We start from the raw sequence: 288,358 nt of genomic DNA, 5'->3' as shown, positions 1-288,358 counted from the left end.
AGATATACTGTCATTAGAAAAGGTTCAGAAAAGGGCGACTAAAATGATTAGGGTTTGGAACAGGTCCCATATGAGGAGAGATTAAAGAGGCTAGGATTTTTCAGATTGGAAAAGAGGAGACTAAGGGGGGATATGATAGAGGTATATAAAATCATGAGTGCTGTGGAGAAAGCGAACAAGTTATTTACTTGTTCCCATAATAGAAGAACTAGGGGCCACCAAATGAAATTAATGAGTAGCAGGATTAAAAGGAAGTTCTTCTTCACTCAGCACACAGTCAACCTGTGGAACTCCTTGCTTGAGGAGGTTGTGAAGGCTAGGACTATAACAGGGTTTAAAAGAGAACTTGATAAATTCATGGAGGTTAAGTCCATTAATGGTTTTTAGCCAGGATAGGTAAGGAATGGTGCACCTAGCCTCTGTTTGTCAGAAAGTGGAGATGGATGGTAGGAGAGAGATCACTAGATCATTACCTGTTAAGTTCACTCCCTCTGGGGCACCTGACATTGGCCACTGTCGGTAGACAGGATACTGGGCTGGATGTACCTTTTGTCTGACCCAGTATAGCCATTCTTATGTTCTAATCAGAATTTTAACTTCTTTTGAATACTTTGAAACTGGGACTGTCACACATTCATGTATTAAGGAAAGCTATTAAAGAGTTTATCATTTTCACTAAATAAGTTAAGTAGGCTGCAAGATCCATTAATAGTACTAACGAATTCCCATCTCAACAAGAAAAGGACTAACTACGCTTTCATTTCAGATAATGATTAGCTTAGGCTTCAGGCAACCACTCTGGTCATGAAAAATTCTTTTTGTGAAGCCACTTGGAATTTAGAATAAGATTGCATTTAACTGTTTTTCTTTTTGTTCTTGAATGATTTAGTTTCTAGAGGGAAAAAAAAAAGCAGAAGCTGTCTGTTGACCAGAATTTTCAGAATACTAGCAATCAGGATAAAAAAAATAAAATAACCATGACAGATGAAAAGTAGAACAGCTATAGTCCACAAATACAATCACTTTAAAGGATAAATGAATGACACCTTTCCAGCAGATTCTTTCCCAAAAACTCTTCTAAAGTTAAACTATTCTCTGTATCTAGAATATAATGCAGAAGCCTTAAATATCCAGCTGTCCTGAAGGAAATGGGAGGTTGGTTTGGTTTACAAGATCTCACTGTTATACAACAGAATTCACACTTCAGGGCAGGAAATCTAAAGACAGCTGGGCCCTTACCCTTCTGCTACAGCAATGTAGTAATGCTCATTAAAGTCAAAAGGAGTTATTTGTATCCCAGGGGTGCAACTGGGCTTTAGAACTGTAGGTTAATCTTCTCAGGATTATTCCATCAAAGTGCACCCACTCTATCATGTGAGCTAATACAGTTTGACCAAGAGAAGTTATTAATGTGCAAACTGATCTGTGCTATGCCAGCTGGGTCGTTGCATAGCGTGCCTTGTTTTTGTTTTGTATAGTAGCACAGGTGACAAATCTATTGTATGAAAAACAAGAGCTGAGAGAAGGGAGACCTGCTTGGATCAGTACTGATTTCTTCATCCACTGAAGATAGCAAGCATATAATCTCAAATACCTATGTGTTCATTTGCAAATAGGGTTGGTCTAAAAGTAAAAGATAGTTTTCAGTGAAAGAATTGGCACAAACTGAAAAACAACATTTTGCTTAAATTTTTTTGTGGATTTTTCCATGCAACAATTAAAAATAAGTTGTAATCCAAATGGAATAGTATCATGTGACAGGGAAGTGGGCTGTCATGCCTAGTGGTTCAAGAAAGAGTCATGCCAAATGGTCAGAAAAGGTGCAAGTTGCCAGGAATCAGGGCCAGTAGCCAGACCCAAGGGACATAGCAGGAATCAGATCCTAGGGTCAGGCCCAGCTTACCTGAAATGAGGCAAAGCATGAGCAGAGCTGGAACAAGGCAGCCACACAAGTTCTCTCAGTCAAGGGGCAAATGCTTTGGGCAGCCAGTGCACTGCTGCCTCTCCTGGGCTTAACAGCTTGTCTGCTGACTCTTTCAACCAATCAGGCAACCTAGTACAGGCCAGCTGCGCTCCTTAGGTTGTCTGGAGACTGGCTCTGCTGCAGGGCCGGATTCCTGACTGATAGAATCAAATTGCATTTTTGGGGAGGGTTTCCATTTCCCCTCTTCCCTTTCTGTCTCTTTCCAATTGGAAAAAAAATGGTCAGAGAAAGGAAAAGAAAGGAGTGAAAAACCTAGAAAACTGAAAAATGATCATTTTGATTTCATTCGATTTGATGGAATAAAAAGATTCATTTTGAAACACTCCAAACATTTTTGGTGTTATAAGTTTTGTTGAAAAAGACAAAAAACAAAGAAAACCTTTCCCTTCAAACAATAAAAAAAATTTGCAGGTTTTACAGAAATGTTTACATAATTTGAAGCCATTTTCCATTAAAAATTGGCCAAAAAAATATCAGCTAGCTCTAGCTGCAAATATGGAAGACATTGCTCTTCTCTCATCAGCCTCAATATATCTCCAAGCGTTCATTCTTAAAGTCGACAGGCAAACATTTATCCAAATAAATGGCAAGAGGGATCAGATAATGAGACATAAATGAAAGAGGAAAAAGGAACAAAACCTGTAGAACTCACAAAATTCTGTCACAGTTATAGGTTACATCTCTTTCCATGGTCCTCCGGGGTAAAATCCTTACCTATTGCTGTCAATAGGTGTTTTCCCATTGAGTTCTATGGGGCCATGATTTTACCCCTATCTGTTTGGCTTACTTAGATTGTAAGCTTTTTAGGGTAGGCACCCATCTTATTCTACGAGTTGCTTGTATGTGCACGGATACTTCATATTAAAAAATGTTTATAATAAATAAGCGATATCTGAATGGCTCAACTAGCAAAGGAGACGCAAGTTCTGAGTGATTAAGTAATATTTCTTAATTTCAACTCCATGTTCCCTGCCACCAAAGTTGAGCTACATGGTTGCTCTCTGCCTGTTGTTCCAGAATGCACTGTTTTGTTACCCATCAGCTACTACTTAACTGGTCTGGATTATGAAGATGGCCTATCAGGTAACAGTATGATTTTTTTTATCTATATCTAAAAATATGTTCCATGGTATTGAAGAAGTTTTAAACATGATTATTATATACCAAAGGTGAGTGCCACTTATCTGACCAAATGGCTCTTCAGCTGTCCCAGATACTTTTCACACTATGCTAGAATGAGGCATTCTGGGACTACAAATGTAGCCTGCTAACATGACACTGGAGGGGGCAAAATAATTTATTGAAAGGTTTAAGTAGTTATTATGAATGTTCTCTGGCTAGCTGGGTCATTCAGCACATAGTTCTGCTATTAGCATGTTTTTGATAAAATTATTTGCAGGTCACTTTTAATGCTCTGGAATGGAACGAGAGCACTCTGAGGTCCTTCCACTGAAGAGCACAGAGAGAATACATTTATGCAAAATACTGTAAGCAGATTGTAAAATCTGTCTATTTTCCTGTTTTAACTGGAATGTCCTTCTCTTGCCAAATACTGACAGCACTAGTACAGCAGCTCATTATTCCTAGAATCACTTTCTTGAGAACAATGACTGACAGCTATAGATGTGGTGTAAAGAGTAGGTTTCAGTTTGTACAACACTGCAGCATCTTTTCTCTAAATCATCCTGACTCTGTAGAAGCAGAAACATTGGGCCACATTGTATGCTGCCCCACAAATGAAATGCAGCTAGGTAGGGGAAGAGCAAAGGTGGCTTCATAATCTTGGAATTCTGGGCTCAGTTTCTGGCACAATTTAGCACAAATCCCCTAAATTATGGTGACCTTGTCTGACTGCTTAAGGCTGCACATTGGTCCAGAATGATTGGAACATGATGCACTCTAGCCTCTCCCCAACCATCCCCCACTGGGGACTACACAAAAAGGTGCTGGAGGTCCATACACAAGCCCTACGGCAGTGGGGCGGACCCCATTAAACACGCTGTATTCCTGTGGATGATGTTCTAACAACAGTAAATCACCAGAGCATCATAAAGAGGCTGTAGCTGGGGACAGAATCAGGTCATTGTCATAACTCATGAGTCTTTCATCAGCAGCTTCACCCAAAGCTCTTATCAACAAATACTCCTCCACTTCTAATCCACCAGTGGCATGGGATGAGTTAGTACAAACTTTTCATAGCCCCAGGACTGCCTGAGATGTTTATTTTGTGAAGAAATGTATCAAGCAAAGATAGAACGTACCTTTAATACTCATCAAAACTATTACACCATAAATAAATTCCTCTGCTATGGAATAAATCCTCTAGAACAACAACCTCCCTAGGCAGAACCACTGCAAGAGAAAATGCTTCAGGGAGAGGCCTCTACAAAGAAAACCCCTGCTAGGAAACTGCTTCCAGGGAATGCCTCTCCAGATAAAATGATCTCATGGATAGTGAGGGTGAGGCAATCTAGGGCACACTCAATCCAGTACTTTTATTTTGCAAATATGTAACTTGGCAGGGGGTATGTAAATATGGCCATGCATATTCATGAGTATGTAAATTACAATATTCTATTTGCATAACCCCTCCAGATTTCATCCTTAATATTTATGATATAGACTAAGATCCCAATATGGCAATGATTTATGCCTGTGCTTAACTTTCAGCATGTGAATAGTCCCATAGCTCAGTGTGGCTACTCATATGCCAAAAGTAAAGCATGTGCAGAATTCTCTGCAGGATCATGACCTAAAACAGATATATACCCTCTTATCTCAAGCAATTAGACTAAGTTGATGTTTAAGCGTGGGAGGGGGAGTTTACACAGCTGCTGTCTGTATTGTCCATGTCCTGTGGAGAATATAGAAATTCACTCAGATACCCTCAACTTGGCATCTTCCATAAGTACTAAATTGCACTTAGAAATTCCTCGTACATATTTAAGCATAAGTGATGTGTACATATCCAGTTTGGTGTGTGTCCATGCATATTCACATACAAAAAAAGCCAGATTTAAATCCTGACAAATATTTAGTTTTCTGTGATGAATGATTAATAGCTTACTAAACAATACAGCCCTTCCACTTAGACAACATTCACAGATTATTCCTTGTTCCAACTCTTGACTATTCTTCTGTCACATAACTAAGAAGTAATTTTTAATCATCAGTCAATATCCTTGTTGTAACTGCCTGTGCTAGAGACCCATCTTTACCAGTACAGTATGCTCATTTTATACTTCCAGTGAAAAAAAGCAGATTTTTTTTGGAAACTGGTTTACTATTTGGCATTATTGGGCAGACTAATCTTTGATATGCAACTAAGGAGTCTTTAGTTTAGAGAAAAAGGGACAAATGCTTTAGAACTATGAGATGGGAATCTAAACATCTGACTGATTCAAAGAATATATAGTATATATAATATAAAATTGAAACAGTTGGCATCGGTCTGTTCCAAGAGATGTCTAGACAGCATGTTGCTGATTGACATTCAGACGACATTTTTCAGTAGACAGACTGACACATCATTCAGAGACATGTTTGCACATGTTATTGCTTCATGGGGAAAAACAATTAGCTATGCAAGGTCACAATGCAGAATACTGCCCTACAGAATAGGCATTTCTAATCAGGGTCCATCTTTATGTTAGAAGTGGATTCTGTACAGTTCTCTAGAACATTCTGAAGCATGTTACCATTTGCAGCAAAAATAACTCAGCATTGGAACCATCATTGGAAGCACAATAGCAAATGATCCAGCGACATGAAAAGGCATCCATACCTGGCCTAAAAATTCCTTTTCAGAGCAGTATAATGTAAAGTAATCAGCATTTAGTCAAAAAGAAACCTGTTTAAAATAACACTTAGAAAATCTGTACCAGAGTAAAAATAAAATGGATGAAAAGTTACTTAACTGAAAGGAAGTCAGAGAGCACATCAAATAGGGTAATGGCACACTTAGGAGTCATACTGTAGCAGTTTGGGGGAGGGGGGATGTAAAAAACGTAATTCCCTAATGGAAGGAACAGGTTGAGACAAGTTTCCATATTCCTTCCCATGGAATCCATTGGTCAGTCTATTGCTTATTTAGTTTCAATATCAGTTAAATCATCACTGGGAAAGAAGATGGCAGCAAAATGAACAAAACAAGCATAAGAAATAATTACTCACCAAGGTCAAACTCTGGAAAGATGGTGGAAGCATCATTTACAGTGACTGAAAAGCTCAGAGGAGTTATCAGTTTTCCCCGCTAAGTGCTGGTTCTGTGACAAAGAATGCCAAAGCAAAGCGTAAGGCCACAGGAGTTTTTGTGGTTGACCTCTTCTAATCAAATGATGGGGACAAAATGAATGGAAACGTGAAAAAGTAGTAAATGAATATGAAGACCCTTTTCGCAGTTGTAATGTCTATAGGATTTCTGGCCAAATGTGAGGAGTGCCAGATTTTGTAATGAGTTTACGTACCCAACGAATAAGTTAAATTTGTCACTTTGAACTAAAATTAGAAGCTGTCTGAATACTGTCCTGTGTCACAAATTTTTAATTTTTTTTTCCTAAAGAGATCTCATTGTATCTTTCAAAGATCAGCATCTCAGCTATATCTTTGGATATTTCCCAAATGTAAGAAAATCATTATTTTAACAGCATTCACTACTGACAAAACAGATTGAGCTCAGTAGTTACTTAGACACAATTTTCCAGGGAATTCAAACATCATTTTTCAAACTATGAAGCTGCAAGTCTGGTGTTAGGAATGAAGTTACTTTGGGACTGGTTAATATGAAAGAAATCCATAAACCTGAACTCCCAGATTTGGACGGATCAGAAACAGAACTACTGTCTCATCGATTGACATGTGGTAGAGCAAAGTCCCAGCAGGTATCAACCTGAAGTTCCTTTGTTTTTACCATTGAAATAGGCTGTCTTATCTAAATTACTCAAAAGAAAAAATAAAAAGTGCAAGATTCCACCTTACTCAGAACGGCATTAATTAGGCTATACAAGCTAATAAGTGAGAATTTATCTGCCTTACTTTCACATCAGAATTAGATATTAATCAGAAAATGTGTCACTATCCGACAACCAGTTCAATGACCAAAATCAGATTCAGGCAAATTGGCACCAATCCCCTCAACTGATAACTCCTCTGTAAAATGTATTTTGTTTCGTGGGCAAAAACCCCATAAAATTGCAGAGAATTTAGCTTTTTCTTAGTTGTGGATTTCATTTGGCTAACGTTGCTGTAGAAGAATGGAACTGAACATGCAAGTATTTTTTGAGGATATTTTGTCCCATTCCTAAATATACAGGTCCCTTCCACTCCCCTACCCTCCTTTCCCTCCTCAAGATCTGCCTCTGCTAGAGCTGGTTAGAAAATAGGATTTTCCTCCTTGAAAAATTTTAACTTTTTGGCAAGATACTGAAAACTAATTATTTTTAATTCAAAATGTTTTTGGGTTTACTGTGTGGTTGCTGGATGGTATTAGTGGCCTGTGATATCAGTTCAGACTAGATGATCTGATGGTCCCTTCTGGCCTTAAACTCTATGACACCTTTGCAGCTTCCCAATCTTGGATCTGGCTCTAGGCTGCTGTCACCGTGTTCCTCTCCCAAGGCACACCCTATGGCCCAGGACTGGGCCTTTGCCCTCACCCAGCCTTACCCGCTGTTCCATGGCATAGGCCCAGACAGCAGTAACACAGCCTGCCAGCTGGCTCCAGGATAGTTCACCCCTTCCAGCGTTGTTAGTGAAGAAAAGGAAACAGATACAAATGAACTGTCACATAAACATGTAGGACTCTCTGTGCTCAGAAGGTACGTCTATACTGTAATGTAAGCCGGGGCTGGAGCCTGGGCTCAAGCCTAAACCACTCCCCCTCCTCCGTCCCCTCTCACGTACACTGCAATTGCACTAAATCAGAACTTGGTCCCAGAACCCTGCAGGGCTAGAGGTGGATCCAAGCCCTATTGCTTTTCATTGTAGACCCAGGTCTGCTTGGCTTGGATCCTGTGAGTCGCCCAGAATTATCCCACAATTCCATGGGACAATTTCCTTAATCCTCTCTATCCCAACAATCTACAAACCACTATGGGGAAAGCAGAACAGAAGCCACCTCCTGTTTTTCATATGGCAGCACTTCAGGTCAGAGTTAACCTGTTCTCTTCTGATCACCTATCTGCAAGCACATTTTCAGACACACTCCTGGGTTTGCAATGGAGAGCGAACTGATCAAGTATTTCACAAAGCAAGCTGCTTCCTGGTAATATGTAAGGTGGGCAGTAAAGTTTTCCTACAGTGCACCATGGTCCTAGAGTTAGAATGGCCACATTTGGGGGGGCGGGGTCTTCTAGGAATTCTGGGATATAATTACTAAGACTCAGGTCTGCACAGTGCAATGTGGGAGCCAGAGCCCTAGGCTCGAGCATGGGTTAGAAAAGTCTTAATATAGGGTTAACATACAATGTAGATGCTCAACCCTAACACAGGTCAGCTGACTCGATCTCCACTAACCCTGGTCTTCCATTACAGTGTAGACATACCCAGAGAGCCCAGGTAAGCAGTGACCTCAACCCAGCTCATCGACTAGACTCCAATAATAGTTTCACAATAGTGCTTCAGCATCAGGCCCTTCCTTACCAGGGACGGGGATATGAGGCAGCGGTTGTTCAAGAAGTTCCTGCCCTGTTCTCCTCTCTAGTCGTCCCCCTACTGTGCCGTTTTCTCACCTTTTAAGCTCCGCCCATCAAGTCTGACATCTCACACAGGTGTGGGTGGGACACGGCTGACTGAGCCCACAATAACTCATTAACCCATGTTGCCCAGTGTGGGGATTATTTACCCCATCACAGCCACTCTAGCTTATGCATGCTGGCCACAGCCCATGGAGATCAGCCAGACTCAATAGCATCCTGAGCATCTCTCTTTTACTCAGTCAAGTCCTCTCATGCAAGAGTAGGAGGGGGAGGAATAGGAACCATAGTGGTAGACCTAAGTAGCAGGAATTATCTACCGCCTAAACTTGCTAGATGTATGGCTGATTTGGGCCAGAAGCCAAATACAAAAAGAATGTGACCATGGTGCTGGCCCATTAATTGTAAACAGAGTAAACCTAAAAAGACAGTGCCTATTCTAATGCATCTTCTTTACCCAATCTCCTCTGAACTAGTGAGCATCACCGGGGATGGCATTGCACCAATATTGACACTAATTCCAATAGCACTACTTTCAGTATTGACATCAAAGTGCTAGGAGAACAGTAAAGGCAGTTTTCAGAGTAGCAGCAGTGTTAGTCTGTATTCGCAAAAAGAAAAGGAGTACTTGTGGCACCTTAGAGACTAACAAATTTATTAGAGCATAAGCTTTCGTGAGCTACAGCTCACTTCACGAAAGCTTATGCTCTAATAAATTTGTTAGTCTCTAAGGTGCCACAAGTACTCCTTTTCTTTTTAGTAAAGGCAGTGTCATCAATGAATATGGATGCTATTTGGAGGTATTTGTACCCTTCACACGAATAGCTATCACTCAAAAGAAATATAAAGGCTAAGTATCATCCTTGAGGTTTAAACACTCCTGAATCTAGAGCTGTTCTTAATGTTCCTTTTCTCCAGTAACTATAAATAGTATATTTTCTGCACACTAAGCAGATGTGGATTTCATCATTTTGCATAATAATATGCTAATTTTGATAACAAATGCATTTTGTTAGAGGATGTATCCCAGCATTATGTACATGGTTCATAGATTTACTAAAGGAAGACCAATGACAACAGCGGAGGGATGTAAAATTTGACCTTCAGCTAGATAATGATTGGCACTGACTATAATTCCTTATGAGATTAATCAACATGCTGATGTGTGTGGAGAGAGTACATAATCAGCTGCTCTTTTTCAGAAACCACTTTGTATGGAAAAAACAATCCAATGATAGCTTTTAAAAAAAATGTAGGTACCACAGTAATTGAAACTAGAATACAGGACCAACATCAGACATTATGAAGAGAGCTCTGCAAATTTTAGAGGGCATTTCTACACAGGAAGAAAAATCCGCGACTGGTCCATACCAGCTGACTTGGGCTTGCAGGGTTCAGGCTGCAGGACTGTGTCATTGCTGTGTAGACTTCTGGGTTTGAGCTGGAGCCGGAGCTCTGGGACCCTCCCACCCTGCAGGCTCCTAGAGCCCAGGCTCCAGCCCAAGCCCAGAAGTCTACACAGCAATGAAATAGCCTGAGCTTGCGAGCCTGAGTCACCTAGCACAGGCTAGCCGCATGTGTCCAGTTGCTGGTAGACATACCGAGAGTGTTCAGGGTGCGAAGGGATTAGCAGATTAAATCCTGCACTTTAGTCCATGGATGCTGGAAGCAAATCAACCCACCCATTTGAAGGTTCAAATTTGCAGAAGTCTGACTTCCAAAATGATCCCCCTCAGAACTGATTCTTCTCTACCCTCAACTGTCATGTTTCCTCAAATTCCACTCAAGCCCCCTGAAGATGAGGGGGGAGTTCCAGAGATGGGTGTTAGTTCCAGAAAGTAGAAGCTGGAATGGGCAGCAGATCAGTAGGTACTCTGTACCTCATCCATTTCAACACACGTCTAGAGAGATAAAAAAGAAGCTCATCTGCATACCCAATTGTGCACCTACATTCTCTGAGGATAAAATTTAAATCCTTCCACTGCTGTCATCACTTCCGCTATACTACCATCCTTGAAGCACGGGCAGATTGCTGAAATACCTATTGATAATAAAAAGGCATTTATATTACTAAAACTAGATATTGCTTAACTGCAGACAAATGGCTGGTCAAATCACCTAGCTAGCCATAAGCACATGCAGTTACCTCATTTGCACGTGTGCTGGTAACAACTGTGGATGAAAAAGTAGACATATACTGCATTGAATTTGGGCCTCCATTAAAAAAAATGCTGTGGTTAAATAGAAGGGTGCTGGTGTTTGCGGGTTTATTGAAAGAAGGAGAAATGCCAGCTTTGACAAGGAGGAAAGTTCAGTGGCTTTCCAGCTTTATTAACAACCTTCAGCCAATGTTGCTGTCATCATTATTAGAGACTAATAAATTTATTACAGCATAAGCTTTCGTGAGCTACAGCTCACTTCATCGGATGCATTTGGTGGAAAAAACAGAGGGGAGATTTATATACACACACAGAGAACATGAAACAATGGGTTTATCGTACACACTGTAAGGAGAGTGATCACTTAAGATGAGGCATCACCAGCAGCGGGGGGGAGGGGGGGAAGGAGGAAAACCTTTCATGGTGACAAGCAAGGTAGGCTATTTCCAGCAGTTAACAAGAATATCTGAGGAACAGTGGGGGGTGGGGTGGGGGGGAGAAATAACATGGGGAAATCATCAAACTATTTCCCCATGTTATTTCTCCTCCCTCCCCCCCCCCCCCGTTCCTCAGATATTCTTGTTAACTGCTGGAATTAGCCTACCTTGCTTGTCACCATGGAAGGTTTTCCTCCTTTCCCCCCCCTGCTGTTGGTGATGGCTTATCTTAAGTGATCACTCTCCTTACAGTGTGTATGATAAACCCATTGTTTCATGTTCTCTGTGTGTGTGTGTGTGTATATAAATCTCTCCTCTGTTTTTTCCACCAAATGCATCCGATGAAGTGAGCTGTAGCTCACGAAAGCTTATGCTCTAATAAATTTGTTAGTCTCTAAGGTGCCACAAGTACTCCTTTTCTTTTTGCGAATACAGACTAACACGGCTGCTACTCTGAAACCTATCATTATTAGAGAAATTGAAGATGTACTCAGTGCTTTAACACCCACATGCACAACTTTAGGGGCACAGAGATGGAGCCTGTTCAAGAATGTATGTTAAGGTTCATGATCGCATTAAACCTCAAAAGTGAACTTGATGTTTGATACAAAAAAGTCCCACACTGCTCTCTCAGTGAGCAAATCCACATCAGAATGTATCATATAAATCAAAAACAACATCCTCAGTGTTGACATTTTCTTTAGCAAATGTTTTGGTAAGAAGGATTTTAAAATGAAATGCTTATAGCACTAGAAAAAGTGTATTTGGTTTATTATAAAGTTAATCAGATCATCATAAATCTGGCGAGGGGTTCTTTATACAACAGATAAACCACAGAAGAAGGAAGCTGACAATTCAAATGCAAATGGATTTTATCTTCATCTGCTCAACAAACAGGAGTTACTGATCGATAGACTGTTGTACTTGAAATAGCTCCAGTCACTATACAGTTCATTCAGGGCTCTGATCATGTGCATCTGTATCAATCAAAACCCCACCCATGTGTCTCTGTACAGCCAGATCCCAGTACATACCCATCTCTTTTCCTATCCAGGGCTTCTATGCTAATGTAAATACATAGATGCTGGAACTAGGGATGCTGCTGCACCCCCTGGCTTGAAGTGATTTCCAGCATATACAGGGTTTACAGTTTGGTTCAATGGCTCTCAGCACCCCCACTATAAAAATAGTTCCAGCACTCCTATGTAAATGCCCTCTGTTTAAAACAAAACACATCCTTAGAGTATACAATTCACTACAGACTGCACTGTAGCATTAGTAAAAGCCTTAGCCCTACCCATGAGCTGGGAGTGGTATAGAGACATATTGCCCCAGTAGGAACTCCAGGAGGCATTGCGCTGACTCACGCAGGGAGCGAGGCCAATACAGGACCACTGAATAAGGTGTAGAACAATGTTCCCTCTAAGTTTTGACAGGCCGTGTGCACAAAAAATTTCTTCTGTGCAAATTGTGGTGCTTCTGTTCAAATGTTTGTGTGTGCGGTGTTTCACCATGTGCGCGGGGTTTAGGACCAGTGTGCCCACGCGCGCACACACACACAGCTTAGAGGGAACTGTAGAATCTACTCCCCAACTGATTCGCTGACCCAGTGCAGCGGTAAGTGTGGACAGCCCTTCCCCTTCCACTTTGGGGATGTCAGCACTCACAGCAGTCCTAGCCCTGTAGAGGTCCCATTGGACCACAGGGGAGGGCACATTTGTAGAAACCCAGTGAAAATCTGCACCGGATCTATATGGCTACAGCTACCTACATGCAATATTTTAGGTCAGAAATTCAGTGCTGCCTGTGTAAACAGAAGTAACTTACAAAACACAAGCGTGTTGTACACCTTTGGGATGAAAAATATGACAATATTTTACTTGTATTGGTTAAAAAAAATATCAGTGAGGAGGTCATTTCTATTGGCCCCTTATTAAATTATTCATTGTTGTACACACATGGATTTTAGTACTATAAAAGGTCATCCCTTTTCTGATGCTGCAACTGTTTCTTGTGGAGTGAGGAAGTGCCCTATGAATATGCAGGCGCACACCCCTGTAACACTTCAGTCACTGTGCATTAATGTGTGTTCTCTGTATATTTCCAAGTCAAACAAATAATACCTGTCATGAACATGAATTTCTAATATCTTCTATATTTCATTTTAAATGAAATGTCAAAATGATGGAAAATATTTCTGAGAAAGTTTGCAAAGGGCAGTGTCTTGTAAAAAGTTGCAGTCTGCAATTCTGCATGGGTGCAAAGCTTCATTAAAGGGATACTGCCACAGCTTAAAGTCAGAGTTGTGAAATCATTATCTTACTTACCTTTGTCACTCCCTGTACCCTGGAATCTTAATATTGAAATCTATTTGCAAATGCAATTTGTCGTTCTCCTTTTAGCTTTTAAGATTTGCCTGCAGTGAGGAAAATAGGTGCTGTTCTATTGGTTCTCTTTCTTTGTTCCTTCTGCACCAACATGTTAACATCATAATATTTAAAGTACAGAACTGGAAGACACATTCTTTCCCTTGGAAGGGTTGGTATTTGCTGTGGTGTTAATTTTCCCAGATAAATCATCAGAAATGAGAGTGAACACATTACTCACTAGCATTAATCAATCTTATGTGCTAATAAAGTTTTAACCCATTTGGCCTGATGTTTCAGAAGCTGTATTATATAAAAGCATGTACCTACCTTCAGAGTTATAAATCAGGCCCTAGCAGCAATTCCCCAGCTCTCTCAGAATTTTAGCCTGGCCCACCTCCCCTCCTGCCGTCACTGGTAGCCCCTCCTTCCTCTCTCACAAGGCCAGTCTGCTGATTTTTCTGGTCTGTCTGATGCATCCTGATGATCCTCCTCTCCCCTCAGCCCCACTGGCTGACAGCTGTTGCAGCTACTGCTGGCCACCAAGATTTCTGATAGGAGACCCAATGTACCCATCTCTCTGCGGGGTGTCCAAAAACTCAGTTCTCACGCACTTCTCTCCCAGCCCCAACACCGCCTGCCAGTACTATACTCACTGCCTCTATCTCCAGCTTCCCCTACCCATCTGTTCCTCCTTCCCCACCAACTGGCTCTCTAATACTCCTCTCCTCCCTATCCTCTGGGCCCAGGTACTCCTCTCCACCTCTGTCTTTCATCTCCCACCCACCAAGTCTCCAGCTCCCTTCCTGCCCCCCCGACTCAGATTTCCTCTGTCACTTCCTACCAGGCCAAAGAACTTCTCCTCACTCATTCCTTGCTCAACCCCTCCATTCATGAACTTTGCACACGCACACACACACACACACACACACACACACACTTGAGAACTGAGGGGCTCATAAGAAACAGTATGTTTCCCCTTGAAAGTTTGAATTTTAATACATGCAGTGTACAGAGAAAAGCCAAAGCCAAACTCTGCATTCCTCCCAAGTGTCCTATGGCTTCTTGATTCATAGACTAAAGCAAAGCAACGGACTGAATCCTTTCTACTCTAGCTGCTATGTCCTGTTAAGACAGTTCCAGAATTTACTTTTCCCCATTCATGTTGTAGCTTACTACCTGCGACCTAGTAAATTACTAATCTCTTTACTCCTTGCTTTCTCTCAAATGCAGGAAGGCATCCATCATCTGTTGATCTCCTCACAGGGCCCACTGACAGCCCATTCCACTGTCAGGACTTCAAGGAACTTTTGTAGAAGCCCATTAGAATCTGCAGCCACTGGAGCAGAAAGCAACACCCTGGGGAAAATTCAAATAATCTCCCTTGAACTGGAGTCGCTTTTAACCCCGCTTCATGTCTGTTGAAGAGTTCCATGTTTGAATGAGCATGAGAGCTCACTGAAGGCAGGGAGCCTTATACATCTTCTGTTTGTATAGGACCAATCACATTGTCAGTGCCCAAACAAACAATACTTGCATGAGTAAAGCTGAACAGAAAAGAAGGTTTTCTCTACAAAATGCTGAAATTTTGCAGGAAAAATAAAAATATGCAGTTTTCAATTAATTTCAATTACTTTACAATTAATTTATTTACAATTATTTCAGATCAACAAAATCAAAACATTTTCACTGAAAGCAGATACTTTCCACAAAAATCCCAATTTTCCCTAAAAGAGTTTCAATCAATAAATTTTTGATCTGCTCTGGTTGTGAACAGCCCCAACTTCCCTCTAGCAAGCAAAAGAGTTCAGGGCAGCCATCTGCACCTGTGAATGGTCTCAATAATGTTCAGCGAGGAAAGGATACAAGGAGGAAACAAAACAACATCTGATGATTTTAAAAGTAGCTTGTTTAAACCTTCTTTTAAACAAATTTGTGACAAGGAAGGCATTGAATACAAGCTGTTATGTATGTTCATCTTGGTGCTTGTCAGATCCCCCTTAAAATAGCTACACAGTTTAGAGACCAGCATGCCTTCCCTTCAGCAGGCTACAAGTGCACTAGTCCTCTTGGTCACTCACTTGAGAACAGATTTTGGCATACTCATGTTGAGTAGTACAGTTCCTTAACTCCTGAAAGTAACTATTACTGACTGAAATCAATGGGTCTGATCTTCAGCTGGTGTAAGTCTTTGTAGCTTCCTTGACTTCAGTATGTTGGATCATATGTTCAGTGGACCTGCTGAGCATCTGACCAGCGACACCACTTGCAGAGTAAGGCACTACTCTGCAGGTGGCAGAATCAGCCCTGTTATGAGAAATTTGGATGAGGAAACTCAGATTTTCTTCAATTTACGTGTACGAGCCTTTTTTCTTTAAGTACCAAAGTCAGATTTGAAATACTGTTACCACTTTTGACCCAAGTGGTTGGCCATTATTTAGGGTGCTGAGAGTTGTTTCTGTAAGGAGGAAACATTGATGATGGCGGTAGATATTTCTTTGATGCAGTCCTGTTTCTTTACAAAGTCCTGTTTCCCTGAACACAAGAAAGATCAAAGAACAGTTTCTTTGCTCACAGTTTCACACCTCTTTCCAGCCAGCACTCTATCCAAAAGCTCTCTCTTACCTTCAGGGCTCAATTTGTAATGAAAGAGGTGCTGGGGATCAAGCAACTTTTTTTTTCTTTTTTTTTTTACTTTCACAACTGATTTGGCAAGCCCAGAGGTATCAGGGCTATGAACTGCCAAGCCTAGAGATGCTGGGGCTCAGTCCTGGAAATCCCTGGCACAATTAAGCCCTACTTACATTCTCAGGGTCATGATACAAGTACTTCTCTGGCTGTCTCTGTGGCTTCTGTGTGTGATTCTCCCTCAGACGCGCACATACACACAATGCCATCAATAACCAATATCCAGCCCCCTGCATGTCTATTCTGCTCCCACTGAATCCTCCACCTACATAGCTCAGATTCCTGACTGCCTTGCTTATGGCCTGTGTTTTGGACAGTAGCTCCTATTGTTTCAACCATCTATTCCATAAAGGAGCTTAATCGCTTTTTTCATTTATCTTGAATTTAGGCTGGCTATTACACTCACCAATTTCAAGCCGGTTTCACCCAATCCCCAATATAACAACATGCTGCATATATCTAAGTTCTCTGTGTATTGTGCTAATGAATCTTTGTTAACCAAATAAATCCAATTTTCATTATATTAACCATGTTTATGAAAGGAGAATAAGTCATTAAGACCAGTGACAGAATTTTATCATTAGCTAAGGACTACCGAAAACTTTTTTTTTTTAAATATTGGCACAGTCTCAGTCAATTTCTTTCAGCATTAATATTTCAGACTTCCTGTGATCTGTCCAAACACAGCTCTCACCGATGAAAAGATTAATCTTACGCACACACCAAAAAAAGCATTGATTTTCAGGCAGCAAATGAATCTCTAATATCCATACTACCTGCACTGTGATCTCAGGGAGATAAATCATTAAATGTGAGTATATGATCATCATTTTGTTGTGATTAGATTTCACTTAAATTTTAATTTATAAAAAAAAAAGAAAACTCACAGGGGATCAAAGCAGCCACCACATAAGATAAGCGAGACAGTCAAAGTTTTATTTTTCATGTTTGTGTATTGGGATTATCTGGAAACTTATCATTCATGCAGCAAATTACCAAGAACTACATTAAAAATGTGTATAGCTATTTTCATTTTTGAAAGATTCAAGACTATAAATAATTAAATGGGTGAGACATCTGTTATTTATGAGCTGAAATGACCGTTTTAATTTAGTTCTTCATTTAGCTGAGCCTGACGTACTGAGACTACGTGAAAGAAAACACAGGAAATATCTAAAAATGACATCTCACTGAGCATAGACTTACAGGGGTGCAAATCAAACTCTGGTTATTTTTGTTTTCCTTCAAACCCCATCAGAAAACACACTTCATTCATAACCTAGTATTACATATCCATGTGTATTCTGCTTGACTTACATGAACACCAGCCAGAGCAATTACAACGATTTAGTTTGTATAGCCAATCTTTAGGGAAGCTGTTATGAAATAAGCTATTTGTTGTAAACGTGGAGGTCAGTCACTGATGTATTGGCCACTTGGGAAACTAATTTAAAGTCCCAGTACCCAGTGTGAAGTATATTTACTGCCTCTCCACTGTCATGTGCTGTAAGAGACCCAGTCTTACATATTTCAGAGACAATCTGAAAAATACTAGCAGCTGCGAATTTGCTAGAAGAGCAGACAGGAAGAAATCTGTTAGTGACAAGGAAGAAAAGTGAGGGAAATGACTCTTTCCCATCTGTATGTAGCCCAGGCCTATTGCTGGTCATTTCTCAGCAAGCCTCTGGTCCAATTCCCAGAGATGTCAATAGGACAAAGTAAGGACATTGCAATGAAGGATGTATAGATCTTTCACATTGCTATTTGGGGCATATATAAAAGAAAAGGGAAGTTGGGTCAAAGGGGAAGGGTATGTCCTCTCCCTTCCTGGCTGGGTATGCCTGTGAGAATTATTGTCCAGTATTTTTCAGATGAGTTTCTATTTGTTTTGTAAACGATAAAACAAGCCCTGAAGAATACACCTTAAAAGACTTAAAATAACTTTATTCCGATTTCCCTGACTGTTGAAACTACTCACTAGTTTACACTCCTATTGACTTCAGTGGAAGTTGGAGTGGGGCCAGAATCAAGATATTTCCAAAGTGGTGGTATGGAGTGGGTTAAATCTTGCTGTCATGGATTGGGTGTAACTGCTGCCCTTTATTTAGGATAAAGGTAAAGTGGCTGAAATAATACCTGTCACATCCAAAACACAGGCACGTGGCACAGGTTGAGCAGAAACTGAACCATATGGCCCAAGGAGTTTAAAGTGCAAGTGGTAGGGCTTTGATTGGACTGTTTTTGTCTGTGTGTGTGTGTGTGTGTACGAAACTAGGGGCCAAGAGAGGCCAAAAAAGCAGACAACAAGCAGCAATGGTAATGCAACCCTGAGGGAAAGCTAAGAAAAATTTTGGGCAGACAGTGCTGGCTGGAAAGGCAAATTTGGAATTGCACGCAAAGGAATTGTCTCCTGTTTAATTCTTACGGTGTTCCAGGAAACAGAACTTTATGCATAATCTTTACAAACAAACAAGACTACAGCAAAGAAACTATCTGGCTCTCCCATCAATTTCTCCTTCTAGTGGAAAGGACATGCAGGGCCCTGAACTTTGGCTAATGATTCAGGTCAAAAAGGGGTACATGTGGGAAATTTAGCAAGCTTAAGAAATCCCTTATAAAAATACTCCAGTACTGTAATAAACCAAACCACAGCAGTACCAGTAGTGCAATTTCTTAATAAGACACAGCACATTGGTTCAACTAAAATGTTTTGGCTCAAAGTATCTTGAAATTCAGCAGCACCTCACTGGCAGTTTCAGTAGCAAAGATAATATTTGCTCCATGAAAACTGTTTGTGTGTTCAACTGCAGTTGCGTGCGTTTCTCAAAATCTACTTTGAGGATGTTTTCAGGTTTTCTGCAGCTATCACTATACTGTGTGTGAGCACATAGAAGATAGATAGATAACTACAGCAGCTTTAGAAAAATCATAATTCACGGCTGTTATGGCAGCAGCAAGTTAATATAGAATACCAACAGCCCTCCACCATTCCCAATCCAGGATAATAAAAAAAAAGCAAGCTAGTTTCATCAGCTGATTTTAAATTGTTGTTGGTATTGCAATACGTTAATTTGTGAGCTTTAAGAATTGCCAGTTGAATGTTTCTATTTTTAGATGGAAAGTCTGTCTCTCTCTGCCATGGCATCCTTTGGAATTTAAAAAGCAAAACTCCTTCCCCCTTTCATCCATCTCTTCCTCTCCCTTTTCAAATCCCCTTTTCCTAGATCCTTCTCATTTTCTCCCATTTACTTTCCTTCCCCTGCCCATACTTCCAGTGCTATCCTTTCTTCTCTCCACTTTTTTCATAGCTGTGAAAAGAGCACAGTTATATATATACTTAAAAAGATATAAATATTTATTTGAATAAAACCAGGAATTCAATTGAATAGTATTTACCCCCTTTTATTTGTTTTATAAAAATAGTAATACCAGGAAAAAATTGTTTGTAAAACTGTTCATGGAAACTGTCATGAATTCTAATGCTAATATGCATTTGCAGTGCAAAAGTTCACATGGTCATTTTGTGGGGTTTGGAGTCATCCAATCATTGAAAAATGTCATGTGACCTATATGACCAGTCACGCACTACAAACAACAAGTTATGAAGCGTGAATAGAATACACCATGAAACACTCATGGCAAACAGTTTGCAAGCAATCCATAGGCTCATGTTCATCTGAACTGTTGGATTAATTATTTTAAATAAAGAACAAACTCAAAAGAGCACTGAATGAGTTATTTGCTGTGAATGGTCTCCCAGCTTTAGATGCGAGCATGTTAGATCACTCAGCTCAACGCACCATGGTGAGATTAATTTTATTATCCCTATATCATCCCTGAGGTGGCTAGTTTAGCCTTGACTATCCCCAAGAATAGTGATTTCACAATCTCCCTGGACAACTCTGTCTATTGCCCAAGTGTTTCTACAGTTACAAAGCTTTTCCTAATAACAGTTAACTTAAATTCTCCCTGCTGCAGCTTATGACCAGTATTTCTTGTTCCGTCCTCACTGACTCTGAATAATTGGTCCCAGTTCTCTTTATAACATCCCTTTATGTTTGTAGACAGTTAGCATGTCTCTCTTCAGAATTCACTTTTGAACCGAACTTGCCTGGCGCTCTCAGCATTTCCTCATAAATTTTATTTTCCAAACTTCAACATTTTTGTTGCTCCCCTCTGAATTCAGTCCAATTTGTCTATGCCTTTTCAGCTCCAACTCAAATATAATGTTTTAGTTGAGGCCTCACCCATGCTGAGTCAAAACAATAACATCATTTAATCTGGATTCAGAGTAGCAGCCGTGTTAGTCTGTATTCGCAAAAAGAAAAGGAGTACCGGTGGCACCTTAGAGACTAACAAATTTATTAGAGCATAAGCTTTCGTGAGCTACAGCTCACTTCATCGGATGCATTTGGTGGAAAAAACAGAGGAGAGATTTATATACACACACACACACACACACACACACACACAGAGAACATGATGTGATACTTCTGTTGGTACAATTTAGGTCAGGTGTACACTACAAACTTACATCGATATAACTATGTTGCTCAGGGGTGTGAAAAATCCACACCCTTGAGCAAAGGGAGGGCATTTCCCATCAACAAAGCTACCGTCTCTTGTGGAGGTAAGTTAACTATGCTGATGGGAGAAGCTCTCCCAGTGGCGTAGTAGCATCTTCACTAAAGTGCTACAGCCATGCCACTGCAGGGCTGTACGTGTACACAAGCCCTTAGAATGACTTTTTTCCAACAAGATGGTTTTTCTTTTGACTGTCCCTACCAACTGTCATGTAGTCTGCAAGGCAGAAGGAGAGAGAGGCGTGGAGAGTGAGCACAGAGGCATATGGATTGCATGGGGAGATTGGCGATGAGGGAGGTAGCCAGCTAAATTAGTTTTTAGTGGGCTCAAGTAAAGAACAGATTAAATGAACAATTTTAAAAACCTTTATCTTCTAAATGAAAAATAAAAGCCTAGATCACCTGAGTACTCACTCAACATTGGAGCAATGCCCCTTTCCCCATAACTCTAGAGGCAGAAGACCAGACACAGATTTGTTGGTGGAACTCTAGAGGCTACTGACCAGACTGCAAAATTAATGATGACTTGTCCTGCAGTCAAGTGCAGTATACATGGACTTGCTGTAAGCAGCTCATGGCCCTCGGAACCCACGCACAGCACCTTGAGCTCAGAGGTACTGTGCTACAAGAGCAGAGAGAGATGCAATTATTTATATAGGCCTATAGGGTCATTTTAAAGCAGGTCTGACAACTGGCTACCAAAATCCTCCTGTTGAGGAAACCAAACTCAAGACAGGAAGGGACCAAAGTAAAAGACAGGGGAAAATCTCTTAGATGGAAGTCACCTTCCAATACAGAGGGGAGTGATTATTCTTTATGCAACAAGGTCGTCCCTCTTGGAAAGGGGATACTGATAGGACATGCAGACAGTCTGTGGTGATAGGGGATTGATGACTGAGTATGTGGAAAGAGTTCAAAGACTTGCCTACAAAGTGCAAAGGTAGCAAAATTGACAACTAGACAAACTAGGACCACTTTTCCCAAAAGCATCCACTAATTTTGGGTGTCTCACGTATGGAGTGATCAGTTTGAGACACTTGGATTTTCAGAGGTACCAAGTAGTCACAACTCCAGCTGAAGTCAATGGGAATAACCAGTGCTCAACAGCTCTGAAAAAATCAAGAACCTAGCAACTGATGGAGAAGAGTCCGGAATTATGGTACATATACATATTGATACCATTGACACAGTGGCATGTAAGAAAGAGGTCCTGAAAGATACAGTTAGAAAGCTAGGGAAAAGGACTCCACCCATAGAGTCTACAGTAACTTTATTTGGAAAATGTATAGTTCCACTCACAAGATCAGCTATTTAAGGGTAAATGTAGAATTTCAAGATGGTATAAAAAGGGCAGTTTTAAAAATGAATTAAGCACAAGCAATCTTTTGCAGGAAAGAAGAGACTATACCAGCTGGGATGGGTTCCTTGTGAAAGAAAGTTCCAGATTGTTTGCACAGAAGGGGAGGGGTACAACTGATCAAAAAAAAAGTGTTCTTTCAAAAAACAAAAAAAAGGGGTTGTACTTTGAAAAAATAAAAAAATAAATTCGTGGGAAGAAATACTATCCACAAATTTTCAGTATTTTTGAATTTTTTTATGGAATTGTGGGAAAACACACACTTTTGAACTTCTCCCCTTCTCCACCAGTAATCCGGGATGAAAAGTTTTCATAAAAGTGAGAAAGTTAAATTTTCATTTTTAAAAGTCACACCCTCACTTTTTAACTTTTTCTTCTCTTTAAGAGACAACACCACAAAGTAATACTTTGACTTTTTGTTGTAATGGAAAAATATTACAAAATGAGAGAAATTGGGTGTTTTTTTAATCCCTCACCTGTTTTTTAAGAAGAGTGGTGCGAGAGTGAGTGAAAGTAGGGGTCGGGGGGGAGGTTCCCCACAACAAAATGAGAGAAAATGTAAATGAAAATTTGAGATGAAAATGTAAAATCATCAAAACATTCAAAAAGTGAAATATACACACAAATGCAGGTTTCAACTAGTTCTAGTTTGTGGGACCGATTAAAGTAGGATCTGGGGGATGCTGCCAACTGGTCTGAGAAGCACTCAGGTCAGACAAAGACAACTGCTCTGGATCTCAGTAATAAAGGACAGGACAAAAATCAGAACTGAACTAGCGAGGGACATGGTTGAGATCCAGAATAGTAATGGGGTGCCAGAGGAAAAAAATTAAACGACCGTCATACAGTCTGAAAGAAAAACTATAGAAGAGCACAGCTGTGCTGCTTATCCAAAGATCACAATAATTTCTGTCAACAAAAGTAGGTGTTTCCAGACAGGCTAGAAACTTAGCTGCACAAATCCCATAGCTTTAAAATTGGGTTATATTGCATGTGAGGCAATCTAGTTTTTGTCGGAGAAAGAACAAGTATGGATGTTATTAACAACTAAACCCAACCAAAAAAAACCAAAACACCACACACATACATACACACACACCCCACCCAGGAAGAAAGAGGGTAGTTAGTAAAATAATATTTCAGAACAACTGGAAATCAGATTTCAACTGGGTGGCTTTAAGTGAAAATGAAATACTTTTTGGTATCACACTGCATGTGGGAACAATTTGACAACTGGCACAGTGCACAACATGACCTGTAGACACATTCTGCATGTGTAAAACACTTTCAGTGCAGAAACATTATTTTGCAGTACAGACTCATTCAGAGGTCACAGATGGTGAGGAGATATTTTAATATGTGAGCTGAGTACAACATTTCATCTGCTGGTCAAATTGCATTATGAATCTTTTGAAGTAGTATAGTGCAGGCCTAGAAATGAGATAAAAATTGGAGCTGCAGAGCAATGAAAGCCACCTGTATTGCTGATGATATCGCTTGTGCAAAAGAACAAAAACCAAGTACTGCTTGCCAACAGAAAACTTTATAAATATGGACCAAAGTTCAGATCCTGAGGATGACAAGCTGCTAGTTGCTGGGGTCAAATTTGTTCCCCTGCTTTTTTAATATGAAGAGTAGGCCAAATCATTTATTTGTTTTGTAGGCATGCCTCAGTGCTTGTCTGTAGCAGGCACAGAAATGTTTGACAGCCTAACAGACACATTGAAAAAGTTTGCCTTACCAGTCAGCAGCCTAGTGGCCTTCAGTTCCCCCATTGCTGCTGCAGTGCTGGGGAAAAAAATAATCCTGTTTTGTCAAGATTCAAAGCCATGAATCAAAACATGGTTAACGCCGGCTGCCTTTGCCACCTGGCAGATTTCCACAGGAAGTCTTGGTGGGAAAAAGCACTGATTAAAGGACAGATATGTGATATTTATAGTCACTTAACAGCCATCTCCCAAGGACAGCACATGATTAAAAGGAATTTTGATATTTGCTGACAGTAGTCCATTGAAAACTGAACATGATGCCACAAGTAGACAGAGAAGGGTGGAAATTCTTTGCCATCATAAACAAAAAACGAAGTGCAAGTAGAGATGGGAAAGTATTGAAATGGGAAGCATCACTCAAAAAGTGGAGGTACAGATTCAGTGCTTGAAGAAATGACCCTCAGAATAACCTTCCTTGAAAATGAACGGGATGAGTTTTCTGTTTGCAGAGAGGACTTCCTAATCCTATAGTTTACAGTCCACCACCAGACGAAAAACAAACCCTTTCATATCAGAATATGGTGTCATATGAAAGGAGGATCCCAAAACAACTTCTTCCCATCCAGCAATCATTTATTAAAAGAATAACTATCCAGAACAATTATCTAGGACGTCGTGTCAGCCTGAAAAGGGCCAGAGGAATAAGTTAAACTTGTGTGGAAATACTTAGGAATTGGGAACTGGACAAAAATCAGTTCTAGCTATACTATGTTTTCTATTTAAGGAAAGTAACAACAGCAAATTAACTTCCCCTCAGATTGGTATATGCTTTTCTACTCAAAAGGTAGATAGAGATGAACAATTTAAAGGTTTTAACACTTACTGTGAAACCCAATGCACAATGAAATTAAATTGTTTAATAATTTAAGACTACAGCGTTAGCAAGTTTGAAGCAAACAAGTGACACACCACTGTTACGATCAGAATTGACTCTCATATTAAAAATGAAGGAATGTCTTTTGTTGACTAGCATGAAGTTCGTAAATTCCTCCCCAGGTCTCTCTCCAAAACACTATTATTAGAAATGATTAATACTAAAGGTAACAGATTAAAACATAAAGAACTCTAAGAACAGGAATTTTGCAACTATACTATGGGTAAAATAACCTCAATATTCTAAGGAGAAACTACTTCATAGTGTTACAGACAGTCCAAATATATTATATTGAACAAATGAGTGATAATCCCACTTCCTCTGCTAAAGTAATCCACCTGAAGGGGTCATTATCATCCTTAACTCATCAGATAGCTAAACTGGACCTATGGATGGACAGCTGACTGCTTTCCTAAACAGAAGGAAGGGACAAACTCCTTTCCAGATACTGTGAACACTAAGGGCTGGCACAATCAATAGCTAGTTTTGTCCCAACCCCTCCCCCCCTTTCTTCTTCTTCTAAAGAAGGGAAAAGACAGACACAGGTAATTCTTTGGCCCCAGAAGGAGGAAGCAGTACTGAGTGCACTATTGTTAAACAATACCCATGATTCACCAAGGTTCTTAAGCGCATGCTTAACTTTTTTCAAGTTTTTTGTATACAAAAGTAAAATAAATACAACAAATTAAAAAATTAATTGGAAGCATGCATCATCTTCCCATTTGTATAAATAGCTGCCTTGATTTAACTGAAACCTTCCTCAGAACTTTAGAGCTGAGACTAATCATGGCAGTTTGAATCAGTAAGAAGTTTTCAAAAACGTACAAGTGAAAAAAACAGAGGGTTATAATGGAAGTCAATTCGCACCATTAACTCTAGTGTTTGCTGTTGCAGAAATATCAGAAAATATCAGTATACATCTTTTCCCAAGTAAACTGTGAATGTAATGTAAATGAAACCAAGGAAATTTCTTCACTGGATTTTCTGCAAGTATGAGGTACATTACTCCAAAAGCAAAATATGGAAGATAAATTAATATTCAATTCTGATTTCTCCCAGTCATTTCCTTGAGGTCCCTGAAGCAGGAAAAACTGCCTCCAGATGTACAACAAAAAGTCAAGGTCAAAACTTGAACAAATAAGAACCAGGTTAGCATTTCTCATGCGACTAGTTGTTCAGGCATGAAATAAGAGGTTTTGTTGATCATGGTGGCAGGCAATGATACTGCTGTGTAGTGCAGTGGCAATTTCTATAACATTGATCAGTTTTTACAGATCTTTATGGTCATATCTAGGAAATAAAACATTTGATACGAAGAATATGCATCCTAGAAATAATTCATAGTCTTTAGGCCAAGGTCTAATTAGAAAAAAAAGTAAGATTTCCTTGTGCATTGTTATAGGTCATTTGGTGTTTATATGGGACTTGATCTCCATATCATTTGCTAATACTTGTGTTCATAGTTTCAAAAAAAGTCATAATTTTAATTTAAAAATAAAATAAGACGTTTTGCTGTTTATAGCAGGAATCCTTACAAACCAACGGAGGTCTGGTTTCAAGCCAGGACGAACTGCACAGGTGCAAAGCACTATTTGGAAGGATTTGTTCTGGTTCAGTTACACCAGTGACGGGCTACCAATGGTTGAAGCTCCCAGTGCAGACAACGCCCAATACTATTGGATGTAAGAACTTGTACATTCTCTACTTATACTGTCAATGAGAAAACAGATCCCAAGAAATTAGCAAATTAATTTTCCATTCAAATATAGGGGCCATGATCATGTCTGTGTTAAAGTCAACGGAAGTATTCTATCAATTTCAATGGAAGCACAACCAGCACCTACACCAGGGGTGGGCAAACTTTTTGGCCCAGAGGCCACATCTGGGTATGGAAATTGCATGGTGGGCTCCAGCTGGGGGTGCAGGCTCTGGGGTGGGGCCAGAAATGAGGAGTTCAGGGTGCCGAAAGGAGCGCCGGGCTGGGGTGGGGTGCAAGTGGGAGGATGAGAGCTCCGCTGGGGGTGCAGGCACTGGGGTGCAGGAGGGTGGGACTGAGTGGGGTTCAGAGGGTAGGAGGGGGATCAGGGCTGAGGCAAGTGGGTGGGGCACAGGAGGGGGTCAGGATGCAGGCTCCAGGCAGCGCTTACCTCCAGGCAGCTCCTGGAAGCAGCGGCATGTCCCCACTCTGGCTCCTACACGGACGCACGGCCAGATGGCTCTGCACACTGCCCCGTCCGCAGGCACTACCCCTGCAGCTCCCATTAGCCCTGTTTGCTGGCCACTGGGAGCTGTGGGGGCAGTGCTTGGGGCAGGGGCAGTGTGCCAAGCCCCCTGGCTGCTCCTACGCATAGGAGACAGCGGGGACATGCTGCTGCTTCTGGGAGCCACATGGAGCAAGCCCCCAACCCCACTCCCTGGCAGGAGCTCAAAGGCTAGATTAAAACATCTGAAGGGCCGGATGTGGCCCCTGGGCTGTGGTTTGCCCACCCGTGATCTACATGCATTAGTTTAATTAGCTGCATGCATCATAGTAGCGAACACATGCAAGTGTAACACACATCAGCAGCAAGGATTGAACCCAAAACTTCAGAATCTAAAATCGTAAGTCTGTACTGCTGGAGCTAAGAGAGACAGCGCATTTGGCAAGGCTATAGAAACCTCAGCAACCTCAAGAGGTGACCCAGTCTCCAGCAAAGGGGCTAAAGCACCATCCTGAGAGAGGGTGGGTTACGCATGTGCTCTCTATCTTATAAACAGAAACATGAATCCACTGGTATTTACTAAGAATTCCATTACAGCCTACACACCTGTCTCTTTGTCAAACAAATAAACCACAAGCAAATGTCAAACTCCCCTTTTCAAGCTTATCTCTTTTGAATTCTTACAGAGCATCAAATGTAATGATATATTTCTGTAGCAAACTGATGCTCATTCACCAAATTAGGTTAATCGGGGCAGTTGTTCCCTCTGGATATATATCCCAAATGTTCTTTTAATCCAACCTTCCTTTGCAGGGTGGCAGTCAAAACTCAAGACAAAACAAAATCAGTTCTGATATGCAGAGCCACACAGCTGCATGGCTCAGCACTTTGGATACCAATCATATTTCACTTGTGACAGACACTGGGAATCAGTGCCTCATAATACCCAGCTAGGCCTGCTTCCCTTACTTGCCAAGCTAACATCTCTAAAAAAGATTTTGTAACAAAACTTGCAGCCTATGGGGAGAAGGGACTAACATAGCTTAAATCACTGTTGCAACCCAAAGACAAATTGTAACACCACTCAAAGTCTCCCTTTCATCACCTCCCATAGCCCCACTTCTTGGTATGCTCTACAACAGGGCTCATAGAGAAGAACCTGCAAAACCATCTGCCACCATCCATCTCAGTTCCTGCCCTGATGAAATTGTCCCCAGCAGTCTCTGGGGCTTTTACATCTGCTTTATATTGCCACAACAATAAAGTGGTCATAGAAGGAAGGAGAATCCCGCCCTTTACTGTCAGCTACCATCCCAAACTACATGTGGTAAGAGCTTCATAGCTGCCTACTGAGCGTGCACAGCTGGCAAGGGATAAACTAATGTTGTTTAGGTGCAGAGGACCTACAACAGCTGCCAAGAATCACTAGTGATTACATCCAGAGCATAAGTTCTTCAGGGCACCAACTGACATTTGCTTTGTGCTTATACAGGAACTAGTTGCCCTCAGGAGGTCCCTGATTTTGACTTGGGCTTTGGGTCACTACTGTAATACAAATAATAAACAGCAGCAATAACAAAGCCAGAACATGTGAAGCTAGTTCCCTTCCCTGCCTCTTCCACCCTTGGCCCCACCCAAAACGCTCCCTGCTCTGCCCTCCCCACCACTTGCCCATCATGAGATGCTCACCTGCCACTTGCTCGCCTCTTCACTCCCCTGCCAGACCCCCACATCCCTCCTCACTCCCTCACCCCTGTGGGCAAGGAGAGTCGAGGAGGGACATGGCAAGTAGCGGGGACCTCTGGGGAGGGATGGAGGAAGACTCACCAGGCAGCAGCAGCAGGTAGTGTGGGCCTCAGGGAAGGGTGGGGTCACCACAGCCCAGGTATCCAGCAGTGTGTTGGCAGCAGTTGTGCGGGAGAAGGTTTAGCCTTCCCTGGCCTATTATTCCCGCCACCCATGAGCCAGAGCAAATTTTAAAAATATTTCAAACAAACAATGGCTCTAGGGGATGTTGCCCTTCCTGCTTTTGAAGAAAAGCCAAAACAGGCTGTCTGGCTTATTGAGACTAATTGGGGGAAGACTTCTATGTGTTAAAAGTATATTTTTAAAATAAGTGTTTGCAGAATTGAATCAAAGTGGATCAGAAATCTGAATGGGCTGATGGCGGGAGGGAGGAGGCATGCTAGGGAAATGCTGCACTCCAGTTATTCCCCAGAGTTATTGCCTATGTTTAGAAACTTTCAATATCATGGAGAAAGCATCACGACTGAGTGCGGAGTTGAGTTCCCTGAACACTGTCCACCTGTGGATCAGAGTGACTCCGAGCTGTGAAAAAGAAAAATGCTTCCACAGAGTGGCCCACCTTTCTTCTGAATAGGTCAGCTTGCTCCATTCCCAAGATTCATGACCTTACACAGCTTCTGTGGTATGCAAGGCTGCAGATCATTACAGCTTAATAGAGCTCTAATCAGAGGATCAGCTCTTTGCTCTGTTCCATGCATCTCTAGAGAAAACTGACATTCAGTAGAATTGTAATCAATACAAACCTGACAAAAATGATGTACATAAATTATAGTTGAAGGATTATTTAGATACATTTAAACAATACAGCTAGCCCTTCAGATGCACTGGAGCTACAGAAATGTAGTTTTTCATATGAAAAAAATGTGGAGGTGCATAACAGGGCAGGGTTTTGTTTCATTTTGTTTTTAAACAGAAAGAGACCTTTTTACAAATTGTATGGGCTTAATTGAAATACAAACTGTCTCATCAGAGAAACAATGCCCTGGATTGTAGGATGACTCCTAACAAATTCATTATTTTAAAATAGTAGCAAAAGTGTAAGGTATTATCCTACTTCCCCTAGATCAAATCCCTTTCCATCAACCCTGATTTGCTTTAAGCAATTAAAAAAATTCCTTAGTCTTACTAGTTTAGTCTAGTTAGCCCCACCCATTTCCTTCTTCATGTCTTTTCATCGCTGTGGTCAGTCTTTGGGCCAAGGAATGCTAAATGCAGTACTTCAACACTATGCATATATGGCCATCTCTTTGCTCAAGGACTTGAGCTAAGTAAAGATACAAAGTTTAATTCTCATCTTGCTTACACCAGCTTTGCTTCAGAGTAATTCCCACCTGGGTCAGATCCTCAGCTTATGTAAATTGGTGTCATTCTACAGTCTTCAATGGACCTATACTGATTTACAGCAGTTTAGGATCTGGTCCACTACTGTTACATCAGTATGAGTACAAAATCAAGGCCACAAAGTTTTCCTGAGGACCCACTCTTTCCACAGTGTCTCTGAGAGACTAGCTGAATCATCTTCTTACCTATATCATGTATTTATCAAATGAGCAAACTGCATATTTCTGCCTAATTCTTCTTCCCTTTTCTACTCTTTCCCTTTTTCTCCCTTCTTTGCTTCACCAGTGCCTTCTCTCTTGCTCTACCTATATGTGAGGGCAATGGCTAAAGACAATAAAACTGGGTTCACATATTTCTTTTGCTCTGAACAAGAACTCACTTAGGTACCCTCAAAAATATAAGGCTACAAAGTTTTTGCATGACAACTACCAAGATATCAGCTTCTGCCACAGAGCTTCTGTCTGACTTCAATGTATTAGCAATGTGCCAGATTAAAAAAACAGTTGCTACTCTCATCTGCGCCACACATTCCCCATGTGTGGCCAGACATGTTTATTAATAAAATCGAATCATAGGACTGGAAGGGACCTCAAGAGGTCATCTAGTCCAGTCTCCTGCATGGATAATTGTCCATAAGCAACCTTTGTCAGGTAGCAAATTAGGTTTGTTAGGTCAGCTGGTAGGAATACTGAGAACAGTTCCTTTGATGTGGTATGCACAGGTGCTTGTAGGTATAGGTGAGCGCACAAGAGGAGGGAGACCAGCACTAGCAACAAGAGTGTAAAGAATTGTTTTGTCACAGTAAACACAGCTTTATCATCAGCTTCCTTGCTCAATGACTTCTTTTCTTGAGGAACACAACTTAATAGCCTGTCTCTGAAGTGGCTCTTATGATCAAAATGGCTTTGTTTATAGTTTAATACCTTCCAGCTTTTAATATCTAATCAGCTCCATGCAAGAGTAAGAATGTGAAATATCCCATTGACACTTGGAACAAACAATTCTATTTCCAATTACTATTCCTCGTTGCTTAATTTGCATTCTCTTTTAACTTCTCAAAGACAGTTACCTTGCCACCAGTAGCAGCATAACGAACATATGGGCCCAAGTCTTGGGTCTGCTCCAACTGCTTTGCAAGACACTGATATCAGAAAGCAGCTGGAGATCTGGTGGATCCACCATGGCAGGATTCCCCCTGCACAGTGGCAATCCATGGATAGGATAGAAAAGGCACTAGCCCACACAAACTGTGAGCCTGCAGAACAGGATGTGCTTCAGAAGGAAAAAGTACATGATCAGAGCATATTTACACTCCAGCAATTTCCCACTGCCAAGATGGCCCCTTTGGATTGTGTGGAGCCATAAATAAGTTAGAGCAGCCTGGAGGCTGTTCTAACTTATGTCAGAGCCAGACTACCTGTGGCTGCTCCAGGATTTGGGGAAACACAAAGAGGTGTACACCGTTTGCAGCCCTATCAAGTCCTGCCCAGAGCACACGTAGGTCAGATCAGAGAACTAGTGCCTGTGTGTGCATACTGTAATTTATACATTACAGGATTCTTCTGGATGAAAGGTAACTTATTTTGGGCATCCAAATATGTAGAAATTTGAATAATTGTAACATAGTCTGACTTATTTTGATACCGCATAAATCATTATCAAGACCTACTCTGAATGGTTAGCTATTCTGCATAGTCCATAATACATTTCACACCAATAACTTGATAAGTTGGCATGGTTTAGACAATTACTAAACATGATTCTATGCTGGTGTTTTATGTACTACTTATATTTGTCTCATAATAGGGATGAACAAGAAACAACATGACTGAGCCATAAGAATAAAGACAACTCTCTCTTTAATTTATAGCTGTAGTTATGGACTTGTGCTGTGTGAAAAAGAAATTGTTTGATAGATAATATAATTGTATTGTTTTTAAATAGAAGGTGTCACTAGTATTTAGACACTTTTCCCAAAGGGACATGAGAAAGTTTATGGAATTATTTGATAATTTATATTTGTAGAATTAGTCCCGTCAGTGCATTTTATAGTTCCGGTTACCAGTGTTTAAAATTGATCATACAGTTGCTCGAATAAAATGGAAGGAAAAGCGCATTAAGAAGCATACTGAAATCTTTGACTGGAGGGGAAAGTTTCCCATTGCCAAGTTGGCAGTCAGACAAACTGTCAGTGTTGAAGATCATAGTGTTTCCTGATAAGAGAGAAATGAAGGTCTGAAGGTAGGAACTCCTAATGGTATCTGATGTGACTGCTGTACATTTAGTTAAATGCTTATCAGGTCTTTTTAGCCAAGCCTTCAATGTACATGCCAGATATTGTAAATCACAGTGGATCAGGGTGAACAGCATTAACTGCATATTATCGTCTCCATTTATTAAATATTGGACTTTTCTTGGTTAAATTTTAAACTAGATTTAGATTACATGTGATTTCTGCTGTACTGTACAGTATGAGGAGCACATGAATCACGTGGGTGGGACAAGTACTTGGGTCTCTGTCTCTAGTGGCTTTCTGCCTAAGATATCTCATTAAGTTTCTTTTCTTTGACTTTTGATGTATAAAATATTAAGCAAAGAGGATCTTTTTTATTTGGAATTGAAAATCCTGCCTTACTTAATCTCTCTGGCCCTGTTTCATTATGATAGATTCTATCTATTAAAGTCAGTCTTTCAGGGAAACTCAAAGTTTGCTGGAATATTTTTGTAGTTCAAAAATTTATTTGTTTCAAGTGCACAGATAAAGTATGCAAAACATGAAGCTGAGTAGTAGATGCTAAATGGACTCCAATTATCAGAGCTCTTGGTTAGTAGTCAATGGGATTATAGGAAAAATATTTGCCAAACTCTACTATGCTGTACAGGAAAGAAGAGTGGTGAAGACAAAAAATGCATTAAAGGGAACAAATGCAAAATTAAAGCACTGCTCATTTTTTCCAAGAACATCATCATTTGTTCATTACAGCATTTTTAGCAACACATACAATAAAACAGTAACCAAATTATACCATCCTAACTGAATTTCCAGTCCTCCTCATGATTTCCATGTCAGTTCAATGACCTCTGCCACAGAATACTAAATCCTTCACATGAGCTCAACACCTATCTCCCCTCCATCATGCCTTGGTAATAAAAGGGACAATATAATCATATCTTTACATTGAACATATTGTGATGGATTTTATTCTCATCTTAGTGAGACTATGGTGTAGTGGAGGTGGAACAGAGAGTGAGGTAACCTGTGGGCCTTGGTACTGGATTGCATGGAAGCTTGGAGGGGATTCTGACAGTTCAGAAAGTCAGGACAATAGCGTACCTATCTTTTTCAGGTATTTCTAAGCTGCTGTCACACCGCTGCTTTCTGAGCAATGGACAGCACAATTTAAAGGCAACACTGAGCATGCTCCAAAAGGGCTCTATTCACTCTTTTCCCCCTTGTTCTTCTTTTACTCTTCTCATGTTGTTTTGCTCTTTTTTCCTTCTCTTGTTTTCACTTTTCCTCCAAGTCTCACCACTAAGGCCTAGTTCTGGAGGGAGAGAGTTGAAGAGGTGAGTCCTGCATTTAGACTTTAATATGGTCAAGCCTGATCTAGAATCTTCCTGATAAGGCAATACATAATCAGGGTCCTATTGGAGAGAATGCTAAACCTTAAAAAGGCAGCTGGGTAGTTGTCCTCTTGCAATAAGATCAGCTCTCACACTCCTTGCAAGACCATCCATGCTTTTGTTGATCTTATTGGTTAAATAAGTGAAAGCTCTTCACATCTGAAAGACTTTGTGTAGGTCAGGGGCTGTCAGCTGATTCACTATGTGGACTAGCTCTATGGGTGAGAGTTGATAGATACTACTGAGAAGAGGGTGGAGAAGATTTCCACCTTCATTGCTATGGCACACATTTAGAGATGGAGATTGTGTTGTTGCTGGTCTGGTACTAATTCAGAGTTTGTGTCCTAGACAGTCTAATCTTCTGCTTTCATCTTTTTTTACTTGAGGTAGTTCAGTTATATTTTACTTTACATGTTATTATCCAACATAATTTCCAATGTTAGTGGCAAAGGCTTTTACTGTCACTTTGATGAGATCTATATAGTTCAGCAGGTCTCCTAACTAGAAAATTTAGTTAGCACTTTTGCTCATTAAGAGGTTTTCAAGAGATCAAATCTGAGAAATAATTTGTCTTGATTTTCTCCTATTATTAAAGCATTAGCAGTTCAAAATACACAAACATCTCTTGTTGTCTGCAAGTAAGCTTAAATATTTTTTTAAAAAAACACTGCAGATATCAGAGTAATGAACCCATCTGACCTAAAAACATCTTAATGTCTATGTCAGCCCACTTGTCTGCCTTACCTAGTGACCCACAACCAGAGCTGTGTGAAAAATTCATAACAAAACTTGAAACCATGGAAACTTGCTTGTTTTTAGGTTTTGTAACTAATTTAAAAATTCAGGTTATGTGAGTCTAAAGCTTTTGAGAGACCTTGGGCCCCTTTTCAACTGATCCTGGGCTGAGTTACAGTTTTGCATTAAAATTGTGAGCACTTGTCAGTTTCACATGATTTCAGTGGATGCCATGTGAAAGTTTGGAGTTTTGACTGAGTTCCACTTGCAGAATTGGTGATACTTTGCTTTTTATCCAGTTGGGTTCGTACTCCAAGAAAATGAGTCTATCAAGCACACATCACTGTGGCATCTGGGCTTTAAACATTCATCATCTTACCCCTGAAAAGTTAAAACACCAAGTTTTACATAAGTATAATCACCACTTGATGTTGGACTTTATCACTGGATTACAAGTAATTATGGCTCACTTAGCTGGCTCCAGATCACTTTCCTTGCCTCTGCCATCTCTTCTGAATCATTGGTATTACCTGTGATTTTTCCCAAAGTGTCTTTTTCTACTTACTAGTCCTTGGAAAGAGATAGCAAGGAGACTTCTCCAAGGTCTTTTAGGGTGAGTGACTTTTGGCCACTGTTCCCCAGATAGTGTTGCTCACATCCTGGCTAATGGCCCATGTGGTGACCTGGCCTTTTCCCCCCTGAAACTCAGTTCCAGGAACCAATACAATTCTGATGTGAAAACACTTTCTATCCTTTCCAGGAACTGCCACTGTCTGCCCAAGCATGCCATCAATGCCAGCTGAGCAAAGCTTAAATTCCTCTATGAGTTTAGAAATATAACTACCTCTACTGTACACACAATTGGCTCATTGCCAGTAAATAAAGAACAAGAGCCCAACTCAAGCTGTTCATTTCCCATCTCAGAGGTGGAAAGCATAACACCTGCAGCATTCATAGCCCCAGATAGCCTGTGAAGTCAAATGTCCCACGAGTTGCTCTGAAATAAGAGTTTTCGCTTTCACCAACTACGTTAGTCACAGGACTTTGCATGTGTATTTGTCATTGCAATATGTTCTTCAGTACCTTGCTCTGACATTGTGCAATCTGACAACGTTACATGAATTGCTCTCTCAGGAAGAGTCATTTTGTAATATTCCCAGTGCAGTTAGTTTCACTGCTGAGCGCAGCCATTTGCAACTAGCTGGACGGAGGATTTGGTTATAGTACAATAATTGTTTCCATATTGGTTAATTTTGCTGCTGAGAGTAAAAGTGGCCTCACCAAAGTTTAAAGTCTCTCTCTCCCTTAGGCAGGGACTCTTAAAAATGAAACAAACTGCTGACATAGCAGTGATCAACTTTATAGAGTTCTGCAGTGAAAGTTCTACTGCTCAAAAGTCTTTGGGTTGACATGACATTTTCATCCGAGAGCACCTGAAAACCACTGCACTGTAGTCCCAATTCAGCAAAGCAATGTAAGCACATGCTTAAGTCCCTCCCTAAATTAACAAATCACTTAAGCATGTGTTAAAATGTAAGCACTTGCTCAAGTTCCATTGATGCCTAAAGTTAAGCATATGTTAAGCACTTAGGTAAATGCATAAGCACTTAGGTAAATAGGTATGGAAAACTGAGCTGGGCCCTTACAAAAGAACAGCAGTTATGCCAAAATGTGTCTCCATGCCATATAGTTTATGAAGTTCAGCTCACTGGGACATTTTTCTCCATATGCAGTACACTGTATTCTGCATTCTTATTAGAGTTCTTATCAAAGACTGCCTTGTTTTAGCAATGTGTAAGTTTTTTTATTTTATAGCTTTTATGTAAGGATTATTGTGATAATGACTAGACATGCAATGTTATCACATATCTCCCTTAAAGCATATTTCATTGTAGCTTAATTTGAATTAAGGAACAGCTATCACTGCAATCAATGAAAAGTGCAACTCATCAGACCAGATTATTATGGATGTTAAAAAACAACAACAACAAACTATAAAACAATCTCTCAACTATTTGGTTAAGGTTCAAAGAAAATTACCAAAACAATGATTACAGGTAACAAAAGTGGCAGAGATATATATTGCCATTTCATATGAGCATCAGTGAGGAGTAATATATCTTTTAATTTAAGTCATTCAAAATAATTTTCACATAGCCTTTTGCACATAGCCTTGCACCACCTAGTGCTGCAAAATTGTAGCTCATTTTATGTTTCAGTACATTTCTCCCTCTGTTGGAGAATCTCTCATACTACACAATTCAAAGATGCATAAAGATGATGAAGTATGATTGCAACACACTTTCCTGACTGCTTCTGCTGTGATGTCAGGACTTTTTCACCTAACCATAGTTGAATGCTTTTATAATGAATGTTGCACTGTCTCAACAGTTTATTAAATTGCTCATTGGATTGGAGCTTCATTTTTGCAGGTGACTTACAAATTGAAGTCAAGGGATTATAACGGTTACAAGTTGAAATATCTGAATTGATCCTAATTTTCTAAAAAAGTCAGTTTTGAATGTGTATGCTTCAGATACGTTTTCCACAGAGTGCCACATATTTCTTTCCACTTTATTATGGATGCAATTCTAAAAGATCTCCTGTTTCCTAAACGGGAGGGGGAAGAGGGAGGGAAAAGGGGGTCCAGGGAAAAGGATTATCTGCAATTGCTTTGTAAGAACTTCCCAGTTTAGATGACCAATTCTGATTCCTTTTGATACCTGAATGCAGTTAATGCTATCAGAGATACTGAAATTAATGTTCAGGGGTGCACTGATAGCTAGAGCTAGTAGTGAGTACATTGAATGATGGAGCTAATATTGAGTGAGCTATATGATAGGATTAAGGGCAATAACTGGTGGAATTAGTTGCTTTCTAGCAATATTGCACAGTTTGGGGAGCACACTACAAAACACATTGACAGTATAAATCTATCAGTAACATTGCAAAGAAATGACTCATAAGAGAGTATGAAAAGGTTGGGCATATACAGATCCAGAGAGAAAGGAGAGTTTTTAGCCACATGGACTATGGTGCTGGACATGTTTACTTCTTAAAACTAACAGACTGTGAAATTATCGACTGATGAATTTGGGTTGAATGCTGATTATGACTTCGACATCTACCCAGTGCTTCTATGGACCAATACACAGCATCGCATTCCAACTATCTTTTCTTTAATTCCTGCTTGCACACCAAACCAAGTATGCTCATCTTATGCCAAGAACATTTCAAAAGCAAAACATAAAACAGACAGCAAACATTTTCTTACACTCAGTATTCACATTGTTGTAATAGCCACATTATGGGTTGTGGTGGGGAGGCGTGATAGTTTTGTTTTTTTACTTCAGTCATTTTGATTGAAAGACAACATCACTGTTCTCTTCAGAAAGAGATTCAAACTGTAACTGATTGTGGCAAAAAATGGAAACTGTTACTTGAAAATTATACAATATTTTAAAGTGTTATGAAATAGAATGGCAGCACTGTAAAAGAATCCAGAGAATTGCTGTCTGAATTAAAGAGGCTCAAATCAGGGATCTCTTGCACTGTGTCCCTTGCTGGGGAAATTATACATTATCTTTGCAACTCTACAGTACTTTATTTAAATTCTGTCTTTTGCCACCTGTATGTGACTGCTATTCAGCCAACTGAGAAAAAGGGCACCATCTGTCAAGCTTGTTGCTGGGAGGTTAAAAGGGCAGGAGCACTTTTTGCTGCAACTTTTCCACTCCTGTGGCCCTGAGAGCAGAAGTCTTTCTGGAATGATACAAACATATATTCCACAGTCAATTTTTCACTGTGGAGGTCACAGGTCTTTGTTGGGAGCTGGTAAAGAATTCAAGCAGGATAAAGCACAAGTGTTCTTGCAGGTCCAAACAAACAGTCCTACCCACTCAGAAATGCTAATCCAGGTCAAATGTACTTTGAGGACCAATTGCACTGCTGACCTAAGCAGGCTCAACTCTATTGACATCAAAACCAGCCAATCTATTGGTATCAGTAGAGTTTCAGAGTTTATGGCAGAGATGAATTTGGTTCTAAGTGAGAGCAACATCAGTAACATGATTGGTTGCATGTAAGCACTTCAGGTTGCTGCCAGCTCTCCACCTATTGAAGGGTTTTGAATTTTAGTTGTTGTTTTTTTAACATAGCCATTTACATTTTTGATGTGACTTTAATGCTAGCAGCAAGGAACCAAATTGACAGCTCAAGGAAGTGAAGTCCTCTCTTTGCACACTAAAAAGTTACAGCACGGACATTGGTGGAGCCAATACATAAGAAAGTTGGATATTTTCTGTTGCCTGATGTAATCCCAAATCTTTACTGAAGTTTCTTTTCAAAGCCATCACATTTTACTAACGAACTATTAGAATTATTGCAGCTTTGTTCAAGTTAAGATATTGTGTTGGGAATCAGAACTCATTAAACATTAAGTACCTTGGTGCTATGAATCAGAGAACTACTGTACATTTATGGCTATAATGCAAATAAAATCCAATGTGAGAACAAACAAGGAATCTCACTGCAGTATTTGTGACAAAGGAGCTGATTTCTAAGAGGTGTCTAGACTTCCCGGTTAAAAAAAGTTTAATAGAAAAAGTCTGTCAGCAATATTGATCAATCCATTTTTCACAAGGAAAAGCAAACTTCTTCAAACTATCAGTAGTAGGCTCTTTGCTGTTATATGTTAAGTCTTACATTCTTTCATTTCAATGCCATTCTTTAAGAAAGACCATCTAGCTTCAGTGGAATGTTTGGGGGAATGTTCTGGCCCCTGTGAGATTCTGTATTGTGTTTCATCCTGACCTGGAGGTATTGCCTCTAAGCATGAGTGGGAAGAAGGCGCCTCAGTCCCCATGCTCATTTGTGGTGGTTGGTCTCTGCTGAGACTGCCCAGAAGAGAGACCACTAGTGTCTGCTGGATAGCAGTTTCCTAGAGCAATATCTCTATTTCTCAGAGGCCATCAGTTATTAACTAACTCTTTCCTGACCACTTTTAAGCTGTATCTAGGCTCTTTATTCTGGACACGTGAGATTCCTTTTAATAGCAGATCTCATTAATAAGCCTGCCATTCCAGTAATTAATACTTGATTCAAATATCTTATGTCAAGTTACAATTTACATTGAAGTCACTATTGGAGTGTGATAGGGTGAAACCCCATCATGGGCTGGAAAGGGTTAATAGCCAATTATTTATAGCACAGATGCAACAGATATTGCTTCTCAGCTAGAAGGGAGGGAGGCATCAGGTGATAATATAATGAACACCTGGACCTCATGAAAGGGGGGAGACTTCAGCTTGAAGGGAGGAACCATGGAGAGCAGAAGAAGTCTGCAAGAGAACAGATGCCCAAGGGATCAGTGTTCAATACGGGTCGGGGAGAGGAGAGGATTCTGAAGTATTAGAAAAAGGAGACTGAAGACTAGAGCCTAGAGGGAGGGCTGATTTGTTGAGACATTTTGGACATTAGTTTGAGCTTTTGTTACCCTGAAAGGGATAATTTAGATGCTTCTCAGCCTGAGGGCTGAATTACTCAGAGGTAGATAGTGCACAGTATGTGATGGAGAGAGGAAGGCTCCTGCAACGTTGGGCCATGATGCAAGGGGGCATTCTTGAGGCAAAAGTTCACCATAATATGGAGCTTTTTATTACATGAGCAATGCCAGAAATTAAAGTACATAAGACAAGGTCCTACCCAAAGACCCTTGAAGTCAATTTGCATCTTTTAACTGATTTCAATAGGCTTTGCATTAAGCCCCAAATAAAAAAAAAAATCCTGCCCACTAATCTAGTGTAAAATAAGTTAGAATACATTGCAAGAGGTAAAGTAATTGATGTAGTACAATCTATAAATACTAGTGGAACTATTACAATGTAGGTTTCAGAGTAGGAGCCGTGTTAGTCTGTATCTGCAAAAAGAAAATCAGTACTTGTGGCACCTTAGAGACTAACATTTATTTGAGCATATATATATAAGCACAAAAGCTTATGCTCAAATAAATGTGTTAGTCTCTAAGGTGCCACAAGTACTCCTTTTCTTATTACAATGTAAGCATTTTAAAGTTATTTGTATGTATCTCATTTGTATAATGTCACAATCTGTTGAATGCAGACTCCCATTTCATTATTTAATAATTCAAACATTTATAAATGTTACATTAATTCCAAGTGTCATCATCCTGCTTTCTATTCTACATCTTCAAATCTGGAAATATTTTTCTACACTTAAATGCCTCTGCACTCAGCTCTTGCCCCATTCCTGGGTAAATCTCTAAGTATGCTATTGTGTAAGTCTTTTGCACTTTGTTTTTTTTTTTGTATCATTCACAGAAGCTGCAGAACTCAAAGCATAACTTAATTCCAGTAGGAGATTTCATATATATGAATACTTTTTCTACTACTTGGTCTTATAATCCTGAGTTTAACATTTTAAAAAAAAAACTATCCCACTCATATGCAGTTTGGAATTTAATACGGTATTTTGTAAATTTGAACATTTGCTCACAACTGTCCCACCCCCACACTTTATATTATGTTGCATGTGGATTTTGAGAGAGAGATTGGTGAAAAGAAATATCACTATCCCTAAAAGTGACTGTTAGGTTTGCAGCTTCCATTCATCTAGAGCTGGTATTATTTGTAACAAATGTTCTGATTAACTGAATCCTTTTTTCTGTTCATGAATTGTTCTTTTGAATGTATTTCCAATTCATAACTGTTCAATAAACAGTTGATACAAATATACTTCGGCATAGGTTACTCAAGAACTGCATGCTTTTCATTTTTCACTTTTGTTTTTCAGTGGCATGATTGGTCACATAAATCACATATTATGTTTACATTCCCTGACTGGACAAATGGATCATTTTTAAATAGGAGAATGATAAATAGCAAATAACCAAAATGAGCCTAGTGCACAAATTCCTTTTTCATATGCAAATAGCAATATTCAAATAGCCATTCCCCAAACATCTATAGGAACCAAAGCTGTGAGTTGTTTGTGAATAACAAATAAAAAACTGTTCAGAATTCAAATGAACTTTCACAACTTGTGTGGTGCATTGGGTTTAGTCCTATTGATAAATGTGGTGTTACACCGTGTTTAGCTGGCTTTATTTACAACCTCATTTTCACATGTTTACAACTTTCTGAAACATTCACTCCGTGACTGAAATTTTCCAGGCTTCACCTTTTGAAAAGTAAGATTAAAATAGCTTATGTCATTTTTTCCAGTGCAAAGAAATTCCAGCTATATTTTAATTTCTTATTTTTCTAAGCAAGAAAAATGGGTACTTGGAAACTGAATACGTGTTAGCGCAGCACAATCCTCACTGAGGGCTAGTGCCTTTGCTTGGTTCATAGTAAAAAATAGTTGTTTTTTTTAAAAAAAAAACAATAAGTTCTCAATTTTCATTAGGCATCTGTTAAGATTTTTAATGGAGTCTTATGAGTCTTGGTGACCTTTTTAGGTTCCCATGAACTCCCCACCAACAGCTGCTGAAAAGTATTTCAGTGTATAAAGGTGAGTTAGGCGGAGGAACACCTGTCTGCCCCAGTTAGTGTATTGCTCATGAGTCCAGGCACCTGGCATGGGGCTGCAGTGCGCATGTGCAGAGACAGAAACATGGGCACCACGGGAACTTTACTGCAAAAAATGTAGACTCCAACCAGGTTTGGCAGCAGCTAAGCAAGGATTTTGTGAATCGGAGTGGGAGCCTGATTCTAGGATTTAGGCACCTAAAGTCAGTCCTTTTGTGAATCTAGCCCTGTGTGTTAGAATGTCTTTTTGTTCTGTGTTTGCATAGTGCTAGCACAATGGGACCCTGGTCTGTGAATGGGGCTTCTAGGCAGTAAGGTACTACTGTACTACTATTTGTTACGTGTGTCTAATAGGGCTGGGCAGGAAATGGTTTTCCTATCCCATGAACATTATTCAATTCAGAGAGAATGAAAAAAAAGAATCAAAACCTCCACAATTTTGGCAACGTGAAAAGATTTGTTTGGGTCAATTGAAATGTTACATTTTGATTTTAGCCCTTTTAATATTTTCCCTTTATGATATGCTTACATTTTGAAATGAAAAGTCATTTGGAACTGGAAAAATAGCATTGTTTTAAAAACATTTACATAATTTCAAAACTTACTTTTCAAAGTTTTCTTGAGTCAAAAAATTCATTGAAATGGATCCTTCCCTGCAAAAAGTTTTGATTTGGATGAAGCACCATTTTCCAATGGAAAACCTGTTTTGTCAAAAAAATCCTTGCCCTACTCTAACACCTAACACAATGGGCTCCTGCTTGTTTATCCAGCTTTACAGCTTCACCCAACATAAATGTTTGATTCGTTTTGTACTTTAAATTACAAGTGTTACACAAGCCACTCTTGCTTAAGGGATACTTTCACTTAACTAATAAACCCCTGAACAGAACTCTCTCCCCAAAAGTGTATTACAAGAAGCTCATGTATATGCTGACAGATCATTGGACAATCACAAAACTCTATAAATTGCTGAGCTAAGTTAATAAGAACAGATCCTGTTGCATTCCTTGAAGATGTTGCCCTTAACACAAATTAAAAATGCAGACTCTGTTTACTCCTCCATAAGTAACTATCAGTCGGACACCTTGTTTCTCAGCATTATTTTTCTTATTTGATCTTGACTGGCACTGTCAGGGCATAGCAATCTGCAGTGCAATCTCCATGCTCATGATTAAATACCTCCTTGTGGTGTTATTCATTTCACTGGCAGATATGATAGATATATTCCTTAGTTAAAGGGATGCATCTGAAAAAAACATGGTACCTGAATATTTCAGCTCATCCGTGACAAAATAGGACAGATATAAGAAAATCAATCCCACACCAGCCTCATTTTGATTTCATGGATTCTCTTCTGCATTCTTAAGTGAGGGGCACAGGTAATCTGATTGGAAATACTGCCTGTCCTAAATTGATTAGTATTACCCAGAAACGGACAGTGCAGATTGTAATGACTACTTGCTGCTGCAACAAACTTTGAGGGCAGAGTGCTTATTTTCAGGTTTATGCACTGGTTCGCCATTTCACTTGCTGTTCAATTCCAAGGCACAGACTGGAGTTAACAACGCCATCTACTGTGAAGCTGTGATTGATATAAGGACAACCATACCCTGCCAAATTACCCTGAACATCTGAAATTACAGCAATCTTGTCTAAGACCAGAAACATGGAAATGCTTTAATTCATTGAACTAAACTAATATTTTGGGAGGTTGGGCAATTCTCTGAGCAGGCCTCTACATGGGACATTGAAACAAGATCACAAAAATCACACACACACCCTTTATGCTTTGCTTCCAGTGAAAGGGCTGCTGGGAATTGCTTGGGTTTTAAGTTAAGTTACATCTTTGAGTGAAGCCCTATAGTCTTTCCACAGGCAAATGACATCAATAGGAATTTTTCCCAAGCAAGAACTGAGAGCCATGTTTTCTCTGCACAAAGCCCTAGCAAGTGGGTTTTATACAGAAGACTGAAGAGAGGATTGGCAGGGGGCACAGGAAATCATGTGTAAGTGTATGAGAGAAAGATTTGTAGGGGGAAGGGCAGTGTTCAGGCTTTCAATTCATGTACATCTCTATGGTACTTATCACTGTAGTATCTGAGCATCTCAGAATTTTTAACAGATTTATCTTCACAACACCCTGTGAGATAGGGAAGTGCTATTAGGCCCATTCTACAGATGGGAACGGACATAGAGATTAAGGGTGGGATCCATGAATGTACTGAGGCACCCAAACCCCAGACTTAGGCACCTAAGGTGTTTAAGTCCCTGTGTTGGCTCCATCATGATCCACAGAACTTCTGCTGACCCCTGTAGGTGCCTAAACTCACTGGGCCCCTGAGTTTCTCCAGAATAAAAGTTTCCTCAGTGCCTATGTTCCTGCCTCTGAGCACACGCACAACTCCCTCGCTCTAGGCAGCCAGATACCCACCTCCTGTCTAAGTCCCAGAGTGATTCACAAAACGGGGGAAGACAGGCATTTGGCTGCCTAAGTGGCATGCAGGGCCTGATCCAGTAGGCGTGCTCAGAGGGCACCTACCAGATTGAGTCCCATTCAGAATCTGGCCAGAGGAGGAAGAAGTGGTGGTGGTGGTGCCCACCTCACAACTGTTACGTTAGTGGTTAGAGCACTCACCTGGGACGTAGAAGATGCAGATTCAATTCCCCCTTGACTGAGGGAAGAAAGGATTTGAAGAGGGGGTTTCCCACTTTTAGACTATCCCATAGCTCAGTGGGGCTCCATCAGTCTCGCCTAATGAAGCACTTGCATTCTGGATTGGAGCGGGAGGAGTGGACCCAGGGGCTCCCATGCTACCAGGTGGGTGCCCTAATCACGGGACTACAGAGTCATTCCCTTTTTCCTCTCTCTCCGGACCAAAAATTGTTTAAGTAATTATCCACAAAGTAACAGTGATTGACTCCAGGCAGCTCTAATTCATGGTCTGCTAAGCAGAGCTGGCTCCTCTCAGGAGCCAGGATTTAGAGGTCTATCAACCCCTCTCTTGTCAGCACCTTCCACTGGCTAACTTAGACACGCTATCTTTTGTGATCACATTCTTAGGTGCCTCTCTCTCCCCAGTCATTGTACAGGGAACCTAGGCACCTAATAGTTTTGTGGATCACAGTACAGTGTTGTTCCTGTGATTTTCCAGTGCCATGATGCTAAGTATTTCAATGTCTAAGACCCGTCGTGGATCCCACCATATGTAATTTTCCCAATGTTACACAGGACGTCTGTAACAAAGCAGGGAACTGAACCTGAATCCAAATCTAGCACCCTAACTCCTGGACCATTCTCCCTCACATAATGTAATGCTAGATCCACTGGCCACTCCATGCCCTGTTCCAGCTCACCCTTCCTTCTCCTCTTATTTGCCACAGAAGGTCACTACAGAGCACAACACTATGCTGCAGATGGGATATGGATTGCCCCTTCATATCTTTTTCACAGCCTGCCAGCCATGCACTTAGCGCCTTATGCACACTTGCTGGGGGTGGAGATAAGATTTGGCCCTGAATCAGATGGAAGAATTTGACCATGTATTTTTATAATAACATGCACGTTGCTCAAGCTTCTGGCCAAACAACTCTTAAAAGCACAATTATCAAAAAAATTACATTGTTCCTGTGATTTTCTAGGTGCCCAAAAGCTAGGTGCCGTGATGCTAAGCATTTCAACATCTAAGACCTTTTGTGGATCCCAGCCTAAGTGACGCCCAACGTTAGGCAGTCAGCCATTGCGGGGGGGGTCATACAATTCCAGAGTCCCTAGATAACCATGGGAGTGCCCAGTCTTGTGAAATGTTAAACCTCTTATTCTTGTGATTTATGCTGATCCATTATACCAGCACCAGCCACTCAGGCAACAACTTCTCTAATGCTCATAAACTTACTGCTAAGTGGGTGGTAGGACTTGGCGTTCTCGACAAGCCTCCACAGCTTGCAAGGAAGAACAAGTAGAAGAAAATACACAGCACAACAGAACTATTAACCAAGAGTGAAATTCACCCTTCCCTGCATGAAGCCGGAGTAAGGGCTTCTTGGGGGAACTAAGGAAGTGTTGGATAGAATATCTGTTGCAAGGGGGTTCCTAGATCTGTGGGAACGTGGATCCAGTGACTTATCCCTTAGTCCTGCATTCTCACACCTGGTGCATATGGAGTGCAAACAGCCTATTATGGCTGCTCTGCACACAGTCCTCTGCACAGTGAGACATCGGGGCTCAAGTGGTGTGGCCAGAGAGCCTTAAGTAAGCCCTGTGATTTGATTAATTCCATCCAATAATCTGAACAACAACAAAATAACGAAGAGCCAAATCCTGCAGTCGGTAACCAGACAAAACTCCCATTGACTTCACAGGGAGATCTGACTAAGGAATGAATAAGGACTGCAGGGTTTGACCTGATAAAATCATAAAACAACATTTAGCACTTATCTTCAAAGTAATTTGCAAACATTAACTAATTAACATGAAATTTGTTCAAAATAAGGAACTAATTCACTTAATTATTTGTTTACAAGACCAAGGAGTCAATATTGTAGCCAAATTGGTGTGAATGAGAGAGAGAGATTGGGCGGGGGGGGGGGGGGGGGAAGAGGGAGGAGAGGAGAAAGGAAGGAAATTGCAAAAGAAATCAAAATACTACAACCAGCCTTTTCTCTAGAACTATCTGAGCCAGAGCAGAAAAAAATAAATTCTATGCCAATTCACACTTTAAAATGCTACAGTGTAAGAAAGAGAATAAATGAAGAACATCAACAAAGAAATGAAGAACATCACTTAGATCACAAGAAAAGCACTTTCCCCATTGTCATTAATTCCAAGACGAACAGAGGAAGCGCGAGCTGTTCCAAAACAGTATTTTAAAGTACATTTTTCTTCACTCACTTTAATTAAGCTTGTTCTGACTTGTGAGTCGAAAGAACTAGGAGAATATGTGCCTTACAAAGCCAGTTTGACCTCATGCAGGGTTTCCCAATGTGTTCTTTCATCTCCAATTTTAATAAGAAAATAAATCCTAGAATAAATTCCAGGAAAATGTATCTCTGACCATAACCCAAGGTGGCCACTGGATGTCACTGCTGTTCCACACAAGATGCAACCCTAGGAGCAGGTTATTAATTCTTTTATATATATTTTCAGATATATATTTTGGTATGTTTTTGGCACTCTCAACTTTTACAGTAAATGTCCCCCTAATTTAAGGCCAGTATGAAATGTAAACAGATTAATAAATGTGAGTCCTGAATGTCAAGAGCTCACTGTGTTTCCCCAAGAATCAATACCATCTCTGCCCCAGTTCTGACTGAATGGGATTCAATTTGGCATTCAAGGAAATCTTGCCAAAGAGTAACAATACATGAAAGCAACTGTTTCCATGCAGTCATTCTGAGAACAGACTAATCTAATTAACTGGTGACAAATGGAACAAAAAGCCAATATGCTCGTGATAAAAATCAAGAGAATCTTTATCATCATTATCAGTGATTCTAAAATCCAAAACATTAACAAGAACTTCTCAATGTGCTTTGTCTACGCATCAGGTTGATATGTAAGTAGAGTTTAGAAGCAGGAGTCGATAAACCAGTTCTTTCTTTCTCCAGTAAATTAACTTCCTGTGAACAATATTCTACTTCAGCTTAGGTAACTCAAATGGCTGAAAAGGATTTTCTTTCCTTAGGTTTTGGGAAGGGTGTTGTGAATAACCACAGTCTTCACACGACTGCTTAAAAGGAGGTTTACAAACAATTTTCAATTCAATTCTTCTAACACTAGACTATTAAAGCACAACCTAAATTTTATATATATAAATAAATGTTATATATATTATATAATTTTTTATATATAGTGTGTGTATATATATATATATTATATATATATAAACAAACGGATATAAAGTAACCCTGCCTCAGGCCTCCACCCAGATACCCAAGTCATTTACGATGAGGATTAGTGAAAAATCTTATTCATCATATAAAAAAGTTCTACCAATCCCAAAGGATCAGACACATTACTTCCCAGGTTAATGATATTCCAGATCTTATCCAAATACACGCTTACAGCCAATTCTTATTAACCAAAATAAAGTGCATTAAAAAAGAAGAGAGACAGAGTATAAGTTAAAAGATCAGTATACATACAGACATAAGTACAATCTTGAGCTTCAGATTCATAGCAGAGATGGTGAGCTTTGTAGATGCAAAGCGTTCTTTTAGAAATAGTTCATAGGTTATAGTCCAATGGTTTCAGAGTAGCAGCCGTGTTAGTCTGTATTCGCAAAAAGAAAAGTCCAATGGTTGTATTCAGGGTGGGCCAGTCAGAACTGGGATCTCAGTCCTTGTGGCTTAGGCTCCCCCTGCATGAAACCTCAAGCGGATCTGAGATGACAGGATCAGGATCCAAGTAATTTTTTATACAGTTTCAGGCCTTCTTTGACAGCTCAGAGTCCTTTGGCGAACAATAGACACTCATGGGAACTTTGAAGTGGACCCATTTCCTAAGCATTGCCGATAATTATTCTCACAGATCAACATAAGGCAATTGCCTGTTTTTCCACCAGTCGCAGATGAATTGCTATACATTTCAAAAGAGAGATGAATACAGCGATAGCCTATGTTTATAGTTCATTTAAATGTTAAGATGTCCCTTTGATCTCTGAATTAACAGAATACAGCATAGACAGGAACTGTTTGATTACATTGTTGACCTCTACCAATATATATGTAAATACACAAAAGCACAAACATTATCTACCCATGTGTTTTTAAGGGTTGAATTTAAGTAATATATCCTGCAGGATGCTTCACCCTTTCTGGTCATGTGTCACACCCTACCTATATTTTCCTATGCAGACTATACCTTTTAATTATTCTCATATTATAAACCTTACATACATAAATAGCCCTCTGTCATGGACTACAGTGGATTTGGTCACCTGTAAGCATCTCAGCTAGTGACAAAAAGAAAAGGAGTACCCGTGGCACCTTAGAGACTAACAAATTCTAGTGACAGTCAGTCCACACAGCTGCAACTTTGTCCTACCAATGAGTAGAGCTTGTTTTAGCCTGGAGTCTACCCACATTCCAGTTTAGTTGGGCAACATAGATGGGCACAAACCTATGCATTTGCTTCTTCTTCCTTCCCTTTTTCAGCTACCACCTCAGACAGCTCTGGGTACCAATACAGTTTCTGCCCTATTGTGCTGTCAGATTGTAAACTTCTAGCAGATGCAGCAAGTGGGGGCGGGGTGGGAAAGGGGTGGGGGTGCAGGATCTGGGAGGGGGTGCGAGGGTGCAGAGCTTACCTGGGCTCCGAGGCAGGGCGGGCCAGGGTTCTCCATGCACTGCTACCCCCAGGTACTGCCCCCGCAGCTTCCTATTGGCCACAGGGGCACTTGAGGAGGGAGTAGACACAGACACAGACCCACCCCACCCAGGCACTGCAGAGAGGGGCCAGCAGCCATATGGAGTGAGCAGGCAGGAAGCCGCTCAACTCTGCTATGCTGCCAGTGGTGGGTGGGAGCCCTGGGCTGTTTTAAATCATGGGTAGGGGGAGCGCCCAGGGGCAGAAGGCAGGGCCAAGAAAGAGATCTGGCCTCAAACGTTGCTGGAGCCAAGCCCCGGGCCATGAATATTCTATGGGCCAGGCACCATGGGCCCATACAACTCACTGCCCATGTCGAGATGATGCAGAATTCAGTAGAGCAGTGCTCCAATCAGCTATTCCTTAACTCCGACCCCACCTTCAGGGTGGAGCTTGGGAGTCACCTGGTTGAAACAGATGTGAACAAGCACTCAAAGAAGAAGAAATAGTTATTCACCTTCTCGTAACTGTTGTTCTTTGAGATGTGTCATTCACATCCATTCCAATACCCATCTGCCTTCCCCTCTGTTGGAGTAGCCAGCAAGAAGAAACTGAAGGGGGGTCAGGTCAGCAGGGTCCTATACTGAGCGTCATGAAGGAGCCACTCCAGGGGACTCCACAGCTGACCCAACAGGAGCTGGTAGAGGAAAACTTTCTGATGACCATGCATGCGGTGCACGCACACCTGATTGGAATGGACGTGAACAACACATCTCGAAGAACGACAGTTACGAGAAACAGGTTTCAGAGTAGCAGCCGTGTTAGTCTGTATTCGCAAAAAGAAAAGGAGTACTTGTGGCACCTTAGAGACTAACAAATTTATTAGAGCATAAGCTTTCGTGAGCTACAGCTCACTTCATCGGATGCATTTGGTGGAAAAAACAGAGGAGCAATGCATCCGATGAAGTGAGCTGTAGCTCACGAAAGCTTATGCTCTAATAAATTTGTTAGTCTCTAAGGTGCCACAAGTACTCCTTTTCTAGTTACGAGAAAGTGAGTAACAGTTTCTTACAATCTATTGTATGCCATAGCAACTGCTCCCCATCCTTAAAAGTTCTAAGTTGCTTTCTTTCTCTATGAACTAGTTTTTCAAGCACAGTAATATGTACAAAAGTTATTTAGTCATTGCTCCACAGTGACTTTGTGCACTCTTTAAAAATCTGTTTTATTTAGCAAGAAGCCACGTCAGAGTGAGTGAAGCCACTGGTCCTTTGGCCTCATGACTCACACTGTCCCCCAGATACATACCAAACAAACAGGCTGCTAATGCATATCCTCTTGCAGATATTGCTTAACTGCTGATTAGGTTCCTTTCTATATACGCACATAAAGCAGAAGTTGTCAACAAGATGATTTTCTGGGAAGCTAGAACCAATTTTCAAGAAATGTTATATATTGGTTATTTTGACCCCAGAATTAGGAAAGTCTGCTAGTAGTGGAGACCAGTGACTAAGAGGTCTGTTACCATGCCCCACCAGGGAACTCAGAAGCACGTTGCAGTCCCAAATAGATTGCAGAACCTAGTTAGGAGGGGTGAGGGTAGGGCCAAGGTAGATTCTAGATTTTTTCCAAAACATATTTTAGTGCTGCATTTTCAACTATTAAAATCAGAAGCTGCAGGTTGCCTTTCCGGTATTCCATTATGACGTACGAGATGCAGCATCTACTATGGTGAAGTGACATTCATGTGCGCAGGTCGGCAACTTTCTAGGTGTAAGACCTAACCAACTCCTTTAATTCAGTATTGAAGGATTAATTGCAAAACACACCATTTTAATCTAAAAAAAAAAAAAATCGTTGAGATCAAAATTAGCTCGGCAATTTAGGGTCTCAAATACTTTCTTAGAATTACTGATAAGAAATGCAATTTTTTTGTTTGATATTCTAACTGGTGAGAGGGAAAAGACTCTCTCTTGCTCTTTGGCAATTTTGTTCCTTTATCACAGTCTTGCTCGGATACTGTTTTCAAGGATAGAGTACAGCCAATGTGATGACACTATTTAAATTACAGTAAAATCTGATTGCAACGTCCTTGTTTCATACCAACATTGATACTGCATTTGTTGATAAAGTCCCAAACTTTGTTAAATTTAAAATAGGGGATTTTCTTCATTGCTCATTCCACTCCAGAGATAATTAAGTCCCAGTTTTCCTTTCCTCTACCACTAATCTAATTTTAGCATCAGCTAACACGTGGTATGCATTTATATAGAATCACTCATGTATGTAGTATTGCTGCTTTTCTTTCCCCTATTGCTCTATGACTTTGCTTTATCATAAAGCACCACTTGGCATGCATTCAGCCTAAGAGAGCTGATAGAAAGAAAACAACAACTACAATCAGGTCAAAATCGCACAGAAATACAAGCAAAATTGTTTGATGAGTTTTCTCCCGAAGTGGGATACTACATCACGTGGCTATAACCGTGTAACAAGGTGATGGGCCAGATCCTCTGCTGATGCAAATTGATGTAGCTTCATTAAAGTCACTGAAACTACACTTATTTATACCAGCCAAGATCTGGCCCAATATACCTCCAGGATAGGGGCCTTTCTAAATACACGAATAATGACTGTTCTAAAGAAAGGTGTTCTGGGATCAGATTAAGGATCCTTATAGCTGACAGTGCTTTGGAGTCTATCAACTCCCCCAAAATAATAGGCAAAGATTTCAGTAACAAGCATCCACAGAAACAAGGCTTGAACTGTTCCATAGAAAGGTGTGGTAGTGACACTGAGAATCTGAAGCTCTGAAGTTTCATTTACAGTGATGGTTTAGATTTGGATACATAATTCTCATGATGAGGAAGCTAGAGGTTTTAACCAGCTCCTGTGATCATAGGGGAAGTGAATGACTTCTGAAAATATTCCTGAATGGGTTCCTTTGATTATAGAAGCAGATAATTTGACACTAGCCAGAGGGATGTTAAAGTTACCCTGCAGTTTTTCAATTTGTTGGTTTTTTTCCCCTCAACTTCTCTCTGAAGATATTTTCTTTGGTCTGTAATAAATAATTACATCTGAAAAACTCCAGTTGTGATTCTTTGGACATCTATTCTGGCAGTATGTGTCTTTTGTGGCATGCAACATACTTTGAGGATGCTTAGTCATTCTCCCGCCCCTTCCCGGCTACTAGAATAATATTCCATGAGGAAGGATAGCAAAGGATTTGAGTATATTCCTTCTAACTGGCCATGGGAGACAGATGTGAACTTGGGGACACTAAATGGAAATTGAAACTGAATGGTAAATCGATGTTCATTAGTTAAGAAATGGTGAGAAGGAGAGAATAAAATGATGTTAAGTTCACATTACCTCTGGCACCATAGGAGAGCTTTGGAACACAGCCTGACTTTCTTCAGCAGTTTCCGCTCCAGAGGAATCATCCCCCAGCGGGTCCAGGGCCTTCATAGCACCTGGTGTAAAGGGACCGGAGAGGGTATGGATCTCACCTCTTTGACTCATTTTGACCCTCTGTAAAATGTAGAGCTTGTTGTTGTCCCCCCCCCCAAACAACAAAAAGGGAGTGGGGGAGAAAAGTAAAGTATTGTGAAAGTTTTTCATTTAATTTTTTGACCAATATAGGGATGGGGTGGGGGGAAGAGAAAATGAGCTTAAAAAAAATATGGAAAGTTTTTTCTCCCCTGTAGAAATTTTGAAGTTTCAGAAAATGTTGACCAATTCTAATGAAAAGGGAAAATCAGACTTTCCTACCTCCCTGAGATAAACCTGTGCACCAACTTTGCACTTGGAGAACAAATGCAGAGGTCAGGCAGAAAATCAGGCTATTAGAGGTTCCAATTTTCTTTACATCCAGTCTTGCAGCCATTGAAGCCAACAGTAATTTTACTATTGACCATTCTGCATGAAGGATTAAGCTGTCTTAACTGCCCCGATCATCTTTTTATATCATGAATCATGGGACTTCCATGTAGTTAAAACCTTATAGGAGGGGTTCTCAAACTTCTTCATTGTGTGAACAGTATCTTGATGATATTATTCCATGGACACCACCCCTCCTATCTGCAATCACAGAGACCACCTCTTCCCCGATTGCATTCACATGAAAGCCGTAGGACAACTGCAGCCATTGCTTACACATGCACAAGTAACATTACAAATGTATTTCAGTATTTTTATCTGCCTTTAGTACAGTAAGTGTTTTGCCCTTTCTGAAAAAAATAGTCACAGTCTGCATTGGCTCATAATTTCATTGCCCACTCCCATCTGTTCTTTATCTCTGCTGGAAACAAGGACAACCAACACAATACAACCACTCCACTCTCTGGGGGCTGCTTTGTGGTTAACAGACTCACTCTGGTTTTGGAACTGGTGTCGTATGGAGTCCAGGCTTTTCTCAACGTGCTGGAGATGTACGTTGAAAACCTGACTTGCCAAATTTAAGACACATTTTTCTCCAGTATTAGTGCATTGTGTTGACCATGAATTATAATTCTCTTGCCACACTTTGTTCTATATTGGATAAGGGTTGCAACTTTTATCCCTCAAAGAGGGAAATAAAGCTGGTTAGAAATTTTCCAAATGGATTTTTTGGGGGGGTTGGAAAATGCCAACTTGCCAAAAATCAAAGCATTCTGTGGGAATGTGGTGATTTTAGGGAAATTCTGATAGAAAGTAGGCCGGGTTCTGGCAGAAACGTGCATGATTACCTGCCAGCTTGCCTACCTGGGTCCCTGGCTGCTTGGGAACCTGGACTTCCAGGCCCGCGGACTTCCTTGGTCCCTCAGCAGCCTTCTAGGCAGACTGCCCAGGAGCCAGAGTTCCCAGCTCTTCAGCAGTTCCAGCCTTCAGAGTCCCCAAGCTCCCTACCTGGTAGGACACAGAGCTCCAAAAAATCTCAGAAACATTTCCAAAAGGTTGAAATGAAATATCACCATTCCCATCACATTCCCCAAAAATTTCAGTTTCTTGCCAGCTCTAGAAATTAACTTGAGTGGCTCATATTATCACAACAGTTGCACAGATGGAGTTTCGATCCTAGATGTATGAGTAACTACGTATCAACTTGAATTTATATATACTGAAATAAGTGATTCTATAGCTACACTGCATTTAGGAATTTATAATGCAGGAACATTTCTTCCAAGCAAGAACCGGCCTAACCTTCAGCCTGGCTCCAACAGCTCCAGTGCTCCATTGTGCTACTGGCAAAGCGTGGGAACAATGCAGCTGCACACCTGCCAGTCCCCAGCAGGTTCCCCTCCTCCCAGAGCTACTGGGGAAGTTGTAGTACCAACTACACCAGCCAGCAACATAGAACATTTGTCATCACTATTGTGATGGGTTAGACCCCCCTTTTGGGATGCCTCTGGATGTGCTGGGGTCCAGGGCTTTGAAGCTGTGCTCCGGCTCCACTCCAGTTCCAGGCAAAAACCTGCAGCTCCACTGCTCTGGAGCTGCTCCATGCTCCAGCGCCCTGCTGGGGTCCCACTGAGCCCATCGGTCTTATCAGCCTGGGTTTCCCTTGCACTGGGTTGCTGAGCCAGGCTCTCAAGCCCCTTTCCAGCACACACCCAGGCAAGGCCATACCCAGCTGCAGACAGACTGAAATCAGCTCTGTGTAGGAGGATTCAGCTAGGGCAAAGACCAGCACTCCGGTGCACACACCATCTATAGTGTAAACCCCAAAATAATATTGTCTTGCGCTGTATAGAGAGATCTGTTCAAAGCAAGCTCATTAAAAAAAAAAAAAGTCACCCCCGCCCTCAATGGGGAGGATGATATGCACAGCTTCTCTCTCCCCCCTCCCCCCCGACCAGTATGAATTGCACAAACTGGATTTTAGAACAAACAAGAAAAGTTTATTAACTACAAAAGGTAAATTATAAGGGATAGTAAACAGAACAAAGCGATTACTGAGCAAATAAAATAAAACATGCAACCTAAGCTTAGTTCATTAAACTGGTTACAAAATGTAATTTCTCACCCTAAATATTGTTTTAGGCAGGTTGCAGAGTTTCTGCAGCTTCGAATTCCAGTTACTTTTCTTTACAGACTAGACTCCTGTCTTAGCCTGGACTGAGCCCTGGCCTTTTCCCCAGCTTAGTTCCTCTGTCTCTTCAGGTGCTTTCAGAGTCTTCCTTCTTGGGCAGGGAGGCAATGGAGAAGAGCCCTAATTGACTTACTTCCCAGCCTTAAATAGAATGTATATAAGGCAGAAATCCTTTTTCCAGTGGAAAAATACCAGCAGTATCCAAGGTGGTAAACATCATCACCTGACCCTGCAGGGTCAAAGCAACATCCCAGGAAGTTTCTCAGGAAGGCAGGAGATTAGTATCTTTCAAGTTTTATTATTCTCCCTAGTGGCCCATTGAGGCTGATTGCCTACCGTCTGATGGGAGTTTCCAGATGCAAACACTTTTGCAATTGATAGAGTTTATATTCCCAACTTAAGATACAGCAAGGATACATGCATACAAATATGATAAATCACATTCAGTAAATCATAACCTTTCCAATGATACCTCACAACCCACCTTGCATAAAACATCTTAGTTATGCCATATTCATATCATAACAATATTTCTAGGAAGAATACAAGGTGTAACGTCACAACAATCTCCTTGCCAAGTGGAGAGTTGAGGATTTAAAGCATTATTAAATTCACAGATCACAAGTCATGTTGGGAACAGACAAAATGGGAAGTGTTTTGAGCAGCAGAGTGCCATAATTGACTACAGATCCAACGCAAATGTTACCTTTTAATATGATTCAGTGATGCAGTATCTTTGCAATAGAGAGAATAAGGGTTGTCTAGTGGATGCTGAACATGAGACTCTCTGCACATTGGATCAAATGTCATTGTTTTGGGGATAGTTCATGTTTAAGGTCAATTTCCCATATCTTTTCAAATCTACAGCATCCAACATACTGATAGCTGAGTAACTTGAGACTGATGGCCCCAGTGTAGCTAGATCATCACATAACCTTTGTTTTTAATTAGTAAGCTCAGGCAGCTCTGGAATTAAGTGCTTTTAAAAAAAACAAGTTATTTGGCTAGATAAAAATTATGGCAAAGATCCATGAATGACAAAGTGTAGTTGTTTTGATTGTATTACTTAATCTGATAATTCCTGTGTGTTCCCAAAAGAATCAAGAGATAGACTTTTTGTCCATTAGTACTAAATGGTTATGCTGAAACAAGGCCCTTTTGCTACGTAATCATTTAATTATGGCACTGCTGTATGGTCCAAAAAGTGAGACAGCTTGCCCTGCTGTTTTAATTACTGGTGTTATTAGATATACTCTCTGGGAATATAATCTTAAACAAAAAAACAACAAACAAAAGCCTGCTTTCTCAGCAGATAGAGGGTAACTGGATGTTTACACAGAAATGGGCACTTTCACTTAAAAGGTGTTAATATTCATGAGAATTTCAAAATAATGGACTCTGATCAAGTCTTTGTTCAAAAGAAATAAATATCTAGAATAAACCAGATTCTCTGCAAGCTTTAATGGAAACAGAATTACACTACAAGTTTCTCTTTTCAGTGCAGCAGTTCTTTGTGAACAGATGGTGGCAGATCTGTGTGATGCAGTGGGCAGGGTTTCTATATCATGTTTCTGGCAAATATGATCAGTGTTTAACTTATATTACACACACATGCACACGCTATATGTACACACCTATGCATTTTGGTATTACTGGTCTGATTTTCAGAGATGCTGAGCGCACATCATTCCAATTAATTCAACTTTAGTTGTGAGTGCTTGGTATGTCTGAAAATCTGGCCACATATATTCATAGTATGCCTCTTCTTGACTACACACTGTCCAACTGGCTTCCTAACTATTCCTTTATTATAGGAGAAATAAGTATAAAACAATAGCTCTTATGCAATACTTTTCATCCACAGATCTCAAGGCACTTTACATAAGAGAGTAAGGGCTTCTCTACATGGAGACTTTGGTTTCTGTTTTCCATCTGTTAAATTGGGATGTGATACTTAGAGGGAGTCTACACAGAGACTTAATGTGCCTCAAGCTGTGGTGTCAATCTACAGCCAGGTAGCCACACAATGACTGTGTGGACCTGTATACACAGAACTTTTAGTGTGCAATAACAGGGTCCACATAGGCAGTCAGGATTCACAACACACATTAAGTCTCCATGTGGACGCCAAGTATCATTATCATCCCAATTTAACAGATGGAAAACTGAATCTCTGAAAAGTCAAGTGACTTGCCTGTGGTTATTTAGCAAGCCAATAGCACTCAGAGAGAGTGAAATTCTGGCCCCATTGAACTCAATAGCTAGAACTCCCTTAGACTTCAATAGGGCCAGGATGTCACCCTCAATTCCTGGTTCAAATTAAATATTTTAAATAGATTAGCCAGTGTGCATTTTCAGTAAATCCAATATGTTTAATATGAATAAGGGCAATATTTGCTCCATTTTTCATATCCTGTTTGTGCATGTAGGAAGTGCAAGTTTCTTTTAACTGCATCTTTATTACAATCTCAAAACTGGGAGCCAGATGAGAACAAAAAATTCTCTACCATCCCTGAATAATCCTGCAGAATAATTGTGTCTTTGCAATACTAGAAAGATGAACACACAAATTTCACTTCATCTTGCAGTGCAGAATTTCGCAGTTCGGTTGGCAGAATTTGATAACATCTAACATGCATCTCACTGCGATGCTAGAGTTGGGAATCAGCATGCCATACCTTTCATTACACTAGCAGGCTCCACGTCACCAAATCGTGCAGATCTCTCACATTTTGTTTAAGGAATTCCCAGTCAGTTGCACTCTCCAATGTGTAGTGTTCTGAGACCGTTAGATATGAAAAAGAATGTTTTAACGTATTGTGTAATAGTCATTTTCATGGTCTGGAACTTTGATTACTTATTACATACATAATAATAAATGTCACAAATAAATAAACTATGCATGAGACAGAGAACACATTCTATTAATTGATTGAGGAACTGAACGCTCCTGGAGAATATCACAAGCGGTGGGACAGCATCCTTGACCTTACTTCTGAGGAACCTCACATGCATGGTTTAGTCTAGCAAATGAATATATAGACAACACTTTGCTCATCAAATATGTTCCTGATACATCAGATTCAGGCAAAGGTAGGCAAATGACTGGTGCACAGGAACTCTAAAACCGCCAATTAATGTCACTCTTTGTCCATTGTTGCAACAGACTGAAAAGCTCTTCTGTCGAGCGGATATTAGAACATAAAGCACAAAGTCTCCTGCAGGCTCACTGTGGCAAGTGGGGCTTACTAACCCTCCCTGGTGGTCTAAGACAAGTGGAAGTTCCTCTCCCAGAGAAGAGAGGGAGGTAGGATGGGGGCAGTCCTGGATGGGGTACAGCTGACACCAGGGAGGAAGCATAAGCTGAGGGTTATGCTATGCTACTGTTAACGAGTTACCAATAAAGCCAGACTCCAGGAAGAATGCAAGTCTGGACACTAACTCAGACTGAGACCGCTACAAGATGGGGTGGGGACTCAGCCCATTCATAACAATAAAAAAAGCAAAGATGGGCACACTGTTTCCTTCCCTTGTACAGTGACATTTGAAAAAGTAAGCCTCTCCCTTTATTACTTAAGCTATTATTAATTATTATACATATTGCAGTTGCACCTAGGATCCCCCAATTACAGACTAGGGGCCATTGTGCTAGGTCCTATACCAGGGGTGGGCAAACTATGGGGGCTGCATCCGGCCCTCTAGATGTTTTAATTCTGCCCTCAAGCTCCCACTGGGGAGCTTGGCCCAAGCTGGCACTCCAGCCGGGGAACGGGGTAGCGGGCTTTCCCCATTCTGCGTGGCTCCCAGAAGCAGTAGCATGTCCCCTCTCTGGTTCCTATTCATAGGAGCATCCAGGGGACTCCACACACTGCCTCTGCCCCAAGCACCACCCCTGCAGCTCACATTGGCCGGGAACTGTGGCCAATGGGAGCTGCAGGTGCGGTGCCTAAAGACAGGCCAGTGCACCTCCGCATAGGAGCCAGAGGGGGGACATGCGCTGCTTCTGGGAGATGCTTGAGGAAAGTGTCCCCCAGAGCCTGCATCCCTGACCCCCTCCTGCACCGCAACCTCCTGTTCCACCCCAGAGCCCACACCCCCAGCAGTTGCCCTCATCCCCCTCCTGCACCCCAACCCCCAATTTCATGAGCATTCCTGGCTCGCCATACAATTTCCATACCCAGATGTGGCCGTTGGGCCAAAAAGTTTGCCCACCCCCGTCCTATACAAAAGAACTATCCATTCCCGGAGGAGCAACTTATGTCAACTACTTATCTCTGCACTGTGTACTTTCACAACTGAAGTATTCCTGGTGATTTCAAAGCCTCCAAAAATTTGTAAAATGAGAGGCAGCTCAGGCTAACTTTCCAGTACTTTCATTAAATACAAAAGTAGCTCATTACTCTAAAAGTTGGTTATTGTTCATCCCCATATTGCCAGTGTTTGTTGTAATAAAGGTTATTACTAGAGCTGGTCAAAAATTTTCCAATGGAATAATTTTCCCATCAGAAAATGCCGACAACTGACATTTTCCTTGGGAACAAGTTGATTCCATTGAAACTTTCAACTGAAACCTGGCCAGCCAGCCCGACTCCCTGAGATCCCCATCTCCTTGGCAGCCTGACTTACTGGGCACCTGACCCAGAAGTTTTAGAAAAATTCCATTCTGGTTCCTCTGAAATGGGTTTGGGGTGGGTTGTTTGTTTTTTTTTTTTTGTTTTTTTTTTTTTTTTGCAATTTTCCATTAAGCTCAAAGTTTTGCATTTCTGACTTTTCTTTCCAGTTTGGAATGAATATTCTCAGAAATGCACATTTTCTGTGGGAGGAAAACTCTGGTTCATGCACAGCTCTAGTTCTTTCTAAATTTATGCACAGTTCCATTCCTCATACTTTTAAAAATACATCTCTTCTGTCATTAGCTAGCATTAGTAATGGGTTCATATTGATTTCTCATACAGAGACATATTTGTGAGAGAGGACATTGAAATGGATTAATAGAATAGTCAAATTATTCATACTTGCACTGACAGACCCACCGGACCTGCACATGTAAAGTGTTTGTTTCATCAGGGATTCGTTAGTTATTAACTCGCTCAAGTTACCCTCCCTCGCAGAAAGGCAGTCTGCTTCTTCCACAGAAGCAAAGAACTGACCCCTCAAATGCCCCTGAAGCCGCACAGCATGATTAACCATTTTCTACACTGGGGCTACCGATGGTTTGATTCTTGAATGTTGGCAGGGCCGGAGGGTTAGCACTTTAGTACTTTCACATTGGCAGAGTTAACAATTAGTCCCTCAAAGAATTACCAAAATGAATCAATCTTCTGGCTCAGCAGTTGGCAAACAGCATTACTGGGGTCAATTAAAAAAATATCGATGTATACTACACGTACTGTGTGCATTACTGGTCACCCCAACTCAGAAACAATACTGAAGAATCAGAGAGGGTTCAGAGAAGGGCAAGGAGAATGAGTCGAGAGAATGGGGAAAAAAGTCATAAAAAAAGAGGGATTGAAACAATTTACATTGCTTAGGGAACATGAGAGAAGCATATAAACTAATGACGGATCTGCAGAAGGTAGATCAGAAACATTTGCTGTCCCCTAACTCATGGTGTGAGGAAAATTCAATGAAATCGAAAGGCAATAAGCAAAAAAAAAAAAAAAACAAACCCCACAACACTTTCAAACAATGAATAACTAGACCATGGAACTCATTGTTACAAGACATCCTCGAGGGCCAAGAATTTACCAAGATTTAAATAGAAATTGGATGTTTATATGAACAAGAATATCCAGAGTTATAACAGTGAATGCAAAAAAAAGTATTTGAAAGAATATAAAACCTAATGCTTCAGGGTTTAAACCAAACTAACTACAGTACTAGGGATAAGGAGGAAGCCTTTGCTGGGAGTAGTGAAGGGGGTGGGGGATACAATTATCCCCCATATGTTTACTGGGGGGATTTCTTGTACTTCTGAAGCTATTAGCACCGGCCTATAGTCCACAATCCTCTCTCTGACAGAGATGATTCTGAGCCAGCTGCCGGAGTAAGTTATACCCAGGTAGGGATAAGAAAGGGCATTTGTTTGACACACACACAAATCCTCACAAGTGCAAGATTGTGTGTGGTCTCACTTTCCAGCCTTTGCTGTCCTTTTTAAATCCTACTTCAAACATGATGACTGAAGAACAAAGAGAAAGAGGAAGGAGGAGGAAAGAATATTACAAGAATTAAACAGTATTGTAGAAGTTTTTGTTTAATGAGAGCAAATATTTTTGAAGTGTTGCAAAGCATGTGAGAAACAAATATAAATATTTGGTAAATGCTGAAGAACACATAATGATCCATTTTTTGGAAATGAAAATAATGGACTCAATCCATAAATACTTTCATACTGGATCTACATCTGTAGCTCACAAAGTGGTAGCAAAAATTAAAGCTAGAGCATAAAACAGGGCTCAGACTTTTTTTTTTTTTTAAACACACTGACAACAGCTTAATGAGCAGGGCAAAGTTTTCAGAAGTAGCTAAGTAACTGCACACTCTTAGGGCTTGTCTTTACTTACCAGGGGATCAACACATGTTGATTGATCCCCTGGGGGCTGATTTAGCAGGTCTAGTGAAGACCCACTAAACTGACCGCTGATCGCTCTCCTGTCGACTCCGGTACTTCACCAGAATGAGATGCATAAGGTAAGTTGATCAGAGAGTTTCTCCCGTCAACCTTGCCCTTACGGGGCTAAGTCACTTTTGAAAGTCACTTAGGGCAGGTCTACACTATGGGGCTAAATCTACCTAAGTTACGCAACTCCAGCTATGTGAATAACGTAGCTGGAGTAAATGTACCTTAGGTTGACTTATTGCGGTGTCTATACCACTCTGGGTTGACAGGAGAAACTCTCTGATCGACTTACCTTATGCATCACCTGTCGATCCCCCGGTAAGGGGAGACAAGCCCTAAGTCTCATTGACTTTCAATGAGATTTAGGCTCCTAGATGACTAAAATCACTTTTGAAAGTGGTTAAGCCTCCAAAGTCATTAGTTGCTTAGTGTGATTTTTAAAGTGTCTAGGTGCTTAAGAAGTTAGGTACCTAAAAACTTTTGAAACTGCCTCTAAGGAACTATCTACATCTTCGACACCTAAATACTTTTAAAAACAGGCCCATAGCTGCTTTTGAAAGTTTTACTCCCAGAGATTTAAAATGCCTAGTTTTTGTCTAAGCTACAAATTCCGCTGTTGCCATCATCAGTAGATCTCCAGCAGAGATGAATTGCAGGTCCTAATTTCCCTATACAAGTCCTATTGTTTGCTCGGTGCCCATTGACTGTTTATCTAATTTATTCATGGTATAATTTCATGCAAGTGGTACCTGTATGTCTAGTTAAAATTAGATAAAAAACAAGGGAAGGGGGATGCAGTTATGCTAGTCACTATAAATCACCTGTGAGGAAGATCTACATTATGGGCTAGAGGAGCCCTTTTCCTCTGGGATACCTACTCCAAAGGAAAATGCCACTGCTTCCAGAACGCAGAGTAGCATTGCCCACTCCAAGTGTTGAAAAATAGAGTCAGGGTTCCCTAAAAAAAAAAAAAAAAAAAAAAAAAAAAAAAAAAAAAAAAAAAAAAAAAGTCAGACAAAAATAAACGTGTTTTTGGGGTCTTTTCAGCCTTTTGAGGTTTTGAACTTGGAGGGTTCACATTTTCAAACTTTTCTCTGCAACCATGAGAAATAAAATCTTTTTTCTTTAAATGAAAGCAGAGATTCTCATGTAATCACAGGACCTCATGAGCTACAGGAAAAACACTAAATATTGCAAAACTTGATAAAATCATTGAGCTGGCAATACAGGTTGACTAATGCAGTCCAAGGCATTCTGCACCCAAAAAGTCAGCTGAATTTCAAGACTGCCTAGGGCAGTGGTACTCAAACTTTTTTTCCCCGTGGACCACTTGAAAATTGCTGAGGGTCTCAGCGGACCATTTAATGATTTTTCCAAATGTTGTCTGTACCGTTAGCTAACTATTGTAAAGCGCTTTGGATAAAAGTGCTATATAAAAAAACCCCTAACAACAATAATAATAATAAAACTTTTTTGTTCTATAAATAAAAGCACACAACTCATATTTTAATATCAGTGTCTTACCTTTCTAATGCGATTGATGTGCCCTCTCTCCCCCGCCACGGCAACCCCCAGGCTGGGGCTGGGAAGGCAGGTGTGGGGGGGGTCTCTTCCCCACCACAGAGCTGAGGCTGGGAAAGAGGGTTGTCTCTCCCCGGCAGCTGCAGCCCTAGAGCTAGGGAACATTGTCTCTTTCTCCAGCTGCCACAGCCCTGCATGTCCCAAATTCCCCGCACCCCCTCTTCTCACCCCCCTGCCCCCTCCCACTACCCCTTATTCCCACCTCCAAGGCCACCACCCCACCTTACATGTGCATCCTCTCCAGAGTCCAGGCACCTAATTAGTGGAGCCACAACTGTGCAGCATTACTAATTAGGTGGGCGGCCCTTCATTTGCTCATGTGCAGCCACCCAGGCATGCACCCTAGAGGGAATTATCCACAGACCACCTGAATGGAGCTTGCAGACCACTGGTGGTCCATGGACGACAGTCTGAGAACCTCTGGCCTAGGGCATTGCCCTCTCTTTGTAACAATTAGTGTCTGGAGGCTGGCACCAGGCAAATCCCTGCTCCTCCTGTAAAATAAAGTGTCTGTACTGCATATGAGCATAGTCTCCATGGCATACTTGCTAGGATTCCACTCAGACTACAGGGCTAATTCTCCAAAGCCTTGTGCAGTCATTTACACCTGTGCAAAGGAGGTGTAAAGATGATATTTTGTTCTGACATACCATGCACTGGTGTAAATCCATAGTAGGAACAAGGCAAGGAGACCAAGCTGAATATGTGCTACCCTGGGAGTGGTGCACTTTGTATTCCTTTTCCTCTCGTGACATACTCTGACTAATGTGAAAAAACTCTGCGTTCCAGAAGAAGCAATACGGGATTGGTTACTTCCAAATCTAATTTCTTCAGTCATATCATAGGGGACCTTCCTCACTGCAGACTAGAACTTCATATACTCCAGTGCAAATTCACTGGACTGTAATGGAGATATTCCACGTTTACACCAGTGCAAATGAGATCAGGATCTAACAATTCTGTGGCAAACAAAGTTTTAAAACCAAGTAATTTGAGAGCTATTTGAAAAGCAAAAACAAGTTTATTCATCAATTTCACCTTTCTAGTGTTTGTTCTCAGCTGAAATGTTAGCCCAGAGTATCTGGCTTCTTATAAGTCTTTGAAAATCGGGGCTTGTGACACAACTGCTTCCTCAACAATCACTACAGTGTTGCTACAGTTACGCTTATAATAGGGCTATCGGGATTGAATATCTAGCCTCGGCCTGAAAACGCTGTCATAGTAAGTTGATGACAGGGAGGCTCCTTCTGGTCTCCTTTAGTTCTTGGACATAAGCCTAAGCTATAAATAGACCTTTGTGACAGCTTTCTTTATCTCCTAAGGACAGAAGATACCTGCCTTTCAGAGCTGTAGAATTTAAATCTTTACTACAGCATGATGAGACAGTTTCATTTTACCCCTTTTAAAAACATACATTCAGTATTTCTTTTAAAAAGATCTTTTTAAGGCCAATTCTTGAAACGTTTTCCCCTGTATGTCTAATGCCTCCAAGACACGGAGTCCCATATGAAATTAAATTATATGCAGAGATTCATTTGTCAGTGAATTAGTACTATTTATAACAGTGTCCTTCCATTAAGTCATAATTCAGAATAGCCAGTCAAGAAAAACATAAAAGCAATTTTACTCCGAATCTCTTCACTTATACATCTACACTATCACATGCATGTATTTCCAGGTTCAAAGTGCTTGACAAAGTTGGATAAGATAAGATGAACAGTGGTTCCAACAAGTACAAATTAGGATTCTTCCATTTGTGGTCAGACACAGGGGAAATAAAATGAATATTGGTACTAAACAGTGGCTCTTCCTATTGCACATGGCTCTCTCAGAATTTGTTTGTTTAAAAGTGCACATTCTTTCAGTTTCACTACATTTATGTGCAACACAAGCATGCAATCCAGATAAAGAACACACAGGATCAACCCAGGCAGTAGCATAGGATTAAAAATTAAACTAGTCCTATCAAGGTCCAAGGTCTTGCTACATAACACTAAGACTCTAGAATTAGGTTTATTTTGGCCTTGCTCTCTTACCACCCAGAGATAGTTACAGCTCGGGAATCACTAAACATCACTAAATGTTAGTAATGTGAGAGAGACAAGGTGGGTGAGGTAATATCTTTGGCTGGACCAACTTCTGTCTTGTACACCACCAGAAGTTGGTCCAGCCAAAGATATTACCTCACCCACCTTCTCTCTCTCTCTAATATCTTGAGACTGACATGGTTACATCACTGCATACTAATTAATGATGTCATTCCTTGAAAACAGGTTTCAGAGTAGCAGCCGTGTTAGTCTGTATTCGCAAAAAGAAAAGGAGTACTTGTGGCACCTTAGAGACTAACAAATTTATTAGAGCATAAGCTTTCGTGAGCTACAGCTCACTTCATCGGTAGCTCACGAAAGCTTATGCTCTAATAAATTTGTTAGTCTCTAAGGTGCCACAAGTACTCCTTTTCTTTTTGCGAATACAGACTAACACGGCTGCTACTCTGAAACCTGTGATTATAGTTGTAGGAATGCATGATAGAGATCTTGTAGGTGTTTGTCTCTGTCTGAGGGGTTGGAGCAAATGCGGTTATATCGTAGCGCTTGGCTGTAGACAATGGATCAAGTGGTATGATCTGGATGAAAGCTAGAGGCATGTAGGTAGGAATAGCGGTCAGTAGGTTTCCGATATAGGGTGGTGTTTATGTGACCATCGCTTATTAGCACTGTAGTGTCCAGGAAGTGGATCTCTTGTGGGAGACAGACCAGTCCTTGCTTACAGACAGCCCCCCAATCTGAAGCAAATACTCACCAGCAACCACACACCACACAACAGAACCACTAACCCAGGAACCTATCCTTGCAACAAAGCCCGTTGCCAACTCTGTCCACATATCTATTCAGGGGATACCATCATAGGGCCTAATCACATCAGCCACACTATCAGAGGCTCGTTCACCTGCGCATCTACCAATGTGATATATGCCATCATGTGCCAGCAATGCCCCTCTGCCATGTACATTGGCCAAACTGGACAGTCTCTACGTAAAAGAATGAATGGACACAAATCAGACGTCAAGAATTATAACATTCAAAAACCAGTTGGAGAACACTTCAATCTCTCTGGTCACTCGATCACAGATCTTAGAGTGGCTATCCTTCAACAAAAAAGCTTCAAAAACAGACTCCAACGAGAGACTGCTGAATTGGAATTAATTTGCAAACTGGATACAATTAACTTAGGCTTGAATAGAGACTGGGAATGGATGAGTCATTACACAAAGTAAAACTATTTCCCCATGGTATTTCTCCCTCCCACCCCACCCCCCACTGTTCCTCTGATATTCTTGTTAACTGCTGGAATTAGCCTACCTTGCTTGTCACCATGAAAGGTTTTCCTCCTTTCCTCCCCCTGCTGCTGGTGATGGCTTATTTTAAGTGATCACTCTCCTTACAGTATGTATGATAAACCCATTGTTTCATGTTCTCTGTGTGTGTGTGTGTGTGTGTGTGTGTGTGTGTGTGTGTGTGTGTGTGTGTGTGTGTGTGTGTGTGTAAATCTCTCCTCTGTTTTTTCCACCAAATGCATCCGATGAAGTGAGCTGTAGCTCACGAAAGCTTATGCTCTAATAAATTTGTTAGTCTCTAAGGTGCCACAAGTACTCCTTTTCTTTATTCCTTGAAAACACTCCCTTGTGGGATGGCCAAGTGGTGAGATGTTCCATGTGCATTTATGAGAATGAAAGAATATCATCTTCTGCCCAGGAAAATGAAAGCCTCAAGTTCTATGGTGAGGTTGATGTGTGGAGAAAACAAGTGGCACTGGTGGCAACCTACAGGTCCCTCCTTAACTGCACAGAAGGGAAAACACTTTAGTAAATGAAATAGTAATTAAAGCACATTATGCAAACATTCTTTGGATTAAGTGCCTTAAATCCTCTGAGAGAGAACAATCAGTTAGTGCTAAAGATCTAAGCACCCACCCCATCCTTCAGTGATGTTTAACTACATGTAATAAAAGAGGGTGAGATAAGGATGAACGCCCACCTAGATTCCTTTGTTTTTCACATAGATCTCATAGAGCCAATGTTCCCACCCTCCTCAGCTTATTTAATAAAAAACAAGTATCTGCCTCTAAGAATTGAGCATGACATCAAAACCCAACATAATTTTTCAAATTCTCATAACAATTAGCTTTCTAGCTTTGAAATGAGGAAACTAACATCTAAGGCTGTTTACATTATACTACATTTGTTTCATGTGATCAGAAGTATTTCACCAAATACACAGTACAGACTACTGAAAAAAAATGCATGAAAGGTAGGAAATAACCTGAATAGCAAAGTTTTCAGGAGTGTGAAAGAAAAAACTGTCCCTGCAGGTATGTATCCTCCTAAGATCAGGGACTGGGTCTTCCTTGGTGAACAGAGAGAAGGTGCCACAAGTACTCCTTTTCTTTTTAGAGAACTCTGGCAACACAGAGCAATTATAAAATAACCTTAAAAGGTTGTTTTGATGGCCATCTTTGGTTCTGTGTTTGTACAATGTCTTGCACAACGGGGTCCTGGTTCATGATTTGGGCTCCTCGCTACTACCACAATGCAAATAATTAATTAGAAGAATATCGCTGAAGTCAATTTTTGTCTCATTCCTTGCACATTCAGAGATAAAGCGCTAAAATAATTGCTGGTGTATATTCATTGAAGTCAGTTGGGTAACAGCAGTAATGAATGTGGCCCAGAATACTTGTGAATAATTTAAAACATGACAATATCTTGAAAGAGTTGTGAACCACAACAAACCTGTAGACTCCTAAGCAGTCTGTCATTTACCTCTTTAAAATAAGATATCTACGCATTTTAGAACAGAGGCATATTCTCTTTTTACATGGAAAGGAAAACTGTAGTACAATACCTCAGTTAATTAAATACATATTTGCTAAAGACTGTGTCCATAGTTTGTAGATTTTTTCTAAACAGGTTATGGAAATACCTGTCACTGCTTCACTGTAGTGATGATTGCTCTCTTTGTGAAAGCTTCTGTTTAAGGGATACTTCCCAGAAGTTCAAGACTAGTGATGTACTGTAGGATACAGTGAATGCAGCCGTCATTTGAATGCATGATGGGACAGAATACTTTCATGGTAACAAAGTAAGTTCACATTTTTAAAAATAAATGTTTTGGGGATTAAGTGGAGTTCCAGAGGAAAGGTCACTAATAATCAATAATAGCACAAAAGTGCCGATAGTCTTCTCTCACTTCTAGAGAAGAAATAGAGGCTATCTTCTGAATCCTGACAAAAGATAAGCAACACTGGACAAGTAATAACTCAAAAAGGAGGAGTTTGACTGGGAATTGTAACAAAATATACTCTTGGAAACTACTATTGTAAACTAGAATCATTTATTCACTAAGGGAAGGATTTTCAAAAGCATCAACATTGCCCTCTGTTCCTATCAAAATTAATTGACAAATGGTTTTCCTTTAAATATGGGCTTGGCTTCAATAGGAGCAGAGTTAGGCCAACAGTGAGTGCTTTTGAAATCTTGCTGCTACCTTTACTCGGGTGATTACTCAGGTGATAATATTTCTTGCATAAGTAAATATTAATCACCCGAGTAAAGGTAGCAGCAAGATTTCAAAAGCACTCACTGTTGGCCTAACTCTGCTCCTATTGAAGTTAAAATAGACTGTAAAACTGGGACCTGACTATTTAGTGAAGGACAGGCATGTAATGCTCAAAAGTATTTAAACTATGACAGAAGGGTGGAATGGGGTGAGGAAAAGAGAACATTTTATTTACAGTTGAAGATACAGAGCAGTCAACAATCTAGATGGACATATTAAAGAATCTAAACATTCCATAGAGACACAGTCACTATATTTCTAGAAAAAAGAAAAGGAGTACTTGTGGCACCTTAGAGACTAACAAATTTATTAGAGCATAAGCTTTCGTGAGCTACAGCTCACTTCATCGGATGCATTTGGTGGAAAAAACAGAGGAGAGATTTATATACACACACACAGAGAACATGAAACAATGGGTTTATCATACACACTGTAAGGAGAGTGATCACTTAAGATAAGCCATCACCAGCAGCAGGGGGGGGGAAAAGGAGGAAAACCTTTCATGGTGACAAGCAAGGTAGGCTAATTCCAGCAGTTAACAAGAATATCAGAGGAACAGTGGGGGGTGGGGTGGGAGGGAGAAATACCATGGGGAAATAGTTTTACTTTGTGTAATGACTCATCCATTCCCAGTCTCTATTCAAGCCTAAGTTAATTGTATCCAGTTTGCAAATTAATTCCAATTCAGCAGTCTCTCCTTGGAGTCTGTTTTTGAAGCTTTTTTTGTTGAAGTATAGCCACTCTTAGGTCTGTGATCGAGTGACCAGAGAGATTGAAGTGTTCTCCAACTGGTTTTTGAATGTTATAATTCTTGACGTCTGATTTGTGTCCATTCATTCTTTTACGTAGAGACTGTCCAGTTTGGCCAATGTACATGGCAGAGGGGCATTGCTGGCACATGATGGCATATATCACATTGGTAGATGCGCAGGTGAACGAGCCTCTGATAGTGTGGCTGATATGATTAGGCCCTATGATGGTATCCCCTGAATAGATATGTGGAATATTTCCAACACACCTCTGACCAACATATTAACCCACAGAGACCTTCCTGCCAACACTACAAAAAGAAGGATTCTGGGTGGACTCCTCCTGAAGGTCGAAACAGCAGCCTGGATTTCTACATAGACTGCTTCCGCCGACGTGCACGAGCTGAAATTGTGGAAAAGCAGCATCGCTTACCCCATAACCTCAGCCATGCAGAACACGGTGCCATCCACAGCCTCAGAAACAACTCTGACATCATAATCAAAAAGGCTGACAAAGGAGGTGCTGTCGTCATCATGAATAGGTCGGAGTATGAACAAGAGGCTACTAGGCAGCTCTCCAACACCACTTTCTACAAGCCATTACCCTCTGATCCCACTGAGAGTTACCAAAAGAAACTACAGCATTTGCTCAAGAAACTCCCTGAAAAACCACAAGAACAAATCTGCACAGACACACCCCTGGAGCCCCGATCTGGGGTATTCTATCTGCTACCCAAGATCCATAAACCTGGAAATCCTGGACGCCCCATCATCTCAGGCATTGGCACCCTGACAGCAGGATTGTCTGGCTATGTAGACTCCCTCCTCAGGCCCTTCGTTACCAGCACTCCCAGCTATCTTCGAGACACCACTGACTTCCTGAGGAAACTACAGTCCATTGTAAATGCATCCGATGAAGTGAGCTGTAGCTCACGAAAGCTTATGCTCTAATAAATTTGTTAGTCTCTAAGGTGCCACGGGTACTCCTTTTCTTTTTGCGAATACAGACCAACACGGCTGCTACTCTGAAACCTACAGTCCATTGGTGATCTTCCTAAAAACACCATCCTAGCCACTATGGATGTAGAAGCCCTCTACACCAACATTCCACACAAAGATGGACTACAAGCCATAAGAAACAGTATCCCCGATACTGTCACGGCTAACCTGGTGGCTGAACTTTGTGACTTTGTCCTCACCCATATCTATTTCACATTTGGTGCCAATGTATACCTTCAAATCAGCGGCACTGCGATGGGTACCCGCATGGCCCCACAGTATGCCAACATTTTTATGGCAGACTTAGAACAACGCTTCCTCAGCTCTCGTCCCCTAATGCCCCTACTCTACTTGCGCTACATTGATGACATCTTCATCATCTGGACCCATGGAAAAGAAGCTCTTGAGGAATTCCACCATGATTTCAACAATTTCCATCCCACCATCAACCTCAGCCTGGACTAGTCCACACAAGAGATCCACTTCCTGGACACTATGGTGCTAATAAGCAATGGTCACATAAACACCACCCTATATCGGAAACCTACTGACCGCTATTCCTACCTACATGCCTCTAGCTTTCATCCAGATCATACCACTCGATCCATTGTCTACAGCCAAGCGCTACGATATAACCGCATTTGCTCCAACCCCTCAGACAGAGACAAACACCTACAAGATCTCTATCATGCATTCCTTCAACTACAATACCCACCTGCTGAAGTGAAGAAACAGATTGACAGAGCCAGAAGAGTACCCAGAAGTCACCTACTACAGGACAGGCCCAACAAAGAAAACAACAGAACGCCACTAGCCATCACCTTCAGCCCCCAACTAAAACCTCTCCAACGCATCATCAAGGATCTACAACCTATCCTGAAGGACGACCCATCACTCTCACAGATCTTGGGAGACAGACCAGTCCTTGCTTACAGACAGCCCCCCAACCTGAAGCAAATACTCACCAGCAACCACACACCACACAACAGAACCACTAACCCAGGAACCTATCCTTGCAACAAAGCCCGTTGCCAACTGTGTCCACATATCTATTCAGGGGACACCATCATAGGGCCTAATCACATCAGCCACACTATCAGAGGCTCGTTCACCTGCGCATCTACCAATGTGATATATGCCATCATGTGCCAGCAATGCCCCTCTGCCATGTACATTGGCCAAACTGGACAGTCTCTATGTAAAAGAATGAATGGACACAAATCAGACGTCAAGAATTATAACATTCAAAAACCAGTTGGAGAACACTTCAATCTCTCTGGTCACTCGATCACAGACCTAAGAGTGGCTATACTTCAACAAAAAAGCTTCAAAAACAGACTCCAACAAGAGACTGCTGAATTGGAATTAATTTGCAAACTGGATACAATTAACTTAGGCTTGAGTAGAGACTGGGAATGGATGAGTCATTACACAAAGTAAAACTATTTCCCCATGGTATTTCTCCCTCCCACCCCACCCCCCACTGTTCCTCTGATATTCTTGTTAACTGCTGGAATTAGCCTACCTTGCTTGTCACCATGAAAGATTTTCCTCCTTTTCCCCCTGCTCACCCCCCCCTCCCCCCCCCCGCCCCCCGCTGCTGGTGATGGCTTATCTTAAGTGATCACTCTCCTTACAGTGTGTATGATAAACCCATTGTTTCATGTTCTCTGTGTGTGTGTGTGTGTGTGTGTATAAATCTCTCCTCTGTTTTTTCCACCAAATGCATCCGATGAAGTGAGCTGTAGCTCATGAAAGCTTATGCTCTAATAAATTTGTTAGTCTCTAAGGTGCCACAAGTACTCCTTCTCTTTTTGTGAATACAGACTAACACGGCTGCTACACTGAAACCTATATTTCTAGAATAGTTCAGGAGTACAGTACTATGTAAATCACCCTAATCCTTGCACAAGCCTTTGAAGTATGGTGAAACTCAATGCAGTGCTGAAGCCTCTGCAGTATATTTTGGTTCCTTCCTGAATAGGATTTTAACTGTCAGCTATGATTCTTTTTTCTTCCAACTGGTAATTAGGCCAGGATCCTCCAAGATTAAAGATAAATCCTACAAAACACAAACAGGCACAACAGAAGGACACCTACAGAGATTGACCAGAATCAACCCCTTCCAGATTTCCAAAAGTATTAAGCATAAATGTTCTTAGGATATTAGGTTTAAAACTATTTATAACACAGAGTGAGATACTTGGGCTTGTGTATTCTTTCTTAATAAAGATGCAAGATGTTTGGGAGCCATAAAGAGATTAATGGAGTCTCAAAGATTTTTGTTTAGGAGTGGACAGCAATATCCATTATCCCCAAGAACATTAAGATGCTAAACTCGGGGACTGCTCTAACATGAACTAACAAACCTAAGGGACATTTGTCAGCTGGTGACTGCCAGAGTGCATCATACTCTAGCCCCTCCCCTCCAACTCCAGGAGCTGCAAGGTGGGAGGTGTACAGTTGACACTGTGACGAAGGATATGATGCCCCTGCAGGGATCTTACTGGCAGTTCCCATTCACTTTGTACCACTCATGGAAATGGCAAAAGGCAGAGAATCTATTCCACAAGTAGACTAGATTAGAGCTGATCGGGGGCGGGGGGAGAAATTGATCAAGTTGGGAAGAATAAAGATCTTCAGAAAGATGCAAGTATGCATTATTTAGATGTTTTATTGTAACCCTAAAAGCACAAAAATAATCACTTGAATTACTATATATAAATTGGCAGCAGTGGAGTGGCAAAGGACACTGCTCAGAGTTTAGGCTAGTGGCAGAATACTAGCCAAAAGAGACTGGTTTTCAGTCAGGATCTGAATGTTTCAGTCCCTAGATACTTGTGAAAGATTTCTTGTTCACAGAAGAAACTGACCACATCTGTAGTTTTCCACAGCTACATGCACTTTTGTTTTACTGCGAGGTAACCTAGTTGAAAACAGCACTATACTCCCATCTGTGATTGACCTCACCTAGTTTATCAAGTCTAAAAAGGACTGACCTGAACAAACAGCCTCAAGTCAGGATTCCAGAAGAGAAATACCTTTAAGTCTAGTGGTTTTGTCGCTTTGGATTGTCTTAGAGAAACCACTAGTTATCTTTTCAATCTGGCAGGACATATTTTGTGGATTATTTCAGCCTTATCATTATCCAACTTGGTGAAGGATAGTTTTGAATCATCTATCAAAATCTTGTATATGACAGAAATTACAGAGTAAAGTTCCCAGGAAGGCAAAGATTAAAAAGGATTCTAGAGTAAGGCTTATTTTACCTTGACTTTTGAGATAAGAGAAACTTCTTTAGAAAGGAGAGGAAGGGTCAGGAACCAGAATGGGTTGTTTTTTTTTTTAAAGTGCCTTTCAACAAGATGTCATCTAAAAGGATATGTGAAAACTTCAAAAAGATCAAACATTCTGAAGAGTCTGTTTCTCACCATGTTGGCCAATATAACATTTTGAGAGAAGATGAAGCAAAAGTTACATAAGAACGGCCATACTGGGTCAGACCAAAGATCCATCTAGCCTAGTACCTTGATGTCTCTCTCACATTTGGTTTGTGAGCAAGAATTACTGGCAGCCTTAGTATAATAATAAATAAATTATTAAGTAAGTTGACTAATAGAAGACTGGGCTCCAAACCAAAACTCTCACTGATTGCATCTAATTGGATAGGATAGTATGACTAACTCTGGAGGTGCTCTCTTAAATTGAAGGATGTTTTCCATCAAAAGCTGCAACTTCTGGCTTTACTGAATTTCTAGTGTTTTCTGTAGGTTATACTGTTTACATATAATTCCACTTAATGCCATGGCTAAAAGTGATAATTATCCATTCAAGGGTCAGATCCTCATCGGTGTCAGATGACATAACAGGTAGAAACACCAGGTAACACCACCTGAGAATCTGGCCACAAATATCTAATTTATTTTAGCACTTACCTAAAATAAAGTGCATCAGTGTTAATGGCATGTATACAGTGGGAGAGAGCGTTGATCAGAGGAAGAGCAAATACAACAGTGAAAGAATCGTCTGTGCACCACTGGTAGCAATTTTACATTTGGATAGCATGCTAGGAGAGCCAGAGTAGTTATCACACCAAATGTATCCAGCATAGATAAGGGCATGATCCCATTTCTTTTGAAATCTGACAAAACTTCCATTGACTTCACTAGCAGTAGACTTGGGTCCTGAGTACTTGAAGTGCCAAGAGTGATTAATGACAATATTTTTCTATCTGAATTTGCTTTGCTAGAAAGTCACTGGAAACATGAGCTTGATTTATCTATATATTAACATAATTAAGGTTATATGTTCAATTAGGGCAAATAAAATCTTTTTAGAGGAAACAACAAAGTGCAAGGGTGCAATCTGAAGTCCTTACTCAGGAAAACGCACATTTACTTATATAGGAATTTTATAAGCACCTCAGGATTGAACAATAATATGGTGGTAAAAAATGTCTGAGCCTTGACTACACTACAGCTCCCACTGTTACTATCAACGGTTGAGCTGTACTGGCAGTGTAGTGCAGATCTATTTTTGTTGAGTGTAAAGACAACCTTGCAGTGTTTCCTTAAATCTTGGTGGATTATGTAATGGTTAGTCCCCTAAACAGTTTATAGATCTTCGTGGTTATTTTTCTTCTTCTAAGACACAGCATTCTTGACATTCTTACGGTTGTTTCAACATTGACTACTCTGCAAAGTCTTTTGTAAATAAGACCATCCCCTCAGTCATTACAAATCCACTGGTATCTTAGGCTCTTGTAGGTACGTTTCTATTCAGTGTAATTCTTGTCTCCGATACCTCACTGAAATTAATGCAAAACTATTCTTTCTTAATACAAATTGATTCCCCTCTGATACTCAAAAAAATGCCACCCCAAAACACTTTCCTCCCTAGTTCCAGTTAATAGAACGATACAGTTTGAGCACTTAAAAGTGAATCATGGAACCCTCTATCCCCCGCTATAGCTACACCATTTTACATATTTCTCACTGACACAGAAAGCAATGATAATCTTTCCTATTACCACTGGCCCCATTCTTGAGGTCAATAATAGCTACTTACAACTAAACCACTGAAAGATTAAATGCATGCTGCACATAAGTACTGAAAATCTGAAACTGTGGCTCAGTTTTTTCACGCACTCTGTGTAGGTATTCCTACCCCAAGGGTTCAGCACAAACAAGTACCAATGCACAGATTCCAAGAGACAACTGCAGGAGCTCACATCCCACGTGCTCAGTTTCCAGAGGACTGCATACACCTGTGGGGGAAGCCGAGAAGGATTGGGGGGGGCGGTGCTTGGTGGAAGCAAATTCCCCAAGGCACTATGCACAATATATTTTGGGGGCATCACAAGCTATACAAGACTTACAATAGTGCAAATAAACAATAGACCACAAGCACCTTCAAATCAAAGCTCTGCCCAGGGCAGGGCATCACAGTGCGTTTGAGGTTTTAGCTCATGCCCCTTTGTTAAAACCCCGTTTACTAATTCAGCAGCAGATTGTCTCACTTTTCTTCCAGGCTCATGCAGTTTTTCCTTTTAATGGAGTCTCAGCACTTCTGATAATTTGCAAAAATATTTTTCTACCACCACTTCCTACTATTTTGAACACTGGGGTGGGGGCGGGGAGCTCAGGCTGGATCTCACTGAATATCTCCTCTCAGCCCATGGTTGCACAGATGTTGCTCCCTAACTCTGCCACTGCGCTTTGCAGCCCTACTTTAGGGTCCCTGGTGACAGCCGCTCCATCTGCCCTGGGAGCCAGCAAAGCCCCCGCTCCATCCCCTGGGGGCTGGTACGTGAGAGTGAGTGTGCGCACGCGCTCGCGCGCTCAGACACCCAGCGGGACTCGCCCGGGATCCCAGTCCGCGCCCTGCTGAAGAGAGGAGATCCCCGGCACAGGGCCAGCAGAGGGCCCGGTGCACACGCCGCGCGCAGTGCCACGCGCACACCTGGGGTGCGGTCCCACGCACTCTGCCGCTCCAGCGCCGCGGACGCGCGCCGCGGCCCTGTACGTCCACGCCCACCGGCGAGTGCACCGCGCGCGCGCGCGCGCCAGCTCACCTGGTTCGCGCGCGCCCCATCGATCCCCATTGGCTGAGTTCGCGCGAGCCGGTGATTTCCCGTTCGGTGCGGCGGGAGGGAGGGAACGCGGAGCCATCCGGGGCCTGCTCGGTGCTGGCAGCCGCTGCGCCGCGCCGCACTGCCCGCCCCGGAGAGCGGGGGAGCTTGGCCAGCCGGGCGGCCCCGCCGCAGCCTGTAGGTCTGCGGGGCCGCCATGCATCTGCACCAGGTGCTCACCGGGGCCGTCAACCCCGGGGACAACTGCTACTCGGTGGGCAGCGTCGGGGACACCCCCTTCACGGTGAGAGTGGGGCGGGGGTGGTGGGATTGCTGGGAGGGGTTGAGGGTGGGGCAGTGGGATGGGATCATGAAGGGTGAGGTAATTAGCTGGGGGTGATGAAGGGTGCGGGTAATTATAGCTGGGGCAGTGGGATGGGATAATGAAGGGTGAGGTAATTAGCTGGGGGGTAATGAAGCGGGCTGGTAATTATAGCAGGGGCAGTGGTGATGACTAGGTGCGTGGTGGTGAGTAGTTATGCTCTCATCATGGTAGGCTGGGAATTTCATATTGAGATGCTCCAGTACAGAAAGTGAGTGGGGAGAGAGGGGAAATAATCCATCCATTTGGTCCTTTGGTGTCTGTTTCCCGTGCAACAATCCCCTAGCTCCCACTGGGGGGAGGGAGGGAGGGAGGGATCTGCTGTTTTACTCTCCCAGAACACAGCAGCAGAGTGGGGCTGGGATTCAAGGATGCACTTGTCATCTTTAGCTGCTGTTAAGGGGCCACCTGACATTGGGAAGATGAAAGAGGGCAGGAGACTAATCAACTACAGCTCCCTGATTTTTTTTTTTAAATGTTCAAGGAATAAAATAGCTAATAGTATGGCTATTTGCAATGAAAAGAGAGATTCAGTTGGAACAATCTTCTTACATACCCAATCTGCTGTTGGAGCGCAATTGGTCTTCTGTTACTATGAGGCGTTGAGAAATTAAATATTTTTCCTTTACCAAAAGCTTCCCTTAATATAAGTGGAAACAGATAAGATGCATTTGAAACACTTTTAGAGCCTAGTAATTTATATTTTGAATTGATTTATTTACCATCCATGGGCCTCTTTCCCCCATTTTAATGTAAACATAATTGTCACTGATTTAGGTTATGAGGTGACTATCTGATTTCAATGAGGGATCAGCTTCTGCAGTGTTTAGCACAATATAATTTAATCAGTATTTTACTATTTGAGGAGGAATTGTCTTACTAGGTTTTGTGATAACCTTTACTAGCTGCTATCCGAGGCCTGAACTAGTTCTTGGCTAAGTGAGATACAGCATCATTTTCATTCTAAAATAACTGTGGGCAGACTAATAGGACACTTTAAACCCAGCTTGGTCTTATCATAACTTTTTAATATCAGATGGTTAAAAAGATACAAAGGGAACTAAGACTGAACATTTTCCCTCTTGTGCTGCTATGCAGGGCTACTGACATTTAAGGGCATTGTATGGCTGCTGTTACTTTTGACAGTCATATAAAATCATATATTGTAGTGTTCTTTCCATTATAATGACCTGGAGAGTCAGTTTAGAATATGCTGTCTTTGATATAAAATTTATTTTTGGTAATACCTGTTAGTTTTACAACACTCAAAACAAATTATGTCCTTTTGCAGATTAAGCAATACAGCATTAGGTTATGGCAGTTTTCCAAGAATACCAAAGTCATGTTTTAGACAAATGACAAGTTATATGGTTCACTTTAATTGTAGAATTACATGTAAAGAACCTGAGCCTCTCTTCTGGTTATTGTCTGCAACTTTATTATGTTAAATTAAAAAGGAACTAGTAAGTGATACGTAAAATACATATCTCATGATCTTGCTCTGTTGTAACTCTCTGCTTCCCATTCTGTCTTATTTCACTCTTGGCGTATTTCTTGTTGTTTTTAGTCCTGAGCCCACAATAAGCTTTGTGCAAGCATAAAGGTCTTCCTGTGCAGAACTCATTCCAGGATCAGGGCCTTAATGCCTAATGTTGATTGTAAATCTCCTGTGGCAGACCTGTTAATGTTTTCTTTTGTTAAGCACCATGCACACCTATAGTGCTGTATTATTATAGGTAGGGCCTTACCAAATTCACAGCTGTGGAAAAAACACATCATGGACCATGAAATCTGATCTCCCCTGTGAAATCTGGCATGCAGTCAGGGGCTCCTACCCTCTGCAGGGCTCCAGCTGCTATTCCCATAAATTAGGTCAACCTAATTTTGTAGCATAGATATGGCCCATGAGTTCCCATTTATCTCCTCTGCTGGCTGGTTCTAATAATGCTATGTACCTCACAGCTCCTTCATCAGGACATAGTAACAGATGAGGTAACTGGAGAGGTTGGACAGTTACTCCTGCTGGAATTCTATGCCACTGTGAAATACAGAATTTGTTCAGAATTAGTGTTCTCCACAGAATTTTATTTTTCCCCACACAATTTGTGATTTCCACCAAAATGTTTTCTGATTTTCCATATTTCAAATGTATTAGTTAGGTATACATGTAATGTCTTTGCACACACACACACACACACGAGTACTCTTCACCCTGAATTCCACTCTGTGCGTGTCTGACCCTAGTTGCACTGCCCTCTCATATTTCCTGCCAGCCTGAAACCACCCCCCTCCACTTTCAGCTATTGCTGCAGCCCTTTCCCAGCACTCACCTGTGCCTGGCATGGGTGCGTGCATACGGCTTCCAGAGGAGGAGTGTTGGCTGGTGAACCGTGTACACAGCCCAATCCACACAAACTCATACATACTCTACCCTGGGTTTCCCTTTCCCATGCTAACTACCCTCTATCCTACAACTAAACTACCGCTAACTCACCAACTCCCCTTCTGCTACAGTGGCATGACCCAAAAATCTTACAGTACACACAGAAAATTGAACTTGGATAAGACAAGGCAGACAGACACAAAACAGTCCTTAAGGACACTAGTACCCTCTTAAGCCAAGTCATTACAATACTTTTGTATAATGACTTTGTTTAAATGAAATGTTTTCATTTAATGTTTAACAGATGTCCGCAGACAGTCTGAAAAGACGAGAGGTGGGAAAGGCCTGCTGGCCCACAACTTGTTCCCCCACCAGAGTATACAGATCAAGCAGTGCATTGAGAATTAGTCCTGGGTTACAAGAAAGAATGTCTCCCCTCCTGCCCCTTGACCAACCCCAACATGCTTGGTACTCCTACTCCACTCATGGAGATAAGAGTAGCCTTTACTCTGCTTGTGATCCTTCCAATTAGGAGGGGAGTTGGCTAGTGGAATCCCTATCCCCAAATAACCATTATATAGTGGTATTCAGAGAGTCCCAGTGCAGCTGAGCTCAACAGGTGCTGGGGTAGTGGCTTTCTTGCATAGCCTGCTGAAATCCTGCTTCACACCATGCATAGTAGAACTGCGGTGGTCCTGCTACAAGAGGCTTCTCCCATCTACATTCCCCATGAAAAAAAGGGCTCTCATATTTGTGTGAACTCTTCTATTCATCTCATTGGATTGTGAATTCTGAAATCTGTCTCTTACTCCTCAAACTTCTATATGCATGAGGCCTGTTTGCCTGCTAATCCTTTGTAGTGTATAGCTATACCAGCAAACTCTCCAAGTGGAGATGCAGCTTGTACCAAGAGTCCTTTTACTTGTATAGCTTTATCAATTTCCCAAACATGGACTTTCCAGTATAACTGCATCTTCACCAGGGCTTTTACTGGCATAGGTTGTAGATTAGTCAGGTTCCCCCCCCCCCATTCCTAATCCAACATAGCTATGCCAGCAAAGCTTTTAAGTGTAAACCAGGCTTCAAAATACTGGGAAAGTGTCCCATTAATTTGCACCCTCAATTTTGCACAAGCTTCAGGCACTGTTGGCAAATTAAGTCTTCTGGTTGCTGTCTAACTGGCCTGTAATTCCCGGGATTATTTCCATTTTATAAAATGGCACTATGTTTGCCCCTTTTCCCATTCCTCTAGAATCTCTTTTCTTCCATGAGTTTTCGAAGATAATCGCTAATGGCTCATATCTCCTCAGTCAGCTCCTTGAGTATTCTAGGATGTATTTCATCAGGCCACGGTGACTTATTTTAACTTTCCAGAAACCCTCACTTCTAGACCAAGATATGAGCCCAAACATCTGAAAAACAATTCACTAAAAATTTCAGAAATGTACATTTTAATACAGCTTTTGTCAAGTTCAGATTGGAATTTGATTAAAAAAAATTGATCATGGGCACTCTGCCTGATTCAGACTATAGTCACTCTCCTATTGGTGCTGTTTCACTCTGTATAGCTAAATATTCATTGGGCCAGAGCAAGCAAGAGACAGACAATATAGGCAGGTAGTTAGGAAGCTCTCCTGAGATGTAAAAAATTCAAGTCCCTGCTTGACCTTATTTGGAGTAGTTACTTGAACTTAGGTATTTCACAGCTCAGGTGAGTACCCTCACCAATGGGCTGCTGGGTTTTCTGATGTGGGTGTCTGTCTAGCTCATATTTCTTCCCAAGAAATTTTAAAAGGTCTAATTTTCATTCTTCAGAATGAAGAGATTTCAAAACCTAGAAAATATTTGTAAAACAGAATTTGTTTTCTGGCTAGCTATATTGTCAAGAGGATAATCTTTCATAATTAAAAAAAAACAATGAGATGAGGACACTTCTGAAAGAATAACAGTTTATCAACTCTGGATATTTAAATTGCAGAACCTAACAGTAAGGCAGCTGAGAGGAAGCTGTTTATGAATGAACACGCATACCTTATTCCCTTCCTAATATCTAAGAGTGGAGGTAATGGATTAACTGTTTTTAAGTAACTCTTACAGTTTGGGTCAGAAATCCTGCTATGCCAGGGTCAAGTTTGTTGCCATTGAACTCCATTACAGCTCTGTCATCATTCACTTCCATAGATTCAGGTCTTGGCCCTTAGCAAGAACATTGGCAAACTGCAACTTGTGGATCTTGAAAGTCATCTTTGCTTCTCTGGCAGTTGCTACTCAGTCTAGTTTTCTTTGGAAGCTGTCAGTGTGGCTAGAAATAAAGTTGATGTTAGTTTCCTTTTGTGCCTTCTGACACTGCTGTTTGAGGTTTCTTCAGTGCCTTCATCATTGTGGATCTGAGCACCTTGTTTTCCCCAGTATTTGTTTTTCATTTTTGTATCCTTTATAGATTTCTCCTCTCTGTCCCCGATGCCACCCTAGTGTATTTTTATCCTGTTCCCAACAGCAATATGCTATTGTATTCAAGCTCCTGTGTTGTTGCCACCACTCTTAGCCAAGGAGGCTTAAATATGACTGACTCAAAGGAGAGAGTCAACTGTGCTCCTAAATAAGATGGAGAGGGTACTATTAAATATTACAGGACACTTCCTCTTCTGCAGAGTGAGCTGCTTCTGAGTAATCCAACTCCAAGGAGCAAAAGGCCAGAATTAAAATCTTAATTAATTGATGGATTTTGGGGGGGGTTGTTTTAAGTATAACTAAACTATATTTTAGGAATTTCTAACAGTCATGTATTGAATGTAGCACAAAAGTCAGATATACTTGTGCCCAGATATGGAATGTGTCTTGCAGTCCAGAAAAGTATGTAACCCTTATTTGAGTGAAAGCTTTTTAATTTTGCAGGTACACCTGCTAAGAAGGGAAGATTTGTTTGATGTTGGGATTTTAATAAATTGGTGTTAAGTTTACATGTGCTTTAAGAAAGTGTTTTTCAAAAGCCAAAAATTGCCGCAAAACAAGTAAAAATGCACCTCATCAAAACCAAGAACAACAAAGTACCTGCCCCCAACCAGTTTACAGTGCAAGGCCCTTATCCTGCAGTTTAAAGCCCAACTTCAAGATGGTCATTTAAAAACCAAGGGCCCTCTGCAAATGCAGGTGTCCATCCATGCAGTCATTTGTAGTACTGTTGCCAAAGAAGGGAAGGTGAGAAGATAAGTAACTCAGTAAAATGTGCACACATCTCATTAGGAGGTTTTCAACTTGACAGTTCTGTTCAAAAACTGGTTTTTGCTTATCTTCTCCTTTCTCCCTACTTTGTCAAAGCATGATGAAATACAGTACATCTAGCCCAAAAGTATTAGCTTGTTGGCACAGGAAATAGTGAGAGAGGAAGGCTCTTAAAAAAGGAGGTATTTACTTTAGTTAGAATTACAGAGCCAGTAGCATGATGGGAGTGAGATAATACAAGAGCTAGAAAGTCTAAACCAAATATATAAATGCTGTTAGAGCTACAAGCATAATTAAATTAAAATTGAGAAATCTTTACCTAAAGATGCACAGGAACATGGTTTATATAATACTAGTCACTTGGTTAGGGTTGCTGTTAGTGATACATCAGCACACAGCTTGACTTTCAGATCCCAGGTTAAATTAGCAGGGCTGGCAGTTAGGAAAAAAAAATCCTTGTACATGTAAATGGCAGAGTTGAGATGAAGGGCATTGGGAGTACTGCCTGGGAACTCTTCAATGCCAGTTTTACAGACTTAAACAGCAGTTTAAGACAAATTCCCCAAAGACATAATTTAATGTAAAGGTTGACCATTGGAATGAATTCTAACTGAGCATGGACAAGCCTCTCTCAATATTTTTGTTGTCTAGTAATGTACCAGCACTTCCAAGCAATGAGGCTTCTACCACTTACTTGAAAAGATCAAAACTGTATTGGAAAAAGCACTAGAAGAAGAAGTGTTTCTTTTATTCTTCCTACACATAAGCCTCCTAACAGGTGGTGTTCTACTGTTTTTTCTCCATCCTGCTGTTTGGCTAAGGATATGTCTGCTCATCTAGCCCTGTACAGCCTCTTTTTGTGATATCCTCCCAATAAATAGCTCCAGCGTCACTACTTTCTGCTCCTTATAGCTTTGGTAGAACTGTAGTAGAAGCACACAAATTGTGTGCTATTGACTCAGGAACACAATGCTATAAGTTTACATTTGGAAGGTTGTTGTTATGGGGTCACCACCTCCCAAGCAGCCTCTCTGGCCACTGGTCTGTTCTTTCCCAACCAAAGTATGGTCTAACTCCCAGTCTTCGCAACTTTTGCCTTTTATTTTTTCCAATCAGAGGCATGGGACACAGAACATTCTCCCCACATGTTGGGTTTTGTACAGCTTTATATGCTCTCAAAACAAACAGACAGCCTTTTGCCCATCTGGGCTTGCTACTGTGTTATCCACCCAAGTCCTTTATCTTTGTTCTTACCTCTCTTCCATGGAACCCTTGCAGGAGTCTTCACTGTCTCCTGCAATTCCTTCTCCATCCTGTCTTTCAGGAACTCCTGTAGGAGGCTTTGCTCTCCCTGTGCTTTCTTCTCTCCAGCCTTTACTGGGTTCCTGCTAGAGCCTTTGCAGGCTCACTACTCACATTTCCTCTCTATTGAACTTTGCTGCTGGCCTTTAGAGAGGCCAGCTATCCCTCATTGGGCCTGATGAGGTGGTGACTAATTAGTCACAAGCTGCACCACTTTTCCTTTAAAGGAGACAGGCTTACCTGCAACAATTACCTTTTTAAAGTTTTTTGAATATCTACTTTTTGTGCATGTAATTGTATGCCTACTTTGCATATCTAATTATTGCAAAAGGATGCAGATTGGACATTTTTGTGCACCAGTGGGTATTTATCGCCATGTATGTAACCACATCTCTAGTTTGTATACACAGTTGCAACAGATATACTTACAAAGCAGGGGAGAAGTTGCATGCACAAAAATATATGCAGACCTTGGTTCTAACTTTCCTGTAGCTTCACTCATGACATTTTGAATAATTAATACAATTTTTAAGGGTCCATATTTCTTATCTAATTAAGAGTCTAGCTTTGTGTTTAGGCTAGCAAAACCTACTCATTACCATTTCTGGCTCTTCAAATATATTAGGTAATTTTCTTGGTTATCTAATGTGCCATTGGCCATCCATTGATATAACAAGTTGCAGATACACTATTGAAGGGAAAGAAGGAGGGAGGCAGGAGTATTCTTTGTTTGAAATAGAGACAATTGGGAATATATGTCCTTGTATTTTGGTAGCAGAGGGCCTTTTTACAGACACTGGGTCAAATCTTGGCTTCATAGAAGTTAGTGGCAAAACTTCCTGTCATGATTAGTGTTAGCTATACCAGTGACCCCCTCTTAAGTCTCTCTTTTTGGTGAGGTCTTAAGCCTTTACCTCGCTGGGGTGGAAGCCCACAATTCTTCCACTTGCAGACCTGATCCCCAGGGCACGGTACCTCTATTTAACATCTATTTTTCCTCAGCAGGTTCAACTGGGTTTGGCATCTTCAAGAGTTTTCCTTTCAGGTGCTGTAACCAGGAGGTAAATGTAGTGACTTGTTACAGCTTCTTCAAAACAAAAGTAAATTGTAGTTAACAGGAACATAATTTCAGAGAAGATAGTTAAACAACAAAAGGCCTCCATGCATATGTCTTACCTTAACATATACCTCGAAGTTTGGCTGACCCAACACATCCCAAATACTTTTACTTCTTGGGGCCAGAGTTTGTCTGCTTCCGTGCAGACATTACCTCTGTTCATGTTCATTAGGGACTGTGCTTTTAACAGTTTCCAAGTCTTTTGTTTCAGATTTCCCCATCTGAAGACCCTCTTCCAGCCTGATTACAGGCCTTGACATCTGTACTGTCCCCTTAAGTACTGGTGGTCAAGTTATCTATGGCCATTGTCTGCGTTTCTGCAGACATGAGATGAACTCCAGAATCTTCACATTTTTTGTGGTCCCATTGGTGTCAGTGGGGCCATAATTTAATCTGCTTTGTACACCATTAGAACCAACTTGAAATTCATCAGTCGTTGAATTCTAATATGAAAGAAGCAAGAGGAAAGTTAACTTGATAAAACAGTTTAAATCTGGGCTGTAAAATAAGCTATGTTTATAAAGATACAACTTCAAAGGATACAGGTGTAAATACAGACAAATGGTTAGAAAATAATTGATAAGGGCTAGGGTATTGCTAATTTTAAACAAATTGGCTAGATACTGTAGTGGAGTCAATAGCAAACTTTTTTATTTTCAGAAAATGGAACTTGTGGTTAGTTCATGTTTATAAAAGCTATTTAGTTGAAGTGGATGTGAAGAACTGACATTGTGTGACACAGATTCTACAATGTGGGTATTAAGTATAACAGATCATTCAGAATGACTAGGGCTCACCGAAACACCATAACGGGTAAAAAAAAGCTGGCAGACATAAATATAGTCATTTCCTACCGGAGACAAACAAGCCATTATCTGATAACATTTTCTTGGACAGGCCATATGGTATGTGCATTTTGTACTGTGGAAGATGCAATATATTATACATGATCCCAGAAGTAAGCTTTTTTTTGGTGTTTTACACTCTGCTAATGAAGTATACTTATTAGAATCCAGAAGATCCCAAACGTGAGATATTTGGAGTATGTAATCAATAGAAGCTTCACTTTTAAAAATAGTAAAAGAAAATAATGTATTCAATAACAAATAGATCTGAATAAAAAACAATTGTTGGCCTGAGAATCCTTATACATTAAAAAAAATTAAAGGGAGAAATCAATTCAGAATTTAATTCTTGAGGTAATTATTTTGCAGTATTTGTTTTTACTACATTTTTTTAATCTAAGGAAATGTACAGCTTTTCAATTAGCTATCCTTTTGTTTGTTCCCCCCCCATCACTGTAACTTTCTGAAAAGAATGGAGATCAGCTTTGCTTTTTAGTGTCTGTTTTTGCTTTAAAAATCAGCAGCAGTAGAATTATGTAATGAAGGGAACATTTTATGCCTGTCTTTAGGCACTACTCTCATTTCTAAAAAGAACTGTGGGAAGTCCTATCTACAGTGACCACATTGCCATTTTAGAAACAGAGCACAAATATTTGAATATGGTCTTAGAGGGAAATGGTAAACAATTAATGGAAGCTTCTTTTAAAAAATCATGCAGGAGAAGAATATCATTATTTCCCCTTGAAAACAGAATAGAAAATTCTTCTTTAATAAGATTAACTTTATTCATTTTATATTAGACTTAATTTATACACAGGTATCTGTATTTCACACATACAATACAAAGCTATATAATTCACAGGTGAGAAGGCACTTCCATTCCTCTCACTGACACATTCTGATAATTCACAGGCATGATATCAAGTACATTCTGCTGATAAGAAGTGTTCTGGAGCTAGTCCTGCTGGAGAAGTAAAGGACTGATGTAAAATTAAAGACACATTTTGAATTGAGAGAATGTGGGACGGTCTTTAATTTCATCCTAAGGAGTTTGGTGACCACACAAGAAGAAAAACTCGAGTGGCTGTTTGGAGTTTGACATCACCAAATCCCTTGATAAATTGCAATTATATAATTCACAATTAGTTATTTATGATCATGCATAGCCTATAAAGGGACCATATTAAATTGTTGAATGCAAATCATTTGTCTGTTTTGCCAGTTCTACTTATACAATGTAATCTGTTATAAAACAATGAACATTGGTTATGAAATGATGTAGCAAGGTACAGGATATTATATAGTTCAATATTCTTGCACTACTTTTTTTTTTTTTTTTTTTTTTACATCTTTAGTATAGATGATGCAAAATCGTTGGCATAATTGCAAGACAGGAAGTGGTGTATGTATGCCCCTGTTTAGAAACTAAAAATATATTGCCGTTGCTTGTTACTATAGTTGCAGTGAGAAAGGAATTAAGAGGTTTCTATACTATGTTCAATTCTAATATTTAATTTTATTCAGATGCATGTTTAGGTAGTAAACAGGAAGAAAGCAAGAAAGATGTAATATACTATTAGTTTAATTTACATTTATCATATAGTGTGACTTCATTGGTTGGGTCTAAGAGAGTACTGTTTTAAAAGTCGGCAGGACTTGATACTGCTTCCATTCAAGTCAATGGCAAAACTCCCATTGAATTATGTGGTGCAGAATCAGAGCCTAATTGAGCCATCCCAGATGATCCCATCCTACTGAGCTGTACTCAATTGTAGATCTGATGGCTCTGATTTACATCTGGCTTTTTTTCCCCACAACCTACTGGACATTCCTGCAGCTGAGGATTACTGAGGTGTAGGCATACCCCCACCACCTCCCTTTACTCTTCCATGGTTTCTGCACCAGTGTGAAGGGGTTGCATAATAAGTTACTGTGGCTGTACACAACTTTGGCTGAGAGAATATTCAAGGGGCTGGTTGAGCCAGCTGGATCAGCATAAAGCAGCTGTAGTAGGGGTGAGGAGCAAACTGTTACTCCTGGGGGAATTCTGCACCACTGCGTACGCGCAGAATTTGTCCCCCCACAGATTTTTGTTTTCCTGCAGAAAAATGACTTTCTGATGGGGAAGCAAAGGGAAGCAACTAGAGTGGTCATGCAACCCTCCCCACCAGTATGTTTCAGGTGCCCAGGGCAGTTGGCAGAGAGGTAAATAGCTGTGGGTCGGGGGCGGGACTGGGGAATTGGGACTGCATAGCATCCAGGGCCATGTCAGACCCACCCCCAGATGTCTCCCCCAGCTGTAGGAAGCTCTGCAAACTTCCTCTTCCCCTCCGCCCCCATGCTTACTGCACCCATCACTTCTCAGCTGCAGGGGGAGGGATCCCTGTACAGGGAGTTGCTCCCCCATCCACTACCCCCATGCATCCAGACCCTCTCGTGCCCTCCCGTCGAGCCTCACTCCCCCTTGCACTCAGAAACCCCCCCCCCGATGAGCCCCACTCTCCCTGCACCTGGATCACCCCAATGAGCCACCCACACCTGGATCCCCACCCTACTGAGCCCCACTCCCCCAGCATCAGGACCCCCCCCCACTGAGCCCCCTACACCCAGACCTGCCTGCCAAGTTCTATTCCTCCATACCCAGACCCCCCCCCACTGAGCCCCAACCACCTTCACCTGGACCCCTGCAGAGTCCCATTACTGTTGCACCCAGAACCCTCCAACAAGCCCCTGTGCATCCAGATCCCCCACTGATCCTCCCACACCAAGATTGCCCTCCACGGAACTCTCTCAACCCACACCTGAATCTCCCCTCCACATTTTGATCCTGCCTTGCTGAGCCTGCCTGCTCACATATGCTGCACCTGGTACGGAGAGGAAGGGCCCTGGTGTGTTTCTGGGGCAGGCCCGGCCCTTGCACTGTGTCAGGGTTGGGTGAAGCCTCACCGCTGAGTCCATGTCCCAGGGGGAGCTGGACAGTGATCTCCCACCTCTGTGCAGCCAGTGGCCTGTGCTCCCCAATGCCGTGGTGGAGCCTCCACATTTATTTTATAAATGAAATTTGGAGAATTTTGCAGAATTTTAAAATAGTGTGCAGAATTTTTAATTTTTTGGTTCAGAATTTAAGTTTTTGGCACAGAATGCTCTCAGGAGTAAACTGAGTATGTTAAGCTAATGTACTTTACTAGTGTGATTCAGGTAGAGATTTAAGTGTGTATTCATGATCATAATGCACTTTGAAAAAAATGTAATAATTCTAAAACTAATTTACTAAAATGTAACCATTGTGGATAAACATTAGATTATATATATAATATTTAAAACTATTACAGGCATATGGCTCAGGCTGTGATATTGTTGTTCTGGCAAACGACTTTGAATGTGTGCAGATTATTCCTGGTGCTAAGCATGGAAACATCCAAGTCAGCTGTGTGGAGTGCTCCCAACAACAAGGCAGGGTAAGGTCTTTAATGAATCTGAATAAAGTTTTAAAAATGAAATGTATAAACAGAAACTGTTTAACATGTTGATTCTGTTGCTGAGGTGGTAATTTCATGCTAAGGACCTATTTTTAGATACTTAAAACTTTCTAAATAACCCTTTTTTGGTTAAAAGTAATGATTCTTGTTTTAGCCCAATATGATTTATTTTTTGAAAGTTTTTGATAAAACTGAATTTAGCCCATTTTCAGCTACCTAAATATGTTTCTATTTTTTTTTCCACTATTTAAAAGTAGAAAAAGCTCTTCATGTTCAGATAATTTATGCCACTTTTAAAAAGTTTGATTTGTATATGTCTGAATATCAGCAAGGGATGCATCAACAGCTAATTCTGAAAGTAATAAATTCTGAAAGCTCACGTTCTTTTCTTTGTAGCAAAAAGGTTCAGACCCCATTTTGTAAGGGGTCTCATAAAATGTGAAAAGGTACAGCAAACTTTTCTGAACATAATATATTCTGCGATGAAGACCATACTCTGTAATTTGCTTTGCAGATGATTCTTGGATACTTTAGACATCAACTAAAACCTTCATATTTTGCTGCATCAAAATGTGTTTCTTTCAACAGCAAGTTAAATATTATTTAAAAAAGAATTTAATGGATTCTAGTTTTCTGTGGTAATTTACCCTGCAAAACAAAGTAGTGTAACATATATAGTTTTCCTCCTCTCCTACTCCCCAACGCATTATTATTCTGATTATGCCCTTTTTTTGGAGTTTGCAGATTTTCTCCATAGAACCAACTTGATGCTGTAAATTGGCATGTCAGTAGATGGTTTTAGCTTGTGTGTACAATTTGAATGTAAGTTTTGTCAAAAGTGACTGTATTTTTTGGTGCTCAAATCATGAGACCATGTGGCTCAAGGAATTGAAAATGATTAAAAGTAGAATACTGTGTATGCAAGTAATTTTTCCATAACTATTCATTTGCATTGAATACAATTTCATTTATTTCAGCGTATATAATCACATTTATTTCTCAAAGAACACTGGAAAAAAAAGAACATTTATAAATAAATTATTTCAATAAATGTGGTTGTAGTGCACCAGATATGTATATGTTAGCCACTGCTTATGACAGACATCTGCCAAAAAAGCACATTCTAGTAAAAGTTTAGAAATCTAATAGAAGAGATTGGAAGCACTTCTCTTGGAAGTGTGCAGTTAAAATAGCATATGCTTTGAAACATTAAAAGAATCACCATGGCTTAGGTTCCCTTTTGATGGCATAGTTTAAATATAGCACAACTGATTATAAACTACGTAGTATTACTGGCTATGCCTCCTGTAATGTCCCTGACATTGCAGCTCCACTAGAGCCACAGTACCCAGGGGAAGGAAAGATTAAGAATTTTATCTGGTGGCCCTGAAATACATGTGGGTCCTGCAGTATTCTAGGTCCACGGGGTTTGAACTCCTTGCCTCTTCTTCTGTGTGCTTTGAGGCAGTGGTTTTCAACCAGGGGTACCTCTGGGGGTACACAGAGATCTTTCAGGGGGTATATTAACTTATCTAGATATTTGCCTAGTTTTACAACAGGCTACATAAAAAGCACTAACATAGTCAGTACAAACTAAAATTTCATACAGACAGACAATGACTTGTGTATACTGCTCTATGTAATATATACTGAAATATAAGTACAATATTTATATTCCAGTTGATTTATTTTATAATTGTATGGTAAAAATGAGAAAGTTATGCGATTTTTCAGTAATAGTGTGCTGTGACACTTCTGTATTTTTATGTCTGATTTTGTAGTTTTTAAGTGAGATGAAACTTTGGGGTTTGATAGGAGTTTTTAGGAAAATGGGTTAAAACTTGCAGATTATTTCTGTGCAGGGGAGACTAGAGTCCTAAATTGGAAGTATTTAAACAACTCCTAACGTGTCTTCTTAAGTAAAATTTAGACTTTAAAAAAAACAATCCAGCCATTTTTGAAGTGCAGATAAGCACAATGATCAGACGTATTCCCAACCCCCCCCCCCCCCCCCCAAAAAGAAGTCTTTTGTAGATGTGGTTTTTCTGTGAAAGAAATGGATTGGAGAAACTAGGGAGTCCTACTTGAAGTATGCTAATAAGTTTCCAATAGTATGTTCAGTATTTCGTTTCCATATACCAGGCTTTTCCTCAAAATGGACTGAACCCAGCAGCAACAGAATAACATTTGCTCCTATATTCTTGTACTTAATATTTAGTGATAGGAAATGGAACTTGGAATCACAATGAGGACCCAAACACTGATTATTAATTTACTAGTTTTCTGTGAAGTAGAGCAAGAGTAGAAAGAGCAAAGGCATCAGCTTTCCATTGTGCATTAACAGTAGCTACCCTGAAGTAATAGCAGATCAACAGGAGTTAGCACATGTCCTTTTGTACTCAGGGTCTCTCTTGTTTACATTTAGATCTTTAACATAGGATTTACTCAAAACAAACATGTATTTTTCAATGTTTTTTAAAAGCAAATAATTCTACATACAACACCACTAAGTAATGTTTGTATGAATTTTGCTTTCCTTTAGCACCTACACTTACAAATTATTGAAAATTTAAGTAAGGATCTGAATTCTAGAGTTCTATTATGCTTTTTTCGTGAGTTTTAACATTTTACTCATTCAATCTGTTCCAGATTGCAGCATCATATGGAAATGCTATTTGTATTTTTGAACCTCTTGGTATAAATTCTCACAAAAGAAATTGTGTAAGTATGTATTACATGATTAAACTATGTCTTATTTTGTTGGAGCAGATAAAAATATGCCTTCCACTTGTTAAAGCCCCATTAGAATGGAACAGGGGAGATTAACTGAGAAATATGTTCATGTTAGACACATATATAGTTAAAAAAATTGTATAGTGAGAAATCAGAATTAATTTCTTAGTCTAAACAATGCTGTCTAGCAAATATTGCTTAAAATAAAAAGCTCTCATTTGAAAATGAAGGTTAGAAAATATAATTTTCCTTAGTTTTCACCTATTCTGTATGAGTATTTTATTTAGTGAAACATGGCTGATTTTTTTTTTGTTTATATTCCTCCTTTCCTAACCAGGGATACGGTATTTAGCGAGTCCATAGTATTTTGGATAATGCTAGTACATATTTGTTTGGAATGTCTTACCAAAATGGTGAATGTTCAGTTTTCTGCTGATAAAAGAATTTTAGTGCTGCATTTCATCATTATAAATCAGTTGAATGCAATTATTAAATACTTCGGCAAAAAGTCCTGTGGCACCTTATAGACTAACAGACATATTGGAGCATGAGCTTTTGTGGGTGAATACCCACTTCATCGGATGTAAGTGTCTATTCACCCACGAAAGTTCATGCTTCAATACGTCTGGTAGTCTGGATCTCTAAAAGTGGCAAAAAGTCCTGTGGCACCTTATAGACTAACATGGTTACCCCTCTGAAGCTATTAAATATTTGATTCAGCAATCTGTTACAGTCTGAATTTATTTTCAATTGAATTAATAGAAAACTGAAATTTACATTTGTAACTTCATATAGAAAGTAAAAAAAATGCTGTTACTTTATTATTTTGTTGCTGTTAAGAACTAACCCTTTATTCCTAATGTTTTTATACCACAGCAACTGAAGTGTCAGTGGCTTAAATCAGGGCAGTTTTTCCTTAGTTCTATGACTTACAACTTAGCATGGGATCCTCAAGGTAATGTGAAATTTAGTAGTGTTTTGTTCAAAATTTATAACTGTAGAATGATTCTAGTTTCAAATTTTTATTTAAATGAAATTGGAGTGTGAATATATATGTATTAGATAAGCAATTCTCAAACTGTGGTAGGTACACTACATGTGGTACATAGGTTGATATAAACTTGAGTATAACACTAAAAATCCACTGCAGTTACCATTTATGAAGATGCTATGCCAAGTACTTTTGAGTTTTAGATGTAGTATGCTAGGTCTTAGTTTGGGAACTGCATTCTTAGGTAGCTAACTGATATAAATGTATCACTAAAGGTAAGATAGTTAGAATGTTTAGCATATATTCTGATAAGAAAACTATGTATGTTATGTTTTAAAATTTCTAACATTATGTCACACTTGGAATTTGACGGGTTATTGAACTGTGTATAGTATTCACTCTTAAACATAGTGCATTATTGTGACGTTTCCCTCTGGTGTTATCTGGGCCAGTGATCTGTTAGGTCACTCAAATCCTTGACTCTCGGAGCCAGCCTTACCCTGCTCTGCTGTGAAAAACCCCTCTCCTGGGCTGTTCACACACAGCCTCTGGCATGTAAACTGCTCCTTGGATTGTGCAACCAAATGACACTAGCCAAAACTCCCAGCCCCAGACACAACCCTAGGAACCTCCTTCTTGCAGTGTCCAGTTATGCCTGCTGGATGCTGCAAGCTTATATAAGTTCATCAACTTAACAAAGAAATTGATATGTACCAGGCTTGTTCTCCCAAGGGGAGTCTCTGATATGCTTCAAACCAAACACACTGCTTCAGGTAGAATAAACCAACAGATCAATTTTAAGTGTTTATAAGTCAAAGCATAACCAGTCAGATTTGGTCAAATGAAATAAAAGCAAAACACATTCTAAGCTGATCTTAACACTTTCAGTGCCCTTACACTCTTAGAATCTTCTCACCACAGGCCGGGTGGTTGCTCTTCAGCCAGGCTCTTCCCTTTTGATCAGTGTTTCAGTTGCTTGATATAGTGTCTGTAGATGTAGGTGAAGAGAGAGCATGGCAAACATCTCTCCCTTTTATCCTGTTCTTTCTTCCCTCTTGGCTTTGCCCCTCCCCCCTTTCAGAGTCTGGTGATTATTATCTCATTGCAATTCCAAACTGACCAAAGGAAGGGGCGTGACCCTCTTGAGAGTCCAATAGATTCTTTTGTTGCTGCCTAGGCCAGCATCCTTTGTTCCTATGAGGCTGGGTTTGTCCCATACATGCCCTGATCAGGTGTGAACTGCCTCTCAGCTCTTAGAGTTTTTGCCTGGGCTTATTTTAAGCCATAAACCGTGATACATTTTCAGCCTCATAACTGCATACAAGAAATTATAATCTAACCTTACTGTAACAACAATGCTCAGTGCATCATGAGCCTTCCGAAGACACCCAATATGACAAACTTTTTGCATTGGATACTACACAATCATTTTACAAGGATGAACATGGGGGTGCTGGATGCTCCCTCAAGGTTCAGAGCGTCACAATTACTTGAGAAAACTATTTTTAAAATGTCCATCTTAACAAAGGGGTAAATTTATTTCCTGTTTGTCAGTTCCACATCTCAAAGCAAGACATGACCATTTTCCTCCTGAAAGATGTTGTAAGTGCCACATGTTTTGAGTGGCTAAAAGAAAAGCTATTGATGGGAAGTAGTTAAAAAGGTTAAAAATATTTCTACTATGGATCTGTGCTACAGCTGTGAACTGCAGAGGAGAATGTGTACCATCTGATTTTTATAGTGATCAAAGAAACTTAAGTTCATTTGTACAAAGATTCAGATTAGTGTGTCAGGGTTGATGAAGTACAAGTTTGCTCTAAAGTGACTAAGAACAGGAGAGTGAGTGGAAAATGGATTAAGGGGTGATCAGCATGTTTGTGACAGAAGAAAGACATGAACGATTTTGAGGGAACTGGCAAAATCATTTGTGCCCAAGACCAGGCAGTCCTCCTAAACTAAATTTAAAATCATGTTATGCCTCTAATCCCCTCTGTAGGCTATTAACAAGGAAGCCCAAGGTCCTGCCCTGGCACACCAGATTGGGGCACTCAAGAACCCACTAGTGTATGGGTTGAGAGAGACACCCCTTACAAGCCTATCAGTGTGAAAACAGTCTGTATCTCTCCCTGAGAAGATAAGTCACACTCTGGCCAGACATTTATGAATCCTTGCTGGTTGGCTTGATGATAGCTTTGGGGAGGAAGGAATCATCCTTTTTTCTTCCTTTCTCAACTACATCAGCATGAGAAGACATGAACCCTCACCCAATTATGCTTAGATACCCAAGCGTTAAGTATCTTAAAAATACCAATGTTAAACAAAATATTTGAAATGTATCTAACACTCTTGCAAGGACTCTTTCACCCTATGAAGTGCAGCAAACAATTGAAGCTAAGAATGCGGGTCCAAGAGAGCATATCAGTACCTGTGAACTCAAGTCTTTTCTTCAAGTGTTGCCTACATAGCTCCACATTTTTCACTCCACATCTTAGCAGGAGCCATCTAGAAAGCTTAGACCTTTGAGGTTGGGCACGTGCTTCCTTGTAGTACTTGAACATTCAGTCCTGAGGGTATATAAGGCACGGTGACTCTATCCCTCAGTTCTTTCCAGCCACCAGAGTGTACCTAGTCAGAAAATAGGCATATAGACAAACATAATACAACTACAAATACAACTTCCTTATTTCCTTTTCATGATGAGTGGATCTTCTCAGTTAGGAGGCTTATTTTCTCATTATCTCTACAAATGAAAGTAGCTAATTACCAGGTTCTTGTGGCCAGATATGGTTATTTTAAATGGGGCAAAGTCCAGTGACTTCTGTATAGAAAAAAAAATTGCAAAGTGATCATCTGGAAGACTAAATAGGAGACAGCAGATGTGAGTACTTCAGCCCTTCCAGCTTTCAACAGATATTTTCTATGGGCTGTAATTTAGTAATGTGGTAAGTTTTTTTTTTTTTTTAAAAAATCAAGAGGCCTAGTTTTCTTCTTCACAATTGGGCTTGTTGGGATGGATGTGTACAACACATTAGAATGGATTGCTGGAATTAATCATTACAAAAAAGAGAGTTTCTTCTTTCCCTGTAAAATGGGTTCTGTGAGAGTACCTCTAGTAATTGATACGCCTGACTGATTATTGATATTAACCAATCTGTTAGCATGTTAATTCTTGGACAGTCACTTTCCTGTTGCCTACGTATGCCTATAAGCAATGACTTCTTGTACTGGGAGATTTTTTCCCCTCTGCAGTTGTTTGACTGTCAAATGGACAAATCACCTGTGGAGAAAGGACAACTAACTAATATTTATACTCTGTTCCATACTCTAGTAGAAAACCATTTTACAGGAAGGCAGAAGTTCCTTTTGAAGTTATAAGTTTTTTAAAGAGAAGTTTGATCCTGTGACATTCTGGAAAAATCCAAGAACTACCCTTATTTGAGACTAAACTTGTCTGTTTAATCTCCCTTTTTTGTTTTCTTCAACTTGCACACTGAAAAATTTAAGAGGGAGATTTGTAAATTTCTTGGTTTCTAATACAATGGTGATATTTGTGAAATTCTGCATGTCTTTCCACTACACTTCTGGTAGTGGAATTAAGGTTTTTGGCAGAAAAGATTCTCCATAGCCTACAAAATTTTCTGATGGATGGACTGAATAACAAGGTCTTATCACAGACAGTAACAAAACATGTTTTAATTTAAATAGTTCCAAATAGTGGTTGGCTTACTGATATACATGGAAATAAATCTGGGCATTGGAAGAACAAATATTTATCATCTGCCATTACAAATGTTTAAGTAATGTTTACTAAATGTTTGCAAGTTTAAATGTAGTATGAATCAGTGGCTGTGTCTTTTGGAAATATGAAATCAGTATAGCTATAAAATTATTGGGGTTTTTTTAATTCAGATGGTTTAATATCCAAAACAATATCAATTATTTTCATATTACTGTATTCATAATAGCAGGAAAAAAGCACTCTTATGCTTAAAATATTTTATAAAATCTAAAAAATTTAATAAACAACTGGAGTGGAGTATGCCATGTCTGAATAATCTATTGTAATCAAAATGGACTTCATAAAGTTGTGTTCCTAGGCTATTTTTAATTACTTGTCAAGATCGGATACTCTACATAATCTTCCAATATAAATGCATCCAGAGTTCCTTATTCTGTTCTACAACTTTAATTAATATTACTCACTTTTAGGTAACAGGCTCCTGACAGCAACTGACAACTTGCAGTTGTGGGCCCCTCCATGTAGTGACGTTCTAGAAGAAGAGGAAGAAGAGGATGATCCTGATAGTCAGATCAAAGATGATAAAGTTCTCCCTGTTCTAAATGACTGGAAATGTGTCTGGCAGTGCAAGTAAGTGAATCTGTAATCTAAGATGTGTTAACTAGATGTAAAAGACTGCATTTTAAATGTGTGCAATTAAAAGCATTTAAATATTTAGAGCCTTGTGCAGATACAGAATTTTTATCTGTGGATATAAAGCGGATATCCGTGTTGTTGCAGGGCTCTAGCAACAACAAACGAGACCAGCAGGGCCATGGCCAGCAACTGGGTCAGGAACCACAGCGGCAAAAGCAGCAGCATGTCGGGTTGCAGGAGCCAGCGCCCAGCCCAGGCAGCTCCTCCAATGTGGCTGAACCGCCCCCAGCCCTGCCCATGGGACGAGCACCAAGCTCACTGGCAGCTGTCCCTGGTCATGCTAGTGTGTGCAAGCGGCTTGCATGCCTCCAGACAGGAGACACACACCACTGCATGATTAATAATAATGCTGGTTTTGAATATCGTGATGGAATAAGTGAGGAAAGCAAAAAAAAATAAGAATGGAAAGAAGAAAAACAGGAAGGAGAAAAAGAATGGAGTTAGAAGGAAAGGGTGTGTGTGTGGGGGGGGGGGGGGAGGACAAAAAAGTAGACAGGCACTTACGCCAAGATATGGTGCATGGGGACCTAGGTAGGACGCTAATATGGTAATTTAAGGTGAAGGGGACTCTTTTTTGATTAAAAGGGATTTTAATCTTTTTAATCTTTTTGGATTAAAAAGGGCAGGGAACCACTGAGCAATGGAATTTCTTTAGAGTTTACAGAATTACAAAGGAGTTTCAGATGCATATTTCAGAAGGATATACACGTTCAAATACCCAGAAAAAATATTATATATTGACGGACTGAATCATTTAATGCAATTAGAGGGGAGAACTATCATCAGAATTTTAGTGTGTTAAAAGAAATGCCTCATTGTAAGCTAGTAACTTTTCCTGACTTATAATTTTATTATAATTTTATAATCAGACAAATATTCTTTCCATGTGAGCCCCACCCTATCCAGATGACAATCACCCACCTGAAGAGAGATTTATCTCAAGACATTTTCAACCAGTTGAATTGTTTATTCAAATAATAAGAATTTTTTTTCTTTAAAGAACTAGTAGCTGTATGATATTTCCTCTTCAGCTCCCATTCTAGCAGTACTTTGTGTTGCTTTCTGTAAAAGAGCGGGACTCACCCCTGCAGCACCTCCTACTGGTTGTTGGGAATTAGCTCTTTTCCAGCCTGGAACGCCCTTTGCAGGCCAGTGACCCGCACAGCTCTGGCCCCCCATGTCCCTCACAGACCCCAGTGCCCCTTTCTTTGCGGTTCTGCCCCCAGCAGTACTCCCACACTCTGCCTCTGGGGCTCCCCTTCCGGGGTACCCCCAACCCACTATCCCCACCTTGCCTCAGTCTGGACTACTGCCAGTCATCACCAAGTCCCTGCTCCCTGGGGCAGCCTGCAGTGTAAAGGCCACTCATCATAGGCAAGGGGGTTTGGACCTGTTGCCTTCCTCTACCTCCCAGTACCTCTATGGGCCTTGGACCAGGCCCTACAGCTTGGGGAGTTGCCAGCTTGAAGTGCCCCTGCTCCTTCCCCAGCACTGCACCCCCCTCAGTACCCTGGCAGGCAGGCCTTGCTCTCTCCCAGCCTGGAGAGAGACTCCTTAGGCGTCTGGCTCTCAGCCTTTTTATACAGGCCAACTGAGGCCTGATTGGGGAAGCAGCTGCAGTTGGGCCACGTCCCAATCAGCCATCCCCAGCCACAGCCCTCTCCAAGGCTGCTTTTAACCCCTTCTATTTTAGGAGTGGGTAGCCACCCTGCTACACTTTCCCATAAGCATTCCAAAGTCTGTTAGGAGGGATGTGCGTGTCAGCCTGCAGGTCCAATATTCCAACTACATTAACGAGCTTCCCTCCATACCCTCAGTTCCTGTCATTCTACTTTTGCCTTTGCTCTCATCTTGACTGTTCATTTAGTGTAATTTACATTTCTGTTTTAATTATTGTATTTGTTACATAGATTTTTAAGGCCAGAAGGAACTATAATGATCATGTAGTCTGACCTGTTGTATAACAAAGGCCATAGACTTTCACTCAATAATTACTGCATCCTGTCCATATCTTATGGTTGAGCTAGAGTATATTTTTAGAAAGACATCCAATCTTACTTTATAGACTTCAAGTGATAGAGAATTCACCATATTCTTTGGTAAATTACAACAGTTAATTACCTTACTGTGGAAAATTTGCTCCTTATTTCCAGTTTGAATTTATCTAATTTCTACTTCCAGCCACTGGGTCTTGTTACGCCTTTTTCTCCTAGATTAGAGTTAGATTGCAATCAATTCAACTATTAACTTTTTTCTTGGGTAAACTAAATAGACTGACCTTATTAAATCATTGTAAAACAGGTTTTCCATACCTCAAATCATTCTTGTGGCACTTTTCTGACCCTCCCCCACCCTCCAGTTCTCAACATCACTTTTAAAGTGTGGGCACCAGAGCTGGACTGCCGTATTCCAGTAATGGATCAATGCCATATATATATATAGACGTATCCTCTCTGTACGCTTAATTGATATTATACATCCAAAGATTGCATTTAGTCTTCTTAATCACAGTATCCACTGGGAACACATGTTAAATGGTTATCCACTATGACCTGCAAGTCCTTTTCAGAGTCTCTATCTGCTGGGATACAGCCCACCAATCTGAAAATTTGACTAACATTCTTTGATCTTGTGTGACCGTGCATTCTTGTGGTGTTTGAATGAGCTCAACTCATTCAATTCAGTTGGGGATTGGTCCTGCTTTGAGTAGGGGGTTGGACTAGATGACCTGGTGATGTCCCTTCCAACCCTGATATTCTATGATTCTGTGAACTTCTGTGGATGGAAGCCCCTTCTGTCCTAGTTGAGCATTTTATATTACTCAGGCTTGAATATTCTCAGCTTACTCTTACGGTTCTCTGGCATTGTCAGAAAAATCAGTGATTTGCTAGTTACTACCCCAGAAAGTTTTCAGAGGGTCACCATTCACACAGATGTCTCTAACTTGTGTGATAACAGATGAATGCTGTTCTAGATAGGAGTGTTCATTTATGCACCTCAGTGTGTTTTGGCTCTGAAAGTGAAAAGAAGCCAGCCTAAGCATCAGTAACTTGGAATTTTGGACCATAAAATTGCCATCTGAACTTTCCTGCCATGAGAGGTCATTCAAACTATCATGGACTGAGTGGCTGCCATGTTCTAGATGAAACGAGAACTGACCTGTTTTCAGTCCCAAGTTATAAGGTATTCTGAGGGACTAATACAATCAGAACAATATATGCTTCTGTTTTCTACTTGGCAGACAAGGAGATTTTCCAGGTGGGTGACTTATTCTACCAATCTTAGGACCAGCACAATTGATTCTTTCCAGATGGAGGTTCCTTGAAATTAGATGTCTGCTTCTTCAGGCAATGCCAAGTGCCTCACATTTTGTTGAGAGAGAGTCCCAGACTAACTAGGAGATGCTTTTCTTTTGCATTTGGATCAAGATCTTATGTGCCTTTGCTCTGCAAAAAAACCAAGTTATTTTCTGCCCATTCTCTTTTCTCAGTGCTTCAGATATTTTTGTGTGAAAATGATCCTAAACTGCTATCGCTGTTTTTAGATAGATGCAGCACATAATAGCTGAGACACATTGGAATGACTATAAATTATCAACATGCTTCACTTAGATATTACATAATGATGATTGATTGTATATTTTGGAGCAATAATATTACAAAAATACATACACAGTAGTCAGTCAGGGTTGAAAGCTGAACTGTCTTTCTTCCCTAGGACTGCAGTATCTGTACATCTGATGGAGTGGTCTCCTGATGGTGAATACTTTGCAACAGCTGGAAAGGTAAGGACAAATAATAACAAATTATGGACTCCGTGCATACTTAATCAAAACTAATCCCAATATCTAAATAATTACCAAACAGTTTCAAATGTATAGTGAAGACTGAGTTTCAACTTCCATTCTTACCTCCCATTTCAGTTTCTCGTATCTTTCTCAAACTGCTTTTGGGATTAAATTTTCATGTAACAATACATTTTTATTTCATCTAAAGTCCTGTCACTTGAGTGATCTTGAGTTTACATTCCGATAGTTCAGCTTTTGTTAATCATACCACTAATTCCACTAAGGGAAAAGATGAGTTTGAGGAACTAATTTTTTTTATTTACCATAACTCTTCTCCTTAAAGGTTACCTTGAGTCACCAGCATGGCGCTTATGTTGCTCTCTGTGTGTGTGTGTGTGTGTGTGTGTGTGTGTGTGTGTGTGATTTCACTAGGAATGTGCCCACTGTAGTAGTTTGGCTGGGTACTACATCTTAAGATCCTTGTGATTAGAAAGTGACCAAAAGCTAGGCTTTGAAAGACTTATTCTTTGCATATATCCACTGCTGTGCATATACATTTATACAGATAAGATTCCCTGACTAGATAATTGCAGCAGATGGTACCAGAAGCCCTGTCTCTGTGTCCGAAGAGGCTTCCATTTAGTTTGCGATATATAGCTCTATCAGATGTATAGCTTTAATCATAACTCTTAACATTGCTACCTACCGAGGATTTTTGTTAGTCCTGCTTGTAGGATCTGTGGTCAAGCAAATCTTGTGATCTCTTTGTGGGAATTTTATCTTTTAGCCGGGCTGTGAGAGGTCTGTAATAGATTTTTTTTTTTTTTTAACTTGATTTCCTTCCATTTTCTACTCCCTATCTCAGTCAGTCCTGCAACTGAGAGAGCTATTCTCCTACCATTGTGTAATTGTATTTACAGTGATAATTATTGAGTACCTAGGCATCTCTTAGCACACACTAATGCAGGTTTATATCAGCCTAACCTACTGAAAATCTGGTGAAAGGAACCTGAAAAGGGTCAAAAGGGGAGCAAAGGAAGAAATTGGCTTGTAGTTTTATTTCTGGTACTATCTGCTTCAGTCATGAAGCCAGAGATTCTAAACAGCGGCGAGGACAGATTAATGAGGAGAATGAGGTAGAAAGAATTCCTAGGAGAATTTAAGAAAGATTTGGACAAAGAGAGCAAGGTAGCATGGAAGAATAATATTCTTCCATCTATTCAGAAGGCCAGAAAGACTACTGCTAAAATTCTCTCTCATGCTACTCTTAACACATTTCCATGCCTGCCTCTTCACTGGCTTCCAGTTTCTTATTCCTTCCAATTCATCCATCATGTCCTTACCTTAAAGAGACGATGCAAGCTTATCTGTATTTTCCCAGACCATGCATAAGTAGTCTTTTTCTTCTGGCTTCCACACTTTTTCCTTCATTCTCTGTAATCCTCTCTTTACTGCTCTCTTCATGTTTCTTCCATTGTCATTTTCAGGCCTTCATTCATACTATTCCTGTATGTGGCAGTGGTCTTCTGTTTGTGCTACAACTGCCTTCACTGTCATTCAAATCCTTTTATAAATTTAACATCTAATAGAAATTTTTTCCTTTGTTCTCTCTCTCTCTTACCTTAATTGTGTGCCACATCTTATTTTGTCTGTCTTAGGGAGTATTTCTTATTGGAAATGAGCTCTAAATTTATGATGCTATGTATGTGGGGCCAGATTCTTAGTTGGTGTAAATTGGTGAATTACACCAGCTAGATTTCCTTCTGCCAGACAGTACATCAGTTTCCTGCGCTCACTCAAATGCTTGATCACAAATAAAAGCTGTCAGTCATTTTTTTGCTCATGCAGTTTTGATATTTCCATATAGTTGTACTGTGTTATATAACTTTTGGTAATTTTAAAACATGAACTTGAATCTGCTACTGTAAATTAATTCTCCACACACATTAAAAATATACATTTTTAATAAGTTGCCTCTTGGTATTGGTGGTGATGCTGTATTAACATTTCAACTTGGTTTTAATTAACTACGTCACTAGATGTACACCACCAAGCTAACTTCATCCATACTTTTGGGTTTCCTTTTTGTGACGTTTGTATACATGTTTTTGTTTCTTTGCCCAGGATGATTGTCTCTTAAAGGTATGGTATCCAATGACTGGGTGGAAGTCATCTCTTCTACCTCGAGAGAGTGAAGAAAAGAAAAAAAGCTCAGCACTTGTTCACTTTTCCTTTGTTTATTTGGCACATCCTCGAGCAGTGACAGGATTTTCATGGCGTAACACTAGCAAGTACATGCCCAGGTTAGAAAGTTTCTGTAAGGAATTTTCATCAAAATTTTTAAGTGTGGGTGCTTAAAGTTATGCTCTTAAATAGGTACATGAATAAAAAACTTAATTTTCAGCATTTCTCATTCACTTTTTGGGCCATTTCTAAATTAGACCACGTCCATTATTGTACCTACATCTAAATTTAGGCACCTTAATTTTAGACATCCAAATTTAATAATTTTGGCCCTTGTCTTCATGATACTTTAAATACATTTATGCATTATACTGAAGATGTAATGCTTAAGGATGTGCACATATAATTTCAGCTTCTGTTTGTTATGATGGTTATTTAATCCAATAATCTAGTATTTTCCCTACTTCTTTTGGAACTAACACACATTTTCATTGAATTGTAGGGCCCCAATTCTGCAAATACTTATATACATCTCACTTGTAATTTATTAAAAGGTGACAAGACCTGAGTTCGAGATACTGTGCTCTCTCTGCACTTTAAAAATGTGCCTAGTCCCATTGACTTCATTGGGACTACTTGTATGCTTCAAGGTAAGCATGTGTATAAGTAATGGCAGGACTGGAGCATAGGTCACTCTTTAGCAATCCCTTACTACTATTTGAAAAGTATCAACTTTTCTATACATTTCAAATAGTAGCGAACCATGATTGTAGCTTTCCGAATGTTTAGACAACCACTGTCAGTCACAGAATTTCATACAAATATAAGATCTAATAAAGGGAGCTGAAAAGCTGTCAGGCCTGTTTCTCAGCTGCACCTAATGTTTATGTGGGGAAAGGAGGGTGTTGCGAAGACGTGCAATATTGACTTCAAGCCACCTTTTGCTCCACCAGTCCTGGGCCACCTGGGGACCAAAAAGGCATGAAGTAGCCAGAGCTACTTTTTTTTTTTTTTTTTTTTTTTGAACCCTTATAAAATTATAAGAAACTATATATAGATTTTAAATGTAGATCTTAAATTACATTTCAAAATATTTTAGAATGAATTTTTTCACTTACTTTCTAGGACCTGAATTCAGGGTCCTAAATATTAAGTTGACATTGCACCCAGGAGGGATGGGAAATATAGCTCCTTAGCTTGTTTTAGAGTGATCACCATTTAAAAAGGTTGCTTTTTTTTTTATGGTAACTACTGTATGTGTTAGTAATGTCATCAGCTATTACAGAGGGAGCACGGTATTTTGAAGGGTGAAGTTATGCAACGCTTATTACATTGGTGAACATTTACTCAAGCTAGAAGTCCTATTGACATCAATAGTGCTATAAAATCTGATCTAAACTTTAGTACATTAGGTGTAGGAAGCACAAGTATAAATCTTTTCTTCAGGACATAGAAGGAATTCTTCAGGCATTGGAAGGAAAATCCTTGTAAATTGTTAATAATTAATACAATCCTTTCTAAAGCAGACATGATAGATGTAGTAGCTTACAATTTCATTTTCACTCCTGTAGTGATGCAGTATACATGCACATACTTTACACAACCCAGCAAACCAGATAATTATAACTGTAACTATAAACTTGCTTATAGTAGTGTTCAGTTAATTCATTTGAAGTGATGTTACTATCAGATGCACTTTTGTTGGTAATCTACAATTTGCCTTTAGCTAGCATATTTAAATTGTTACGACTATTATAAACATATTTCAGTTCCAAAAACCTTCCAAGAAGCTGATCATAAGTGCCTAACACTTGTATGTTTTTGTATTTTCAGTTGTGTAACTGTACTTCATTTAGTTACCTGAGGTAATCCTGACATGTTTGTTTTCAGGGGGTCTGTCTGTAATGTGTTACTTACTTCATGCCATGATGGTATCTGTCGGCTGTGGGCAGAGACTTTATTACCAGAAGATAGTCTTCTGGGTGAGCAGATCTGTGAGACTAGCACTTCCAGCAGTAGCAGCAGCCTGTTGCATTCTGGAAGGCAAAAAGACAGAATACAGCATGCTCTAGAGGTACTGTTAAATACTTTTTTATTTCAGTAGTTAAAATTTTGGATAGGTAAAATTTTTAAGGGATTTGGAAAACTGAAACCACATGCTGTCTAGCCTCTAGTATACAGTAGATCAGAGTGTAGCAGTCTGAATTCTTTCACATACTCAGTTTACAACAAATCACTCAAGAAGAAAGAGAGAATTTATTTTTGCAGACTTGAGAATAAAACCCTTAAGACTCAGATGAAAAATGGAATACATCTGCTTCCTCCTGAGCTGAGTGTAGAGTTCTTAGGAGCACATGATGTTAAATACTGCACAGTAAGTGGTGATTTCATTCTGATTGGAGAATGAGATTCCATACTTGTGAAAACATCCATGGAAACCAAGAATTGAAACATTCTCTTGGATGCATCTAAGGAAAATATTCTTACCCCTTAATAAGATTAGATATTAGCATATAATTGAGACTTATTCTTAAAAAAATCAAATTTCCTGTTCATTTGGTTTTCATTGCATTGTTTACTAAGAAGACTGTTTCAGTACAGGGGAGGTTTTTCAGCTCCCTCCAGGTAAAATGTATGCTATCAATACAAACCTTTTTCTTTCCATCTCTAAGTGATTTGGTTTGGTTAATGTCTTTAAAGGGCTGTTCTGCTTTGAAAAATGTCTTTGAAAAGATGGCATTGTGGTGTTTCATGTTTGTCTCAGTGGTATCTGTATCAAATTTTTAGTTTAGAGGGAAGAAACTACCAGTTTTTAAAACTCATCCTGGTGTATGAAAATAATACTGGGCTCTTCCCTTCTGCCATATCACCAGTAACAAATACATAGCAGGACAAATTATTCCCTCAGTTGAGCTTTTAGAAGCCATTGTCTTTAAATTATGGCCTCAGTTATATTTGTGCCACTCCTGAAAGCTGAAGACTTTTTTATGAATTAATCAAGACAAGTGTAAAGATTATATATAGTAATACAAATCCATAGTTTGTTACCAAGTATGATACCCCTGGAAGGTCATTGGCTCAAGGATCCTTTATCACAGGGGTTCTCAACCAAGAGTACACGTACACATAGGGGTACTCAGAGGTCTTCCAAGGTGTACATCAACTCATCCAGAAATTTACCTAGTTTTACAATAGGCAACATAAAAAGCACTAGCAAAGTAAGTACAAACTAAAATTTCATTCAGCCAGTGACTGGTTTACTATTCTACATTTTCAGCGGTTCTCAATCAGTGGGTTGTGACCCCAAAGAGGGTTGAGAGTTCATTTTAATGGGGTTGCCAGGCCATGTGGGGCTGAAGCCAAAACATGAATTTTTAAGTGAGGTGAAACTTGGGGTACATAAGACAAATCAGACTCCTGAAAGGGGTACAGTAATCTGGAAAGGCTGAGATCCATTGCTTTATCAGACTAATAGCTGTGACAACTTTCAGAATGTCAGTTTTCATACTAAGACATTCTTATCCTGCTGGTAGACACAAGTTGTGACTGCTCTGTCTCTATGCAAATGCTATCACAAAATAATAATTTTTTGATTAGAGCAGAGACTTGAAGGCTTTCAGACGTGGCTTTGATCAGAAAAAATGTGCACAGTTTAACAACCTCAAACAAGCTGCATGCAGGGTCTTCACATCTTAGGTATTAGGAATTGCATAGATATATTCTCATGAATCAACTTCACAATGCATTGTTTTCTTAGATTTAAATATGATTTTTCTCTTTACTTCAGACACTTCATCACTTGAAAAATATGAGAAAAGGACAAAGAAGATCTTCAGTTCTTATTACTCACACAGAATTATTGCCTGATCAACAGGGCTCGCATGAAGTTCGGCGTCATATTTCACATCATGCTAATGCACTCTGTCACTTTCATATAGCAGCAAGCATCAACCCTACCACAGGTGAAAATACTCCTTTTTTTTTTCTTTTTTTCCCCTTTAAATGCCCAATAATAATTTATCCAAAATGGAAATGTTAGGGAGATGGTATTGGCATAGTACTCATGTTTGATCTGCTTTCTTGAGTACTGTCCATAGCAAACATGTCATTTCAGTAGTCTCTAATTATCATAGAGTCTTACAGGACAGACAGCACCTGAATTTCTAATGTAAAAATTAAACAAACGCTCTCCCCCCATCTTTTCTTTTTAGACGAAAAACACAACTTTTGGGTCATCTTTGTACATAATAAAGAAGCAAAAAAGGCACAAACTCAAGTTTGGTTTGTTCTTGGGGTTGATGGGGAAAGTCCTTTGCATATCTCTTAATGTTTTGGGGGCAATAAATGGCACTTAGAGTATGTCCACACTGATAGTGGAGTATAATTTCCAGCTCAGGTAGATGTATGTTTGCTGGCTGTGATCGAGCTAGCATGCTAAAAATAGCAGTGTAGATACAGCCATATGGGCAGCAGGACAGACTAGCCACCCTGTGCACAATCCTGTCTGCAACCCTAGGTACATACTTGGGGGAGGCAAACCTGTCCTGCTGACTATGCATCCACAGCTACACTGCGATGTTTAGCACCCTTGTTCAATCAGAGCTAGTGCAGGTATGCCTACCCAAGCTGTGAATTTCACCTCCAGCTCCAGTGTAGACATACCTTTAGGCACAATAATGATAGGTGCTTTTGGAGAAATGTGCACAAAGGTTCAGGGACATGCCTGGGAGGCACTGTGGCCTGTCGGGTTTGTCTTTAGCAGTGGAATCAAGTTACATTGGTTCTGGTCTTTAGGTCTGATACTTCAATTTACTATAGTTTTTGAGCACTTCTGAAGATAGCCATGTCCACTTACAAACATAGCCTAACATAGGTACCCATGGAACATATGCATCCTCTGTGGTGTACGTTGAATGAGAGAGTTCTGTACAAGTCTTTAGCCAGCCACCACTCCCTCCTTCCATCTGGTGATGTCTTATCCTATTTAAAAATTTGTTAAATAGGAGTCTCTTTAACTACATATAATTTTAAAAATAAAGCAATAACAAAACCTTGTGAAATTCCCAAAACTAGCTTCTTATTTTAATTAATTAAAACAATTTTCTTTAATTAAAAAAAGTTGTTAACCAATAGCAATGTAGTCACTTATCATATTTACAAAACCCTAGCACTTAAAGGATATAAATAATTATATCCTGTCCACATAATAAACAAATAGATTGTTCTTGTCAAGTATAAAGAAATGCATATTTGATTGCAACACAACAACCTTAACTCTGACCCAAAATACATTATATTCTTACACCCATAATCTCAAACTATAAATACAAAACAAAATACTTTTGAAAAAGAAATTATAAAAGTTTATATTTATACGTTAATGTAGCACATTGAGTCTCAAATGCAAGTCAGCAACATGTATAAATTTACCAATTAATATTGCACTACTTTTTTATTAAATTACATGTACGGCATTATTCTATTAATTTGAAAGAGCACATAAATATTATACTGAAAAATTGTCAGTTGATAAATATATTAACTGAATATTTTCCATTTGACACTATCCCTAAAAGAAACGTATAGATATGAAAACAAAGAAAAGTTTTAAGAATAATTTCTTATCAGAGTTAGGGCTATGATTATGGTTATGATTAATATTTGGTAAGAATGTTTGTGGGCAGCATAAGATTTATTACACTTGTCTTTAAATGGTTTGGTTTTATGAATACTTTTATACATAACTACAATGTTTTTCATGTAGAGAACCATAACTTTTGTTGTTGTAACTGGTTTTTGTTTATGGAAGAAAGCTAATTTTCTTTCTTCATCTTATAACAACCCATTTTCATTAGTATTTGTAAATTATCCACCATCTTGTGTATATAACTTGTTTTAGCTTACAGGTATAAATTTATGAAGTTCTGTATTTTAGGTAGCTAATTCACATATATTTATGTTGTGGTTTTGGTGGCGATTTTTTAAATTAAATTTTATTTCCACAGATATTCCATTAGTGTTAGCTGGGACAGCTTTTAATGTAGATGAAGGAAATGGAGGCTTTGTGGTTCATTGGCTGAATAATAAAGAATTTAATTTTACATCCTCAATTGAAGTATTTATGAAGCATCTAAGAAAACTTGCTGAACAACAACCAGAACAAGATGCTGATGATGCTGATGGTGAAGAGGAAGAGGAAATGGAGGAGAAAGAGAGAGGTTTACATATGAAACTAGATCATGGTTGGTAATCCAGGTTATTATTTTATGTCTGTATTAAAATTACTCTGGTGAACATAGTACATATGTCATCACACATCATAAATATAGGCATTTTTATAGCTTATTTCATGTGCTGTAGGCTGCAACCGCTAGTGGGCACAATAATCTCTTGTATGAAACAGGTTTAACAGACTTTCTTTTGGAAGGTTGTGAAGACTCTCTCTCCATTTTTTTTTATAGATTATAGTGAAAACCTAGGTTTTATATTAAGGTGTTTATACTGAATATTGTTGTACGTCTGTTTGCATATCGGTGGTTGATTATTCTCTTACATCCATTTAGATTCTCATTGAGGAAATTGTATATTTAACTTCAAGTATGCTTTTCTGTTAAAATGTCTACTGGATATTAATGTATAATTATCTTTCCTTAGCCTAGAAAAAGTGGCATTTACACACAGTAATAAAAGGTTGCTAATTTTGGGTCATTCCCTTTACTATATGCAAAGGAGAAGATAAGTACAAATTATAGCTAAATGTGGCAGGCAAGCATAAATGGAAAGAAGTTGGTAGTGGTAACCAAGATATGAACTGGACTGCTTCACATTGGGTCATTAGGGCCATCCCATCTAGATTCTCAGAATCTCAGCTTTCATAAATAAAATACTAAGGCTATCCCCCATATAGTTCTGAAGACAATCTTGAAAATGTGAAGAAAGTGCAGTGCAGTGATGTCTACCCGATGCGCACAGCATGTAAGAGTATCTCTGGGAGGTATGAATTGACCCATGTTAACACCACTGGCGTTAACTCCCATGCTCAGTGGTATTTCATATGTTAATATTGTTCATTGTCCACCACTGATGTAATGGCACAAGATATGTGGAATGATTTATGATAAATGGATGCCCAGACTATTTAAGGGACAATTACACAAAGCCATGGCAAGACGGATCAGAGAGTTGGGCAACCAAAGAGAGGCACTTGAGAAAACTTGTAGCCATGGAAATGGCATGTTTGAGGACAGTGAGGGAGTGATGTTGCTGGACCAAATGCAGAATGATGTTATCAGAAGTGAGATGAAGATTTGTGGTATCAGTGAGAAGCTGCAAGAGAGGAAGCTGAGATGGTATAGACGTGTGAAGGATGAATGAAGGGAATTCTGTACAGGAGGCACTTGAGATTTAAGTTTTTGGGCAGAGAAGGACAGCCAAGAAAATAATGGATAGACTGTGTACAGCAGGATGGAGTGGATATGGAGTGAGCGTTGGACTGGCAAGTAAGGAAAAGACTGATCTAGTGACCTAACCTCAATTAGCTGGGAAAAGGGGAAGAAGAAATAGGTTTCACCACTCTCAGAGAGGACAGGGACAAGCATATTATGAATTTCTGCCTATTATTTGGAAAGTAACATTTCCTTTTGCTACCATGAATGAATGATGCTTGAGAACACCACTACTTCTTTCCCCCCATGGAACTAAAAGGTCACCTGGGAAAGGAACGAAGCTCAGCGGTTCATCTGAGCCCCACTGAGGGGGCACATCATCATCAACTTACCATTTCAGAGCACCCCCTTGTTAAATGGCATAGCATTTCCGCAACTCTCTTGCTATCCTCTTCAAGGCTTCATTGGTTGGGTACCAGGGTGACTGGGCCCTCCAGCCATGCCACACTATAGTTGCACTCCTTTGGGGGTTTCAGTGTCCAAAACAAATCATGTCCAACAAAATAATGTCAATCAGCACAACATCTTACACCCCTCCTAGGCTCCTCTTCAGTTTCTCCTCTTCCAGAACAGTAGTGGCTCACAGGGCTTTTTCTGGAGTCTCTCAGCAAAATTAAACAAACAATGAAATGAAATGAAATGAAAATACAAACTAAGCAACTTCTTCCCCTCCCAGTTGAGCTTTTAGTCAGTTTTCAGCCATGTCTGTATGTACAGCAGCGCAGCTGTACTGATACATCTGTGCAGCTGTAGCGCTGTGGTGTAGACACTCCCTTTGCTGAAGGGAGAACAAACTCTGCGAGTGGCAAAAGCTACATTGGTGGGAGAAGGTCTCCTGCTAACATAGCGCTGCGCACACAAGTGCTTATGTCAGCATAATTTATGTCACTTGGGCTTGGTTTAATCCACCCCTGAGTGACAAAAATTATGTTAGGTTTCAGAGTAGCAGTCGTGTTAGTCTGTATTCGCAAAAAGAAAAGGAGTACTTGTGGCACCTTAGAGACTAACAAATTTATTAGAGCATAAGCTTTCGTGAGCTACAGCTCACTTCATCAGATGCATAACAAAAATTATGTTGGCATAAACTGTAGTGTAGACATAGCTTTAGATTCTCCCCAGTTCTTTGTCCTTCTGCAAAACACCAAGCAACAGGGCTGCCCCCCCACCCAGCATCTTGCTCTTTTTTCAAAGCCCACCACAGGAGATAACTCTGCTCTTTAGCTTATCTCACAGTTCTTCTTCTACCTGTTTTTTGTCAGCCCTTCCTACAGAGAGGGGACTCCAAACCACATCTTTCCTAAATTCTCCCTTCCACCCAAATTGCACTGAACTCCTTCCCTTTAACTGCTCCCTGAGCCTGGCACAGCTGTTAGGTAACAAGGTGGGGCTAATAAGCTCTCAGGCGTGAATCAACACCTTTTTGGCGTTTGAAGTTGATACACCCCATCACATGCAGCCAATTCTGTCAGACCCAGCAGTGCATGCAAGCCACATCCACATTCAGACCAACCCACTCAGAGCTGGGAGGGTCAGTTGACTTCTTGGCTCTTCCATTTTCTGGAGGCCATATGCAGGCTCAGACAGACATCACTAGGTCAATTATACACAGTTCACTTTTTCAGCTATTCTTTGCAACAATGAAGGCTTGAAACATATTTTAAAAAAAAACCCTGAGATTCTGATGACATCACATGACTCAGCTAGCTGGGACCCTATGCTGATGACCTGGGTTTTAATATGGTCCTGTCTGTGGATGCATTTTTGAACCTCACTGAGGGGACATAGAGCTTCAGGAACCCAGCAGAGAATGCATGGTCATATCTTGAGTATCTGCACAATCTACTGTGAGAAGTGTCCCGTGGGCAGAATTTAGCCGAGTGCCAGTTTCTTTTTTCGAGTTCAAGTCCTGAGCCATTTCAAGCATACGGCATTGTTTTCCCCAAGACAGTGAAAGCCCTTACACTCAGGTTATGTACAGTTAAGGTTTTGCATAATTTCTGGAGTATGGAGTTGAGATTAGGCACCACCCTTTAGACACCGATGGCCACTGTCAAACCAGAAGATTTTCTAGTGGAAAAAATCTGATTGTTTTTAATGCCGCTTAGAGTAGCATTAAATTGGCCTCTGCCATCTTTTGCCCCCCACTTTCACTTGGGAGCTGCCTGGTCCTGTCTTTAGGGTTGGCAGAATCTGATTTTGCCTTTTTATATGTGATTTCAATTGATAATATCAGTGTTTATTTTAAGGTCTTTTTTAGATTTTTGTGAATTTACATGTTCATGGTTGTGGGAAATTTGTTTGTGTGCCAGAAAATTATTTAATAACAGTAGATGTTCAACACACAACAGAACATACCAATAACATACCTATCTGGGACTGACATAGAAAAGGTCTGATATTTCACATATCATGACAGCATTGTAAGTACAAGAGGTGGAACAGACAAAGACATTAAAGCCAAAATATTAAAAGCCAGATGTGCCTTTGTAACTCTAAAACCAGTCTGGAAACAGAAATCTTGCCCTCCAAACCAAACTAAACTTCAAATATTTAACACCATTATAAACTCGGTCTTACTATGTGGCACTGAAACTAGGAGATTTGACCTTGCTATCTAAACTTTAAATTTTCAAAGACCTGTTTTAGACAAATCCTCATTATCAGATGGCCAATAAAAATCAAAAATGAAGAACTCTGGAGGAGGACAAAACAAACTGACAGGATAGGAAATTATGAAGTGAAAATGAAGATGACCAGGGCACACATGGAGGAAAGACCTGAATAATAAGACAGGCATTGGACTGCAACTCCTAGGGCAAGAGGCAACAAGGTAGATCCAGGATCACGTGGAAAGACACAATAGCAGAATTGAAACCTATTAAAATGATATGGGAAGAAGCTAAGACTGCAGCAGGAGACCGGCAAAGGTAGAAGGCTGTGGTGAAGACCCTATGTTTCACATGGAATAGAGGCATGAGACACAGGTTGAGATTCAAAAAATTAAAGCTACCTAAATGATGTCACTGTTCCAGGTCTGTTAATGCTAGTGTTACAATATGTTTTATGCACATTAAGGTGGGACTCTCATAAGTCCTCAAGCAGCATTTTTCTTACTTTGCCTATCGAAATTTCTGTTAGTTTCAATGGAAATATTTTTTCATTGGTTTGGGGGGAATGGTGAAATTGATATTTACTGACATTTACCAGTTAAAGTCTTTAGACTTCTTTTGCTTTTCATCACTATTCTAAATGAATGAAGACTGCCCTGTGCATCTATACTCTAATTAACTTAGATACATAATAAGAATGTGTATTTTGTCAGGCACACTGTGAATTAAGGCAGGAGCCATTATTAGTTTGGTCAGTACCTTTTAATTTAGTTGTCTGGTGCTACTTCCATTTATTTAAAATTTTAAAAAAAGTATTTTTTTAGCTGCACAAGCTAAAGGGGAAAAATCACCTGGGAAACTCTAAAACCAAAAATCTTTGTTTCAAAAACCAAGTAAGGTTAATTCACGACAGCAGCCTGACCTATCACATCATTTATTAAAAAAAACAAAAAAACCCTCAGGTCTTACACACAAGGAAATAAGTAGTTAAGGGCATCGCAGTTCTTCCAGTATGCACACAATACCTTTTCCCTATCAACTGTAAAACACCACACATTTCATGACAATCACCTTATCTGAAAGGATCATATTAATTTGGGACCTGTGCGTGTGTGGGTTTTGTAGACGATGATTTGTCATTAGTGCCTAGGAAACTCAGTCATAAACCATTACCCTGTTGTGTTAGGCATTGTACAAAACAAAAAAACAGTTTCTACCCCCAAAAGGCTTACAGTGTGATAAACATTGTTATTTAGCACCTTAATTGATTTTTTTTTTAAATAAAGTTTTTTGTTTTGCTTATAAATTACGGCATGGAAATATCTGCTGTAGTATAAGACAGTTTTGTGTTTATCTGTTTCAGAATTATCTATAGATAGAGAATCTGAGACAGGAACAGCTACAGGCTCTTCAGAACATGAAGATGGAGAAAGAGAGGGGAGCCCCAAAACATCTCCATCAGCCAGCCCATGTATGCCACTTCCTACAGTTTTGTTAGATCGGAAAATTGAAATGCTTCTTACTGAATGGAACAGGAATCCAGACATGCTTTTTACTATTCACCCCCTTGATGGTACCTTTTTAGTGTGGCATGTGAAATATTTGGATGAGTACAATCCAGGAATCTTTAGACAAGTTCAGGTACGATACTGGAAAACTTAATTATTTCTTATTTTAACAGATATTCACTGTACACTTGTTGAAAATATGTAAATATTAATTTAATCTGTAAAACAAATAATCTAAAACAGCAAAAACATTAACATTTATGGTGGGCTTGTGTTTAAAATGTTATATTTTAACTAAACTTTTCATTATTTTGGGCTTTTTTTTAGATTTCATTTTCTTCTCGGATTCCTGTTGCATTTCCATCAGGAGATGCCAGCTCCCTTAGTAAAAACATCATGATGTACGCTTGCACTACCTCTACAAAAGATGTCAGTAGTGCTGTGCATCAGAAGACAAGTAACATTCCAGATACCACTCTAGGAATTAATGGACCAAGCTCTTCCCAGGGTAGCCCAAATGTGAATATAATGGCTCCTATCGTAATGATGGTTTCCAAACATATAGATGGATCCCTAAACCAGTGGGCAGTTACTTTTGCTGATAAATCTGCTTTTACCACTGTGCTTACTGTATCTCATAAATTTAGGTACTGTGGTCACCGATTTCATCTCAATGACCTGGCTTGCCATTCTGTTTTACCTTTGTTATTAACATCTTCTCATCATAATGCTCTGTTAACTCCTGAATCAGATCATCCATGGGACTCTGATAGATTAAGCAAAATAATGGATCCTATTAAACATTTAAAAGGTTCTTCTAGGCAACATCTTAGAAATGCAGCAACTTGTACATTCCATGACCCAAATGCAATCTACAGTGAGCTGATTCTGTGGCGTGTAGACCCCATTGGACCTTTGTCATACACTGGAGGAGTATCTGAATTGGCTCGAATTAACTCGCTTCATACGTCTGCCTTCTCTAATGTGGCCTGGCTTCCAACTCTTATTCCCAGCTATTGTCTTGGTGAGTGTGTTATACTTTTTTTTTTAAATGTAATCTGTTTGAACAAAATATTTTATTTGTCGTGTATCCTAATTATTTAATTATTGTAGGCATTATCTGTTTTGTTATACATTATATAATTTAATTATCCTACCTTCTTTCCCCCCCCCCCCCAAGAAACTCCCATTGCTTTGAACACATCCATTAAATGAAAACTAATTTTTTTGGTTAATTTTTTGACTTGTATTATCGAAGCATACCTTGTACTAAAATAGGAAACTTAAAATGTTATATAGATAGTAACGCATTGTTAGAACAGTTGATGTAATATCTTCCACTGTCCTTTGGAAAAAGGTTATCTTTATTGTGAAATAACTCAAAACTTCGGGCTTTGAGTGGAATGAATTCATGAAAGAGATGAGACCTGATCTGTCCAGCTTCTGGGAGCTTCCTTCAAAGTGCTGACTTCAAATAACCTATTATGGAAGAAAAATAACACTAACTTTTTTGATTTAAGAATATAGTTGCAAAATTGATTTACTACATACTCCAGCAATCAATTTGTTTTAAATCATCACTTTTATAATATATAGGAATGGATAGGATTTTTGTCATGGTAAAATTATGCATAATTCATGGCACAGCCAAGGTAAAACATAGATAATTTCACACTGTGGTCACAGCAACAAAAATTGTCAGCTACCACGCATTAACAGTTTGTTCTTTTGCTTTGATCTAGTCGCATTTCAAAGAGAACTAAACAAACTATTAACATGCACAGGGTTCTCACAAAGAATTTCTTTGAGTAGCAGCCATGTTAGTCTGTATTCGCAAAAAAAAAGGAGTACGTGTGGCATCTTAGAGTCTAAGGTGCCAGAAGTACTCCTTTTCTTTTTTTAAAGAATTTGTTGGATTTGATCAGCTGCATTAACAGTTCATTAGTCTGCTCAGATATAGCCTTCTGAAATGGGACTAGATCAAAGCGAAATAACAAACTATGAATGTGCTTGCAACAGGGTCCATATAAATGGCAAAATGTCTCTGACAGTGGCGACATCCGTGTTATAATTGTATACTTTTATATAGGGAATATTTTTAAACTGACACTTAAACCTGCTCAACCCTTCCATAAACTACTTAACGTCCTCCATGTTGGGAGCTTTCATATATAACCGACTTCTTTCCACCTTTTTCTGTTTTAAAGAAGCCTGTTTCTAAAGCTGAATAAGTTTTTTAATAATCAGGTACATGACTTTTTAATGCTGAAGACATAAGGTTTTGGAGAGGGCAGAGGATTGATGTGGGAGGAGACACCATTATGGTAGGTCATAGTTTTATGCTATGACACTAGAGCATCAGGTTTAATAAATTCTTTAATTCTTGGATTTAATTTTAGTGTTTTCTAATATTACTACCAAGAAAATCTTCCATATAAAATTTTTTAAGCCTTTTCAGTCACTCAATTTTTACCTTCCAAAATACCATAAACAACTTTACCATGCCATGTCTGTAGTCTTTGCGTGCCGTGCTGGAAATTTTCATCTGCATAGCAAATGTATAGTATTTAACTATATACTTATTAAATTCAATAACAGTGTTCAGACTAGGCTTTAAAATGCTAAACACTAATTAAAGATAAATTAAAATACTGAATCACAACACTAATATGCGTAAGCATATTTCTTAAAACTGTAATTAAGGAATATTGGCTCTTTTGATAGCTGAGGGGTTTTTTTTTTCTCTCATCTTCCAAGACCTTAAAAATGAACTGCAAAGCAAACAACAAAAGCTTCCTCCATATTTTTGCTAGAGGAGTCATGAAAAAAAGTTTTTCAAGACTTGGAGTTAAATAGATTTTAACAAAAACAACAAGCACCTCCTCAAATGTTTAATGCTCTGATTAAATATCCCTTCCTGTTCAAGTTTCAGTCTTCTATGCTGCAATAATCTCATTAAGTTCTTCAGTCCTTTAAGGCATTCTCAGGCCAAAAAGAACTGAATCATGACCTGATATTTCTAATGTAGGAAGCTAAGCAGAAAAATAATTCGAAAACAAAAACTAAATCCATTGCATCAGACCTATTTTATACATCTTAGAGAAGCCAAAAGGACACAGACCATTACAGGTCACTTGAATGTATACATTTGTACTGTGTGGATAATTTCTCCTCTTCCCCTGTATTGCTACTTTTAACATTAGGAGTTTATATTTTCCAGGTCATGGACATAATAGGAAGGATATTATTCAGCTGGAGATGGTACCTGTTGGTCTTTGCTCACTTGCAAAGATTTGTTTGTTTATAAACATTCATTTATATGTTAATTCTGCTCCTGGATTTTGTGTCTACTTAAATTGTTTTATGTAACTAAAATTTATCATAAAATGTAAATTAAGACATAAGATTACTTCAGTATTACATTATTATATTTAACTTACAGATTTTCATGACATTTGCCAATATTTCAACAATACTAGTCTGATAATTAAATACAGTTTCAGGCAATAAAATAGATTCTAATTGGCTACATAATGTGACTTCAATCAATAACTGAGGGGAAAATGGTATCGTAATCTGTTTATATGCTAAAATATGTATTTGGTGTTTTGATTCAGGTACATACTGCAATTCTGCTAGTGCTTGCTTTGTAGCATCTGATGGCAAAAATCTGAGGCTTTATCAAGCAGTGGTAGATGCACGAAAACTTCTAGATGAATTGTCTGACCCTGAATGTTCTGTAAGTTTACATACAGTTTGAGAGACTTGAAATGTAAAAGGCAAAAGTTTAACATATTAGTTTTGTTCCAAAAGCTCACTTTTCTCATAGCTGCCAAATTTTGTGCAGCTCCAAGTGATGTCATGTCATGTAATTTTTACTTAGTTTGCATGTGTCCATAATCATTAGTTTTGAAAACACTGGATTTAGTAATTAGTGAAAGGCTAAGACTAGATTTCTGCGACCAGGTTCCCCAAACAGTAACAGCAGATGTGCCTTATGCCTAAAGAGGAAGGGAAAGGCATGTGGCAAGCCAACAGCTTGGAAGAATCTAAGGGAAAATGAGCTTTCAGAGGAGAGCAGCGTGGGGTTGTTGGGCTGGACAGAACCTGAAAGGGGGAAGAGGGAGTGCTAAGGGTCACCATTGGCTTCCCTAGCCCCCCCCGCACCTCCAGCTCCTGACCTATCCTGCAGTTCCACTGGCTTCTGTCATCCCCGTTCTGTTCCCTTATTAGCCCCGTCCTTCCCTTAGCTCCTGCTCCTCTTTAGCTTCCTCCAGTAGTCCTGTCCCCACTTCCTCTCTTTCCCCACTAGCTCATTGCACCCCTTATCTTCACTCCTGCTTCCCTCTCAATAACTCATGATTCCCCACTATCCCCCGAATCCCCCCTGCTGGGGCATTGACACTGCCACAGCACCCACTGCCTTCTTTCTGCTGCATGCCATGTGCCTGGGAATGGCAGGGAGAGAGGCTGTTTGGTGGTCAACCTGCACTGTAGACAAAGCCCTGTCCTTTCCTGGAGCTCTACTGGATATGTAATATTGCCACTTGGCTATGGGAATGCAGAAGGGGCACCCTGCATGCTTGAACAGTTTGTTTTATTGAAATCCTTTGTGGCAATGAAAACTTTTTCCCTATTGATATACAAAGGAGGATATGGACACTCTTGTAAGTTGTAATTGTGGGAGAGGGGCATGAGGGAGAAGGGTGGTGTGTTGAAACTCCAAGACTAAAATCCCCTGCCCAAAATCAGAAAATCTTTACAAACTGCACCCCGGTTCTTCAGTTGATGTACTAGTATGGACAATTGTTGCCACGTCACATACCATTGACTGGGGTTCTGTGCATGGTCAGTGGTCCATACTAATGTGCCTATTTTCAGGATTTGAAGCCTAAATATTAAGGGAGTGGGTTAGCGGTCCGCCACCCCAGCACATACAGTGTTACTGCTTAGAGTTACCAACCGTCCAGGATTGTCCTAGAGTCTCCAGGAATTAAAGACTAATCTTTAATTAAAGATTGTCATAAAATGAAATCTCCAGGAATATGTCCAGCCAAAACTGGCAGCCATACTACCACCTGCAGGATTCACTAGGTCTCTCCCCAAACACAGTCACCACCTATAGGATTCACTGGGTGTCTCATTGCTACACTGGGGTTGCTACTGCTGCATCAACATATACCTATCGCCTGGCTTCTCTAATTTTTCTGCAGAGACATTGGACTCCAGAATGTTCTGTGGTGTTTGGTTCAGACCCCAAAGAATGAACATCCTCATCTCTATCCGAGTCACATCCCCCAACTTTAATACCATAAACAGGCTCTTCCCTATCCTGATTGCCAAACCCTCTGTTTAGCCTTAGTGGTGTTTTCTGCTACACAGACTACACCAGGGGTGGCCAACCTGTGGCTCCAGAGCCACATGCCGCTCTTCAGTAGTTAATATGTGGCTCCTTGTATAGGTTTCAGAGTAGCAGCCGTGTTAGTCTGTATTCGCAAAAAGAAAAGGAGTACTTGTGGCACCTTAGAGACTAACACATTTATTTGAGCATAAGCTTTCGTGAGCTACAGCTCACTTCATCGGATGCTTATGCTCTAATAAATTTGTTAGTCTCTAAGGTGCCACAAGTACTCCTTTTCTTTTTGCTCCATGTATAGGCACTGACTCCGGGGCTGGAGCTACAGGCTCCAACTTTCCAATGTGCTGGGGGGTTCTCATTGCTCAACCCTCTGCTACCAGCTCTACCCCACTCCACCCCCTCCCACACCCTTCCCTGAGCCTGCCGTGCCCTCACTCCTCCCCCTCTCTCCCCGAGCCTCCTGCATGCCACGAAACAACTGATTGGCTGCTGGTGGGTGGGAGGCGCTGGGAGTGGGTGTGGGAGCTGAGGAGAGGCTGCTGATGTATTACTATGGCTCTTTTCCAGTGTACATTGGTAAATTCTGGCTCCTTCTCAGGCTCAGGATGGCCACCCTTGGACAATATGCTAACACAATTTCTGTGATACTTGTCCTAACTACAGGTTTCAGAGTAGCAGCCATGTTAGTCTGTATTCACAAAAAGAAAAGGAGTACTTGTGGCACCTTAGAGACTAACAAATTTATTTGAGCATAAGCTTTCCTGAGCAACAGCTCACTTCATCGGATGCATTCAGTGGAAAATACAGTGGGGAGATTTATATACACAGAAAACATGAAACAATGGGTGTTATCATACACACTGTAAGGAGAGTGATCACTTAAGATGAGCTATTACCGGGGTGGGGGGGAAGAATACCTTTAGTAGTGGTAATCAAGGTGGGCCATTTCCAGCAGTTGACAAGAACGTCTGAGGAACAGTGTGGGGCGGGGGGGATAACATGGGGAAATAGTTTTCCTTTGTGTAATGACCCATCCACTCCCAGTCTCTATTGAAGCCTAAATTAATTGTATCCAGTTTGCAAATTAATTCCAATTCAGCAGTCTCTCGTTGGAGTCTGTTTTTGAAGCTTTTTTGTTGAAGTATAGCCACTCTTAGGTCTGTAATCGAGTGACCAGAGAGATTGAAGTGTTCTCCGACTGGTTTTTGAATGTTATAATTCTTGACGTCTGATTTGTGTCCATTTATTCTTTTACGTAGAGACTGTCCAGTTTGACCAACTTGGCAATGGGCCACATATCTATTTAGGGGACACCATCATAGGGCCTAATCACATCAGCCACGCCATCAGAGGCTCGTTCACCTGCGCATTCACCAATGTGATATATGCCATCATGTGCCAGCAATGTCCCTCTGCCATGTACATTGGTCAAACTGGACAGTATCTACGTAAAAAAATAAATGGACACAAATCAGACATCAAGAATTATAACATTCAAAAACCAGTCGGAGAACACTTCAGTCTCTTCAGTCACTCGATTACAGACCCAAAAGTGGCAATTCTTCAACAAAAAAAACTTCAGAAACAGACTCCAACGAGAGACTGCTGAATTGGAATTAATTTGCAAACTGGATACAATTAATTTAGGCTTCAATAGAGACTGGGAGTGGATGGGTCATTACACAAAGTAAAACTATTTCCCCATGTTTATTTCCCACCCCCCATTGTTCCTCAGATGTTCTTGTCAACTGCTGGAAATGGCCCACCTTGTTTATCACTACAAAAGGTTCCCCCTCTCTCCCCCCTGCTCTTCTGCTGGTAATAGCTCACCTTAAGTGATCACTCTGGTTACAGTGTGTATGGTAACACCCATTGTTTCATGTTCTCTATGTATATAAATCTCCTCACTATATTTTCCACTGAATGCATCCGATGAAGTGAGCTGTTGCTCAGGAAAGCTTATGCTCAAATAAATTTTGGTCTCTAAGGTGCCACAAGTACTCCTTTTTCTTTTTGTCCTAACTGCATATCTCTCCTTGCCTTTGAGAGGTATAAGATAGGTTAGATCTGAAAACAGTAAACCCGGCAGCCTGTGAACCACCATTCACAGCCTTTTCTTCTCTTTACATGCCTCTAATGTAGGTCCCTCATTTCCACCTACAAGTTTAGGTTGTTCATAGAACACATAATTTATCAAAACAGTAATTTATCAAAACAGGCCTTGCAGTAGATTACTGTTTTTCTGCACTGTGACAATCTGAAATTAAGCAGGAATGAAGCAATGAATTGGACAGCATTGTGTTTAAAAATGACGACTCCTTCTAAAAATGGGCATAATGAAAGAAGAAATCCCTTGAACAATGAACACAAAGTATCCATAAAAATTAACGTACCAAGAAGTGTTAAGGCGTACACATGGATAGATCTAGTACAACAATGTTAATTTCATGCTTAATGCTGCATTGTTCATAAATATCAAAATGAAACCAATAAGAAAAGCATGACTATTTATGCCAACAAGGAAAATTAGAAGCATCCAACTACTGTACATGATTATATTTTCAGCTAATTGGGGTTGCTGCTCTTTGAATGAATAATGTACTAATCATTATCTCCTTTTGCTCTGTTTCAGAAACTCATTGGGGAAGTGTTTAACATTGTGAGCCAACAATCTACTGCTCGACCAGGATGCATTATTGAACTTGATGCAATAACAAACCAAGTAAATAACTGGCTGACCATTAATGGTGTCATATAGACGTGTTTAATGGTTTTGGCTGATAATTAACCTAATCTACTGAAAAGATAAAATATTTTTTTCAAAGTAATGCTAATTAACAGGTAAAACAGAGGCCTTTCTCTCCAATCCTAATAAGCCAATTAAAGATTACTTTCTTTCTGTTTCCACATGATTAAATTATCTTGAGAGAACGTCTCCTTTTAATCTTAACATGTTAACGGGAATATACCACACTTCCAAGAAAAGTTAAAGGTATACTACATTTTCCGTGCATATTGATTATGTAGCTACAGTGTTTTATGTAGCTCTAAAATAGCTTATGTTTAAAATAAAAGTAATATCTCAATGTAATTTTTGAATTTTTAAGTTTTCTGTAATAACCGAATGCTTATTTCCTTGACTCTTTTAAAAAAAAGATTGAGAAGGATTTTCTATTACTGCTACTCCAAAATCTTTTAAGAATACCACCCTTTGAGATAATTTACTTACAGCTATAATGTTCTAGGTGGGGTGGTGCCAATCCCTAATGAGACTAATTAATCAAACGTTTTTTTTTCTTTGTCTGTGTAATTAAAGGAAATCTGAAAATTTGTCTGTTTTTGTAGAGAATTTGTAACAATTTCAAGGAATTAACCTGGGCTAATTGAGTTTCATTTTTCCCCATTAATGACTGTTTGTTTGCTAATTTAGCCGTACATTGAACACTTTAGCCATTCAACTCTCCTTAGTTAATGGGAATTGTGTAATTAAACTTATCCTGTAACATTTATTCCTAGACATACATTTTAGTAAAAATGAAATTAAGATTAAGAAAAATTTACAAGAACATTGTAGTTGTAAAAAAAAAAAAAAAAAAAAAACCACCACACTTTTAGAATACCAGGGAATTCAGAGTTTAAACTGAACTTAAAATTAACCCAAATATTCAAAATTGTAGACATGCATAGCAAAGGGTACCCATATAATTAACTCTGCCTTTATAGAACAGACCATAAATTTTATCTTATCCTGAGTATAATCATTAGAATGCCTTGGTCTTAACTGTACTTTTTACCATGATTGCACCAATTCCTGTGCTCTTTACAGCAGTGTCCCATCCAGCAAAAAAAGATGTATTTTACCAATTCCTGATTAGACATACAGCGTAATGAAGGAAGTCTTTTGGAACTCTTTAGTAAGATTCCATATCTTCACAGGGGTTTTGTGGTCTTTGTTGTTATATTACTGATCTGTAACTTGAACTTCAATTGTATGGGGGGAGGGTTTGAGAATTTTCTGTCACTTGCCACTTCTATGGGGTGGTATTGCAGAAGGATCTATTGCTACTTGGAGAGCATAGCATTGAATATGTCTGGAAGGAGGAAAATCTGATTTCTTCCTGTCTTAACAGCCTTTCCTAACAATTTGTTTACTACATTCTGGAGGCTGTCTTCCCAAGGAAGAGAGAGAGCTATAAATTTAACGTCTGAAAGAAAATAATCTTAGGTCTCCACCAGTCAATTGGCATCCATTAAAAATTTGCCAGTGCATAAAGGATTGTTCTGGTAGTGCTAATTTGCCAGTTAACTTTCACAAATGTCACTAGAAAATTAGTCTAGCATAGTAGATCTCACAATGATTATTTGTTTTCCTACATCTTTTAAGTATATAAATGTCCTGACATTACTTATTAAAGAATGCAGTGGGTGACTTTGGTCTATAACAATACTAACGGAAAAGGAATTGTACTAGTATTGAAAGCTGTTTTGTATAACTATTTTGATATTGTAACTACTGTTCTACAATGTTTCCAGTGTGGCTCAAATACACAGTTGCTTCATGTCTTTCAAGAAGATTTCATTTTGGGATACAAACCACATAAGGAAGATGTGGAAGGGAAGGAAACAGAAACATTTTTCAAACCATCACAAGGTACAGTATAAAAATAGTAAGCAATATGAAGTAGGTGTCTAAAGTGTTCATGAAGAACACTGAAACCTCTCAGGCATAAATTGAACAGATTTATTTTTAAATATAGGCTCTTTAAGGTGCAATACAACATAGGTAGCATATATTTTAAACAACTATTTATGATATAGTAACATTAAATGTGTTTTAATTTGCATAAAGTAGAACCATTTCCAATTTGCATAATATGATTTGTACACTCCAGTTCATTCAATTTTTTATCATTTGTATGAAAATAGAACAGGTTCTGATGTCATACATGAACTTGTTTATATAGAATATTTTAAGGGTACATTTTGTATTTAATTTGCAAAGTGGAATGGTAAAAAGCTAAGAATTAGCAATAATTAGTTCTGGCTCATAGGATGAGTGTTTCTGACTTGCCAGCTATTTAGAACATGACTGAAGAGTTTGTTAGTAAAAAATAAAAAGGGAGGGGGGGAATAGAATATAAGACCCAGCAGAGATGTTTAAAGGGGGTACTGTGAAGGCAAAAAAGCCTGAAAATTAGATTTACTGGTTGTGTTTTGGGATGCATTCAGTTCACTCCATCTCCTTGCACCCAGGTATAGGAGAAGTAAAACAAGTACAATATTGAAATATTCTGAAAATCCCCTTTGGGTGTTCAATACCTAACAATATTCTCAGTAAAAATCAATTCTCTATAACTTCTGTAAGGTACAAAAAGTTATAAAATCCTGAAAAGAATTGACTGAAATTTTAAAAATTATAGCCTCTGTTGTTGGTGGAGATGGAGTAGGTACTATGTATATGTCCATCTTTCAAACAGTTTAATAAAGCACAGAAAGGCCAAGTGTTTTTGTCCTTTGGATTGACAAAGAGAATTTTAGTGGAAAATAACTTTTCAAGCTACCAAAACCTGAATATGGGGAACGGTGTTTGACACAGATTCAGAATAGAGCACTGTGATGGCATATGTACCTCACACTGGCCCTGAAAGGAATAAGTGGCCTGAAAAGCCAGTTAACTTATTGAGCTATACCTGATAGGACTCTGTTACTTGGCTTGGCTTGAGAGCCAGGTCTTGCCAATGGCCAAAGGTGGCATGGGAAAAATGAAGCACGGCTTTATGTGGCGCTGCAACAGCTACCAGGTTTACCACGTGGGAGCTCATCTGGGATGTACAGCTACTCCCTCTGTAAAGGGAAGAATAACAGAAAAGCTGCAAAATGGAGGAAGTAGTTCACATGTTGGTGGGAACAGCAGGATCAGACCCAGTCTCTCTCCCTTCAGCTACTGCGAGAACAGCAAAATCTGTGGGAAACCCTTCAGCTGCAGCAGGAGCATTTGCTGCAGCGTATGGAGAAATGGACCTCAGGGAATCAAGCATCTCTTGGGGAAGAAGGTCCCAGCAGGTCAGTCCCAGGCTTTAGAAACTGGGGGCCGGACAATGACCCAGAGGTTCTTTTATGTACTTTTAAACAGGTGGCTAGTGCAGCAGGATGGACAATCATTCTGGGTGGCCCGGGTGGCCTCGTTTCTGTCAGGAGAGGCCCAAGCGGCACACAGGGCCCTATCTAATGAACAAGCAAAATCATATCTCATGGGACTGACACCTGAAGCCTATTGACACTGTTTTACAATGGAACAGTTCCCCCAAGAAGCATAGTCCAGGGGGTGTTCAGTAGTTCTGAGACATGGCATCATACTGTGCCCAGAGATGAGTTGTCTAGAGAGAATTTTGGAACACATCATCTTATAACAATGTCTGCAGGTTTTATCAGCTGGGGCCCAAAGTTGGGTCTGGCAATTTCATCCAGTTTACAGCAGCACTGCAGTGGAAAGAAGAGAGGCCTCTTTGGAAGCAGATGATCTGAATGGTGGGCCAGATCAAGATCACCACCCCAAAAAAGGTAGGAAGAAGTCAAACCCTGATCTTCAGAGGCTGGAGAAAACATGCTAGGAGGAAGAGTCCTGGGCAGACCTACGTTCACATTCAACCCCCTTTCCAGTCATTTCTTCAGATCAACAGGAGTACCCTGGGCGATAGCCAGGGAAACCCGGACAGGTGTTTCAGGTGTGGCCATCCCTGATAGAGTGTGACAACCCGAGATGATGATGATATAAAAGTTTTGTGGTTTGGTGGCTCCTTAGGCGGCATCAGATGCCACAATATGTGGTGCCCATCAAGTAGGGGAAATAGGGAGAGAAGGGACTGATAGACTCAGATTTCCAGGCAAATTCTTATTAGGGGAAACTGTCTTCTATCTGGCAAGATAGACCAGCACATTCCGGTCCACATATCTCATGTGCGTGGCGAGAGTAGAGTATACCCAATGGCATTGGAGTTGGAGATACAGAGCCAGTGTGGCCAAGTGAGAGAAACTTAGGAGATTGGATTGGTGTTGGGATGGTTTGAAGCTGGGGCTAGCCTTCTGTGGCCTGTGATCCTGGACAGAGACTGACAAAGTTTCACAGCCCTGATGGAGTATGGAATGTTGCCTGAGCCAGCAGCGGAGAAACCTACCCATATTCTGGAACTATGCTCAGGGTTACTTGGGCCTTATGGGCACACATAAGAGGATTGGAAGGACTTGTTAGATCATCTGGAGACCACTGGGAGAACTAAAGAGGAAACTGAGACATCTTCACAGCTTGCAGGAATAATTACAGGAAGCTCAATGGGACTTGGCTGAAGTATGTACCTCCCAGTAGAAAATTATAAGATGGGTAGAAAAATTAGAACAGGACAGGGTCCAGATAAAAGTGGAGCACAAAACGCAACAGAACTGTCTCTGCTTCAGGTGGCAAAAAATGCCACAAAGCAAGGGCCCAAAGTTGAGCCAGAACAATATACTGTGGAGATGCAGACCATTCCCTCCCTTCCTCCGGTAGAAGCCATCAAAACCCCCTTTGCAGTAGAGAAGCAGCAATGGAGTAAATGGTAACAGCAGCAAGGCTGCAAGAAAAGCTGATGAAGGTGGATCAGGCTTTGCAGGAGGCCTATTGAGAATAGGCAAACCTAGAAAAGGAAAAAGGGGGTTAGAATTCCAGATGGAGCTCCTGACGTAGAGGATATGAGAGGTTCATTGGAGCTGGGAGCCATCTGGGCTGGGGAAAGAGAGATTATTTATTGACATTATGGTATAACAAGGGTGAGAAGCTGGACAAGGTCAACACCTTTCTGCCCCTACTGTGGCAAGACCCTAGCAACTGGATGGGATGCTGTCCTGAACGGGAGGGTAGGTGATGGGGTATATACCCCCCAAAGATGATGAAAAGCTAAAGTGACTTGAGAAGCCAGTTAACCTATTGGGCTGCTCCTGGAGGGGTGTTCGGCATAACTGTGATGAAATCCAGCTAGGAAGGGACTAGGCCTTCATTAAGGAAGGAGCAAAGGGCTGCTGTGAGAGGGCCTAGGGAAGACACTCAGGAGGGAGGTAGCTTGGAGCTTGCTTTCTTGGGCTGAGGGCTAAAAGAAGCCTGGGAATCTGAGCCTTGAGCTGGAAGTCTGACTAGAGATGCTATCCAGAGACTGCAGCTGGCCTGAAACCCTGGTTAGAGGGAATAAGACAGCCACCAAGCAGTGGGAGAGAAACTTAGGAGCTTGGGTTGGTGTTAGGATGGTTTGAAGCTGGGGCTAGACTGCAAAGGCAGCGACTACCAGCTGAGCCCAGCCGGCCTGAAAATTCTTTGGTTTTGCTATTTTCTCCTGGACTTTAAGAGCAGGACTGTGAGATTCTGCAAAATGTTGGGACTCTGTTATCTGGCACGGCTGGAGGCTGAAACGGGCCAAAGAAGGCCTGCGGGAAGCTCAGGTATGGCTATCACAATGCCACAAACTGCTGTGGGTGAGGTACAACAGTTGTTTTGCCACAAGGACACAAAAATAAAATTGCAGGAAAATTTACATTGCAGAGCATTAATTTCTTCAATGAAAATAAAATTCTCCCGCAGTCAGACTTTTTGATCACTCCAGTTTTGTGGTTAAGCAAACCGTGGTGTTCAACTTTGACATCAGTGTCTTCCTGGAAGCCCCACTGAAGTCAAGGAGGGTTTTGCTATGGACTCCAATGGAGCAGGGTTTCACTCAACATTTCAAAAAGGTCAGGGGGCCGCAATCAGTACATTGGGGAGCTCTTTGCCTTGTTTTGTTCCCTTTGTGCCTCTCAAGTAGCACAAATGGAGCAGAAACCATGTGCAAGCCCTGCTGGAGAGTCCCTGGCAGTGAACAGTTGTCACATCTATCTCCTATGTCTCCCTTGTTGCTAACCATGATGCAGGAGAAGGAGTGGGGAGTAGAAATTAATGGAATGCGTTCTGCTCCTCCTTTCCCCAGCTGGGATATGGACCTTTGGTGAACATAACCAGCTGGTGAAAGTTGGAGTAACCCCCAGGCTTCTTTAATCTGTGTTTGGGTGGGGCTTGGGCAGAGAATCAGAAGACCCTTTGGGAAGAACTCATAGAATCAGAGAATATCAGAGTTGGAAGGGACCTCAGGAGGTCATCTAGTCTAACCACCTGCTCAAAGCAAGACCAATCCCCAATTTTTGCCCCAGATCCCTAAATGGCCCCCTCAAGGATTGAACTCTCAACCCTGGGTTTAGCAGGACAATGCTCAAACCACTGAGCTATCCCTCCCTCTTGTTCATCATTTCCTGCTCCTCTCCCAACTTGAGTGGCATCAGCTTTAATGTTTTCCAGTAATCTTTGATATTGTCATCCTGACATACGCTTCAAACTAAGAAGAATGTATTTCTTACATAAAATGAGGGTACAATGTATAACCTTGCTAAAAACCACTTTTTTTGTGATGTGTATATATTTAGTTTTTGTATTCTTATAAATTAATAATCAACCAAAGCAACATTTTGGAAAACTTAAAAAAAAGACACCCTCTCCCCCAACCACATAATTCTTTAGGTATCAGAGGTTTTCACAAAAATTGTTTATTATTTAAACTATTTTTATTGAACCATTAACTTCATAATTATGTGTTCGATTTAAATAACAGGGTATCGTCCACCACCTTTCTCAGAAAAATTCTATCTCGTAGTAATTGAAAGAGACAGGAATGGCTGCTCAGTTCTTCACATGTGGCATCTTCATCTTAAATCTGTGCAAGCATGTTTAGGTGAGTGATTATATTTTCTCAGAGATGGACATGTATTTACTTTAAATGTTGCACAATTGATGTTAAGTTAGTTTTTTTTAAAAAAATAGATTTCCTCTTTAGTAAACGGATGAGCAGCATCCAAGCAATCAGTTCAGTTTTACTAAATTTTTAGATTTTCACTTTAAATTCTGGAGGACATTTAAGTAACATTAGTGGAAGTTATCACATGACTTTCTGTTACACTAACTTCAATTTTTATATTATATTTATATGTATAAAACATAGAAGACCACTATACTTGCACAGTTCAATTTCAGTTATATCACTGTGTTGGTCAGATGGTTGAATTCTACTACAAATAAAGCACTGGAAATTTTAGACTAACTTGTAAGATCAATGGAAAAGTTTGATGCAGCTGAATGACAGCTGCTTACCGAAGTTTTAAGGAAAATTAAATCCACTCTGTGCCAGTCATAAAATAGCATTTTTATTACGGAGACAGGTGACATTTTCAAGCATGTTTTATCTTAAAATGTAAACGTTTGAGAAAGTTATGATCATGTGAAAACAATGACTAATAATCTAAACTATTTCCAAGTAGAACAAGATCAACCCAGACGTATGCTACGTGCCTGTTCTATGAGACAAATGCACTCCTAAGAAAACAATTCTTTGTCTATAGGATATCTAAACGTTGGCTGTACACACAATTATTTATAATACTGTTTCTAATGCTTCTTTCAAGCAAAAAAACCTGAAATTACTTCATCGGAGAATCAACTTTGTGTACCTGAACAAAAGACTGTGGAGTCTTCTCCAGATACCTCACCTGGCTCAACTCCTCCTATGCCACGTTCTTCATCAATTGCTAATCTTCAGACTGCCAGTAAACTCATTCTGAGTTCTAGACTTGTATATAGCTATCCACTTGATCTTCCAACTGGTGTAGAAGTAATAAGAGCAACGCCTTCAGCAGGTAAAACAATATTCTTCTATGCAGTCTACCAAGTTTTGGCAACAAATTGACTTCTAGTTAGTAGTACTGTGTTGTACAACCTCATTTTGCTGAACTTCTGGTTAACTGACATATATGTCCTTCCACAAACTATGTTCTGAATTTGAGGATCTGCACTCTAGGTCTCTTAACCCCAGTAGATTAGAGAGAGTAGCAGTTGACCTTTTCAAAAGAGTACACTAGTTTTTATGACCCCTTTAAAACTAATTTATAAAACTGTTTGTTAAAGTTGGGTTAGTCAATAGATCAAATTTCCAGTTTTACCCAAATACTGTTTCCCCCCCCGTTAGTTTCAAATGTTCCCCGGGACCTTCAGAAGACTGGAATAGTACATGCTGTGTGTATGTCTGAAAGAACGAGGAAAGCACTGTCTAGTTGTCTAGCATAATGTTTAAGTCCCGTAATTGCTTTGGTATCATTTCACTCCATATTTAAACAAATTAAGAAAATCCCAATAATTTGAAAATCTGTCCTAATATTTCTAATCTAAACCACAGCAAATAGTAATGGTATATTTTATTCATGCATCTATTATATTTTATATTACTAATAGTGAATTCTGTTTGATCTTACTTTAGGTCACCTGAGCTCATCATCAATATACCCAGTATGCCTTGCGCCTTATTTGGTAGTAACATCCTGTTCAGACAACAAAGTGCGGTTCTGGAGATGCACTGTAGAGATGGATCTAAATAGTGGAAAAGAAGTGAGGGAGACATATCATTGGAGAAAATGGCCTTTAATGAATGATGAGGGGGAAGACAACAGCAGTACAGTACGCATAATAGGAAGGCCAGTTGCTGTTAGCTGTTCTTACACAGGACGTCTTGCTGTGGCATACAAACAACCTTTACAGCATAACGGTTGTGTTTCCAAAGAATTTTGTATGCATGTTTGTATATTTGAATGTGAGTCTACAGGAGGATCAGAATGGGTTTTGGAACAGACAGTTCATCTGGATGACTTAGTTAAGGTTGGGAGTGTACTTGATTCAAGGGTCAGTGTAGATAGTAATTTGTTTGTATATAGTAAATCAGATGTATTTTTAAACAAGGACAAATACCTTATGCCCAATATCAAGCATTTGGTACATTTGGATTGGGTATCAAAAGAAGATGGCTCACATATACTTACAGTTGGGGTGGGTGCCAATATATTTATGTATGGACGACTTTCAGGAATTGTGACAGAGCAAACAAACAGTAAAGATGGAGTAGCTATTATTACTTTACCACTAGGTGGTAGCATAAAACAAGGTATAAAGTCCAAATGGGTACTGCTGAGATCTATTGACTTGGTGTCCTCTGTAGATGGCACTCCTTCATTGCCAGTTTCTCTCTCTTGGGTACGAGATGGTATACTGGTAGTGGGAATGGACTGTGAAATGCATGTGTATGCACAATGGAAACATGCTGTCAAATTTGGTGATGGCGAAAGCGATGTTTTTACTGCTGAAGACTCAGCAACTCAAGATCCATTAAAAACAAGTTTGCTAGCAAAGAAGACAAGTGTAATTGATGCAGCAGGTGTTGTAGATGATGTCTTTGGCACTCCAACTGTAATTCAAGATGGAGGCCTTTTTGAAGCTGCTCATGTCCTTTCCCCTACACTTCCACAGTATCATCCAACCCAGCTATTAGAATTGATGGACTTAGGTAAAGTTCGCCGAGCTAAAGCCATTCTGTCCCATTTAGTTAAATGTATTGCAGGAGAAGTTGCAATAGTTAGAGATGCAGAAGCTGGGGAAGGTGGTGGACCTAAACGTCCTCTTTCTCGTACCATTAGTGTAAGCGGTAGTACTGCAAAGGACACAATCGTTGCTGGAAAAGATGGTACTCGAGACTATACTGAGATAGATTCTATTCCACCACTGCCATTGTATGCATTGCTTGCTGCTGATCAAGATACCACATACAAAATTTCTGAAGAAACTTCTAAAGTACCTAAAGGATTTGAAGATCACACTAAAAGAAAAACAGAGGATCAATACTCAAATTTATTCCAGATGCAGCCTGTTACAACTGATGACTTCATTGATTTTGAGATGGAAAAGAGAGAGAGTAAATCCAAAGTAATTAACCTCTCTCAATACGGGCCATCTTACTTTGGCCGAGAACACGCTAGTGTCCTCTCAAGTCATCTAATGCACTCAAGTTTGCCAGGCCTCACTCGCTTGGAGCAGATGTTTCTGGTTGCTTTGGCAGACACTGTGGCTACAACAAGCACTGAACTTGATGAGAACAGAGATAAGACTTACTCAGGTTAGTAGTGAGTGTGAATTCTTATTAACGCCCATGTATTTCAACTGATAAAAATAGAATTAGGCATAATGACTAATCATAATGTTTAGGTGAACTTAGTACTCATAAAAAGGTGTTGGATTGACAGAGCTGGTATCTAAAGCCATCAATTCAGACAAGATACAGCAGAAGCAATGGTAGGGTAGGCTTTCCCCTCATGCTTTTGCTCAGTGTGCCTCAATCCTGATCTGTTAGTAAGTAGAGGGATGAATTCAGTCTCCATATCTATTCAGTTCTTGTCCCCCCTTATGAAAATATCAATGGGTGTAAATTGTATGTGTTCACAAGTACTTAAATCAATTTTTTTATTTTGCAGGCAGAGACACATTAGATGAATGTGGCTTGCGGTATTTGTTGGCTATGCGCTTGCATACATGCCTTCTGACATCACTCCCACCTTTATATCGAGGTCAGCTGCTTCATCAAGGTAAGCCCTGCAATGTTTTATGTTCGCATGAGCAGATAGAAAATGTTTCAGCATTATCTTCAATATCTGTATTATCCCATTTAGGAATTTTTATGATATGTGTTCACTTAAGCCATGATCCTGCAAAGACTTACGCATATGTTTACCTTCATCCACTGTGAATAGGACCATTGACTTCATAAGTTCTTTGATACAGTCTATGACCAGGGTAATGGAAGGAGAGCTATAGAAAAATCATGAGTTGGAAAGTGTGGTAAAGAGATTATGGCTTGTCTGTTTGAAGTTTGGGTATTTTCCCCAACAAAATTAAGGTTTTTTTTTTTTTTTTAAATCTCCTTTGCAAAAGAAATAAAAATAAGACTGTTTATTTTTCCTAAGCTATAATTCGTAATTTTCATCCCAGCTATCTGCTTTCTGGTTGAAGCAGGGGCTGAGTGATGCTATTCTGAATCTGGGGTAGGAGAGCAGGCAGCACCCGAGGAGCAGACAGATTCCCAGCCTCTGAAGGGACTTGTGACAACGGTATTTTCCCTGTGTCTCTGCCTCTCACCCTAGTATTCCAGCATGTGTGGGAAAGGAATGTTGAAAGCACTAAGGCTGCTGCATTGAGCACCAAAACCTTCAGGCTGCAGTTGGAGCAGGAGCAGGAAGTAATGCTGTTTCGTACACAATTTGCCATCAGTCATTTCAAAAGCTTGAGAAGTGGGTCAGGCAGCATATTGTTTTTCCCAATATCCTTTGGCTGTGTTGCTGCATCGCACATTTCCCTTCCTGGCTTTTCAGTCCCGAAAGTGATGTGTATGCTCACTTCTCTCTGCAAACTTGGCTGATACGTTAAGAGAAATGTAGCAAGTGGCGCCAGTGATCAAGGGGAGCTGCTACTGAGGGAGAGTAAGCTTGAGGAAGGAATTTAGGCTTCTTGGGTTAGGACACGCTATTCCTTTTGACTCTTAAAGCAGCAAGCATGTGTCTTCTTCCTTGTATCACACCTACCTTCACAGCTGCTTGTAAGCTTTGCGGTACACACAATAGCCTTAAGACTCTGCCCATTGCAGTTGTCTCCAAAATTAGGACCTTGTTGGGGGAGAAAGAGGGGCAAAAAAAAAAAAAGCCTTATCTCAGGTGAGTTCCCAGCAGAGCTGAGTTCACTGCCTGTTTGCTCCCTGGGCATTGCTTTCAGTCCTGCATCACACTACTACCCTTCAAAGCCCTGCTGCAACCAGAAAGTTCAGGCAAAGTCTGGAAAATAAGAATTGGATTATGAATTAAATGCTTTAAAGAAAAAGAAAGATACTTGTTAGAATGTTTTGGGGATTTACTGAAATAATTGCAGTCTACAATCACTACATTTACTGACATAATACAATTTTGTACACGCATAGCAATGTGTGTTCAAAGCAGGACCCTCTCTATCTGGAGTGTGCACCACCATTAGTATCAGCAGCATCACTTCCTCCTGTTGGGAATGACCTGTCTAAGAGCACCCCACTCCTCAGCTGGGAATCCCAACTCTGTTTTGCTAATTTGCATTCATGATTTAAAAAAGAAAAAATTTGCCCCAGGATTCAACATTGTAAACACTTTATCATAAGTAAAAATTTAGACTCAATGATAAATTCATGTGATGCGGCCCATATGCAGTCTCCCTCCTATTTTTCATTTGTTTATTAACAACCTTTTATTTGCTGAATATTTATTGTCCCATGTCGCTATTTAGGTGTATCTACCTGCCATTTTGCCTGGGCTTTTCATTCTGAGGCTGAGGAAGAGTTGATCAACATGATTCCTGCTATCCAGAGAGGAGATCCACAGTGGTCGGAACTAAGAGCAATGGGTATAGGTTGGTGGGTCAGGAATATTAATACACTCCGAAGGTGCATTGAGAAGGTAATTTGAATCACTTACATTAAAAAACTTTGCTATGTTTTGTATAATTCAAGAAATAAGTGATAGCAAGATATGTATTAGATATGCCATTCATAACAGAAATGCATGATGAAGGTTACTGTTAAGATCTTCAGCATGTGTTACATCTCTTGGCAGAAACTGAAAAGATGCATTGAAAAAGTACTTTAAGGTCAACAATAAGTTTAAAAGAAGTTGCTGATTTTTCTCTTTTTGGAAAATACTTTTTTCTTAATCTTTTTCTTAAATCTATTAAATAGTGATTGTTTTCATCTCAAACAAATGGCAAAACTTGCATTGACTTCAGTGGGATCAGAATTTTACCCATTGAATCTCCCAGCTTTGTAACTTAAATCCCTGATCCTAGAATTAGATCCATTTGGACAGATCCTTGGGTCTAAATGAAAACCCACTCACAACATTATAAAACTCTTATTTTAAACGGTATGTGATATGGTAGTGAGTAAATGATTGTAAATTGTAATGGAGTACCAGTGGAGCCCAAGATCATAGATTCACAGAAGCATAGGGCTGATAGGAATCTCATGACATAATAATAAAAACACAAGAATGGCCATACTAGGTCAGACCAAAGGTCCATCTAGCCCAGTATCCTGTCTTCTGACAGTGGCCAATGGCAGGTGCCCCAAAGGGAATGAACAGACAGGTTATCATCAAGTGATCCATGCCCTGTCACCCAATCCCAGCTTCTGGCAAACAGAGGCTAGGGCCACCATCCCTGTCCATCCTGGCTAATAGCTATTGATGGACCTATTCTCCATGACCTTTATCTAGTTCTTTTATAGCCCCTGTTATAGTCTTGGCCTTCACAACATCCTCTGGCAAGGAGTTCCACAGGATGACTGTGCATTGTGTGAAAAAACACTTCCTATTGTTTGTTTTAAATCTGCTGCCTATTAATTTCATTTGGTGACCCCTAGTTCTTGCGTTATGAGAAGGAGTAAAAACACTTCCTTATTTACTTTCTCCACACCAGTCATGATTTTATAGACCTCTATCATATCCCCCCTTTGTCGTCTCTTTTCCAAGATGAAAAGTCCCAGTTTTATTAATCTCTCAGGTGGCAGCCATTCCATACCCTTTTCTGAACCTTTTCCAATTTCAGTATATCTTCTTTGAGATGGGACAACCACATCTGCATGTAGTATTCAAGATGCGGGCATACCATGGATTTATATAGAGGCAATATGATATTTTCTGTCGTATTATCTATCCCTTTCTTAATGATTCCCAGCATTCCGTTTGCTTTTTTGACTGCCACTGCACATTGAGTGGATGTTTTCAGAGAACTATCCACAATGACTCCAAGTTCGCTTTCTTAAGTGGTAACAGCTAATTTAGAACCCATCATTTTATATGTATAGTTGGGATTATACTTTTCCAATGTGCATTACTTTGCATTTATCAGCATTGACTTTCATCTCCCATGTTGTTGCCTAGTCACCCAGTTTTGAGAGATCCTTTTGTAGCTCTTTGCAGTCTACCGGGGACTTGACTAACTTAAGTAGTTTTGTATCATCTGCAAATTTTGCCATCTCACTCTTTCCCCTTTTTCCAGATCATTTATGAATATGTTGAATAGGACTGGGCCCAGTACAGATCTCTGGGGGACACAACTATTTATCTCTCTCCATTCTGAAAACTGACCATTTATTCTTATCCTTTGTTTCCTATCTTTTAACCAGTTACCAATCCATAAGAAGACCTTCTCTGTTATCCCATGACAGCTTACCTTGCTTAATAGCCTTTGATGAGGCTTGTCAAATGCTTTCTGAAAATCTAACTACACTATATCCACTGGATCTCCCTTGTCCACGTGTTTGTTGAACCCTTCAAAGAATTCTAGTAGATCCGTGAAGCATGATTTCCCTTTACAAAAACCATGTTGACTCTTCCCCAACAAATTGTGTTCATCTAAGTATCTGACAGTTTTGTTCATTATTATAGTTTCAACCAGTTTTCCCATAACTGAAGACAGGCTTACCAGCCTGTAATTGCGGGGATCGCTGATGAAGCCCTTTTTAAAAATTTGGTGTCACATTAGCTATTCTCCAGTCATTTGGTACAGAAGCTTATTTAAATGGTAGGTTACAAACTACAGTTAGTAGTTCTGCAATTTCACATTTGAGATCCTTCAGGACTCTTGGGTGAATACCATCTGGTACTGGTGATTATATTACTGTTTAGTTTATCCGTTTGTTCCAAAACCTCCTCTAATGACACCTCAATCTGGGACAGTTACTCAGATTTCAGAGTAGCAGCTGTGTTAGTTTGTATCTGCAAAAAGAACAGGAGTACTTGTGGCACCTTGGAGACTAACAAATTTATTTGAGCATAAGCTTTCGTGAGCTACCGCTCACTTCATTGGATGTATGCAGTGGAAAATACAGGGAGGAGATGATCAGTTAAGGTGAGCTATTACCAGCAGGAGAGAAAAAAAACCTTTTGTAGTGATAATCAAGATGGGCCATTTCCAGCAGTTGACAAGAGTGTGAGGAACAGTAGGGGGGGAAATAAACATGGGGAAATAGTTTTACTTTGTGTAATGACACATCCACTCCCAGTCTTTATTCAAGCCTAATTTAATGGTGTCCAGTTTGCAAATTAATTCCAATTCAGCAGTCTCTAGCTGGAGTCTAAGACTTTTTTTGTTGTAATATTGTGACCTTTAGGTCTGTAATCAAGTGACCAGGGAGATTGAAGTGTTCTCTGACTGGTTTTTGAATGTTATAATTCTTGATGTCTGATTTGTGTCCATTTATTATTTTACGTAGAGACTTTCCAGTTTGGCCAATGTACAAAGCAGAGGGGCATTGCTGGCACATGGCATATATCTCATTGATAGATGTGAGGGTGAACGCGCCTCTGATAGTGTGGCTGATGTGATTAGGCCCTATGATGGTGTCCCCTGAATAGATATGTGGCAAAGGGCTTTGTTGCAAGGATAAATTCCTGGGTTAGTGGTTCTGTTGTGTAGTGTGTGGTTGCTGGTGAGTATTTGCTTTAGGTTGGGGGGCTGTCTGTAAGCAAGGACTGGCCTGTCTCCCAAGATCTGTGAGAGTGATGGGTCGTCCTTCAGGATAGGTTGTAGATCCTTGATGATGCGCTGGAGAGGTTTTAGTTGGGGACTGAAGGTGACTGCTAGTGGCATTTTGTTGCTTTCTTTGTTGGGCCTGTCCTGTAGTAGGTGACTTCTGGGCAAGCTCCTGGCTCTGTCCATCTGTTTCGTCACTTCAGCAGGTGGGTATTGTAGTTGTAAGGACGCTTAATAGAGATCTTGTAGGTATTTGTCTCTGTCTGAGGGGTTGGAGCAAATGCGGTTGTATCAAAGAGCTTGGCTGTAGACAATGGATCGTGTGGTGTGGTCTGGATGAAAGCTAGAGGCATGTAGGTAAGTATAGCAGTTAGTAGGTTTCCGGTATAGGGTGGTGTTTTTGTGACCATCGTTTATTAGCACTGTAGTGTCCAGGAAGTGGATTTCTTGTGTGGACTGGTCCAGGCTGAGGTTGATGGTGGGATGGAAATTGTTGAAATCATGGTGGAATTCCTCAAGGGCTTCTTTTCCATGGGTCCAGATGATGCAGATGTCATCAATGTAGCGCAAGTAGAGTAGGGGCATTAGGGGACGAGAGCTGAGGAAGCATTGATTATCACTACAAAAGGGTTTTTTTTCCTCTCCTGCTGGTAATAGCTCACCTTAACTGATCACTCTCATTATAGTTTGTATAACACCACCCATTGTTTCATGTTCTCTGTGTCTGTGTGTGTGTGTACACACACACACACACACACACACACACACTCTTCTTACTGTATTTTCCATTGCATTCATCTGATGAAGTGGGTATTAGCCCACAAAAGTGTGTGCTCAAATAAATTTATTCTCTAAGGTGCCACAAGTACTCCTGTTCTTTTTCCTCAGATTTGTCACCTAAAAAGAATGGCTCAGCTTTGAGAATCTCCCTCACATCCTCAGCCATGAAGACCGATGCAGAGAATTCATTTAGTTTCTCTGCAATGGCCTTATTGTCCTTGAGTGCTCCTTTAGCATCTCTATCGTCCAGTGGCCCCACTGGATGTTTAGCAGGCTTCCCGCTTTCCAAAAGTAATAGCAATTTTTTTTTTTGGTCTTTGGCTAGCTGTTCTTCAAATTCTCTTTTAGCTTTCCTAATTTTATTTTTACACTTCATTTGCCAGAGTTTATGCTCCTTTCTATTTTCCTAGGATTTAACTTCCACTTTTTAAAGGATGCCTTTTTGCATCTTACTGCTTCTTTTACTTTGTTTAGCCACGGTGGCACTTTTTTGGTTCTCTGTTTTTTTTTAATTGGGTTATATGTTTAAGTTGAGCCCCTATTATGGGGTCTTTAAAAAGTTTCCAGGCATCTTTCAGGGATTTCACTTTTGGCACTGTATCTTCTGATTTCTGTTTCACTAACTACCTCATTTTTGTGTAGTCCCCCTTTCTGTGATTAAATGCTACATTGTTGGGCTGCTGTAGTGTTTTCCCCACCATAGGGATGTTAAATTTAATTATATTATGGTCACTATTACCAAGTGGTCCAGCTATATTCACCTCTTGGACCTGATCCTGTGCTCCATTTAGGGCCAAATCAAGAATTGCTTCTCCTCTTGTGGATTCCAGGACTAGCTGCTCCAAGAAGCAGTCATTTAAGGATATCTCTGTATCCCGTCCTGAGGTGACATGTACCCAGTCAATATAGCGATAGCTGAAATCCCCCATTATTATTGGGTTTTTTATTATTTTTATAGCTTCTCTAATCTTCCTGAGCATTTCACAGTATCACCATCCTTGTCAGGTGGTCATTAATATATCCCTACTGCTATATTCTTATTATTCAAGCATGAAATTACTATTCATAGAGATTCTATGGTACAGTTTGGTTCATTTAAGATTTTTACTGCATTTGATTCTATGCTTTCTTTCACATATAGTGCCACTCACATACCAGCACAACCTGTTCTGTCCTTCTGATATATTTTGTAGCACTGTGTTGCATTGATTATCCTCATTCACCAAATTTCTGTGATGCCTGTTATATCAATATCCTCATTTAATACGAGGCACTCTTGTTCACCCATCTTATTATTTAGACTTCTAGCATTTGTATTTAAGCACTTTAAAAGCTTGTCACTTCTTAGCTGTCTGCCATTACATGATGTAATTGAATGGGACTCTTTTTCATTTGACTGGTTCTCATCAGATCCTACCTGTATTTTATCATCTTCTCCTCCTTATTGTGACATAGAAAATCTCCATTAATAGATCCTCCCCTAAGGGATGTCTCTGTTCAGACTACATGATCCTCGGCACTGTCGGCTTTCCCCCAGCCCTTAGTTAAAATTAAAAAGGTCATAGAGCAGTTTTTAAAGTGCCAGAAATTTGGTTCCCTTTTGGTTTAGGTGGAGCCCATTCTTCCTGTATAGGCTCCCCCTTTCCCAAAAGTTTCCCCAGTTCCTAATAAATCTAAACCCCTCCTCCCTACAGTATCGTCTCATCCATGCATTATGACCCTGCAGTTCTGCCTGTTTAACTGGCCCTGCATGTGGAACTGGAAACATTTCATAGAATGCTCCCGTAAAGGTCCTGGACTTCAATCTCTTACCTTGCAGCCTAAATTTGGCCTCCAGGACCTCTCTCCTATCCTTCCCTATGTCATTGGTACCTACATGTACCACGACCACCATCTCCTGCCCAGCACAACACATAAGTCTATCTAGCTGTCTCAAGAGATCTACAACCTTCACACCAGGCAGGCAAGTCACCATACAGTTCTCCTGGTCATCACAAACCCAGCTATCTAGGTTTCTAGCGACAGAATCATCCATTACTAATAGTTTCTTCCTAATAACTGGAGTTCCCTCCCCCAGAGAGGTATCCTCAGTGCAAGAGGATACCACAACATGCATTGCCAAGTGAAAAGTACCTCATCAGGATTGAGGGATGAAAGATTTTTATTTGCCTTTCTGTAACTTCGTTATGTTTTTAAATATATGCATCAGTATTATATTTTCCAAAGGCCTTAAGAAAAATTAAAACATTTATAGTGTTGTTTGCTCCCAAACTGTATAAATAATGTGCCTTCTGAATATTTTGCAGAAGACTTTTATAGCTTTATAGAAACACACACACAAACTCCTTTTTTCACATTCACATTTTCACAAATGCTATCCTTTTCAGCAGAGTTTGTGCATTTTTTAAACTGATGGCAGCTTTTTTGCAATAATTGTGTTTGCTCTCTGTTTACTACTATAGGTTGCAAAAGCTTCATTTCAAAGGAACAATGATGCCTTGGATGCTGCAATTTTTTACCTTGCTATGAAGAAAAAAGCAGTGGTGTGGGGTCTGTTTAGGTGAGTTCCATTAGCCTTTGACTTTAAAAGTAGTAAGAATAAAACTAATAGTGAAAAGAAATATTTCAGATTAGAGATTCATTTCAACTGATCTTGGATCAAAAGATATAATTTAAGTAGGGTTGTTAATTAATCACAGTTAACTCACACGATTAACTCAAAATTAATCATGATTAATCGCACTTGAACAATAGAATACCAATTGAAATTTATTAAATTTTTGGATGTTCTTTACATTTTTCAATATTGATTTCAATTACAACACAGAATACAAAGTGCACAGTGATCACTATTATTATTATTAGATTGCAAATATATGCACAAATGATAAACAAAAAAATAGTATTGTTCAGTTCACCGCATACAAGTACTGAAATACAATCTCTTTATCATGAAAGTATAACTTAGAAATGCAGATTTTTTTTTTTGGTTACATAATTGCACTCAAAACCAAAACTATGTAAAACTTTAGTGCCTACCAGTCCATCCAGTTCTATGTCTTATTCTGCCAATCGCTAAGACAAACAAGTTTGTTTACATTGACAGGGGATACTGCTGCCTGCTTCTTATTTACAGTGTCACCTGAAAGTGAGAACAGTCGTTCACGTGGCACTTTTGTAGCCGGCGTTACAAGGTATTTACATGCCAGATATGCTTAACATTTGTATGCCCCTTCATGCTTTGGCCACCATTTCAGAGGACATGCTTCCATGCTGATGATGATTGTTTTTAAAAAAAAAAAAAAAAGTCAATTAAATTTGCGACTGTACTCCTTGTGGGGAGAATTGTATGTCTCCTGCTCTGTTTTACTCGCATTCTTCATATATTTCATGCTATAGCGGTCTCGGATGGTGACCCAGCACATGTTCATTTTAAGAACACTTTCACAGCAGATTTGACAAAATGCAAAAAAGGTACGATGTGAGATTTCTAAAAATAGCTACAGCACTCGACCCAAGGTTTAAGAATCTGAAGTGCCGTCCAAAATCTGAGAGGGACAAGGTGTGGAGCATACTTTTAGAAGTCTTAAAAGAGCAACACTGTGATGTGGAAACTACAGAACCCAAACCACCAAAAAAGAAAATCAATCTTCTGCTGGTGGCATCTGATTCAGATGATGAAAATGAACATGTCGGTCCGCACTGCTTTGGATAGTTATCGAGTAGAACCTGTAGGCAGCATGGACGCATGTCCTCTGGAATAGTGGTTGAAGCATGAAGGGACATATGAATTTTTAGTGCATCTGGCACGTAAATATCTTGTAACGCCAGCTACAATAGTTCCATGCGAATGCCTGTTCTCACTTTCAGGTGACATTGTAAACAAGAAGCTAGCAGCATTATCTCCTGCGAATTGTACCAAGCTTTTACACAGTTTTACACAGTTTTATTTTTGAATGCAGTTTTTTTGTACATAATTCTACATTTGTCAGTTCAACTTTCATGATAAAGAGATTGCACTACAGTACTTATGAGGTGAATTGAAAAATACCATTTTGTTTTTTACAGTGCAAATATTGTAATAAAAAATATAAAGTGAGCACTTTACTTTGTATTCTGTGTTGTAATTGAAATCAATATTTGAAAATTTGGAAACATCCAAAAATATTTAATAAAATGGTATTCTGTTGTTGTTTAACAGCGTGATTAATCATGATTAATTTTTGTAATCACTTGACAGCCCAAAATTTAAGTTATAACTAAGTACTCTGTGTTGAATTTTGTTTTTTTTTTTAACATAGGTCTCAGTATGATGAAAAGATGACCACATTTTTCAGCCACAATTTCAGTGAAGATAGGTGGCGCAAAGCAGCTTTGAAAAATGCTTTTGCTTTGTTGGGAAAACAACGCTTTGAACAGTCTGCTGCTTTTTTCTTATTAGCTGGTTCCCTGAAAGATGCTATAGAGGTATATAAAGTATTGTGGAATTTCAGACCTGAACTTGAGAATTACACTGATGAACACTGTTGTTTGTTAATCATTTCACAAAAGCTGTGGCAAGAGAAAGTTGTACAGTGGAGCAATGAAAAGTCAGAGTTATGCAATGTTATTGCTGCCTCTGTGTGTGTACATATTACAGGAGTCTATTACATGATATCGGATATAATTCTGCATACGGTTCAGTACAAAAAACCCAAAAAAACTAATTTCATGTAATTAAGGCTGAAAATTTGTGTAAGCCTGAAGGAAAAGTCTATTAGATTATTGATACATTGATACACTACTAAATAAACCAGAATTTTATAAAAATCTGAAAAAAAAATCAGCACATTTCTGACCAAACAGAGGGAGAAAATATACTTGGATACAGGTTTCTGACCCCAAAATTTGAAGTACCTTTTAAACTGTCACATGATGGGAAAATTACTCTTCATTCTAAATGTGGGTAGTTAGTTATTTCATTCATTCTTTGAGAGCTAGGCTTCCCTAATCCAGCAATTTGCTTGTCATGCTTTGTCACAGGTGTGTCTTGAAAAAATGGAAGATATTCAGCTGGCCATGGTTATTGCTCGTTTATATGAATCAGAATTTGAGACCTCCCTCACTTATACATCCATTCTTTATGAAAAAATTTTGGGTTGCCAAAAAGATGGATCTGGATTCAGATGTACTAAATTGCATCCTGATCCCTTCCTGCGAAGTCTTGCCTACTGGATAACGAAAGACTACACTAGAGCACTTGACACTTTATTGGAACAAACACCTAAGGAAGATGATGAAAATCCAGGTAGGGGAAATATCAGTGTTGTAATTTTCAAATATATTTTATATTAGGATTTATAGATCCTTCCATAATTAAATAATAATTAAGCATTTAGAAGTAAAAACAGATCCTTAAATATGAAAAAGGCAGCAAAAATAGTTAAAGTAGCTGGTACTGTAGTTGTAATTCATTAATGCAATAATTCTCAGTTAGAAACCTTTACAAAAGGGTTTCAACAAACAGAAGCTAATATCTGTTAATGATCTGCTTAATTCTCCATTGTGTTGTAGTTCTATGAAGTGTGCAATAGCTACAGTGTACTGTTACCATAAGCTTATTAGCGTATAGTTATTTCATTTTTACAAATGCTTCTTGTTGCGGTTCATGAATGAGTGATACCTGTGATAGGCCTACACCTGCACTAATCAGAATGGAATCCTGAGATTCATCCACCTTTTGACTGGACCTCCAGGGTACAGCATCCCATTTTCCCAACCTGAGCACTGTTGTTCTGGATCTCTGCAGGACTGAACCTTTAGGCCATGTCTCACTTACAGCGTTGCCGTGGCACAGCTGTGCTGCTACAGTGTGTTCAGTCAAGTGGCTCCATACCAATGGGAGAGAGATTTCCTGTCAGCATAAAAAAATACCACCTCTCCTGCCAACATAGCACTGTGCACACAAATGCCTATGTCGGTGTAACTTATGTTGCTCAGGGAGTGGAATATTCACACTTAAAAGCAAGCTGATTTTTTTTTTTTAAAAAGTAACGTATATAATTCAATTTACAATTTTTTTTTTGTCAGTAAACATTGGGCTCATTCCTAGGATCCACCAGCCAATCTTTGTAAGACCAGAAAGGGTGGAAACAAAGGTGCCACTTTACATCCCCTTCCCTGAGGACAGGTTCAATCTACATTGCTGGTTAGAGCATCCTTGAGACTGCTCTAATCTGTGCCCAGGTATAGTAACCTTCAGGCAGCTGTTTCTGTAGCCAGGGATTACCCAAGTTCAGCAGAGCTACAGTCAGGTCCCCTAGCCTAGCCATTACCTGAAAAAGCTGCTAGGCCAGGGCCAATTGCTGGGTGACAGTGAGCTAGGCTGATTTTATGCCACTAAAGGAATTCCCCTATACTGTGACAATCCCAAGCTGACTGACCAAGCCAGCTTTCCTCTTTGAGTTGTCTGAGTGCCATAAAGCAGAAGAAACAGAGGCCAGTATCTGACAACTTTTTATTCTTTCCATAATGAGTTCATGTTATCCCTTTTCTTTTGGGATGTGATTATTTTTTATTTTTACAAATATGCTAGACTGTTTTGGTAAGGTTTTGTAAAGTGGCAATTACAGGGGTGCAAAACAACCTTAAAATAATATTCATTTGTAGATGTTTCAGTAGAAGTCATATTTGTTTAATTCCTCTAGTTATCATCAAGTCCTGTAATCCTATGGTGTTTAGTTTTTACAACTACCTTCGGACCCACCCTTTACACATCCGAAGATATTTCAGCTCACCAGAAGGGACTCTGGCTACTTTAGGTATAAAAACTGAGAAAAGTTTTGTTGATAAAATTAATCTTATAGAGAGAAAATTATTCTTCACAACTGCAAATGCTCATTTTAAAGTGGGATGCCCTGTTTTAGCTCTTGAAGTTCTTTCAAAAATTCCAAAAATAAGTAAAAAGTCCAGCATTTCTACCAAGAGAGATCAATCCAGTTCAAGTCCTACTAGAAAAATTGGTGTGATTTTAGAGTCAAACACTGAGAGTGATGGCGTGGATAGTAGTAATATAGACTGGTCAAAGCCATTTTCAGCTTCATCTGCCTTGGAAAGTAGCACTGGTTCTTCAGCACAATTTGACTGGAGTCAGCCGGCAGTAAAATTTGATGAGGAGTCTCTTACTCTTGACTGGGGTGAAGACAAAGATGGCTCAGAGGAAGAGAAAGATGATGGTTTAACAATGAAAGTTTCAAAATTGGACTATAAAAATGGAAAACTAGATGAGAAGAGTGCACACACCAATGTAATACAGACACCTCAAGGGGAGGTCTCTGATGCAGGTGACACTGAAGTTGATGTAATTGCTGAACAACTGAAGTTCAGAGCCTGTTTGAAGATCCTAATGACCGAACTGAGGACTTTGGCTACGGGGTATGAGGTAGACGGAGGGAAGCTTAGATTTCAACTGTACAATTGGCTGGAAAAAGAAATTGCTGCTATGCATGAAATATGTAACCATGAAGCAGGTAGCAAAGACTATTGTGAAACATATACTAAAGTAGATGGTGACCGATTCGATCATGAAGAAATTGTGGATAAGCCAGATATTGGCTCATATGAACGTCACCAGATAGAAAGACGTAGGTTGCAGGCGAAACGAGAGCATGCTGAAAGACGAAAGTGGTGGCTGCAAAAGAATCAGGCTCTCCTGAGAGTTTTCCTAAGTTACTGTAGCCTTCATGGGGCACAAGGTGGTGGTCTAGCATCTGTAAGAATGGAGCTCAAGTTTTTGTTGCAAGAGTCTCAGCAGGTAAGACAATCTTTTAAATTACTTTTAAATTGAGATTAGTTCATTTTAAGTAGTTCAGGAATTTGTCGTCTTGCAACCACAGCTCAGACTGATTTTTGTCAAATCACTCACACGAACAAGGTTGAGCCAGGCTTAAATCAGACATTTCTAGAGTACTGCAGTCAGATTGGTAAGTCAGTACATGGTACTCTTCCCTCTAAGACTATAAAGTTCTAACTTCTCAGGTGGAATTAGGGGGCAGTGTCTGGTATTTTGGGATGCTGCTTTTGCATAAATCTTAAATCTGGATCCTGACCATCTATGATTTTTAAAGATCCTATTTCATTATTTAAGTTGAGTGTACTAAGGCACCTATCAGCATAGCATTTAAGCTGCTACCCAAGTGTTAAGACTCGGTATTCTATGCACATTCCAGTTTTGGTAATTACATTTTACCTATGTGGTTCCAGTTGGAATTTGACAAGATCTAATACCCCCAACGCTTGCAAATAATGCCATGAAACTACAAGTGATTGGGCTTGATTTGTGTGTCATCCAAAAGACAAAATCAAACAATATAGTGTCCCCAAGCACTGTCTGGTATTTTTTGGATTTATTTCATGCTAGAGAAAGTATCTTGCAGCTAACTCTTAGGACTGCAAGAGGGATTTATTTCCTGTTCAGCAACCGAGATCCTGTGTGATGATGGACAAGTCATTTAACTTTGCTTCAGTTTTTTTCACATTTAAAATAGGAATAATACTAGCATTACATGAGTGTTGTGAGGTTTTAATACGTTGTTTGTAAAATACTTAGAGTTCCTCACATAGAAGATACAGTATGTGAAAATTTTACTTATTATTATTATTAAACTCAGACCACTGAGCAGCGTAGGAGCTCGGGTTTTTGTTTTTTTTAATAGTATTGTTTGGTATTAAATAGTCCTAACACTTGGGGCTAGTGGTTTTATCTTCCTGCTAGGAATCAAAAAGTATTCTAGAAAAGTTGAATGTATGTTAGTCCCTGATCCTGGACCATTAAAGTCCAATGAGAGCTTTGCCATTGACCTCAATGATCATAAAAATACATCCATATTGTATAGATAGAGATGAAGGAAGATTCTGTTTAATCATTATGGTTGTAAATGTGCTATTTCTGTTCTCAGCTATGTGACCCTTTTACCTACTATATTTTCTTTTAAACAGGAAACTACAGTAAAGCAACTTCAATCTCCCCTTCCATTACCCACAACGCTACCACTGCTTTCTGCAAGTATTGCTTCAACAAAAACTGTAATAGCCAACCCTGTGCTGTACTTAAATAACCACATCCATGACATTCTTTACACCATAGTGCAGATGAAATTTCCACCCCACCCTAATATCGAAGATGTAAAGGTAAGGCAAGAGAAGTTCTCTCTCAATTTGAAAATGAGATGTCATAGCTATTTGTATGTTTAGACATGGTGAGAAGGGAATGTGACACAGCATGATATATGCATTTCAGATGGCCACGTTACTCATAAGTGATGACTCTTAAGTTGAACAATACAGGTAGTCTCAAGAAAAATCAAACTCACTTTTAAACTTTGTGGCAATATATTTGTTCTCCTGTAATCTGGGTTGATATCTTGACACTTGGCTGTTTCCCTCCCATCCATTCACTAGTGCAAAAGCCTTTTAACCCAGAGCATGAATGACCAAAAAGCCAATTTCAAATCTGGACCTTTGCTACATCATTGAATCCCAGTGTTTATGTTGATCAATAAAATAAATTGTTGCAGAACTGACCACCAGTGCCTGGGGTGGAATTAAATGACAATTATATAGTGTAGTAGGTCTTAAAATGTATTCTGACTTGAAAGTGCATCCTCTTAGCTCAGGTATAAACCCTGGGCCTGATAAAATTGCCATAAATTGAATTGTTAATTTACACACACTGAAAATCTGGCCCCATATTCTGAGCTGAAGAAACTCTGAAGCTAAAGGCCAACATGTTCAGAATAAAACACAGATGACAAAAGTCCCAAAGCGTTTAATAGACAAAGACGTTGTTTACTGGTGAGTTAACAGGAGTTACTTTCAGATTTTTATACTGCAAATTTTAATTCACTATTGACATTTACATGAAAAAAAACCAAACACACTGGAAAATAGAATGGGTTGTCAAATTGTTGAAAGACAATTTAAATAAAAAAAAAAAATCCTTTCTGGCATTTCCCTCTCCAGCAGATCATCTCTCGTTCTCTCCATCATTTTCTTCCTTTCTCTGTTTAGCTCCCTTCCGTATGCCTTCCTTTCTTCACTAGTCAGTCAGTCTTTTCCCCCATAATAACTGTGATGTTTTTGCATGCATTTTATTTCAAAACTGAATTGAGAAAAAGATGGCATTTTCCAACCAAAAGTATAAATAATACAAAACAGTTATTCTGAGGGCAAGAGGACTAAGAGGAATGATGGAAGGGGAGATGGAATTAAAGGTTTTTTTTAAATAAAATAAAACCTCCAGCACTTTAACAGCACCATTTTCTTTGCTTTTTGGACTCCATTTTTAATTATGTAAATATTGGAAGATTTCTGCCTCCACTGAAGGCAACGAGAAGCCGAAGTATTGTCCTTGCTGGCAGACTGCTAGAAAATTAGGCGAGAAGACTGTTAGAAGGGGGATTGTAGTTGAGAGTAGAGATGTACATATACACACAGTACAGTTATTGCAGAATTGCAAAATAACCATACAGTGATTATACAGCTCTTTGTACTCTTCATACAGCCATTACTAGCCAGTCAGAGTAGAGGGATTTATTTTACAGATATTGAGAAATAACTGTATATCATTGATGATGTAGATCAGAAGCCTAGAACCAATCAGAATGGTCAGGATATTGCATAACAGAAAATTGCAGTTATTTACTCTGCACTCACTGATGGTGGTAATTCTATTTCAGTGTAATCTAAATTATTTTGACATTTATATAATTAGAGCATCAGTCTTAGGCATGTTGGGGAGAAGGGTCTTGATTGCAGTAGTAAATGCAACAGAATCCTGTGTGTAGCTAAATTTTAATTGTTAAAACAATTGGAATATAATTTTTAAACTAGTATAGTGCATGAATAAAATAAATCACACTTAACAATTCCTTTCTTCATGTGACATAACTAGTTAACTCAACATTTGTGTTTAACACTCAGATTTTCTCACTAGTAGTCTCAATTAGTTCACTGTGATTAAGAAAAAATTGCAATTTCCTACAACTTTTCATATAAAATTTAATATTGGATGGTTTTGTTTTAGGTGCATACACTTCATTCATTAGCAGCTTCACTTTCTGCATCTATTTACCAAGCTTTATGTGACAGCCACAGCTACAGGTAAAAATTAAGCTCCGTTTACAGTTACGTTTAAAATGTGTTTTTGGGTTTTCATGTAAGAGTGAACTTTCACATTTTTTAAATAAATGCATAAAGAACTAACATTTTGAATTAAGCACATATATACTCGTGTGTATACACAGCCAGGCCTAAGTTCAGTGTGCATGCATGTATATAATGCAATTAATGCACTATGAGGAAATTGTGATGTGAATGAAGCTACAGTTACATTCTTGTAACATTTTCAAAATAAACTATATGGGTGCTTTCCATTTGCCCAGACAGTTTTACATGAATTAAATTTAATACCAAAAATTGTTTAGTAGATTTTATGGCACAGAATAAAAAATAAAAATCTCTAGTTACTCAATCTATGATTGAGGCTCTATTAGAAGGAAAACACTAAAAAGGCAATTTTCCACAGCAGACACATTGATATATAGGAGCAATTTCTTCTTGTACCTGACAGATGAGCAAGTTTCAGATAGATAGTTATATGGCCATCTCTGAAAAGAGTAGAGAATAAATACACCTACAGATGTAAGGGCATTTTGCAATTTTCATAACACATTTTCTGATTACTAAAATCTTTGAAAGTGAACCTTTTTCTCTTGCCAAAAACAGACAGACTGGAATGTAAAACATTGCATGCAGACTGATTTTTAGCACTAAGTTAATTTTTTACATTGTAAAAATATGACTTTACTCAGTCTTCTAAAACTGCTCCTACATGCTATATAGAATTTCAAATGTATTTTCTGAAAAATTAAAGACTAAAATGAAAATAACTTGCCATATATACTATACTTCAGTACAAGAATATTCTAAAATCCTTTCTCATTAGAAAAAATTGATTTGTGTTTAGCAGTCAAACGGAAACAAATCAGTTTACAGGAATGGTTTATCAAGGACTGCTTTTGAGTGATCGACGCAGACTGAGGACAGAAAGCATTGAAGAACATGCAACACCAAATTCAACTCCTGCTCAATGGCCTGGTGAGAAAAAACTAAGTTTTTTCACAACAGCATGCCAAGAACACGTTTTCAGATGTCCCCACTCTAATCTGTTTCTCACTTAATTTCTTGATTTTTTTCTTGTGACTCAGAACATGCAGTAAAAAAGAAAAGGAGTACTTGTGGCACCTTAGAGACTAACAAATTTATTTGAGCATAAGCTTTCGTGAGCTACAGCTCACTTCATCAGATGCAACATGCAGTGACATCTACAAATGCACACCGGGCTTGGTGTTCAAGCCAACAAGAATATTGATAGCATACATTAGTCATCCGAAGATGCAGATATTATCAGATATGCTTCCCTTATAGAAAAATCTATTTTGCATTCTTGTTTGTTTTTAACTCTTGGGTGAACTCCATCAGCATTTAACTTATGGCTCACCTATTTGAACAGAAAGATTCTCACCATGCCCCAGATATCTTTGAGAGAAAGATCAGGATCCAGAATGTAAACTTGATTACCTGATTATTTCTTTGACCATTCCCCTAATCTATCCCATCCAAGAGAAGTTCAAATATTTTGGCCATGGCCGCCTCAGGTTTTATGTATGTATTTTGTAAAGTTGCACAAGGCATTATAATTAATCTAATAAGAATTTGGTGTTTACATACAATTTTGGAAATACTCATATGGTGCAAGAATATATACAAGAGATCAGATTTGATGGATCTAGTGGTCCCTTCTGGCCTTAAACTCTGAGAGTTTAAGGCCAGAAGGGACCACCAGATCCATCTAGTCTGATCTCATGCTACAGAGGAAGATGAAGAAAACCCAGGGTCAATGCCACACCGTCCTGGGAGAAGATTTCAAGACGCATTCAGCCACACACCTGAGACAGAGAATGCTCTCAGGGAAAGTCTGTCTTGGAAAGGAAAATCATCAGGAAACAAATTTTATAATTTATTCAAAAATAGGGGTAATAAACTTAATTTAGATTAAAGTACTAAATGGCCACTCATAGAATTCTTTGTTTAGCATGAAATGAATTTAAGAAAAATGCTTTTTGTACTTCTGCAAACTTCTTAAAGTTACATCTTTTCTTTTTTATTCTTGTAGGTGTGAGCTCACTTATAAATCTCTTAAATTCAGCCCAGGATGAGGACCAACCAAAGTTAAACATTTTACTTTGTGAAGCTGTTGTAGCTGTTTACCTAAGTCTCCTGATACATGCCCTTGCAACTAATTCTTGCAATGAATTATTTCGGCTAGCAGCCCATCCCCTGAACAGTCGAATGTGGGCTGCTGTGTTTGGGGGAGGAGTAAAACTTGTTGTGAAACCCCGAAGACAATCTGAAAATATTCCAGGTACTTTTTGTGTTGATTAAATTTCAGACCAATAATGTGCATTTGTATAATTTTGGGGAAAGAAGAATTTAATTTCCTTCTTTTAGGTTCCAGGAACATTGTTTAAAACTTTTTTAAATTCATGTTTGATAATGTATCTGATATCATCAGTTCTTAACCTCCTCCAGGGTAAAGGTATTTTTAGGACTTGCATAATCAGACTGAAGGAATTAATGAGAATCTAAGAATTCTTGATCAGTATGGAATGGCAAGAATACAACTTTTAGCCAAGATTATTTAATTTAGAAGAGGGGAAAAAAAGATGGTTAGCTTTTGGAGGTTGGCATTGTCTTCATGTGTTCCACATAAAACATTGTGGGTCCTTAAATGTGATACAAATATTAGAGTTATTGACTTAATGAAAAAAGCAGTTGAGCAATTGTCATAGTAAAGTCTAAACTCTTTACTGCTCTGGCATATTTGTTATCCTTTTGTCTGCATGAAAAATGGTAAGTTTGATGAGACATAGGGTTTCAAATCTCCCAAAACTTAATTTTAACTCTTCTAGCTGATTTTATCTGTAGACTTAAAGGACTCCAATACAGCCTTCTAGGGAAAAGTCATTCTTGGCTAATGGTTTTCACCCAGTTATCACTGATAGTCCAGTGCATATTAAAGGCTCACCAGTATCTGCAGCTCTGTTTTCCATCATTACTGATCATCAGGTGTGTGTCCTAGTCTGTTCAGTTTTCTAGCTGTTACATATGAGGTTTGAGCGTCTGCTTGGTTTAAGTAAGGACACCTGATCATTGATTTTAAAACGGAACATACTGAGACGGTCATCCAATTTTCCTTCATTTCGAGCTAAGCAATTATTTGTGCTCATGAATGAAGCAGTTCTCAGCTATAGAATATAATTTGATTCTACATAGCGCTTTTGCTTTTTGGAGTGTCCCAAATCCTTGTATAGAGTATGAGATACTGGTTTTGTGACAAATGGCAGATGTACTCTTTTAGCATTAACTCAGACATCACCCTTGTCCTAGTGCAGTGGATCCTCTAACTCCCCCGTCCCCAGCCTTTGCCCTGCATGCGTGATGGATTTAGAAGCAGACACTTGATCTGATTTTTGAGCAAGAGGAGAACACATAATTTGTAGTTCATAAAGGTTCTGAGTACTCTCAGAGCTGTAACATGAATAGTTTCCATTTGTTGGAGCACTAAAAGATAGTTATTAATATCTGTTGTGGAAATACCCTGGGGCCACATTGTGCTAAACACTGCACATAATTATCATGAAAAGTCAGTACCTACCTCAAAGATCATACAGTTTAAGTAGATTGTAGATATGAGTCCCAGGTATGAGGTAATACATGCTACAGTATGCATACCATTCTGATGGGATAATGTGATTTTGGTAATTAATTGATCTTTAAATATTCAGAAAAGGAGTACTTGTGGCACCTTAGAGACTAACAAATTTATTAGAGCATAAGCTTTCGTGAGCTACAGCTCACTTCATCGGATGCATTTGGTGGAAAAAACAGAGGAGAGATTTACACACACACACACACACACACACACACACACACACACACACACACACACACACAGAGAGAGAGAGAGAGAACATGAAACAATGGGTTTATCATACACACTGTAAGGAGAGTGATCACTTAAGATAAGCCATCACCAGCAGCGGGGGGGAAAGGAGGAAAACCTTTCATGGTGACAAGCAAGGTAGGCTAGTTCCAGCAGTTAACAAGAATATCAGAGGAACAGTGGGGGGTGGGGTGGGAGGGAGAAATACCATGGGGAAATAGTTTTACTTTGTGTAATGACTCATCCATTCCCAGTCTCTATTCAAGCCTAAAGTTAATTGTTTCCAGTTTGCAAATTAATTCCAATTCAGCAGTCTCTCGTTGGAGTCTGTTTTTGAAGCTTTTTTGTTGAAGGATAGCCACTCTTAGGTCTGTGATCGAGTGACCAGAGAGATTGAAGTGTTCTCCAACTGGTTTTTGAATGTTATAATTCTTGACGTCTGATTTGTGTCCATTCATTCTTTTACGTAGAGACTGTCCAGTTTGGCCAATGTACATGGCAGAGGGGCATTGCTGGCACATGATGGCATATCACATTGGTAGATGCACAGGTGAACGAGCCTCTGATAGTGTGGCTGATGTGATTAGGCCCTATGATGGTATCCCCTGAATAGATATGTGGACAGAGTTGGCAACGGGCTTTGTTGCAAGGATAGGTTCCTGGGTTAGTGGTTCTGTTGTGTGGTGTGCTTCAAAAACAGACTCCAACGAGAGACTGCTGAATTGGAATTAATTTGCAAACTGGATACAATTAACTTAAGCTTGAATAGAGACTGGGAATGGATGAGTCATTACACAAAGTAAAACTATTTTCCCCATGGTATTTCTCCCTCCCACCCCACCCCCCACTGTTCCTCTGATATTCTTGTTAACTGCTGGAATTAGCCTACCTTGCTTGTCACCATGAAAGTTTTTCCTCCTTTTCCCCCCCCGCTGCTGGTGATGGCTTACCTTAAGTGATCACTCTCCTTACAGTGTGTATAATAAACCCATTGTTTCATGTTCTCTGTGTGTGTGTGTGTGTGTGTGTGTGTGTGTGTGTGTGTGTGTGTGTGTGTGTGTGTGTGTGTGTGTATATATATATATATAAATCTCTCCTCTGTTTTTTCCACCAAATGCATCCGATGAAGTGAGCTGTAGCTCACGAAAGCTTATGCTCTAATAAATTTGTTAGTCTCTAAGGTGCCACAAGTACTCCTTTTCTTTTTGTGAATACAGACTAACACGGCTGCTACTCTGAAACCTTAAATATTCAGGGTAAATAGGCCTAATCCCCTGAGATGGGATATTAGATGGATGGGATCTGAGTTACCCAGGAAAGAATTTTCTGTAGTACCTGGCTGGTGAATCTTGCCCATATGCTCAGGGTTTAGCTGATCGCCATATTTGGGGTCGGGAAGGAATTTTCCTCCAGGGCAGATTGGAAGAGGCCCTGGAGGTTTTTCGCCTTCCTCTGTAGCATGGGTCACTTGAGGGAGGATTCTCTTCTCCTTGAAGTCTTTAAACCACGATTTGAGGACTTCAGTAGCTCAGACATAGGTGAGGTTTTTCATGGTTGTGGGTGGGTGAGATTCTGTGGACTACGTTGTGCAGGAGGTCAGACTAGATGATCAGAATGGTCCCTTCTGACCTTAGTATCTATGAATTTGTGGTTGTGTGTCTCAGCTAGTAATTGGAGGAAATATCATTTAGTTTTATTTTGGCAAACACTGCCCCTTATTCATCTAAACTCTTCTCCAGCTTTTAATTAACTGCTAATTCATTTTGAGAAAATTAAAGGAATGAAAAATGTATTTAAATGGAGTTGAATTAAGCAGGAAGTCATTTTATGTGTGTGACATGTTTAAAACTGCTCTGGTATAAATTATGTAAACGTTAAACAAATCTAGCTTTATAAAATTTTAATGGCACAATAGACACATGTGGCAAATAAACCCAGTCTGAGGATATTGACAAGCAGAATCTGAAAGTCTACACATTTTATTTTTATTTATATTCTGTACTGAATTAAACGTGTTTAAAAGAAGAATCTTAATTAATTAAGGTAGAACCTCAGTTTTGAAGCTTTTGTAGTTGAATTTTAAAAATGTTTTATATTGCACAAGTTAGGCTCTTAATAAATCATGGAAATCAACCATATAACTTAAAATTTCACCTGTCAACTGATATTTTACTATGGGTAAAATATAACGACAACTACTAGAGTTGGAGCCAGACTCTACTGGAGCTCTAAAGGTGATCACTTTTGATGATGGTCTTTGGCTGCCACTTTGGATACATACGTGTAATTATCCTCTCAAATAGATGCACTTTTCCTCGAAAATCACTGTCTCTTTTTAACACTGGAACAGTCAATGAATAATCAATCTCCTACTCTACCCAATTCTGGTAAAACAAAATGCTCCAAAAGCAAAACAGAAAATAAAATACTGTTAACAAGTGGGTGCTACTCATCACACCAAATAACCTTGCCAAATAGCACTGCAGTTGCTGCTGGCTATGACGAAGAATATTTACCCCAGAAGGTTGGTGAGCAGTTTATATGCTGATTGCTGTGTATTTTCCAGTAGAAATGTTTTAAAAAAAAAAGTTGGCATAAGGCATGAATTTTAAGAACTGGTTTTATTTTAACTGGGATTGTGTTTCCTTTGTAACTGAGTTTCATATTTACTATTAAATTGTGGAAGAAGTAACTCTGAAAAGTAAAGTAGTTTGAATTCAGACATTTTGGGTAAAACTTTTCTGATCAGTATTTTTATTCTCTACTAGTTTTTGAAGCTTTCTAATAACTCAAGTTTTGCAGTGATTACATTTTAAATTGATTTTTTTATTGAATTAAATAATAGTCTTATGTTGGGTAGGGAAATGCAGTAACTATCTTATTTATACTGCTTAACTTTTGCAATTGCTAGAAAAATATTCCTAGTTGTACGGTCAAAGGCTTTCATTCAAGGTAGATTGTTTTCTTTAAACCTACTAGCTGCTGCTGCAATTTCTGATGTTTCAAAGGAGAGTAATGAAGGTTTGTAAAGATTTGCAGTGTAGATGGATGTTAGTGTGCTTTAAAAGAGGAGAGTGTTTTTAAATTTCTATCTTTATAATAAAGTAAGTGTAAATCTTCAGTTATGCCTATCCAAGACAGCTCATTTTCAAAGTCCACATTCATATTGTGTTTTTAACATTTTTTTAATGTAATCAATCAGTCCTTCACCCATAGATTTTCCTAAAATGCCAGGGTAAATCATCTAGATTTCCTAGTTTACATTTCTGAAAATGTCAAACAAAAACATGGATTTTTCTAAAGGAGAAAACATTCTCAATATGGTTTCAAGCAGGAATTGGTCTAAAACTTAAGTTTTCAGGAGCTACAGGTTTTAAGAGATTACAATTTGTTTTCCTAATGCATGTGGCATAAGAATAGTAACTCCACTTGGATTTATTGTAGTTGGACTATTTATAGGATTACACTTGCTTTATTTACAGACCTATTTAAGGAATAGTACCTGAAATGTAGTTTAGCTTTGATTTTGTTTTAAGCCTATCAGATTTTGTTATCCAAACACTTTAATCAAAATTCGTGGTTTTGATGACTTCATTTTAAATTCTAAAATTAATCAGTTTCTAAAAATAAACTATGGATAGCATTTGTTTCTTACTATGATTTTAGCTATCTAAATTCTTTTCAATTTAGCACCTCCCGTTCCCTCAGAAGAAATGGATAAGCATCGTCGTCGATTTAATATGAGAATGCTTGTACCAGGGAGACCAGTAAAAGATAGTGTTGTACCTCCACCTGTGCCTGCAGAAAGGCCTTCTTACAGAGAAAAATTCATTCCTCCAGAACTCAGCATGTGGGACTATTTTATGGCAAAGGTAGGGCATTCTAGGTTGAACATAGTGGTATCACAAGAATATCTGACTTTTAAAATTTGAAAATATAAAATTAAATACTTTGTACAGAACACATGCACTTTTTTCCTGTTCTAAAGGACAAAAATAAAATTTCAAGCGTTTTCATTAATGTGCCTCAACCTGTTAAAAAAAAAAAATTTGCAGGTTGCTTTCCCCGCAGAAAAGATGAAAGTTACATATCTGCTATATAACTTCCAAAATATCAATCTACTTATCAATCTAGCACGCTTCTGCCAAGCAAAAAATAGTGGAAAGCAGCATTTTGATCCTTGCTACACACTTATTTTTGAAGGGAACATCTAACTTACAATTTAGGTATATTAATAGATTTACATATCAAGCTGCTCTGTTTCGCTACTAAGTTATTTAAGTGACATCTTAAATGTTTGTTTAAAATATTGACAACTCTGAAGAGTTGTTATAACAGGTGTTTGTCTTACATTGCAGCCATTTCTTCCTTTATCAGATAGTGGTGTTATATATGATTCTGATGAAAGCATTCACAGTGATGAAGAGGACGATGGTGCTTTCCTTTCTGATGCTCAGATCCAGGAACACAAAGATGCCAATTCTTACAGGTTAGTGGAAACTATACCATAGTTAAAAAACAAACTTACTTATGAACATGTTGCGTGTTCAGCTTTTCGTCCAAAGCAAAAGATGATATCATTAGGCCTCTTTTCTGCTGTGAGGTATATTTTACAGTATCTATTTAACTGCCAGGGGTTTGCAGAGGCATTACTGAGATAAGAAACTGGCCTGAATAATCTTAAATTACTGACATTGTTGGAAAGGAAATAATTCACCTTGACTTTAAAGTTCCGACTGAGTTTGCAAGTATAGCAGCTAGGTTTTTTCCCCTTTTGCATTCACCTGAGCAAATAAACTGAGCAAATTGTATTTCAGTCAGAGACACAATGAACATCCCTTGATGCCAGGTTTAGCGTTACTTTTCAGAGTAGAGACCAATTTTAAGTGTAATTTGAATTTTCTATGTTAATTCCTTTTTTATGTGGATTAGAAAGAACACTTTAAAAAAAGTCAAGCATAGGATGGAATAAATTAATGAGTCACATCCATTATGAAAGTGGATGAAAATAAAAGAGCATCCATCTACATTTATATCATTCTTTTCAAATCCAGTAGACTATAAATGGAACTATTTCATTGTATTATACAAAAAATCTTTGATTTATACCATAACAATAATTCCTTTTCATTCATTTTGATTTCATGGAAAGTTTTGTAATGTGGACTTTCATTGGCATTGCCATGAGATTAGTATTTGATTCCTGACTTTACATATGCTTCCCTCTCATACCCAGGGATCTATGTCTAGGTGCCCTCTGCTAGAGGGAAGAGGATGATGATCTGGGGTTTGGAAAAGAGGGAAGGGAATCTTCTGGGCTCCAAGGAGAGAGATTTAACATGTTTAAAATAAAGATCTTACCTTGCATTGCAGTATGGAAAACTCACTCAGTAAGCACTATTCATTATTTGAGCAGGGGGTTGGACTAGATGACCTCCTGAGGTCTCTTCCAAATCTAATAATCTGTGATTTGTTATAAATACCTCTCATATATCTACATGGTTTGGTAAGAGAAGCTAAATTGTGTCCTGCAGATAACTGAATTTAAATTGTACTTTACAAAATGGAAACTGTTCTTTTTCTACAGCTGGGCTCTCATACATTTGGTGATAGTAAAACTAGCTCTATACAACATAAAGAACTTTTTTCCCATTGCTGGTTTGGAATTCTTTGGTGAGTTAAATTCTGACTTCTATTTTACTTTGCTCTATATGTGAGTTAGTAAAGTATTGGCATTTATATATGAAAAGTTGTTTTGCACAATTGCTATCAGATGGAATTGTGTTTTATTTCAGGTTTTTTAAATGCACTCATCCAATTTTTTATCTTGTTCTGTAAGTTCTGTGGAAGCACACACATCCATCTTCCTTATGCTTATTAAACGTGAGCAGTAGAATACTATGTCAAATTATGGTTGTGGATTTTTTTGTTTTTAGTTGTTTTTGGTATCTGAATAAATTCTGCCCTGGGCTGCTATATTCTTAAAAAAAAAAATTTCTTCATAATATTGTCTGAATTTTACTGCAGGATTCATTTATTGCTATTAATAGTATAGGGGTTTTATATTGGTATTAAACCTGTGTGTTCACTTTAGATCTGCCTGTGACATCACCATTGGGTATTGCTGTGATTAAAAATTTGGAAAACTGGGAACAGATTCTTCAAGAGAGAGTGGATCAGTTTGAAGGCCCACCACCAAACTACATCAATACCTGTCCCAGTGACATTGGAGCGGGAGCTGGATCAACAGTTCTCCGCAACAAAGCAATGCTTAAACCTGAAAACACACCATTCAAGTAAGAAAAGCTTTCAGTAAACTGCTATCCAGACTTTATTATAACTTGATATAAGCACCTTTTGTGCAGAAACAGTCATAACTATCTAGTGGATTTTTTTAGTTAAAAGAAAACGGTGAATTGGCTAAGCCAAATAAAATCTAACCTAGTGACTTTACAGTTGTACCTTAATGAATGCAGCATAAGACGGTGCCTATCTTTGCTGATGATTGTTTAATTATTACAAATACTGTCTTTAAAAGGACAAAAATCTACTTAAATTTATTAGTGCCAGTTAATGAGAAGGAAAGGGGAAAAATAAGGAGAGGTCAGGATGGGGGAAGAGAATTGAGGTCCCTTTGAACTGTTAGTGCTTACTTAAGGCTTAGGTCTTGCAAACACTTTGGTAGAACTAGTCACGTGCTTCAAGTTAAGCTAGTTAAGTAAGTGTTTTCAGGATTTGGGCCTAAATTAATGAATTTAAGAGAGTTTGAGAAGTTTTCAGAACTGACATATGGTTTATCCACTCATACTGCCCATGGTTTGCATAGTTGATGCTGCTACAGGTTTTTGTTCCCAGTTCATTTAGTTTATTTTTTATCCTATTTTTCAAAAATGAATTGTAATAGTAACTTTCATTTTCAATCTGGGAACTATTGTATATACTTCCAAGCTAGAGTCAAAGAAATGTATACACAGTCACGCTGAGCATTGCCATGCATAACTTGTAAGTACCTAGAAAATCACTGGGCTTCCCAAAGCCTGAGTTCAGCACCTAGGCTCCCTATATAATGAATGGGGAGATAGCAGTGCCTCAGAATGGGATTCATAAAAACAAACACACCAGGTGGTTCCTTGGCTAAGATACCCAATGGGAGATGCCAAACAAAAGGGTGGTGCTAAGCCTTGCCCTTCTCTTGGGGATAGGTGCCTACATCAGCTTGGTTCTCAGCTGCCATTGGCATTAGGCAACTGCACTGTTTTAGCAAGAAGCCAGAGGGCGAAAGTGAAAGGCCGTCCCGCGTAACTGGTAGGCCAGTAGTTAGGGTACTCACTTGGGATGTAGGATACCTTAGTTCAACTCCCCCCTCTGCACCTAAAGAGAAGAGAGGATTTGCACTGGGATTTGCCAGTTTATCAGCTGTGGATAATAAATAAATAAAAAGTCATTGGAGCAGGGAAACTGGATCCTGGCTCTCCCAACTGACAGGTGAGTGCTCTATCCACCAAGCTGTGCAGTCACTCATGCTTGTGTGCACTCTCTCTCACTAGCCCAATGATTCTTTCGCTCTTTATCCAAAGCGGAACAGCTTCAGCAAAGACGGAGGGAGCCCCACATCAGAATATCCCCGAACCCAGTGGTTAGGGCACTGACCTGAGCGGTGGCAGATTCCAGTTCAAATCCCTTCTCCCTGTGAGGTAGAGAAGGGGGGACTTGAACCAGGGATCTGCTGCATCCCAGGTGAGTAGCCTAACCACTTGCCTAAAAGTCATGATGGAGTGACTCCTTCTCCCTATCCTTGCCATTTTGTGTAAACTTGCCTATAGGGGCCCAATCTGGTCAGCAAGGTCTGAGCATGCTTACCAGATTGGGCCCCACAGGCATGGTAGACAGGAATGCCTATTTTCCTTTGGTTGGGGTATTGCATGGGGCTTAGGCATCCAGCTGCTGGAGGTGGGGCTGCTGTGTGCATGCTCAGAGGCATAAACATAAGCACTTAAGGAACTTTTACTGCAAAAATATAGGTACTGAGCAATTTTAGGGGCCTAAATGGTTCAGGGCAGCTGAGCAGTGGTTTTGTAAACTCCTGATTCTGAGATTTAGGTGCTTTAAGTGGTTTTATTAATCTTTGGATAACTTCTTCCCACTGTTTTACTTGAATTTTTATTCTACACATACTTTATTTATTTCTGCTTTTTCATGCACTATTTAATAGAACAATTGTGTAGTTGATACTGCTACAGATTTTTGTTCAGTTTCCTTTCCACTGTACAAACATGCATTAAGGGCCACTTATTCAAAAATGTGAAGCATTGGATTTCATTTTGGTTCTTATGTGATCTAATTAAACCCTTATAGGCCAGCAGCAGACCCACCGATTTGGTTGACTTAATGTACCTTCTCTACACACGCGCTCATTTGAAGGCTTATTATGTGTACTTTAAGACAAAGTTTGATGTGGAACTGTCAAGTGGTGCCACTACCATAGAAATGGGGATAAACAGTGATACCATCAACATGATAAAATGACCACTAGGAAATGCATACATTTCTGTGTATTTCAAGACATAAAAATTGTATTTTTGTGACCTGAAAGCATCACAACAACAATCACTAAAATGTAGTAGCACTGATGACATTTCTAGTCATCGTTATCAGTTTTGTTCATCGTTGTGATCTCTGTCGAGTGTGTGTGGGTTACCAGTCTTCATTGCCTTGGTGCACACACAATTCTGTGCAGGGAAGATTGTTCTGACTACAGAGAGCTGATTGTTCAATGACCTCTACTGGTAAAGGCACAAATAAGGTCTTGTAGAAGTTCAGATGACACTGGGCGCCCTATAAAATTAAAGCAAGTAGATCATCATGCACAGTTTTACATCTATATTACAATAGTGATCTAATATCTTGTTTACCTATGAGTGAAGACATCCAAATCTTTGTTTGCCAAGATGCTCTTCAAAACTGGAATGAACACATCGCCCTGGAGTCTTTCTACTTCAGGTTTTGCAGCACTAGTGATGAATCCCCTCAGCTTATCAAAATTGATGCAGAATCCATGAAGGTGTTATGTCAATTAAATTGAGACATACAAAATCAAGGTATAGCTGTGCAGCAAAGCTTGTGTGTGGTGGTATGATCATTTTGGAACTGTTTAATAGTATTCACTCCACAGTTGAGAGGCACCTTCTTTGAATCTGTTCTGAATGAGGATTCTCATTGCTGGCTGAATTGTATGCTTCTTTATGTATCAAGGAAAGGACAAAATCCTGCACCATTTAGGGCACAAAAGTAGCTGACCTCTGTAAACTACAATCGCCTTGCTTTGAATTATAATCTGAGGCTTTTATTTTGGCAAAGATTGAAGTGGCATTATACAAAATGACTTGTTCATTTGAAAGCAGTTCAACAGGCTCACTCAAGAGAAGTAGATCCAAAAAACATTTATAGATGACTTCAGATTACTTGCAGTTTGGATAGCAAAAAGAAAAGGAGTACTTGTGGCACCTTAGAGACTAACAAATTTATTAGAGCATAAGCTTTCGTGAGCTACAGCTCACTTCATCGGATGCATTTGGTGGAAAAAACAGAGGAGAGATTTATATACACACACACAGAGAACATGAAACAATGGGTTTATCATACACACTGTAAGGAGAGTGATCACTTAAGATAAGCCATCACCAACAGCAGGGGGGGGGAAAAGGAGGAAAACCTTTCATGGTGACAAGCAGGTAGGCTAATTCCAGCAGTTAACAAGAATATCAGAGGAACAGTGGGGGGTGGGGTGGGAGGGAGAAATACCATGGGGAAATAGTTTTACTTTGTGTAATGACTCATCCATTCCCAGTCTCTATTCAAGCCTAAAGTTAATTGTATCCAGTTTGCAAATTAATTCCAATTCAGCAGTCTCTCGTTGGAGTCTGTTTTTGAAGCTTTTTTGTTGAAGTATAGCCACTCTTAGGTCTGTGATCGAGTGACCAGAGAGATTGAAGTGTTCTCCAACTGGTTTTTGAATGTTATAATTCTTGACGTCTGATTTGTGTCCATTCATTCTTTTACGTAGAGACTGTCCAGTTTGGCCAATGTACATGGCAGAGGGGCATTGCTGGCACATGATGGCATATATCACATTGGTAGATGCGCAGGTGAACGAGCCTCTGATAGTGTGGCTGATGTGATTAGGCCCTATGATGGTATCCCCTGAATAGATATGTGGACAGAGTTGGCAACGGGCTTTGTTGCAAGGATAGGTTCCTGGGTTAGTGGTTCTGTTGTGTGGTGTGTGCTTTCTGGTGAGTATTTGCTTCAGATTGGGGGGCTGTCTGTAAGCAAGGACTGGTCTGTCTCCCAAGATCTGAGAGAGCGATGGCTCGTCCTTCAGGATAGGTTGTAGATCCTTGATGATGCGTTGGAGGGGTTTTAGTTGGGAGCTGAAGGTGATGGCTAGTGGCGTTCTGTTGTTTTCTTTGTTGGGCCTGTCCTGTAGTAGGTGACTTCTGGGTACTCTTCTGGCTCTGTCAATCTGTTTCTTCACTTCAGCAGGTGGGTACTGTAGTTGTAGGAATGCATGATAGAGATCTTGTAGGTGTTTGTCTCTGTCTGAGGGGTTGGAGCAAATGCGGTTATATCGTAGAGCTTGGCTGTAGACAATGGATCGAGTGGTATGATCTGGATGAAAGCTAGAGGCATGTAGGTAGGAATAGCGGTCAGTAGGTTTCCGATATAGGGTGGTGTTTGTGACCATCGCTTATTAGCACCGTAGTGTCCAGGAAGTGGATCTCTTGTGTGGACTGGTCCAGGCTGAGGTTGATGGTGGGATGGAAATTGTTGAAATCATGGTGGAATTCCTCAAGGGCTTCTTTTCCATGGGTCCAGATGATGAAGATGTCATCAATGTAGCGCAAGTAGAGTAGGGGCATTAGGGAACGAGAGCTGAGGAAGCGTTGTTCTAAGTCAGCCATAAAAATGTTGGCATACTGTGGGGCCATGCGGGTACCCATCGCAGTGCCGCTGATTTGAAGGTATACATTGTCACCAAATGTGAAATAGTTATGGGTCAGGACAAAGTCACAAAGTTCTGCCACCAGGTTAGCCGTGACAGTATCGGGGATACTGTTCCTGACGGCTTGTAGTCCATCTTTGTGTGGAATGTTGGTGTAGAGGGCTTCTACATCCATAGTGGCTAGGATGGTGTTTTTAGGAAGATCACCAATGGACTGTAGTTTCCTCAGGAAATCGGTGGTGTCTCGAAGATAGCTGGGAGTGCTGGTAACGAAGGGCCTGAGGAGGGAGTCTACATAGCCAGACAATCCTGCTGTCAGGGTGCCAATGCCTGAGATGATGGGGCGTAACCCACCCAGCAATATTGTTAATCTATCCAACTATACTCTTAACCCAGCGGAAGAATCTGTCCTATCTCGGGGCCTCTCCTTTTGCCCCTCCACCCCCACGAACATGATACAGTTCTGTGGTGAGCTAGAATCCCATTTTCGACGTCTCAGACTCAAGGAATATTTCCAACACACCTCTGACCAACATATTAACCCACAGAGACCTTCCTGCCAACACTACAAAAAGAAGGATTCTGGGTGGACTCCTCCTGAAGGTCGAAACAGCAGCCTGGATTTCTACATAGACTGCTTCCGCCGACGTGCACGAGCTGAAATTGTGGAAAAGCAGCATCGCTTACCCCATAACCTCAGCCATGCAGAACACAGTGCCATCCACAGCCTCAGAAACAACTCTGACATCATAATCAAAAAGGCTGACAAAGGAGGTGCTGTCGTCATCATGAATAGAATCATAGAATATCAGGGTTGGAAGGGACCCCAGAAGGTCATCTAGTCCAACCCCCTGCTCAAAGCAGGACCAAGTCCCAGTTAAATCATCCCAGCCAGGGCTTTGTCAAGCCTGACCTTAAAAACCTCTAAGGAAGGAGATTCTACCACCTCCCTAGGTAACGCATTCCAGTGTTTCACCACCCTCTTAGTGAAAAAGTTTTTCCTAATATCCAATCTAAACCTCCCCCATTGCAACTTGAGACCATTACTCCTCGTTCTGTCATCTGCTACCATTGAGAACAGTCTAGAGCCATCCTCTTTGAAACCCCCTTTCAGGTAGTTGAAAGCAGCTATCAAATCCCCCCTCATTCTTCTCTTCTGCAGACTAAACAATCCCAGCTCCCTCAGCCTCTCCTCATAAGTCATGTGCTCTAGACCCCTAATCATTTTCGTTGCCCTTCGTTGTACTCTTTCCAATTTATCCACATCCTTCCTGTAGTGTGGGGCCCAAAACTGGACACAGTACTCCAGATGAGGCCTCACCAGTGTCGAATAGAGGGGAACGATCACGTCCCTCGATCTGCTTGCTATGCCCCTACTTATACATCCCAAAATGCCATTGGCCTTCTTGGCAACAAGGGCACACTGCTGACTCATATCCAGCTTCTCGTCCACTGTCACCCCTAGGTCCTTTTCCGCAGAACTGCTGCCGAGCCATTCGGTCCCTAGTCTGTAGCGGTGCATTGGATTCTTCCATCCTAAGTGCAGGACCCTGCACTTATCCTTATTGAACCTCATTAGATTTCTTTTGGCCCAATCCTCCAATTTGTCTAGGTCCTTCTGTATCCTATCCCTCCCCTCCAGCGTATCTACCACTCCTCCCAGTTTAGTATCATCCGCAAATTTGCTGAGAGTGCAATCCACACCATCCTCCAGATCATTTATGAAGATATTGAACAAAACGGGCCCCAGGACCGACCCCTGGGGCACTCCACTTGACACCGGCTGCCAACTAGACATGGAGCCATTGATCACTACCCGTTGAGCCCGACAATCTAGCCAGCTTTCTACCCACCTTATAGTGCATTCATCCAGCCCATACTTCCTTAACTTGCTGACAAGAATGCTGTGGGAGACCGTGTCAAAAGCTTTGCTAAAGTCAAGAAACAATACATCCACTGCTTTCCCTTCATCCACAGAACCAGTAATCTCATCATAAAAGGCGATTAGATTAGTCAGGCATGACCTTCCCTTGGTGAATCCATGCTGACTGTTCCTGATCACTTTCCTCTCCTCTAAGTGCTTCAGGATTGATTCTTTGAGGACCTGCTCCATGATTTTTCCAGGGACTGAGGTGAGGCTGACCGGCCTGTAGTTCCCAGGATCCTCCTTCTTCCCTTTTTAAAGATGGGCACTACATTAGCCTTTTTCCAGTCATCCGGGACTTCCCCCGTTCGCCACGAGTTTTCAAAGATAATGGCCAAGGGCTCTGCAATCACAGCCGCCAATTCCCTCAGCACTCTCGGATGCAATTCGTCCGGCCCCATGGACTTGTGCACGTCCAGCTTTTCTAAATAGTCCCTAACCACCTCTATCTCTACAGAGGGCTGGCCATCTCTTCCCCATTTTGTGTTGCCCAGCACAGCAGTCTGGGAGCTGACCTTGTTAGTGAAAACAGAGGCAAAAAAAGCATTGAGTACATTAGCTTTTTCCACATCCTCTGTCACTAGCTTGCCTCCCTCATTCAGTAAGGGGCCCACACTTTCCTTGGCTTTCTTCTTGTTGCCAACATACCTGAAGAAACCCTTCTTGTTACTCTTGACATCTCTTGCTAGCTGCAGCTCCAGGTGCGATTTGGCCCTCCTGATATCTTTCCTACATGCCCGAGCAATATTTTTATACTCTTCCCTGGTCATATGTCCAACCTTCCACTTCTTGTAAGCTTCTTTTTTATGTTTAAGATCCGCTAGGATTTCACCATTAAGCCAAGCTGGTCGCCTGCCATATTTACTATTCTTTCGACTCATCGGGATGGTTTGTCCCTGTAACCTCAACAGGGATTCCTTGAAATACAGCCAGCTCTCCTGGACTCCCTTCCCTTTCATGTTAGTCCCCCAGGGGATCCTGGCCATCTGTTCCCTGAGGGAGTCAAAGTCTGCTTTCCTGAAGTCCAGGGTCCGTATCCTGCTGCTTACCTTTCTTCCCTGCGTCAGGATCCTGAACTCAACCAACTCATGGTCACTGCCTCCCAGATTCCCATCCACTTTTGCTTCCCCCACTAATTCTACCCGGTTTGTGAGCAGCAGGTCGAGAAAAGCGCTCCCCCTAGTTGGCTCCCCTAGCACTTGCACCAGGAAATTGTCCCCTACGCTTTCCAAAAACTTCCTGGATTGTCTATGCACCGCTGTATTGCTCTCCCAGCAGATATCAGGAAAATTAAAGTCACCCATGAGAATCAGGGCATGCGATCTAGTAGCTTCCGTGAGTTGCCGGAAGAAAGCCTCATCCACCTCATCCCCCTGGTCCGGTGGTCTATAGCAGACTCCCACCATGACATCACTCTTGTTGCACACACTTCTAAACTTAATCCAGAGACACTCAGGTTTTTCCACAGTTTCGTACCGGAGCTCTGAGCAGTCATACTGCTCCCTTACATACAGTGCTACTCCCCCACCTTTTCTGCCCTGCCTGTCCTTCCTGAACAGTTTATAACCATCCATGACTGTACTCCAGTCATGTGAGTTATCCGACCAAGTCTCTGTTATTCCAATCACGTCATAATTCCTTGACATCACCAGGACCTCCAGTTCTCCCTGCTTGTTTCCAAGGCTTTGTGCATTTGTATATAAGCACTTGAGATAACCTGTTGATCGCCCCTCATTCCCAGTATGAGGCAGGAGCCCTCCCCTCTCAGACATTCCTGCCTGTGCTTCCTCCCGGTATCCCGCTTTCCCACTTACCTCAGGGCTTTGGTCTCCTTCCCCCGGTGAACCTAGTTTAAAGCCCTCCTCACTAGGTTAGCCAGCCTGCTGGCAAAGATGTTCTTCCCTCTCTTCGTAAGATGGAGCCCGTCTCTGCCCAGCACTCCTCCTTCATGGAACACCATCCCATGGTCAAAGAATCCAAAGCCTTCTCTCCGACACCACCTGCGTAGCCATTCGTTGACCTCCACGATTCGACGGTCCCTACCCAGGCCTTTTCCTTCCACGGGGAGGATGGACGAGAACACCACTTGCGCCTCCAACTCCTTTATCCTTCTTCCCAGAGCCACGTAGTCCGCAGTGATCCGCTCAAGGTCATTCTTGGCAGTATCATTGGTGCCCACGTGGAGAAGCAGGAAGGGGTAGCGATCCGAGGGCTTGATGAGTCTCGGCAGTCTCTCCGTCACATCACGAATCTTAGCCCCTGGCAAGCAGCAGACTTCTCGGTTTTCCCGGTCAGGGCGGCAGATAGATGACTCAGTCCCCCGGAGGAGAGAGTCCCCGACCACCACCACCCGCCTTCTCCTCTTGGGAGTGGTGGTCGTGGAACCCCCAACCTCAGGACATCGCATCTCATGCCTCCCAACCAGCGGGGTCTCCTTCTGCTTTCTCCCCCCAGACATATCATCTGGTCCACTCTCCGCAATGGTACCTGTGGAGAGAACATGAAAGCGGTTAGTTACCTGTGTCTGTGTTACTGGAACCCGGACATTCCGCTTACCTCTTCTGGAGGTCACATGTTGCCAAGCTTCTTCACTGGCCTCTTGGCTCTTCTGTGCAACCTGCTCTATATCTTTAGAGCTTTGTGCCCCTAGAAGGCTATCCTGAGTTTGGTCCAGAAAATCCTCAGTCTCTCGTATACAACGCAGGGTCGTTACCTGTTGCTCCAGACCTTCAATCTTCTCTTCCAATATGGAGACCAGCTTGCACTTTGTACAGACAAAGTCGCTTCTGTCCTGTAGGTCAGAGTATGAACAAAAGGCTACTAGGCAGCTCTCCAACACCACTTTCTACAAGCCATTACCCTCTGATCCCACTGAGAGTTAGAAAGAAACTACAGCATTTGCTCAAGAAACTCCCTGAAAAAGCACAAGAACAAATCCGCACAGACACACCCCTGGAGCCCCGACCTGGGGTATTCTATCTGCTACCCAAGATCCATAAACCTGGAAATCCTGGACGCCCCATCATCTCAGGCATTGGCACCCTGACAGCAGGATTGTCTGGCTATGTAGACTCCCTCCTCAGGCCCTTCGTTACCAGCACTCCCAGCTATCTCCGAGACACCACCGATTTCCTGAGGAAACTACAGTCCATTGGTGATCTTCCTAAAAACACCATCCTAGCCACTATGGATGTAGAAGCCCTCTACACCAACATTCCACACAAAGATGGACTACAAGCCGTCAGGAACAGTATCCCCGATACTGTCACGGCTAACCTGGTGGCAGAACTTTGTGACTTTGTCCTGACCCATAACTATTTCACATTTGGTGACAATGTATACCTTCAAATCAGCGGCACTGCGATGGGTACCCGCATGGCCCCACAGTATGCCAACATTTTTATGGCTGACTTAGAACAACGCTTCCTCAGCTCTCGTTCCCTAATGCCCCTACTCTACTTGCGCTACATTGATGACATCTTCATCATCGGACCCATGGAAAAGAAGCTCTTGAGGAATTCCACCATGATTTCAACAATTTCCATCCCACCATCAACCTCAGCCTGGACCAGTCCACACAAGAGATCCACTTCCTGGACACTACGGTGCTAATAAGCGATGGTCACATAACCACCACCCTATATCGGAAACCTACTGACCGCTATCCTACCTACATGCCTCTAGCTTTCATCCAGATCATACCACTCGATCCATTGTCTACAGCCAAGCGCTACGATATAACCGCATTTGCTCCAACCCCTCAGACAGAGACAAACACCTACAAGATCTCTATCATGCATTCCTACAACTACAGTACCCACCTGCTGAAGTGAAGAAACAGATTGACAGAGCCAGAAGAGTACCCAGAAGTCACCTACTACAGGACAGGCCCAACAAAGAAAACAACAGAACGCCACTAGCCATCACCTTCAGCCCCCAACTAAAACCCCTCCAACGCATCATCAAGGATCTACAACCTATCCTGAAGGACGAGCCATCGCTCTCTCAGATCTTGGGAGACAGACCAGTCCTTGCTTACAGACAGCCCCCCAATCTGAAGCAAATACTCACCAGAAAGCACACACCACACAACAGAACCACTAACCCAGGAACCTATCCTTGCAACAAAGCCCGTTGCCAACTCTGTCCACATATCTATTCAGGGGATACCATCATAGGGCCTAATCACATCAGCCACACTATCAGAGGCTCGTTCACCTGCGCATCTACCAATGTGATATATGCCATCATGTGCCAGCAATGCCCCTCTGCCATGTACATTGGCCAAACTGGACAGTCTCTACGTAAAAGAATGAATGGACACAAATCAGACGTCAAGAATTATAACATTCAAAAACCAGTTGGAGAACACTTCAATCTCTCTGGTCACTCGATCACAGATCTTAGAGTGGCTATCCTTCAACAAAAAAGCTTCAAAAACAGACTCCAACGAGAGACTGCTGAATTGGAATTAATTTGCAAACTGGATACAATTAACTTAGGCTTGAATAGAGACTGGGAATGGATGAGTCATTACACAAAGTAAAACTATTTCCCCATGGTATTTCTCCCTCCCACCCCACCCCCCACTGTTCCTCTGATATTCTTGTTAACTGCTGGAATTAGCCTACCTGCTTGTCACCATGAAAGGTTTTCCTCCTTTCCCCCCCCTGCTGTTGGTGATGGTTTATCTTAAGTGATCACTCTCCTTACAGTGTGTATGATAAACCCATTGTTTCATGTTCTCTGTGTGTGTGTATATAAATCTCTCCTCTGTTTTTTCCACCAAATGCATCCGATGAAGTGAGCTGTAGCTCACGAAAGCTTATGCTCTAATAAATTTGTTAGTCTCTAAGGTGCCACAAGTACTCCTTTTCTTTTTGCGAATACAGACTAACACGGCTGCTACTCTGAAAAAAGTTTGGATAGCATTAGCTATTATTGCACTGCATAGAACAATGGTAGTCTTGCCTTGTCCATGCTGTGCATGGAATGAAATTGCAGAATCAGTGTTTTTCTAATCTTGTTTGGAATAGTTTAGTTTCCACATCTGAGGTAAGTAGGACTTTATATCTTTGCATTAGATCATTGTCTGTCTCTTCAATCAGCTGATAAAACGCAATGTCATAAGGTGACTGTTGCAGTATAACTAGGTGGTTTTTCTTTAAAATTCATTTTACTCAAGTAGGAAGAAAGCAATCAAGTTTATCATTCAACATACCTAAAGATGAAGTTTTTCACAAATGTTCCACGCAACATGTCATCTCCTCCTTGAAGTGCTGCCTCCTTTAGAGTGGTTGCTCTCTCAAATGTTTCTATTTTATGAAGTTTCTAGTCTTCCTTATGTTTTTCTCAAGCAAACAATAGCAATGGGGCCAGTATCTAGAACGTGGTCTTCCTCTGGTAGCTATAGAAGCAGGTGAACATGATGCACTTCGATCAGATTCAGAGTCAGTTTTCTTTCCTGGGTTCTATACAACTTTGACATGTCCCAAATTAAACTTGTGTATTTCTGGAAGCAATTCCTGTGATAAAGTATTGGTGGCACCTCTTCTAAAATAGAAAACTCATCTAGTAGCTGCCAATATAATTAATCTCTCCTGGCTTCTGCTGCAAACACCACAGAATTCTGTCCAGCACTGGTAGTTTGACAGTTTTGTATTCTTTTGATTTTCTTTTCCCAAACGATGTAAAATACATTTGTGTCGAGTGTCTCTTGGATGTAAGCTTTAAGGGGCTTGTATCCTCCCACATACTGTAACTTCAGTGGTAATGGTAAAATTCCCAAAGTATTTTGTTAGCATTACCACCACCACCATTATTTTTTAGTTTATACAAGTGTATAGACTTGTGCTAAAATAGATATGAATTAGATCTATATGTTGGCAATTTTGATACTATTTGTTTATTGAGCATTTTGATTGCTTGAACCCCCAGTATGAAGCTATGTACTGCCATCTCTAATACTGACCTGTGTATAGGGTCACTGAATTAAAAAGCTAGTTTCTAGAATATAGCAAAGGCTAGTACTGTACGCATAGGCAAGTACAAATTAAAACCTTCTACCAGGCAGATTAGATGCTACATTATATATTCAAAAAACTTACAAATGAAAAAAAAACATTAAGAATCCACATACTTATTTATATCTATTAGTCACTTATGAGATACTTTGACAATTAAGAATATGCACTATGAAAACATTTCATTTTAGTATATTGCAAAGTATTGATATTTGCCATTTTTGTCACATGCTAAATAGCTCCCTCATTTCTGAAAGAAATACTTGCTCATGAAAAATCAATAAAAATCTTACATTGCCATCTGATAGCTTTGACCAATAAACACCACATTAAGGTGTTGAAATTAACTTAAATGGTAAAAACTGTAGTCAGTGATTTGCAGTGTTTATGGAACTGAAAAAAAGACACGCATTTTGAATACTGTTGTTTCACAGGTTTATTTACAGTCTTGCAGCAGAATTTGACAGCTCCACATCGTACCTCATTTAAATGTATATAAAATAAGGCTTCAAATGATATGATGTATGTGCGCATGCAGAGGGCGCGTACGTTACACTCCAAAAATATGGCCCATTTTGGAGAATTGCCAAACACCTTTTGAATAGTAGAAGAAAAATGTGAAAGCATTTTACATGATTTATTTTTGTCATCCTGGTGCCACAATTGTAATAGGAGAGTAACTTCAGCACAATCTAAATACATTAGTGTATGTGAATCAAGGAAAAAGTTGTGGCCCACAATCCCTTTGACGTCAGTAACTCTGTGTAACGTGGTATCACAGAAGTAGTCCAGGAAAGTTTATTCCTTATGACTTGTCTTGGATAGAACACAGAGCATACAAATCCATCATTTTGTTTCACACTGAATTGCATCTAAAATGGTTTGGAGTCTCTTCACATTTCTTTGTCCACATTTAATTATATTATGACAATGATTTTTATATTGAAAATTATATTTAAAAAAACACACTTTCTTTCAGATCAAGGGATTATTCATCACTTCCAGTTAAAAGACTATGGCATTTTCTTGTGAAACAAGAACTTCTTCAGGAGACCTTCAGAAGATATATATTCACTAAGAAAAGAAAGCAAAGTGAGGTAAACAAAAATAATTATTAAAAGGTTTTTTTTTTACATTTCCTCAATCTTTAAGTGTCTCCATTCTAATTTTTGTTTTATTATTTTCATTTTGGTTGGCATTTCAGTTTCCTGTTTTTCACTTCAGCAATGTTTAATAAACAGCATGCCATCATGTTGATTTTAAAAGTACAAATCAACTAAAAATGTATATTTAGACAAGGCATAGCTGAGTTTACAATATAGTATATATATTTAAAAATATTTTATTTTGCTATAGGATAATGGTAATAAATTAATTGAATATTGTTCAATCTCTATGGCTTGTCATATAAACAAAATTTCTCATTTCAATATATGTATATATGCATGTGTAATATATACATATACATATTATATAGCGATATATAATATTGATTTTTATGACCATCATAATTACAACTGGAATTAGTTGCAATTAAATTTAAACTTTGATGTGTAACAAACTGGAAACAAGTCTACTACTTACTATCTTAAAACTTCCTGTAAGTATGAAGTTTGTGTGTGTGTGTGTTGCTCCTCCTTTTATTTAGTGTCAGACATTTTTTTAAAAGAAAAGGATATAAATTTATTTACAAGTCTAATAAAATTGTGGGATAAGTACTTTTTATACCATACATTTTGTGTTCATCTAGGAGGCATTTCATTTTAAGTGAGTTTTAGATTCCTGTTTTAGTTTCTGTGCTCTTTATAAAAAATTACAAACACATTTATCATTTACTGAGAGGGGTGGCCTTTTAAATCTAGTTTGGAATGTTTCATTCTTTTTTTATATTTGTTTGTGCATGTGTTTTGTGTTTGTGACTGTGTGGTGTTATGTAGTCTGTAGAAGATCGTGTGGAGCAGGTCAAACAAAACTGCGTAGCAGAAGATCACAAAAACAAGGTAGTATCCCTTCTCCCAAACCTTTAGCACATTTAGAAGTTCTGTGGGACTGTCTTTTCTTTTCTAATATGACTGACAAACTAAATGTTCTATGTAGTCTGTGTGGCAGACTCTTAATCAGTGCATTAAACTTTGGATGTCCTATGATTGGGATAAGTGAACACCTTGTAAATTGTGTTACTCACATAACTTGGGGGGGGGAGGTTAAACTTTTAAATATACAATTTTTGGCTTTTAGAACACCAGTGAGTGCAAGAAGTCTGAAGTTTAGCTTCCTAACCAATGCTGAGGCCACTGAACTTTTCTTGCATAAATTTCTATAGATTTTGCGGTCTGTCCATACCACTACAAAACATTGTTATACACCAATTAAAATTACCCGTCAATGTTTTGTAGGTTGAAGCAGATCTCGGCTACCCAGGGGGAAAAGCAAAAATAATTCACAAAGAGTCTGATATGATAATGGCATTTGCAGTTAATAAGGTAAAAGCCAACAATTACTACTAACTGTTTTATTAAATCGTTGTGTTTGTTGCTCTAAGTTCTTAATTAAAATTAGTGTAAGTTATCTGTTTGTACTCTGCAGGGAAACAGCAGTGAAATTGTTTTAGCATCTACACATGATGTGCAAGAACTTGATGTTTCAGCTCTGTTGGCTGCTCAGTCATTTATATGGATTGGGGAAGAATATGACAGAGAATCTAAAAGGTTAGTTTTTCTTTCTTTGCAATTATATTTAAGGTAACTTTTTACTTTGACAGTACAGACAGTTCACATTTTTGTTGTTGTCAATAATAAAACATACACTCTTCTTCCATAGATCTCAAAGCACTTTACAAAGGCAGCTAAGTATCATTATCCTCATTTTACAAATGGGGAAATGGAGGCACAAAGTTTTGAGTGACTTGCCCAAGGTCACACAGTTCGTTCACAGCAGGCCCGCTGACAGGGGCAAAGGGGGCAGGCAGTTTAAAAAAGGCCCAGGGGCCCATGGTGGCCGGAAGCCCTGGGCCCTTTTAAATTGCCCAGGCAGGCCGCAGGGTTTCTAGGTGTGTGCTACTGCTCTGGACCCCGCACTTTAGGGGACCCCCGAGGGCTGGTTCGATTAGCCAGCACAGTCAGTCCCGGAAGTGACAGATGTGTCACTTCCGCCTCAGGCCCTGCATCCTTGTAGGGACAGCTCTGGCCTTGAGGCCTGGAATTGCTGTTGGCAGGCCTGTCACATTGTCAAGATTAACTGCACCTTTGGACTTTCCCCGCTCTTGGTCTTCTTGGAGGGCACCCACTTTCAGCCACCCATTGCAGGGTCCCATCTGTCATAGCTCCACGTAGTGGTGACCTACATCTTTCCCTCTGCAACAGAATATTTAGGCTTGCAGTCCCTTGTGATTTCCCCAGCAGATCTGACTAGAGTCCAGCATCTGTGGTTAACTTTTTTCTAGGGGCTACGATGGTGTACACCAATTACCAACCACCCTTAAAGCAAAATACATTTATTTTTAGGGTAAAAGCATTACAGAGAAAACATCTAAACACGATAAGTTCCTATACGTGTGCTAAATGCTTACCAACAGTCACCCATCAGGCTTTGGGGGTCTTAGTAAGCTGAAGTCCTTCTAACCCTTCCACATGGGTTTGGGGCCCCCATTGGACAGAAGGTCTGTCCATTTGCTAAATCAAAATGAAGGCCCCATGATAATTTAAACTCAACCTTTTTACACCAAAAGACTTCCTCTGACTGCTGGTCTCTGAAAATCCCATTTGAGCCCATATATGCAAGCCTCTCTGGAGGAGTTTACAACCTGAATGATTAAATTACCATCCCCCCTCCCCACCACCACCTAGAGGCACTGTGGTAGCCCTCCCCTCTGGAGTTGCATACAGTCCCTGGCCCACAACGATACATAAACCATTCGTAAACTTAATACAATCTGATCTCTGAAGACATAGCATGCAGTTACAATCTGTCACAGCCACTATTACTTAAAAAAAAACAGCAAAATGTAACAGTAATAAAGCGTTACACTGTTTTTTTGTTTTGTTTTTTGTTTTTTTGCAGTTCAGATGACCTTGACTTTCGTGGTTCTACCACAACACTCACTCAGTCAAGTGCACCATCATTTGGAGTGAATCAGATGCAGTCATCTTCACCTATGCCATGGTTAGGTAGTGGACAAACTAGCACTGGAGCTGGTGTGGTATGCAGTTTGTTTTGTTTGCTATTTATATAGTTAGTTAATAGAAAGATCTACACTCAGAAGCACACTTTCCTTTTATTTCATTGGGTGGTCATAGGATAATCATCAGCTGGCAAAATAATGCCAAACTAATTAAATATTCTCTTATATTAATAATTTTGGGTTGGCATACTATAACTTGTTTCATCAATCAATGAATAGTATAAAGTATGTTCCCAACACCACTTAGAAAAATCTCCAAAAGATTTTTTTTCCTTACACAATAGATTATTCTACTGTATTCCTACATGTATTTTGATTGGCCACCCCTGATTTAAACAACCTGTGGCTCCAGAGCCACATGCGGCTCTTCAGAAGTTAATATGCAGCTCCTTATATGGGCACCGACTCTGGGGCTGGAGCTACGGGTGCCAACTTTCCAGTGTGCCGGGGGGTGCTCATTGCTCAACCCCTAGCTCTGCCACAGGCCCTTCCCCCACTTCACCCCTTCTATTCCCTCCCTTGAGCCTGCCGTGCTCTCACTCCTCCTCCTCCCCCTCCGAGCCTCCTGCATGCCACGAAACAGCTGATTGGGAAGTGCGGGGATGAAGGGGGAGGCACTGATTGGTGGGGCTGCCAGGGGTGGGAGGCGGGGGGGGCAGGAAAGCTCATGGGGGGCTGATGTTTTACTGTGGCTCTTTGGCAATGTACATTGGTAAATTCTGGCTCCTTCTCAGGTTGGCCACCCCTGCTTTAAATTAATACCCTACCATTATTATCTTTCTCCATGACATTTTTTTTTAAATGCCAATTGAAAGGTAATACATAACTTTTGTTTCAGACCTCAAATCTGAAAAGCATTTAAGTACAGGGTCCTTCAATGGGACATGCCTAAAGTTGAGCGTATGCTTAAGTGCTGTCCTGACTAGGAATCCTTTCCTGAATTCAGTCCTTAGTTGTTATGTTGCAATTAAAAGTAATTGGATCAGAATATGGTTAACAATTAACCATCTATAGGTAGAGGATGAAGAGACAGTTCATTGTGTAGTAATATATACAATATTCTGAGTTTGTTTTCCAAACTTGTTCAAAAGTAGTTAATCTTTGAAGTTCACACATTGAATATATTTCTTTTATATGAAGCTCATTAAAAGAAATCTGAATAATGTCAAGAGAATGGCTTCACATCCAGTCCATCAGTATTGTAAGTAATTTCTATTTAACAATGTGAAAGTGAAAAATGTATTGGTTTTTCAAAATGTAATACAGAATAAATGTTATGATATTTTCCTGTTGATTAATAAATCAAGTATATTTCCCTTTCCCCAGATCTCACAGGAGCCCAAGATGGTAGCGTTCGAATGTTTGAATGGACAAGGCCACAGCAGCTGATATGCTTCCGACAAGCTGGCAACGCAAGGGTTACTAGAATGTATTTTAATTCCCAGGGTAATAAGGTTAGTCCTCCCCAAATATGGGTTTTTCTGCCTCTTCTTTTTAAATGAACATTTGATTGTACTGTGGACACCTTAGCCAGTTTTTAAACTAGGGGAGCACAAAAATGTCTAGAATGTAGGAGATTTAGTTCAACACATAACACAGAATACAATCTAGCAAACACAAGTTGTTAAAAAGAAAAGGAGTACTTGTGGCACCTTAGATTAACAAATTTATGTGAGCATAAGCTTTCGTAAGAAGTGAGCTGTAGTTCAGTGGAATTCCACTGAATGCATCTGATGAAGTGAGCTGTAGCTCACGAAAGCTTATGCTCAAATAAATTTTAGTCTCTAAGGTGCCACAAGTACTCCTTTTCTTTTTGCAAATACAGACTAACACGGCTGCTACTCTGAAAAATATATTTTTGTTATTTCTGTGATATAGAGAGATGCAGATGGCTCAAACTTTAAAAAATCATTTGGGCTTGATTCAGTAGTACTGTCTGTCTGCTTTGTGCTGCTCCACTGGAACAAAGAAGCTGTAAACATCCTCTCTCTTCCACCTTGGGAAATCCTGCAATGCACAGAGCCACCATTTTGACACATACTTCACTTCTTGTAACCGTCTATGGTGTTAGGATGTCCAGCTACTAGAATGGCTCTGAGGTCCCATGAGCCACCAGACATTACTTAGAGCCGACTTCGGGCTGCTGTAACTTATATTGGTGGACTCAATCCTTGCCCAGACAGCCCAAGAATTGGGGAGTATAACAGTGGCTTTAAAGTCTCTTTCTCCCCCACTTCCTTATCATTCACAATAGTCTTGCACAAAATGTCTGGACCAAGAAATCTGGCTCTCAGTTTTGAAACTATTATATAATTTCTGGATTTTCCCCTCATCCTTACTAGACATTTTTGTGGAAACTAGGGCCCAGATTCATTCATACTCTCCACTTGCTTTGTGGCATCCTGACAGTGTAAACCACACTTACCTAACTATTTATTTAAATTAGATTTGCATCTCCACTGCAAGGTAGCTGTAGTGTGACAGTGAATCTGGTACATGATTTATTTCTGAAGTGTTCATCTGCTGTGTCTTACTGCTTCAAGTCAAAGTGCTTTTGCTGACATAACCATTACCAGAGCAACTAATTTTTGATGTTTATGGAAGACTTTGAATAAACATTGAGATGAACTCTCCCCTCTGGTTTATCAGTTTCTGCCCATGTAATACCATTGATTCCAGTGGAATCATACTGGCATAAAGCTAGAGAAATTAATAGAAATCAGTTCTGTTTATATATTTTTATAGCTTCTGTACTCTCCTCCCCTGTGTTTCACAGGTAGGAATAAAAACATGATTTTATTGAAGAATGTGTCTCCTATTTGTCCTCACACAAAGAAATAATCCCCCTCTTTGTGACATTGCAGTTGATTGTTGTGGAAGAGATGATGTTACAGACTGAGGTTTAGTATTTCAGGTAGGGAAAGAACATCAAGAGCAGAGGAGCCTCTAGACAGGAGATGTATTCTGGTTTTCATTCAAATATATGTACTAAAAAAAAAAAAGAAGAGAAAACAGAAGATATACTGGACTATCAGAACTGGTTTTGAAAGTTTTTCCTTTAAGGTGACAGTGATCCTAAGGAATCATTGAATAGAAATTACAAAGTGATGGTAGCTGATTATACACCTAAGTAGAGTGCATTGAGAAAATGTCCCACAAAAATGTTTTGAGATTTCAAAAAAATTCCCATTGTGCATTAGGACAAAACGGAGAACTTTCAACATTTTTCACAAAAAAAACAGAGTGACACCCAACCCATAACAGCCAGGAGCCTCATGGTTAGGGCACTTAGCATGGATGTGGGAGACCCAGTTGCAAGTCTCTGCTCTGAATCAGACTTGCCCCAACTTGAACCTGGTCTCCCACAACCCAGGTGAGTGTCCTAAACACTATTCTATTGGCTGTTCTGGAGTGGGTCTCTCTCTGGTGTGGACCAGAAATTCATTCTGGACCTGAGACATGTTCCTGCAAAAAGTGTCAACAACTGTGCATTTTTCATTTTAAAAAAAAAAACAAACAAAACTCCAGTTAGTCACAGTCAGCTGTGCTCTGAAATGATGATTTGTAGGTCGGATAGTTGTGCACTCTTGACTGCCTCATCTGTATGTTTTTCCCACAAATCCATTGCCACTGGGGCTACCAATTCCATTGCCAACATGCAAGCAACTTCCAAAAAGCTGTCACTCTTTTAAGCCACTAGACATTTCCTTCTCCATCTCAAAATTCTTCTGAAATTTAATTGCAAGATGCTATTATCAATAAAATTAATCATGCAAGATGGGCAGCACTCAGTCTTAGACCAGTAACAGATGGTGGCAGATTTTAGGACAAGGGCTATGTGGGTGAATGACCACAAGGGTGCCCAGTGTGGGGTTTAGGCTAATGGAGAGAGCTGTAGATGTATATTTGGTCCTGGCTGGACAGCTGGAATGGCAGAGGGACAGCTGAAAAGAAGTTGATGCTAGTGAATAGCTAGAGCTCCTTCCCCTTAGCCTGGACCAAGTCTGGCCAAAGAATCCCCTGCCTGAAAATGGAACTCATTGGAGTCCCTCCAGCTTGTGTGATCTCCCCACAAACATAGGGCTAGATTAGAAGTCTTGTGTATTCTGAACAATTTCTTTTGAGCAGCCTCCAAATTCAACTATAATCCTTCATTTATCTGACCCATTTATGTTTATTACCTGCACCAATTTCTGCCTGCCTCCACATTCTGAAGTAGGTGGATTCCTCTTCACCATCGTTTTAATGTAAGGTTAAAAAAGAGTCAGTGTTCATTCAAAAAAAAGAAAAGGAGTACTTGTGGCACCTTAGAGACTAACAAATTTATTATAGCATAAGCTTTCGTGAGCTACAGCTCACTTCATCGGATGCATTTGGTGGAAAAAACAGAGGGGAGATTGATATACACACACACACACAGAGAGAACATGAAACAATGGGTTTATCATACACACTGTAAGGAGAGTGATCACTTAAGATAAGCCATCACCAGCAGCGGGGGGGGGGAGGAGGAAAACCTTTCATGGTGACAAGCAAGGTAGGCTATTTCCAGCAGTTAACAAGAATATCTGAGGAACAGTGGGGGGTGGGGTGGGGGGGAGAAATAACATGGGGAAATAGTTTTACTTTGTGTAATGACTCATCCATTCCCAGTCTTTATTCAAGCCTAAGTTAATTGTATCCAGTTTGCAAATTAATTCCAATTCAGCAGTCTCTCGTTGGAGTCTGTTTTTGAAGCTTTTTTGTTGAAGGATAGCCACTCTTAGGTCTGTGATCGAGTGACCAGAGAGATTGAAGTGTTCTCCAACTGGTTTTTGAATGTTATAATTCTTGACATCTGATTTGTGTCCATTCATTCTTTTACGTAGAGACTGTCCAGTTTGACCAATGTACATGGCAGAGGGGCATTGCTGGCATATGATGGCATATATCACATTGGTAGATGCGCAGGTGAACTATGGATGTAGAAGCCGTCTACACCAACATTCCACAACAAAGATGGGCTACAAGCAGTCAGGAACAGTATCCCCAATAATGTCATGGCTAACCTGGTGGCTGAACTTTGCGACTTTGTCCTCACCCATAACTATTTCACATTTGGGGACAATGTATACCTTCAAGTCAGCGGCACTGTGATGGGTACCCGCATGGCCCCACGGTATGCCAACATTTTTATGGCTGACTTAGAACAACGCTTCCTCAGCTCTCGTCTCCTAATGCCCCTACTCTACTTGTGCTACATTGATGACATCTTCATCATCTGGACCCATGGAAAAGAAGCTCTTGAGGAATTCCACCATGATTTCAACAATTTCCATCCCACCATCAATCTCAGCCTGGACCAGTCCACACAAGAGATCCACTTCCTGGACACTACGGTGCTAATAAGCGATGGTCACATAAACACCACCCTATATCGGAAACCTACTGACCGCTATTCCTACCTACATGCCTCTAGCTTTCATCCAGATCATACCACTCGATCCATTGTCTACAGCCAAGCTCTACGATATAACCGCATTTGCTCCAACCCCTCAGACAGAGACAAACACCTGCAAGATCTCTATCATGCATTCCTACAACTACAATACCCACCTGCTGAAGTGAAGAAACAGATTGACAGAGCCAGAAGAGAACCCAGAAGTCACCTACTACAGGACAGGCCCAACAAAGAAAATAACAGAACGCCACTAGCCATCACCTTCAGCCCCCAACTAAAACCTCTCCAACGCATCATCAAGGATCTACAACCTATCCTGAAGGACGACCCATCACTCTCACAGATCTTGGGAGACAGACCAGTCCTTGCTTACAGACAGCCCCCCAATCTGAAGCAAATACTCACCAGCAACCACACAACAGAACCACCAACCCAGGAACCTATCCTTGCAACAAAGCCCATTGCCAACTCTGTCCACATCTATTCAGGGGACACCATCATAGGGCCTAATCACATCAGCCACACTATCAGAGGCTCATTCACCTGCGCATCAACCAATGTGATATATGCCATTATGTGCCAGCAATGCCCCTCTGCCATGTACATTGGTCAAACTGGACAGTTCTACGTAAAAGAATGAATGGACACAAATCAGACGTCAAGAATTATAACATTCAAAAACCAGTTGGAGAACACTTCAATCTCTCTGGTCACTCGATCACAGATCTTAGAGTGGCTATCCTTCAACAAAAAAGCTTCAAAAACAGACTCCAACGAGCGACTGCTGAATTGGAATTAATTTGCAAACTGGATACAATTAACTTAGGCTTGAATAAAGACTGGGAATGGATGAGTCATTACACAAAGTAAAACTATTTCCCCATGGTATTTCTCCCTCCCACTGCCCCCCCCCCACCACTGTTCCTCTGATATTCTTGTTAACTGCTGGAATTAGCCTACCTTGCTTGTCACCATGAAAGGTTTTCCTCCTTTCCCCCCCCTGCTGCTGGTGATGGCTTATCTTAAGTGATCACTCTCCTTACAGTGTGTATGATAAACCCATTGTTTCATGTTCTCTGTGTGTGTATATCAATCTCCCCTCTGTTTTTTCCACCAAATGCATCCGATGAAGTAAGCTGTAGCTCACGAAAGCTTATGCTCTAATAAATGTTAGTCTAAGGTGCCACAAGTACTCCTTTTCTTTTTGCGAATACAGACTAACACGGCTGCTACTCTGAAAAGTGTTCATTCACTGATTCTTTCCTACTGGCCATCTTGCAAAAAGTGGGATTGATTCAAACTAGAGTAATTGCCAGCTGGCATCTCCTGCTCTGCTTTCTGGATAAGCTTAAGGCTTTGAAACACCTCACAATACCTAACTAATATATTAAACCCTCCTGTTCAAAGGAGGAAGATGCTTGGGGTTGAGCCCACTGTGGAGCCATTCAGGGAATAGGAGTTCTGTCTGGCCCCATCGTACATGGAGAAACAGGGGAGGGGATGGGAGGAGGAAAGCAATGTAAATGGAGCTCCCTGGAAGCAAGTCTGTGGGGGTGGAGGGGCTTCAGAGGATTAAGCTCAGGAGGGAGGAAGTGTCTCAGCAGGAAACAGATGCTCAGTTATAAGAAGGAATTTGCCAAGCAGTTAAGAGGAATTTGCCAACCCCTCGGTTTTGTTTTCCGCAATAGCCATATCTTCTGATTTTTCAGGACTAGTTCTGTATATTTTACTGTGTATGTAAAGACAAACTTACTTTGTTTGACTTTGATTAACCTTATTACAACCTTAAGGGAATAAAAGTGACTTGCTGTGAGTTAGGAATGTTTTGGCATCCCTCTAAGCCAGTTACAGGACAACAAAAAGGGTCATCCCAGAATCCCGGACAAGCCCCACATTTAGGGGCAGCTGGAAACATTAAACCACATTGTGGAACTAAAAGCCTGACTTTACAGGTACAGGGATTTGAATAGTATCAGTGAAATATTATAAACTTTCTTTAAAACGGTGTCTGAAGCACATAGCATATACAGTGTACCTGAGTGTGGTCTAAAGGTTTAATTGCTACTCATTTGTGTTGCTCTTCAGAGCTCCCTGTGGCTTTGCCACACATAGTACAATGCAGTTATTGTATAATCATTCTTAAATCATTTTTATAAGACATCGTGTGTTTTTTTTTTTTAAATTAAACTTGTTTCAGTAGTGTGTGGGGTATCAGGTCTAACATATGCTGAGGTATTTAAAATTAAAAAATTTAAAAATCTACTTCAAACATGTAGGAAATTTTTTTTCAAAAGTACCCGAGTCCCAGTTTCAAAAGAGGGCTTCATCGTATAGGAACATTTCAAAGAGACTTAGGGCTTGCCTGTTGTTGTGTGGCAAGCTGGTGTTTGGACATACAGAGCGCTAGCTTGCTGCGCACTAAATGGCTGTCTGGACCTTGCCACTGCACACTAGTAGTTCCATAGTGTGCTTTGGTCTTGTGCTGGGACTCGAACCAGACTCCCAGGTGAATGTGCTAACAACTTGGCTATAGCCTTATTGTCACACTCATTCTGGCCCAGTGAATATTTAAGTATTTATACAAAGTGGAATAGCTTCAACGGGAGAGATTGTGGGACAGGCACCCCAGAATATCCTCTAGCTCAGTGGCAGGGCATTCACCCGAGCGATTGGAAATTTGAGTTCAAGTCCCTATTTCAAATCCTGAAGAGTGGGGATTTGAACCTGGTTTGGGTTGCGGGGATGGAAAGGCCTAGTTTATGAATCCCTCTAAGGTTTAAGCATTGAACCACTCACCAGCATCAGGATGTAACTGGCTTTGTGCATGCTCACGGATAGAAGTTTAGGCACCAGCTGAGCAGAGTTTTTGAGGTTCTAAAATTTGGACTTAGGCCTAAAGCCACAAAAGGATTTAGGTGGCTATGTGCCCAAGTCACTTTTGAAAATGAAACTTAAGACTCTTGAATCACATAGGTGCCTTTCAGATTTTTACCCACTGTATTTAAATATACATGCAGCTATTTCAGCTTCTTGTTAAATATCACAAAAGTGCTGAAAAGGTAGACTGGGCACTGGAGACCTTTTCAGCGGTTTATAGAATAAATGAAATTTTTTTCTTGCAGTGTGGCGTGGCTGATGGAGAGGGATTTTTAAGTATTTGGCAAGTCAACCAAATTGTATCTAATCCTAAACCATATCTGGTACGTAATAAAATTCTTTTTATAGGAGAAATGTTTAGGAACCAAGACTGAGTGTCTCTTACTTTACAAAGTTTCAAACAGGTCAAAGGCAGGTTCAGATAATGTTCAGATTCTTGATCAATGTTTTTCTCTGCTGTGCTAATTGGCAGACTATCAAAACAGGTATAGCATTTAATGGACGCAGCTTTGAAGAATTCATTTCAGAATCAACAACAAGCTGTAATGTGATGACAGATATAACCTAAGCATTGTCCTTGAATTTACTAAGACTGAAATCTATTGTAGTGCACATCAAGCTTTAAAAAAAAAAAAAAAAAAGACTTCACTCTTCTTAGTTCTTTGCTGTTAATTATACAGCACACAAAGCCAGCACTTAATTGTGAATTTATATTGATAAAACATACTGTACTGTTTGTCACAATTTAATTATAGTGAATTATTTTAGAATTTTTCTTAATACTAGAATTTAATAAAAATTTATCTTTTTGTTCTCTGCACTTTCAGTGTTGCTTCCTATAGGGATTTTAGTATTTAATCAAAGTAATCAGGGTTTGTATCTAAAGTCCTGACGTATAGGTGATAAGATTGCATCTTGGTGATCGTTTGTTTCATTTTATAGAGTTGGCAGTGTCACAGTAAAACCACAAGTGACTTCGCATTCATTACCTCTTCAAGTCTAGTGGCTACATCCGGGCAGTCCAACGATAACAGGTGTGGTAAGAGAGAATTGTGGAAGAAAACAAGGCCTTACTCTGTATTTGTTAGCAACAAGCCAGAGGCAGTTTATTATGAGCAATTGCAAGGGAAGACTGCGGTCGGACATGGGTTCCCCTGACCTTAGGCAGACCTTCCCCCTTCAAGCAGACTAAGACAAGTATTTATACCTTCCTGTTATGTACATCAATGGCTAATGGTTGTCAATTTGTTTATACAAACTCCCTCCGGATGCTACCTTATCTCAAGGTTTCTGCCTAAAGCAGTATTTCATCCTTATCAGCTAAAAGTAGAAGCGAAAACAGCGTCTTCTGCAACTCTCGCGTTGTTAGGGTTTTTTTCCTTTAATTTCTCAATTAGTAAAAACATCTACCCTCAGACCCACTTATTTTCTTTTTTTTGCTTCCACAGTATGCAGTCAAAAATAGATAACATCTAGGCTGAGAGGTGAAAGGCTTTCAGGAAAGCTACCTGTAACAGATCTTTGGATCTTGAAGCCAGAATTTTGAAGCCCAATGTTCTAAACGCTGTTGAATTCCCTTACCAGCTATATGTGCATGGCTGCCTGCTTGTGTGTCACTCCTTCAGTTACTTTCCTTCTGCAGACTGATTCCCCTTATTCTGTTGGCTTCTCAAAGCTCCTTATCACTAAGTGCTAAATTATCCTTTTTTCTCCTTTAATTAAATACATATTATTGAGGTCTACTGCCAGGAACCAAGGGTTATTGACTGAGCACCTCTTTTTGTTCTTTTTAAAACCAGAACCAGGACTGTTCTGGTTTTAAATTATTTCACTTTGGTAGTGTTCTTCATTTCTAATGTGGCTGTCTATCATTACTCAGTGGTTTCCAGACATCCCAACTGCAACTCATTCTGATGGGTACATTTGTATTGGGTTGGGGAGGAGCTTATTTAGTAGATGCAGGCAGCAATCCTCATTGTGATATTGAATGGCATGTATGTTTCCCAGCCTTTCTGTAAGACTAACAAGGGCTGTCTACATGTGCTTTAGTCCACACTAGCGTGTTGTGCACTAACACCTACACTAAAAGTTCCCTGTTGCATATCAATGTAGTCCTGTTTCAAATTGTACTATGTTGTTGTGCACTAGAGAACTCTTAGTGTGCAGGATCAGGGTCCACATGGGCCAGTAGCAAACACGGTAATGCAGACTAAAATTTAAACCTCTCCAGTGCAGACCAAAGCACTGTATAGACAAGCCCTTAGCCTTCAAGGAAGGCAGAGTCAAGCATAGTCCCCAATGGGGATTTCAGAGTTTTTCAAAGGCTTGAATGACACAATCAACTGGAGTTAGGCTCTTAACTGTCATTTGTGCTTTTGCATGTCTTCCCCCTGTGACTGCAAAGGTCCTGCACAAGTCATCCTCATCTTCTAAGTGACCCATACTATCCCAGGGATCATTTAGCAAGATGCCATCATGACTTGTTTTGTTTTTCCACCAGAAATGTGTGCTTGTGGGACACTTTAATATCCCCTGGTAACAGTCTCATTCACGGTAAGTACTGCAGTAAAACATTTTGGTTTTTTAATGGTTAAAGAAGCAAGTGGGATTTGTGTGTGGATTTTGAGAGGAAAATTTCATATGGGGCTAGACTAAACATCTATATTACAAGTTAATCAGTGCAATACCAGTACTGCTGAGTGTCTTGAAACAGTAGATTTTATGGCCTCCAACATGACAGTCTACTTTTATACATACAAAAGCGTAAAAAAAAAAAAAAATCAGAAAAGGTCACATGCAAGGCCGTCTTGTGAAGGTGTTTATAAAGGGTTAAATATTTGAATGCAGCTGTTTGGTTTTGGCATCATATGTTCAAACTTTTTAGACATCATTAACAACAGGTCTATAAGTCTGCATGTAGACCTCTCCTGAAACTGGCAGTTAATTTTAGCTTTCAGCACTGCCTTGAAGCAGGGGAGCTGTATGTTGGCGGTTATGACTAAGAAGATACAGGGCCTGTCCCAAAGAGCTTTACAGTCTAATTCAGGCATGATGCCCGCTTAAGTATAACAAACAAGGTCAAGGATGGACACGAGTTACAGGAAAAAGATTGTGTGGTTGGGAAGTTGTGTGTGTATCTATCTTGATGGTATAGAATGTTCCATGATGGATTTTTTCCTCTTCATGTTAATGTAAATTGTGACTGAAGATTTATTTTTGAGATCTTTGGAGTGAGGGAAGCTGCAAGGATGGGAAAAATTAGATGGAGTGATTATGGTGAAAAGGGGGGGAAAGTCCAGCAACAGAGGAGTTGTGATTGTGGAAAAGGAGCAGCATGAGGGAAGGACACACAGCCAAGAGAAAATGTAATAGTGTGAAAGGGGATTCTGATGTCAGGATATTGCTCCCTGTGCTACTTGATGAACAACTGAAGAGTGAAGGGCTCAGAGTAGGGCCTTGTTTTAGACCATCATTAGCTCCTCCATGGGTGTTCTTATTCACATGATCAGTAAAGATAACAGCCTTGGACTTGCCCCCTTTTCTTTATTCTGCTTGTTGGGGAATGAAGACCTTTGGGGCTAGAGTCTTTTTATATGCCATATACAGCAGAAAGAGGCTGATAGACTTGACTGTGCCTGATATGGTGAGTGCCATATAGAGTGCTTAGCCACCTGCCAGCCATCTTAACCCAGGCTGGGTCCAAGTTTAGAAAGGAATTATGTTATTGGCTGCCAGACATTGTAGAGTCAGTCTTCTGGTGCCACATTAGTAAGCCAGCTCTGATTGCGAAGGACAGCTCTGAGTATTGTGCTCATAGACGCATCTTGGAATACCATGAAGTATTACTGAGTGTATTAGTACAACAAAGCAAATCTAATTTAGCATTTGTGTTTAACCCTGTGTTTTTTTAAGATATTTTTGTTTCATGAATGTATTTGCCTCAGTCGAGTACTTTCATCTTTTACTTCAACTCAGATTTGAACTTGCTTTAATTTTCTTGTCTTAAAACAATTAAGTATGCATGTAGCTAGTAATCACTGCTTTTGCTCAAGCAACTAGATATGCAAGTTATAGGCAAATTTTTTATACATATTTAAAATATGGGCTGTAAAATGTAGTTAGTTTCTGTACAATGTCACAGAAGTACTGGATCTCAGTTTTAAGAGAAAATGAATGAAGCAGAGGTCCTGTGGAGAAAATAGCATTTGATCACATAACTGAAGATTATCATAATGCATACACACAAAATGGCCGAATTAAGTTTGCACAACTTTTTAGTGTTTTCTAATTGAGTGCTCAACTTTACAACTTTCATATTTTTATTAGTTTAATGTAATTTAACGTACAGTATGAATTTTATATTTTCTCAATTTTTATAATTTCAACCAGGGATGAGTGTTTAAACTATAAATCAAAATTAACTGATTAAAGGAATAGAATCCATCTCACTCTTAGTTCTGCTGGATCTGCAGCTCTAAGTGTAAACAGTAATATAGAAAAGTTTGTCATTCATGTAGCAGATATGACTATATACCCACACACTCAAAAGGAGCATATCTGTAGAGTAAAAAACTGCCAGTCACCTTTCAGAATAGAACTGTACTTTAAAATTGAAGACTACAGATCTGTAACAATCTTACAATGTTTCTCAGCCTTCACTTGTCATGATCATGGTGCCACAGTGCTTCAATATGCACCTAAGCAGCAACTGTTGATTTCTGGAGGCAGAAAAGGGTGCATCTGCATCTTTGACATCAGACAGAGACAAATCCTGCATACCTTCCAAGCGCATGACTCTGCTATTAAGGCTCTTTCGCTAGATCCTTCTGAAGAATACTTTGCAACAGGCTCAGCAGAAGGTAACATGAAGGTAAGATTATTGAACTGGCTGAATTTTTATATGAATTTTACATGGAGAAAGCACAGTGCATTATGCTGTTTTATCTTAATTTATTACTGTCTTCCTTTCTGAATATGTTCTTGTTTTCCTTTGGATTTCTTTTTCCTGCAACAGTGCTATAGTAATTGTTAAAATAAACAGCCAGTTGATCTATAGGGTAGTCACAGTAGCTGTACAACGTCAAATTCTAAATAAGAATAACTAGTTGTATTGGGGTAGTGCCTAGGAACTCCAATCGTGGGCCAGTACCCAATTCTGCTTAGACACTGCAAAAAGCACACTCCCTGTCCCACAGTGTTTGCAATCTGAATACAAGAGGAAAGACAATAGGTGAACGCAACAGAGAGAGCACGCAGAAGCTTTGCCTTAGCTAAACCATGCTATAGAGGTGCAGTATGTTTTATAGTCAGATAAGAGAACCCCTGCCTCCTAATGGCCTAAACCTACATCACTGACCTTGAGGACTCTCCACACTTTGCAGAACTGGGTCCCAAAGTCAGAAACTCATTATGCACCAGTGTTAATGAAATTTGAGCCAGATTCTGTGCTCCTATTCTAGCAGAGGGGAATTCTTCGCTGGCATAAAAGCAGTTTGTATGCCAGACACCTCTCCCATCTCCACCCCAATCATATGGGATAAATCAGAAGTGGGGGCATAGGGTGGGGCATGCAGGTAACAGAGAAGGCCAGGATGAGGTGGAGGGGAGCTCAGCTTCACTACATGAATTCACAGCTGGTGTATGGTCACTTAAGAGACTGTGAACAGCTGTCATTCATTAAAGCAGCCCCTAGGCTGCTCTAATTTATGCCAGTTAAAAGAGCATCTTGAGAATCCTGGAGCTATACAACTTCCTCTCTGACCATCCATATTTTCTCTCCCTTCTTCTGTGCTGAATGGATTTTGATGCAGGAAAGGTTTTGATCCAGATTCTCAATAGAAAGGGCACATTTTAACCGCATTCTGTCTTGTCTCATTCTCTTAATATAGATCTGGGGACTCTCAGACTACGGGTTAATTCATTCCTTTAAAAACGAACATGCCAAACAGTCCATATTCAGAAATATTGGTGCTGGAGTCATGCAGATTGAAACTGTGCAAGACAATCGCATCTTCTCCTGTGGAGCAGATGGCACACTGAAAATGAGAGTTCTACCTAATGCTTTCAACATCCCTGCAGGCATTTTTCACGATCTGTAGATTTATGCTGTTTAGGCCTGTTTTCTATACAGTTCCGTTAAATAGCTACAATGCAGTAATATGCATTAATGAAAGGAATTATCGTACATTGCTTTCAGAGCAATTACTGCAGCATTAAATACTATATGAAACACAAAAAAGACTGACTTTTAAAGCAGGGTTCTTGAGCACTGCATACATAGATTGGTGGGAATGGAAATGCATGTTGTGCATTGTAAAAAAACAAAGAATAAAACCTATTAAAGTCATAGGTAGGTTAGTGCTCAACCTACCGCAGGCCTCCTTTGTAAGTATATTACACAGATTCTAACAGTAGCCGCAGACATACACAAGCACCGTGGCAAAATAAAGTTAATAAGCAGTGTGTAATGTGATTCAGGTTTTATTTTTCTTTCAGTTCTTGCCCCTGATTGAAGCATGTCTACAATCACTCATTTAAAAAATAGCCTGTTGTAATGAAGGGTATTCAGAGTATGGAAGAATTTGTAGGCCAGGAAAGTAACAGATGCAAAAGCTGTGGAAAAAATGTACTATGAGACTCGTATCATTTTATGCTGATATTTTTACCAGGTAGTATTAATACACAGTTGATACTATACATTGCACATGAACATGTTTTTAAAATGCAATGTTTTCTTTATTTGCACATTACTTTTTCTTTGATGGCTGTTTTATATTTTGGAGATCTGCCTTTACATTAGAAATGTAATGTGAACATTAAATGTTTGTAGTGAAGAGAAACATGTTTTTAGTTAGCTTTTAGTTTTGAAACTCTTATATTTGTCCAGGAAAAACAAAGACTTGCTTAAATGAAGCTATAAAAGAGAATACCAATGTAACATACAATGCCACATTTCAGATAAATGTCAGGCTTTATGTGGCCAGCTAATAAATAGTTGATAAAACTGGTAATTTAAGTTATTACCACAGCATATTATATAAACTATGCAGAGTTCAGTATTGGTTGCTGTAATATACTAGTCGCTGTTGTCATATTTAGATGTATTTTCTGTGTAAACAAAAACCATGATCTTAATGAGATATTGGAATGTATGTCTGTGTATTTAAATGTTAAGTAGTTGTCCTACTTCTTCAATGAGAATTTTGGTGTCTGTGCAGCAATGTAAAATATAATGGGATAAAATGCACCTTTCTCCAAAGGGGATTTTAATTGCAGGTTGTGAAGTATGGATATGAAAGAAAAAGGAAGTGTTATTTCTTAGTTTTACCTTTGTAAGTTAAATAAATTCCTTTTATTTCATGGAACAGGTTAGTTCCTATGCAGTCTTTTGTCTTGCACTTAGACTTGTTGAAACTTCAGTATCATGATTGTATCTGTAGTCATCATTAGAGCTAAAATTGTCATTGGCAAGAAAATTTTTGCCATCAGACTTCCTTTTGTGTTTCGCTGCTCCCAAGGGGCACAAGATTAACAGAACTGAAGTTCACTTTCTACAGCACAGGTAGCTGTACTACACTCTCTTCTTGCATCATCCTGCCAGTATGGTTCCGGTCACTTGGGTGAATTCATTCTCCTTCCTGCTTGTTCAGTCCTTGAGCTCTCTGATAAGGTTGCCCACAATGGTGTCCATTTGATGGAAACAGTAATTGGTCTGAGACCCACTAGTTCATTTGACATGCCTCAGATCAGAAAAGTTTCCCTTTCCAGCCTGCATTAAATTTGTCCTAAAGCTGAATTTCCTAATCCTACTGCTATTTTCCCTAGCCAGTGTCTCCTCAGTCAGTTTTTTAAATTACAGTAGTACTGGTAATAAATCGCAGCTCTAAAATGTGAAATTTAAAACAAGTATTTTATGTAGTCAAAATGAGCAAAACAAAAACGTTCTAAATTATTTGTAGTGTAACAGCCTAAAGCTAAATTAAGTAGATTCAGTATATGAGATTTTTTAATATATTGAACTTGCAACTTGAGGAGGATGTTGCTCACAAAAATGAATTAAAATATAGTGCAGCAAATGACAATGATATTAAATGCTTCTGATATTGTTACTGGCAGCAGTTCCTGCTTCATCTAACCATTGCATATTTTGAAAAGATTTTATATAATTCAAAGCAGGTTAGTTACATATCCAGGCACTTGTTACACACAACACTTTCAAATGATATCAAAGCATCTGACTTCAACTTACAATCATCAGAAAATAAAACTTCAGGTGGAAATGCATCCTTAGTACACCTATTTTGTTTTCATTACCTATGGTTTAGTGATTATGTTCACAGCAAATACACTGAGCAACCTTCCCATTAAGATCACACTTTGTTGGGTTGGAGGGGGGAAATGTTATATGCAAGATCCCCCACGCTTTGTCTGGATAATTATTTTTACTATGGTTATGTGAAGAACTTTCAGCTGAAACCCATAAAGACAAAGGAACTTTGAGTTCAGAAGTTTAACAGATATATATTAGTCTTCATTCAGAAAGATTAAAATGTGCTTTAAACTATAGAGATCTGTTCCTCTCTCCATTTGGGATCAGTCATTGATGCAGTTAAGGAGGAAGCATAGTGGTAGCTATGCTAATATAATAGATTAGAAACAGGAGAAGAATGTACTTGTATGGAATTGAGATAGCCAGCAATTCATTGGGCGTTATTCGTGAGTAGAAATGCTCATTACTCTACCCACTTGTATTTATTTTTTATGCTCCCTTTTTTAAAAAAAAAAAATTGTTTACATAGTCACAATTCAATTCTTAAATACAGGAGTACACAGAGAAAACAAGTACTCCAACTACACTGCCCTTCACTCTAGTTCACCTTTACCTTGGAAGTCTTTGGTGGGGTCCAACTGTGGTCAGTGAGCTCTGGCCTCCTCAAGCTCCTGAAACAGCTTCCAACAGCTTGAGGTGGTGAAAAATAACCAACAAAAAAAACAGAAGACTGCCCTCCTGTCCTTTTATAAACTACCAGTCTCCTGTGTCATGTGACTACCTGATCACTCTCAACAGGTGAGCATAGACCTCTACCAGGTGATGCCCCTGATAAACTAACTTCTGACAGAAGTCAGCCTTTTGTCTAGGATCCTCCTATTTGACAAGAGAACTATCAAGATTTAACACCTGTACATTGTTAGCCCTGTGCTACTTCCAAGCCCGCTTTGGAAAACATGGTTGTAAAAGGACATCAGAGAAAGAAAGCAACCCACCCCCACATTCAAAATGGTGTCTGCAGGCTGATACAAACAGATGTTCATAATTTCAACAGAATTAATTTGTTGTCCACAGAAAATTTCCCCAAATCATCACAGAAAGCAGTTGCAAATAAATACCCTACCTTTTTCTATAGAGAGTAAGATATATTGTAGATGGCACATCACTATTTTGTGACAACTCTAAATATATGAGTGATACTGAGAACATAACCCATCTAACAATGGTCCTTTGCCTGGTGTTTAATTTGAAAGGTTGGTGCTAACTTCTTTTCAGTGTGTGGGAGTTGAGATGGGCAGAGGCAAATTGCTAGTGAAGGTCACCTGTCTGTGCAGGTGGCTGCATTGATGGGGGAGGTTTCCATCCTGTAATGCATTTTAGGCCAAATTCTCAGTTTAACATAGTTTAGATCTGATAATCATATTCAATGTGCTTTTCTTTTTTTTAATGATAGATGCTCTAGCAGCTGGCCTGGGAACAGTTGATTTGTTTTTCAGCTTGTAAAGATACCAATGGATCTGAAGTTAATTAAATTCCTTCACACAGTGCTGCCAAACACATGGAAATTGAAACTCTGGCTTATTAACCTTAACCACAAAGGCCTGATTCGCCTCTGCCTTGCACTGTCATTTATACCCATTTAAAAGTGTGTGTTAAATACTGCCATTCTAATGTGGTAACATATTACACCCACTTTGCACAAGTGTGACTACATGACTATGCAGGGCTCAAGCCAGTGACTAATCGGGCTCAAGCAATAGGAACTGGAGCAGAGTTTCAAACATAGCAATTTAAACAAAAAGCTACGTAGTCTAGTTTCTAGTAGTCAAACTACTAAATACATTATTCTTCAAGGCCAAACAAACTTAATCCCTTCCAGCCTGTAAAATGTCATTTTTCCTAGTGATCAAGATCAAAAGTTCCTGCTATATTTTCTATAGCTGCAACTATCATTTATTTGAACGCAATCCAAGACTAAAGTCAAGCAGGACAACCAATTTCATCATCAAGCAGTTTGACCAGTATATTCATTCACTGTCATTCAAAGTTTTAGGTTGTTGATTTTTTTTTTTTTTGCAATATGCTAATCCAACAGTACAGTCTTCATTTGTCACTAGGAGTTTTGTGTAAATTTGGGCCAAATTTGTTGGAAGCATAGTAGGGCAAGTTACACGTCCATAAAATGGTGAGAAAGATGAGGTAAGATCAAGATAAGCAATCAAAAAAATGTTAAATAAAAGGAGCTTCACCTGCCCTGACTACATTTCCTGTTGTAGCACCTCCTCCTACAGAGTACCTAAGTTCACATTTCACTAGCCATCATTTACATCACCTCTCTATTTGCTTTTTGGTTATTCAGTAGTTAGCCAGATTTGTCAAATTTCAGGATGCTTGCTTTTTTCTATTTTTTTTTTCTATTTTGACTTATAAATATGGAATGAGTTTTTAATAAACTATTACTTTGGTCTTTACGGTATTTACTTTACTACAAAAATTACTGTTCCTGATCATTTTAATCACTGTACATCAATTTTTAAAAAAATATCGCAACTAAACAAAATTCAGAGTTGAAGCAAAATATTAAATGCAATTGATACAAAGAAGCTTATTTGTACTAAACTATAATCACTGACTAGAAGATAATTGCAGACAGTAATTGCAAATTAAGAGTAAAAACAGACCCTGCTGAACATAGTATTGTAGACTAATCAGTATACAGTAGATATAATTATGAGCTGTATGGTAGGGAAAAAAGAAAAATAAGTTTCTAACACACAGCTCTTTCTCTATAAAGCCAAGAACTGCCTAAATATATTTAAATGACACAAAGGGGTCTGGTCTCCCCTTTATGCACACACAAACAACCACTAACCTTCAATAGAAAATATGTGTGTATACTAAAGGGAGGAGATGTATAAGATATAGCTTTAAATAACCTACTTAGCCCAATATGGCCAGCATGATGTATCATTTTAAAATAGCATTCAGCTGTCAAAATGTACAGGGTATTGCATTAAATAGCCATTCTCCCATGTATACAAGTCTCTATCTCTTAGACTATATGAAAGCATAGCAAGAACAGATTGTGCCAATCTTAACTCAAAGCTTGCATCTATTTGCTTGTCTCTCAACAAATCAAAAGCAAAAGTTACCCTCATATCCTTAGTATCAGTAACATATAGCACTCCACATGCTATGAATGCATTGCCAGCTTTGGACTTGGGGTATGTAGTGTTGATATGTTGAACGACTGAAAATGTGTCTTCGTCAACATGTGCTACAATGATATTTTCATCAATAATTGAGGCATAGATAATCCAAAGACCCTTTTCATCCACTGCCACGTTGAAGTACGTCTTGGAGTTAGAAAAGAGGTAGTGGCGACCATTGTGTAAGGCATTTTCAATTGTCAGGGTTCTGAATGATGCTGTATGAAGCTCAAATCTGAAAGAAACAAAATAAATATTTAAGATGCTGGTTTAAGAATTTGCTTTTCATACATACATAATTTGGGTAAATTCTTAGTAATGAAGATGTCTCTCGGGAAGAACTGCCTTTACTTTATAATTTTTTAAAAACAGGACAAAACCTTTGTTCAAAGTGTTTAGGATTTCCTGACAAATAATCATGTGTGCTCATGTCACACTGCTTGTGCTTGCTAGGGAAAAAGCATCTTCTCTGAGTTTAAATAAATACCATGATAATCCTATCAAAACAGTCAATAATCCTTCATCTGTCTTCCCTGGATAGATGTCTGGAGAGAGCATCGTAACAAACCGGCACCCAACACTCCCATCTCTTCCTTTAGATTTGTGCCCTGTAAGCTGCCACCCCCAGTTCTGGTTTGGTATCTCACCTTTTCTGGGGGAGGTGAATATGATGGTCAAAGTGAGTCAACTAGACCTAGCGCCAGATTTTGAGAAGCCTAAGGTGCCTCTGAAAAGCCCAATAGGCTTCTAAAGACCATTAAAATCTGGCTCCAAATACCCAATGAATGAGTCTCTAGCTATCTAGGCTTTAAACCATCACCATAATAACTAAGCAGCTTACAAATATCCAGGCTCTCAGGGCTATATTCAAAAAAGGGATTTTGATATCTGAGATCAAAATTTAGATCCTCAAAACCCAGGTGCCACCTAGCCCTATAGGCATCTAAAATCCCTAAGCACCTACATTTCCACTGGTGGTCATGCACAAAGCCACTGAAGTTCTGGTGCTGCCAATCACCTCAATGCCTAAATCTCAGTGGGATTCACAAACTAGATGTTCCCTACCTAGCTCACCTGTGATAATTCAGTAGGTGTTTCCAGAAGCTGACTAAAAGAATGCCTACCAGATTGCATGAGGAGGTGCCCCTCCCCACCCTTGTGCCCAACAGCCCGATGGTTCACACACTCACCCAGGTTGCAGGAGACCTGGTTTCAAATGCCCACTCTGCCAGATTCAGAGCAATGATCTCCAGGTCTCCTACCTCCCAGGTGAATGCCCTAGGTTATAAAGTCACTCATTCCTCTGTTGGCCCAATGAAGATTTAAGTATTTCATTCAAAATGGAACAGCTTCAATGAGGAACTCCCCCCCACCCTCACATACACACTGAATACCCTGTAGTCCGCTGCTTAGTGGGACATCTGGGAGACCACTGAAGTGTTAGAGAGGCAGAACCACCATCTCCTTCTTTTGTGAGAAAAGACTGACCTGAGCTCGGTTCATGACTGAATCCCAAGTGGAGGGAGGTGACTCACTCCGGCCCAGAGATAGGCACCTAACTCCCTCTGAGGGCAGGGGTCAACCCCCACCCCTCTCCTTGGCATTTCCTACTGGCTACTTAGGCAGCTCCTCTCTCATCGTGCTGGCTTCTGTAAACCTGATTCTTAGGCCTCTCCGCATGCATTGTACAGGGAGCCTGGGCGCCTAACTCAGGGCCAAGGATTCCACTAGGTGGCAAGGTGCCTAAAGCTAGGACAGGGGTGGCCAACCTGTGGCTCCGGAGCCACATGCAGCTCTTCAGAAGATAATATGCAGCTCCCTGTATAGGCACCGACTCTGGGGCTTGAGCTACAGGTGCCAGCTTTCCAATGTGCTGGGGGGTGTTCACTGCTCAACCCCTGGCTCTGCTCCCACTCCTCCCCTTCCCACCCCGTCCCCTGAGACTGCCATGCCCTTGCTCCTTCCCTGCCCCCCAGAGCCTCCTGCATGCCACAAAACAGCTGATCAGGAGGTGTGGGGAGAGAGGGGGAGGCACTGATTGGTGGGACTGCCAGGAGTGGGAGGTGCTGGGAGTGGGTGGAGGGAGCTGGTGGGGGGCTGCTGACATATTACTGTGGCTCTATGGCAATGTACATTGGTAAATTCTGGCTCCTTCTCAGGCTCAGGTTGGCCGCCCCTGAGCTAGGGCATTGCTATGCTGAGCCTTAGTTCTCTTTGTGGATCTAGCCCTACTTTCTCCTTCTCACAGTGCGGAGAAAATTGGTAGTAGTAGTGAGAGTGTGATCATTGAGGGGAAGCTTGGCTGAGGGCTGTGTGAGATTGGCAGTCATTCTAAGGTACTCTGGGAGCAAGTTCCACACTTTTGGACCATCTACTAGGATAGTAGGCGCAAAGAAAATATCCATAAATTCAAAAAAAAAATAATCATGGTGGGTTTCACTATATTTAGCCTATGAAATCTTCTCTCAACACTAAGAGGAGGTCAGTCAACTATGGGGAGGAATGGGTTTGCAGAAGGAATGAAATGATGGTTCCATTTTTCAAGCTCCTTGCAAGTAACACTGGGAGAAACAGCAAACCGAAGAGAAGAGGAAATTTTGTGCAGTCATCTGGTTTTGTGCTGAGGAGGAACTTGAGCAAGATAATGTCATCAAGCACAGTGGGCTGAGTTTGGACCAGTTCACCTAGTCGTATAACTCCACAACATGTTAATTGATCACAAATACTTCTAAAAGCCATTCAAATTTCAAATAAAAACATCCTGCCAACATTCTGACCTCACACTGGCCTCCATCAAGGCAGCCTGAATGTCTCGTCTGAAATATAAAAGTGTTTTTATTCCTTGAAACTCCTAGATGATAAGAATGAAAATCTGAGAACAACAGCACTCAGCAAGCTACTTAATGCAAGTTTCTCTGCTAGTTCAAGACAGTAATCAGTTACTATTCAGGCATATTTTTAGTTTGTATATAACCACTGAATGATGCAGTGTTTTGAAGAGTATAGAAAGAACGCACTTTATTCTTTGGATTAATAAATTCACATAATAGGAGAATGTCTGGTGGGCTGGTTATTACCTAAGACAGCCATCCACCAAGTCTCCCAAGACACAGGAGGAAAGCACATTCAACAGAAGAACCTGCAGCAGATCCATGAGCTCTAAAGAAAAGAAGTAGGCCCATCAGTAAGGCTAAGATTTACTCCTGGGTATTTTTAGCAAAAGTTGTGGACAGGTCACTGGCAATAAACAAAAATTCATGGCCTATGTCCTGTCCATGACTTGTACTAAAAATACCCCTGACTAAATCTTAGGTGCTCTGGGGGGTTCTGGGGCACTAGTGCTGCTCCGGGGTGGAGGTGCCCTGGGTGCCGCTGCTGCTTGAGGGAGCGGGGGGGGGGCAACCTGGACCACCACTGCTGTTCCAGGACTGCTGCTCTGGGGCAGTACCGGGACCACTGCTGCTCCGACGGCCCTCGGGGCCAGCTGCCTGGGGCTGCCCAACAGCGGCCAATGCGGCTGGCCCCGGGGCCATCGGAACAGCAGCCACTGTGGCTGGCCTGGGGGCCGCCCCAGTTGCTCAGGCGGCCCTGGGGTCAGCTGTGCTGACCTCCGCATAAGTCATGGAGGTCCTGGAAAATCACGGAATCTGTGACCTTCCTGACAGACTTGCAGTCTTACCCATTAGTAACAAAGGCAGCTCAGCCTACAACTTGCATTATAGTCAACAAAATCCTGGAAGGAACAAAGATATTTCCTAGGGCGGATGGGTGTTGGCAACACCAATAAGAAAATGTTATTTACTGCATGCTGATCCTAAGAAAAGCAGAACTGGTCAGATGATTCCCCTCTGCTCCTGAAAGCAGAGGACATAGACTCATAGACTTTAAGATCAGAAGCGACCATCATGATCATCCAGCTTGATCTCCACATTGCAGGCCACAGAACCTCACCCACCCAGCATGTCGATCTGCAGTGCCTCCACAGCACCTCCTTGCTCCACCAATGTGAGAGCTCCACAGAGCAACAGCTTCATGGCAGGAGAGGGCTTCACTGATGCTGAGCCAGTCAACATCACCTTACTCTTCTCATCTGTGTAAACAGCCTTACCCCTGGGGGAGCATGGAAGGGGACAGGCCTGTACGGGGATAGGCCCCGGGAAGCGCAGCTCTTGCAGGAGTTGTGTATCCATACAGGGCTAGAGGAGATACAAAGCATATGAAAGCAGCCAACCTCTACTGATCTAAGATGCATGTATTCTGCAGGGCAGGAGCCTTTCCTGCCTCCTACCTGCCCACCACCCACACAGCATTATGAAGGATAACCTAAGCTTGGTCCTTGTTGGGAGTGATCTACTCTAGAGTTACCAAATATAACCAAGATAGTTCCTTCACTCACCACCACTACCAGCTGCTTTGGGTATTGTATAGTGCACTATTTCACTAGCGTGAGAGAAGGAAGATCAAGCTGAAGATCTTTTCTGGAATGAAGCACATGAGAAAGGGACAAAACATTCTCATTAGAGGAGATCTGCCCCTGGAAAAGGCTGCCAGAGGAGATGAGACAAATCCAGAGTCTGATAACTTTTGGAAATGCTGCAAAACCTTGTTCTTTGATAAAGTTTTTCCAACAAAGCAACATCCGCAACTTCCCCCAGCCGGCGCCCCCTACACTGAGTCCTTCACATAAAACAACTATAACCCCCCACAAGTAGAACTTTCTATAACCCAAAAGGGAGAAGAGCTAGAGACTCTATGAAGTCCACTGAAGACTTTGCCAATCTATTCTGCATGGAAGTAGAATTTCTGCCTGAGGTACTAATAACTGAAAAGTGCGGTTGACAATAGAAAGGCCATCTCTTAGCAATAGGTACCCTATCATATTACATTGTCAAGATAAGTCGAGGTGGTTCAGGTAACAAAGTCTGAGAACATTTAAGGTGCAAGGAACTGGAAGCGTCTCTGGCAGAACAAACAATGTGTGATCGCAGCAACCAGCTCACAATCTTTTCTCACTGCATCCCTTTGATTAGGTGCCAGAGATACACACCTGCCTGGGGAGAAACTTCAAAATACAATGGTATTTTTGGCTCAGATCTCAGAGACTCAGCCAGAAAGTTGAAAGCAGTTGGAATCTTTAACTTGTCCTTGAAGTCCATTTGCTTGGCTCTTCCCACAAGGCTGAATTTTGTTTTTGATTAGCACTGTCTGCCCGATTCCTCAGTAAAAACTAACAAGACACAGATGTGGTGGCAGGTTCAGACCTAGCAGAGGTGGGGTGGGAAAGCCATAGCAACTTTCTAATTATGTGCAATCACATTGTGAAGTCGACACTCTACAAGGGAGCCTGCGGGCTCACCATGTTGCCTTGTAATCACCTACCACCTGAGTACTGGTACATGGCAGTCCATGCTCAGCACAAGTTAGAGACCACTACTAACAGCACTAGCATGTGACTGAGCTACTGCACTGCCATGCATACGTGCCAACTCAACAAGAAGGCCTGGCATGCCAAGAAGCTCCTGTGCCAAAGGCAAGTTGCACTGTGTCCTACATTTCATAATTACGTGACGTGATTAACATGATCCGGGGGGTATCTAAAACAACAGACGATCAAGACAGTGGGCTGAACTTTCTCGGGGCCAGCTGAGTGGGAAGGGGAGGCTCTAAGCCACCTGTCCACCTCCCCCAGTCATGGGGCTTAACCAGTCCCTAGCATTAGGTAGGGCTTCCATATGAGTGCTCTAATTTACACTGCTTTGAGACCTTTTTGCACCGCTGAAGCAGCTGGGCTTGCCCCTGGATGAAGATCTAGCTAGCTCAAAATAGTTAATGTTTGTAAAGACTGATTCATTTCCTTGCTTTCTTTCTCACATGCTTTTTCTGTGCCCTAATCCCACCATTAGACCTCCACTCCCCAGTTAGAGCCTCATTAACTTCAATGGGATTCTACCCAGGGCAGGGGTCCAACTGCAGGATCAGGGCCTAAATTTGTCAGAACAATACAAGTTATAAGAGCCTGTTGACAACTGATTCTCCTGTCACACATTGTGGGCTCCACCTCTGAATTTGGTGGCCATTTCTAGTAGCAGCTAATGGAGAACTAGTTAGCCATTGAGTTAGATACCACTATCCATTCACCTACCCTTCCTATCCACCCTCTCTTTCCACCCATAATCCCAAAAGAAACCCAAAGATACTACAGAATATGTAGACACAGAGAACAGAGTGTATTACCAAAAATGTTGGGGGGTTTCCCACTGAAGTTCATCTTTGCCCTTTTAATCTCCATTCACGTTCCCTGTTCTCATTATTTCTTGTGCCTTCCAACCAGGGGAACGAAAAGCTGCCATCAGGCTAATCTTTGACTTACTTCACAATGATACTGGTTCCTCCTTTTTGATAGTATAGACAGTTGTTATATATCACATGGCCACATCCATAAAAGATCCCCGGGAGGCTAATGATCCTGTAGCTGTCATTCAGCAATGCATTTGCATTCTCATATTCTTTTATGAAGTTTCCTTAGAGGAGGGAAAACATGAAAGAAAACCAGCCAGTTGGTTTACTGAACTATCTGACATCTCTACTCTCATCCAGATACAATTCTATCAGAATCAAGTTCCTGCCAGTCATAGCCACAGTTTTAACATTTCTCAGAGTGCTGGACCACAAAAACCCAGAGACAAAGCTCCATCTAAGACCAAATTATTGTGTTTATTATTCAATGTTTGTATTGTGGAAGCATCTGGATTCTCCAGCAGTGGACTGGGACCCAGGTCACCCAGAATCCAGCCTGTTCTCTCTCTTTTTTTTCCCCCAATTTTTTTAAACCCTTAAACTTGTGAGCTACAATTTAGGAAACTGAAGTCACAGGGAAATGGTAGGATTCATGTAAAAATGAACAAAAATAAGACACATTAAAATTAGGGTTGGTTGAAAACTTTCCCTTGAAACTATTTTGACAGAAAATTGGATTTTTCAAATGAAGGAATATTTTTGCAAAACATGTCTGCTTTTCACAATTTTTTGAAATTATTTTTTTGGTCAAAGTCCAAAAGCAGTTCAGCTGAAAAATGTTTGGTTTTCAGCCAAAATTTTTCCTCTTTCCACTGAAAAGTCAAAATTTTCCAAAGAAACTCCCTTCCACATTTTCCAAGCAGTGCTAGCGAATACCTTTTCTGAGGCTACAATAGGTGTGTCCAGATATATTATGAAAGCAGATGAAGTTTTCAAATAAATGTGATCGAGACCTGGGAAAATTGAGGCCTCCCTCCACTCACATTGATTCAAGTTTGTTGCTATTCTTCCAGAACTCTTCTGATGGCTAAGGCAGGGTCACATGACCCTGTGAGCCAAGGTAGGGAAGTCATAGGAGAAAGTCATTGATGCTGTGGCACATTTAAGGCACAAAGGCCTTTTAAAAGATTATAATAAAAAATTAGTAGGCACACAACGAGGACTGTTCCAGATCTAATTTATAAGAAGAAAAAATTATACTACTTGGGTTTAAAAATAACCGCCACTGTGCAGTACTGCTCCTGGCTTTTCAACCTATGGGGCAAGAGACCTGCCCACTAAAGCTCACTTTCACTCATTACAGGTTTTTACACACTATATTTCTAAAAATACTGATTTGGCTGAAAAAAGGAAAAAAGCAATATAGGAGCAATCTATCCACAATTATACCCATGGTACCTGAAAAATGCATCGTAAGCCAAATTCGTTCATCACTTCTATTTGCAGGTTCCCTCATCCATGTTCCAAATGTTTGCTGTATCTTACCCATCTCAGTGGGACTTCCTATTGATTTAATGACGCATTCTAATAGCAAAGAGAAAATAAATTTGCATCACCCCCAACCTCCGCAAGTAAACAGTAGACTTTAACAATGCATCATGTTTATAATAAGTTACCAGCTTTTTTTGGGTGGTACCCATTGGTTTTCTCATCCGCTTTTCCTTCGAGAGTGTCATCGTTTGGTATGGCACATGTCTCACCTAAAATTGGGGGACAGAAAACAAAACCTTTGAATAGGTTTGACAGATCTGGGGCACATTGTCAGTTGGTGTAAACTGCTCCACTGAAGTGCATGGACTGTGACAATTTATACCAGCTGAGGATCTGCCCCTGTGTTTCTTGTGAGCCTCACATAAGATTTCTTACAAGCAAAAAAAAAAAAAAAGTGTGGAATATGAAATACAGATCATTCAGTTTAATACTTATCCACCTCCATTTGTCACTAGTTAAGGCTGTGTCAAAATTGAGAATTGCAATTTTATAAAGTTGGCTATAAAGATAAGTTTGGGGATAATAACACTAGCATATGCTGTGTGGCTTCCATGTTTATCACACTTTAAAACAATAATTCTTGCTTTCTTTAAGCTAAACATGTCGATTAACCAAATTAAAATACTTTTTGCACTTGTCAAATAAATCCTTACATTTAAAAATACACATAAGTGGCTAGTAATGCATCCAATAATAAGACAGGCATAGAGGCCAGAGATGGGGAAAGTCTTCCTCCCCACTATTTCAATATAAAAAGCAATTCTGTTCACACATACGCCCTTCCACAGATTTCAATCTGCTCCAGTATGGCATATTGTCCCTAGGTGTATGTGTGCAAAGCTGCAGCCAGAGCCTTATGCTTCCACAGTTCTCATACCTGATGCAGCAACATTTTATATGCAGTCTCTCCCTTTTACAAATGAGAAAGTCTTCCTCAAACCTTCGTGGGAGCAAGAAGTCAGACGGCTTGTCTGCACTGTGCTTTAGTCCACATCAGAGGGGTGTAAATTTTAGTCCATGCTAGCATGTCATGCACTAACTGGTCCATGTGGACCCTACTGATGCACACTGAAAGTTCACTTGGCACCTTAGAGACTAACAAATTTATTAGAGCATAAGCTTTCGTGAGCTACAGCTCACTTCATGCATCCGATGAAGTGAGCTGTAGCTCACGAAAGCTTATGCTCTAATAAATTTGTTAGTCTCTAAGGTGCCACGGGTACTCCTTTTCTTTTTGCGAATACAGACTAACACGGCTGCTACTCTGAAACCTGAAAGTTCACTAATGCACACTAACATAGTTAGTGGTTGAAACAGGACTACATTATCACACACAAGGGAACTTTTAGTAGATGCCAGAATTGTCTACATGGGACAGTTTGAGTGCATCACACTAGTGCAGACTAATATTTACATCTCTTTGGGGCAGACTAAAGCATCTTAATCTTAAAGCACCATGTAGACAAACCCAAAGAGAGCCCCAAACTCTGTTCCTCCACATGGAATTACATCTTGCTGAAATTAGGTTAGTGTCATGAGAAGCAGCACAATATCGTGGACTGAGCACAGGACTGGAGCTACGAATCCATGAATTCTAATCCTGTTTCTGCCCTTGGCTCACTCGATGGCCTTGCCTAAGTTATTTGGCTTCTCTATAACTGTCCCCAGATGAAGCAGTAATGCTGGCACAAGACAGAAAGTGGTGGAAAGATTTCATTCACACCCATTGTCTCTGCTGAGCTGATAGACGAGAATCAAAGAATAAGATAATGGTCTCCACCTTATCTACCTCATAGGGATGTAACGTGTTTGTGGAGTATTTTGAAGCTGTACACTTCTGAGCCAGTCCTACCACATTTGATTGTATTGATTGATCTCTCTGAGCCAGATGTGCCCCTATAGAGGAAAATCTCTGGATTTAGGGTGAAAAGCAATAGAAGGGGGAAGAAATGCTGATTCCACCCCTACAGAAGAAGTAGAGGGTTCGATTTCTAAAACCTTCACACTCTACCTTTCTGTCTGCCTTAGGCTATGCAGTGAAATATACAACTTGACTTACAGGGGAACTCATGTGAATGTTCACTACCACTGCAGCCTTTATTCCCTTCGTTACCCTGATATGAAGGCTGGGCTGGTTTTGTTTCCCTCCTTAGAGTTTTCAGCCTATCAGTTTACTTTGGGACTACGTAATTTTGTTAAACAACAGAAATGTAAATGCCTTGCTGTGAGTTGCTAGGGAGCATGTGTGGCACCGTTACATGTGAGGCAGATGAGACAGCAGGCAGCTGTCCAACTTGTCCGTTGATAAGATGAAGAATGTTTGTTTGGGAACACTAGAAGCTGATAAACTCACATGTAAAACAGCTACAAACCACCAGAGGGGGTATCCTCAGCGGGCAGCAGGTTCAGTCCCACTCCTGCCTCTACTAGTGCACACCAGGGCTTGGCTTAGTGCTGACAGAACACGGGGCAGCCGTCTTACACTGCTTCTTTTTTTAATTGTAAACAAACAATGCAGAGGAGGAAGGGAGCTTATGCACTGTATCGTTCCCCCCGAAAAGCAGTTCATAGGAAGAAAACAATAGAGACAAAGCTGGAAACATTTTCCTATTGGAAAGAACTCTGTTGTTGTTTTTAAACATTCTTTTGTAATGTTCCCTAAACTATTCAGGCTCCTTTACTTATTCCGCAAAGCCACAGCTGCCATTTCAGCACCAATTTATGATCCATTTTTGATTCACTTACAGAGAGCCTCTCTAAGGAACAGTTTCCAGTTCTATTTTTACTTTAGCATGGCTGGAGGTAGCCCAAGCTCATTGTAACGCCATGCTCCCAACCCACACCACCCTGTTGATCTGTATTGTTCACTATTTTGTCCTGTCTGATGTGTCAGTTGCAAGCTCTTTGCAGGAGGAACTGTCTTTTGTTAGCTGTTCATACAGTACCCAGCACAATGGGGCCATGATTGAGGTTCCTAGGCATTAAGGTAATACAAATATTACATTAAAACAGAGCATTTGTTGAATTGCGTGCAACTGCAGCTTGACGCTCAGGAAGGAAGAAATAGATTAACTGATCCATTTCCCCTGCAGTACTTCTCGCTCTTTCCTCTGGCATGCCCCTCACTCCCACCTCTGGTGCAGCACAACATGGAGGATTTCTGATACAAAATGAGCAAATGAAATCATACTTTACCCCATCCTTTTACAAAGGGCATAGGGATTCTGGTTTTGGGTGATGAGGTTAGAGCTGTCCCCCTTGAGAGCAGATGCACAGACATCCCATCTCAAAAAAGACCCAACAACTCAATCCAGATGTGGCTTTTGGAAATCAGTGTCCACATTCAGACTCTAGTAATCCTTATACAGCCCCTTTTATCCCATGATGTCAAAGTACTGTGCCAAAAAGGGTAACTAGAGTTACCTTCACTGTATAGAGGGAGGAAGGATAGAGCAGGGGTGGGAAAACTTTTGGCTCAAGGGACACATCTGGGTATGGAAATTGTATGGGGGGGCATGAATGCTCATGAAACGGGGTTGGGGTGCGGGAGGGGGTGAGGGCTCCGGCTGGGATACAGGTTCAATGACTTGCCCAAGGTCATACAGAAAGTCGGTAAAAAAGTGAGAATAGAACATCTCTCTCTACCATATTAACCAAGACAGCACAACATCTCAGCCTCCTCCATGTTTTGAATACTCTAATAAAGAGTTTTAATATCTCAACACAGATGATTGTCTTTGCTGAACTCTTTGCTAGAAGCAGAATGGCTAATTTTGAATAATATTTCATCTTATACTTGCCAGTCACTGGGAGCCAGATACATAGGATTTGATCATCTTTTGAAATTCTCATATCAAAAGCTCCCCAGAGCTAAGAAATTACACCCCTGAAGTTTATGCTTTCCAGACTAATTCTAATTAATGTAGTTAACTGTACAAGCAGCTCTCCTAGACGGCAGTTTATCTGAGACTGTGGAACAGTCAAGGACCAGGTCAGTGTTCCCGATGAAGTTGAGTGCAGTATTTGGGTTTGAGAATAGTTATATTCTCCATGAACTTTTAGCTGAAAGAAACCAAAAGCAGCTAAGACTAAAATATATTTTGCACTTTGAGATAAACCACAGCTTGAGAATCTGCCATTTGGGATTTTCATTTCTTACCTTGTCCAAAAAAGATTAGCACCCTCTATATTCTGACCATAAAATAGTCTGTCTGAGTTTAATAGAGTTTATATGACACTAAAACCACTGTTTTTGGGGGGATGGGGTAGGAAGTTGTGTGTTTGGTGGGGTTTTTTTAAACAGTTAACAACAGCAACACTATTAATACAAAACATGCTCGGAGATGCATTTCCTAACTAGTTATTGTCTTCTTTCTAAGGAAATCAAGTTTCCTTTATTAATTGTTTAAAAATATTAGCTAACTAGATTCTTTTTAGTATCTGTATTAGCATCTGAAACCATTGTCTTAATTTCAAGTTGTCTTTTTCTGGTTCCTTTTTGGGACACTAAATGTAACAAGTTAGTTTAGTTAGTTAAACTATTAAGTTAGCACATATATATGTTTACTAGACAGATGTGCTGTCAGGGTAAGGGACCTGTGGAAAGCCAGTGATAGTATGAAGTTGCAATTTTTTGCAAAATTGATCAAAACTATCAATGTTTTACCAGAATCACTGTGTGGATTGAAAGGCGGCTGTTTCTCTAAATTGCAATGTTGTATTCAGATTGTGCTAACAAAAACAAGATACGGAATCTGTGATTATTGTGTCAAGAGTTAGTAAAGTAAAGCCTACCCTGTATATAAAAAGTGCACAATTAACATGTGGAAGTCACTGCCACAAGATATTATAGAGGCCAAGAGCTGTTAAGGATTCAAAAAAGAATGGACAGATTAAAAAATATACAGAGTTACATTAGCTAGGATAAAAATGTTTAATATCTCAATATAACCCTGATGTTTCAGGACATAAACTAACCATGAATTGCCATGGTTAAAAATAAACTCCCTCTGTAGGCACAACATTGCAAAATTGTACCTTGGGAGGGTATTACACCTTCCTCTGAAGGACCTTGGATTGGGCATCAGATTGGTGACAGGATACCAGATTAGACGGCCCATTATTCTGATCTGTTTATTCCTGTGTTTCTATATTTCAAGCTGAAGTCAGACTTCTGCTAAACTGTCCATTTTATTGTTACCTAATCCTCTCACCTCATTTGTCTGTTTAGTCCACCTGTTGTCTCCTGTCTGATACCTATACTTGAAGCTATTAGAGGCAGGGACTGTCTTTGTCACTTCTCGGTACAATTCCTAGCACAATGGGACTCTGCTCCTTGATCGGTACTATCAGAACATGGATAATAAAAAAAGAGAAAAGAAGAGATTGAAACATACTCTGTTTGATACTAACTCCGTTAACTACTTACAGTGACAGCTCATAATAAGAATGCATTTTCATCCTAGCAACTGCTGCAGAATCACAGTCAGAAAAACTACATATATATTTCTAAAGCACGTACTAGCCTTGGTTCACCTGAAGTCCTTTAACCTAAGGCTGACATTGCTAATGGCTGTTAATATCCACTTCCCCAGTTATCTTCCTTTCACTAGATAAATTATATGGTAGACACAGCAGACAAAGCAAGGTAAAGGGCTACAGCAGCTGAAATGGCACAAGATGAAACTGAGAGCATTACTCCCAACAACTATCAAGAGCTCTGTCCTGAATGCTGAAAAAACACCATGTTCCCACTGCAACCCTAATTACTAGAATGTGAAACCCAGTATTAATGGTGAGATCTAATGATAGCTCCACCTGCTTCAACATTAATGACAGCATCAAGTTATTGTGACATTCACCTTTGAGCTAAACTACAAAACTAAAAAATAAAGCCCACTTTACTAAGCATGTTCAGAGATTATTTCCATTAGTCATTATTAAATTCACCTTCTTCTGCATCTCCACATAGCAATTACAGCATTTATCTTCTGATGGAGTTTGGGGTGGACTACTTTGACCTCGTTAAACAGGGACGTGATCTGCTCAGCAAAATTCTTCCCAGATCCACTAGGAAGATTTCAACTGTTGCTATAAAGCCTGAAATATTCATTGGTTTCAGTGGATGTATTGTGCATGTAGGGAAAACAGGACAGCAGGGTAGGATTCATTATGAGGATCCAAGAGGAAAAGTTTGCTTGCATTCCCAAAAGCTAAGACAAATGTGATGGTTTTGTAGCATCTTCTCTCTACTTTCCTTATTCTGTGACTATTCTGAGCTGAGATCTTTTAGGATTATCACAGTACAGTGTCTTGCTTCCAGCACTCATCTGCTTGAGTCTCTTAGTCATCACCTCCAGCTCTTCAAATTGTGCCAACTCTCCATTGGCAAAATTTGGCTCATTCCAGGATGTGGAAATGACTAGAACTGGGCCTTTAAAATTTCATTTTCTGCCATTTTTTTCCACAGGAGTGTCCTGTGATGATCGTGGCTGAGAGTTTAAAAAATAATGAGTGATTTCAACTGGAGACAGCTTAAAAGGCCTGATTTCCAGAGGGTGGGTGCTTAGGACTTTCTGAGCAACGTGCTCCTTTTCCATGTCTCAAATTGGGCACCCTAAAACTGAAATATCTAAAATCAATAGTCACTTCTGAAAAAACTTTGGTCCCTCAAAACAACAACACTCAGTACTTAGACAGTGATTATTTTCAGAGGCCCGCAGCAAATATATTAAAAACCATCTCCTTCCTAAATATACAAAAAGAAGACACTCAAATATATCCAGAAAGCCAGTTTAAAATGCCAAGCACAGAAGGAAGCATTTAGTTCAGACAGGAAATAACAGATATTAATACATTCTTTCATAACATGTTGACACCAACCCTTCCTTCCCACAAAAGTGCTTAGCTGAAAAGAATACTAATATCTTATTCCTGTACTAAACTCTGGTGGGGTGGCAAGATGCTCAGCACATTTATAACTGTCAACTTTTTTACGAAATACTCCTGCTGCATAGAGAGCAAGTTGTCTACTGCTAGTTTTCTGATGGAGAAGAGGATAAATGGAAGAATGCTAATTGATAGGACAATGCTTCAGCATAGCAAAGAGGAACTCTTCCAGAGATTTAAAAATACTTCAGCTATGAGGCATAATTTCAACTATTTTTGACTGAGAAAAGAGTTATCTTATAAAACATGGATAAATGCTTTGTTTACCGTATGCTACTGTGACTAAGGACAGAGAACAATGGCCAGGAGTGTATTACGTAAACGAAGAGCATGAAGTACCATTGTCACACATTTGTCAGGTATACACTGCCTCTTGTAAGCTTAAAAGAATTACGAACTACGGGTGACACTTCAGCCCATTGGGCCCCTGTACACTGGGTAAAAAGCACCATTTTCGGCTGAGGGAGGAAGACTTGGCTTTACATGCTGGTTCTGACAATTATTTGCCATGTGATGTTGGGCTAATCACCCATCCCAGTCGAGTCCCTAAGTTCTCCTAGCTGTACAATGGAATCAATGATATTTCCCCAAAGTAATTACAAAATGGAATCAGTGGTATCTCCTGGGGGTGCACGCGACCTACCTAAGTAATATCTGTACAATATTTTTATGACCAGTGACCAGGAAAGGTGGAAACAGAACTCAGGAGTTCCTGAAGCAAAGCCTCATGTTAGGGTGACCAGTCAGGAAGTGTGAAAAATGGGGACGGGGGTAGGGGGGAATAGGCGCATAAGACACAGCCCCAAATATCGGGACTGTCCCTATAAAATCGGGACATCTGGTCACCCTACCCCATGTTCATTTCTTTTGGCATGCAGTCTCTGAGGATGGCACTACCTCCTCCTCCAGTATCAAAAGTCCGTCAAGTCTAACTCAATTGAGCAGCTGAGTGGGCATTTCACTACACAGTTAATATCTGCACACATACAGACACCACATGAATATTTAAGATTGGCATTTAAAAAACAACAGTTTAGCAAAAATTTGTAAAAAAACAAAATAAAAAAAAACCCAATACCTATTTTCAAATTTTTACTGTTATTTTCATTCAGCTTTCTCAGAGCCTTTCCTTCCCATAGCACACACTATTTCACGTGTTGTTTCTGAGCTACCCTTCTTAGGAGTTAACTCTTGAATCCCCATCCTCTCGTAATTCAGAGATTTCACTTACGTTCCACCCTTATTCCGTCCAGCAGAGAACACCACATGGAAATGTGTAGCCCCACAATGAGAAAGGAGTGAGGGTGAGAAAGCATGGGGTTGTCATAGAGACTGATTACAGCCTCATCTTGGCCAGGGCACTTAAGTATTTTCTTAACTTTAAGCATGTGAGTAGTCTCAATGGAGCTAGCAGAGTTAAGCACACGCCTAAGTGCTTAGTGGAAATGGAGCCCTATAACAGGTGTAATCCTGCACCTGCTATAAAGGAAAGCATGAGAATAATGGAGGATACCCCAGACACCAACACTGACCTGTACACTTGCTGCTGTACATGTTCTCCTGAACCTGGGATTTTGCTTTGCGCTTCCCTGGTGGCCCGGGAGGACCTTGTGGCCCTGGGGGTCCTGGGAGCCCTGGCTCCCCCTTTGCACCTAGGTAGAAAGCAGAATAGATGATTATAGTTGCTGCAGGTGAGTAGACCTCCTCTCAGAAGGGGACACTGTATGCATTGGATCTGATGTATTGAGAGAGGCTTGCAGGAACTAAAGCCCCTACCCATACCTGGAAATGACCCCAGCACAGCGGCCTGCTTCAGCAGATACAGAGCTGGTTATCATTCCATCCAGCAATGATATCTACTGCAGGAGTAACAAGCTAAATGATTGTCTATTCCCAAACAGAGACCTCTCCTCATTTGTGTTTACAAGGGAGCAAATGGCTTTGCAGTGACAGAGCAGCACTAGGTGTCCTGTCTGCTCTTGACAGACATCGATTTTAATAGCACCCAGTTTTTTAAAGAAGTCTGGTGCTTGTCCCATAGTCACAAATAAACTGGTTTCCAGGTCCTTTCAGTGCCTGGGGATCAGCAACGATGGAAGAATGGAGAGAACACTGAGCTTTAATTTAAAGCAGGGTTGCCTTATATCACTTTGTTTTCTGAGCTCTCAGCATCAGAGGCTACAGTGCTATAATTTTAGGCAGCATTTATTTGTGGCTGCCAATGGGCTTCCTGCATGCATTCCTGGGTGGAAATCTGCCTGTCATTTTCTAATAGGAAAAAACTTACACTGTGAGAGAGTAGGAGGAAATTTACTATGTGAAAATGTACTGGACAAGGATGAAATTCACACATCTCACAACCCAAAGCCTAGTAAAAAGGCTTTTGTGGGGAACTACACTAGCCTGCGAAGCAAGGGGGGAGGGATAGCTCAGTGGCTTGAGCATTGGCCTGCTAAACACAGGGTTGTGAGTTCAATCCTTGAGGGTGCCATTTAGGGATCCAGGGCAAATATTGGGGATTGGTCCTGCTTTGAGCAGGGGGTTGGACTAGATGACCTCCTGAGGTCCCTTCCAACCCCGATATTCTATGAATATCTATGAATAATCCCATGGGCAGCTCTACCAGCCTGCTTCAAAACCCTCCTACATACTGGGCTGCCCAGGAGTGGGATGCAGCCCAGCCCTGCTGAGCACAGAGTGTGCAGAGTCTTCCTGTGCACCTATTCGCCATTCCCCATGCCACAGAACTGCTGTAGTTCCTCTTTACTGGGAACCTCCTGAGGCCCCAGCAGGCCTGTGGGAATGTCACTGCAAGTGACGACCATGTTTAAGACAATGAAAGCATGAATGCAGGTACTGTAGAAATACCGTGGTAGTACTGCTGTCAATGATAGTGTGTGGCACTGGCCTGCAGAACACCACAGCACTAGAGAAGGGTAGTCTATTTTATTGTGTTGTATATTTCTGTGCTGCAGGAGAGATCTTAAGGGTGCTTCCTCCTACCTTCTGATATCACGTCATTGTTTGCATCCCCTTTGTCCCCCTTCGCTCCTCTTGAACCTTTTCCTCCTGGCATCCCATCTTTGCCAGGTAAGCCCAGTTCACCAGGGTCTCCTTTTTCTCCTTTCTCTCCTGGATCGCCTTTTGGTCCTGGTAAACCTAGGCATGAGAAGTTTGTTAGCCATGACTGGGAGTACAGACATTTATAAGACTGTCATTCCTAAGGTCAATGTACCTTTCTCTATGTTGTTTATTTTTGAAACTCCACATCATGTATTATTTATGCCGTACCAGCCCAGTTGTTTTCTTCACTCTGAACTTCCTCAGTTTTGTGGCTTTGAGCCATTTCTTTATGATTTAACATAGCTTTGTAGCCAAATAATATACACTATCCATAAAACATGTTAGGATACATGATGTATGATGCATAAAGCCCAAAGGCTACATTTTTCAGAAGTGTTCACTAATATTGCAAGCCTGGTTTGAGATTCCAAGGTTCTGATTTTCTGAGGTGCTAAGCATCCACAGCACCCAATGACCTGAGTGTGTCTGTGTGAGGGGGGAGAGTTCGGTTAAAAAAAAAAGTATTATTTTATCTTGAAGTCCACAAGCATAAGTTTGTTGTCACTTGGGGGAGGAAAAAGAGGGAAACGTCTTTGACAAGAACCCACTCAGAACTAGAATATAACCCAGGAGTACTGACCTCTAGCTGTCTACTCTAGCTCCTAGTCCACAGTTCCTTCTTTCATCATTATTTTTAGTACACATTTCCTATATGGATATACGTATACACACACACACAAAACTTTGTTTTCATTCTTTCATTTCTCTTTCTTTGTTAGCCAATGAAGCCTTCCTGATCCCTAACTTTTTTCTAGCATTTAGGAAAACAATTTCTCCTAATGCTTCTTTTATCTCACAGATGCTGACCATGATTTGTAGGGCATTAAACAGTCATCTATACAGCTCCGCTTGCCTTTCTTTTAAGACAACACTGCGCTCATTGTTGGTAGACTAATAACTTGTGCCAACAAAAACAAGCCCTCTCCCTTTCTAGTAAAATTACTTTATTGTGTTCTTCACATTTTATTTTTCTGACATCATGACAGAGCACGGCCTTCGTTTCCTAGTAATGTCCTCATGCTGCCTCCTCATGCTGCCTCCACACTAACTACAAGCATGATCAGTCCACTTATGCAGCTGATTACCATTGAGTAAAATATTCAACAACACCTTATATTGTTGAGTCTTATGACTCCCAGCAACCTCATCAGCACATTTTGCAGTAAGGGGGAAAATATGAACAAGACGGGTTTGTACACAATTCATGTGCCAATATTTTGTCCTGTCTGCTTCAGAGAGAACAGAACTGGGTACTATATGTCTTATTGGTACAGGAACTCCTCACTTAACATTGTAGTTATGTTCCTGAAAAATGCGACTTTAAGCAAAATGATGTTAAGCGAATCCAATTTCCCCATAAGATTTAATGTAAATGAGGGGGTTAGATTCCAGGGAAATTTTTTTCACCAGACAAAAGACTATATCTATACACACACACACACACACACAGTATAAGTTTTAAACAAACAATTTAATACTGGTACACAGTGATGATAATTGTGAAGCTTGGTTGAGGTGGAGGACTCAGAGGGTGGGATATTTCCCAGGGAATGCCTTACTGCTAAATGATGAACTAGCAATTGGCTGAGCCCTCAAGGGTTAACTCTCACACTCTACAAGGCAGCAGGAAAGGAGGGAGGGCAGACAGAGACAGACACACACACCCTGTGTGTTTGAGAGATAGAGATGCACATTTCCCCTTTAAGTATGAAAAGTGGCATCAGAAGTACATTGCCTTGTTAATTAGATCAGCCATATGAGACCAGACCACAGCTGCTGCCTAAGGCAGCAGCCCCCTCCATCCGTGTGTCCCCCCTGCTCTAAGGAAGATGGGGTAAGCAGGATGCAGGAGCAGGAGGGAGGGGGACACCCTGACATTAGCCCCCCTCTTCTTCCCCTCCCCCCCACACAGCAAGCAGGAGTCTAGGGGAGCAGCTCCAAGGCAGAGGGCAGGAGCAGCACATGGCAGTGGGGGGAGGGCTAGCTGAACTGCCCGCAATTGATAGCCTGCTGAGCAAGCCGCACAGAGAACTTAGGGGAGTGGGAGCTGATGGGGGGCTGCCGGTCCACCCTGGTTCCAAGCCCCCACCAGCTCGCTGCAACGGGCTGCTCTTCCTGCAAGCAGTGGACAAAGCAGGCAGCTGCCAAATGACATTAGAAGGGAGCATTGCGCAACTTTAAACAAGCATGTTCCCTAATTGATCAGCAACATAATAACAAAACAATGTTAATTGGGACAACTTTAAGTGAGGACCTCCTGTAGTCTATAACATGTGTTAACCTTTCCTGGTTTCCTGAAAAGATGGGGCTGGCAATAATAATACATATACTGAAACTTATTTCCTCTGCTCAGAGTCTATAAGTAACTGTACTTGTGTATAATATTAATGAACTCTTGGGTAAAATAGGATATGTCTGGAAAGTACCTATTTTTCCTCTTCTTCCATTTACTCCTGGTTCCCCCTTAGGCCCTGGGATGCCAGGAATGCCATCTGATCCATTGTAGCCAGGTAAACCATCGAGTCCAGGAGGTCCTGAACAAACCAACAGGAGAGTATAATTTACATTAACCAAATACTATTTACACTTCATCCTTAAATCCACTGCATTTACTGTATATCAGCAGTTCTCAGAACCTGCCATTATTTGGGTTCAGAGTGTAGCATGTCCTACATTCCAGTGCAATGTCCTTCAATTTCTGATAACCAAGCATGAGTCCTAGCTTAAAGGTAAAGGGTAATATTTTCCTCATGATCTTTGAGCAAAACTGTGACTGACATCAATTGGTGCTGCACCTTTTGCCTCCAGAACAGTACAGAGAAGCAGTTTGGGTCTTGTTCATGGGCTCTTAAAATGAGGGTCCTGAAGAGGCCCAGTGGGATCATGTCCACACTCCCTTTCTCTATGACTAGATGGGAGAAGGAAACCAAAGTTATGGAAGGGGGTCCCCAAACCTTTTTTCTGTTGTTTTTTCTGGAGTCATTTAATGGAAAAGGTTGAGAACCACTAAGAAGAGACTAGGAGTTCAATTGTCTGCTCTCCTCTGACTGTATGGTCTTAGACAAATCATGTGTGTGGTAACCTTAACTTTTCTAGGTGCCCATCAGCCTATCTGTAAAATAAGAATAACACTTACCTATCTATTGGTAGGATTAAGTAATTCCAAACCTTGGTTGGCCTGATGTAATGGGGGAGGACACTATGAGTGGTCTGTTCCTCCCCCCTCCCACACACCCTTTGACCCCACACACAGGAGGGAAGAGAGCCAGATACTTAACAGAAAATGGTTCTAGGAAAAACTGCAGTTACAAAAGCAGGGAAAGAAGGCAAGTAATCACTCTTGTAGCCTGGCAGCTGCTTGAGGGGGAAGAGAAATCAAAAATAAAATGAGGAGAGATAAGGACAAGGAAAATATAAACAGAAAAATCACCAGCCAAAATTTTAAAATATAGCCAGTTAAAACGAAGGAGTTCAGTTCTACATACTTATCTCCTTAAGCAAACACTGCTTAAACCCTGTCTATTTCATGTGTTTAATGTTTAACAAGTGTTTAGTGATAGCATTGTAGAGCTAAATCTGAACCATCCCTTTGTACAAGACCCAAAATACAATGAAGTTAGTGCAGTTCGGCTGAGTGGTAGATAAAGCACAAACACAACTGCGCAACCCTTATGTGGCATAGCGCAGTGCACCTTGTCAACTCTCTGGGTGGACACATCAGGCAGGGGATTAGAGGACAGAGGAATGGCCAGTGGGTCAAAGCCCACCAGCCAAAAACCCTACATGGGGCACATGCAGCAACGAGGGCTATGATCACTACTGCAGTCCAGAGGACATAGATGCATCTGTACAAGAATCCCCACTGCCATACCACTGTGTTGGAGTTAAAAGATTCCATACAGCAAACAAACCCTGTGTTGTTCCCATGCCCGAGCCCCATCTAATCTAATTTGGCATGAAGATCGACATTTTGGCTTTTAACTAGGAAAGCAAGACCCAGCAGTTTGTGAAACTTTACAACTTTTTTCTTAAATTTCAGATTTTATGAAGCTTCTCAAAGTTTTCACAAAAGATTTTCACAAAAGTTTAAACCATTGTTTAAAAAAGAAATTGAATTAAATGTCCTGCATGTCCAAATAAATGGAAACCTGCTCTATGCAATTAATAACCACTCTTCGCTGAAAATCATCCCTGCGTCTAGGACCAGCAGGGGAATAAAATGGAAAACATTCAGCAGTGCACGACTTGTACTTGGATGGCGAGAAACAGAATGTGAACCGCAAAGATTTCAAATTTGTTCTAAAAGCTACGTTTTTTGAGGAGTTTCCCAGGCCTCAATCCTGCAAAGGCTCATGCACACGTTTAATTTACGTGAGATCCTCACATATGTAAGTGTACAGGAGCTTCTCAATTAAAGTCGTCCGGGTTAACATTGTTTCGTTGTTATGTTGCTGATCAATTAGGTAATATGCTCGTTTAAAGTTGTGGAATGCTCCCTTCTAACGTCATTTGGCAGCACCCTGCTTCATCCACTGCTTGCAGGAAGAGCACTCCGTTGGAGTTAGCTGGTGGGGGCTTGGAACCAGGGTGGACCGGCAGCCCCCCATCAGCTCTCCGCTCCCCTAAGTTCCCTGTGCAGCAGCTGTTCCGCAGGCTATCAATTGCATTCAATTCAGCTGTCCCTCCCACCACTGCCCTGTGCTGCTCCTGCCCTCTGCCTTGGAGCTGCTCCCCAAGACTCCTGCGTGCTGTTTGGGGGGGAGGGAAGAAGAGGGGGGCTAATATCAGGGTGTCCCCTACCCCCCTGTTCCTGCATCCCACTTCCCCATCTTCCATAGAGCAGGGGGGACACACGGATGGAGGGGGCTGCTGCCTTAGGCAGCAGCTGTGGTCTGGTCTCATATGGCTGATCTAATTAACAAGGCATTGTACTTCTGATGCCACTCTTCATACTTAAAGGGGAAATGCGCATCTCTATCTCTCAAACACACAGGGTGTGTGTGTCTGTCTCTGTCTGCCCTCCCTCCTTTCCTGCTGCCTTGTAGAGTGTGAGAGTTAACCCTTGAGGGCTCAGCCAATTGCTAGTTCATCATTTAGCAGTAAAGCATTCCCTGGGAAATATACCACCCTCTGACTCCTCCACCTCAACCAAGCTTCACAATCATCATCACTGTGTACCAGTATTAAATTGTTTGTTTAAAACTTATACTGTGTGTGTGTGTGTGTGTGTGTGTGTGTGTGTGTGTGTGTGTGTGTGTGTGTGTGTGTGTATAGATATAGTCTTTGTCTGGTGAAAAAAATTTCCCTGGAACCTAACCCCCTCGTTTACATTAAGTCTTATCGGGAAATCGGATTCGCTTAACATCATTTCGCTTAAAGTCGCATTTTTCAGGAATATAACTACAACATTAAGTGAGGAGTTCCTCTATGTAGTTTGGGCCTAAACTTTGGAATTGGTAAGACTGTAATGGCTGCTGTTTCTTTATCAACTGATTGTCTTACAAACTAAGGCTCCTCAGCACCATTCCCATTCACTGTGTAAAGAGATAGCTCAGTGCTAGGAGTCAAAGGAGGTGTCTGATCAAAATACATAGAGCCATTTGATCCGACTACATGACACATGCACGACAGCACATTATATGTTTATTTATTAGATCAATTCAGTGCAAAGTGGTCCCAAATTAAATAAGGCATCAGGTAAATATTAAAATCATGAAATAAACAATATATATATGTAAGTTGTCATATGAAAACACACAGTGCAGCTATAGTTTACACTATGCATTTCATAATCTTTAGTATTCAATTAATGCCTTATGAAGAGAAAGATCATTTTATGCAGAAAAAATGTTCATGATGGAAAACAGACATTATGGGATTAGTATCCTGGTTATTTGATTTGGGTCAGTTTACTAATAAAGTTTGGAAGATTCTGCAATGTGGATCCTATTCAGAAACATTCATATAAAGATAATGGTATAATAAATTTAAAGGGCCAGAGTCACCAGTATGTTCCAGCAGCGTTGTGACACTCTGCCATAAACTTATTTTAGTTAGCCAGTTAACTAAACTGGGTTTACAGCTGCTTTGCAACACCAAAATGGAACAAAGCAGATGGAACTTCCTGTGGAACCTAGCCTAATAGGATGAGAATGAGAGGCAGCGGTAGCACCACAAGTGTAGGCAGACAGGCAGGGGAGACATTCTCAGATTTATAATCCTTCTCGCTACTCTGAGACAGCCATGGTAGAGACACTGGTAACTCTGGATGGTTGTAACAATGCAAAGGAGGAAAGGTGGTCCTGTGGTTCAAGTACAGCATTGGGAATCAAGGTATCTGGGGCTCTCTTCATGGCTCTGCCATAGACTCTGTGTGACCTTAAGCCTGGTGTTCCCCAGTGTTCTTATCTGTACAATGGAGACAATTGAGGTGACCAGATAATCAAAGGGAAAATAAATATACACTTGACACTCTTTCCCCAACAATAAGCCTGTTCTCACATTGACCCTCTTCCCTCAGCTCCTGGGCTGTGACCTGCTTTTGCTGGGCTGGTGGTTCTGAAACAACCCGCCAGGTTCCCCCTATAACAGTGAGGGAGTGGCGCCCCGCAATTCTACCACCAGCTTCCTTCTGGAAGTGCTGCTGTGGATGTTTTCCCCAGGGGCTAGGAGAATGGCTTTGCAGAGCCTACAGCAGCATCCTCTGCTGGGGAGGAGTGCTGAATGTTGCTGTTGATTATAAATTGCCTTGGCAGAATTCTGTTTGCTTATCATTTCAACAGACAATGCTGATGTTTATTTTTAAGCATTTTTCCTATTTAATTTAACACAACTATTTAAAACAACTAAAGAACAAATTATCAATATATGTCAACAGATACTAAGTGTAAATATCCTTAAGTCAAACTCTAATAAGTTCTGAAGCAGCATTTTTCTTACTTTCTCTATCTGTAAACTTGTATTATCATTGATGGAAATATTTTTTGTCGTTGTGTGTTTGTTATGGTGAAATCGACATTTACCAACATTTACCAATAAAAATCGAATCCTTCCAAGTCTAACTATAAAGCAGCATAGGTGTTGCATTTTAAAATCAAAATGCTGAGGACAGGCTGAATTTTACTGAAAAATGGGGGGGAGGGAGTTCACTGTCCAGGGGGAGGGAGTACAAACAACAGGCTATCTGATCACTGGAAAGATAACGACACTATATACCTCACATGAGTGTTGAGAGGCTAAAGTGAATGTTTGCAAAGCATTTTGAAATCTTCTTATAGATGCTGTAGAACTGCTAAAATTATTCTCATTCTCCTGGAATAGCTAACAGATGGGTAGCAGTGGATTGGTAGGCAGGCCTGGGTACCACGAGCTCACCGCACTCAGCCAAAACAACAATGAATGGGAATGATTAGATGCAGAACAGAAATATCATAAGAATAGGCAGAGAGGAGAGCAGAGTCTTTTTCTCTCTTTGGCATAAACATTATACCACTGGGCCACATCATACAGTCAAGCTACAAGCACTTCTAGATGTTCAGCATCCAGATATTTTCTTATTAGTCTTCGGAAACTTTGGTTCATAGACTCAGGGCCAGTCTTCAGGAAAAGAATGTTTTTTGATTCACCCTTCTCTCACACTAGCCTGGAGATCGATTTGTCTAGGATATGTCTTTATACAAATATTTTTTAAACCACCAAGTGAATCAACATCATACCTACAGTATTACAATTGAAAAGGTACCTTACCTGGAGAGCCTGGAGGGCCTAAACCAAAAACAAGCAAAAGAACATGGGAAACAAAGAGAAAAAATGGTGAGTGTAACTTGGCAGCTCGAGTAAAACCAACACTAAACTCAGCTGATTAGCATTAGACCAAAACAAGACAGAAAAGAACTTTCAAACTTCTGAAGAGGTACTTATGGGTTTAACTATTTTGTATTAAAAGTAAGTACTGAAGCATTAGTGCAGATCCAGCCAGACTTGCTGTATAATTGGTTGTGAGTATAATCTTTCAAAACACCCACTTTAAAGGCCAAGCCCAGTCATTTCTTAAATTTCCAGTGATAACAATTTGACAAGACTGGCCTCTGAATTCTCATTTCTATTGAATAAATTAAATCAGGAGACAGGTGTTTATGTGCCTTTTCACAAATATGCCCCTAAATCATCCATTAATTATTATGTTTACATTACTTAGTGCCTCATAAGGAGTTCTCTAAAGCCTTGGTTGTGGTAATGGAAGAACAGGTCTGCAGTGTCTCAGGTTAATCCTTGCAAATGTCATGAGAAATTTTTTTTAGAAAATATCCATTCCAAAGTACACACCTTCCTGGGCAATCAGCAGGAATTCAGAGGTTTGAAATAGGATGGTTAAATATTTTCTCTTCTCTAATCCACAATAGCTATGGCTAAATAACAAACAGGCTCCTTTTACTTGTAATTGTTCTCTCTTTGGATTGGATCTGGTTGCCTGTGGAAATTCACTGTTTGGTAACACTAGAAATTGGATTCACTCTAGTAATTCAAGGGATACGTGTAATACAGGACATTCCAGTGGAAGCTGTCGAAGTCTGTTCTGTCTGTGACTTCAACTACATCAAAAACAAACCTCCACTAGGTGTATGCAAAATATTATCATTGATTTTCCATGGAAGAGAAGCTTAGTGCTACTATCACTTGAGAGCCCATAAATTAGGGTAGCTTTTACGATGTATGCCTATGCTGTTACTTTGCCCTGTCAGAGCAATATAAAGAGTCCTTACTGTATATGACTTCCATACACATAATTCTCGTGAGGCAGGAGTAAATAATTAATACAGGGCATAATAAGAATTATCTGTTCTATGTAACTTCTGGTAAAACATAATTTTATCAAAAACTGGGGAAAGTTGGAAGATAAGAAGAGAGATTAGTGCTGGGATTAAAGAACCAAATTCTCTGTACTAACATTTTTACCAGAGCTACAAAGAATCTTTTTAAATCTAAAACTCTACATAGAAATTAAAGAAATAAACAGATCTCAGACACTAAACCTGACAATTTTAAGCATTCATTACAAAGTTTTATTAGAAAAGTGAAGCACAGTTTAGAACAGCACTAAATCTGCGCTGATTTTTTAATAATGCTGGTAGTTGCTAGTTAATACCCTTTTCAGTCAATTTTCCAAGAAATGCCTGATTTTTTCACTGCAGATAATTTTTTTCCTTAGTACTCTCACTCACGTTGTCATCTTGAACTCACTGAAGACCCTAGATGTCCTTTTATCAAATAGATAAATAGGAAAAGTACTTGAAATGTAGCCAATGTAATGAAGACAGATAATGTCTACCGCGTAGTGAGCTATTGTTAAAGCCAATGTTGGAGTGGGCTTAACTAAAATGAAGATTCAGGGAGTGCATAGAAAGGGATTTAGCAAGCATGGAGTAGTGTGAAGTCAGAATTCTGGAACCCAAGACACATTTAAGCTGTACTTGACAGTGGAGTTGTCTTTGTTCCAGTCAAATTTCACCTGCACTTTCAAAAGAAGTTTTTGTGTTTTGTCTCCAATATATCAGGGTCAAGTCCATACAGGGGAAATTTCCCACTCAAAATTCTAACTCATTTTGAATTCAGGTCAGTTAAATTGATATTAAACCCTGTTTAATCGGTAGTTAATACCAACTGCAAATGGACTGAACTGGTTTCCAAACCTAAGTGGTTTACTTATTTTCTCATTTTCAAGTATGTATATCAGCTCCAGCAGCTCAGTCTTCTATATACTTTGGCTAGCAAAGCCAAGACAGAGCTCTTGGAGTAGCTAAAGCTTTACATTTTCTGGTTTTCCCAGACCACATGCAAACTTTTCATGCCTTCAGCCTACCACAGCCATCAAGTATTTTGAAATTCCTATGGATTTCTGAGAAACCAACCTCAGAGTCTCATGATATGACTATCATCATCCTTCAGAGTCCACTACTTCCACTCCTACCTTAGCCCTGGCAGTTGCTACAGTGATACAAGGCCCTCCCCCGCTCTGGGTTGTCCATCCCATGCTGATCTAGAATCAAAAGGCTAAGCTCCAGTCATTAATGGTTGTATAGCACCTCGAAGATGCCAAGAGCTATTAAGTACCATTATTGAGATCCCAATTCCATAATGAGCTCTGCAAGGGTGGACTCCCACGTAGGAAAACTATCTAGGAAATAAACATCCCCAGAACAATGTTACTCTGGAGACTTTTTAATCAGATCAATAGTATCATTCCTATAATAATTTTAGTCCTACAGCCTATAATTATCTCAAGCCAATTTTTCCTCCAAAAATTATTTCATCACCAAGCATACAGCATTCAGCATAATATTATAGTAGTATTTGAAAACGTACCTGTTAAGCATATCCCTTTTGTGCTGTTACATAAATCCACCATCACACGGACCTAATATTACAAAAGTAAAATGTAAAATTCACAACAGTGCACTGAGTTTCAGTTTCTACAGAAAGGACAAACAAAACCTCTCTACGGTTCACTTCATTCTTCTGTGTGATTGCTGTGTAAAAAGCAGTTTTGGAAATTATCTACTTTACAACTACACCACCTTGTTGAATGTGAGCGAACTATTTAGGCCTTCACTTTGGCCTTCTGAAGACCTGCATATATATTTGTAAATTATTCTATCTTTAAGAATCTGTGTATTGTACCATTTTAACAGCATTTAAAAAAATACTGCATGGGCACATCTCTGGATGCAGTCTGGGTAAAAAGACTTACACCTTATTTCACTTAGGTTTTCATGGCTCTCTATCTGAGATAAGTTATCAAAGATTATCAAAGCCGGCAGCAGCCAAATATGATCTGTGTTTAACTCATACATATGTCCATTTATGGGTCATTTTCCATCATGCAGCATAACTCAACTTGCTTACCAGATAATAAGGTGATTTTTACTAATTTCTTCACTTGACATAATACAGAGCAGCATGTGAATTTGGAATTAGATTTTTGGAACCTCATCCATTTGTGGCACTACAATAATTGGGGCATTTGTTTGGATACTTGTAATCGAGAAAGAGCCACAATTCACCATCTCAACAAGACCATCTTTATAACAATGTCCTTAAGTTGTAGTAGGTATGCCTACTGATAAATTCTGGTACTGTATTTTTGTCTACATTTCTTTCTTTTTTATTTACTTCCTAAGAGTGAACATTGTACTAATACAGGGCTCAACACTGTGAGATGATGAGTACTCTCAACTCCCAGTGATTTGAATGGCAGCTGGCAATGTTCAGTGCTTTGCAGAATCAAAGAGTCCTTATGTAAGTGCTAGCCAACATTTCTGATCTAAAATATGCTTTATCTCTTAATTCACTATACTTATAACATCTATCTTCAGATGTCACAAGTATCCTTCCAAGGTAATATAAAAACCACTGCATTGTCTTTTAAGTTGTATACACTGTCACAGTTGTAGCTAAGTTTATTTTTATAAATCAAAAGATACAAAGGATAAAATTTTCAGCTTTCAATTGTGCTTGAGTAAAACTGCCTCCACTTAGCACACATGCATGCATTTGTTTTTGCATAACCTTGTGTGTGCCCTTTAAATAATCTAAGAACATGCAAGGTTTACCATGCAAGGTTTACCATTTGCACCTGCAAAACCTATTGTCAACCAACTGTCATTTAATCTGTTCTTCAATCAGGAAAGTTACTGGGGTAGAAAATGCATGCATCATGGGATCAGTAATGGGATTTGTACTGCAGCTTTTGTTCTGTTGGTTATTGTTTCAAATCGAGTCCACAATGGTATTGACTAAGCTGTTGCTACTCAGCGACAGTTCTGAAACCTGTGTGATTGGTGGCCTCCATGTAGCGCCTACTAGACAGGTGCCCAGGTCATAAAAAACAACCAATAAATTTAGCACTTATTGGCACCCTTGTTGGTAAACTCAAACAAGGAGATCAAGAATTCAATGGGTATGGGGAGTAAACTTTCCTCAGACCACCAATAAGTCAGAGTCAAAACTCTTTAGCTGAGGAGCAAGGAAAAGTTTATACCACCATTTTCCCTGCTGAACTTCTACTGTGGATGGAGAATTTCTGTCTCCATGGCTGTCAATACAGCCCTTTTCATCCACTCTATGCTCACTTTAAACCTGGTTTAAAAAGAAAAAGGAGAGAATTCCAAACACAGAAAGTGAGAGAGATACTAGGCTTCAAATAGTTCTTCAACAAAATCAAGGAACTCAAGACCTGATATATCTAATGTAAAAAGACAAGTCAAGTCAGTTTTTAAAACAAAGTATGATGCTGTCTTTATAAATAATTTAAAATAAAAACTCAGGATACATAAACAAAAACAATCTGGGACACAACGGTGGTTTGGTGGGTTTTTTTGTTTTGTTTTGTTTTTGTTTTGTTTTTTTCCTTTGCTATGCTATTCACCTATCAGAACCACTGCCTTCCATTTTTTTCTCTCTAGATCAGGTCTATGGGTTCTGCAGCCTTAGACAAACTGGCAAAACACCACCCCTACTAGTTCACTGTCATCCACACAGAACACTAACTGAATGGTTTACTGGCCCATAGATGTTGCTGCTCAAGATGATGGTCTACCTCAGAGGTTTTCACACTGTGGTCCGTGGACCACCAGTGGCCCGCAAGCTCCATTCAGGTGATTCCCTCTAAGGTGCATGCAACAGAATGAAGGACAACCCCCCTAATTAGTGGAGTCGCACAGGCATGGCTCCACTAATTAGGTGCCTGGATCCTGAACAAGATGCACATGTAAGGTGAGGTGATGGCCTTGGAATAAAAAAATGGGGATAGGTGGGAGTGGGCAATGGGGTGAGAAGAGGGGGTGGTGGGAATTTTGGACATGCAGGGCTGCAGGAGCGAGAAAGAGGCGACTTTCCCCAGCTCCAGGGCTGCGGCTGCCGGGGAGAGACAGCCCTCCTTCCCAGCCTCAGCTCTATGGTTACTGTGGCGGGGGAGAGACCGCCCCCCCTTCCCAGCCCCAGCTCGGGGGCTGCTGCGGCAAGGGAGAGAGGGCACATCCAACACATTAGAAAGGTAAGACTACTAATATTAAAATATGAGTTGTGTGTTTTTATTTGTAGAACAAAAAAATGTTAATTATTAAGGTTTTTTTATATATATAGCACTTTTATCCAAAGCGCTTTACAAAGGTTAACTAACTGTACAAACAACATTTGGAAAGATCATTACGTGGTCTGCTGAGACCATCAACAGTTTTCAAGTGGTCCGTAAAAAAAAAGTTTGAGAACCACTGGTCTACCTATTTGATATTGCCACTCTTACTCACACAATCAAGGCAAAGAGCACAACTGTCTGAAGTGCCAATAAACACCAAGTGGACAACATAATATGACACTTTCTACTGAGGCAAAGTTTCCTTTAGAGGCTCAGATTCAGCAAAGCACTAAGAGTAGTATAAGGGTCCTACTGTCAATCAAATCCTAACCCCACCCCTTGACCCCTTAAGCCCCACCCCTTGACCCTTGACCCCTCCTTCACCGGAAGTCCCACACCATGGGGTATTACTTCCAGGGTCAAGGATGCCACATGACCGGAAGCAAGGTGTGTCATGTGACCACTCTAACAGCTCCTCCCACTTCCCTCTACCAAAAAGGAGGGGTTTCACCCCTCTAGGACTGCCCCGAGAGGAGATTTGACCAATAAGGGCAAGTTCTGGGGCGGGGTGTCCTCTCCGGAAGTGGGTTGTGTGACCCCTCTAACAACTCCTCCCCCAACCCTCTACCTATCAGGATGGGTTTCGTCCCTCTAGGACTGCCCCGAGAGGAGATTTGACCAACCAGGGCGAGTTCCGGGGTGGACTGTCCTCTCCGGAAGTGGGTCGTGTGACCCCTCTAACAACTCCTCCCACTTCCTCTACTAGTCAGGAGGGGTTTCACCCCTCTAGGACTGCCCCGAAAGGAGATTTTACCAATCAGGGCAAGTTCCGGGGAGGGGTGTCCTCTCCAGAAGTGGGTCGTGTGACCCCTCTAACAACTCCTCTCTCCACTCTCTACCAATCACAATGGGTTTTGTCCCAATAGGACTGGCCCCCAACAGGAGATTTGACCAATCAGGGCGAGTTCTGGGGCAGAGTGACCCGTCCAGAATTGATTCGTGTGACCTCTCTAACAACTCCTCCCACCAACCTCTACCAGTCAGGCTGCCCCGAGAGCAGATTTGACCAAAATAGGGCAAGTTCTGGGATGGGATGAACCGCCCAGAAGAGAGGCGTGTGACCCCTCTGCCAATCAGAGCGGAGCACCATCACCCCATGAGTCCCAGCGTCGGGCAGAAGAGGCCATCTTTTACCAAGAGTGCATGTTTTCGAAATCATGGAAACATGGACTCCTTCACCACCCCCGTGAGAACTTCGGACTTGGTTTTAGCCCCGAGCACCTTTGGACTTGTGTGGAGAAAGCGCAACATCAGTGAGAGTTCTGAGAAGGACCCTTCGGCCCAACTGTTGGTGAATATGGCGGAAACCGACCCTGAAACCCAGCTGCTTGTGAGGCACCCTGATGACCGTGATGGCCTCTTGTTGTCCACCCCCCTAGAGGTGCAAGGTGATCATGGCTTGGGGGAGTTACAGGCGGACAAGGTGAACGGAAAAGACGTGGCTCAGGTAAATAAATGTTTAAGAAGTGACGGTCAGGGGTGGGGTGTGTGTAATGGGGTTAGGAACCAGGGATTGTGTAAATCAAAAACCAAGTAGTGGGGTGCTTACACTGTTTCTTTTCTGAAAAAAAATCTCTCGACAGCTCAACGATGCCTTACTAGAGGCCTTTGAGAATTCACATATTGGTAGTCCTGTGGGAGTAAATGTATCATGCATCAGCTGTTTTTGCTCATGTCTGAGACACAGATCTCAAGATGAAAAGGACAAAATGGAAGAATGAACCAGCACAGACTCCCTCATGTTAGGAGTCATGGCGTCCATTTTTACAGGCGGTTGTAAAAGGTTGTGTTAAACCAGGCGATTAATAAAACTTATTTAAATGTGTTAATGTGAATATCGTCCCCCACCCATACTTGTGATAGTAAAAGATGGTGCCAGTAGCAGGCATGTCTCCAGAGACGGCTCTGTTAAAGAAAATATATTACACCCCCAGGGAAGTTGGGAGCTTTGGCGGGGTGAACCCTCTTTTTCAAGTGGCCAAAAAGCATAGTAAAACTTTAAATAGAAGACAGGTAATAGCTTGGCTTTCAGACCAGGATGCTTACACTTTACACAAACCGGCTCGAATACATTTTAAAAGAAACAAGACCATTGTTTCAGATGGGGATGCGCAATGGCAGGCAGATTTGGTGGATATGCACCGGTTCTCCAAACACAACAGCAATTTTAAGTACATCTTAACAGTGGTAGACATTCTATCCAAATATACCTGGGTCTTAGGCCTATGAGACAAGATGAGTGGTGAGGTATCCAAGGCCTTTAAAGCTATTTTTAGCGAAGGGCGTGTGCCTCAAAAATTACAAACCGATCAGGGCGAAAGAATTTTTAAACAAACCTTTAAGCAGATTGTTAAAGTGGCATGGCATTCCCATTTTATTACTAATAATGAAGTCAAAGCAGGGGTTGTGGAGCGATTTAACAGAACTGTAAAAACTAGGATGTGGAGCTATTTTACAGCCCATTACACCTTTTACTACATCGATGTGTTACCTGACTTTATAAAGAGTTACAACCAGAGCTTTCACAGAACTATACGTACCAGACCCACTGATGTTAACCCTTCAAATTCTCTGAAGGTATGGAAAACGGTTTATGGAGATGGTTTTGGGGCTTGCCGACACTGACTTGGTGATATTTGTGAAAAGGGAGGGGGCCTGGAATCCCCCTCTTGGGGATTATTTAGGGGACCTCACGAGCGAGATCCCACCAGATCAACACATCACCGAGTTTGTGTCAGCAGGCCCAAAAACATACGGGTATATGCTGTCGGGAGGAAATGCCTGTATGAAGGTCAAAGGTATTATCCTGAACGTAGCAAACTGTGAAAAGATCAACTTTGACAGTTTGAAAGATCTAGTCCTGGACTATTGCACGGGCCTGCAAGAAAATCCCTCTCAAAAGATAGAGGTGCAGCAGTCCTCTATTGTAAGAAACAAAAAGCTTATGCTCAAATAAATTTGTTAGTCTCTAAGGTGCCATAAGTACTCCTTTTCTTTAAACAAAAATCAGTGGCAAATAGAGACAAAAACCCTTAAAAAAACACAGAAAGTCATTTACAACAAGAGGGTCCTAGGAGAAGGGTTTAAAACCCTGCCCTATGGCTTTTGAAAAATGGATACGAGGTGGAAACACCCCTTTTCTGCAATTCTCGCAGGACATAGCAACTGCGAGAAAAGTTACTTTATAAAAAATGTATTGGATAATGCCAAACAAACATTGTCTGTTATGCCTGAGAATATTCTGTGGCGTTACAGTTGTTGGCAACCTCTGTATAAAGAACTGCTCTGTAAATATCCCTTTATCAATTTTGTGGAGGGGCTGCCTGATGCTTTTGACAATGACAGTTTGTTTCCTACCAGTAAAGTAAACATGATTATCATAGATGATCTGATGAACTCTGCTTGTGAAAGCAATGAAATTGAGAAAGACTTTACCAAGTGCATGCATCACAGGAACCTGAGCATTATGTATACAGTTCAGAACGTATTTTGCCAGGGAAAAAAAAGAGTCACACTATTAACCTAAACACAAAGTACATGGTTCTGTTCAAAAAACCCAGGGATAGATTACAAATTGCTACACTCGCTCAGCAAATGTACCCCGGCAAAGCTCAATTCTTTCTAGAAGCCTTTGAGGATGTTACCAAAAGGCCTTATGGCTACCTGGTGGTGGATTTAAATGCTTCCACACCAGAAGCTTATAGACTAAAAACTGGTCTTTTCCCTCCAGACTGGCCGGCAGTTTATACTTTAAAAAGAAAAACAGCCGGGTATAAAAAGAGATGAATTATTGGCAGGCCCCTTTTTAACAGCCGGGGCTGCTGTCTGAAAACATGTCTAGCTGTGTGAAGAGAAACCTGGGCCTTTTAAAATTACTTAGCAAATCATCCCCGCAGCAAAGGAGGGCTATACTGTGCTTGGCCTCTGACGATCTAGTAGCGGCCATCTCAGAAATAGCGCTCAATACCTTAAAAGGAAACATACCTTTAACACAGAATCAAGTGCGTGTGCTGAAAAAGAAACGCACGCTTATAAAAACTTTGTGTAATAAAAGGGTTTCATTTAAAAGAAATAAGCATCTGCTAAAGCAGTCTGGGAGGTTTATCGGACCACTGTTAAGTTTTGCTATCCCTCTGATAACAGGGCTTTTAACTAATCAATAATGGAGTATGCAGAAAAAATGTACCTGGTGCCCAGCCACCAGTTGGAGCAATTAAGGGCTCCCCCTCCAGCAGAGGAAAATATCAGATCAACCGTGACACACTTACTGGATGCTGAAATGAAGTCTGTTCTTCAAAGAACTGACTTAGGTGAATATGAAAAGGCTAAACTTTACAGTACCGTGCTTCAAAGGTATCTAACTACATGAAGCAGAGCGATGTGGATAAAGAAAAAATAAGTCTGTTTCTACCAGAACAGGAGCAGAGTGTGACTGCCAAACCCTCAGAAACACCAAAGACCTCAGACTCTGTTGCTCAGGAGGTGTTGGATAACGTGAATAAGCATTATAAGAAAAATGCTTTAGTATTCCTAAATAAGCTGAGCCAGGATAAAAGTATCTTTTCATGGAACGATAAAGGGTCTTTTGTGTACAAAGGCTCTGTGGTTAATGGTTCTAACATGCTTGACTTAGTCAGGGCAGTCACCCAGACGCGCTCTGTTCCTAGCAGACATGTACCTAAAGGATGGGATGTGTTTATGAATGCCATGGTGGAACGGAGCATCCATCTTCCGTCATGGGCAATGCAGCCAACAGAGATCTTTTGGAACACCTCAAGGCCTCGACCGCCGACACCAGGGTGGATCAAGAAACCGTGACCCCTTTTTTGCCATCTAAAAAATGAAAATTGGCTAAAAGAGCCGAATGGCTCAGTGTGTGATCTTTTTCACGTTCTATTTTTTTTTTTAAACTGGTAATGTTTTGCTTTAAATAAAACATTTCTGAATTGGTCATTGTGTTTTGTTTGTTTTTTAAAAACCCCGCCAAACATCAATTGTCTTTAAACCCCTCACCTGGGGTGCTTTATTGGGTAACATGACTATGAAAATCGTTGCAAGATACACATGTCTGGGCTTGTTGAAACATGTTTTGAGCAAGGCTAGGCATGTCCAAGAATTTAAATTTATTTTTTACAAAATTCATCACCATCCGGTCGTTTTGCACTAAGTCTTTAAAATACAATTTTAAAATCCGGTCAAAAGATAAACTCTTGCTATGATGGTGTAAGAAAAACACGCAGTGATAGCCACAGGCGATGGAGCTGGGGTCTTGTAATTGTCTGTTGTGAAACACAATGTCTGTGGCATTTTTGTTTAAAAATTTCATAATGGCTTTTAGGAAACAACACACTGTTTTGGGGGTGCCCATGTGAGTCAAAAAACTCTCCAAGGTTACGCTCCACCAGATACAAGGCAAGCCAGTGTTCACCCGGTTGGTTGTGTGGATGTGTGTTGACCACCAAACCTAGGGGTCTCTGAGACAGCTTGCTGCCAGGGAGCCAATTGCAGGGAAACACATCTAAGAAATTCTTTTTTGTGTAAGGGTCCGTTAATAAGACACGTGAGAGCTGCATGGTGTCCATGTTCACATGTAGTCAAACATGAAACATTTCTCCTCTGATTTATCTCTATGACATTGTCAAAAACCTCATACACGATCATATTGATGGTAACGGTTAAAGCCTTCCCAAAACGTATTTCTGCTCTCAAGTTCCCAGTTTTAATCAGGAACTAGTGATCAGCGCATTCCTGGTCGGGGGACAGATCAAAGGCAAACAAGGTGTAACCCTGTGCAAACTCCTCACTGTCGATTAACAGAGAACGATCTTTCATGTGTTTACCAGCCGTCTGTACCAGATTCATGTATTCTCTCACACAACGTCCTGCCTCGAAGTCTGGTTGCAGAGGCTTGGTTGATATCTGTTCACCATCCACATACAAGGCCACAAAATTTAATACTGTAATGCTTAAAATGAAAGGGATTAGTATAACTTCCGCTAAAGGCATCATTATCCACAACCCTAGGACAAGCATTTTGGGTAACTGTCCCAAAAACAAGTTCTCCTGGTTACTGGCCCTGCTGCCCTCAGGGATGCTAAACACTTTGATTCCCACACGGTCCACAGGGCATTTAGCATTAGCGGTAAGCAGGGCCTCAGCATGCCCCAGATGAATGCTCGGGGCCACCCGTACTTTCTTCACAAAAAGGGATGCTGATAGAATGCACAGTCTTTCGGTTCCACTGCCCATTAAGCAGAAAGCATCTTTACTGCACGTCAGTTTAATTTTCACATCCACTCCGTTCAACAATACTTTTTCTTGAAAAAACAGGTCGCTGTGTAGATGACCCAGAAGCTCTACTGTTCTGCTTTGGGCAGTCAGCTTTACACGCCTCACAAACCCTAGATTCTCGCCATCCAACCCCATTTCTTCCTGTTGTCCGGCAGTGTCTTTGTAAAGGAGGCCAGTGGAAAATTGTGTGGCAAGGGTGTCATTGCTGTAATTGAGCACCGATTCTATAAAGGCACTGTAAGGGTAACAGTTGTTGCTTTGACTTACAAGGCGGTCTCCCAGCGTGACATCCAGCTGACTAAAAATAGAGGCCACTGGGTAATTCACCAGGCCCACCTCGGCATCCACGGCGAGTTCAGTTCCGTCTCCTTTTACAATCTTGCAACACAGGTACAACTGTGTGTTATTTAAATCCATATAATCTACGCCATTCCCTTCTATAAAAAAGTCAATGGGGGCAGATTCTGTAATGGCCTACAGAGGTGGCACCTCGATGTAGATGCTTTTCTCCATGCTGGTCTGTGTAGGGGCTATTTGGAACAAGTCTAGTTCGGATTTGGTGCACTTTTCAGATCCGCAGTGAACAAAAGCCATGTTGATTAAAATATCTCTCTTTTATCAGGCAGAGAGCGTCTCCTCTTTCGCCCCAGCTTCCTCTTAGACTTTCGCTTATGGCCGACCCTGCGGGTCAAAGCCCTTCTTTTAAAGGGTTTCAGGGGACCTGTGCATCGCGGGTATGACGCATTTCTCTTTCTCTTCTTCCTCCTTTTAATGTACATCAGCCCAGATCCTTCCTGTGAAGCTGTATTCCCCACCATCTCCAGAACAGCACGGGAGACATGACCTACCGTGTCTTTAGCTATGTTTTGAGCGGTAGTTTTTATGTGAGGTTTAATAATCTCTAGCCCCCTCCTCAAAAGCGGTATGGCTTTTTGAAAGAGGCTATGGAATATTCCACCCACGCCCGCCCCATACATCATGGGGGCCCCATGATATCCAGGAAGGGCATATCCCGCTTGCGCTTTGTAATAGTTCCTATAGATGTTGGGGTCGCCATAATTTTTTAGGATCGCCATAATAGTGTTTTGCTTTTTAGAAAACTCGGTCTCTCTGGGGACGCAGGTGTAGCTTGATGATCACCTTGCCAAAGCGAAATGGGAGACGCTTCTGTTCTGATCTGTCTTTATTTCAATGGTGTTGATGTGGTGTTTACTGATAGGAACGTAATGAGGTTTATCGTAGGTGATGGTGACAAACTCATTGTTCCTTCCTTGGACGGGAACATAACGTAACAGGGGAACAGAAAAGGCCCCCACAAACTGGTGTTCTACGATATCCGTGTACAGATACAAGGAATTAAACCCCCTGTAATGTCTGCCGAGAAAGGGAATTTTTGGACGCTGCGTTTGGGCCCAAGCCCAGAATGTTAGCTAGCTCCTCGCTGGTAGAAAACACATAAGTAAAAGCGATGGATTTAAGTCTAATTTTTCTACCCACAGTGTCATAGTTCATGACCATCTCAGGCGGTCCAGGGTGACAAGCCACAGTACTGTTCATATGATCCAGTAATTCGGGCATGGACGAGTAATAACCTTGTTGTAGGATGAAACCCCACGCCATATCTCCAAAGGTGATTTCAAATAGGGTGTCTTCGTTGATAGTGTTCCAGCTGTGCGGGTATTGTATTTCTAGTAACCCCACCTCCCAGGCACCCGGGAGATCCAAGGGCTTAATTAGCCGTATTGTAAAGTTCGAGCTGGTGTTTTGGGGAAAAACTGCAGAGCTGGCGTTGCTGGGCAAAGTAATGTAAAACCGCCGTCGCTCATTTTCTCTGTCTTTGTAGGAGGAATAACTTTTGTTTGTTTTTGTTGTTGGTTTGTTGTTTGTGTCTAAATGTCACAGAGTTGAGAAGCTTTCACCCAGCTCTTAAACTTATCAGGCCACCCCAACCATTTCACCAGTAGTTGCTTTTTTCTCTTTTCCTTTCTCCACTAGAACTTCTTCAAACCTGTAAATCCTGTCTCGATTGGGGTTTACTTTTTGTAACTCTTCAGGGTAAAAAGATCCAGTAACTGTCTCACCCTGTAATCTTTTAATCGGTTACAGGTCTCTGACCCCTGGTTAAGGCTTCATCCACTATGAATATCTCATTGGTAAATGTCTGTTCATAACCTTTTACAAAAGCTCCTTTGGTTTTAGATAGTCTCACGTGGTCGCCTTTTCTAAAAGGGGCAACAACCGGTTTTATTTTAAAACCATCTCCATAAACCGTTTTCCATACCTTCAGAGTATTTGAAGGGTTAACATCAGTGGGTCTGGTACGTATAGTTCTGTGAAAGCTCTGGTTGTAACTCTTTATAAAGTCAGGTAACACATCAATGTAGTGAAAGGTGTAATGGGCTGTAAAATAGCTCCACATCCTAGTTTTTACAGTTCTGTTAAATCGCTCCACAACCCCTGCTTTGACTTCATTATTAGTAACAAAATGGGAATGCCATGCCACTTTAACAATCTGCTTAAAGGTTTGTTTAAAAATTCTTTCGCCCCGATCGGTTTGTAATTTTTGAGGCACACGCCCTTCGCTAAAAATAGCTTTAAAGGCCTTGGATACCTCACCACTCATCTTGTCTCATAGGCCTAAGACCCAGGTATATTTGGATAGAATGTCTACCACTGTTAAGATGTACTTAAAATTGCTGTTGTGTTTGGAGAACCGGTGCATATCCACCAAATCTGCCTGCCATTGCGCATCCCCATCTGAAACAATGGTCTTGTTTCTTTTAAAATGTATTCGAGCCGGTTTGTGTAAAGTGTAAGCATCCTGGTCTGAAAGCCAAGCTATTACCTGTCTTCTATTTAAAGTTTTACTATGCTTTTTGGCCACTTGAAAAAGAGGGTTCACCCCGCCAAAGCTCCCAACTTCCCTGGGGGTGTAATATATTTTCTTTAACAGAGCCGTCTCTGGAGACATGCCTGCTACTGGCACCATCTTTTACTAACACAAGTATGGGTGGGGGATGATATTCATATTAACACATTTAAATAAGTTTTATTAATCGCCTGGTTTAACACAACCTTTTACAACTGCCTGTAAAAATGGACGCCATGACTCCTAACATGAGGGAGTCTGTGCTGGATCATTCTTCCATTTTGTCCTTTTCATCTTGAGATCTGTGTCTCAGACATGAGCAAAAACAGCTGATGCATGATACATTTACTCCCACAGGACTACCGATGTGTGAATTCTCAAAGGCCTCTAGTAAGGCATCATTGAGCTGTCGAGAGATTTTTTTTCAGAAAAGGAACAGTGTAAGCACCCCACTACTTGGTTTTTTATTTACACAATCCCTGGTTCCTAACCCCATTACACACACCCCACCCCTGACCGTCACTTCTTAAACATTTATTTACCTGAGCCACGTCTTTTCCGTTCACCTTGTCCGCCTGTAACTCCCCCAAGCCATGATCACCTTGCACCTCTAGGGGGGTGGACAACAAGAGGCCATCACGGTCATCAGGGTGCCTCACAAGCAGCTGGGTTTCAGGGTCGGTTTCCGCCATATCCACCAACGGTTGGGCCAAAGGGTCCTTCTCAGAACTCTCACTGATGTTGCGCTTTCTCCACACAAGTCCAAAGTGCTCGGGGCTAAAACCAAGTCCGAAGTTCTCACAGGGGTGATGAAGGAGTCCATGTTTACATGATTTCGAAAACATGCGCTCTTGGTAAAAGATGGCCTCTTCTGCCCGACGCTGGGACTCATGGGGTGATGGTGCTCCGCTCTGATTGGCAGAGGGGTCACACGCCTCTCTTCTGGGTGGTTCATCACATCCCAGAACTTGCCCTGTTTTGGTCAAATCTGCTTTTGGGGCGGCCTGATTGGTAGAGGTTGGTGGGAGGAGTTGTTAGAGGGGTCACACGAATCATTTCCGGACGGGTCACCCTGCCCCGGAACTCGCCCTGATTGGTCAAATCTCCTGTTGGGAGCCAGTCCTATCAGGACAAAACCCATCATGATTGGTAGTGGGTGGGAGGAGGAGTTGTTAGAGGGGTCACATGACCCACTTCCAGAGATGTCACCCTGCCCCGGAACTTGCCCTGATTGGTAAAATCTCCTTTCGGGGCAGTCCTAGAGGGGTGAAACCCCTCCTGATTGGTAGAGGAAGTGGGAGGAGTTGTTAGAGGGGTCACACGACCCACTTCCGGAGAGGACAGTCCACCCCAGAACTCGCCCTGGTTGGTCAAATCTCCTCTCGGGGCAGTCCTAGAGGGGCGAAACCCATCCTGATAGGTAGAGGGTTGTGGGAGGAGTTGTTAGAGCTGTCACATGACACACCTTGCTTCCGGTCATGTGGCATCCTTGACCCCGGAAGTAATACCCCATGGCGCAGGACTTCCGGTGAAGGAGGGGGCAGGGGTCAAGAGGTGGGGCTTAAGGGACCAAGGGGTGGAGTTAGGGTTTGATTGACAGTAGGGCCCTTATACTACTAACATCATATGATACTTTCTACTGAGGCAAAGTTTCCTTTAGAGGCTCTGATTCAGCAAAGCACTAAGAGCTTGATCCAAAGTCTAGTTAAGTTAATGGAAATCCTTCTAATGACTTCAATGGGCTTTGGATCAGGCCCTAAAGTACACGCTTAACTTTAAGCATATGACTCAAACATCTTTTTAAAGTATTCTTCTTGATTGCTTTTACCTTAGAAATATCAGATCTTGACTTCCTTGTCTTTGCTGGAGAATTTTTCATAAGGACTGTCTGCCTTGAGTAAATGGGACTATGCATGCATAAGTACTTTGAGTTGGGGGGCAGAGGAAATTTGCAAGAATGGGCCCCAGGGAGACAAATCAAATGATCCTTCTGAGTATATGTGTTCTAATGATTCGTGTATTATGTAATGGTTAGTTGTAGTGTATTTATTTACAGCTAACTAACAGGTATGCAGATTTTTAGTTCTAAGTTTGAAGGGACTTTCTGAGGGCCAATCCTGCAAGGTGCTGAGTACTTCGCAAGGATCAAAACACCTTCAAATTCCACTCACATCAGTGGGTGCTCAACACCTATCAGGATCAGGTCCTCTTCTTCTGCAGACCTGTGTTGACAATTAGCATGTGTTAATTTTTCTGAGGATCTTTCAGATTCCAAGCTGCATTTCAGATCAGACAGAACGAAAATGTTCTTAAATGGCAAACATGCAAAGTAGATTCATTCACTTACAGTATTTCTCTTTCATTTGTACATTACTAAGTAACAATATAAAATGATATTTCCAAAATGGTTTTAAGGCTACAGAAAGTAAAATGTTCTAGTAAAAACCATATGATCTTATGCAAAGGATTTCTTCTTCAATAAAAAGAGTTTAAGACAGTATATGCAAACCTGATCTTTCTAACATTTGTTCTGAAATATGAGAAAATAAAACATAAGCTGCTTAACTGCATAAGTCTTTGTGTTTTGTACTTTTAATCAAAAACTTGCCACACAACATTCTGATGCAAAAGAAAAATCAAAAGTACTTCTGTTAAAAATGTCAAGCCAATAAACTTCTATATTATCATAATTACACGAGTCACTTTATGTAAGTATTCTCCTTAAATTCAGTTGTTAGAGTGATAACATTTACATAAATACAAACGCCAATAGTTTATTAAGCAGAACAGTGACCTCGTTTAGTGTGGCAATACTGAAAATCCTTACTTCCATAAGTAATCCTTAAAGTCATGGGGAGTATTTACATTATTAAGGGGAGAGAGGGCATCAGATTTGCCCTTTCTTGTTATTTTTGAGCCAGGGCCTGCAGTCCTTATTCAGGCAAAACTCACAATGAGTTTCCCACATGTTGATGGTATTTTTTACTGAGTAGATACTGAGAAGCAGGCCCTAGAGCCTCTGTCCTAGAAACACTCATGCACATGAGTGGATCCCCATATTCAGGAAAAATTCCCATTGAAGTGTGAGAAATTCAGTGCCGTTTTGCCTGAGAAAGGACTTCAGAATCTGGCACAACACTAACAAAGGGCTAATCCTGCTTTCCTTACCCATCCCACTAATCACACTGATTTTAAAGGTTTCAGAGTAGCAGCCATGTTAGTCTGTATTCGCAAAAAGAAAAGGAGTACTTGTGGCACCTTAGAGACTAACAAATTTATTTGAGCATAAGCTTTCGTGAGCTATAGCTCACTTCATCGGATGCATTCAGTGGAAAATACAGTGGGGAGACTTATATACATAGAGAACATGAAACAATGGGTGTTACCATACACACTGTAACCAGAGTGATCACTTAAGGTGAGCTATTACCAACAGGAGAGCGGGGTGGGGGAGGGAGGGAGAACCTTTTGTAGTGATAATCAAGTTGGGCCATTTCCAGCAGTTGACAAGAACGTCTGAGGAACAGTGGGGGATGGGGAGGAATAAACATGGGGAAATAGTTTTACTTTGTGTAATGACCCATCCACTCCCAGTCTCTATTCAAGCCTAAATTAATTGTATCCAGTTTGCAAATTAATTCCAATTCAGTAGTCTCTCGTTGGAGTCTGTTTTTGAAGTTTTTTTTGTTGAAGTATTGCAACTTTTAGGTCTTAATGAGTGACCAGAGAGATTGAAGTGTTCTCTAACTGGTTTTTGAATGTTATAATTCTTGATGTCTGATTTGTGTCCATTTATTCTTTTACGTAGAGATTGTCCAGTTTGACCAATGTACATGGCAGAAGGGCATTGCTGGCACATGATGGCATATAGCATATTGGTAGATGTGCAGGTGAACAAGCCTCTGATAATGTGGCTGATGTGATTAGGTCCTATGATGGTGTCCCTGTGTAGACTATAGAATAGATATGTGGACACAGTTGGCGACGGGCTTTGTTGCAAGGATAGGTTCCTGGGTTAGTGCTTCTGTTGTGTTGTGTGTGGTTGCTGGTGAGTATTCGTCATCATGAATAGGTCAGAATATGAACAAGAGGCTGCTAGGCAGCTCTCCAACACCACTTTCTACAAGCCATTACCCTCTGATCCCACTGAGGGTTACCAAAAGAAACTACACCATTTGCTCAAGAAACTCCCTGAAAAAGCACAAGAACAAATCCGCACAGACACACCCCTGGAGCCCCGACCTGGGGTATTCTATCTGCTACCCAAGATCCATAAACCTGGAAATCCTTGATGCCCCATCATCTCAGGCATTGGCACCCTGACAGCAGGATTGTCTGGCTATGTAGACTCCCTCCTCAGGCCCTACGCTACCAGCACTCCCAGCTATCTTCGAGACACCACTGACTTCATGAGGAAACTACAATCCATCGGTGATCTTCCCTCTACACCAACATTCTATACAAAGATGGACTAGAAGCCGTCAGGAACAGTATCCCTGATAATGTCACGGCTAACCTGGTGGCTGAACTTTGTGACTTTGTCCTCACCCATAATGATTTCACATTTGGGGACAATGTATATCTTCAAATCAGCAGCACTGCTATGGGTACCTGCATGACCCCACAGTATGCCAACATTTTTACGGCTGACTTAGAACAACGCTTCCTCAGCTCTCGTCCCCTAATGCCTCTACTCTACTTGCGCTACATTGATGACATCTTCATCATCTGGACCCATGGAAAAGAAGCCCTTGAGGAATTCCATCATGATTTCAACAGTTTCCATCCTACCATCAACCTCAGCCTGGACCAGTCCACACAAGAGATCCACTTCCTGGACACTACGGTGCTAATAAGCGATGGTCACATAAGCAACACCCTATACCGGAATCCTACTGACCACTATTCCTACCTACATGCCTCCAGCTTTCACCCACATCACACCACACGATCCATTGTCTACAGCCAAGCTCTACGATATAACAGCATTTGCTCCAACCCCTCAGACAGAGACAAACACCTACAAGATCTCTATCAAGCATTCTTACAACTGCAATACCCACCTGATGAAGTGAAGAAACAGATTGACAGAGTTAGAAGAGTACCCAGAAGTCACCTACTACAGGACAGGCCCAACAAAGAAAATAACAGAACGCCTCTAGCCATTACCTTCAGCCCCCAGCTAAAACCTCTCCAATGCATCATCAAGGATCTACAACCTATCCTGGAGGACGACCCATCACTCTCACAGACCTTGGGAGACAGGCCAGTCCTTGCTTACAGACAGCCCCCCAACCTGAAGCAAATACTCACCAGCAACCACACACCACACAACAGAACCACTAACCCAGGAACCTATCCTTGCAACAAAGCCCACTGTCAACTGTGTCCACATATCTATTCTATAGTCTACACGGGGACACCATCATAGGACCTAATCACATCAGCCACACTATCAGAGGCTCGTTCACCTGCACATTTACCAATGTGCTATATGCCATCATGTGCCAGCAATGCCCTTCTGCCATGTACATTGGTCAAACTGGACAATCTCTACATAAAAGAATAAATGGACACAAATCAGATGTCAAGAATTATAACATTCAAAACCAGTCGGAGAACACTTCAATCTCTCTAGTCACTCAATTACAGACCTAAGAGTGGCTATTCCTCAACAAAAAAACTTCAAAAACAGACTCCAATGAGGGACTGCTGAATTGGAATTAATTTGCAAACTGGATACAATTAACTTAGGCTTGAATAGAGACTGGGAGTGGATGGGTCATTACACAAAGTAAAACTATTTCCCCATGTTTATTCCTCCCCACCCCTCACTGTTCCTCAGACGTTCTTGTCAACTGCTGGAAATGGCCCACCTTGATTATCACTACAAAAGGTTCCCCTTCTCCCTCCCCCCACCCCCTGCTCTCCGGCTGGTAATAGCTCACCTTAAGTGATCATTCTCCTTACAGTGTGTATGGTAACACCCATTGTTTCATGTTCTCTATGTATATAAATCTCCCCACTGTATTTTTCACTGAATGCATCCGATGAAGTGAGCTGTAGCTCACAAAAGCTTATGCTCAAATAAATTTGTTAGTCTCTAAGGTGCCACAAGTCCTCCTTTTCTTTTTACTGATTTTAAAGCTTGCTCAGTGAATAAGGTTTTGAAGGAATGGGCTGCTAAAGGGATGACTAATATGCCTAATAATAAAAAAGTGGAAATGTGTGTGACTGTAGTTAATTGTTCTGAATTATACAATGAGATTCACAGTGATGTAATAAAGGAGAATATTTAGAATTTTAAATTCCAGAAAATTGTCATTTTATTTGAATTTATTTGTAAAGGTCTCTTTTTTACACATATTGTAATTAGTTTGAAAGCTTCCTGTAGTATTTTAACTAAATCCAACACTGCACTTTTTAAATAAATAAAATAGCCGCCTCTTTCAGGCAAAATTGGGAATCCTATCAGATCCTGTTAAGAGCTGTTGCTCTTATTTTGTCTGCACAATAGTCATCTTAAAAAACTTTAGTTACAACTTGTAAAACAATATAGTCTGTTTTATGGATTTCTCTGCCTTAATATTTGCAGGCTATAACCAGTGTTAATTTTTCATGGATACTAGACTGAACAAAACATTGTGATATACCCCGTAGGGAACACAATCTCTGCAGGGGCAGGGGCTGACCAAACAACCAAACAGTCTTTTCTCATCTCTGACTTCTATGATATGGAAAACAGATGAGATTTTCTTTGCAATTCTGTAAATTTCACCTGCTTTTTCGGATTTGGGAACAAAGATGAGAAAGATCTTAAAGGACCATCAGAGTGGAACATTAGAGAGATCATTAAGGGAGCATGGAACCAACTACTACAAAGGCCATAGGTATCGAGGTTGGGGTGGCTTAGGCAGTCTTGTGATTCGGCCCTGCTGCAGGGGTCACTGTTTCTCCTCACTCACACATACACACACTTTTCCTGAGATGGGAGAAAGTCCCACCACTCTTCATTTAAGTTTCATATTAACAATTATTTCTTAAAACATCCTCCAATAAGCTGGTGAATTTCACTAGTAAAGTTCTCAGGGCAGCGCCTCCCCAGGAGAGAATTTGACCCAGCCCTTCCCTTGAGGGAGGGAAGCAGATATGTATACCCTGGGGACTCCACCGTAGGCCACAGACCCTGTCTCTTAGGGGAACCTCTGATGGACCCATCCCCTGACACCAGCGCCTTGGAGATGCTCTCAGGGCCCAGCCCCTACCCCGAGGGGCGCACCCTACCGGCACCATGGAGTAGGTCATCATCATGAGCAACTCATCGTTCTCGGCCCGAACGTGGCCCCTGGCGCCCGCTCCGCGGTGGCTCCTCTTGTGCCGGGCGGCCCGTGGGGCCGCGGCCCCCGGGGCGGTGGGGCCCAGGAGGGACCGCAGGATGCTGTCACCGTCTCCCCCCTGGGGCCGCGCAGCCTCCAGCTCCCGCAGGGCCGCGCTCAGCTCCCTCCACTGGCCCAGCAGGAAGAGCGTCCCCGCGGCGCTGAGCGCCGAGAGCAGCCCCACTGCGGCCAGCAAGCAGCGCAGCGCCCGGCCGCCGTCGCCCGGCATCCCCGGCCCGGAGGCGCGCTCGGGCAGGGTCCTGCGAGGCCGAGCGGCTGCGGCTCCCCGGCGCTAGCGGGCAGCCGGGGGCGGAGCGGCGCTAGGGACTCGCTGGCCTCGGCTCCGGGACGGGCTTTATGGCCCCGGGCACCGTGGGCTGCTTCCACCGCCAGCCACAGAGCTGCCCGGGGTGACGAGGCGGAATGAATGGGAGAGGCGGGCGCCGCGGGGACGGGGAGCAAGGGGCAGGGACACGGGGGCCTGGCACCGGGGCAGGGACACGGGGGACCTGGCACCGGGGCAGGGACATTGGGGCACTGGGGCGAGGGGAGAGCAAGGGGCAGGGACTTGGGGGACGTGGCACCCGGGGAGCAGGGGGCAGGGACACGGGGGACCTGGCACTGGGGCAGGGCGGGGGAGCAAGGGACAGGGACACGGGGGATATGGGAACAGGGGGCAGGGACTCGGGGGACCTGGCACTGGGGCAGGGTGAGGGACCAGGGGGCAGGAAGGAGCACAGGGGACCTGGCACTGGAGTGAGGGGAGTACAAGGGGAAGGGACATGGGAGACCTGGTACCAGGGCAGGGTGGGGGAGCAAGGGGCAGGGACACAGGGGACCTGACACCAGGGCACGGCGGGGGAGTAGGGGGCAGGGACACGGGGTGAGAGGGGGGCAAGGATACAGGGGATTTGGTTTATGGACTGGGCAGGGGACAAGGAGGAGTGACAGGTTTCTGACACACAGGATCCGAAAGAGCGGTTCCAGGCACACTAGGGTCCAAGGCCCAGGGGCTAGGGCAAGTACAGGCACACAGGAGTGGAGGACCAGCGACTGAGAAGTGAGTATAAGGGTTGGAAGAGGACAGTGGCAGGGATACAGCTGAGTTGACAAGAGTCAGTACCGAGAAGCGTGGATGCAGTCTGATGGAAGGGATTGGGAGATGAAGGCAAACAGGGTACCAGAGTATGGGACAGAGCCTCAGGACGAATACAATCAGAGATTGGGGCAGGGAGCAGCAGCATAGGACAAGATTAAGGGAATGAGGATGATGGAAAAAGATGTGGAACATGGGCACAGTGCCAAGGAATAGGGAAAGAGGGGCAGAGGATCTAGGTTAGGACACACATTACAACCTCTGGCTGAAATATTCATAGTGGGCATGTAAAATTATGAACCCAAAATCCTTATTTACATTAGGCACCTAAACAAATCAACGTTAAGCATCCACTTTGAAAATGTATGCCTTGACCCTTTCCCCTGAAAATTGAAATTAAATCAGGATATTGTTATGGGAAATTGCAGGACAGCCAAGGGGAAGACAACCTTTACTCCTTGTTGCCTCCAACCATGATAGACATTTAGGTGTAAATGGTGTAAATCAGAGCAGAATTTGGCCCATAAATGTTACAGTTTTCATACATATCTCCAAGAGACCCTAACCCTTAAAACATCTAATTATTAAAGAAAAAATGTGTGTATGTATAAACACACCAGACCACACACAGTAATTCAAGGTCAGTGCCAAAGCCACTGCTTTTTCCCCTTTTACAATTAGGTGGGTTAACTCTTCTTAAGAGTTTGCTAGCTTTTGGAGGTTTGTAAGACAACTTATGGGCTGAATTCACTTTCATTTACACTCCATTGATCTCAGTGGCATTACTCCAAATTTACATCAATGTACCTGCAATTTGGTTATATCACACACAGAGAGCACAAAGAGATTAAAATAATTAATGGATGGTTATAAAATGTTTATTTATAGTCATAACTGATGGGCTAGAAAGATTTCCCCTCCCACTGATCAGAAGTTTGGAACACCCGTGGCAGAGACTACCCAAAGCATTACCCCAGATTTTATACCAAGCCTTGTGCTTGCTTTGCCAGGGCTTTGGAAGTTTAACTAGTATTGTGTGGATAATCTTGCCACGCAGGAATATTAAATAAAGTTGATTGATTATGTATTAGGTTACAGCCTGGAAATGGGCAGAGGTGAGGTTATGGATCCAGAGCTGGAATGTTTGATTCAAAACCAAATCAAGACTTAGGATTTAATGGTGCTGATACCTGTAAGCTGTTCTTGCAAACTTATTGCACCAAATGGTGAAAATGTCTTTAAATCAATTGATCTTAAGAACTTTCCACCATTTTGAATGGGAGAAACCTCACAAGAGGGGTTCCATATTCTTGAGCAGAAATATTATCAGAATGGCCATTCTCTGGAAATTTCAGCCACCTCTCAATCAGAACCAGAAAGCTGCAGCTTCAGATCTGACCTAGAATTTGAAACAACCCTCAAATGCCTCTGATTTTGGCTTCTCTCTACTAAAGGCAGTTCTGATCCAAAACATTTCACATGTTATAAAGGATTCAAGTTGTGGGGAGGTGGAGGAGAGAGAGAGGAGACAAAAATACAGCTCTACTGTACTAAAGCTTTGATATGTATAAAAAGACCCAACATGAAATACAGTTGGCCACTTCAAAAGTCAAGTTAAAGAATACACAAACAGGGATAATTTCCTAAATTTGTTGTTCCCATATGTAAGTATATGAACCTTGTAGGCAAGGTGTGGGCATAGGAGCTTAACTGAGGTCCTGAGTGATAAAATGTCCATTGGCTTTGATGGGAGCAGGGATGGACCCTGGGTCTTGTTTATTTGACCATTTAGATGACTTTTAATGTGGCTCTCTTATATAGCTGTTGGTCCTTCTAAGTTAGCTACAGTAGATTAGTTTAGATTTTACATTAGTAATAGTGGCTTATTGTATCTACCTGCATATCCACCTATCTGTCTATACAAGGGTCATGTCCGCAGTGTCCGGGCAGCTTTCAAAAAAGTACTTAAAAATGAGGTCCTCTGTTTCTCTTCCTCCCCTTTCCCAATTAGTAGGAGTTTGCCACTTTCTCTGTCCCTCCTCATTCCACACCCATCTGTAAGTGAAAGCTAAGACAAAGAATGAGACTTACATTTCATTCTGAAGGCAGAGAGATTCAGGATCATTCTGCTCTCTTTCATGAGTGAATTCTGTAGACAAGGACCTGATGCCAAGAAGTCTCCATATCCCAAGCTTACAAATCCACTTTTCAGAGTAGCAGCCGTGTTAGTCTGTATTCGCAAAAAGAAAAGGAGTACTTGTGGCACCTTAGAGACTAACAAATTTATTAGAGCATAAGCTTTCACTTCATGCAGCCGATGAAGTGAGCTGTAGCTCACGAAAGCTTATGCTCTAATAAATTTGTTAGTCTCTAAAGTGCCACAAGTACTCCTTTTCTTTTTGCAAATCCACTTTTGTGCTTGACAATTCTGTTTTTCCATGGAACACAGCTGTTGTATGATGCTTTGATCATGAAGCAGGAGGTAGTCTTGCAAGTAGCTCAAACATATTTCTGATAGCTTGAAAAATGCCTTTTATGCCTGTTTAGAAAGTAGATTTGGAAAATATCTTTCAATATATTGTGTAATTATTATGGATTGTGCTCATGATGTGTCAGACAACGACATTAAATCCTCCTTTTTTTGAGCCTCCTCCATCTCCCAAAATGTGTCAGGATTCCACATACCTCAAATTAGCTGATTTTATTTTTAAGGGAACCCACATGTACAATATACAGTAAACTGTGCAAAATGTCAGGATAGAGGGAAAACTGCAGCTACAGATGCCAAATCTCTTCACACCTCTTTGGGGGAGAGTGGCAGTAAAAACGTGAACAAAAGACATAACAAATAAGGACAATCATTAACATTTTGATCATGTTATGATACAGTATTGTCTGAGCTCCCACAAGGCCACCGCAGATAAACCATTAATGATGTCATTGTATAGATAATGTCATGTGCAGCAGATATCTTTTTGTGGAATGAATGAGCGGAGTCTCAGAGTATCTTCTGATGGTAGAATGTAAAGTATTCACGACAAGCATGACAAAAAAAACTAAGTGAAGCCATCCAAGTTGAATTAAGTACACTGAAATTATCATAAGGTTTTATTTACAATCAAATAGTTTTTCGTGATAATGAAGATAGCAAGTAGACTTGTTTACTCTGTCAACTGATAGCCTAACTGATTATAAAAATGTACAGTTGCGTTTTATTTTGCTTAGCCTTGTGAAAAAGACAATACAACCATGAATGAAAATACATAAAACAGACCCTGTCCTAAACAAACATAATTTATAATTACGTTGATGCAATAAAATCACTAAACATCCTTCATAACAGCAAACTAAAACCTGTCTCCTTTTAAGGACATAAATGGCGCTACGTGGAACTGAACTCCAGAGACTGTATAATGTAACATGCAATGATTCTTCATCTTTTATTGTCCATTTCAGAGTACAATGACTGACTAAAAAGCATACTAATCACGAGCCGCTATTTCGAGAATAGTGGAAGTGATATAGCATTCTGTTTATCCATCTGTCCAATCTTGAAGGGGATTTGGGTTTTATCTTTATTATCATTAAACACTGGGGTACATCCTGCTCCCTGTGAAATTCCCAAGTAAGGCTATGAGCAAGGAAATTCCTTGGTTGTCAGAGGTGCTGAATCTTTCCCCTTCAGTCCCAGGCCAAAAGGCTGCATTGGATCTGTTGCACAGTTACCAATATAGCATGGAATTTGCAAAGGCCTCAGTGATTGCTGTGCTGATCACTTCACAGGGGATTTGCATAGTCATGGACACATTTGCTGCACCTTGCCTAGAAACCTCCTCACCTGGTGGAGTGCAAGGAGCCCCTAAAGAGCACAAAGCTACAGCACATAGAAGGGCATGAAACCCCTGCATGGATTCCCGTAGCCTTTCCAGCAATAGTAGTAAATATTTATATTATGATAGTGCATGGATCAGGACTGGGGCCCCATCGGGCTGGGTGATGTACAAACAGAAAAGAAACAATACTGGTCCTGAAGAGTTGATAGTCTCAAGAAAGCTTGGGGAATACTGGCAAAAACTGGCCCACTCTATTGCAACATCTGTAAACAGCTTTTTAAAATGTCACTAACTTAATCCATGATAGATTGATTGTAGTGGAAAATTAAATTCTGTTTACTCACTAAAACAGCAGAAAAAGTTCACAGTGGAAATTCAAGCATTCCCACAATCCCACACCAATGTACCATATGTCTGACTCCTGACTTGTATGAATCTCGTCCTCTAAAAGTGAGAAAATTCTTAGCCCTCCCGCCCCATCCTGTACATTCAGTTGTTGGTTTGTCTGCTGAGACTGTCCAAAAGCATGCCAGTAAGTAGAGTTTCAGTTTATGTGGAGGGGTTTCCATGGGGACATTTGGGATCAAATTTTCAAAAGTGTGTGCTCAATTCACATATGCATTAGAATTTGCATCAATGGAAGCCTGGCACATGAAAGAGTGCTTAAATCTAGCCCATGTTCTTTAGGAACTAGATTGAGACCATCAATTTAATTCATACAAGCCACAGATCAGCTATCGTATTAGGTCAAAATCTACCAGTGCTGCCATAGTTCAAACTAACAGCAAAAAGATGAAAGGCTCAGTATCCTCATGGCCATTCCCAGGCTATCCTGTTCCCCTCAAAAATACTCTTGATTGCTCAATTATTGGGGCAGAGGATGGATGCAGACAGAGCAAGGCACACCATCTTGCTTAAATAATTCTCTCATACAGATTTTTTTAATTGTTATTGTGCATATATTGTATATTTCAATCAATTCTACTCTCACACTGGAAAATGGAGCAGTCTTTGTGTGACAAACAATGATGAAAGCTGAATTGAGTGCTGAGACAATTGAGGATGAGCTGTGTGTAAGATAAAGGGCCAATCTTCCTCTCATGATGTTATTAAAGGAAAAAATGAGCCTGATTTTTAAGCTAATCAAATTTTGTTCTCTCTTTATATGAATTCTTAGAAATAAGGAAATATAAACCTTTTCACTGTACTCATTAAGGGAAAGAAAAAGACATGATATGTCCTTATACCTTTCAGTGGAAACCAATAGATTTGACTATATTATTCTCTGCCAAGATGGGATTCAACATGTGGATTGAACGTGCTTATTTTAGGATTCTACTGTCAGCTAGAAGCTGTTTAACTCGAGTGGAAATCATCCTTTGGATTCTGACAGATGGTGAAAAATAGATGAACTGTTCAGCAGGATGGATCAGTACCTCACCAAACACTGCTTGAAGCATGGTTTCTTGTATTGTTTTCTGGAGTATCTGGTACTGGCCACTGTTGGTGACAGGACACTAGACTAGATGGTCTACTGGTCTGATGCAGTTTGGTGATTCCTGTGAGAATCATAATTGTCTTACTGACAGGTTTCAAAGTAGCAGCTGTGTTAGTCTGTACTCGCAAAAAGAAAAGGAGTACTTGTGGCACCTTAGAGACTAACAAATTTATTTGAGCATAAGCTTTTGTGAGCTACAGCTTACTGTGGCTGTTACTTTTTTTAAAAATGTTAAAAGACCCCCTTCAGCATATGAGAAAGGGAGATGTCCGAGTTTTGAATCATATTAGGTCCTGTTCTATTCACCTTAGAAAGAATCGCTCATGCATGTTTGAAATGTCTTTGCAATATTTATGGGACAGTTCCAGCAATAAGTGCATCAAATTCTACACAAATATGAAGTAATTCCATGTGGAGTTATTCCAGAGTTATATCAGTGAATGAAACTGATGTCAGAATCTGGCCCATTCCATTTCTGTATAAAGGAAACTGAGCTGTTTAAATTATAGACAGACAGAAATAGGATGATTTTGGTCTTGTTTATATTCTGGAGAGATCAGTCTTTTCATGGGAAGAAACCACACATACCCATTTAAAATACACTAGAAAGAATCATAAGATTAGTATTTATAAATATGTATCCCATGATGCAAGACCTAAGTGGGAAGATGCTTACTGGAGAGAGCAGTGAAATAAATATCCAGACGTGTTGGCAAAAGGACTCGAACAATAAGAAATTCCATTCAAATGAAGCGATGGGCCCTGAAAGAATGTCAATAGAAACATAAGAAATGCATACTTTTACCAAAACAGCAACCAATAGAAAACAAAGAAATCAGTGTCACAAATTGTACATTACTGGAATAAGTGAAGGACATGGCAGGAACAAACATCCAAATGTTTCACTATATAGGGTAACATCTAAAAAGCAGCAAATTTACGCAAAGATAAACCTGCTGTGGGAAAAAATAAAATTTGCCTATAGAACATCAAGTAATTCTTTATCTAAGAAAATTGTAGGTAAAAACAAGGGGCCAGATGTTTAGCCTCTCTTAAGTTCCATTTGTGCCACTCTCAAGGCTGATTTCCCACTCTGGCACTTCAAGTGCAGAAGGTGGGGGCTCGCAAGGATTCTAAAAATTAATACTGGCCACTCCAGGCTTGTATTAAACTCCCAAGGTTACAGTTTCTCTCTGACCTTGGATCAGTAGATGCTGCAACCACCCAAATGCAAAAAAACCCCTTTGAAACCAGACAGACGCTCTTGGGAATTCCTTCCCATGGGGTACCCTAAAGCTCTTTCACCCCCCTTTGGGGAAGAGCCAAGAAAGAAAAACAAAGAAAATCAGTTGTCGCCACCAGCTAATTTAACAACATATGCACAAACCTCTTAGGACACCAAAAATCCAATCCTGTTCTTAAAAAAGGTAAATTTTATTAAAAACAAAAAGAAAGAAAATACATCTGGAACTTAGGCTTTTGCTAGATTTAAAAAACCCAAATACAAAATTTAAACATCAAGAATAACCTTCTTGAGGTCCAGCTTAAAGGTTACAAGTAAAACAAAAAGCATTTGGGGTTAGCACAGGGGAGTCCACAAGCCAATAAGAAATAAACATAAATAAATCTAATGGCATCTTTCTAGACATTCCTAATTTACTGACATATATGGGGTTTCAGATAAGCAATCTCTATGTACAATCTGATGGTTTTTCATATCTGGCTTAAGCTCCTCACAGCATAACTTCTCCCTGTTCCCCTCTTTCCAGTAGAACCACAATACACAGACAAGGGAAGTTTTTTCCCAATTTTAAAACGTTCTAGCCCTCCTTTTGGCTCTTTTGGTCAGGTGCCCACTCCTTTCCTTTTATCTGTGGGCTTGTTTACCCTTTACAGGTAAAGCAAGTAGAGAACAAGCACCAAGAGGGATTTCATAGCCAACTGGCTGGCTGGGTGTCTACAAAAGAGAGCTATCCCCCCTCTCATTTATCACAGTCGACAGCATAAGTGGACTTAAAAGCTATCTTAAGGAATCAGCTAGGGATTCCCCTAATGTAATTCCACTGAAGTAAAGTGAGTACTACTTAATATAAGGGTTGCAAGAGTAAATTAATACATTCAGAGTAAAGGCTCAGCCAGACGCTATTTTGGAATAGCTGGTTTTAACGGTAGGTCATAAATTAAGAACCAGACTGATAAGCAGCTTCTTCTAAAACAAAAAAGCTTAATGTCTGTAAATAGGCACAACTTACACTGCACAGACTCCAATGTGAAATTGCAGAACCGGAATTAATTTCCAAACTGGACCCCATCACATTAGGCCAATAAAGACTGGGAGTGGTTAGGTCATTACAAAACCTAAACCTTATTTCCCCCATACTAATTTCCCCTTACTTTTACTCACACCTTCTTGTCAACTGTTTGAAATGGGCCACTCTCATTACCACTACAAAAGTTTTTTCTCCTCCCTTGGTATCCGACCTATTCATGATGACGACAGCACCTCCTTTGTCAGCCAGAGTGCTTCCGCCGACGTGCACGAGCTGAAATTGTGGAAAAGCAGCATCACTTACCCCATAACCTCAGCCATGCAGAACACAGTGCTATCCACAGCCTCAGAAACAACTCTGACATCATAATCAAAAAGGCTGACAAAGGAGGTGCTGTCGTCATAGTGCTAGCCACTATGGATGTAGAAGCCCTCTACACCAACATTCCACACAAAGATGGACTACAAGCCATTATCCTACTATTAATTGAATTGTCTCATTAGACTGACTTCACACTTGTTAAGGCAACTCCCATCTTTCCATGTATTTATACCTGCTCCTGTATTTTCCACTCCATGCATCTGATGAAGTAGGTTCTAGCCCACGAAAGCTTATGCCCAAATACATTTGTTAGTCTCTATGGTGCCACAAGGACTCTTCATTGTTTTTGCACAAAGAAAATTACTCAACACCATCAGCATGTCTCAATGTCTTAAGCAAGTCATTAAATGATGATGTTTGATGAGGACCATGGCTAAGGATCACTGAAAAACAGAATCAGTACACTGGCAACTAAAGGATACTTTCCCAGAAGATTACACTGAATTCCCCCAAACAGACACTTGTTAGTAAAAGAAAAGATGAATCAGAGAGGAAATATGACCCAAAGGGGAAAATTAAAAACAGAACCAACTCAAACAGCATGACTGTAACAGCCCATTCATAATCCAGGCCAGAGAAATAAAAGCAATTGATAAAAGCCTATGACATGATAAATCTGCCAAGATTCACCTGTCACATCATTATAATAGCATTGGCAACTGAAAAAAAATGTCAAATATGTGAGTTTTATAGCAACTATCAAGAAAGGTCAGTGCTTCTGGCAGCATATCCTTGCAATTAGAAGTTCAGAAGGTGTCAAGAGACTCTAGGAGAATCCCTCTCAAAACCACAAGACAGGAATTAATATTTAATATTTTTAATGAATACTGGTCCAGATTCTCTGATGTGTGGAAGGTGGCATAAAGCAGCCTTAAGGCTAGTTTTGACAGTGGAGGATTCCTGCAGCATAGGAAAATTCTTTAGTGGCGTAAAACCACAGCATCAATTCTTATGCCACCACCCTACTAGCCACCAGTTTAAGGATATGACCAAAGGAAAGGGGCTGTGGCCAGAACATCTCTATACCCCATAGTTCCCAGACTATCAGGAGGGTCCCTTGCAGCAATAGGCACTTGAGTATTGAGTACAGCAGTGCTGAGGCATCCGTACTTCCCTCTCAGTACCCTTTGAGCTGTGCAGAACCCACCTGAATGCAGCGCAGCATTGGGGCCCTTATAATTATTGAATCAAGCAGGTACTATACAAATCAACAAACAATGTATTATTGCCAGTTTTGGTTCCCGAGGTATGGTTTGGCAACAATCAAGGTATTTCAATCAATCAGAAAATTGCTGTGTGTTCACTTTTCCCGGACATTCGAGCAGTAAAATTTTACAAGCACCAATGCTAGGAGTACATTGAGTACTAAGTACTTGCAAGTGAACTGATCACAATCAATACAGAGCCTTAAAAAATTTTGCAAAAGAAATTAATCTGTTAAATTAAGTTAATGTATAAATAGGTAAAAATTGCAGTTTGATCATAGAATGTCCACAAAGAGAAAAATAGTGTCATTGGTCAAATGATTATATTGCTATAATATATGCCATATAATTCAATCAGCTCAAGTTTGACCCAAGTAGATAGCCTATTAAGGTATTTCATAATAAAAAGCACCCTCCAAATAAAATGAAGGACAATGATGCAAAGGTATAATTGGAGGACAGACAGACTATAATGCTGGTAATATTATTAAAGACAATAGTAATATCCTAAATTGAGAAGATCCATTTAAGAACAATCTAAAGAGCATCTTGATGAACCAGTCCTGTTTTTGTCTTCAATATCTATTATGAAAACCCTGGAAGCTGATCTTTTCATATACTCAGAAAAGTTATCGTTTCCTTTGATAACCAATCAAATAATAGTTGACAGCTAATGTAGTCATATTCAGGGCAAAGTCATCATGGACTTGTATGCTATATTAACTGAATGGTAAACTTGAGCTGGTATATAATTGGATGCATCCATAGAGCTCATTAACAGATCACTAATAACATGCCTCTTGGAATCACCAGACCAGAAAATTATATCACCAGATTGCTAGTAATATTATTAATTATTGTTGTTATTATTACTACTACATAGCCCTTAACCAATCCCCATTAAACTAGACACTGTACAGACATATAAAATTCAAGAGAGTATCTGCTCCAAAGAGCTTACAATCTTAGTTTAAGATAAGATGCAACAGGTGGGTGAAGCAAATAAACAAGCGTGGAGGGGTAGGATGATGGGATAATGGTAATTTCAGTATGTTTTTGCACAGAGCAGCTACGTGCAAAATTTGTAGGCAAACATGCCTCTTGGATTTCTCCACTAAAAAAGGCATATTCCTAACATTATTTTTAAAGATCTAGGATTCTCTAGTGAGTATGCCTGAAAAAGTCAAGATTTGGTGCTGTATTAAGGAAATGTTTTAGGGGAAAAAAACATTTGTTTCGTGGTCACATATGTCTTCATTTTCAGATGAAGAAGTAGGCACATCTGTGCAGATCTCAAAATGACACATGGGTAGGACACAACATTCAAAATCTTCTGGAAATACAGGATGTAGAGGGCCACTTTTGGCAGAATATTCAATTCCCATCCAGGCACTGTGGATACTGCCCACATCAACAGTGAATAATTTGGCATATTCCAACTCTGGGAAGCACCCTTTCAGAGTTATGTTGTCAGTGTTTCTGTTCCTTGTCTACATAAAAAAAGAAGGATCTGAAGGAGCCCCAAGAGGGAAAAGAAATGTCATGAATCATGATCCAAATTCTATTGGTTTTGTAAGCAAATTGATTTACTTTCACCACAGTTCAAAAAGACTTACAAAGAGTTAGTGTGTGACTGTGAAGAGACTCATAAGAAGATGTACATGCCAAGAACCAGAAATTATAATCACAATGGGTCTGTTTATCAAAAGTCCCGAGCACCCATGACTTTCACTGACTTCATTTGGAGATGCAGGTGCTCAGCATTTCTGAAAACATTTCCTTAAAACAGCACCCAAGTCTGGACTTTTTTGACAGCAGCAAAGGTTAAGACATTTCTGCAACAATAACCTCTATGTTTGTACAGCTGGGGTATTATGTCTATTACAGAGCTTATACAAACCCCAAATACCCAAGACATAGTGTTTCTCAAAATGCTCCTATGACTTGGTCTCTTATCCACATGATAAAGAAAGCATTTGTTCTGAGTACTAGCAAAGGGGGAAATTTTAAAAATACTGTTATAAATAAATGCTAATATATAGATACACATGCCTGAAGGCTTCCAGATGCTTTAACAAAATATATAGCTCACCACTTCCCCATCTTGCAAGGTGCTGTGAGGTTAAATTCATTAATGTTTGGACATGCTCAGATGTGATGATGTGGAATACTATAGAAAGGCAAATAAAACATTTTTGCAGTGGTAATTTTTTATGTAAGAAAGCATCACTCCACGCTAGCCTCAATCTGGAAGTGTGCACTGGGACACAAACATTTTCTTTAAAAGGAATCATTAATGCTGTGTGGTGTTTTGGCTGCTATTAATGTTTTAACTGTAGCATCTTTGGAAACAAAGGTGATTAATCAATGCTACTCAGTGAACCATACCACAGTCCTGAATCCTATTCCCCCTCCTCTTGGATGGTATCAAGGTAATGCTGCCCTACAAACAAACAATCTGTTATTTATGTCCTTTTACATTTTATTCCTCCTTTATCTCCTCCATTTATCTCCTCTTTTCTTATGCGCAGACACCTCAGTTATTTCTGACATAATTTCTGTAACATGGTAAAAATACATTTCTGGCTTCCTGACTTGTGATATCTTCCTCTTTCGAAAATGTAGAGATGTGTATTGGAATATCATTTTTGTAGCACTTTTCATCTGCAATGTGCTTTACCAACAATAGGCCCTGCCTGCAGTCTTTACTCAGTCAAAAAGGTTTAATTCACAGTTTCCTTCCTATTCTCCTCTCAGGAGGGAGGGATTTCTAACCTTGCAAGGGGGAAAAAAGATGGGAGTAGGAGGGGATATTGCTAGAAGCACAGACTCTGCAAAGATACTTGGCTTGAACCTCAGAGATTCCATGGTTTAACTGGAGACTGTCACTACATCACATTCAGGAGTCCAGGCTATCGTTGACGATCCCTTCCTCTTGCACCTAAGCCCCCCTCGCTCTCCAAAAGCATAATGTGATGAGGAGTTGCAGTCAGAAGGGAGTATGTCACATGCAGCTCTAAAGCCATCTTTTGTCATCTAGACATGCCCGTTCTGATCCACACAGGCCCAACTATTCAGTATAGAGAAGGAACTTCAGCGGGTTCCAGGGGAAGAGGGGAAGCATTCATATGAGCTATGGATACCCTCTTCCACACCTCACTGCCTAGTTCTGATGGTGTTAGCTCTCTTCTGCCAGTGCAAGTGGAAGAGGGCATCCAGCTTTCAACGTGACATTCAGTTTCTGGAAGATGCTGCACCCAATTATTTTGGCACAACTGTAATCACTGCTGATTACTCCCTTTATTCTACAGATATCTGGATATATACTTAGACTTATTCCATGTCTGTTCAATCCACTGCAAACGTGGAGTGTTGATCCACACAGTTGCCAACTTCAGTCTGGTATCCCAGCAACCAAAACTTTAAATGTATACATTTAAAAATTTCATAAAGATATAATCAAGAAGAACATCACAGGACAAATATACACAGCTGGTGGCAGAGCAACAAGATGAATTAAGATGGATTTCTGCCTACCCACTACTCTTCCTAAATGTTACATTTAACTTATCCAAATATTAAGACATTCAAATCACATTTTTAACATAGAACATTGTTAAAGGCAAATTACTTCTATGATTCTCAGATTATATGGTATCATGGCTTTTTATTTTACAGATTTCTGCCTCTAATTGCATACAATTCTGCATTGTTGATACTATCTAATATCTGGTTCTTGACTGGTTTTGTTTTTCATTGTTTCCTTTTTTTGGTCTCAATTCTAAAAAGATATTTAATCCTGACAGCAGATTTGTAATTTCCTGATCTGTCAATTAAAGGAACTGGATCTTTACAAGAAATAGCCACTGTAAAATTTCTTTTGTGTATGGCCTCAAAATAGGGCTTACGGGGATTTGGCACCTTTGTTCTTATTCAGCTTTCATCGTTTGTGATAATATTCCAACAATGTAGGGAAGGTTTATATGAAATTCCTTATTTCTGTTTATATGCTTCTGTTCTCATTACTACTAGATTTATTATTCCTTTTATGTGATTTACTCCACTCACATGACCTGATTAAATCTCATTTTTGTTAACAGTCCTTTCTGGCAAATGATTCCTATGAGCTTAGACATCAGCCATAAAATTTACATGTTGCTACACCAAAGTGCAGTTTTTTACCCAGAGCATGTTCTTTCTGGTCAGAGCAGCATTAACAGAAACCTAGGGATTGCAATTTTGGATCACACAAGGGGTCATTTAGATCAGTACCCTGTTCCTGATGTAAGGAATGAGGAAGGTGTAAGAAACACCACAGAGGAAAATTATAGAATAACCTTCCCACATAGAAAGTTTATGCTTAGCTCCCTACAATATGTTATGGCTTATGCCCTGAAGTATGAGGGCCTGATCCAAAGCCCATTTAAGTTGACAGAAGTCTTCACAATGAATTCAATAGACGTTAGCTCATGTACTTTCTTCCCTTCTAATTTTTTCAACCCTATCTCACGTAACTGTGGATTGTTCTCTTTACTGATTTAAATGCCCAATTCTTCTGCCAAGTTCTCAGCTTCAGTGATACCTTGTGGCAATAAGTTCCATGGGCTAATGATGCCCTATGTAAAAAGTTTTCTTTTACCAGGTTTCAGAGTAGCAGCCGTGTTAGTCTATATTCGCAAAAAGAAAAGGAGTACTTGTGGCACCTTAGAGACTAACAAATTTATTTGAGCATAAGCTTTCGTGAGTGACAGCTCACTTCATCGGATGCATTCAGTGGAAAATACAGTGGGGAGATTTATATACACAGAGAACATGAAACAATTGGTTTTATCATACACACTGTAAGGAGAGTGATCACTTAAGATGAGCTATTACCAGCGGGGGGGGGTAGGGGGGGAGGAAGGAAGAAAACCTTTTGTGGTGATTATCAAGGTGGCCCATTTCCAGCAGTTGACAAGAACGTCTGAGGAACAGTGTGTGTGTCGGGGGGTGGGGGGCGGAATAACATGGGGAAATAGTTTTACTTTGTGTAATGACCCATCCACTCCCAGTCTCTATTCAAGCCTAAATTAATTGTATCCAGTTTGCAAATTAATTCCAATTGCTGGCACATGATGGCATATATCACATATATCATGTGCCAGCAATGCCCCTCTGCCATGTACATTAGTCAAACTGGACAGTCTCTACGTAAAAGAATAAATGGACACAAATCAGATGTCAAGAATTATAACATTCAAAAACCAGTTGGAGAACACTTCAGTATCTCTGGTCACTCGATTACAGACCTAAGAGTGGCTATTCTTCAACAAAAAAAACTTCAAAAACAGACTCCAATGAGAGACTGCTGAATTGGAATTAATTTGCAAACTGGATACAATTAGCAAGTGATTACAAACTGGATACAATTAGCAAGCAAAGATTTAGCTTTGACTCAATTCCTATTTTTTCAAGTCACATGTCCTTTTTGAAGTCAGCAGTTCTTCTTAAAAACAAATGGTGTGGTGTAAGTAAGTTGGTAGATATCAATAGACCAAGTAGGAGGTTCTGCATTATCTATTGTCCTGCATGTTATGTGCTAAATATTAAAAGAATTGTGCATCTAGGACCTGACCCAACTCCAAGGAATGTCAAAGGAAAGCCCGTTATCTTCAGTGGGGGTTGACTCACCCCCATAGGGCATGCAGCTTTTTCCCTGCACCCCACCAACTTGTTTGGCTATAGCTGAAGGAAATGGGAGTTTTGCCTGTGTTAGGTATATGGGGGAATCAGTGACACGGACCCAGATTGTGCTTTCTAGGCTCTTTTCTCATTCATTTTAGTGAAATCTTTATGTTTCTTGTTACCTCTTGCAACACCTTTCTCTTCTTTTATGAATTTTTGTTTGAAAGTTCTTACTATGCTGGAGTTTTTTCACCAGTAAGAGAACCAGAACACATTCATCACCAGTGGATTCTTCCCTCTCAGATACATGATTGCAACTGTTTAGAACTGTTATTATGTTGATATGGGTGTAAGTTTTGCATCAATTAGATTCACTGATTTCTTTGAGTGATTAAGTATTTGCTTCTCTTTTTTTCCCTAAAGAAATGTATAGTTTAATGGGGGTAGGGGAAGAAAGGGGAAGCTAGTAGCGTAGAAAAATTGTAGTGGAGCAAGCAAATGGGCTGTTTGGGAGTCCTTGTTTATTCTGCTCTGCCAGACTGATCATAATAATACATCACCATCCCAGCAGAGGTCAGTTGTAGCCATTGATCTTAGGGTATCTTTATATTTCTTTAAATTACACAGTTTGGAGGTTGCTGACTTTTTTTTTAAACAGCAAATTGACTATGAGGAGCTCTGTGTTTTACTTTATTAGATATTAATTTTAAATGGAATGCTCTTGTGTGCATGGCCGACTTTGCTTTTTATGCTTTACAGAACTAGATTAGAGTCTATTATAACTAAGCAGGGAGCCTGCTGCCAAGCCAAGAGAATTACTAAACTTACCTATTTCATATGGAGCAAAAGCAACGGAGACTATACATAATGATCCGGATGTACTTATTCATGAAAACAATTCATAAGCTAGAACCATTAATAACCCTGATTCCACTGTTTATCACTCATATCTTCAGTCAGTCATTTGGTTCTTTTACATTCCTACTACGACTCCATAGAAATCTCACTTAGATACAATTCAATGTGCAACATACATTTCAGAATTGAATGCCTTATATTCATTGCCTTGAACCATCAACTGCTGCATTTACGACGGTATGACTCGCACCATAGTGAAATGTGGAGGAAGGTAGTAAAATCCATCTGGTAAGTAGGCCTTATTGATTAAAAATAATGTTTGGCAAGTTTTAGGCTCACAAGCTGGTAAACAAAATGTAATTTAAGTTGATGAAAGAAACACATTCAGGCACATTGATTTTATCACAGACAGTTGCAGTGGCACAGGAGCTAGCAAACAGAGCTGTAAACAGGGGAGTTTGTAAAGGGAGGCTGTATTGTGGTGCTTGTTTGGGGTTTGTTTTTGCTTTTGGTGGTGGTCTTTTGGTGTAGTTTGCGTTTCCCAGATTAACAGGATTTAGGTGGGAAGGTGATGACAGATATGGAGGCAGCAGTGGGAGTGACTCCTGTAGTGGAAGACACAAGGAGGATGACTGGATGTGGAAGCTGCGGTATGTACATGATCCTGGAGGGGGGACCTGGTAAGAGTTTCTTCTGCATGAAATGCTGTCTGATAGAGCTGATGGAGGAAAAAATACAAGGTTTGGAGATGCAGGTGGAATGTCTGGTTGAGTTTAGGAAGGGGTTTGAGCAAAGACATGAGGTATCTGAAGGGAAAAGCTCAGACTTACAGATGGAAGCAGGGCTGGGGAATTTTGAGGGGAGACCCCTGAGGAAAGTGGTCAGTGGAAGCATGTGACTAAAAGAACCAGGCAGAGGAAAAGACGGGCTAGTGAAGGAGAAATAGAGCTTAGGAACAGGTTTGCAGAGTTGGAAAATGAAGAAGGGGCTCAGCAGGTAGTCGCTGAAGGTGGAAGGGCAAGGAAGAAGAGAAGAGCGGCTAGTCCTATAGGAAAAGGGGAAGAGTCAATGGAGACTACACCAAATATGAGCCCCAGGAGGATACAGGATGGGTTGAAGAGGGTTATAAGGGAGAATAGGAATGGAAAGAACTTGCAGCCAGAGGGAACAGGGGAGAGACTGGAGAATAGCACCGTCACCAGGAAAAGGCAGGTCTATGTGATCGGGGACTCTTTATTGAGAAGAATAGACAGGCCTGTAACCAGAGCTGATCCAGAGAATAGAAGGGTGTGCTGTCTTCCAGGTGCTAAGATTCGGGATGTAGATCTGAGGTTGAAAAGGATCCTAAAGGGAGCAGGAAAGAATCCCCTAATTATCCTTCATGTGGGAACAAATGATACGGCTAGATTCTTGCTGGAAAGTATTAAGGGAGACTATGCTAGGCTGGGGAAGATGCTAAAGGAAATCGAGGCTCAGGTGATCTTTAGTGGGATTCTGCCTGTTCCTAGAGAAGGGCAACAAAGGTGTGACGAGATTATGACTATCAACAGATGGCTTAGGCAGTGATGCTATAAGGAGGGCTTTGGGATGTATGGCCACTGGGAGGCATTCACGGACAGAGGACAGTTTTCTCGGGATGGACTTCATCTGAGTATGGAAGGAAATAGAATTCTAGGATGGAGGCTGGCACAACTGACTAAGAGAGCTTTAAGCTAGGAATTTGGGGGAAATGGTTGGGAGATGTCTAGGTAATCTCCACGCCGGATTTTAGCATTGAGAGGGAAGAAGATGAAGTAAGAAAGGATACAGGCGTGGGTAGAAAAATGTATATAAGGAGGAAGAGCAGTGTGGATACCAATCTAATTGGTTATACTGGCTGTAGAATGACTGTGCCTAATAGGATACAAAATGTGAGAGAGACCAAACAGCAAAAATTAAGATGTTTGCCCACCAATGCGAGGAGCCTAGGTAACAAAATGGAGGAACTAGAGCTACTGGTGCAGGAAGTGAAACCTGATATTATAGGGATAACAGAAACATGGTGGAATAGTAGTCATGACTGGACTACAGGTATTGAAGGGTATGTGCTGTTTAGGAAAGACAGAAATAAAGGTAAAGGTGGTGGAGTAGCATTGTATATCAATGATGAGGTAGAATGTAAAGAAATAAGAAGCAATGCAATGGATAAGACAGAGTCCGTCTGGGCAAAAATTACATTGGGGAAGATAACTAGTAAAGCCTCTCCTACGATAGTGCTTGGGGTGTGCTATAGACCTCCGGGATCTAATTTGGATATGGATAGAGCCCTTTTTAATGTCTTTAATAAAGTAAATACTAATGGAAACTGCGTGATCATGGGAGACTTTAACTTCCCAGATATAGACTGGAGGACCTGTGCTAGTAATAATAATAGGGCTCAGATTTTCCTAGATGCGATAGCTGATGGATTCCTTCATCAAGTAGTTGCTGAACCGACTAGAGGGGATGCCATTTTAGATTTGGTTTTGGTGAGTAGTGAGGACCTCATAGAAGAAATGGTTGTAGGGGATAATCTTGGTCCAAGTGATCATGAGCTAATTCAGTTCAAACTGAATGGAAGGATTAACAAAAATAAATCTTTAACTAGGGTTTTTGATTTCAAAAGGCCTGACTTTCAAAAATTAAGGAAATTAGTTAGGGAAGTGGATTGGACTGAAGAATTTATGGATCTAAAGGTAGAGGAGGCCTGGGATTACTTTAAATCAAAGCTGCAGAAGCTATCAGAAGCCTGTATCCCAAAATGGGGAAACAATTCAGAGGCAGGAGTTGTAGACCAAGCTGGATGAGCAAGCATCTTAGAGAGGTGATTAAGAAGAAGCAGAAAGAATACATGGAGTGGAAGATGGGAGGGATCAGCAAGGAAACCTACCTTATTGAGGTCAGAACATGTAAGGATAAAGTGAAACAGGCTAAAAGTCAAGTGGAGTTGGACCTTGCAAAGGGAATTAAAACCAATAGTAAAAGGTTCTATAGCCATATAAATAAGAAGAAAACTAAGAAAGAAGAAGTGGGGCTGCTAAACACTGAGGATGGAGTGGAGGTTAAGGATAATCTAGGCATGGCCCAATATCTAAACAAATACTTTGCCTCAGTCTTTAATAAGGCTAAAGAGGATCTTAGGGATAATGGTAGCATGACAAATGGGAATGAGAATATGGAGGTAGATATTACCATATCAGAGGTAGAAGTGAAACTCAAACAGCTTAATGGGACTAAATCGGGGGGCCCAGATAATCTTCATCCAAGAATATTAAAGGAATTGGCACCTGAAATTGCAAGCCCATTAGCAAGAATTTTTAATGAATCTGTAAACTCAGGAGTTGTACCATATGATTGGAGAACTGCTAATATAGTTCCTATTTTTAAGAAAGGAAAAAAAAGTGATCCGGGTAACTACAGGCCTGTTAGTTTGACATCTGTAGTATGCAGGGTCCTGGAAAAAATTTTGAAGGAGAAAATAGTTAAGGATATTGAAGTCAATGGTAAATGGGACAAAATACAACATGGTTTTACAAAAGGTAGATAGTGCCAAACCAACCTGATCTCCTTTTTTGAGAAAGTAACAGATTTTCTAGACAAAGGAAATGCAGTGGATCTAATTTACCTAGATTTCAGTAAGGCGTTTGATACCATGCTACATGGGGAATTATTAGTTAAATTGGAAAAGATGGGGATCAATATGAACATCGAAAGGTGGATAAGGAATTGGTTAAAGGGGAGACTACAACGGGTCCTACTGAAAGGTGAACTGTCAGGCTAGAGGGAGGTTACTAGTGGAGTTCCTCAGGGATCAGTTTTGGGACCAATCTTATTTAATCTTTTTATTACTGACCTCAGCACAACAAGTGGGAGTGTGCTAATAAAGTTTGCAGATGATACAAAGCTGGGAGGTATTGCCAATTCAGAGAAGGATCCCGATATCATACAGGAGGATCTGGATGACCTTGTAAACTGGAATAATAGTAATAGGATGAAATTTAATAGTGAGAAGTGTAAAGTTATGCATTTAGGGATTAATAACAAGAATTTTAGTTATAAGCTGGGGACGCATCAATTATTAGTAACAGAGGAGGAGAAGGACCTTGGAGTATTGGTTGATCATAGGATGACTATGAGCTGCCAATGTGATATGGCTGTGGAAAAAGCTAATGTGGTTTTGGGATGCATCAGGAGAGGTATTTCCAGTAGGGATAAGGAGGTTTTAGTACCGTTATACAAGGCACTAGTGAGACCTCACCTGGAATTCTGTGTGCAGTTCTGGTCTCCCAGGTTTAAAAAGGATAAATTCAAACTGGAACAGGTACAGAGAAGGGCTACTAGGATGATCTGAGGAATGGAAAACTTGTCTTATGAAAGGAGACTCAAGGAGCTGGGCTTGTTTAGCCTACCTAAAAGAAGGTTGAGGGGAGATATGATTGCTCTCTATAAATATATCAGAGGGATAAATACCGGAGAGGGAGAGGAATTATTTAAGCTCAGTACCAATGTGGACACAAGAACAAATGGGTATAAACTGGCCACCAGGAAGTTTAGACTTGAAATTAGATGAAGGCTTCTAACCATCAGAGGAGTGAAGTTTTGGAATAGCCTTCCAAGGGAAGCAATAGGGGCTAAAAATCTATCTGGCTTTAAGATTAAACTCGATAAGTTTATGGAGGAGATGATATGATGGGATAATGGGATTTTGGTAAGTAATTGATCTTTAAATATTCATGGTAAATAGGCCTAATCCCCTGAGATGGGATATTAGATGGGTGGGATCTGAGTTACCCAGGAAAGAATTTTCTGTAGTATCTGGCTGGTGAATCTTGCCCATATGCTCAGGGTTTAGCTGATCGCCATATTTGGGGTCAGGAAGAAATTTTCCTCCAGGGCAGATTGGAAGAGGCCCTGGAGTTTTTTCGCCTTCCTCTGTAGCATGGGGCACGGGTCACTTGAGGGAGGATTCTCTGCTCCTTGAAGTCTTTAAACCACTATTTGAGGATTTCAATAGCTCAGACATAGGTGAGGTTTTTCGTAGGAGTGGGTGGGTGAGATTCTGTGACCTGCATTGTGCAGGAGGTCAGACTAGATGATCAGAATGGTCCCTTCTGACCTTAGTATCTATGAATCTATGAATCTTTATCACTCAGGCAACCTTTCATCTTGGATTGTGAAGCAAGCAGTCACTATTTTCCCCCCCTATAATTAATCATACTGGACAGTTTTATGAAGTGGTGATGACAGTAGTTGAAATACAAAAATATAAATCCACTCCATTCAAGAATCATTCCAAATATCTCAATCCATGCACAGAGCTCCAATTTATATCAATGGGAATTCTGCTGGAAATTAACAATTCTATATAGCCATATATTTTTTGATTCACATCTGCTTAATGATCAGGACAAAGTATTTCCCAGTGCTTTGTGGGCAGAGAGATTGAAGTACATTACAGTATGATACTATTAAAACATAGACACCTGCAGTCAGATTTTCAGTTGGCATAAATCGGCATAGATCTATTGACTTCATTTGAGCTATGCTGATTTATACCATCTGAGAATCTGGGTTCTTGGGTATGTAGTAGGTAAAAAAGGATTTCATAGAATCACAGAAATGTAGGGCCGCAAGGGACCAGCCCGTGCTGAGGCATGACCAAGTAAACTTAGACCACACCTGACAGGTGGTTGTCCAACCTGTTCTTAAAAATCTCTCAAATGATGGGGATTCCACAACCTCCCTTTGAAGCCTATTCCAGTGCTTAATCACCCTTACAGTTAGAAAAATTTTCCCAATATTTAACCCAAATCTCCCTTGTTTCAGATTAAGCCCATTCTTCCTGTCCTACTTTCATGGACCTGGAGAACAATTGATCACAGTCCTCTTTATAACAGCCATTCACTGCCTATTATCAGGTTCTTCCCTCTCCCCCCCGGTGTTCTTTTCTCAAGAGTAAACAAGCTCAGGTTTCTTAGCCTATCCTCACAGGTTTTCTAAATCTTATATAATTGTTTTGCTCTCCTCTGGATGCTCTCCACGTCTTTCCTAAAATGTGGCACCCAGAAATGGACACAGTACTCCAGAGGAGGCCTCACCAGTGCCACGTAGAGCAGGATAACTACCAGCTGTGTCCTACATACAACACTCCTGTTAATATGCTGCAGAATGATATTGGCTTTCTTCACAACTTCATCACGTTACTGACTCATATTCAATTTGTGATCCACTATAATCCTCTTTTCAGCAGTACTGCCACCTATCCAGTTATTCCCAATTTTGTAGTTGTGCAGTTGATTTATCCTTATTAAGTGAAGTATTTTACACATATCTTTACTGAATTTCATCTTGTTGAATTCAGAACAATTCTCCAGTTTGTCAAGGTCCTTTTGAATTTTAACCCTGTCCTCCAGAGTACTTGCAACCCCTTCCAGGTTGTTTCATCTGCAAATTTAATAAGCATACTCTCCACTCCATTATCCAATCTTTTAATTATAATATAGAATAGTTCCAGACCCAGAATAGACCCCTGTGGGAGGAATAGTGAAACCTGTACCTGGTAAATTAGGTAGCAGATATGCATTTACAGTCAGATCCTGACCTAACTGAAGCCATCAACTTCAGTGGGGCCTGAATTACACCCCTAGTGAATAGTAGACAACTTAGAATTTTTGGAGTGCACAAGGGAATGATTTTGTGGTAGTATTTCCATCTTAAAATCTAAACAATTAATCTAATTTAGATTTATTGTGGTTTATGGGTTTATTTATTTAGGAGCTGCTTCAGGGAGTACTTGTTTCTTGTATTTGTCTGAACCATAAGAATACGTAATAAAAATCTTCTTTTTTTCTTAAAGAAAACTACTAAGTAGCAGAATACTTTACAAACCTGATTGACACACAGACAAATTTTTATAATGGTAAATCAGACATTATACATAAGATTATTATGATCAGTCAGTCTTAAATTCAGAAAATGCTTTTGTAGACCTGGTCTGCCTTCAGTCTGCACTTTAGTAAGAAAACAAATCTAGAGAGGTTCTACTGAACATTGTCCCTCTTCTGACTTATGCAGCCATGACTGCTGTATATAACAGACAGATAAATCACTACTAGCGTTTTTCTAAAAACCCATTAGGAGGATTAAAGCAATTGGAAAAATGTTGTTTACATTTTCATTTTATTATAATGTACCCATGTTCCCTAACTGAATTTGAGCTGTGCATATTTTACTTATATTGGTGAAAAGCATCCACAACTCATTTAAAAATCACTACTTTCCAACCCTGGAATTTATATGCACTAGAATCTCAGATTTATTTTTCTGTAGAAAAAAAATGTAAATTTTTCAACCAACTCTACTTTTCTGTTTACATAACAATCAAGTGAAACCATCACACAGGCAGATAAAAACAGCAGTCAAATCTTGATCTCACAAGCAAAGGCTAAATAAAAGAGCTTTGCCCACTGGAATTAGGTAGAGATTGGAGGCACCTATGCAGCTTGGTTCTGGCCACTATTACAATAGCTATTTGGCCTAATAGTAACAAATCAGATATCAGGATCCAACCCTGGCTACTGTCTTGAGCAAATGACATGAAGATTGCTTTATCCATTGTTGCAAAGTTTTTTTTCTCTTCCCTGAATCCAAGTCAAAACAGGATTCCATAGTAACTACAAAATCTCACATTTTTTTTCTATTGTGACCCTTTCAAAGTGGTTCTTAACCAGGGGTCCAGGGTCCACTGGGGGGGGCTGCGAGCAGATTTCAGGGAGCCTGCCAAAATAAACCAGAGAGCAGGGCCAGCGTTGGAATTGCTGGGGCCCAGGGCAGAAAGCTGAAAACCAAACCCACAAAAGCCACAGCCTGAGCAACAAAGCGTCACAGAACCCCCTGTGGTGTGGGGCCCTGGACAGTTGCCCTGCTTGCTATTCCCTAATGCTGGTCCTAGCTTTTAAGCTACTGGATATGCAGAAAAACATTTGTTGTGGCACAAGTGGGCTGAGAAATTTTTATAGCATGTTGGGGGCCTTCGGAAGAAAAAGGTTGAGAACCCATAACTTACAATATATCAAACTATTGTGTCCATCACTTGTAGGCCTTCTCTTCACTGCTGAAAAAGGTATATTTTTTTACCTTGGAGTAACTAACACAAGAGCTATCGTAAGATCAAAAAAACAAAAACAAAAACCAGTGAAGACAAGGCACTTTAATTTTACTGTGTGGTAAAATAGGTGAGGTCAACTAGGTGAGGTCAGCACTGCACCCCAGCCTGGTGTTGACCTCAACAAGGCAAGATAAACTAGATGCCACTGCGTATTTACCTCAGAACAGCTCACTCATTGATTATCCCAAGGAAAGATGCACCTTTTTTAGCAGTGAAAACAAGGCCTCAATCCAGAAGCATCATCAACCACCTTTCTGCCATGTTCAAGACAAGTAATGTTCTTTATAGATGGGAAGTATCAAGCACAGATCTCTTCTTTTTAGACATTTCAAATTGTCTTGGTGGTTGTCACCAGTGCTGCTAATACACTTATCGGGTAGTTAATATTTGTACTGCAGCTGGAGGGGATTAGAAAGGATTCCAAGTAGCTGCCAGTCCATACTATTAAGCAGTTAGTCATTTATGTGGGAGTTGCACTGGCTCTTTTAAAAACTGCAGCTCTGAAAGGTATTTCTGATGTTGAGTAGACACAGCTCACTTTTGGTTAATAGAATGTTAACTGAGTTTGGGCAAAATACAACTGAGTATGGCCCATGTTTTTCCACTATGGCCCCTGCAAACAAAATGCAAACACATGCATTTGTGTGCCTAAGTAGCATATATATGCAATTGCTAACGCAGGCAAGCAAATATTTGCACATTTGCGTGTGTGCAGTTTTCAAAACCTTGCCCTGTATGTCTTTATTCAAATATTATTGAGTGAATAAATATGGTTTAACATTTCAAGCACAATAGTACGAAGAATGTTTGATCGGCACACAGAAGGGTGCCTCTGTACATGTATGAAAGGGGACGGGGTCAGCTGCCACTGGAAAAGTGAATCTGTGCCGTGAATGAATAAGGGGAAAAGTGGATGAAGCTGGATTGTGCATGGGGTCTGCATTTTCTGGTGGAATAGATACTTCATAATGTTTTGCAAATGAGAGGTGGATAATTCAAAGCATAAATCTGAAAACGTATCAGAGAAAGATATCACCCTTGTTTCAAGAGATGCACTACATTCCTTAGAAAAAATGATTTTTTTAAAGGAAAAGAGTCGCAGAAAACCTTGAAAGCAAGAAGCGGACATTCTGAACAAGGTTCCATTTTGCATCTGTATACATAAAACCCATGGAACTTTTGTAACACAATGACACGAGCTTAAAAGATTCCTGTGCTCCATTGAAGATTAAACGGGTAAGTTGTTGAGGAAAAACTTGAGTGAATTGCTCACACACTTGTCATAGTTGTAACGAAAAATAGGCAACTTGAACATTGAATCAGTGGGCTAGAATATTCAATATGTTAGCTTATTTTGAATAACATAATATAAAATGCATGTGGAGTGCATGCATTAATTTGAGAGAATGAAAATTAATTTGTGGGTTTAACTCAATGAAGTATACCCCCCAGTCTCTGTAGCTGTACTGTCCGAATAAATGTTTTGTCTTCCTAATTACAATAATTGTGTAAGATAAAGCTGTGCAAGATTGCATATTATTCCATAAGACACTGAGATGTCTTGGTGGGCTACTATCTAGCATTCTAGCAATACAGTCTGATTTTAGACATCAAAGAATTTCATAAAAACCCTCTCCTTCCCCCCCCAGCTGTACCCAGCAACTAGCCTAAGTAACCTGGAGATCTTTAGAGGGGCAATTGGGAGATGAAATGCTCCCTCAAAGCCACACAAAAAGGCTTCTTCATACTGGCAGTTCCAGTGAAATGCAACTCTTTTACAGGATAATCTTGATAGAGTAGACAAAAAGGCCAATAAGTCAAATATTAAATCTGTAACTTGGGTAGAAATAATGCCCAGACTAATTATATTGTAAGATATTTAATTAAAGGGGCTCAGAAGGTCCACATACTTCCTATGCACTAGCTAAGGACAGAGTCAAGCTTACTCCAGATTCCCCCCCCCCGCCCCTTTTGCCTTGCTACAGTACATTGGATTCCTTTTGCATATTAACAGTTTCCTTCATTTACCAGCTCAGTCTCACAAATCCAAAATTGGATAGGCAGGTATTTCGGGTGGAATTTGTTTTGTATGCTATACATGGCCTGTCCCTGTTGTGTGGCACACATGTGATTCAGTTCTCCACAAGAACACACTGTCCCCATCTCTGAAATAAACACTACTCTTGAGTTATTGTGTGAGTCAGTTGAAATGGTCTGAAATGCTAAACTTATGCAAGCAGCCTAGCAGGAGGAAAAATATCCAGATTGCCAGCTCCAGATACTGCTTTTTGCCTTTCATTGTTTGCATTTTTTTAAAAAAAAAAATCCCATTTTTTTTCTAATCTGGCATGTACAATGTGAACTGAGGTTTCTCCCTCTAAATCATCAGAAAGCCGTGCCTTATTTTACAATCCCTGACTTGTGAAGTTATCCTTCAGAGTCAATTTTATTGCATAATGCCAGCTAATAAATGTCAGTCTCTAAGGCAGCACTAAAATAAATAATTAAATAAATAATATGCGGTATTTTGGCTTTGCTTTAAGGATCTCAAAGCACACTGCAAGCACTAATTAAACCTCACAACACAAAGTCTGATGATGGAATAATAAGTTTATATTAAGTACATTGGGTAAGTGGCATAGAGAGGTGTTGTGATTTCTCAAGGTCAAATGGAAAGTCGGGGCAGTGACAAGGGTAAACCTCATTAGTACAGAGAATACATTCTCTCCATTTTGTGAGACAGACTCCATGTTGTGCGACTAGGGAGGCAGAGGGATCCCAACCTTTAACAAACATTAGGTGCCTTGGGGGATTTTCAAAAATGCCTAGATTATAACTCCCTTCAAGGAGCCTACTCTAGGCACCAATCTGTATGTTTAGGCATATAAGTACCTTTTAAAAAATATGGTTTGAAATGCTTACTGCTATGGACAAATAATGGCACTACTGTACTTACAGAAGTGAGTACTTTGCCTGGCAAAAAATTATTTTCAGGACTGGACCCTACAGTTGTAACAATCACCTGATTCCCCAGAAGGAGAATATATTACAAACCAGCAGCAGAGTAAAGGTTGCTGGACAGCTGGATGGGATGACCTGATACTCAGCTGCTGAAAGCTCCTTACTTTTCTGTGTCTATTGAGCTAAATGAAACCTTTCTTTTCTCTTTGGACCTGGCTAGTTGAGGTAAACTTTCTTGTTTGAAGTTAAGCCAGGGTGATGGCTAATTAACCTAATTGTGCATCTCTCATACCCATTAAAACTAGCTGCTACATTGAACTGCCTGTCTTGCTAGGTTTAAATATATAACTAGATATAAAATCTACTTGAAAATCCTTTCTTTTGGATCATGTTCTAACAAACTAGCACCTCTTACACTTATAAAAGTGATTTGTTTTATTTTGAACAGATATATGTTGTCCTAAACAAAGGGTAATTTGAAATTACTAATTTCTCATGGGTCAATTTAGTCACATGGGAAGACATCTTGTTTCACTCAGTAAGTTTTATCTGCCAAAGAGTGCAACATTTGGAAATTAAACCTACACAAAAGAAAGGCTCTTTCAGTCACTGGAAGAAATATGTTTAAAGAAATAGAGCATGAAGAGTCAAACTTTGATAGTTGTACGTATTGTCTTAGTCCACATTTAAAGCATCCAAAATAAATGCTTCTTATTTTTCATAAGGGAATACGATGTTCTTAGGTATTTTTAATTTCTAATTAGCTCGTGCCTTATACCTACCCCATGTAGATTCTCCCCAAGAGAATTATAGAAACCTGCTAAGCCATAGTTTTATATTCCTAACATATGCAAGAAAATTATAGAAACCTACTAAGCCATAGGTTTATATTCCTAACATATGCAAGTCACATATGAAAAAAGAACTTCACACACTATACTGGTAGGTATGGTTATGAAGGCCCAGAATGAGCCTTTAAACTCAGCTCTGAGAATGGGCTAGTGCAGAGTTGAGCTGCCCCAGGAAGGATCTTGATTCAGAGAGTCACAATTCCTACCCTGCTCCCCTCTTGCTCTAGAGCAGGTATAGAGTGTAATTTATTACAGCCCTGAAAGAGGAGCAGTTTCCTTCCCACCCACTTCTGGTGGCTGGTGAAGACAGGAAGGTAGAGCCATGGCTCCATTCTCTCACCTCTTACCGAGAAGAAAGCAAGGTTTGCACTCCACGGGGGGGGCTAATGTGGCCACACAGGGGAAGGCATGGGGCACAGTCCTATGCACCTAAATGGCTACATTAACAGTAGTGACAATCTAGCATTACAAAGGTATTTTGTACTCTGAAGCTGGATACAACATTATGACAGTGATTGCCAACATGGTGATGCTTGAGGAAGACAAAAATTCTAACTGATTTAAAGTTTCCTGAGAGTCAATTCTATAAAGTAATTCCTGAGCGATAATGCCCCTAATCATTTTAGATTAGCCTGGGATTAAACGCAATGGTATCTAATTGTGTACCATGTTCTCTTCCATACAAGTACATCATGCCCTGATCTTATTTCCCGAAGAGACACTAATACACTCGAGTGCCAGCTGTTGATAGTTATAAGTAATGAAATTGCTGTTAAAATGAAACACAACTCTTGGTTGACAGCTCTTCCACTGCTCAGCTAGAATGAATCTAACCACTTTTTCATGTATCACATTTATATAACTGGCTGAATGCTAAATAGACTTCCTATGAAGAGTTAATTCATATTTTAAACAAAATATAAGGATACTTGTAATGAATGTTAGTCATAAAAGTTGTAGATATGATTGCATAAGGCATTGCTAATCACAAAATTTAAAAATCATAATTCCTTTGCATTGTGACCCTTATATTGTATCACAATGGCATTTTTTACTCATATATTTACTCAGATTTTGACATGAGTTTGCATTGTTCCTTTTATCTTCATTTCAGGAAACGTTTTTCTTTTAGGGTATGTCTGGACTAGAGTTTTTAACCAGTGTTTTAATTTGAGTTAGTTGATTGCCAGTTAACATGAGTTAACAAACACTTTGGTGAATGTTGGTTCAAGGCCAGAACAGACCACTGCCATTCTAGTCTGACCTCCTGTAGGACACAGGCCAAAGAAATTCCCCAAAATAATTCCTAGAGCAGATTTTTACAAAAACATCCAATCTTGAGTTAAAAATTGTCAGCGATGGAGAAATCACCATGACCCTTGGAAAATTGTTCCAATGGTTAATGACTCTCATCATTAGATATTTACACCTTGTGTCCAATCTGGATTTGTCTAGCTTCAATTTATAGTCACTGCATCATGTTAGACCATTCTCTGCTAGATTGAAGAGCCCACTATTAAATACTTGTTCCCTGTATAGATACCTATACATTATAATCAAGTCACTGCTTAACCTTCTCTTTGTTAAGCTAGATAGATTGAACTCTTTGAATCTATCACTATACGGCATGTTTTCTAATCTTTTAGACAGTCTCGTGGCTCTTCTGTGAAACCTCTCCAAATTATCAACATTCTTCTTGAATTATGGACACCAGAACTGGACACATCAGTAAAATAACCTCTTTACTCCTACTCAAGATTCCCTTGCTCATGCAACCCAGGATGACATTAACTCTTTTAGCCGCAGCATCATAATGGCAGCTCATATTCAGCTGAGTATCCATCATGACCCCCAATCTTATTCAGAGTCACTGCTTTCTAGGATAGAGTTCTCCATCTGGTAAGAATGGCCTATGTTCTTTGTCCTGGTCTAGGGCTTGTCTTCACTGCATTGTTAGTTCAAGGTATAACTCGAGCATGGCTCCTAACCTGACTTGTCCATAACACTAAAATATCTAGCTTAGGTAAAGTGGTGCTTTAAACTCAAGCTAACTGTTGAAGCTTGAGAGCTGCTGATGCTCAAGCAAATAGTGCAGTGGGGCTGTACTTACAGACTACAGTTTGAGTCGGCACAACTCATCAGCTGCTTAGCCAATCACTTTGCCAAGTCAATCATTGTGTGTAGCTGTACCGCTTCACAGTGTAGCCACTCATACTTGAGCTAGCTGTTACAATAAAGACAAGCCACTAGACACACCACAAACATTTGTTCCAGGCTGAGCCCAAGGAAAACCCACACACATTTGTGCCCTGAGCTAAATAAGTGGAGGCTGCCTAATGAGCATTTACAAACCTGTTCACTAACTCAGGTTAAACAGCAATCAGACAACTTGAGTTAAAATGAGAGCAAAACCTCTAGTCTAGACATACCCTTCATTTCAACTTAAATTTGAGCGATCAAGTTAACATTGCAGCGGGACTTAACCTTTGCACTTCCTGGCTTTTTCTTATTTTAAATGTGCCCCACTTCTGTTGCATTAACATTTTTCTTTTCTTTTTTTGCATTCAATTCCTCTTTTGTTTAGAAAAAAGAAAAGAAACTGCAAGGACATACTTAATAACTAGTCTTTGAAGTTGCACTGAAGTGACTATAATGAAATTCTATCTACAAGTCAATTAAGCATGGAGGAGACAAGCAGGAGATGAAAAATCAAAATGTCAAGATTCTTGGATGAGAAGAGAACTGGATGATGGTTCAGGGGATGACAATGGGACAGACCTCTCACTTTGAGGTCATGACTATAGGTCTGGTGCAGCTTAGATTGAGGACAAAAGTTCTTACAGCCTCACATTTGTTCAGCAGCCTATGTAAAATGAGTTGGCAGTACCAGTCCAGTTCCTAATAAACAGGTGTCCACATGACAAAATGTACCACTGCAACTGGCACTGATTAGCATCTCTGTTGGCAGTTTCACCAGAGGAACCAAGAAATGAATGGGCACAGAGTCAAAATCCTACCTTCTCACATCTGCAGGTTGTCTTTCCACATCAGAATTGAAGTACATCGGAAGGGTGGTACAGGCAAATTTGCACAGCTGCTTTCTAAGTCATTCTTATTTTATGGAGAAAGAGGAGGCTCTGAATTTTCTTTTATTTTTTAAGGGTTGGTCTGTTTTGTATATAAATTCAGAAGATTCAGGGTCGGGCTAGATGGCTATAGAAGAGTAATAGAAGGCAGATATATTAGCCCCAGGCTAAGTAGGTTCCTTTTCCCTGGGTAAGGTAACAGGGAAGGTTCCAAAACAATCAGGAACCTTCTGGAAACAATTAAGACAGGCTGATTAGAACACCTGCAGCCAATCAAGAAGCTGCTAGAATCAATTAAGGCAGGCTTATCAGGGCACCTGGGTTTTAAAAAGGAGCTCACTTCAGTTTGTGGTGTGCATGTGAGGAGCTGGGAGCAAGAGGCACTAGGAGCTGAGAGTGAGAATGTGGACTATTGGAGGACTGAGGTGTACAAGCATTATCAGACACCAGGAGGAAGGTCCTATGGTGAGGATAAAGAAGGTGTTGGGAGGAGGCCATGGGGAAGTAGCCCAGGGAGTTGTAGCTGTCGCACAGCTGTTCCAGGAGGCACTCTAGACAGCTGCATTCCACAGGGCCCTGGGCTGGAACCCGGAGTAGAGGGCGGACCCGGGTTCCCCCCAAATCCTCCCAACTCCTGATCAGACACAGGAGGAGTCGATCTGGACTGTGGGTTCAGAAAAACGGCCAAGCTGAGGGCTGCCGTGAAGCTCCAAGGCAAGCAAATCAACCAATAAGCGCAAGACCCACCAAGGTAGAGCAGGAACTTTGTCACAATATCTAATCTGGAAGTGATCTGTAGTTTATTCTGAAATGCCGAGAAGCACACTAATGACAAGGAAGATATGGTGTAGATTTAGGGAGGCAAGATTTCATAACAACTAGAACCCACGTGTGAATTAGAACAAATAATTTGACACAAATGTTGCCCTGTTTCTGTTCACAGATTGTCTGAAAATCAGAGTTTTCTCATTGAAAAGGAGGGCAGGAGGCTGTGATGCCAGAGTGTAATACACTCTAGTCAACCCTTATAACCCCTCTGGGGCCATTACAAACTGACATAGATCTTAAATTGCTCTAACTTGTGCCCACAGACAGTTTGGCTCCTAGCAAACTCCAGGACTGGAAAGGCAGAAAAATGTCTCGCTTCTTCAGCAAGGACTAAGCTTTAGTTATTTCAGACCCAATGTTTAGAACCTTTGTCCTTGCAACTACCATCTTGGACAAGTCAAAACAAGAAAAGTCCACCAAAATACTTTTGAAATTCTTTCTGAAAGAACAGGCATTTGCAGTTTACTCTTCTGGAGCATAAATGTCTGACAGTGCATGCACATGCTAATCATTTAGAAAAGAGAGGTGTGGGTATAAAGAATCACTGTAAAGTAGAAAGAGGGAAAAAATGTAGGTTGAAGCATGTAGCATAGTGGATACTGAATTAAATAGTTGTTCAGAACTAGCACTAAGGAACCTGAAAGGCTGATTTTATGTAAAATCAAAGTCATATGAAATATATCAGTCCCAAGTATTGAATAAAAGATGGGAGGAGATGGGTACAAGTGGATTTTCTGCAAACACTGAACTGGATTTATTGTATATGGCTTGGAGTCAGAAGAGGACATCTTCACATAAGTGGTACTTGTAGAATAATTGTAAGGAAATTGCATATGCTACAGATTACAACAACGGAGCTTTTGTCTGAGTGTTGTACCTTATCAGTGGATAAATAGAGAACTTTATTTCTAAGTGTTGGCACTTTCCATGAGCAATATAAATTCACTGTTAAATTACAACAGACAGTATTTAAGCATAGAGGTACAAGTAGCAGTTTACATTTTTCTAATATCAGAAGGGTAACCGTATTAATCTGTATCCACAAAAACGAGGAGTCCGGTGGCACCTTAAAGACTAACGATTTATTTGAGCATAAGCTTTCTTGGGTAAAAAACCCCACTTCTTCAGATGTCGCATCAGAAAAAGCCATGAAAGCTTATGCCCAAATAAATCTGTTAGTCTTTAAGGTGCCACTGGATTCCTCGTTATTTTAATTTTTCTAATGGTATCTGACACCTGATAATTTTAGAGTAACTGTAAAATACTGGTCCTAGAAATTTGAGATGGAAGTCGATAATGGCATAATTTATTCATTTTACTGCTGAAAGTAATTTAAAGGAAATGTTTGATTTTGATATATGAGAAAAAGTTATCTAGAAGGCCAATTTCACTGAATTCATTTCCACAGCTCTTAGCACTGAGGAGCTAGCCTCATATCTTTTATAAGATGTCTAAAGCTAATTTTTAGGTTGAATAGTACATGAAGAATATCTCCTTTCTGAAGAAGTTATGAAGGTTCATTGCTAATTCCATCCCTTACACATACTGTAGATGGGACCTATGTCGCTTAAAATAGGATGGCAGTGGGGTTTATTTTATACACACAGATGGTTCCATCTGGATATAAATGTCATGAACTTGTAATCAAGATTGCATTGGCATTACATTAGGTCCTCCATGAGTAACTGGACTCCATTGATACAAGACCAAATGCTTTCAAGAGACCAAGAAATTTGATTGTCCTATAAAACTCAGAGATGCACCCTGGCAGAAGCTTCCAGAGGGACACAATTGGAATAGAGAGACAGCTGTTGAGCTGAGTCACTTAAGGTACTTTTTTTCCTGACACACCAGAAATAGTAGGTGAAATCCTGACATACCGAAGTTAGTGGGAGTTTCGCCATTGACTTCAGCGGGTTCAGGATTTCATCCAATATTTCCTGCTTAGCAATATTAGTCTTTGTTTAGCTACCTCTAATTTTATATTTTCCTCAAATATATTTTCTTTGTGTTTAAGATACTCTCCCTGGAGTTCTGTCATATACACTGTTAGGCCATGATTTTGCAAAACTTTCCTCATAAAAGGAACTTCATGATGCCATAGTGACTACTTGTGTGATTAAGATTTTGCAGGATCAGTCAGTGAGGGACAATCACAGGTAGGTAGCTCCGAGAGAAAGAGACAGAAGTGAAGTGATTGAACAACTGGTCAAAGACATAATGCTTCTTCCCAAAAGGTGCGTGAAAGAAGCAGGCTACAGTCAATGTAGACCTGGGGAGAAGAATAGGAGATGCTGGGTCAAACAATGGTTACAACATAGAGTTATCTCAACTCTAGAAGATTCCATTCTAGAAAAGCATGAGGCAGAGAGGGCAATGCATCAAAAGAAAGACTCCTATTGACCTCAATGAGCTTTGGATCAGGTCCATACAAGCTGGGTTTTAATCTCGCACTAATGAGTCTAACTCTCAGGAGTTTTAACTCCAGTGACTTGAATCATGTTACTCCTGATCTACACTGGAGTGAGATGAGAACTAGGACCCTGCTGTTAAAACAAACCCCTGTGCATCAAAAGTTAGGTTTCTATTTTATCATTATTTTGAGGCATACTGTCAGGGAGGAAAATGTCCTCCTGTTACAATTACAGAAAACATTTTGCATCTTGTTTTCACAAAAGTCTATTGTAAAATATTTAGAAGTGATCTGCATTATTTTTCATGTTATAAAAAAGAACTTTGTTAATTCACTGAATGCCTACTCAGATTGAAGAATTTTTAGTGTTCAGCTAGAGAGTTTTGTAATGAACAAGAAGTCCAATTATTCTGGTCGCATTATACAAAGTTCCGGGAATTCTTTGGCGTGAAAGAACTAGAGGGCACATGAGGATAATAGGCTAGTTCGTGTAGGTGTTCTGCATACAGAGCAGCTGCAGGTTTGTGCCTGAGAGTATGTTTACGAAGAGATATGTCCATAGGGCACTTAAAAATCAGGTAGGCCTGCATGTATGCAAAAGTGACTGAGTCACTCTTGGATTTCCCTAATCCTGAGCCAACTGTGTACTAGCTAGTCCTGTTCCCCAATGTACAACAGTTGCTTTTCCCATTACACTCTTCTATTTCTGCTCCCTTGAAATAGAATTATACCATGAGAAAGTCCCTTAGGTTCAGTGGGGAAAACTGAGGTGGGTTTTAAGAGGTTTCATTTACATTCACACCCACTTGATAATGTGTAATTGAATCATAGTCTCTGGAAGTCACTGTGGGTGTGAATTACATGCTGAGGGGAACAAAAGAAGGGGGGAACTGCACCAGTTTAGTCTCCCTTACATTCACCTCTGGATTTGGCCCAATATCTTTTCACTTTGATGCTGTTCATATAGCAAGAATAGTTAAGTAGCTTATTTCCAAATGCTTACCATTCTGGTATATTGGAAGTTAAAACCCAATCCATTATTACTATTACTATATTTGTTTGTATGTTAAGACAATCATGGTGTCCTTTAGATTCAACAATAGAGAATCTGATGCTTCACAGTGTTCCCCTTTCTAATAGTGCTATTACACTTACAAAATACTAGAGATTGCTCCAGGATCTATAAAATAAGGTAGTCACTTTTAAAAAGCAATTGCCGGTAGTAACCACAGAATCTGAGGTATCTGAGATCCCATAATTTCCCCCTACATTCAGAATAGAAAATAACCATAATAAATTTGTATTATCTATCAGCAAATGGTTACTTTTTAATGGTGATTATGACATATGGAACAGTTAGGGAAGAAGAAGAAAAAAATAAGAAAACAAGGGAAAAGAGAAAACTAGCAGCTGGCAAAGTTCAAGATAAAATATATTAAAGCTACACAGTCCTGCCAACAGCAATTTTGGGCCCCAGGGCAGAACAGTTAATTGGCCTCCTAGAAAGGGATGTGCCCACCAGGTTGCCTTTGTTGTCAATACCACCCCAATGTGCCTAGGAGCCAGGACCGGATTAAACTTTTGTGGACCCAGCGTCAAACATTTTTGGGCCCCCATGAGGGCAATCAAGCATGGTGCAGGGAGGTCAGTACCTGGAATGAGGGGCCGGCCAGGGGCAATGAGGCATGGCATGGAGGGGGGCAGCCCTGCTCTGCCCAGCCCAGTGCAAGGGCACTGTTTAAAAACCTGCAGCTGCCAGATGCACACTGGCCCACCCAGACCTGTGCTGCCAGCGTGCCCCTTTCCCTCTGGGGTGGGCCCATGCCATACCACACAGCCCCCTCACCCAGCACCCCACAACTCCCTATGCCCAGCCTCCCCCGGACCTGCTATGCCGAGCACCTCCTGCCCACAGCCCCACCACAACTGCCCAGTGCCCTGCACACTTAATGTAATGTAATCATAGATATCAGGATTGGAAGGGACCTCAGGAGGTCATCTAGTCCAACCCCCTGCTCAAAGCAGGACTAATCACCAATTTTTGGCCCAGATCCCTAAATGGTCCCCTCAAGGATTGAACTCAACCCCACACCCACAGCCCTACCACAACTACACAGCACTCCACGCAGACTCCCCCCCACTGCCCAGCACCCCAACACACACAAATCTCCCTGACCCTGCACTACTCAATGCCCTTCCACACAGCCCCACCGCTACAACTACACAGCACTCCACACAGACCCCCCCACTGCCCAGCACCCCAACACAGACCTCTCCACTGCCCAGCACCACCCACCTCCTCACAGCCCAGCACCCCCCATTCCCTGCCCTCCGGCCACACTCACCGGCCCTGCTGAGCCAGCACAGAGCAAGGATCCCCCCTCCCAGCAAGAACAGCTGAAGCTTCGGAGCACAGAGCAGTCCCATCCCCCAGGGTCCCACCCAGCCCTACCTACCTGGTACTGGTACCTGCGGCAGAGAGGACATGTTTCCTTGCAGGGCCAGGGCAGCCACGGAATTCCTCAGCCTGCTGCTTCTGCAGAGAGAGCCCTGCAGACAGCCCAAGCAATTTAAAAAGGCCTGGGGTTCCCAGACACCAGGCCCTTTTAAATCGCCCTGGCCCCTGGGCAATTGCCCCCTTTGTCCCTCACAGTATAAGGAACATAGTTCTACCCTTATTTTTCGAAGCTGGTTTATAGCTGTATTGATATTCTGCATTTATGTGCTCACTTCTTTCCAAGAATCTGAAGCAGAAAGCCTGCCAAACAGGCAATGGGGGCACTAAATGACAAATGTGTTAAAGGAGAACTCAAGGAAGACAAGGCCATTGCAGAGAAGCTACATGAATTCTTTGTATCAGTCTTCACTGCAGGGGTTGTAGGAGAGATGCCCCAAAAAGATGGCTCTGATTTAGATAACAGATCTGAAGTACTGTATCACATTGATATGCCAATAGAAAAGGTTTTAGAACAAATTGATAAATTAAACAGCAATAAGTCCCCAGCACCAGATGATATTCACCAAGAGTTCTGAAAGGAACTCAGATAAGAAATTGCAGAACTACTAACTGTAGTATAAAGAAAAGGAGTACTTGTGGCACCTTAGAGACTAACAAATTTATTAGAGCATAAGCTTTCGTGAGCTACAGCTCACTTCATAGCTCACGAAAGCTTATGCTCTAATAAATTTGTTAGTCTCTAAGGTGCCACAAGTACTCCTTTTTTTTTTGCGAATACAGACTAACACGGCTGCTACTCTGATAACTGTAGTATGTAACTGTTGCTGAAACAAGCCTCTGTACTAGATGACTGTAAAGTAGCTAATAGACTGCTAGGTTTTAAAAAGGACTCCAGGGGTAATCCTGGCAATTTCAGGGCAATGAACCTAAATTCAGTACCGGGCAAGCTGGTAGAAGCTGTAGTACTGTCATGCCACACCAGTCAATTAAAATTCTTTGCAGGTGTCAACAAGCAATTGTATAAGGGTAATCCGGTGTACCTGGATTTTCAAAAAGCCTTTGACGGGGTCCCTCAGCAAACACTCTTAAGGAAACTGAGCGGTCATGGATTAACAGGGAAGGTCCTCTTATGGACCAGTAACTGTTTAAAAGATAGGAAACAAAGGGTAGGAATAAATGATCAGCTTTCACAATGGAGAAAAGTAAAACAGCAGGGTCCTCCACGGATCTGTACTGGTATCGGTGGTGTTCAACATGCAGTAGAACCACTGAGTTACAAACACTTCGGGAATGGAGGTTGTTCGTAACTCTGAAATGTTCATAACTCTTAACAAAATGTTATAGCTGTTCTTTCAAAAGTTAACAACTGAACATTGACTTAGTACAGTTTTGAAACTTTACTATGCAGAAGAAAAATGCTTCCCTCCCCCCCTTTTTTTTTAGTAGTTTACATTTAATACAGTGCTGCACTGTATTTGTTTGTGCGGGGGGGGGGGTGTTTTGTTTTTTGGGGTCTCTGCTGCTGCCTGATTGCATACTTCCAGTTGCAAATGAGGTGTGTGGTTGACTGGTCAGTTCATAATTCTGGTATTCGTAACTCTGAGGTTCTACTGTATTCATTAATGATCTGAAAAATGGAGCAACCAGTAAAGTGTCTTGAACAGTAAAGTGGCAAAGTTTGCAGATGATAACTACAGGTATCTTGAATAATTTTGTAAGTCCAAAGCTGACTGCAAAGAGTTACAAGGGGGATCTCACTAAACTGAGTGACTGAGCAACAAAATGGCAGAAGAGATTCAACACTGATAAATGCAAAGTAATGCACACTGGAAAAAAATAATAACTACACAAATATGATGGATTCGAAATTAGCTGTTACCATTTAACAAAGAGATCTTGGAATCACCATGGATTGTTCTCTGAAAATTTCCACTTATTACACAGCAGCGATCAAAAAGGCTAATAGAATGTTAGGAACTATAAGGAAAGGGATAGAAAATAAGACAAAAAATATTGTATTACTACTATATAAACCACGGTAATCCCATATTTTGAATACTGTGTCCAGTTCTGGTTGTCCCTTCTCTGAAAAGATATAGTAGAACTGGAAAAGGTTCGCAGAAGGGCAACTAAGAAGATCAAGGTTACAAAACAGCTTCCCTACAAGGAGAGATTAAAAAGATTAGGGCTGTTCATTTTAGAAAAGAAATTACAAATGGGGGGATATGATGGAGGTTTATAAAATCATGAATGGTGTAGAAAAAAAGTGAATAGAGAAGCATTATTTACCCTTTCCCACAATACAAATACCAGGGGTCACCTGATGAAATTAATAGGCAGCAGGTTTAATACAAAGAAGAGGAAGTACTTTTTCACCCAGAGCATAATCAACCTGTGGAATTTATTGCCGTGGGATGTTGTGATGGCCAAACATATAACTGAATTTAAAAAAATAGAAAAGGAGTACTTGTGGCACCTTAGAGACTAACAAATTTATTAGAGCATAAGCTTTCGTGAGCTACAGCTCACTTCATCGAATGCATCCGATGAAGTGAGCTGTAGCTCACGAAAGCTTATGCTCTAATAAATTTGTTAGTCTCTAAGGTGCCACAAGTACTCCTTTTCTTTTTGCGAATACAGACTAACACGGCTGCTACTCTGAAACCTAAAAAAATAGATAAATTCATGGAGGATAGGTCTATCAATGGCTATTAGCCAAGGTGGTCAGGGATGCAACTTCTTGCTTGGGGCGACCCTAAGCTTCCAACTGCCAGACACTGGGAGAGGAAGACAGTTGTGGTACTCTAACTGTCCTCTTCTACATACTCCCCATGAAGCTCTGGTACTTGCTGCTGCCAGAGACAGGATACTGAGCTAGATGGCCCATCGGTTTGACCAATATTGCAGTTCTTATGTTCTGAAAGAGCATTATAAAGATGGATACGTTTTCATATCTTCCTAGATGGATAAAACTAGATGGAGAAAGTTTAAGGGCTGCATTTTCAAAACTGGCCTTACTTTAGGTGTCACCATTTTTAGGTACCCAAGCTACGATGTTTGTAGCCTGACTGAGTTGCCAAGCACTCTTGCCCTTCATTGATTCAACTGGAGACACCCAGCACATCTGAAAATAGGCTCTAGTGGCTTGATTTTCAGAGGTTTTGAACACTAGAAGCTCCCGTTGAGGAATAGAGTAAATTGGCCCATTGTATGTAATAACATAGTAGGACTGAAAGGGACCTCAAGAGGTCTTCTAGTCCAGTCCCCTCTGCACTCAAGGCAGGACTAAATATTATCTAGACCATCCCTGACAGGTGTTTGTCTAACCTGCTCTAAATTAATCTGGAGAGATTATAGGTAAACTGGCTGAAAGCCCAAGTCATGTGAGGCAACAGTGCCTGCTGGAAGAAAATATTAGGCAACAAACATAGAAAGAAAATATGCACGTTGCCAAATTGCCATGTACATGTGACAACATTATTTCATACCACCATAACCCAAAACAGGCCCACCTTCCTCCCAGTTCTTTGATTTTAATATGAAACTTATTTATTACGTTTTGCCAGTCTCAGTATACCACTGTACTGATGACATACTCAAGTATGTTTCCACCATCGTCTGTCTCTGGACTTTTTAACTGCCCTCTATTCCTCTCTGAATGTATGTGTGATAGTTTTAGGTTCAAATGTCAACCTTTAATGCACACAAAAATTGCATGCCTCTCCCTGGAGACTTTACTTATCCTCTACCTCACCCCAGTGATAGGGGAACTACCTATTACAGTCTTGACTCAACAGAAATACTTGTCTACTTTTTACTGCTTCAGTGCTTTTCTACCTGGTACCTAGTAGCCCCACTCCCCAACTCACCTACCTCCTGCTGCCCGGGGCTTCTCTTCTGCCTGGATCCCACTTCCCCATATTCACCCTCCCCTGCTTCCCACTGCCCCAGGACCCTCTCTGTTATAGGGCCACACATGAAAAGAGGGCTCAGTAGCAGGGCAGCTCTAGGTCCTCAGCCCTGAAGCTCTCTCACACCGCTCTGAATCTCGGGAGCTCGAAGGAACTTCTTGTATCATCATAACAGCTGCCCCCTGAAGACACCAAAATCCCACCACTCATGATCAGTTCATGAGAGCTGGCAACGCTGTTTCCTGTGGCTGTTTGGTGGTGACTCCCCTTACCCACCATTACCCCTAGGCTGGGGGAGCTGCCATTTTATTTCCTCCATATCCCACCCTCATAACTGTCCTCTGCATCCCCCTCAGCCTCCCATCTTCTGCACCCCCTCAACCCCTCCCTTGCTTCCTTATTTCCCTGTACTCCCCCAGCCTCCTTCCTAGCCTTCAGCCTCTCCTGTCCCCCATAACCCCCTGCAACTCCTAACTCTGATGCTTCCACATCCCCACAGCCTCCCTCCTTCCTCAGCCTCCCCTTGTTCCCCACGTCCCCCTCCACCACCTAAATCTGTCTTCTGCTCCCCCCACTGTCTGCTCCCCCTCACTCTTCCACCTTTCATAGTGTCTCTGCTGCTCATCAAGTCTCTGTGTTTTGTCTAGATCCCTGAACCATAGCGGGGCAGCCTCTGTGCCTGTGGGCACGGCTTCAATCTTACTGAAAACAGTGGGAGGTGGCAGCCAACTTTATTAAGGGCAGCCTCACTTCTACATGGAGATAGAATATAGGGCAATGGCTGCCACCTTGCTGGCTACAGTCCCCTTGTCAGTAAAAGGAAAACCGGTGAGTTGAAAATGGCTCACAGCAAAGATTGGGCAGTCACAGAGCACAAATCCCAGTGATGATTGAACCTGGTGATATTCTGAACAAAAAGAATCATCCTTGTAGTTGTTTCCATCACTTCACACTGACTATACAGACATTCTAGGCTTCATAATGACACGCCACACAGAGTGACAATCCTGGAGTCTTCCTCTATATATTACTGGCAGAGGCAACTAATTGACTCAAGATTTGCCGTTCACATAAAGCCTCAGCAGAAGTTGTGAGGGTGAC

The 288,358-nt window shown here is 40.5% G+C and overlaps 2 protein-coding genes and 2 long non-coding RNA genes across 10 annotated transcripts; 1 reads left to right on the top strand and 3 right to left on the bottom strand.

The window, feature by feature from the left end:
• Window positions 1–69,387: 69,387 nt before the first annotated feature.
• LOC122455980 lies at window positions 69,388–77,247 on the bottom strand. The gene is made up of 3 exons (XR_006274538.1): window positions 77,182–77,247; window positions 72,960–73,170; window positions 69,388–69,610 (listed from the first exon to the last, which is right to left on the bottom strand). It is a non-coding gene; the product is annotated as an uncharacterized LOC122455980 (long non-coding RNA).
• Window positions 77,248–77,343: 96 nt separating this feature from the next.
• Window positions 77,344–194,058, top strand: DMXL2 (Dmx like 2). Of its 4 annotated transcripts, XM_038418703.2 has the most exons (44): window positions 77,344–77,482; window positions 89,762–89,887; window positions 92,558–92,629; window positions 93,518–93,596; window positions 97,842–98,001; window positions 101,785–101,851; window positions 103,979–104,157; window positions 105,929–106,112; window positions 107,826–108,000; window positions 110,044–110,280; window positions 115,456–115,733; window positions 115,928–116,624; window positions 119,218–119,339; window positions 123,592–123,681; window positions 125,493–125,610; window positions 130,622–130,741; window positions 131,469–131,699; window positions 132,317–133,999; window positions 134,355–134,465; window positions 136,183–136,352; window positions 142,668–142,765; window positions 144,507–144,672; window positions 145,228–145,492; window positions 146,892–147,997; window positions 149,182–149,373; window positions 151,268–151,344; window positions 152,210–152,340; window positions 153,419–153,667; window positions 158,939–159,120; window positions 159,607–159,737; window positions 160,836–160,921; window positions 161,343–161,544; window positions 175,177–175,294; window positions 176,135–176,197; window positions 176,594–176,680; window positions 176,784–176,905; window positions 178,257–178,395; window positions 179,518–179,578; window positions 179,704–179,831; window positions 186,940–187,017; window positions 187,637–187,728; window positions 189,195–189,247; window positions 191,347–191,564; window positions 192,583–194,058. In XM_038418703.2, the coding sequence occupies exons 1-44, from the start codon at window positions 77,396–77,398 to the stop codon at window positions 192,790–192,792; spliced, it is 9,240 nt and encodes a 3,079-aa protein (XP_038274631.1). In that variant the 5' UTR covers window positions 77,344–77,395; the 3' UTR covers window positions 192,793–194,058. The 4 variants fall into 4 exon arrangements, with proteins under 4 accessions (XP_038274631.1, XP_038274632.1, XP_043349198.1 ...); XM_038418704.2 differs by lacking the exon at window positions 176,135–176,197; XM_043493263.1 differs by lacking the exon at window positions 186,940–187,017.
• LOC122455979 lies at window positions 103,783–112,942 on the bottom strand. The gene is made up of 4 exons (XR_006274537.1): window positions 112,729–112,942; window positions 111,816–112,084; window positions 105,956–106,074; window positions 103,783–104,036 (listed from the first exon to the last, which is right to left on the bottom strand). It is a non-coding gene; the product is annotated as an uncharacterized LOC122455979 (long non-coding RNA).
• GLDN (gliomedin) lies at window positions 177,766–249,045 on the bottom strand. 4 transcript variants are annotated; one of them, XR_006274535.1, is made up of 11 exons: window positions 245,668–246,167; window positions 226,394–226,445; window positions 223,778–223,795; window positions 218,458–218,565; window positions 215,912–216,067; window positions 214,441–214,560; window positions 206,086–206,169; window positions 205,868–205,993; window positions 204,543–204,693; window positions 195,577–198,407; window positions 177,766–177,868 (listed from the first exon to the last, which is right to left on the bottom strand). XR_006274535.1 is itself a non-coding variant. In XM_043493265.1 (10 exons), exons 2-10 carry the CDS (start codon window positions 226,434–226,436, stop codon window positions 197,948–197,950), a joined length of 1,266 nt encoding a protein of 421 aa, XP_043349200.1. In that variant the 5' UTR covers window positions 226,437–226,445; window positions 248,947–249,045; the 3' UTR covers window positions 195,471–197,947. The 4 variants fall into 4 exon arrangements, 3 of the variants coding, with proteins under 3 accessions (XP_043349200.1, XP_038274635.1, XP_038274636.1); XM_043493265.1 differs by lacking the exons at window positions 177,766–177,868; window positions 245,668–246,167 and adding an exon at window positions 248,947–249,045 and having other exon boundaries at window positions 195,471–198,407; XM_038418707.2 differs by lacking the exon at window positions 177,766–177,868 and having other exon boundaries at window positions 195,471–198,407.
• Between the last annotated feature and the right edge of the window lie 39,313 nt (window positions 249,046–288,358).

Source organism: Dermochelys coriacea, chromosome 10 (assembly GCF_009764565.3).
Source record: "Dermochelys coriacea isolate rDerCor1 chromosome 10, rDerCor1.pri.v4, whole genome shotgun sequence".
NCBI lineage: Eukaryota > Metazoa > Chordata > Testudines > Dermochelyidae > Dermochelys > Dermochelys coriacea.
This window is presented reverse-complemented; position numbering and strand designations above follow the sequence as displayed.

What these genes read in the sequence shown, in the direction of transcription:
- GLDN (XM_038418707.2), bottom strand. Translation starts at nt 245,988, where the DNA reads ATGCCGGGCGACGGCGGCCGGGCGCTGCGCTGCTTGCTGGCCGCAGTG. An exon ending in TGACCTACTCCATGGTGCCG is followed by an intron (nt 226,446 to 245,667) that starts GTAGGGTGCGCC and finishes TTGTAATATTAG; the next exon opens with GTCCGTGTGATGGTGGATTT. An exon ending in TGGAAGAAGAGGAAAAATAG is followed by an intron (nt 216,068 to 218,457) that starts GTACTTTCCAGA and finishes TCTCATGCCTAG; the next exon opens with GTTTACCAGGACCAAAAGGC.
- DMXL2 (XM_038418703.2), top strand. Translation starts at nt 77,396, where the DNA reads ATGCATCTGCACCAGGTGCTCACCGGGGCCGTCAACCCCGGGGACAAC. An exon ending in AGGTCAGCTGCTTCATCAAG is followed by an intron (nt 134,466 to 136,182) that starts GTAAGCCCTGCA and finishes GTCGCTATTTAG; the next exon opens with GTGTATCTACCTGCCATTTT. An exon ending in TCCGAAGGTGCATTGAGAAG is followed by an intron (nt 136,353 to 142,667) that starts GTAATTTGAATC and finishes TTACTACTATAG; the next exon opens with GTTGCAAAAGCTTCATTTCA.